This window comes from Aethalodelphis obliquidens, unplaced genomic scaffold (genome assembly GCF_003676395.1).
Source record: "Aethalodelphis obliquidens isolate GAN/ISIS:26980383/991018 unplaced genomic scaffold, ASM367639v1 scaffold73, whole genome shotgun sequence".
NCBI classification, from domain to species: Eukaryota; Metazoa; Chordata; class Mammalia; order Artiodactyla; family Delphinidae; genus Aethalodelphis; species Aethalodelphis obliquidens.
The window spans coordinates 6693161-6981518 of record NW_020838017.1 but is presented as its reverse complement, the minus strand read 5'-3'; the positions used below and the strand labels follow the sequence as shown (position 1 = coordinate 6981518).

General features: G+C 38.1%; 1 protein-coding gene across 6 annotated transcripts; it reads right to left on the bottom strand.

Annotated features, from left to right (window-relative positions):
* Window positions 1-52100: 52100 nt before the first annotated feature.
* CABCOCO1 (ciliary associated calcium binding coiled-coil 1) lies at window positions 52101-186221 on the bottom strand. 6 transcript variants are annotated; one of them, XM_027091796.1, is made up of 8 exons: window positions 186065-186204; window positions 175833-175936; window positions 169457-169626; window positions 153419-153563; window positions 148750-148822; window positions 59567-59689; window positions 59014-59154; window positions 52101-53876 (listed from the first exon to the last, which is right to left on the bottom strand). In XM_027091796.1, exons 1-8 carry the CDS (start codon window positions 186143-186145, stop codon window positions 53802-53804), a joined length of 912 nt encoding a protein of 303 aa, XP_026947597.1. In that variant the 5' UTR covers window positions 186146-186204; the 3' UTR covers window positions 52101-53801. The 6 variants fall into 6 exon arrangements, with proteins under 6 accessions (XP_026947597.1, XP_026947598.1, XP_026947599.1 ...); XM_027091797.1 differs by lacking the exon at window positions 59567-59689 and having other exon boundaries at window positions 186065-186221; XM_027091800.1 differs by lacking the exons at window positions 52101-53876; window positions 59014-59154 and adding an exon at window positions 64626-64686 and having other exon boundaries at window positions 59573-60569; window positions 186065-186221.
* Between the last annotated feature and the right edge of the window lie 102137 nt (window positions 186222-288358).

Here is a 288358-nt window from a genome sequence, read left to right as displayed (position 1 = left end):
AAGCTAATGAAGCTTAAGCTTCAGGGGTCCTTTCTAAGACCCTGGGAAAGGCCCCAGGAGTTTTTAATTCATAATTTTATATTCACTTACTTAAAGAGGCTGCCCTCAAATACATAAGCTTTGGGCCCCACAAAACCTGAATCTGCATGGAAAGCACCATACCATTCTAGACTAGATCATCACATCATCCTTCCATTCTTATCTCCCACCAGCCCACAGAAAATCTAGTAGAGCCTTATCTTCTTTTGGGTATTATTCATCATCCAATTCCCAGTGTTTTCTTTTTCTGAAATCTCATTTTTTTAGACATCAAGTTGTGTTGGGTACCGACAGCTTCCAGCCACTCAATAAAAAGTATTAATCTTTTCTCTAGCATCTCACATATGACATTGCCAATGGTGTGTGTGGAACTCCTTGTGAGAACAAGGGCCAGTCTTCTAATTATAGTAAATGTAGTCAAGGAAAAGGGCCCAGATTTTAAACATCCATGACTTCAGCATTTGCATGTCACGCTCTGAAATCACCTTTTTCTGAGTCACGGATTATCTATTTAGATCAAGCCACGAAAAGCACCGTGTTTTGTTCATTTGGGGCCTTAGGGAAGGGTAAAAGAATTCTAGTTAAATAGCTTAAGACATGCTGTACTCTTCAAAGTAAAACATCTTGGTAAATCATTAATAGTTCTTGAGTGACTACACATTTAGGACAAGAATATATTCCTGCTGAGTGAACTACATTTCCAGAACTGCGACTATGTAGAATGTACAATTACTGGAAGATTCAGTGAGCACTGGAGAACACTGAACTACTGTAAAACTTAATTTGGAAGCTAATTTGGACCATGTGCTTCTTGGGACAAGACTTATAAAAATATTTATTTCTTACTATGCATGATAACAAACCCAGGTATGTGTAAGGGAGAATTAGTTTAGACAAGAGCAATGTTACTAACAACCTGTGTGACCTCACACAGTGGTGGTGGTGATGATGACAATGATAAAAGTTAGCATGACTGATTATTCACTATGTCAGGTATTGTGCTGAGCACCTAACATCCTTTATCCCATTTAATCCCCACATCTCTATCGCTGTCACCATTTTCCAGATGAGGACAGAGACCCAGAAAGGTCAAGTGGCTTGTCAAGGTCATTTGGTAAGTTGTGGACCTGGGATTTGAGCAAGGTCTGTCTTATAGCAGAACCCAAGCTCTTATCTGCTCTTCATGCTACTTTGCCTTTTGGGGTTCAGTTTTCCAATGTGCAAAATGAGGGGCTTGGCCTCCCTAATCTCTGCTGTTTCTTCTAGCTCTAAAGCTCGAGGATGCTATGATTTCAAGCTGTAATCCTCTGGCAGCAAAAGAGTACTTGTTTTTTTTTTACTAATATGTTTGTTTTTCAAATTGATCTCTACCAGCTCAGGGTAATTAAAACCCCACAGCTCTTACATTCGCCAAATAAACACAGGCGTGCACATTCAGCAACCCTCATAGCACCGCACATGGCACCTAAGATAAAAACCAAGTGTATGCTGGAAAGTAGCAAGCTGTGCGAATGGAGGAATAAATGTGTACGCACCCCAGCCCAATGTACTGGAAGTTTCTGCTTACTACTGACAGCACCAAGTGCTGACCTGATCCAGGGCTCCCAGCCAGCTCAGAACTTCTGTTGGTAAAGAGCACTTTATATTCATGTTAACTCTGCAGGGCAGTGGTGGGTTTAGAAATGCAGAATATCATTCAGCAGCTTGCAACCCAGGTAACCATTTATTATGACCAGAGTAACAGAATTAACAATATGAGAAAATGCTCGGCTTTTCCAGATTAAGATACTATCATGGCAGAGCTCTTGGTGCACAACCTTAGTTACCATGGGAATCGTGATGTAGATTCTGAGTTCCTGTCATCTCTGGATTGAGAGTGTTTATTTACCTTTTGTGTGAGGTTATGTTCCTGAATGGAGGCAGAAACAGAACAGGATTTCCTGTAAGGAGCGTGGAGGATGGTTCTCTTAGTACAGTCTATTAGGACAAGGGAGAGGACCCTCTGTCCATTTCATAAGGAGTCACTAAGTATTTCCTTTTCTGGCTTACCACTTGGCACTATTAAGATAAAGTATGTTAAGCCTTGCCCTCAGGAGCTCGAGGCATGGGTGAGAAGATGTGCATAAAAACCTCTTTGTATGCTTACACGGTACACACTTCTTTCTCTATCTTGTCTTACATTCACAAAGAAGATGGCATTGGATCTAGGACTTAAAGGAGAATAATCTGAACATATAGACGTTGGGATGAGAGTGGAGCGAATGAAAAGGTAGGGGGAGGGGTTAGGTGAGGCAAGATAAGGAACAGACTGGGCCTAGGACAAGCCTGTCTGTACCTTTCTACTGTAGCATCATTATAGCCGTCATCGTGTTATTATTTGCGGACTGTCTCCCCCAACTGGAGTGTAAGCTCCTTGAAAGCAGGGGCCAGGAACGAGGTCTGTTTTATTCACTGACACATCTTTAGTGCCTTTGACCCTGTATGATAATTAGAAGGGGCTCAGTAGATATGTGTCCCAGATAGAGAGGAAGGCAAGTTTGTAATGGGACTGGCCCAGAGTGGAGGCATATGCAGAACCTTGGGATCAAAGACATGTAGTAATTCAGTTGTCCAGACCACCAGACAAGCCTTTTTAAAAAGTCAGAGCCTTGCTTTGGCATGGTCATAATGCTGGCTAGGCAGAGAGCAAGAACTAAGAAAAAAAAGAAAACAAGCAGACATTAAGACTAGGAACAGGGATCAGAAAGGGGGGCAACTGAATTCAAATATGTGCCAACCATGAGCCAAGTATTATGGAGGTCAAGATGAACTTCAACAGTGTTTCAAAGGAAGGAAGATTATGTCTTTTAGGTAAATAATAGCTTCACAGAACAGGCAATGTTTCAAGTAGAACTTGAATAATGGGTGGGATTTTTTTCTAGAATGGAAATGGAGAGAAGGGCATTCCAAAAAAGTAAAAATTAGAGCTGAGAAGAGAGATAGCATTTATGAAGAATCAAACTGTGCGTCAAGTATTTAATATGTGCTTTACTTAAATCATCTTATTTATTCTTTGCAGAACCAAATAGGATAAGATTAAAGCTGAGGAAACTGATGTTCTCAGTAGAGCTGTGACTTGAATGTCTTTCTGACTTAAATCTGGTAAATGATAATCATAATAGGTAACATTTAGTGAGCTATCTTCTTCCTTACCCTTTTGGGAAACCCCATCTTGGATAAGTCAGGCCAAGCATCACTTCCCTGATAATTTTACCTGCAAACCTCTGCACTGAGGGCTCTGTAGATACCTGAATTATAGTAGTTATCTCACTGTATTGCAACTGTCCAATGACATCTAATGAAAACACAGGAGATCAAGAACTTGATGAGGAGAGGGCCTGGATGTATCAATATCTGCCACCGTATATAGACAAGCTCCAGGTGGCACTTCTTTGTGTAACCAAATTTTGAATTCATCATCAGGTGAGCAGAGTCTAAAATAAATGGCTGTGTCCTAGCTGCAAGGGAGGCTGGTAAAGTGAGCTTCTGGCATCAATTTTGTGGTGAGATGGACCAAGAAGGTGGAGAATCTCCCAACATGCATGTGGTGTTCAGATGAGCTAAACATTCAAAAAGAAATACAGAAATCTACCAGAGAAGGCAAAGTTGTTAAACCATTCCCTGAAGCACCTTTGAATTAAAAAAATTAACCCTGGTTTGGGTATGAGTTATAGATAAAGAAAGAATGGGAGAAAGGACAGAAGAATGACCATCCTCCTCAAGACCCAGGTGAATGGAACTGATGGGGGCAGCAGATTGCAGAGTTTACCTCCCGAGCTCTGTGTGTGCATCACTGGTGGGACACAAGTGATTTTACGGGTTTATGAATGCCCTTAAAATTTTTTAAATAGTTATTTATTGTAATGTATATCAGACAAAATAATTAGCACTTCAAAGCTGTGAGTTCACAGATGTTATTGCTTAGAAAAAATGGTTAAGTTAGGTGCAGTTTAAAAGGAACAATTCAACATTAAAAGCATTAGGAAAGAATACAGTAAGTGGCATAGAGCTGTGGCGTGATTTCTGAAGGTAGCAGAGGAACTGCTGGAGTCTGGGAAAGCTCCTACACAGAGGTAGGAGAACAGGGCTTCACTCAATGCCTACCTGTCTTTATCTCAATGGGCCTCAACCTCATACTTTAAAGGGGTATGAAAACCCCTGAAACCAGGGCCAAGATGAGACTACTTGTGGTGTCTTCAATTGGTTTGCCATGCTTGCCAAGATGGCGTGTGAATTTTGGAGAATCTAATCTATTCATCTTCCCTAGTCAGCCATGTCTGGGAAATGTCGGACCCCCAAGTTATCCATCTTTAAATGTGGATCTGCGTCTGAGTGGCCTTTGGGGGAGGGATCTTCATGGGTGGGTGTATTTTTGCATTTGATAAATGATTTAAACTCAAATTTTGATTTGCTCTAGCTATGGGTCTGCTCCCTGGCTCAGTGTGGCATCCTCCAGCTTTCCCATCCATAAATCCTTCCCTTGAGTTCCTGGCCACTCATGTTCAGGCTGTGAGCTGACTGACTTGTGCACAGGCCCAGAGTTCAGCTGTCAGTCTAGCTCCCCATAGGTCCATGGTGGAGGTAGAAACAAAGACCCTGAGAGTGGACATAAGTCTGCTCATGGAAGTTCAGCTCTCAGGAAATTGCATTAATTTTTTATATGTCTCCTCCTACAAATCATTTAGTAATTTATTCTTCGGGATTTTTATGTTTCAGTAAGACCTGCTACTTCAGGAAGCAAAGGAAGAAAGAAATGTAGACAGGAAGAACAATGTGGATGGGTACTGCAGAGCACTTGGCATTGGTTAAAATGCTGGGGTAGCTTCAGAGTGGGGAGACTGGCTGAAAACGAAGTCATAGCAGTGAGGATGGCCTAGACTCACTGTGCTGAGCATTTGTGAAATATGGTAGCTGAAGTTTTCTCATACTTGTATCTGTATATAAGAGAAATCTGGATAGTTGCCTTAAATGTAGGATCTATTTAGATACTACATTTGGATTGCACTGGCTTTTGACCCTACTAGTTAAGCTGGGTCAACTCTTAAAGAAAGTGGGGCTAAAGATTATACCCTCAGTAAGTCAGTAATAATTGTATGGTTGATGGTATTACTGCTAACCAAATATTCCATTTTCCTCGTGGTACCTTTTCTGCAGGGCAGTCATACATTTCTACTTGGAAATATGCGAGGGGCCGTATGATGCTTTAGCCAATGAAACATGGGCCAAAATGATGTATAACTCCTAGGCAAAAGCTTTAAGAGCCAGCAGTGTTTTTTCTCTCTTTTTCCTCTGCCCCAGTAGTCAGCAATGTTCCAGCTTGGGTCCCAGAGAAAAAATGACTTGGAGAAAAAACACAGCAGACCTTCAATAGATAGTGAATTCAAGAAATAAATCCTTGTTACTGTAAATCACTGAGATTTTTTGGTGTTGTTTGTTAATGGCAGTACATTCTAGCCCATCCTGGCTGATGAATTAGTAATGATAATAACCTCAGCAATAAGAAAATTGCCCTATTTGAGAACATACTAAGAGTCAAACCCCATGCTAAGCATTTTACAGACTCTATCTCTTTTAAGTTGGTAACAACTTTGTAAGGGAGATATATTTCCTCAATTTACAGATGAGGAAGTTCAAATTCAAGCAGGTTGAAGAGGTTTCTTATGGGTGCACCACGAGTGTGTGATCAGGATTTGATCTGACCCTTGCTCTTAGCTGCTTCACTTTACTGTACAAACAGATCCCAGTAACTGTTAGGCTGTCGTCCCATGTAAGGGCCAAGGCTTCAGATTCTCAGATCCCTTGGATATGGGTCCCTGTAGGCAAAAAACTTACAAAAGCAAGGCATGGTCTCCCATAATCTGGGGGACAAAATATGAAAATGTACTGATCTATTATCATTTATGAAAACATTATTTATAATATAAGAGAAGACAAGAGTCATATATACAATGATTTCTCATTATAAAACAATGACCTACACCTATAGAAATAACCCAATAATTGTATTACACTAACTTGACAGTATGTTGGAAGTTATACAAAGAGCACAAATATTTATCACCAAAAGAAAATGCCACTGTATAAGCAAACGTGGGGGGAATATTTAATACATAAACATTACATATGTATGTTTACAAAAATTTTAAATTATATATTGATATATAATATATATTTATAAACATACATATATGTGTACATACCCGTATCTATATCTAATCTCCTTCAGAAATAATGGTCTGGATGATTCATATTTGAACCACAACATGCATATGCCTTAAAGCCTTGTTATTAGATAATTATAGGCCAAAAATACTCTTGGTACAAGTATGCACCATTACACACAGTAGGGTTCAACAAAGAACTGACAATAAACTAAATTAATAATGATACAACAAAAACACAGTCATTTGTAATTAAATAACAAGAATAGCAGCAATTTCAAAACCACAACCAACCCACCCACGACAACATGGATAATACACTGACAACAAAGGATCCTTCCCGACACTTGTGGGAATTCCAGCTGAGTGAACGTGAGCTTGTGCTGGAGCTTGCAATGCTGGCAAGCATTGTGTGGGAGCCAGAATTGTTAGCAGAGCAATGAATTAGCGGCCTCAATAAACTTATAATGTGCTAACGTGAATTTATGAAGACTAAAATTTAGTGACCCCTAATGTCTGTGAATTAAATCAGGATCAGTTTTCATCCACTGAAATGGCAGCCAATCCATGGGTCTCACTGGTCGTAGTTTGATAATCACTGTTCTAAAATGTCTGGTGAACCAGAGTGCCCAACTTTTCCTACTGAGACCCTCTCTTTGGACAGATCTTCTGGCAAATACCTCTGTACTTGAGATTCCAGGCACTAGGCATCTGCTTCCTACACATTTTCAAAAAGGTCTTTGGGGACCTACTGCTCCCCTCTGAGAAGGCATTTGTTTTGCCAGGTGCCTTAGTACAGAGAGAGAAGTGCCTTGTATCGAGGGCTTGCATGGTTCACCCTGACCCAGTGGTTAGCATCACGTTTCCTAAGGCTGGGACGATGCCAGCCCATTCATGGACCAATAGAACAGCACGACCAACCTGCTTCACAGATACAGGGCCAAGAGAGGAAAGGGCGCTTCAGAACCTGGTGGAGAAATGCTTTTTGGATCCTTAGCTGGGACAGCCTGGCTAAAAGCCTTTGTGTGACTTTTCCCCAGGGCCCCTGTGTGGACCACTATCCAGGTAATTTTGCTGGCCTCCCTCTCTATTCCCTCACCCCCAGTCTTGCACCCCCTTGACCCCAAGCAGAGGTGAGGGTAATGGGTGACCTGGTTCGTGTTCCAACGAACACTAAACAACTGAAGATCTCATTTTCTAAGGTTCTAGATTGATCATTCTCAGTCTGAATCCTGCTGGTACAGCTGCCTGTGTATTTTCTCATCATATATATTACTACTTAGGATACTCTGTGTTATGTGTTGAATCGTGTCCCCCAGAACAAATATATTGAAGCCCTAACTCCCCAGGACCTCAGGTTGTGATCTTATTTGGAGATAGGGTCTTTACAGAGGTGATCATGTTAAATGAGGTCACTAGGATAGGCTCTAGTCCAATACAACTGATGTACTTCTACAAGGAGGAAGTTTGCACCTGGAGACAGACATGCACAGAGGGAAGACTACTGAAGACACAGGGAGGGTGCCACCTACAAGTCAAGGAATGCCTGAGGCCACCGGACGCCAGGGGACAGGCAAGGAGCAGATTCCCCCTCATACCCCTAGGAAGGAATTGACCCTGACAGTACCTTGATTTGGAACTTTTAGCCTCCAGAACTGTGAGACAATACATTTCTGTTGGTTAAGCCACCCAGTTACAGCAGCCCCAGGAAACTAATACACCACGTAACTCTGGCAGTGGTATTAATTCAATAAAATTTAATTCAATTCAACAAGTGCTTGTAAATGAATTCAGGCAGAGGTGGTGATATCTGATAATGGCTTAATGTGTTTCTCCCTCCTCAAGCTCTCCAAGTCTCCTCTTCCCCTCTGGGACCTACACTCCACTTATTCTCCCATCCTCTCACTGTCCCTAAATCCCCTCCATGTCCTCAGTTCACTCTACCAGCTTAGAATCCCTGGCCATCATTAGAAGCATTTTCTTGCATTCCATCAGCTACCTGACCCTCTCTCCCCTCATTATTCTTCTGGAAAACCTCAACCTTGATTAAATCCCACTCTGCCTCTACCCATACAATTAAATGTGGCCAGGAAAAACACACATGTTGAACAATAACACTTTTTTAAAAAAGCTTTTTTAAAAAAATTAATTTGTTTTATTTTATTTAGCTTTGGCTGTGTTGGGTCTTCACTGCTGTGCGTGGGCTTTCTCTAGTTGCGGCGAGCAGGGGCTACTCTTCATGGTGGTGCACGGGCTTCTCATTGCAGTGGCTTCTCTTGTTGCGGAGCACGGGCTCTAGGCGTGCGGGCTTCAGTAGTTGTGGCTCACGCGCTCTAGAGTGCAGGCTCAGTAGTTGTGGCGCACGGGCTTAGTTGCTCCGCAGCATGTGGGATCTTCCCAGACCAGGGGTTGAACCCGTGTCCCCTGCATTGGCAGGCAGATTCTTAACCACTGTGCCACCAGGGAAGCCCGAACAATAACACTTTAATTAATAGCCACTAACCTGAACTACCTGGTCTAGTCCTTCCTTCCCTCTACAAAGGATTATTTAACTTCTTCTCCCTCCTCAAAATTCTAGTATCCCCTCCTCTCCTCTTCCACTCTTCACTCTCAGCAAATGACCCTGCTGCTTGTTTCACAGTGAAGCAATGAAAAGAAGACGTCTAAACACTCCAATTTCCATGTCTACCTGAACCTGTGCTAGTGCCCTGACTAGCCTCCTTGAACTGTGGATGGGCCGTCCACACACCTGTCTAAGGCCGGCCCCTCCTCCTGGGCGCCAGACCTCAGCTCTTCTCCCTGCCATTGCCTTCTTCTCTCCCTGCATCCTCAGTGTTCCCTGTTTACTCATCTACCAGATATTTCCCATCAGCATACAAACATACTGTGAGTTTTCACATTTTTTAAAAAAGAACCTCTCCTGACACATACTTCTTCCAGCTGCCTCTCCATTTCTCAGATCTTATTTACAGAAAAGCCAGCTGAACAAATTGTCTTTAGGTTCTTCTCCAATTTCTGTCCTTTCATTCTCTCTTGAAGTCACTCCAATCAGTCTTTTTGCCCCAGCACTCCACCAAGACTAATCCTGTGAAGGTCCAAAGACCTCCAAGCTGGTAAGTCCATCAGTCAGTTCTCAGTCCTCATCATACGTGAGTTATCAGAAGTACCTGTTACAATGATTACTTCCTTCTCGTTGAAATATTATCTTTCTTTGGCTCCCAGACTCCTTAATCACCTGTTTTTTTCCCTATCTCCATAGCCATTCCTTCTCCATGTCCTCTGATGCTTTCTCCTCATTTCCCAAACGTCTAAATATTGGCACATCCCAGGACTCAGTCCTTGGAATTCTTATCTTCTACATCTGCTCTCATTCTCTAGGTGATACCATTCCATCTCATGGTTCAAATATCTAAATGTTGGGGCTTCCCTGGTGGTGCGGTGGTTGAGAGTCTGCCTGCTGATGCAGGGGACACGGGTTCGTGCCCCGGTCCGGGAAGATCCCACATGCCACGGAGCGGCTAGGCCCGTGAGCCATGGCCGCTGAGTCTGCGCGTCCGGAGCCTGTGCTCCACAACGGGAGAGGCCACAAAAGTGAGAAGCCCGCGTACCGCAAAAAAAAAAAAAAAAAAAATCTAAATGTTGATCATCCTGACTTAATTTTCAGTTTCTCTTTCTCCCCTGAATGCCAGACTGAGATGCCGCCCACTCAACACTTCCACCTAGATGTCTAATAGGGTCTCAAGTTTAACATAACCAAAACTAACTTGTAATTTCTTCTTCCAGCAACTTCCCCTTCACAGTACATGGCAACTCCCCCTATCAGTTGCTCATTCCCCAAAACTGACATTCAACCAAACTCATATTTCATATTTAACCTATCAGAAATAAAGGATATTGCCTCTTCCTTTAGGAAATGTCAATGACTTCTCCCACGTTTACCATTCACTCTTTGGTTCAAGCCACCATCATCTCATACTTGGTTTTTGCAATAACCTTCAAATTGATTTCGATGTTTCTGCCCTTGTCACTATACAGTTCTACCCAAGCAGCCCTGATGATAGACTGAACTTACTTTTATAAGAGTCTACTTGAGATATTATTCACATACTGTATTTAAAGTGTATAATCTAATGTTTTTTAGTATATTTACAGAGTTGTGCACCTGTCAGCACAATAAACTTTGGAACATTTTCACTGCCCCCAAAAGAAACCCCATGCCCATTAATAATCACTTCTGATTTCATCCTAACTTCCCCTGCCAACCCCCCATCCTTAAGCAAATGCTAATCTAGTTTCTGTTTCTATAGATTTGCCTATTTTGGACATTTCATATAAACAGAATCATACAATACGTGACCCTCTGTAACTGGGTTCTTTCACTTAATGTGTTCAGGGTTCATCCATGTTATAGCATGTATCAATATTTCATTGCTTTTTTTATTACCAAATAATGTTCTGTTATGTAGATATATTACATTTTGTTCATTTATTCATCAGTTAATGGGCACTTGTGTTGTTCCCACTTTTGATTATGAGTAATGCTGCGATGAACATTTGTGCACAATGCTCATAATGGACATAACACTTTCATTTCTCTTGGGTATATAAGGAGGAGCAGAATTGCTGAGTCATATGGCAACTCTATGTTTAACCTTTTGAGGAACTGCCAGAGTGTTTTCCAAAGCGACTGCATCATTTTACATTCCTACCAGCAATGTATGAGGTTCCAATTTTTCCACATCTTTGCCAACACTTGTTATTATCTGACATTTTGTTTATAGCCATCCTAGTGAGTGTGAAGTGATTTCTCATTATATAAACTGTTCCTTTCAAAATGTAAGTAAAATTATGTCACTCCCCTTTTCTAAGTGCCCCGATGGCACATCACTCATAGTATCAATAAAATCCAAAGTCCTTACAATGGCTTTTAAGGTCCTAGTATAAGGCCCTGATTTGCTCCCCACCCTTCCCAGCCCAACTCTTTTACCTGCCTCTTTGCCTTTTTCTCTTTCTGCTCATTTTGGCCACATAGCCTTTGTAGTTACTGTTCTCTCTGCCTAGAGCGTGTTTCCTTCAGATACCCACCTGGCTTGTTCCCTCACCTGCTCTGGGTCTCTGTTCAATTGCCACCTTGTCAGTGAGGTCTTCCCTGAGCACCATTAACTCAGATCCCTCCCTCGCACCTCTCCCTTACACACCACAGCCAGCAAATGCAAGTACTGGGGGAGGGAGACCTTTAAGTAGGTACCCCAAGCCACATGAATTCAGCAGTCTATACCTCCTGATAAGGTCTACACCACCTAGGGCCCTGACAGACTTGCTACTTAAAAAAAATTTTGTTTTTAAATTTTAGGTCTCAGATCTCTTTTTTAAAAAACTTTATTTACCTTTTTTGGTTGTGCTGTGCAGCTTGTGGGACTGTAGTTCCCTGACCAGGGATTGAAACCGGGCCCTCAGCAGTGAGAGCACAGAGTCCTAACCACTGGACCTCCAGGGAATTCCCCTTAAAATTTTTTTTAATGTGGGTTTTTTTTTTTTTTTTTGCTATGAATTTTTTTGTTCTTTCAGGATAAAGGAACATGAGGTGGAGTGCAAGCGGCTATTGGGTAGGCCGTTAACATATAACCTATAACACTGCCAGAGGACAGTCAGCATTAGGGATTTGGCTCCATTTATTTCCTGTGGCCCCAAAGATGGTGCCTTGTTGCTATCTGGAATAACAGAAGAGGAAAGACATGTGCGTGCATATGTATGTGTGGGGTACCCATAAGCCCTGTCACTAAGTTGCTGTGTGACTCTGGGTAAATCACTTAACCTTCCTGGGTATATTTTCCCTATTTGTAAAACAAGGGGGGTTGGACTACATGATCTTTGATGTCCCCTCTAGCTCTGACATTCTATATTCTGTCATTCTTTTCACCTAATGAGATACTAACTCTGGCTTGGTTTTAGGCCTTGAGGTCCTGGGAACTGGCAGCTATCAGCAAAAGATCTCCAAATGCAATGTGAACCCAGTGGAGCTTAATGTATTTTTGTATCTGGGTTTCAGGAGATCAAGCTTTGAGTTGGCAATATGGGGAATTCAGTTACTATTTTTGACAAGCCGTTGGATTTATTGAATGATACATTGCATCTGGCAGCATTACTGATGAAGCAGGGAACAAGGACAGAGTTAAGAATTTCAAAATAGTTGAAGGGCTTTAAAAGATTGACCCTAATGAGGACAGTAGCTTCTTTTAAGAACCACAGGGTTTGCCTTGCAAAACTCTCATTATGTAGCATGAGCTGCTTAAAGACAGAGAGGGAGGTGGTATGAGGGGAAAAGGGTTAGGAGGGGAGACTGTGCGAGGGACAGGGCTCAGGTGGGCGAGGCAGGGGGCCTGTTACTCTTGCTCTTAATAGGTTAGTTGATTTCTTATTCGCATGTGTCTGTTGGGAGGGGAGGAGAGTGATGTTCATGAAATTGTGAGGGTAGGAAAGGTTGGGGGTGGTTGGTCTCTATGTTGCTTGTAGAAATAAAAGATTTCACTCCTGTAAAACAAAAGACCTATTAAGAACAAGTAAGGATGAGAGCTAATTTGCACTAGTGTGATGACACATTCTAAAACTGGCTTTTCCTGTGATAGCCTCACCCTGTGTGATTGATTGACATGCCCTAGGGCCACCTCTACAGAGGAGTTCCTTAGAGGACCAGGTTAGGGATGGATGGGGCTGGAGCCTAAACTCATGGATGAGATCCCTGCCCCTAGCCTGGTAAGTGGCAGAAAGGATGAAGGGCATTGGAAAAACTAGTGACACAGTCTGAAACTTCTGCCTCAGTAGCGGAGTGTCCTCAGAGTCTGCTGATGCTATGTGCTCCTAGGACATCTGTACGTAAGAGTCACTGGGGCTACATTGTCTTGTGATTCTCTGTACACGGCTCTGAGCGTGCAATCATATCCTGGGGATGCAAGAAGGGACCTTTTAGTCCAGAGGGGGCCTGCAGGTTTCATGTTGACTATCAACATTGATTCACTAGTAGTGATTTCCTGGAACACTTTGTTGAGAAGGACTCTAAGTTTCTTATCTAGGCTCAGGAGAAGAGAGTACCTTCACGGATTAGCAATGTCTCCAATGAGTGAGAAGGGTCAAGGGTGTGCAAGCTATGTATTCGCCTGATTTTAGAGAGAAAGTTGAGGTTACAAGAGGAAGTGACCTGCCCGATGTCACACAGCTCGCTAGGCAGCTGGGAAGAAACCCAGGTCTCCTTTCTCTGATTCCTAAAGTAATGACACCTTGCCACGCTGGGAGCTACTTTCAAAGGGCCTCTGTTCCAGAGGATATTCACAAAGTGTGTAGACAAACCTGAAGCTGGGAATGACTGGCATGTGACGACACACAAACACCCCACTTTGAGTCACATCATAAACTTTCTTTTGCTTTTGTTTCAGCAGGGATGGAAATAACACCTATCTGCTTTAATTGTCTGTGAAAGCTGCACTACGACAGAGGCCATGGAAACACTCTTCTTGGAGCTATGAACCTTTTTAAAGGAAAGTTCATTATTCTACAGAGACACATCAAGTATTCATATTTCTTTCAAATATTTCCCCTCATAACTTAGGATTTGGACCTTTTATCCTTTGGAATTCTCAGTATCTGCTTTCCTCCCAAAGGTGAAGTTGCTAACCTAGCCTTACTGAAGGTTTTCATTTTATTATGAGGGTTTGTGTCTAATGGGCTCTACAGGGGCTAGGGATCCCTGGTTCCTGCCCCCTGGATGCTGGCAGTATAGGCTGCTCTTCAGGAATTGCCTTTGGTGGAAGGGAGCTGTCTTGCCCATGGTATGTCCCCACTCCAAGGACAGTCTGTACTCAGGGACTGTCTGTACAGGGGTGCAAGAGAAATCCTGAAGGGCTACGCCAGCTCTAGTTCTTCCCATGGGATCAGTGGAGGCCTCTATTGCAACTGCATCCGTGGAACATCTCCCTAAGCTCAATTCTACATTCCCCACCTTCTCAGAGGCATTGCTCCTGAGAGCAAACCCCAACAAACATCCTGGGTGCAAATCTCTGTCTCAGAGCTTATGTTACAGCGAATACCACCCAAGACAGACTGGATTTTGAGGGTGCTGAACCACCGGATGGAATAAAAAGCTGAATAAGGGAGAGTTTACTGAAATGAGAACACTTTCCCCGGACACAGGATTTAACACACTGGCAAGGACTCCTGGGGACAGTGCTAGGATGGCGTTTGGAACCTTGGAGAATGCCCACACCAAATGAAGTAGAAATGTCAGAACTGCCCAGGCAGATGGTAGAGGAAGTGATGGGAGGGCTCAGAGAAATGAGTCTGCTGGAATGGATATACTACATAAGGCCAGAAAACCCAATTAGCTGACGATTTTCCATGGAAGGGTCAGGCGAACACTCTTTTACCCAAGCAGTAAGGAATGTGCTCGTGAGGTAAGCACAGGCATCACTGAGAAGTTCAGTGGTGTTAGCCCTCTGTAGCCAGGACTGACAGTAAGAGATGCTGTTACAGAACTGGGCTCCCTAGTAGTAACAAGGAGGCCACGTGGTGATGCTTAACACCAGGAGCGAGGCAGGTGCAGTTACTGTAAAGAGTAGAAAGATCAGAGCGGCCACTGGGGGATCTGGCTTGCAGAGAGCTTTGGAGACATTAAATAGAATATGGTGTTCTTTGGACGTATGGATATGAGGGGGTGAAGGGGGGGTGAGATGAACTGGGAGATTGAGATTGACATATATACACTACTATGTATGAAATGGATAACTAATGAGAACCAACTGTACAGCACAGGGAACTCTACTCAATGCTCTGTGGTGACCTAATGGGAAGGAAATTTTAAAAAGAGGGGATATATGTATACGTGTAACTGATTCACTCTGCTGTACAGCAGAAACTAATACAACATTATAAAGCAACTACACTTTAATAAAAGTTAATTTAAAAAAAAGAATATGGTGTTCTTGTAAGTCAACTACACTTCAGTTAAAAAAAAAAGAATATGGTGTTCTTTAGGGACAAGATAGACAGGGAACCAACAGGGTATTACTTAATTTATACAATAAAAGAAATAAAGGATAGATGGAGAGGAAGCGGAAGGCAGCCACCACAGGGGAAAAAAAAGGTCATGATTCTTTACCTACTTTCTTGACTTGATCTGGTTCTTAGACCTGAAGCCCACTGACTAAAGGAGAGGTCTGGTCTCCTTGAGGAAGAAGCCTATGACATCACGGCAAGATTATGCAGTACTAATTCTTTCAGTTCTTTGAGGGTACACTGAGGTAAGGGGATGGCCCAGGCATTTTGAGGAATGTTGGACCTAAGGGTTGGAATTGATGCTGATGGTCAGGGTCACAAAACGTCATCTTGGTCTCCTTATTAGAGTGAGAGAGTTTGGGAGGCAAGTAATAAATGGAATCCTATTTCTGTCTGGTTCATAGCGGGTCCAGTGGCTCTACCCAGTGGTCATTTCCCTGGACCTTGACTATAGAAGGCTTGACTTCCGGACTCCTACTGCCGCGGACCTCGAGCACTGGCTCAGGTGGAGTTCACAGGCCAGCGCTGCCTAAGTTTATACCACTGGCTGATGGAAGTACATGGCCACATTTTCATTCCCAACACTGAAAACGACCCAAACTCCTCTTAGGTGAATCGTGTTGCACTTCGCCCGGTAGTTTGTGCCAGAGTGTTTGCTGAATACTTGAGCAAGTGCTGGGCTTCTATTTACTGCATGATTTAACTAGGTTTTACTGGTTGGGTTGAACTCCAAGAATCAAAGTAAATAACAAGGTCCATTAGGCCTTCTTTTGTAGGTTCGTCCACTGCTATAGCCACATGCATTCTGCATTTCTGACGGAGGGGGTTGATCCCACATAGGATGCTAGGAGAGTCACTGCTTGGCTAATATTAGGAATTTGGCCTTTTCTAATGTGAATGTGTATGAAATATTCTTATCCAGCAGTTTATTTTGCTCCTCCTTTTTCCTCTGGCAATATATTATCGGCTTCTCCTTTGCTCTTGGTTTCAGGAAAGGTTATATGTTGTTTCAATCGTATGTGTACATAATGCCCATTAGTACTAATGGGATGTAGTCTTTCATCGGGACATAATTGCCAGTAGTATGCAAATCAGCACATTCGTTCTTCTTCAGCTTTTGCTGAAGGCTCCGTTCTTGGGCAACATATGGTCTCTAGTCACCTCCTCACTCTGCTCTAAAAATTTTCCATTACATATCTTAATCATCAATTTTTTTTTGCCCTCTGCTTAAGAAATGAATTAAGGCAGGAAAAATTGAGATGACAACCAATTTTAGATTGAAAAGAACCTCTTCTCCTTACTGCCAAAACCCACTGTTGTATTTTTACATTTCTCTTTCTCTCTCTCTCTCTTTTTTTTTTTTTACGTCACCAATTAGCGCCTCAAAGTGATTTTTGCGTCTGGCATGCATGGAGTGTGAACTATAAAAATTCTAGCTTCAAAGCTTCTTTTGCTCTATTCTGTGGAAAAAAATTCCCCTTAACAAGAAATTGCTCAGGCACAAGGGATAATAGTTTAAGATGCATCACTAACAGCATTTGTCCAGACAAAGTAATTTTAGAAAATGTGTGGTTCTGATAAAAGTCAATTTGATGAATACCCAGAAAGAAGAAATAATGAAAGAGCACCTACTGTGTGTCAGGCGCCATGTTTGCCTTGTATCATTTAGTTTCCTTAGTAGACAAGGCAACTAAAGTAATTTGCCCAAGTTCATTCATTCATTTGACCATGCATTCTTTTACCAAAAAATTATTTAATGAGCACTGGTTTTTTTTGTACGCATTGTGCCAGGCACTTAGGATAGCACGCTGAATGTGAAACAGGTGATCCCTGCCTTTGTGGGGCTTGCCATATAATTAGGAGGACAGAAAAAATATAACCAAAGAAATAAATCAATGAGAAATAAATAGTGGTAAGTGCTCCAAAGGCAATAAATAGGGGGTTAAGAGAGAGAGAAGAACTGGTGGTGCAGGGCGGGTGGAACTTCCTTGACCTTGGATGGCGCAATGCAAGTAGGGACCAGAGCCTTGATTCAAACCCAAGTTAGTCTGGCCCCAAAGCTGTTCCTTCCATTACATCTGTATCAACTGGGCAACTCCCTTCTGAGTTTTCATCATGACTATGATGGCTAACATTTCCTGAGTCCCTACTACGTGCCAGGCCCTATTCAATTTTATGTGTTTCTTTAGCTACCTCATGAAGTAGGAGTCGTTTTCCCCCCATTTTGCAGATGAGGAACCTGAGACACAAGAGAAGTTTGAGACTTGCCCCAGGTGACACAGTACAGTTTCTCTTCAGCCCCCAGTGTGCATGTCCCTAGCAGCGAGATTTTATAGCTGATCTTTCTTCCCAGAGCCTGAGGGGTTGTGCTCTCCTTGGGAACAGAGGCTTAGGTAATGTGGATGGGCTGATGGGACATTCTGTCTTTCTCTATCTCTGAAAAAGAAGTAGGAGAAGGAGGAGGATAAAACATCCATGACTGGACCCTGGGAGTCAAGAATAACAGGGATTTTGAATGATGTTTTACTTCTTTAAAAATATCACATGTCTTTCAGATTTAAAAAGTGATCTGTGCTCATTATAGGCAATTTGGGAAAAAGAAAGGATAGAGAAACATAAAGACAAGAATAAAAATCACTTATAGTTCTATCACCCAGAAAGTACAGTATTTTTTCAATATATAATAACAAAGGTAACTGACACTTTCATAGCACTTATGATGTGCCAGGTGTATTTCCACATAACTTACATTGTGTTAACTGATTTAATCATCACAGTAACCCTACATGGAAGGTACTATTATTATCACTATATTATAGACAAGGAAAGTGAGGCAAAAAATGGTTAAGTAACATTCTTAAGACCACAAAATCAAACCCACCCAGGCAGCCTGGCTCTGGAGACCACACTACCCATCATCCTGCTATTCCTTCTCGCTATAAAAAGAGATGTATATATTCTTTTATAAACCTGGGATCACATTTTACATACAATTTTAGATTCTGCTTTTTAAGTGAACATTATTTCATGGGCATTTTTCCACATCCTTACATGTTCTTCAAAATATTTTTAACGGCCGTATGGATATATTTTATATAACCACCTCCCACTGTTACACACTTGTTTCCATCTTTTTTGTAATTATAAAAAAATGACGCAGTGAATGTCTGTATACATAAACCTTTAATCTGCTTTCTGATTATTTCCTCAGGACAGATTCCTGAAAGAGAATGACTTGGTCAGAATTTTTGGCATTTCTTCAAACCTATGGTGGTTATTAAAGAAGGTGTTCAGATGTGTGGCACATATTTAAATAACAAAAACTCAGGAAAGGTAGAGATCTGTGTGGGCTGAGCAAAACCAAAAACAATCAGGGAAGACTTCCTTAAGGAGGTGGGCGGAGCCTGAGCCAGCCGCGGACAATGAGAGGCCGGAGCCTGAGCAGGCAGAGCATCTCTAAGGCTCTGGGCATCGACCTTCTGGAAGTCTTGGGCAGGGTCAAGGTGAGAGAAGGTTTCACAGAGCAGGGTCTTAAAGGATGAAAGGAATTCCCAAGGGCAGACAAGGGCTGTGAGGAGAGGAAGTAAGTGGGTCTTTTAGGCAGTGGGAAGAATATAGGCAGGTCCAGAGATGTGAGAGAACATGAAGGGCTTTTAGTTGATGCAGGAAAGATGTGGGAGATGAGCTGAGAAGAGGTAGGCAGGGCCTAGATCATGAAAGAGGCTCGTACATCACACTAAGGAAGACTGCTTTTCTTATGTAGGCAACAGAGTTGTTGAAGAGTTTGAGCTTAAAAAGAGATGTGGTCACGTTTTCCTTTTTGATAGCACTGTGGTGCCAGGCAGTAGGTGGGACGGAAGCGGGTAAGGGCAGGGGAAGACCTGCTTGGGAGGATGTTTGGGGACCCCAACACAGTCTTGATTCCAGTAGCTTTGCCCACAGCGGGGACCGTGGCCCTATCTGTTGTTCTTCATGCCTTGCCAACAGGAGGACAGAGCGAATATAAACACTGACATGGAAATGAAAAAGCTGCAGAAACAAAGAGCACAAACACTTCCTCTATGCTGTTGAGAGTTAACATCCACAAGAAATATGCACGTACGTCAGAGCAGAAAATAATGAGGCAGTGTACGTCCTTAAATGGATTCAGCCCATCACTGCTGGGGCCCCAGCAGAAGGGGGGGCCTGTTGGGGGGCTCCTTCCATCGTCAGCATTGGCTGCTCCTTGCCAAGCAGACAGGTCACTCAGTGCTTTCTTCCAGGCAATTATTTTCAGGATGACTGGAGATTTCGATCAACCAATCAAGCTTTTATAGAAGCCACTTGCTTGATTATGTCCGCGATCTTTAACTCAGGGAGAGATTTTCTTCAGTATGGCTTGACAGCCTCAGCTTTTCAATTAATTTCTCTCTCCCCACTTTCTGCATCTTGCTTTTGCTTTCAGCTGGGGAGCTGTAGTGTTCATAGGCTCGCATGAACTTCCCGTGCAGTTGTGTGTGTGTTTTAAAGGCATCTGAAGCCTCTTTCTGGCCTTCTCTCAATGAGGAATGTCCCACGAAAGAGCAGAAAGCTGACTGGACAGGAAGAACCGAGAAGATGTACGGATGGTTGTAGGGGTTTCTGATTCCTGGATTTAGGACCAGCCCCAAGGGTTTTTAGAATCAGTGTTTCAAAAGCAGGAGGTGTATTTCTGCTCCAAAACACATTGATGAATATTTTGAATTTTAATGGACACACGTCTATTTCAGTGTGATTTATTTCATGGAAATGATCGCCTTTCTTTTAAAATAAAATTATTTGCATAATATATAAGTGACAAATAAGAATGTTAGGTAAATATTGGTTCAGCTGTTATGTGGAAGTTGGCAAATCTCTTGAAGGTGGCGCCTGAACGCCTTAATATTAGGAGACACTGGAATGAATTTTGGGATCAGAGCGACATGGATAAAATTCAAGCTCTAACTCTTTGTAAACGTGTGCCAGTGGGAAAATTACTTAATATCTCTGCACCTGTTTTTTTATCTGTGAAATGGGCATATAAAACCACCTTTCAGCATTGTTGTGGGGTTTAGAGATTCATTTGTTCATTCATGTCTTTATTCAGTCATTAAGTATCTATTAAGTGTTGGCTAAGTGCCTCTCACTGTCTGCGCACAGGGAATACAGCAGTGAACCAAGGTCTCTGACTTCATGGAGCTCCCATTCTACTGGGGGGTGGACCCAGGCACCAAATGCATAGATCTACATGGAAGAAACTCAAATGCTAAGAAAAATACAGCCGATAAGGGGGAGGTTAGAGCAAAACTTCTGAGACACGAATGTGTCAGGTGTGTCTGAGGAAAAGCAAGGCGGTCACTGTGTGGTGGAAGTGGATGGAGGGAGAGGGAAAAAGGAGGAAATGATTGGAACAGGAAGTCAGTGCCTAGTAGGGTACAGTAAACACCTTGGGTTTTATTTTAACTGTGACAGGATGAGGAGTGATCAGTACATTGTATATATTCATAATGACCAGTTCAATTAATATTTGAATACTGACTGACCTAGTAAATCTGGTTACCTAGTTACGAGTCCATGTTACCTAGTAACATGTGTCCAGCACTACATTAGCCTCCCAGGTTTTGGCAATACCTTAAAGATAAGCTGCACAGATGGGTTCAAATTCTTGTTAGAGAAACAGAAGTCTAATTAATACCTAATATTCATCATGTACTTGCTATGTGCCAGGCATATTTACAAATGTTTTCTTTTAATGCAGTAGCTCATGTAATCCTTACAAAAGTGTATAATCAGTTATTATCCCCATTTTGCAGATGAGGAAGCTGGGGGCACAGCTTACCACCTCTCAGCTCTGAAAAAAAGGAGAATGAAATAAATGTGCTCCCTTTGAGGTTCAAAGTGCAGAGGGCACGCAACAAGGAGAACGCAGCCATGGGATTCGCTCTGGAGGGACGCTGCCACCTACTCTCTGTGACGGCGGCCACACTGCCTCTGCTCCTTGTGCTTCCGTTTCCTCATCCCTGAAATGGGGTCAGGAGGGGCATCCCTCCCATAGGATAGTCCTGAGGATAACAGTGTCTGGGAAATGCTTTTGCACAGAGCCTGGCACTTGACAAATCTCTCAAGTCTTAGTGATACACCCACAGAGGTTAGGAAAATGTGTCATGAACTGGCCGTCCTGGCCCTGGGCCTTGAGGGCAGAGTGGCAGGAAGCAAAGGTAGATACGTTAATTTTAGGTTGACAGAGAACCTCTCAGGGAATTAAACAGTGTTGAAAGCTCATGGTATGGCTGGATGGATGGTGGGTGAGAGTGTAGTGGACAGTTCTTTTAATTCTGTTAACCTGTGACATTGAGGAGACCTTGACGGCCATCCTAAGCACAGGGAACTGCTTTTTTTTTAAAGAGGCCCTGGGAAGCTTTGATCCTTTGAGCGCTGGGAGCCTGTGATCTGACCTGTGCTTTCACAGACGTGCCCAGCAGCCACACGAGAAGAATACTATGGTCCGGATGACCCAGCACAGGAAAGGGTGGACAGGGGAGGTGAGGGATAGAGACAGAGCAGAGGTGGAATCTACAGGGTTTCAAGCCTGATTTCACGAACTCCTTGGAGCTACACACAAGAGAAATCCAGATTCGCCCATCCCGGCCTCTTTCTGTGTCCTCAAGGGATGAGTCTACTTCGAGTTCCTTAGTTTTCCCATTTGTTAAGTGGGAAAAATAAAGCCAGAATCTCATGGCTCCCAATGGGATACAATCACATGTTACGTTACCATCGAGAATCCTGTGGAAATGCAGACTTGTTTCACTCCTCCTGCTAATAAAAAACTGTCTTCCTACCAGAAGACAGTACCAACAGACTTGCATCTTCTGAGTATCGGAAAGCACTGGTAGGGGTTTGAGCTATTCGCTCACTTATGATCTGAGATTATTCTAAAAAGACTTTGCAGCTTAGGCTAATTGTGTAATTGGGATGTTTCCAGATGAAATTCGACTTGTATTTTTTAAAAAATGCTTTGAAGAACTGGTTGCCATGGTGCTGTTCTGCTGACAAGATCCTTCACTCGCTCTCACTAAGCAACAGTAATGGGCTTCTGTTTATTCCAAGTTTCAGGTGATCCCACCTGAACATCTCCAAGGAAGCAAGGTAGGAACTGGAAGGAATTAGTGAAGTCCTTCCCTCGTTCTCCTTGATGGGGGTGCATCTCAGCGGACAAGGAGATTTGTCATTGCAGGGGTGGGAGGGCCTAGGAGAGACCCAGCTGGCGGGGAGGGACTTCCCTGACCCCTCTGCCGTGGGCACCTGGGAGTTGGGGAAAGAAACCTCGTACATCTGCTACAATATAAACTGGACAGATGCTTCGGGATAAGAGCACTAAACCCCTCATATTTGTGGGCAAATCGTTGTTAGCAGAGAGAACTGTCTTTAAGAAATAACATGGTCTTAAAAATTAATATTTATGTTTTTATAGTATTACTGTTCTAAATTGGAGAAAGCCTTTGTTCTAACTCAATTTTCCAACCTACTGGACAATCATTCTTACCCGTCGTCCTTCAGCTTCTTGTACCGAGTGTTTGTTATAAGAATGTGAAACATCTTCCCCAGATGCAGTATTTTTGGCTTCATTAAAAGTTTTTCTAGTTCCTCTTCAGTCATGTCAATATTTACCTTGGACAATGCTTTGTATCCTTTTGTTTATAATTCCAGAATTCTCCAAGACAAACTGATTATTCATGACCCTCTGGCTTGCTTTACAATTTAAACATACCTTATGCTGAAGTTTTAAGAGCTTGAGTCCCCCAAACTATTTCCTCTACTTCTCATAGATTCAGAACTTGTAACCTTCCATACTCACTTCACGCCCCGTATTTTCTTTTCCTTTCGGGGATCTTCCAAGCACTTCTGTTTTGTTGAGTATACTCTTGGAACATGAGCGAGTGAACTTTTTCTTCCCTTCCTTTTACAGTCCCCAGATCCCTCCATCCTGCCAAGGATGCTTTTAGAACATGGCATTGTACCCACCTTCCTTGAACACGCCCATTGTTTCCCCAAAAGCCACACTCTTCCGCTTGTTGAATTTCTGGTTGCTGATACAGAGAACATGTGACCCCATCTTTGTTGTCTAAAGACTTTCATTTAAACCCCTCAATTACTAAAAGGAGGCCCCAGTGGTCAATATGACACCATAAAGCTACAGCACATTTTTCTTGAGAAACCCACTTATATAGAGCCAGTCCTCTTTCCTTAATTGCTCAGCATTTTGTGATTCTGTGTTTCCTTCAGTACTCTACATGTGGCTTACAGTCATAGAGGATTTAAAATCTACACAGTACTTCACATTCATTATTACATCTGATCCTCCTAACAATTTTGTGAGAAAGACCCAGAAGTGACCTTCCTGAGATCACAAAGTGATTTGAGTAAACCACAGTTTTTGCCTTCGAGGATATTTATATTAATAAATGATTTGCTTTTATGTAAGTCTTTCTGTTCCTGTGGAACACTGTACTTTTTCTTGATTTGGGGACATTGCACCTGCTGTTTCTTTTGCTTGAACTACGCAACTTCTCCCTTTGACCAGCTAAACTCCTACCCCTTTTTCAAATGTCAGCTTCAAGTTCTACTTCCTCTAGAAGCATTCCCTGGTCCCCCAAGTCTGGGCTAGGATTTCTTCCTTTGTGTGCCCGCAACACCCTTAAAAATACAGAAATAAGTTTATCATACTTAAAAATACATAAATACACATAAATAAGTTTATCACACTGTCTGCACCTAATGAACACTTGACCAGCATTCACTTGTTACTGTCACTCCCCTTCGCCTCTCCTGCTTGCCACTGTATCCCCACTGCCTAGCTCTGGGATGGTGCTCTATAAACAGTGGTTAAATAAACGAATGATGCCTATTGTGTTTTCTGGTTGGTACAGCTTTGGATCCTTGAGTTCAAGAACAGAAAGGGCTCCAAGAAGGTCCAGGGAATTTGAGGTATTTCCAAGTTCATTCCTTGTAACACCATCTGAATGTTGATAGCTAATGTGGCTATCTGTTGTTTGTCCTACAAGACGCCCTTTTCCCTTACTTTGTCTTTACCTTTTCCTTTTGGGGAAGTGTCCCTTTTCCCAGTTTTGGTTAGTGTTATTCAGGTGGGGCTGCCCAATCTTGGGATCAGGAGTAGGCCTAATAAACACAGTCTCTCCCAGGGTCCAATGGCTCAACCCAGGTTGGTAACTGTGACTTTTTCTTTTTTTTTTTGCGGTACGCAGGCCTCTCCCGTTACGGAGCACAGGCTCCAGACGCGCAGGCTCAGTGGCCATGGCTCACGGGCCCAGCCGCTCCACAGCATGTGGGATCTTCCCGGACCGGGGCACAAACCCGCGTCCCCTGCATTGGCAGGTGGACTCTCAACCACTGCGCCACCAGGGAAGCCCGGTAACTGTGACTTTTGCTGAAACTCTTAATTAAGAGAGGGTCTTGTTTTCCTCTGACGGTTGCAAGCAATAGAAACAAGCATAGAACTTCTGATTCTTTGGGAGTTTGTGGAGAGATCAAAGAAGCCATCACAGAACCACCAGAGCCAAAAGGTGGTGACAGACAGTGAAGGCTGATGAAGACAACAATGAATACCTGGATTCAGCAGTATCCGATCCTGTGAATTTCCAAATTGATGAACTACAGATCTCCCTTTTGGCTGCAACTAGCTTGAGTTACATTTTGGTCAGTCATGAACAACTGACAGAGTTCTGACTAATTCAACGGAAAACAAAACACCACGGTATTTTAATTACTGACATTAGTGCTTTTTGTTCCTTTGTGGCTTGGCCTTACGCTTTCACTTCACTCTTTAAAAGAGAAAAACAGTCTTCTGCCTGGCCCCCAGTGTTGGGCCGCACCCCCACAGGCCTGCAAGACTGAAGAGAGAGCCCGGAATCAGCAGCAGAGACATCAGTGGTTCACTGGATGGGGGATCTAACCCGTCTGAAGCAAGGTCCTGGAGTGACTTCCCACTATTTGCAGCAGCGAGTGGGCAGGACACGGTGCCAGTCTTCACTTCCAGGGGGGAGGATACCAGTTATAGGAGGAATTGACATCAGGTTGGCTCATGGGTTACCAGGGAAACTAGCAGAGAGGCACGCCCCTTACCACCCCTTTGTTAAGTTATCAGGTGGAGATGTTATGATCTAAAGGTTAGAACAAGCACTAGCTGTGGTATGGGTAAGGATGTACGACGGTCAGTGATGTGAGAAGGTGTAGGTGAAGCAGGCACTGGTCTAGCAGGGGATGTACAGAGAGCAAGAGAACAGCCATCATGGGTGGCCTGATCATATACTCCACCCCTACATACCCTGCACGACCCTTACAATCTTGTCCCCCCCCTCTTCCTCAGTATCCCTGGGGTCAGGTATGTAAAGGGGCACTGTAACCAGATACCACGATACAATACAGACACCAGCAGCTAAAGTGTATCAAGAGTAAGATACCTGGTATGCTAAGAACAGTCATTTGCCAGAATGTGGGCAAATTTTGGAGCTAAGCACTTACGGGGTCAATGGAGAGGGAGTCAATGGCAGAAGCGTCCTGTCCAGTTATTAGGAAAGTAAGGCCACCCCTAGTTTTCACAAACCCAGAGCCACCCCTATGGGGAGGGGAAGGCCCTGGCTCTAAAAGAAACATTCTGATGGCCTAGCCAGGAGTCAGCAGTCAGAGTACAGGTCAGCCTCCCCATGTTACGTTGAGTAACATCAGGGGTGAACCCATTAGGTCTTTTCAAACAGAAAACAGTTAATCCCACTAGTCAGACTTGCGTGTCCAGAAACCAGCCTATTCTATTCCACAGAGCATACCCAGGGGGCCTCATGGGCAGTCAGTTGTACAGTAACATTTACTGACAGGAGCCCTTCTGACGTATTGGCATGTGGGACAAAAAGATGGTGAGAGTCTTTTCCCCCCTTTCTCAGTCATCCCCACATAGTCACATTAGCTGGTTCTATTTTTCATGGAAGTCCAGAGAAGGATGACAACGACAGCTCACTGTAGACCCAGCAATTAGACTCATTTGCAATGAGGCCATGGTTGCTTCCCAGTCCTTGAAGAGGTTTTCTCCACTCAGACTAGGGATGCAACGTAACACGTCTAACACGCACAACACAGGGGAGGTAATGACAATTAAGCAAAATGCAAGCAGTACCTGCATTCTGAGATAATACCACACTTGCCTGTGGTTTTTGTCCTGGTCTACAATACATTTCAGAAAACTCAAGTTTTCAGTAATATACGAACGTATCCAAAATCACATCTACAATGGCCACCTAGTTTTACCTTGAATGTCTGAACCACAGCTACTCCATTTTGACTTTCAAATGCATTCCCCTCCACAATGGCCAAAGCAGATGTACAACGCATGTTCAACAGGTCAAACAACAGGCCACTCTGGTCAGTTTAAGTTAAACCTTGTACAAGCCATAATGACTTTCCCATACCTCCATATGTGAAGATTTTTCCATCTTTTCCCCTTTGGATTGCAAATCTTTCAACAGACAAAAAGTATATGTCCTTCAAAGCCAGGGTGAACACTGCCTGCCTGTCCTCGTCCAGATCATGTCCCTCGGTGCTAGGCCTCCTTTATAATTGCCTAGTTATCCATGTTTGGGGAAAACTGATCAGATGCTGTGAACAAGTTCAGAGGTATGCTGATGGGGAAACACTTTAGAGGCTATCCATTTTATCAGTTATACTGAATTGTTACACAAGCATTGTACATGTGCTTGTGGCAGCAGACTTAAAGCAAGCAGTGATACATCATGAGTAGTTACACTCCGTGACAACTTCACTAGAAAATGTTCTCTTCCTCTTGAACATTCAGGGCAAAAGTTTGGCTAACACATTAACTTTTATAAATGTAGACCTCTCAATTAATAGGACTAGAATTTAACATCTGTTGAAGCATAATATTTTTTCCCTCTAAATTACCCTCACCTCCATCAAACATAGCCAAATCAAGACTAATTTGTTTGCAAAATAAGTCTGGTCAAGTGACCACATAGGCTCCTCCAAACCGGCTGTGGTCGCATTCCTCAAAAGGAGTCTCAGACTGAATTCCCAAAAAGCCTCTCAAGGCCAGGATAGCCATGCCAAAGGCCTGCCATCAGAATCTGCCTAGGTGGACTTCTCTCTTCTAGAGATCCCCCAAATATCGAGATTCCTGCACTTGCGGGAAACAGTCTTTCCCATTCACCTGGTAAGGCTGCTCAGAACCCAAGAGTCTCCAATTTCTGGAGGGATCAGGCAGAGAGAAGAGAAAAATGTTTCAATCCTATAAGTCATAACTAACTTGAGGGGAAGGGCTTTTCTATATCTGGAAAACACAGATCAAACAGTAATATTCTAGCCAAAAACCATAAAAATTATAACCATATTCATCAGTTTACTCAGTAATCAATCCTTTTGTTAACTTTTTATGAAGCCATCAGGTTCTCCCCTAAGATTCTTTCATTTTGTACCCAGTTCAGTGATACGATATGAAATTTATCAGAGATCTGTCCTTGTCAGAAGGTCCTTCCTATGAATCTTTTTGAAGATGAAGCACTTTTGCAAAAGCATCAGAGTACAACAACTGTCTGTAAATGATAAACGACTTAAAAAGGCACAGTTAAACACCTAATTACAATGTAATTGATAGAGAAACTTGGTTACAATAACTAGAATTATGACCGATTATAATCGTCATCCTTAAAAACCTTAAATCTCTGGTAAAAACCAAGAAGCAAGTAATTGCGAACTGTCATATCAGCATTTCCTGACTGGAAAACTTACGCTTTATTCTTCTTCTTCTAAGAAGGCAAAGGCAAGTAAACTTAGACCCACCCAGCAATTAATGTTCCAATATTTCACCCTATTTGAAATGAGCCAGATCGTCAATGAATTCTCTTCATTTAATTTAGTTTAGTTTCAAGTTACCAAAATCTGGAGAGACTATTACAGATAGACATTCCCCAAACATTAGTATTCCTATAGAGTTTAAAAATGCCTCTCTCTTTTTTTCTTCACTCTCAGGGATCAGATGATTAAAGTTCCTGAGAGCCCAGGTACATCTCACACGCACAAGAAGAGAAATACCAATTCCTTCTGGAAGCTAGCTTCCTCTAACTGCATGCGCAAAATCCAGTTTTAGAATGTTAAAGGATTCCCATCTTGGCCATTTTCAGGGATTTTTTTTTTTTGTTCAGTTTAAACGAATAACAGTAATAGGTAATAATACAAATCATTCACTCACATTCACATGCCTCACTTTCAGAGGAACAAGAATCAGCATTCAAGTTAACCTCCGCCTCAGCTGTTAGCTCAGCGTCTGTGGCCTTTCTTAATACGAAAAGCAACGGCCAGCCCACAGCTGCGGCCACCGCCTCAAGGTCTCACCTCATTTTCCCACTGTAATGGCGGCCAACATCTCCACCACAGCCTCAAGGCCGTACGTGAGTTCTCCGCACTCTCCTGGTGGTCCCCACTCCTCAAGGACAGACACCACGGGGCACCACATACTAGGGGCGGCCACCCCAGGGTCTGCCCTGCAACTTTCAGGCCCCACGTGTTAGCGGAGGCCCTGCACCTTCCCACTCCCGCCCTCACTTCCCGGCATGTCGGCGCTCGCGGGAGTCTCCTCCGTCTCCAGGCGGCTCCGCCAATTGCTGGGCTGCACCCCGCAGGCCTGCAAGCCCTGTACGCGCCCAGCCTTGAGACCGAAGAGAGAGCCCGGAGTCAGCGACAGAGACAGTCGTGGTTTCATGGGTGCGTGGGGGGAGCTCACCCGTCTAAAGCAAGGTCCTGGAGCGACGACACCCCGTGTGGGGCAGAGGGCAGAGAGGACGTGGCCGCCATTTTTGCTCCCGGTGCGGGGTGGGAGGGGGAACTGACATCAGATTGGCTCATTGGTTACCAGGGAAACTGGCGGGGGGCGGCGTGCACGCCCCTGGTCACACCTTTGATAAGTTACAGGTGGAGATGTTTTGCTCTGTAGATGAGAACAGTCTCTAGCTGGGGGTGAGGCAAGTACATAGGAAGGTCAGTCATGGGAGCAGGTGTAGGTGAAGCAGGCACTGGTGGGGCAGAGGATGTACACAGAGCAAGAGAAGAGTCATCTTGAGTGGCCTGACCATACACCCAGTTAACCTGAAAATTCAATTAAATGGCCTCTTCTGAACAGTACAGTTCATTGAAGTCTAACTATGCACGCTCTTGGAAAGGCCAAACTAGAGGAACCTGACATTTGGAGAAGAGTATTTTGCATTGAAATAGAAACTGAAATAGGAATGTATTTTTACTTGGTTGTTTGATACCATTTTACTGATAGGACGTTTGGGGAGAAGGGTTTAAGGGGGCAAACAAATACCTAGTTTTTGGTTTATTATCAGTGAACATTATTTTCCCCAATTCTTACCTTGTTGCTTTATTTACAAACCGTAATATATTTTTGCTTTGGAACTTCATCACTGCTTTCTCTCTTGCTTACCTAGAAGCACTTAGGATATTTAAGGGTTGCAGCCACTGAGATGAGTGTTGATTTCTGCATTTGAGGGATTTTCTATAACTTTATCCCAGAATTAATGAGGACAACAAACAGCTGTGCCGATAAACCCATTCTGCTTGGTGACACACTCTTGCCAGAGCAACTGGCAGATGGTCTGTCTTGCAGAGGATTGCAGCGGAAAGGGAAAAATGCTGTTAGGAGAGTGGGTCCTACATATTTGAAGCCAGGCTCCTCCATTTTTCTCCTCGAATTTAGCGTCTTGCTTCCTAATGTTTTTCTCCACTCTAAATTAGGTGGGCAGCCTCTCTTTGCCATGTATATCTTTCCACCTGGTTCCACTTTCTCTTTCAATTCCAACATTTTTATTTCTTGGCACTGAAAACTTTGCCCAAACTACTCTTGGGTGAGTGTCTGGGGGTGCTATTCCATAAGAAGCCTACAGCTTGATTCAATCTCCTGATAAAATTACAAACGGAAAAACAGCAAAGTGAATAAAAGGAGAGAAGAGGTGCTAACTTAGTGACACAGGCAATCTTGTCACAGTGGTGTTATCCTGACCGCTGTGAGCCTGGGTGCAGAGCACGTGCCTGTGCTGAGATGCGCCTGGTGCTGTTTTGTCTTTGATTTTTATTACCATGTCTTGCGTGCAGTTACCAGTTGGATATCTTGTGCTCCTCTTGGAACATGTTAACCTATGTTCTAGGCCTTGGAGTGTAAGAAACCTACTTGCGAGTGTCTGGAAATCCAGGTATTGTATTTTGTTTGTTTTAAAATGTCCTTGAAAGAAAGGAATAGAACCTTCCATCTGCTTCTAAGAAGAAGAAAATAGCCCATTTTCCCAAATGCCTGTTGGAGAGCTAATAGCCCTAGAGACCGGTGTGGGTACTCTATGGATATTCAGTTATTTCAGCTCAGAATTTTGTCTTTGAGTTGTTCGATATCCTCTATTTCGAGCTCTTTCTTGGACATTAATTATCAACCATTCTTTTTTAAGCTGTAGATAGTTTACCCAACCCTAAGAGACGCTTTCTTTTTTTCCCTCAGCTTTATTGAGATATAACTGACAGAAAAAATTGTAAATATCTAAGATGTACAATGTGATGGTTTGAATGTGTATACATTGTGAAATGATTACCAAAGTCAAGTTAATTAGCACATCCATCATCACACATAAGTTACCGTGTGCGTGTGTGTGGTGAGAACACCTAAGATCTACTCTCTTAGCAAATTTCAAGTATCAATACAGTATTGTTAACTGTAGTCACCATGCTGTGTCTTAGATCCCCACAACTTACTCATAACTGACCAACATTTCCCCATTTCCCTGATCCCTGGTAACCACCATTCTATTGATTCTATAAGTTCGACTTTTTTGGATTCCACATATAAGTGAGATCATATTTGTCTTTGTGTCTGATTTCACTTAACATAATGTTCTCCAGTTTCATCCATGTTGTCACAAACGGCAGAATTTCCTTCCTTTTTATGGTTGAATAATATTTCATTATCTATCTATCTATCTATGTCACATTTTCTTTATCCACTTGTCCATTGATGGACACTCAGGCTGTTTCCATATCTCAGCTATTGTGAACATTGTTTCAATGAACATGGGAGTGCAGATATCTCTCTGAGATACTGATTTTATTTCTTTTTGATATATACCCAGAATGGGATTGCTTGATTAAGAAAGACTTTATTCTAGAATTGTTTTTGATGGTCTCAGGATGGAAAACTACTCAAGTCAAAAGGCTCTGGGATACTGAAGCCACTTTTGGAACTGGCTCCCAGAGAATGTTCTTGAAATGCTAACCCCATAGGGAAAGTGTGTACTTTGCTGGTAGGGGAACAAGCCTTAAGGGAGATTGTCAGGGTTTCCTTACACACCAAAGACACTTGAACTATGTGACACAGAGGGTCTCTTCCAGTTCTGATATTATCCAGGAATGTGAGAGTTCCTTTTTCTACAACCTCCCTTCCAGGTGGAAGACATCTAGCTTTTGCCTGAGTGTCTTCCACGGTAGAGAGCTCACTCCCTGAGCAAAGCATTCTTTGGGGTTTCTGTAATTGTGAAGGTTATCTCCCCACTCCCTGGAACTTCCATGGAGCCTCTCTTCGGAGCAGCAGGGACCCATCAAATCTCTCTTCACATTACAGTTCTTCAGTGCTGTCCTATCTTCTCTGAGTCATTCTTTGGGGGGCTGTCCTATCTTCTTTGAGTCATTCTTTGGGGGGCTGTCCTATCTTCTTTGAGTCATTCTTTGGGGGGCTAAACATCTCTATGGTGTTAACTGTTGTCCAGACATTTTATCATCTTGACCACTCTTGTCTGTAGAAACTCCAACTAGTCAGGGTCTATACTAGAAAACAACGTGAAGAACTGAGGGTGTTCAGGTGATGGAATTGCGTATCCACGCTGACAGGGATATGGTATCCTAGATGTGGTCTAACCAGTGCAGAGCGGGCTGGGGCTAAGGAATCCCCTTCTGGAAGCTTTTCACGTTCTTGTTTATAGGAGAAACATCTGCCTCTAAATGCCAAAGTAATCCCGGCTCACAGGCAGTACCTAAGATTTGATATTTGCTGGGATATACAAAAAACCATGTAAAGTCAAATTTATTCAAAATCCAAACCGTGATTTCTAAACTGATACCATCCTCTTGACTTTGCTGTTTCTGAGTGGGAGCCAAACTCTTCCATGCATCTCTGACTTCCTTTTCTCCACCATCTTCCTCCAAATAGTTACTTCTTCCCCATAGCGCATCCTGTTCTTCCGGGCCCCAGTTCCTTTCCCAAGTGCAATCCACCTTCCAGCCGATACTAGGAGTGTGCAGAACATAGGGCATTCCTGTACTAGTCTATACCATCAGACCTTCTTCAGGTTGCGACAAAACAACTGGCTCTTTGGCAGTGCTAATCTGCATTTTCTTAAGACATGTATGCAAGGGGGAAAAGGTGCATGTGACAAGAAGAAGATGCAGAACAAAATTATCCATCTTCTTAAAGGGCCTCATGTTGAAAAGGCCACAAGAGGAACACATTCTCAAACTGAGTAATCACCTACAAATAGTTAAAACAAAAGTTCCTCCAGCCACGACTGCACCTAGAGGAGTGGGGCAGAGGTTCTGATTGAGAACTTTGATTTCCCACAGATTGTTTGAGTCTTAAATGAAATTTGGAAAGGTTCCCTGACATCAAAGGCTGCTCCTTTTGGCTAATCGATTGAGTATGCTGTGCCTGTCCTCCCCCGAGCCCCCCAAGACTGGGAACATATGTCAGATTCTCCCTTTGCCAGTAATTTGGAGGCTTATGATAATAAAACATCCTTTTTCTATGCAAAGGAAAGGGTGGTCCTGGGGAATGTTAAGGCAGCAGAGAAGAGCAATGATTGACTCCTGCCTGAAAAAATATACAAAGCCTGATCAATCCCTATCTGAATATCATCTGCATAATTTGAAAAGAACACACTGAAGGGAATAGGACCAACCTCACTGTCTTGCTCACACATACATCTGGAACAGCTGCCAGGGCCTCTCGGAGTTGATTTTGTTCAGTTCGGCAGCTCTCACTTGAAACCCAGGCAGAAAATGAAAGTGAGCAAATTTACCTCTGGCATTCAAAGAAATGCTTTTGGTCAAAGAGAGTATTTCTGACCATGACTCATTTTCAAAAGAAGCATTGAATTCGCTTTGTCATATTTGCCTGGATTGGGCTCAATCGGCCCTTTTATGATTTTTAAAATATCCTATATAGCCGGGATGGCATTTATTAGGCTTCAGCTATTCAATATTGCATTTCAATGTATGAAAGTCACTGTTCAATTGACTATTGAGTTTTCTAAGGAAGTAAACCTACAGAAAAGAAATTTGCAAGAATCTAAAATAAATGAGCTTGAGGAAGATCAAAATGCCCTTTTGGCTGTTTCAAAGATCAAAAGATCTCTCTTTTATAGAAATCAGGAGTGGTTTGAATAGCCTCTTTCCTCCGCCGCAAAGCCCCGTTTTTTCACTATCATTGATAGCTTGGGACGGCACCATATTGGTATGAGAAGCCCTGGGGAGGTGGGAAGATGGTTTCAATCCCCCAAAAGCACCCAGGACGTTTGTGTCTGGAATAGGTTTTTCATTTAATTTAGTCTCGAGCCCAGTAGAGAGAGAAAATGAAAATCCGTCCTCAGTTCCTTCAGGAGGAGGGGTAGCCTTGAAGGACATGAGAGGGTCTCTTGATAATTGTTTTTAAAGCCTGTGAGTATCTTTGTCTCTGTTTCTCAGAGAGGCTGGATTATATTGGATTATATATCAGGAGGTTATCTTTGGGTTCACACTACCCTCAGTTCTGCAAAACCTTAGGAAGTTGTGTAATCTCCCCACGTCTCTATTGCTTCATGTGTTAAGTGGGGATAATAATATGCACTTCATTGACTTAAGCTCCTTCCTACCTCGGGGCCTTTGCTCATGCTATTTCTTCAACCTAACTTGTGCTCAGCCTCCAGGATTCAGCAGGAATGGCTTTTCTTCTGGGAAGCATTCCATGAACTCCCAGACCAAGTTATACCACCTCTTTTTCTCCTATCAGACAGTGTGCTATGGTTTTCCTTTGTTGCAGTTGCCTTAACTGTAACGGAGAACATTCTGTGTGAGTACTGGTGTCATATATCTGGCTCCCTCTATAAGGGGTAGGGAACCTAGCTTATTCACCCATGTCTACAACTAAAATAGGAACACAAACAAAACGTTTGTTGAGTGAATGAAATTAATGGAGATAACGTGATCAAGAAATGGCAATTCCTACTATTCCCCTGTACTGTGAGCTCCTGGGGGCCAGGGTGAGCCTTGCCTCTCCACAGTGTTGAGGTGGAGCCTTGACAGAGTAGCTGATCTGGGAACGTCTGTGGATGTGCAGAAAGACATCATCGATCATCTCTCCAGTCAACTGCGTTCTTCACCTGCCTGTTTGTCTTCTCTCTGAGAGCATGTTATTGGAACCCTTGTTCATCTCCTTATGATGCAGGTTTTCTCTTTCCTGGGATGATTCTTCTGATTTCACAGAGAGCTCCCTAGGAGAGGTCTGCAGTGAGAGGCAAGAAACTGGGTGATGACCCAGGTGTGTCCAGCACTGGTTAAAGTGTTGAGTGGGGGTGGGGAGGAGCTGGAGAAATCAGCCCAGTGAGGCTTACAAGTTATATCATATATATATATATATATATATATATATATATATATATATATATATATGTTTAAAAGCTTTTAACTTTTAAACATCACCACCACCGTTATCATCTCCATCACCATTAAGAGCTAAAACTTTCTCTACAGTATAAAAAAACCGTTGCCTCCCTCTGCAGGGAAAAAAAAAAAAATTCCCGTCAACACTATAAGCCATTTATGGTTGGAAATTCACCATTAGGATCTTTTTCCTTGGGTTAAGGCAAATACCCATAAGAAGTTATTTTATTAGTTATTAACTACTTATTGTAAATCAGTTTATCAACTCATTTAGTCTGTGAAGATGGTGGTGGGGGAGCAAGCATTAAGGGACTGGGTTGCTTACGTAGGCAGGAAATGTCTCGGCCAGAGTTTAGTTGTAGATAATAGAATTCAGTCTAGCTATTCTTTTTAAAGCAAAAATGGATTTCATGCAAGAAATGAGGAGCTTACAAAAATCCCTAGAAAGGCTGGAGGAGGAGGCTTTCAGCAGAATTTCCAGGAGTCACACCCTAGCACAACACCTCAGAACTGACCCACTGAGGCAGCTGCTGCCTCCGCCATGATCAAGCTGGTGAAGAAGGAAGTCACCTCGACAACTGCTGGCTCTTGCACCTCACCGCATCTACCCCAACCTGCACCAACAAAGCAACCCTTGACTTGCCTCTCAGTAGGCACAGTGCTGGGGTGTGGACCCACGTCTCCTCCCTGTGCTGGCTAGCAGAAAGGGTAGGTGCAGCCTCCACCTCGACACTTACTTTCAGCTTCAGAATGTCCTGGGGGAGTGTCTGCTTGGCTGAAGTCAGGTTTCATGTCAAACCTAAGCTGCAGAGCACCCTGGGAAATGGGACCATTTAGCTTGTCAGCTTCTGCAGGGCCAAACAGTGGCTCTTAAGGGGTTGGAATGGATGAGGGTGAGCCAGCCTACAGGCTACATGGTGGGGGTGCAGGAGAGCATTTCTGAGAGAAAGGGAAAAGGGGCCCAAAACAACCTCGACTGACCTTGACGCTTTGCTTAGAGCTGGTCCTGGTTATTCAGAGGAGGCATTTTAGGTATGCCACATCAGGGAGACATTGGAGTTTTCTTTGGGTGGTGGTTCTGAGGTCTGCATGTTGACCTATTTATTTTCTTGAGTAAATAAATAGCCTCCTCCTTCTATGCCCCTGACATTTATGGGGGGTGTTTTAGTTCCTTCCTTCCCAGAAGAGGAAAGGTGTTCAGACTCATTTGCAGCTGGGTGGCCTTTCTTCAGGCTGGTGTCCACTGGACTGAGAAAACACTTTCACTACAGTTGTTGAAAAGAGAAGCTTTAGATGCACCCCAGGAATAGGTGGCACTTCTACCTTCCAGGTAAATCGCTATTTCTCTGATGAGGAGACTCCAAATGAGGTCTCAAAGTTGTTCACTTTTGGATGGATCATGGAAACCCCTCTGGGTTTTGGAAGCAGGCAGTCAGTGCCGCTATCCTGCCATCTTCTTTTGAACATTCAATCCAGCAAACACCTTAAGCTTTAATAAACATCTTCTCTTTTAATAGCATTGACTCCAAGCTAATAAGGCAACTAGCGCATCAAGTGAACGTAAATTTCTCATTAACAATTTATGTAACTTTGTTGAAGAGAGCAATTCCAACTTCTGCTAACTGAGTTTGTAACAAAAAAGAGGGAGCCATTTTACTACCACCCTCAGGACCTTAATCACACTCCGGGAAAGGTAAAGTGACTCTCATTAGCAGACTAAGAGCTAAAATCCAGGATGGGATAGAAGGTTCCAGAACACAGTAAGAGCCCAAAAACTTCAACAGGATTATAAAGCAGAGGCACAGACTGGCATTTCACAGTGTTTTGAATTTTATTGGCCAGAGGAAGAGCCCTTTGACTTGAAGCTAAAGCCGTGCGTAAGACTTTGAAGATGCTGGCTTTAGGATGTGGGTGATGTGTTCAATTCTCCCTCTGTACTTAAGATCTTTCTGTGGAATGTGGCACCACGTGCTGGGTAGACCTGTAAGAGGACTTACCCTTTTCAGCTGATCCAAAGCTTTTCCCTCTGGCTGCAGGAGGCGGCTGTAATTTAGGAGTTTCATAACGAAGGGCTGAGCGAGACTTCCTAAAGTGACAGCCCTGTGGGCAGAAGAACATGTGGCGTGTCTGTGATCGGCCACACGTGATTGCATTTGAAGGGATTTAATAATTCTTCTTGAAATTCTCAGCTTTTCCCTCAGACATTCCTCTGGAAGCCTGATTAAATGCGTATTATTTCTTCTTAAGTGGTTTTACAGGTTGCTTATTTTGGGTTTATGAGCATCAGCACATTTTAAAAGGTATTAGTGGGCTCTGCTGCTGGATACTTGTTCTCTAAATCATTAAGTTCACTATCAGCCTCAGATAATAAGAAATCTTTCAAATGTCACTTTTTTTTCTTCTTCTTGCGCATTCATTCAGGCAACAAGTATTTTTTAAACACCTTCTGTGTGCTAAGTTCTAGAAATACTCCAGTGAACAAGACTGGCGAGGTCTTGCTCTCACTACAGTGTAGAAATTTAAATAAAAAGTTTGGTGAAGTCTATATTGTTGTGAAATCAGGAGGAATGAATTTGAATTTGAATTAGTCTTCCTTTCCCATTCAATAAAAATCAAGGGCAAATGGAGAGACACAAACAGGTTATGGTTCCTCTGTGTTCTGTTGGTGTGTGGTAACATTTAAAGTTGGAAGATGAGGTGAGTGGGGGGGGAAACTACTACTTTTCTTCTTGTCACCTTCTCTCAAGGTACCTGTTCCATAGAATTTGAAATTGTCCAACTGTTCTAAGTCTGTACCTCCAAAAGAGAAAATGTGCTGGCAGAAATCCTTTCACTGCCTGTTTGGGGAGACACATCTTCGCTACTACAGTGTATATAAAATCTCTGTGTCCCGTTATCAGGGCTGGGGTGCAAGGCACTGGGACCGAGGGGGAGTGGGTAAAGGGACTGTGATTAAGTGAATCATTTAAATCATGATGGAGAAGAGACTCAAAAGGCAAGAACTAGGTAACTGGAACTATCTGGAAAGGTGAGGCAAACAACGGCAATAAGTGCTAGTCACAAGGTCAGGAACAAGTAGGTCAAGGTGAGGGCTCGGAATGGAGGCTGTGAGACGTGTTGGGCTGCAGGATATTGTTTTTCTATTTATGTGAAGCCATGTTGTCAAGTGTCACGGGTAAGGCCTTGTCAGCTTAAAAGCCCTTGTTGGGGCCACGCACACAGAGCTCACCAGAAGTGGTGAGCTGTGCAGCAGCAGGAAGGCTGGCCTCAGAACAGCCTGTTCACTTCTCCCGTGGCTTGGGGGAAAGCTGGATGAAGAAGGATGTGGGAGAAGAGCCAAGGATGCCACCACCTTCTCAGGAGAAAACAGTGGTTAACCGAAAACAAGGAGTTCAGCAGTGTCCCTAAAGCTGAGACTTTACGCAGTACTTTCCCACCCATCTCACCTGTTCCTCCCGGCAGCCCCGGATGCAGACAGGTGGCTGGAGGGAGGACGGTTCTTCTCACTTGACGGATGATGAAACTGAAACCAGCGAGAGCAAGTGAGTTTAACGTCACATGACTGTGTAGGGTCAGACTGAGAGCTTGAGTCCAGAGCTCCTCATTTTAGCTGCAATTCTCTTTCCAGTGCAATTTACATAGTATTCAAATGCTATGTAAAAATAAGCAATAATGAAGCACAGCATTATAAACGTATTGACTCCCTGAAGCCTGCGGCTGTTAAGCCAGGTCTCCGTGATTCCTTTGGAGACTTTGGCAATCCCCCTGGCCGCCGTCTCCTTTTTCATCTTTCTGGACTTGATTGGCACTGGAGGAAATGTGTCACTGAGCATCCACTACGTCTGCTCCCCTCAACATACAGACTGGCATTCTATCTACAGCCTCGGTCCTATGGGTAATTACGATCGTGGAGTACCAGCAAACGTTTATTCAGTAAGATTTCACTCATTTGCTTATTCGATTGCTGAATTATCTTCCAGGAGTAAATCAGAAGGTTTTACCATTCTATTTGCTTACTTTAGTTGGGAAATCTGAGGGAAATGAGTCCAATTCACTCTCTACATTTCTAATTAAAACTTGTTACATTTCAAGCTTTTTGACAGGAAAAAAAAGACAAGAAACATTGTGTAGAAGGCAGCTTTGAGAAGACACAATCCATGTGGTTGCTTGAGCAGGAAGGGTTAAAAAAGGCAACAACAAAAAATCTGCTTGATTTTGCTGCTTAAAAAAAACAACAACTTAAACCATCCTCCAAATGTAGCTTAATCCATTTTCAGACTCTATACATTATGCATCAAGATTCTGTACAAAAGGAATTTGAGAGGAGCATTTGCATGAAACCACTTCAGTGGATTAAATTTGTAGTTCAGCATATTAGACTCGAAAAGTATACAAGACATTTTTGAGCCCTGCCTCTTTCCTTATGTGCAAAGTTCCTACTTCAGGTAAGTAACTTTTTAAGAACGGGTGGATTCCAGCAGCTGTCTTGAAAAAAAAAATTAAGAAAGGATTGGGTCTTCCTTCCACTTAGCTTAGCAATGGCTACAGAATCTTGAAGAACATAAAGCATAATTGAGAAGGTTGATGTAAGCAGTTCTGCAGTTCCTGAGGTTCTTTCAGGCTAACGTGAAGCGACGTTCCCAATAAAAGGAGCTCATACAGGTACCTCTGCAATGACTGAAAATGCTCCCAGCTTCTGTACAAGACGGACTTGCCACTATGGTTGAACAACTGGATGGAAAGCTCAGAATCCATCATCCAGATGTCTTCACCTAGTGGAAGTCAAACACCATTGACACCACATCTGGATGTTTGGAGGGCTACTGCAATTATTATTTTGTTAAGTAATCGATCATTGGGATCTTGGAAACATAGTATCTATTTTCTCTTACCCCAGAGTACATGTGTCACCGGAGGAACATACTTTAATGGAGGAAAAGTCTGGAGCGTCCAAAAAGCAACCCATTTCTGGGCTGTGAAAGATGGGAGGTCCTAGGTTGACAGGCAGTGTCTGACCCCAAGGCATCATTACCTTGGGCTGTCCAAACCGTGGGCTGTGCAGACAATCTAAAGAGTATCTGAGAGTTTCTATGGGAACTTTTATTTTTTTAAGTGCTGAAAAGTTTCTAGTGGCATGGCTGGTTGCCTGGGCTACAGTGTTGTGTTGACAGCTCTGGTCCTTTTCCTGACAGCTGAAGATTAGGACAGTGACCAATGAGAGCGTGGAGTTCTCCTCTGAACTTTCTGTCAGACTGGTGATTCATTTTGAGACCTACATTTTATGAATGCTGTGAATTCAATGCAATGTAGCTGTTGAGGTGTCTACATTCAAATCGGATTCCATTAACTTTATGGTGTGATTAAATGTCTGAATCATACGGACTCTGGGTTGAACTTATGTGCCTTCTGAAAGCACTTTACAAGATTGGCACCTTCAATGAGTGTAATCTGATGCATGGGATTAGGAGAACAAAACCTGAAAAGATATCAGCTCAGATATAACAAGGATTTAACCACCCAAATTTGAGAGTAGAGGTGGACGCTCACTCTCAGACTCACTCTCCGATATGCAGAGTGGAGCGCTATTCAGCATGGATATTTTTTCCTTCAGAATACTCGCTTTTTGACATTAGAAGGGACTTGGTGGTCTGCCATTAGGGTGTTTTTCAAACTTTAAAGTACCTAAGCATTAACTGGGGTGCTTGTTAAGAATCCCAGTTTCCAAGTCCTGCCTTCTGATTGTGAAGGGCTGGAGTGGGGTGCAGGAATTATGGACCTCCTTGGGAGAAACTGACTTAATTCCCTTACATCTGGAGAAGTGATGTGGCTCACCTATGGCCTGGACCGCAGCTATTGGTAAGAGAGCAAGACCCAAAACTAGATCTCTTTACATTTTCTTCAGGGATCTTTTATCAGCTACTTAGTTCACATTCATCAAGATCGATATTTATGACGTGGAAATTGTCAAGTTTGAAAGCCACATGTACCATGTTAGAAAAAGTAGAGAAAAATATGAAGTGGCAGAGAGAGAGTGAATGAATGAGTGAGTGGCATATTGCTTGCCATTTACCAAAAATGAATTTTGATATCTAAAAATTTAAGGTACTCCTGAGGTGTTAAATGGGAGCTGCGCAATGCTTCTTCATGTATTTGAATCAATTTTAGGCAGTTCCTGACATAGTCATGTATAAAATACTTTCATTTCTGCATTTCTCTTTATGGATTTCTTTGGCTTCAAATACCCTATAAATATATAGCATTTGGAAATTCCAGAATTGATGAAATTAAAAACTTTTTCATTTGTACTTATTCTTTAATTTTTTAAATTTGTGAATTATTTTTTCAGATTCCTTCTAACTTCCTATTGCATTGTTAGCATTTTTTGTATTGATTTTTAAGAGCTGTTTATATATTGAAGTTATTAACTTCATATCTGTCCCACATCTTGCTGAAAGTATTTTTCTCAGTTTTTTGTTTTATTGTTATTTACAGTAAATTTTCTTTTACATGAAGTTCAGAATTCTTCTGTAGTTAAAATTATTCTTCTTGCCTGTTCTTGTCTTTGTAATGTTATTTCATTCATTTGTTAAGCCCTCTGTATCACGAGATCAGGAAAAGAGTCACTCATACTTCCTCTAGTTATTTTGTAGTTTTAATATTTGCTTTTTTTTTTTTTTTTTTTTTTGGCAGTACGCAGGCCTCTCACTGCTGTGGCCTCTCCCGTTGCAGAGCACAGGCTCCGGACGCGCAGGCTCAGCGGTCATGGCTCACGGGCCCAGCCGCTCTGCGGCATGTGGGATCTTCCTGGACCACAGCACGAACCCGTGTCCCCTGCATCGGCAGGCGGACTCTCAACCACTGTGCCACCAGGGAAGCCCAATATTTGCATTTAATGCTTTAACTTGTTGGTATACTCTGTGAAATGTAACATATAAAACACATATAACATATAAACATTTTTCCTTAAATAATTAATTGTCCCAGCATCATTTCTTATAGATTCCTTTACTTTCCCATTGGTTTACCAAGTATATCATAAGTACCCTTTATTGTACACTGAGATACTGTGCTAAGTATTTTTAATGAATTTTAAATTTTAATGAATGTAGATTTCATTTGATCCTTACAATAAAATTCTTGTATAGTTATTTTTATTTACATTTTACAGATGAGTGAACTGAGGCTTAGATAGCTAATAATGCTTGTCTACAAAAGGCAGATCTGAGAGGGGAATCTCAGGATTTAAGTGCCTCCAAATTCATAGACTCAGCCGCCCAAGTAAATTTCGCCGTAAGACAGATTCTGAGTATTATGGCCCTTTGGGGGTTCTTTATTCTGTTTTACTAATTTGGCTGCTATTTTTGCACTAATCTCATACTTTAAAGTATTTTAGCTTTGTAACGTTTTTAAATCAGAAAGCCATCTCCCCTTGTTACTGTTTCAGTATTCATGTTGACCGCAGACTAGCATTAGTAAATACAAATCCTAAGATTTTTCAATGGAACTACACTTAAAACGACATCTTTGGGGCTTCCCTGGTGGCGCAGTGGTTGAGAGTCTGCCTGCCGATGCAGGGGACACGGGTTCGTGCCCCATTCTGGGAAGATCCCACATGCCGCGGAGCGGCTGGGCCCGTGAGCCATGGCCGCTGAGCCTGCGCATCCGGAGCCTGTGCTCCATGACAGGAGAGGCCACAGCAGTGAGAGGCCCGCGTACAGCAAAAAAAAAAAAAAGTTAATCGAGAATTTATGGAAAATACAGAAAAAAATTTAAAAATCACCTGCAAACTTACCATCAACAGATAACTCCCATTTTATTCAAATGCTTTATCTTTGCATATCATTTTTTCCCATAAAACACATACCATATTTAATGATAGATTTTCCTTCTAAATCATGAACAATTTCCCACGCCTGTAATTGCATCATCTTTTTGTTTGTTTTGTCTCCGCAGTTTAGCCCTGGCCCTTGAGTTTTGCTTTGCAGTGCTCTGGGGATTCATCTGTCTATTCATTTTGAAATGGTTCTAACAAATAAAGGAGCCTATGAGGACACCTTGAATAAAGACACTTAACTGAATCTAAAATGGTCACACTTGCTTGAATGAATGATGACCTTGTCATCAAAATTTCAGCAGAAAGGAAATGGTACTAATAATTCAATATGAGTCTAGCACCTTAAGAGATGAATAGATTTGCTTTCAAAAATTTCTAGCTAATTTTCATAGACATGTTGGAATGCAGTAGCTCCTTCTGTGGCAAACATTTAAAAAACCACACCCACACATAGAGACAATAATCTGCACCAGTAGCACAGTCTTTGAAAAAGAAGAAAAAAATACCTTTTGTCTATCTACCTACCTATCTATCCACCTAAATTTGGAATTGAAGAATGCTGAGAATGCTAGGACATTCCAAGGTATAAAACGTTATGGGGGCTTCCCTGGTGGTGCAGTGGTTGAGAATCCGCCTGCCAATGCTGGGGACATGGGTTCGAGCCCCGGTCTGGGAAGATCCCACGTGCCGTGAAGCCTGCGCTCTAGAGCCCGCAAGCCACAACTACTGGGCCCGCGCGCCTAGAGCCCGTGCTCTGCAACGGGAGAAGCCCCCGCAATGAGAAGCCTGCACACCGCAGCGAAGAGTAGCCCCCACTAGCTGCAACTAGGGAAAGTCCACGCACAGCAACAAAGACCCAACACAGCCCAAAATAAATAAAAATAAAATAAATAAATTAAAAAAAAAATTTAACCCCCCCCCCCAAAAAAAAAGTTACAGAGGAAAGATTATTTGGTGGAGTAGAAATCGCAGTGACCTGCCCAAAAACCATTCTTTGTTTTTTTCCCTCTTGAAGGGAATCCCAATTTTTTTGTTTTGTTTTGTTTTGTTTGAGATGTTGGGGGTAGGAGTTTTTATTAATTAATTTATTTTTGCTGTGTTGGGTCTTCGTTTCTGTGAGAGGGCTTTCTCTAGTTGCGGCAAGCGGGGGCCACTCTTCATCGCGGTGCGTGGGCCTCTCACTATCGCGGCCTCTCTTGTTGCGGAGCACAGGCTCCAGACGCGCAGGCTCAGTAGTTGGGGCTCACGGGCCTATTTGCCACGCAGCATGTGGGATCCTCTCAGACCAGGGCTCGAGCCCGTATCCCCTGCATTCAGGCAGATTCTCAACCACTGCGCCACCAGGGAAGCCCGGGAATTCCCATTTTGTTCAGCTGTTGGCTGACCGTGTGTTTCAGGGCCACTCCCCCCACCCCAGTTGGTGCATCCTGACTCCCCTAAGTCAATCCTGATCATTCTACTTCCCTTACCAGTGTTTGGTTTAGGATTGATCATGTGATACAACTCTGGCCAAATGGACACAGGAGAAACTCTACTGGCAGGCTTTGGGAAAAGTTTTTCTTCTTGTTAAAATGAAATGTAAGAGAAGAAAAAATTTGTGAGGATGTAATTGTCATCCTGGGATTAGGAGGGGACAACTCAGGACAAAAGCCAAGGTGCTGAAGGGGACACCACAGACAGAAATGATCTGGGTCCTCGATGATGTCACTGAGGCTCCCTGCCTCTGAACTTCTTTTTTGTAAGATTATGTAGTGTATCTTTATAATTTTTTGAGCCATTTTGAGTTTAGGATTTTACTGACTTGTAGCCAAAAGCATCCTAACTGACGCAGGTGGTCACCAACAGCAAGTAAACAACTGGTGACGGAACATGTTTAAGGGAGGGAAAAAATAAGCTCTATTTCCAAATCTATGATCTGACTGTGCTGTTTATTTTAACCTATGGACTGCAAACTACCCAAATCAGAAATAATACTTCTGAAATAAATATTAGTCTTTAGAACTGGATATAGTTAATATCAAGTAGCCAACATATCAATATTTGCTCTAGTAGGGGCCTTAGCCAGGTTCTAGAGTAGGCATCTAGTAAATAATTTTTAGTGAATCAAGGAGTATTTCAGCTGAGGAAATAACCTTGGCCTAAGGGAAAAACTATTAGCAAATTAACAGTCTAAAGTCTTGTTTATACTTATTAGAGAAATCCCAAGCCATCCATAGACATTTAAAAAATTAAAGTAGGAAGTATTGAAGGTGTGGCCTCTCGTGGGAGTTTCCTGAGCGTGTAGTTCATCATACTTATGAGGTTCAGTCAATTATTTCATAGAATGTCAGTTTAGGAGGGACTGTGGGCTTATATAAGCTAAGAAGTAATTACTTTATGCGATAAAACTATAAGCAGGTCCCTAGTTAATGAATTTGCTGGTTGTTCTCCCAGTTTACAGACATTGACCCACATGAGACATGCTACATACGCATAAACACAGAGAGACATATTCATTGAGTTAATGAGGGCAGGCGTAATTGCAGCAACAGACAGACCCAAGAGTGAAGTCACTCTCAGAAATGGAAGTTTCTTTCCCCCTCATATGACAGTCTGGGCATGTGATATGACTTGGTAAGGGTCACCTGTCATGTGGCCCTTCAGGAACCCAGGCAGACAGCTGCTCTATCACCTTTGAGTCATCGCTCTCCTTGCTGCCATCCAGCCAGCAGAGAGGGAGGGAAGACGACGTGGAAGAGGTATGGTCTGGTCCTGAGCCATACCCTTCAAGCAGCACCTTTCACTTGTACTCACATTCCGCTGGCTGGAACTTGGTCCCATAGTCACGCCTCACTGCAAAGGGATCTGGAAAATGGAGATCAGCCTTTTGCTTAGCAATAATAGGAGAATGGGTTTGCTGGACCGCTTCTGACATGTGCGGTGTCACGGAAAGAGGACCAGGGACCTCGTCCTCCCTGGTCCCTTCTCCCCACTGCAGTTAGAGTCCTCTTTGCATAGTTCAAAGGTGCTTGTCCGTCACCAGCCACCTGCAAGTCTCTGCTGAAAACTCTTCAATAACTTACTGTATTCAGGATAAAGACAAAACTCTTTATCCTGACATACAGGCTCTGCATAATCTAATACCCTTAATCTATTCGTTTTCAACTTTGGAAAATGCTCCTTCTCCCTTTCAAGGCTCTAGCCACACAGGCCCCCTTTCACATCCTCTGTTTCCCATGTTGTCTTTTTTCTTAACATCTTTACTGCAGTATAATTGCTTTACAATGGTGTGTTAGTTTCTGCTGTATAACAAAGTGAACCAGTTATACATATACATATATCCCCATATCTCCTCCCTCTTGCATCTCCCTCCCTCCCACCTTCCCTATCCCACCCCTCTAGGTGGTCACAAAGCACCGAGCTGATCTCCCCGTGCTATGCGGCTGCTTCCCACTAGCTATCTATTTTACGTTTGGTAGTGTATATATGTCCATGCCACTCTCTCACTTCGTCCCAGCTTACCCTCCCCTCTCCCCATATCCTCAAGTCCATTCTCTAGTAGGTCTCTGTCTTTATTCCCGTCTTACCCCTAGGTTCTTCATGACCTTTTTCTTTTTTTTTCTTAGATTCCATATATATGTGTTAGCATACGGTATTTGTCTTTCTCTTTCTGACTTACTTCACTCTGTATGACAGACTCTAGGTCCATCCACCTCACTACAAATATCTCAATTTTGTTTCTTTTTATGGCCGAGTAATATTCCATTGTATATATATGCCACATCTTCTTTATCCATTCAACCGATGATGGACACTTAGGTTGCTTCCATGTCCTGGCTATTGTAAATAGAGCTGCAATGAACATTTTGGTACATGACTCTTTTTTTTTTTTTGTGGTACGCGGGCCTCTCACTGTTGTGGTCTCTCCCGTTGCAGAGCACAGGCTCCGGACGCACAGGCTCAGCAGCCATGGCTCACGGGCCCAGCCGCTCCGCTGCATGTGGGATCTTCCCAGACTGGGCACGAACCCGTGTCCTGGCATCGGCAGGCGGACTCTCAACCACTGCGCCACCAGGGAAGCCCTACCTGACTCTTTTTGAATTATGGTTTTCTCAGGGTATATGCCCAGTAGTGGGATTGCTGGGTGGTATGGTAGTTCTATTTGTAGTTTTTTAAGGAACCTCCATACTGTTCCCCATAGTGGCTGTATCAATTTACATTCCCACCAACAGTGCAAGAGTGTTCCCTTTTCTCCACACCCTCTCCAGCATTTATTGTTTCTAGATTTTTTGATGATGGCCATTCTGACCGGTGTGAAAATGGGCAGAAGACCTAAAGAGACGTTTCTCCAAAGAAGACCTACAGATTGCCAACAAACACATGAAAGAATGCTCAACATCATTAATCATTAGAGAAATGCAAATCAAAACTACAATGAGGTATCATCCCATGTTCTCTTTTCATAGGGATTTTGCACTTGCTGTTCCCTTTGCCTAAAAACTCTTTTCTCCCTTCTCTGCCTAATTAGTGCCTACTCACCCTTGAAATGTGACTCTCCCAGGGGAAGAGTCTTGATTTGTTCAAATTCCTCTAAATCAGCTCTCATCGTGGAGCATAACTCCCTGCCCAACAGCACCCATTACAGTTATTCTTTTAAAATTGTTTGTGTGATTGATTAAAATCCACCTCTTCCACTAGATTATAAACTCCATGAGGTCAGCGGTTATGTCTGTTTCTTACCCACAAAAGATACTCAGTAAATATGTGTTGAATATAAGCATACTTGAATGAATGGATGAATGAATGAAGAACTGATATCTTGGGTCCTGCCAAAAATTAGCCATGTCATCACAGAGGTTTTTACTATTTGGGGCCTTAGTTTCTTCATCTGGAAAGGACTGAACTAGATGATGTTTAAGACTTCCGTCACCATGGTCCTATGGTCCGACTATTTTAAAATTGAGTCCTGTGGGTCGTTATGGGTGTTCAATCACTCAGCTATGTTTCCTAAGCAGATGTTACAAGTTCTGGATCTGGCAAGTAGAGTAGAAACATATTTTATTCTTTCGTCCTGAATTTTTAATTATTACAAATTCAGTGCAAACTTTAACTTTATCCTAATCCTTGAAGTCCAATCACAGCTGAAAGGGGATTGGATAACGTTAATAAAAAATAAGAGAATCAATGGTTATACAGAAAAAGATAATGAAATAAAATCCATAAATATTTTGTTAGTCATTGTGGGATTAACTCCCGTATGGGACTGGAAGATGAGTACTATGTTACTTTTATTCTGTTTGAATTTGGGCCTTGGTTTTATGAAGGTCATGTTTTGACGGTGACTGAACATAAATGTTCACTGGTATAAGAACAAGGGCTGGTTTTTCCTCCTTTTGATTTTGAGATTGGTATTCAATGAAAATATTAATATCTAGGCTATTTAACACTTTCTAGATGATAGGATGACAGGTGACCATTACCAAGCTTGATTTCAAGTTGCTGGATAGCCTCAATTCCATGAACTCCATGAAGTCAAGGACCTTATCTGTCTTATTTCATCCCAGTACCTAGAAGGTGCCCTGAATAAATAACAGGTTAAATTAAAAAAAAAAAAAAAAAAAAGAAACAAACACCAAAATGACCATTGGAGACATCTGCACTCAACATTCCCTGAAGCTAAAAATTAAAACACACAAAACTCTGGCAGCTCTGACAAAAAAGTGATGAACTGATCTCCACTGAGGGTACTTCCATGAACGAGAGAGGGACCCTAAACGCAAAATAAATTTTTAGTATTCTCTCTTAGTTTTGAAATTTGAATTCCAACAAGATGGTATTATTTTGATTTAGATTCCTTTTTGCTTAGGAAACCTAAATTCATAGGTGTTTTGGCTGCTGCAAAGAGGTCCTGACTTCTCTTATTTAACAAATCAATCTCCAGGAAAAAATAAGACTTTGATGTCCAGAAGAGGGCCGGCTTCCTGAGACTCTGAAACTTGAGATGTCACAAGTATTTCTCCTCTACAACTGTTGGGAAAAGGAGCACGTTTCTTCTCTAGGGGAACTGAAGCATAATGAAATGCAATCTAAGAACATGCAAACTTATTATCTAGCAGGATGGTTGAATGGTTCCAATCAAATGGAGGAGAGAAATAGGGGCTTTATATTTGGATTTTGGAAAAATGACTCCGCAGCTATATTTAGGTACAACGGTGCCTGCAGGTACCTGAAATAGTGGCAGTCTGTGGCTTGTCTGTAACACAGTGAATATATTTTCTCTTTGAAACTTTTCATGGGGGTGAGTAAAAAATCACCCCAAATTATTCCTGCAAATGGAAAGAAGCGATCTCACTGTGGATGATAAGAGAAAGGTTGCTACTTGTCTAAGTGAGAGGTTGGGGATGGTTTTTCAGCGGGTTCCTCAGAGGGCTGCCTTTGTGCCAAAGAGTGCTTAGGGTAGGCGGACCCTGTGACTTTAAAAAAGCCCAAAATTTTCTTTATTTCTCCCACTATTAGAAATTGCTAAAAAGCGGAGCTATAGCTTTTATGAGAATACTCTCTCTTCCATGTCTCCAATGTATAGAAGTCCTGGCACCAGGGAGATGACCTTTTTAAAAATACTAATCTGACGTCACTTGCTACTTAAAACTTATCAACAAGTTCCCACTGCTTTTAGGTTAAAAGTAAAAATCTGTAATGTGGGCTACAGGTCCCCAAGAGAGCTCTGGCTGTGACCAATCGTTCAGCCTCACTCTGTGTCCCAGGGACTTTGCACATGCTTCCTTCTCTGCCTGAAATCCATCTTCCTCCACCTTCTTCTGTCTAGTTAAATTCTACCTATCCCTGAGATCACAGCCCAAGTGGCAAAACTCATAGGAAGCTTACCTGACTTCCCAGACTAGATCAAGCTCCTTTGTTCAATACTCTTATAATTCCCTGAAGCTTGTCTTTATCACAGTTAGTATTAGCTGTCTCCCTCTCCTAGATTATTAGGGCAGAGACCATGTCTGTTTGGCTCACTACTAAAATGCCCTGGCACGTGGTAGGTACTCAATGAATATACAGCACACAAATGAACGAATGAAAGGATCTGGGTTATACATTCCATCCCTGCATAAATTTTCTAAATATTTAATATGCTTACAATACAAACAAGTTTGTTACCTTATTATAACTAAAAACAAAAAGAAAGGTCAGTTTTCACTTTGTTTCATATCGACTGTGAGATAGCTAGATGAAGGTAAAGGTAAAGTATATGGGTTTTGTCATCACACAGGCCTAAGTTCAAAGCCTGGTTCTACCACTTTACTTGCTGTGTAATCATGAGAAAGTTACTTAATTTTTTTCTATGTTCCAGTTTCCTCATCTGTAAAATAGGTCAGACCTGGATTTCAAGCCCTGATCCATCTATCAATTATCAATTGTGCAATTTGGTTCAAGTTAATAATCTCTCAATAAATAAATTTTTTTAAAAAGTGACTTCCCTGGTGGTGCAGTGGTTAACAATCCGCCTGCCAATGCAGGGGACACGGGTTTGACCCTTGGTCGGGGAATATCCCACACGCTGCGGAGCAACCAAGCCCGTGTGCCACAACTACTGAGCCTGCGCTCTGGAGTCCGCGAGCCACAACTACTGAGCCCTCATGCCACAACTACTGAAGCCCACGTGCCGAGAGCCCGTGCTCCGCAAAAAGAGAAGCCACTGCAATGAGAAGCCCGTGCACTGCAACGAAGAGTAACCCCCGCTCACCGCAACTAGAGAAAAGCCCGTGCGCAGCAATGAAGACCCAATGCAGCCAAAAAAAAAAAAAAAAAATCTCTCTAAGCTTCAGGCTCCTTAACTATAAAATGAGGCCAATAATATCTATCTGTTTATCTCTTAGGGTTATTAGGGGGATTAATACACATACACACACATATATGTACATATTTAAATCTGCTTATAAACATATGGAAGGTGCTCAGTCCTTGTGGAGTAAAACAATAAAAGCAAATTAAAACAATAGTTTGACAGTATTTTCTATCAGAATACTAAAAAATTGGCCGATGCATCTGTTAGTAATGATGTAGAGAAAGAGTTATCATATGCTGTTGGTAAAATATCCTTGGAAAGCACTCTGACAATCTATCAAAACTGGAAACACAACTAAATCTGACCTAGAAATTTCCCTCTCTAGGAATTCATCCTTTAGGTATAATCATACATGTTCACACAGATTGTGATAGCAAGGTACTGAAAATAATAAAAAGTTCATAGATAGAACTAGTTAAAAAGTTATGGAATTGCTAAAATAAAATACTGTATGGTCGTAAAAAGTACTGATAGAGAATTATCTTAAGATATGTTGTTTGACGAAAAAAGCAATGTAAAGAACAATTCAAATTGTGTTTTTTAAAAAAAGACCCCTCTATACAAGCATCCAATTGTTTAAATGGGCAAAAAATTGTTTACATGGGCAAACACTTTCCTACGGTCTTACGGTCTTACTGGAAGCTGTGGTTGCCTCATGGGAAGAGAAATGAAGGTACCTAGCTAGGGTGAAATTTATTTTTATTTTTTGGCTGCGTTGGGTCTTCGTTGCTGCTCTAGTTGCGGCGAGCTGGGGCTACTCCTCCTTGCGGTGCACGGGCTTCTCATTGCGGTGGCTTCTCCTGTTGCGGAACACGGGCTCTAGGCGTGCGGGCTTCAGTAGTTGTGGCACGTGGACTCAGTAGTTGTGGCTCACGGGCTCTAGAGCACAGGCTCAGTAGTTGTGGCACACGGGCTTAGTTGCTCTGCGGCACGTGGGATCTTCCCGGCCCAGGGCTTGAACCCGTGTCCCCCTGCATCGGCAAGTGGATTCTTAACCACTGCGCCACCAGGGAAGCCCTGAAATGTATTTTTCATCGTCTACACTTTTTTCTTTTTTTGGTAACGGAGTGCACATATTCCTTTATCAACAAAATTAATTTAAAGAGCAGAGACTGTGAATTAGCTACTGCCACTACAATTGCTCTTTCTCCTATCGTTATTAGATGTTACAGCCAGGCTGCCTCAGGGATCCCTGGGCTGCTCCAACATGAAAGATGTAAGAAAACAGGGTGGCAAAGTAGTTACCATGGGAGGATGTATCAATCCACAGGTTCCAGTGGAGAGACAGAGATGGCTGGGAATTCTGGCAAAGAGGCTGATCCAATAACTGGACAGTGGGTATTAGGGATGGGCAGTGGTTTTTGGGTTATCCTAGGAGGTAAACAGAAACCAAACCTTAGAACAAACATCCTTTAAAACGAATTTATTGAGTTCTCATGACTACCTCAAAAATAAGTATTATCCTCATTTAATAGATGAGCAAGTAGAGGGTGAGCAGCCTGTCCAAAGTCACACACAAGTCAGGTGACGCTACCTGGAAGTCTTACTCCAGAGGCAGGCTTTCGGCACGCTTATAGGATATTGTCTTTGTGCAGCTTTTAGGGACCTTACTGCTATTTGTTATTCAGTTTTAAACTCTTGGTACCCTTGCTCAAAATAAGAATTCTTTATTGGAAATGGAGGTCCACTCTGTGCCAACGATTGCATTTGAAGCTCTGTTTGGTGATTTCGAGAAGCTCCTTTATTCCCTATTTGTGGGTTCTCTACTTTCGCCTCTATTTTCTCTGGAACAAGACTGCCTGCCGAAATCAAGACTTGTGAGCCCTCCTAGTGATCTCCTATGGCCGTCAGCATTTTCAGTTAGGAAGGACAGCTCAAGGAAGAAACATATCGGCGCATCTCCCGGCTTTCCAGACTCGGAACTTCATGAACAGTAAACACGGTTTCATCTTAAGGACTTCTCTTACTTTGATGATCAGTGTAGTTAAAAAAATATCACATGCTGCCAGATCTGTCTCGGCCCCAGATGAATACATTTTGGGCAAATCCCTTCGGTACAGATAGAGTAAGTGGGTAAGGTTATAGGACAAGGCCAGAGCACAGACAGAACATATTTGACCAAGTGCCACCCAGATGCAAATACATCTGGTTCCAGTATAAACTGGAAACTTCTTGGAAGAATGGTCCCCTCCTAGCAAGGCTCTACACTCTAGAATACTCAGAAGTCTCAGAAATTGGGAAAGGGCCGAGGTAGTAGTTAATTTAGTTTGTCCAACTAGGGACAATCAGTCAGCAAATGGATATTTTCTTTTGAAATTATATTTTAATAAAGGTATTTAAAGGCTTGAGATGTTTTCAATCATTCTACTGCAATATAATGGTTAATTTTAAGAGCTCTGTGAGTTTGATTTGTATTTAAGATTTTTACAATCTATATATAGGTTGGTCTTTAATAACCATTTATACATTGCTTCTTTTTATATAGGTCATGTATTCTCCTGGGAGAGTAACAAGATTAGAAATAACAAATACAGTACAGAATAAAGTGCTTCAAACTGCATTATATAATTTCATAAAATTGGTTTCACACTGAAACATTTAAATAAGAAAACCAACTGATTTAAGGAGGAAAAGAACCCCTAGTATATGCATTTGAATTGCTATTGTTTAGCAAGTTTTATCCTCAGCAGTGTGGTGGTGGTCTGTGTTCACAAAGCTTCAGCAACGTGGCAGTTCATTTGGGTCAGTGTGGATAAAATTATTATGTTTTTTCTTTATTTTAAAAAGTTGTGAAGATGATTAACATTTACTAGTCAAAATGTCAAAGGAGTATTGTAAAAGTCATTGTATTTTTATATATAATTCTCCAAACTCTTATATACAAAATGTTCTTATTGCACACAGTGTAATAAATTCAGAGGCTGTTATGGGACAGGAGGTAGCAAGATTGGGGCCAATACTTTTCTAATTAGTTAGGATAATAAAAATTGGGGCTTGCTTTTCCTCTCCCAGCTAAATGAAGGCGATCTGGTGCTCTAGAGAGTCTATTATTCTGGCTGGTTTTGTTTGTTTCTGTGAAGTTTAGCATCACTCTCCTTGTTTGGAGCCCTCAGGCCTTTTTCAATTTTTCTGTTCGTGCATTAAAGGCCTCTTCCTGTATTTGCAGCTTTTCGTTTATCTTGGTCTGTGAAGACAGTCATAAAAAAGTGGTTAGGATGGAGCTATCTTTCGCTGCACATTGTCTTTGTGGTTTTGACATACTATAGTGCCTAAAGACAGACATTATCCCTCACACACCTTCCTGTTTTGCAGACATAGCCGTGTTTCAGCCTGTAGTGATGTGATAACACTTTATCATATTTCTCTGCACATTCCCAATGTATAGCATGTCTGCTATGAACAGGAAGTGGTATTTGGACAGCCATTTTTCACATAGCCTTGTGTTAGAAGATAGGCTAATTTATCTGCATTTTCAGACAGACTTTACCAATAAGCACCGAATCAGAATAACTGCTCTAGGCTCAGTTATTGCAGTGTTGTTGGTACTGCCACCCCTTTGCAATGGATGTTTTTGTTTCCTGCGTAATACATTCTAAATGAGATCCCAGAAACCTTCTGTTGTGAAGTAACAACACAAATAATTTCACAATTAGAATGATTCTCATAATTAAAGAGTATTCTTCACACATATAACTCCTGGAATTATGCCACTTTGTGGTACAGTTTTGGTAGAAAAAAGTAAGCAGTTGCTGACAGGTTTTAGTGTTTGCAGTGGCTGTGATAGCATTTAGCTTCTGGCAGAGATATTCTGTGGACTAACATTGCTACCTGCATAATTCCAAAAATATTTTCACAGTATCTGAACATGTGTAGCCCTGGAAATGTCTTCCTTTTTTCATGATGGGCTATAAAACTATGTATAGAGAAACCAGTGGTGGGGCATGGTAAAACTGGTGTTTTTGTTGAGGTGATTTAAAATAGTTGACAAGTGTATGAGGAGTAGTTCATACACATAAATGTTAGTAAGTAATTTGAAGTTTAAAATATTAATATCTATAACCTAATTTGAGGACATCAGGGTAACTGTATTTTGAGAAATGTACTATTTTAATTTATATAGAAGAAATTAAAAAAATCAAATACTGTTTTTGGTCCAGATGTAACTTCATTCTTATTTCTTTATTTATAAATGTAATTATAATAGGTAGTTTTCAAAGGTCCACCTGGTTGCCTTATCTGATGAGATTTTCAGTTCAGAGTTGCTATTTCTTTTTTTGCGGTACGCGGGCCTCTCACTGTTGTGGCCTCTCCCGTTGCGGAGCACAGGCTCCGGACGCGCAGGCTCAGCGGCCATGGCTCACGGGTCCAGCCGCTCCGCGGCATGTGGGATCTTCCCAGACCGGGGCACGAACCCATGTCCCCTGCATCGGCAAGCGGACTCTCAACCACTGCGCCACCAGGGAAGCCCAGAGTTGCTATTTCTGAAAAGATCACACTGGTGTCAATAATTCTGGGCTCTCGTGTGAATATCGATCTTTTTTGGCTCAAGTTTGATTATCAAGCCCTGGGGTCAAGTCTGGCCTCTAGCTTCTCATCTTTTCCTTTCTTGGTGGCTGGGTGAAGGAGGCAATGAGGGATGAACATGGTCCTCCGGGTTACAAAAGAACTGTCATATTTCAGGGGCCACTAATCCCCGCAGGCATAAAATTGGAAGAGCTGAAAGGAGCCAGGGTCTAGAAGTGTGGAGACCTAGGGATTAGTTTAGCTCTGTGGCCTTGGGAAAGCCACTCAACCACCTTTAGTTCTTATCTGAAAAGTTAAGTAGTTTAAAATTAAGTATGTTAAATTTCATGTATGTTAGCTTTTAAATCCATAATTCCAACTCCTAATTTTGTGATATATTCACCAACGTTATACTACTTCATTAATAGGATGTTGTGATATGTTTTAAAAATAGATTACTTCTGCTTCTTTAAGGCATGCATATATTAGACCATACAGGGAATGAAATGGTTTGAAGAAATGATCTTATTACAATTCCAAAGGATCGGGAAGCACTGCTCTAACTAGACAATTGACTCTCCCCTCTTTCAATTAATGTATTCTATATCCACCAATAATCTCATTTCTTTTCAACTAAGAACAGATGTATTATCATCTTCCAGCTTCTGTTTCACTGTCTCATCAAGGTTTTCACATTAACCTGGAGGTCTTTCTGGTATTTCACTGAGACAGAATTCACTGACACAAGTGTGTGCTCTGGGGAAAAGGCTCCTGAAGGTCAGGTGCACACCTGCTAGAGCTGACAGAGGGACATGTCTCAGATCTCTAGACCATGGTGATAGGGCGCTAGATGACAAGACTCCCCGTCTGGTCAAGAACAGGTTGTCATTGGTCTATGGTGTCTCCGCGTTAATCCTCAGAACACTGCTGACCAGACGTGCTATCCTACAACCCCCAGGATAGGGTATGGTTCTACTTCCTTTTAGGAAAGAATGGAAAATCCATGACCTGAGTTCAATACCCTTTCAGTGATCACTCCTTGAGGTGATTTCCCACTCAGCTTTTCTAACCTGGAAATTCAAGTTGACCTAAAAATACCTACGGTCCCAAGATGGCAAACTTCCCTCAAGGTTTTCACATTATTTTGCTTAGACAGGGCCAACAGCCAACATTTAATGAAAGAATTTAGTGCTAGCATTCATATTTCTCTGAAATATAATTCTTTAAATATATTAAGGTTTGCTCCATTGGGTATAATTTTTATTACACAACTCAGGGCCAAACTAATTTCCTTTTGAATGTATCTTTAAAATTAAAATACCTAAACTATATAAGCTTAAAATGTTTGCTCTATTCAGTATAATTTTAATTAACATCTCAGGGCCAAGATAACTTCATTCTTAATAAATTTCTAAAATTATAAAGTGAGTCAATGGGAAAGTAAGTAGATTAACATAAAAAATTTAAGGATTCACACTATTGTCAGAAATTTCTGAACTACAGAAAGTGAAATATGCCTGTAACCATGCTGGAGGAGAAGCTCTGAAAAAACTGTACTTAAAACATGAATTCTCTACTGCCTTTTCCTACAAAAATTATAATAAGAGTATGATTTTTAAATAAAGAAGGAGAAAAAACTATTGGAAAATTTAAAACATTTTACAAATAATGATTCATTAAATGTTCCTACAGCAAGTCAGTGTCTTCAAAAGGTTTATATACACTGACCACTGACAAGTGGCTACCTTTGAACAGCGATGAGACAGTTTTAAGAGCCAGGAACACTGGAAGGAGGTTTTAGAAGTGGAAAATAACTTACCCATCTAAAACAGGGGGAGAAATTTAGGTAAGCAGAGCGCAATTACCCGACTTGGAATTTGACCAAGACACAAGAGTAAACACTGAAAAAGTGCCACACCACTGGAGTATTAAAAACCAAAGTAGTCTGGTCATGATATTAGACGTTATGTGGTTTCTGTGGATAACACTGGAATTAGAACTAGAACCCAGTTCACAGCTCCCAATCAGGGCCTTTCATCAGTTTCTGACCCTGGAAACCCCGGACAAATGACAATCTTTCTGTGTCTCTAAGTTTTCAATTTATTTATCAGGTAAGTGCCTGCCTAATTCGCATGGAGTTTACTAGGATTTTTGAGAGAAAATATATAAAGGGGTTTGCTGTCTTGAAACATTGTATCAATCCACATCACCATGCAATTTTATTGAAAAATTGGCAATAATTTGGCCCAGGCTAATGTCCATGAATCTACTTAACATGGAAATGATCAAGGCACCTGAAAGATCTGTATCCCTCACCTCTGGTCCAAGTTCTTTCTATGCCTAATTACATTTAGATGAGCCAGCTAATGGACTTCCAAGCTCAGTAAAGATGGCTGCAGGCCAGTGGGACAATAACACACACATATAGCAATCATATTCTTTCTGCTGTAGAGAGTAGTGATATAAATGCTGCAGGCTTTAATTTAAAAAATTTTTTTCAATGAATAGTTAAAAACATACTGCTCACTACATGGAACATGGCCTTGGTAAAGATGTTTTCAATTTTGGGGGCCTGCAAACAATTCTATTACTGTCTAGTAGTCCTTCGGTGATAATTTCAGAGCCGCAGGATCACAAAGGAGCCCAGGGCCATGATTATACATAAACTATATTTAGATGAAATGTTATCAAATCTAAAAAGGAGATATGTTCTGAACTTAGCTTAGTTCAACTGCATTCTGCCCTTCTACACAGTAACCAGTTATTACATTCATAGGGTTGTTAACAATAAAGCTTTGTGTAAAATGTGTCCTTTCACTATTTCTGGTAAACACTAAACACCCCTTATTAAGCCGAGGACTTTGGCTGGTTCTGTTGGCACCGAATCATTAAATATTCATGTAAATAGCACATTAACATTTGACGATCAAACAACTAACAAGGTATGCTATTGCCAAGCTAATCTTTTGCTCCTTCTAAATTAGTTGTTGATACAGTGTGCTTTTATATATAGTCTCATGTCCAGAAAACAACTAAATCTTTCCCTGAGATGCATTCATATTTTAAACATGCAGTATATCGTCCTACTGATTCATTGTTATTGCCACAAGAAATTATAAATCCTCTCAAAATATGGAAATCACTCATTTAATCATTTTGCCTAGGAAACGATGCAAGCCTTTGTGTTGAGGTAGAAATGTTTTGTTTGTTTGTTTGTTTCCGGATGGGGAAAATACATTAAGCGTAAAACTTAGCCAACTGATTCATCATTGGCAGTTGCTACTGAGATGGCTGTTGCCATCACCATTTTCATGCAGCCATTGGTGTCAGTGATAACACCATTAATATACATAGCCATTAGCTCTTAGTGGTATGTGAAAAGGAGCAAACCATCTGAGAAGGAGTTCAAAGATATGAAAGCCTCTCTGGAGGTATTCGGTGAAAGGTCGTAGCTAAGAATTATGGTCTGAGCTTTCGTGTTTACCATTTAGAAATGTTCTCCCATTACTCTTGCATGAGCAACTGCTTACAGTGTGACTGGGCATGAAGCCTTTATCATGTTATGTTTTGGGTCTCAATGCTGAATGATCTGTAAACTGATAACGCACCAGACTAGGTGCTGTTGGTGAATTTATTTTGTGATCTTACTGAGTCTCAGATGACTCAACTGAGAGTTACGTGGAGATGTTATATTGAACTCCTCCATCGTCAGCGTCACTCTCGCTGGCAGAACGTGGGTAGTGTTTATAGACATTAAGGTTGAGGTTGGCTAATTAACCAGTAATAAAGTAAGTGAGCACACCATCAAGGCTGAGTACCTGAATGCTGATTAAAATGTCATCTGTGACTTGACCCAGCACCAATTTTATATCTTCAATGGTGAAACCAGCTAATGGATCAGTCTCTGAAGTGTCAGCTTCTGGCTGGGACTCTTCAGGGCCTTGTTCTTGATTCAACCCCTAGAATATTAAAAGTAAACAACACTCAAGTGATTTCTGGAGCCTTTACCGATAGCAAAGGCTTCTCTCGGGTAGTTTTCTATCAGAAATGATGTCAATCTGGAAGGATTTTGATTTGACGTTTTCCTGCATTTTCATTATTCATGAGCATCATGACAAATCAAGTACTGCTGCTTTTACCTACTCTGGGGAAAATGAAGGTGGAGATCGGGGAAGATGGAGTAGAAGTAATTAAAATTGCTGAGCCACCCTCAGCTGGCCCACTTGTGAATCAACGCCAGAAGAAATATTTATATTTACCTAGGAAAAATCAGAGGGAAAGAAGATAGAAGAGCATTTTGTTCTTTCTCTCCTATCCTCTAGAGAATATAATGCTCAGATAGGGTGAATTAAGAGACACAAGGAAATGTACCTTCATTTCCATATCCAGTATTGGAGGTGGCTCTATGAATGTTGAGTAAATATCAAATGAGATTCCTTCTTCTAGAGGATCAGGGAAAGCGTGACCTGCAGGCTTCACAACCTCTATCACTTGCTAGTGGGGAAGAGAAGAGCTGTATTATGACAAAGTCTTTGGTGAGTAACCACAATTTCAGGCAATATTTATAAAGTTCCAAGTCTATTGTTTTTTAAGTGCCGTTGCCTCTGAATTCTTGACGCCGCCGACCTCTTAGCTCTCTAGTGCTTTTTGTGCTCTGTACCTGATAACTTGTGTTTTACTTTCCCCCACTGTCTAATTTTTCTGTACCATGGAGTTTAGAACTTCATTTTGTACTGCCTTGATCTTGAGTTGTTTCATGGGTCAGTGTCCCCTTCCTCCTGTCTACCAGCTCTCCGGAGGTCGAGACCATGTTTTAGATCCTCTGTACATCTTCTCCAGTTCTGGCAGAGGGTTTCGTGCTTAAAACACTCAATAACAGCCTAATGGTGATTGATATTACTCAGTAGAGCACAGCTGTTCTTGGAGACAATGGTGAAGTGGCCAAGAGAACCTGGTGACGAGGACAATAAAGGCTCTCAAGGTTAAGGTACATAGCCAGCATACAGTAAATCAGAGAGGAGATTTGCAAAGTCAAGCAGAAACACCTAGGGCAAGGCAAGACGCCACTGTGAGCATTTTAATAATTCTGTGGCAAGAGTGCCAACCAGAGGAAGAGTGACAGGTGGTCAACAGTGGAAATGAAACGAGTTAAAGAAGTCACCTTATACGGTGTCCATCTCACCATGACTTGGGGGAGAGAGCGGAGATGAGGGTACTGATGGCATTAAACATCTGATGCATCTAAACGGTTCCTCTTGCTCTGATTTCATGTTTAAAGGCAACATTCCAATCGTAATCTGTGCCTTCCCATCTCAGATGATCTATAGACACACCCAGTTGAGGGCTCTGATCTTCATGCCTGTTACATTCCTCACTGGAAATCAATAAATCCATGTTCTAGTTTATTTAGTGAGGTCTCCAGAGCTTGTTTTTGTGGCCCTAAGATGAAGCTACCCACTGTATGCTGACAGTCTTTAAGCCTACAAGTTTTAAGACAAAAATCTAGAAATGTGTAAACTCACCAAATAATTAGCATCCCATGGGGCCTGGAAACACCCTGAAATCATCACATTCATTTCTAACTTCTCTACAATATTTCAAATAAACTTACATGTTATAATACTTCATCTTTTACATATTAATATTTTTGATTTAGATAGGTTTTAGAATGAACTGGAGGCTAAGTTATTGCTTGGTCATAGCAATGTATTTTGCCTTGAATTCATATTACTAATTTTAATTTGATTTTATAGGAAGTTGCGCTTAGTATAAATATATAGAAGGACTGAAGTGTCGTAACTTTACAGTCAAGGCAATTTGGAAATCAAGAGATTTAATGATTGTCTTAAGGTCAAATAATTACTTGGTGACAGGGATGGAAGTTAAACCCTGGTGTGCTGACTTTGTGGCCGATGCAGTTTTCGGTAAACTGTAATATGTTATCATGTTGTCACATTTGTGGCAACTAACTAACATTCGTTAGTTTCCCAATACTAACTGATATTATTAAGCACTTAATCTTTACTCTATTAGGTGACATCATTCCAGATTGTCTATCTTAAGTTGACTAAATGTTAATCGAAATAGAAGATCAAAAACAATATGAGAACAATCCTTTTCTCTCTTCACTTTCATAAGATACTGTTTTTTTTCCGAAATGGGACATACAAGCATTTTCATCTTCCCACAAAATTATTTGTACCATTTTTTCACCACACTTCTTTTTTACCCTCCTGCATCTTATATTGCTCTTCATTTTACCAAGCTAGAAAAATGAAACGGCTAAATATATTTTAAATCCTCTGAAATATTATAGGTAAAATAAATAAGGTGTGTGTGTGTGTGTCTGTGTGTGTCTGTATGTGTGTGTATGTGTGTCTGCATGTGTGTGTGTGTGTGTATGTGTGTGTGTGTCTCTGTGTCTCTTTGTGTCTGTGTCTCTGTGTGTGTGTGTCTGTGTGTGTGTCTGTGTGTGTGTCTGTGTGTGTGTGTCTCTGTGTCTCTGTGTGTGTGTCTCTGTGTGTCGGTGTGTGTGTCTGTGTCGGTGTGTGTGTGTGTGTCGGTGTCTGTGTCTGTGTGTATGTGTGTCTCGGTGTCTCTGTGTGTGTCTCTGTGTATGTGTGTGTGTGTCTGTGTGTGTATGTATGTGTGTGTGTCTCTGTGTCTGTGTGTGTCTGTGTCTGTGTGTGTGTCTCTGTGTGTCGGGGTGTGTGTCGGTGTGTGTGTGTGTCTGTGTGTGTGTGTCTCTGTGTGTCGGGGTGTGTGTGTCTGTGTGTGTGTGTGTGTGTGTCGGTGTGTGTCGGTGTGTCTCTGTGTGTGTGTGTGTGTGTGTCTGTGTGTGTGGGGTGTGTGTGTGTGTACTCCTCAGCTCCACATCACCCCTTCTTTGGTGGAGTGAAGCTCCTATTTATCCCAAGAACCTGAAGCTCTGACTGAGAGTTGGGCTTTTCTTTTCCTTGAATTTTACGAGTGTAGCTCATACAGCTATTCATTTGATTTAATTCATGCACAAAAACTGGCAGTGAGAATTTCTTTACTTCAGGGTGTTTTGCATAATATCAATGAACCAAACCACAGCTACATTTTTCTCTTTCACAAAGAGTTACATTTGGCTATGTTAGTAAGATACCATAAGGGAAAGGAATGTCCCAATTTCAGATAAGGGTAAATATAAAGTCATTTCATTAGCAGTAAGAAGGTACACTGTCAAACACATAGTTTGAAATAAACATAGTGCCCAGAAGCATCATAGTGATTTTTTCCCCCATTAAGTAGCCTTTTTAAAAAACAAGTTGAAGGAAAATTAGAATCAATAATTGTGGTGAGAGCACAGAGCCAGCAAATATGTTTAAATGAAACCGTCTGATGCAATACTTTCTTTAAAAAATACAATTAGGCCTTTGTATTTTTTTTTAACAAAACCTCATGTTTTACAACATCACTGGTTCTGTAATAAGATCTATTTAAAACAGAAAGACATGGTCAGCTTTATTAAGTTAGATTTTCTGAAAGAACGTTATAATTTCCTCAAGTCTATGAATAGTTGAAGCAAATTAAATAAAGCTAGTTTTATAACTATTTTATACATTCCTGTAGAACTGTAATTGTCTCATATTTTTTCCTCAAAAGTATAATATGTTACCTCTTAAATCTTTAAAATAAAAACAGAAAAAGGATCAAGTATGTTTATTAAAAAAACACTCCTATTTGGGACTCTGATTTAGCAACCCCCTCTTTTAGTCTATAAGAGAATAGCACCCATAATCTTCAGATCAGAAAACAAAGAGAAAGACTTTAAGTGACTTGCCTGAGGCCTAATGCTGAGATTAAAAATCAGGAGTTTCTGATTATACACGTACATCATTTGGCCAAATGATTGGTTTTGCTTGACTTTCAAATACCTCCTAAATATTACTTTGAATGTAAAGCAATAAATGTGTTTCTCTTGCCATTTTTGAGCGCTTGCACACAAATGGATATAATAAAAACAATCATGTTGTTCCATGTGAATGCCATTTATATTTTTTCTGATAATGAGCAGACCATTTGAACTAAGGTGAGTACATTAAAAGCTCTAATAAAGAAGAGAATAGATTTCTAAACAGAATAATGAACTGTTAAGTGAACGTACAATAAATAACATCTACAGATGTGGTCGCTAGAAATTAGTTTTGCATAACTTACCAATATACATTTCCCCCAGATGTTATCTGTTACATGAAAATTAAGTTAGTTATAGTGTTCATTAAGTGCACATTGCATTAGTGTTATTTAAGATGGTTTATAATCTGAGTTTAGTTGCATTGTGCCATGGTATTTAAAGAATATCAAGTAAATGGCTTTTTGGCATAATTTAATACTCATAAGTACAAAATTTCATCACCAAACATTATGTAGCTTTAAAAACATCCAAGATCTTTACTTACAAACCAAATGAAATCACTAGAGCTCTTTTAAGAATTTATATATTCAGTATGAAATGGACATTTACCATGGGAATAAATGATAGGAATTTTGAACCTCCTGGAACTAAGGACAGGGTCAGTTTAGGTCTGAAAAATACTTATAAGAATTAGAATCTGCTTCTAGATCTTATTGTATCTGAGAAGAAGTATAAAGATTTTATCTGAAAATTGTGTTACTGCATGTTTTCTTTTTCTACTTTATGTGTTAACATTGGTAGCATTAACTGTAGTTTATTGTTTTTGTTTGTTGTTTTCTTATTCTTTTTATTGTTATTTATGATTGTTTTTCTTTGAAAAAAGTGTAGGTGATTTGTGGGTACTGTTTGTATCACTGAAACCTATGATTAAGATGGCAATTATCAACTTATTAAATTTAGTTATTAGGTTATTCAAAATATTAAAAATGCCATTGAGATGACAACTTTTTACTGTTTTGAATGGTAAAAAAAAAAGATAAATCTGTTAAACTCTTTTTGGGCTATAGACACATAAAAAACTGGTATGCTTCAAAAAGACACTTATTTGGAATTGTCAGATGATGACTTCATATATAAATCAAAACTTACTACAAACTGTCAAAGTTTCAGGAAGAAAACTTTATGGCAAACTTCTCCCAATACTAACTAAGGAAAAAAAAGCACAAAACTTCCTGTAATGTTTTAACTATTTTCTCTCCTTGAAAAAAAGGCACTACTCATTTGCAAGTCTAATTAAGAAGTACTGTGTCATTTTGGAACATTTTAACACAAATTGTAACCCACTGCCCACAATATACTACACATAAAGTAACAACACATGAATGTCACCTGCAAAATGCAATCAACTCTGGTAATGTCATACTGAAGCCATAAATTTAAAATCAAAAGAGGAAATTCAAAAGCTGAGATTATCAGAGAAACTAAAATTAATCCATTTCTAAAGTGTTTTTCTTTTGTGTTCAGGCCATTTCAAACTTCTTAACATACCCTATAAACGTAGAAGATCAATTCTGCTACAAGAGTCCTCGTCCCCCTTTGCCTTTTTGACCTGGAAATAAATTCGCAAATGCAGCACAGTAATTTTCTTTCCTATGCTTAATATGCAGTATTTACGTTTTGAAAGGTTCAAAATGTTGCCAGGCTTCTGCAGGGTATGAATAGACATCTAATAGCAACTTCTATTTTTTTTCACAGCATACTGGTAGTTTGAACATTTATAACTTAGTAGAGCTCTGAGACCATCAGATTCACAAGCTAATCACCTAGACAGTGAACCGTAACACAGTACAACAAGTGAGGACAGGAAATGAAGACTACCCCGTCCAGCTGAAGCTGCAAAGACGAATTTAAGTTGGCGGGCCCCAGTAAACCAATTTGCAATCTGGCTAGGGCACTCCAGTTAACACCTTGTGCCCATTTTATTTGTATCTCTTGATTTGATCTTGTTTAACATGGGCTTGATATTTTTTCTAAAAAAGTTAGATAGTTAAACTGATTCCAGAGTATTTAAGACATCTTTAGTATTTCTAAGTGTACTTCTGCATAAGAAAACACTATAATTTGAAAAGAAACACTATAATTTGAAAAGAAATCGAGTACTCCTATCTTAATGACCTCAGACAACAAAATCCTCTCTAATGAATTTGAAAAAGGGTACCTTCTTGTAATGTAAATACAATTTAACAGGAAAAGATGCTTTGATCTGGCTCTGGTGCAAACACTTCGTGAGAGCTAGAACAGTACTTCAAATGCCCAGATTTTCTAAAGACGGCAATAATGTGGAAGATAGACCACTGAATGATAGGCTTTAGACTTGGCTCTATTCCTAATTGTGTGATGCTAAGAAATCCCTAGGCCTCAGTTTATTTATCTGTAAAAGGAAGGTAATGATAATCGCTACCCGGGTACTTCATCGAATTGTTTCAGGGTACAAATTAGATAATGTGGGTAAAAATGTTGGGAGTTCTTCAAAGGGAAAGTATTATTAAACCCAAAGGTGTATTATTATTATCATTTATAATTACTGTTATTATTGAAAGGATCATCTTTCTAATGCCAGCACTGGAAGACAGATTAGATAGAGTAGCCATGCTGGGGATACTGGTTCATGCTATTTCTATATTTAATTGTTAACATCGCCCAAGCAATCCAATTAACTCAGAAGAATTTGTCAATGAGGACACATCATCACCCTGTTTCCATATAGTCTCAATTTTTAAACTCTCAAACATATATCCAATGCCCTTTGATTTAACCAATTCCTCGGATCCAAACAACTTCTCCTTTGGGACTAGCATGACATAATTAGGTAGTTAGGTGGCCTGGTCAGGACTCCTGCAAACCACCTCATTTAGAAAAGGAGAGTGTTTATGCCCAACTTCCCAAATTAGAAAACCTGCTTCTCCCCTCCCCCACAATTTATCACTCTTTTTATCTTTTGTTTTTCAGCATCCAATGTGGCCTGTGGTTTCCCAGATTGAGTTCAATTCAAATATGATTTCCTTTAACAAATTTCGTCAAAAGCAAAGTTAGGGCAAACATTCAACATGTCTTGTGAAAATTGAAATACCAGAGCTCTTACAACTACTAAGTTCAACATTGTACTTAGTTTCGATTCTTGAATTGACCTTATCTTGCAACTTCCTCAGGGTGAGAGACTGAAAATACAGTTGGTTCCACTAAAAACAGTTAGAAAATAACTAATTCTTTTCAAAAATATCTTCTAGAAGCCACTCAGGGTATATTTGTTTAGCTTACTAAGTTATACTCTAAAAGGCATATCCTTGAACTCAGAATAAAGTATTTCAAACAGTTCTGATCATGGGTGAATTTTTGTTTGGTTTCATCTAGGGTGTTCTATTTAAATTTGAGGTTTTTAGTATTTAAAATTGAGGAAATACTCTAAATTATCTCTTGTTTTAAGAATTGGGAAATTAGGTATCAGTTAGAATAATGAGTTATGCAATTATCTTTGTGGAGAGCCTATTTTGAAATATAAATTTAAAATTTTGATTTTATAAATGTTGCATTTTAAATACATCTTATGGTAGCTTATATGAAGATTAAGCTATTTCATGGCTTTTATACTTGATAATACTCTTTTTGAACAAGTACCTGTAATTTGCAGAAATTATAAGAGACTACAAATCATAATGGTTAGAAGAGAAACTCCAGTGGAAGAACCCTAAGTCCTTGGTTCTTGTCCTTCTCTTTTCATGGACTTCCTGTTATTTTCCCAATTTAAGTTATCTGAGTAAAATGAAGTTGAAACTATTTGGATAAAGGTATACATGTAATTTACTTAACTTCAAAGGATATGGATTGAACTGCACTTCAGCCCTGAAGACATCAGTTGAAAGAAAAAGAAATCTTAAAACTATATTGAAATTTATTTCATTTAGAAATATAAAGCTTTTTTGGCCTAAACTAGAATGTTTGTAAGTGCTATGAAATATTTAGAGAAGTCAACATAATATTATTATTCCTGACCTCTTAGACCCAAGATGTCTATTTTAAGTAATCTGACATTAAAAATGTGCTGACAAATATAGATTAAAAAACAACACAGGAAGTTGTAAATCAGTTGGTAAGCCTTAGCATCAAGGAAATAGGAGACCACGAAAATATACTCATTTACTTTAGCCAACCTCAACCTTAATTTTTAACTAAAGAAAATTTGCAGAAGGCATAATGTTTATATTTTGGATATTTTATTCATAGTTTGTATGTTTCCTTTTTCTCCAGTGGGCTCATAAATTATTACAAGGAAACATGTTGTCACAGCTATAAATATTTCCCTCTCTGCTTAGCTTCCGCCACCTCCCTCCCCCCTCCTTTTTAAAATCTACACTAACTGATTCTGCAACTTTGGTCAGCAGGGCAGGATTTTCTTGCTTCAGAGGAAACTGCTGTTGATTACACTTATGTGCTCGGCATTCTACAAACAGGGCTCTTTTCAGGAAGCACCTAAGCCCTTCCTTCCATGCAGGGCAGCCCTTGTTGTGTACACAGGGGTGTCATTGTTTCAGTGACCTAAGAAGAGGCATGTCTTCCCCTGCAAAGAACAGCTCTAGGTACCCTAAAGTTCTGAGGCTTTTCATGGAATCTGAATTCTTGGAAATTAACTACGAAACTGACTTTGTGGACAATGGCGTATATGGCAATAGAATTTTATCAAAAAAGATCTTTCACCTATAAGCTGTAAATCATGCTAGTTTAGTTAAAAACAAACAAACTGAAATAACAGCAACTCTGAAAATTTTAGGTGGTATCTGTATTCCAGATTTGAATGTTTTAGAAATCTGGATTTTTTTTTTTCTGCTTAAATGTGTAGTCAGAGTCCTAGACTGGCTCTGTAGAGAGTATGTCTGAGATGTGGTTTCTTTATTTGTAAAATTAGGGGGTTGGACTAGGTCATCTCTAGTCTAGTTACAGATGTTCTATCCTATGTTACTATATTTCAAGTGGTTTTTTCTCTATTTATACAAGACTCACAGTCGCCAGCCTATACAGAACCTCAGATTCAGTATTTTTATGTCATGATGTAGAAGAATATTTGGATTACACACTCAGTACTTACTGGAATCTTAGACAGGCTGAAGCTTGTCCATTTATTTCTACTTAGTTATCTTCTCCAAACCCGTTCCTCCTCCATTTGCTTTATCTCTCAGCTTCTTGGTTACCAGACTCAAAATCTTGAGGTTGTCTTCAGTTGTTAACTCTCCCTTGTCCCTAACGTTAAATCAGTCACAAAACGTGTTGGGGGCACCTCCGTGATGTCTGCCAGACCTGCTCCCTTCTTTTTCATGACAATGCGCATTGGGTAGGCTTTGGCTCCAAGTTCTTGCCTGAGAGATCTTGAGCTCCAGCCACACTGGGCTACTTGGCTTGTGCCTGGCATACAGTGGGTGCTCAATAAATATTTATTATAAGAAAAAAATAAAAAGCATAGATGGAGGTGCTTTCCCAGCCAGGGTCTTGCCTGTGTTACCTCCTCTGCTGGGAGGGCATTTCTCCCTCGTCCCTGTCAGCTGATATTCCATCTGGGTTTCCAGTCCAGCTCATTCACCTCAGTGACCTTTTTCTTGCGCTTCAGAGTATTTGCTTGTTCTTCTTATGGTACTTGTTACATTGTGCCCTGAATTACAGCCGTGGATGAGTGATCTCCCATCACTTCGTAGAAACTTCCTGAGGGCACGGACCATGTCTTACTGATCATGAGACCCCAGATCAGGTCTTTGTAGGCAGGAAGCATTCATTAGGTGTTGAGTCTTTCGTTAGGGTAACCATTCATTTAAAAATGTTCAGGGCTGCCAGTCTGATCAGCTCTGATTCAGTTTAAAAAGTTTGTCCTGAAAAATGATACCACTTGGAGAAGCAAACCTGATGGTTTATTGTTGCATCAGGGCAATGCCTGTATTTCTCAGTTGATGAATGGAGCCCTAGGGTATTTGTTTGATTAGCACAATGCCAAACACCTAAACGGCTTTTCACAGACTTGACTGTATTGCTTAAACTGACTAAAAGTTGCCTTATAGACAAAGAGCAGTTTAAAATTCTGAAGAATTCCTCAGAGCTACCGCTCCCCCCGTGTAGTTCCTGATGGCAGTAACACCAGACAATTGTTAGACTTTCTGAGTTGCTTGACTCCAGGGGCCATGATTCACATTGCTCTCCATGGGTTGCCTGCCAGCACCCTCGACCCCCAAAACAATGTGAATGATACCCATTGGACTTGTGGCCGTGCTGGCCACCAGGAAGATGCACATTGATGAAGAAAAAAAGCAGCTCTCGTTCATAGGGAACTTGCTCTGAGCTTGGCATTGGGCTAATTAGAAAGCACATCACAAATATTAGGTCCTTCAATTCACAGTACGCTGTGAGGAGAGGTTTTATTGATCTCATGTTTTGGTGAAGAACCTAAAGTTCAAAGAGGTTAAGTAACTTGGTCAAGGTCACATAGTTAGAGAATGTGGAATTCCCTCAGAACTTGAACCCAGATCTATTTGACTCCAAAGTCCATGTATCCAATCCTTAGGGGCAAGTGAAACCCCACTTATGGTTCTTTATGGATTCCCCCAAAATGTTTCTCTCCAGTTTATAAGTGAGGAAATAGAAGTTCAGAAAAGTAAAATGATATATGCATACTAGAAAGCATAAGCATCTGAAAGCATAAGTTCTCAGGGAATTTCAGACAGAGAATTTGTTCACTGGCTCCTCACAGCACCACAGCACATTGTTCCAAAATAAGCTAACAAAAGTAAGGCATGGAGGATTGAACTTTTTTTTTTAAAGATGGCAAGATATAAAAAGCATTTGGTTTATAAAGAAATCTGAGAACATGCTTAATTCATCTGAGTAAATAGGAAAGTCTAGGAGCATCAGTTTGCTTTTGGTGACTAAAACTGCATGTTCCTGATCAAATAGCGATTTGTCCTATTTGTTGTAATTGTAATTACTGTTTTCATTGGAATCACAGTTGTTTTTTTTCTTCTAGGAACAGGCACGCAGAAAAACAACCAATAACCTAGATAGTTAAAAAACACATTGAGAAATGGGTATGGCTGTGTGAACAAATCTCTTGTGATTATTCTTCCACTGTGTGCTGTAATGTACTTTAAATCCATTTCCATATTTCTAATTAACACTTAGCTCCGAAAAACTTTCTGGAGGCCATTTACATGACAAATGGGGGAAAAAACAAATTTGCTTTATCAGAAAATTGACTATAGACTATTTTGGTGGCTTTTATTATTTTTACATTTTAATGATTAAAATTAAATATAGCCCAGTGACTCACGACAGAAGACAGTGAAATAATTTTCATGACTGATATAATTTTAAAGTCAACCTGGGTGAATAAGATATTAGGTCTGTTGTGGACGACTTTCATTGTCCGTCCTGCGGCTCTAGTTTCTGATCAGTTCCAACCATTTCATAAAAAGAATTAGACAGCTGTGCCGAGTTACTTTTCTAGCACAAGGCCATGGTGCTTTGGCTTTATCTCAACAGCTGTCCTATAGGGACTATATAGTGCTGCTTCTGTCCTGCGGATTTTAGGCCCCTATTTCCATAGTTTGAATCTTTCATTTCTTTGAGTGAGAAACAGAGAATGCACAAATATTATTTTAAAATTCTTTGCACCAAAAAAACCTATGTCGTCTGCTACACTGAAACACTGTCATTGTCACAAGCAAAAGGCATAACTGCAGCTCTCTGAGGATGCTTATTCATCCATGGTCCCCCAGCAAGGGCCGCTGTCCTCATCTAGAACATGGGGGTAACAATAGTTACCCACTGCATGGGTTTTAGTGAGGATTAAATCAATGTGTGTAAAGCACCTACACAGTGCCTGGCATGTCGGAAGAGCTTAAAAGTGTGAAGCTTGTTTTTAGTTTTAGATTTTCATGTCACATACTTAAGTCTACAATAAACAAAGCCTAAACAAAGCTCTTTGAGGGTAGGGACTTGGTCTGTTTTGTTCCCTACTAGACTGCCTGGCAGGTGACTGATAAACAGTGGGAAAGTAATAAATATTTATTGAATAATTGAAGGTAGGAAATCACTGTGGTCTCATATGGTCAGTAAATCATTCTATTACTATTTCCCCCTGTTATGTAGTCTATTGACATAGAGGGTGCCAAAGTTTATGAAACGTTTTCTGTATCTCTCCCCTGCCCTCCCACTATGACCTATAACTCAGGCTGTTCCTCACCTGGGTGTCCAGCCTGGCTCCTTGACTTTACATTTCCCTGCAGTGCTAATGGTTAGATCCTTCCAGGGGGTGTCCATGGAATTATGCAAAATGAATAGATTGTGGCAGTAAGACCAGAATACTAGGATGAGTGTAGTGTGTTCCCTGACGAGGCAATTATTCAGGCCAGGAAAACCCTTGAAGGATCGTTCTGGTTTTCACACTTGTATGAACACAGCCTTGGTACGAGGGGTTGCTAATGAAGCCGGAGAATCTGGCCCAGCATGTTAATTTACTCGATCCAGGGAACTTCTGGGTATTTATAAATGAACTCTGTACATTAGGCAACTGATATTTAGATGAGAAAATCAGAAAACAGCACGTGCTGTAATATAGTGCTTCAATAGGTTGTGATATAAATCGACTTTAACAAAGCTAACATCATTTAAGTAATCAAAAACAAGCAAGGACAATGAGCTACTGTTTCAAAATTCTGCTAAGAAACCAGAACTAACCCCTTTCAAATAATAAAGGTACATTGCAAAACTAAGTCATAGTATTAATTAGGTTAGTCTAATTAAATTATTCAATCTACAACTAGGCCTTAACAGATTCAGGATTGGAGTATCATTGGAAACATCAGCCCATTGATTATCATCATTGCCCTGGGAGAAGATGAAGGTTTGACCTCTGAAGGATTTGGAGTTCAAGGCATGTTCTGAAGAACACATAGAGTATCAAAATGTTATGAAAAGACATATTCTATTTCTGTAGCTTCTGTTTTGTTTTTTCTTTTAAATTTTATTTATTTATTTTTGGGCTGCGTTGGGTCTTTGTTGCTGCGCGCGGGCTTTCTCTAGTTGCGGTGAGCGGGCTTCTCATCTAGGTGGCTTCTCTTGTTGTGGAGCACGGGCTCTAGGCGCATGGGCTTCAGTAGTTGTGGCACGCGAGCTCAGTAGTTGTGGCATGTGGGCTCAGTAGTTGTGGCTTGCGGGCTCTAGAGTGCAGGCTCAGTAGTTGTGGCACATGGGCCTAGTTGCTCCATGGCATGTGAGATCTTCCCAGACCAGGGCTTGAACCCGTGTTCTGTGCATTGGCAGGCAGATTCTTAACCACTGTGCCACCAGAGAAGTCCCTGTAGCTTCTGTTTGTATTTGAAAATTTTATTCTCGTTCGGCTCAGCAGTGATGGTAAATACTAAGAAATGACTGGGAAGATAATCTTTTACAGTAATTCTTTATTCCAAAAAACACCATTTTCCTTACAATTTATTGGTTTGTTTACTTGCTTATTGGTAAATAATTGGATACAGAAATATAGGATTGTAACTAACTTATTCCTTTGTCAGATCAATTTTCCTATTGGTATATCATAAGACATTTTATTATTTTAACGAGAATTTAAAAGAAGTGTTTGCTGTTATATCTCTGAACTTCACCATCTCACTAGCATCTGTCAGATTTAATCAACTACAGGACTACCTTATAAAGATTACCTTATCAGAAAAAGTGTCATCTCGTGAGCTTAGGTGTGAGAATTGCAAAATAAAGCTGAGCTACACTAACAACTGCTGTGCTAATTTATTGTAAATTATGTTTTTTTGTTTGCAGAGATAAGACATGAGAAGTGTTTCTATTTAAATTCATTTCCTATTATTTTAACATAAATACCAAACAGCTCAACAACAAAAAAAGTGAGAACATAGAATATTCCTTAAATAGGTTCTGGTGACAGTGAAATTTATTTTCTAAGCTATCGGTACCAGTCATGTCACACTGTTCTATGTGCAGAATCAGGCAGCACAATTAAGACAAAACATGGATCCTTCGAATGCTAAAAGGAAACTGCCGATTGTCATGTGAAGAGTGATGATTTATAGGATATGAACTGGAAATAACTGCATAGCAAGCTGGTCTACAACAAAGCTTTAATTCACTGGGCTGACACTGTAAACTCATAATGTGTCGACCTGGCACCAGCTATGATAGATTACAGCTGCTCAGAACGCACAAGCATGTCCCTTTAATGAGCATTCTGGGAATCGTAGTTCAGATGACCCCAGTAAAAACAGCTATAATGGTTTTAACCAAGCTGGTTCTCTAAGAAACGAAAAAATCATGATGAGTCATTATATTATTAAAATTCAGAACTAGTTGGCAATGAATCACATGAAGTTATCACCTTTAAATCATCAGAGTATAAATTGGGTCCTATAAAGTACCATGAGTCTCAACGTATTTTTAACAAGATGAACCTCTTATATAAGCAAGATTTTATTATTATATTTATCATTATTATTATTAAAACTCGAGTGGAATTTAGTGCTTATAAAAGTGAAGGGCTAATGCTGCTAGCTTGAGCCAGAAAGAGTATAGGCCTGTATTTGTAGACTGCTTTATGTAGCCCTGCCAGTAAATTTCGACCATTCTTGTTCTTATGAGTCAATGCCAAACATGGGAATTTGTATGATTCTTAAAAAAATGTATTAGCGGATAGGCATGTGGTAAGAGGGCCCCAAATCTATTTTTTTTAACCTAAACTGGAAGTTGAACTCTAGTCTCGAGAACTAGTTGTAGGTCAACCCAACTATTTCATACTCCCGACCCCTTTAAAAAAAAAAATACATTGGATCTTTCAAAGAAATAGAGTGGAAATACCATTTAAGAGAAAAGTAAAAAGCCATTTTGCTGGCTTTGCTCTGATTTTCCGCTAGTAAGCTTCATGCTGTACCAGATCACATTTAAAAGAAGCTTTGCTTCTTGTGTAAGATTTAGATTTCAGTTCAATTCACTTGATCTGGGTGCATTCCATCCAGGCAGCCCCATCACAGGCAGGGTTTCTGCTCTCGCAGGAGTCAGTCTGAAGGTGGAGTTGGAAGGCAGGGGGTACAAACACCTGTACAATCCATTATAATGATATGTGAAAATGGCTACAGTTAGGTTAGAAGAGAAGACTATTGGGTTAGTCACACTTTATTTACCTGACGACAGAATGACTGAATGATGTGCCGGTTAGGGAATAAGCCAGAGAGACAAGAGCAGAGAAGGGAAGGGCATGGTGGAGTATGTAGGTGGACACCATGTCAGCTAGCTACTCTTCGTAATAATCACCCAGAGGCAGAGGAGTAAGTGGCATTAAACCACCTTCGTATGAAAACATGTGAAAATAAACTTGGCTCTTGAAGAAATTGAGCATAATTGCTAATTACTGATAAAGACTACTTTAATAATAAAGAAGAACAGGACAAATACTGTTGTTGGTTGATGGTTATTTTTGCTTAAAATGCTTACAGTTGGAGGGACACCAATAGACCTCTGGTCACAGATTATGAAAAACACATTTGATAGCTAAATATAAAAAAATCCAAACATTAATAACTACTGACATTTATGCAGCCCTTTCCTCCCAAAGCCCTGGGCAAACACTACGGACTATAGACATACACAAGAATAGCACTGAAACACTGCTACTCTTGCAAGTGCCTACATACTAATCCAAGACAAAAGTAGCAAATGGCTGATCTACCTAAATATAGGTCTGCAGAATATAGGTGTGCATTTAGAAATAAAAACTCAGACCACAGCACCTCCCTTCCAAAATGTTTACCATATTTTATTTCAACTTTATTGAATTACTGGGCTTTTCAAGCTCCATTCTCTTAGTAAGACACTAAGGTTTTGTATTTATTCTTAGATGCTGGTTTATGATTGTTGTACGGCAGTGAATACCAGGGCTAATGGCGCCTCCTTTCTGAGGACATCAGTTCTGACTCCTCAGTGCCTCCTAGCGTGAGGAGGGCTGATACGCCAGTGCAACACAGGAGTGCCTCCTACGGAAGGGCGAGTTTTGTTTCACCACGAACCAAGATTGTTATTAGTTATCTGAGAAGAACTACCTGGCTCAAGCAAGTTTCATTTATGAAACATTAGATTAAATGAACTGGTGCTGGGCTGCTTGGTGACACTGATTTAAAAGATGCCATGTTTGTTGTTAATTACTTGAACAAAGTGTAAATTACACAGCAATAATCATTTTTAAAGACCAGAAAAGAAAACGTTTAATGTACACTCTTAGGGCTCTTACCGTAAAATATTATTTTATTGCATCCTCAATTCGATTGCATTCTGGCAATGACAGAAATATAATTTAAATTTCTTGATGTTTCCTTTAACGATGTTATATTTTGGAAATTTTCGATTCAGGGATTATTACAAATCACTTGCTTTAAACTTTAACATTCCTTTCTCCTCTATAAATCCTATATATCTTCAAAAGTTCAGCTAAACTCCCAGGTCCTCCTTAAAACTTTCATAATTTTTTCAGCAAGTAAGGCACTCTATGTTTTTAAAACTCTTAATTATACAATCATTTTCAGTGTGCCTTTACTGAGTATGCACTATAAACCAGCACTGTCTAAGCCCTGGGTATTCAGGGATGATCATCAAATATTCCTCTACTTTCAAGGAGGTCACAATCTAGAGTGTGTGTGGGGGGTCTTGGTAGGGATGACACACAAGAAAATTGCTAGAAGTATATGTAGGGTGTTCTAGAAATAGAGAGGAAAGACAGCTACTTCATTCTGGTTGGAGGCAAGAGAGGAAGAGATTCAGGGAAACTGTAAAGGGGAGACGGTACCTGTATTAAGTTTTGAACGATAAATAGGAGTCAGCATGCAGATGCGGTTGACACAGAGAGAGAATCCCATACAGAAAGACACACAGACATACAGACAGGGAAAGTGCATGTTCAAAAGCAAAAAGAGTAGGAGAGCATCACAGGACAGGAGATGCACGTGGTGTTGGAGAAAGTTGGGGTCAAGTAGGCCTAGGTTTAGTTCCAGCTTGCACGTTTAAGTCATTTAATTTCCTATAAGCCTTAGGTTTTCCATCTGTCACATGGGGCAAGTAACCTTCTGACTGACAATCATCCAATTGGTAGAGCCCATTTTCTTGGGGATTTTGTGGGAACATATATCAGAGTCGAAAACGAGAACAATGGAAATAAGAGTTATCACGTTAAAGTCTAACAATGACAAAATGAAATTTTGTTTGAGGGGTGCTAATGTTTTAAATATTTAAATGTTGTAAAGGTTTTAAATTTAAAATGTGATTTATAGTCTTTTAGAGTAAATCATGTCTAGACGCAAGTGTATATTTGTCTTTTGCTATAGCTACACTGAAATGATGCAGAAAAAAATAAAAAAGAAATCAAGGGATTTATTTTCCATATGTCCAAATAATATCCAGCAATTTTTAAAACAAGCTTAGCAAAAGTTAGAACAATGTATTTCCCTCATCATTTGCTGAGAGGAAGGCTGCTTGATTAATGTAATTAAAGGGTTGCTTGTAACTCAAGACTCAATTAAAAAAATAAATTTGGCCTTATTACTTTACTTCCAACTGGTGGTTTTCCTAGTGTGAGTTTTGAGCTAAAATCTGTGGCTGCTTGTTCATGACACATGAATTGTTTTAGCACATCCTTTCCCCTGCTGTGCATATGATTAAGAAAGCAGAGGTTAAATAGTGCAGCAAAGAATTGGGTAAATTCATTCTATTTTTGTTCACAGTGCCTTTTCGTCCCCCTCCCCCTATTTGGGACTGGAAGAGTTCAGAAACCTATTATCTCCTCCTGAAATTATTTAAGATGTGTTCTTAGGCTGAAAATGTAACTTCTCTCTATTAACGTTTTCTAGTACACTGATTTTGTGATGGCTGTGCTGTAGATATGATCTGTATTGGCAAGAAAACCAAATGCAAGTGCATCCTAGCATTTACTGAGTGCACATGTATGCTAGGCACTGTGATAAGCATTTTGCATACATTGTTCTATTTTTACTTGTGATAATCCTATGAGGTAAGGATAATCATTCTCATTTTCAGATGAGGAACAAGAGGCTCTGAGAGGTTATGCTATTGTTCAAAGAGCTCACAATTAGCAGGTGACAGAACTAAGGTGCTAACCCTGGTCTATTTCATTCTAAACCTGGGTTCTTATGGATTTGCATTTTTTTTTGTAGGTAGAGCTTGATTTAAAAGATTTAAAAATAGCTCTGGTAAAGCATCTTGCATATAGTTGGTGCAACACATGTTAAATTCAGTTGAGTGAAAATTTTATGCTCAGGAGGGCAAAGAAGAGTCAGTTGTTGCCCTCTTTGAATTTATAGTCTAATGTGGGCATGACTACAATATAAGGTATGAACAGCATGGAAAGGCAGTGTAGTACAGTGAGGAAATCAGGACAGACTCAGCATGTCTGAAAGAGCTCTATATTTCTTCCCTTAAACCTGTTCCTTCTCCAGGCTTCCAGGTAATGGTGCTAATATCCACCCAACTGTTCAAATCAGAATCGGGGGGGGGGGGGGGGGGGGCCGAGTGCACAGCATCCTTGGTTCCTCCCTTTCCCTCACCTTTACAACCAACGCTTCAGCCACTCCTGCCAGATCTGCTCTGAAATATATTTGGAATCTACTTCTCCCTACCCTTCCTGCCACCACCCTTTCCAAGCCACCCAGACGAGAGCCATCATCTTCTCATTCGTCTCCCTTCTCTGCCTACGCAGTCAGAACCAGGTACAAGGAGAAGCCAGAGCAGGCTTTGTGGAGCCTGAAGCTAAATTATGAAAAAAATCGTGTATACAAGTGAATGTATAGAAATCACACAAGTGAATACATAGAATGATTAAGGAATTAACAACAAATTAGATATATTAAAAAGCTGACCAATTCCACAAGTATCACAGAATTTTAAAATAAGTTAAAAATTGTCAACTGCTTGACCTATATCTATAATACATTTCACTTTATTTCTTGGGCTTCATACTCCAACCAGCTCTTCATATAACAAATATTTTGTCATATTATTTTCCACTAGAAAGATTATTTAGTCTTTCCTCTAGCTTGGTTAATAGAAATTGTTATTATTATTGATATAGTTTAGAAAAATTTCAGCTTCACAACTCATTATTGGTAATATCATGTGCATTTTAGGATTCATGTCAAATTTCAAAAGACCCGTGGCAAGTTTCCTCCATATATGAACTGTCAGACTTAAGGTTCTTCTCAGGTTCTCTTAGGCAGCAAACAATTTAAAATAATCTTATTCCTTAGAAAGATGGCACTCATTAACCAATTTGTGTCAATGTCTCCACTGTAGAGTAATATTATACACTTGATGTTATCTTCAATGATATTAGTATTTTTTGTAAAAAGGCAAGAAATTAAAATCTTTTTACAACGTGTTCATGTGATTCACTCCTCTTCACTAACTGGACTATCAAGCAATCTAGCCTATTCATTGCTTCTATTTAAAAGAGAAGTAGATAAACTGAACATCAAAATTAAAAACTTTTGTGCTTCTTATTGAATTACTACTTTTGCTATGATCTGAATTTGGGGGGGTTACAATTTACTCACTGGTGTCAGAATAATTTCTATTGATTTAATTTCTCCTCTGCATTGCTCTTATTTCATATTCTACTATATTTTGAATTTTTCTCAGTTCTTTAATAAATCAATTTAAAAATGACAAAAGAAGGTTCTCTGAATATAAGTCCGAATCAGAAGTTGTAATTTCTCAATTGTTGAACTAAAACATTCCAAAAGTCTGCCCAAATTACAGTTAAAATGATATATTCAAAATTTGTTGAATAAAATGTTTGCATTTCATTTGCACTTGGGTTTTTATTCCAAGTCTTCAAAAATATATTTGCGTTCTTAAAATGTCATTTAACTCCTATTACAAGACTTAAATAACTTTTTACATAGCTGATGACTATTAGAATTTTCCATAGACTAGCTTCTTCCTCCATACATTTCAAACCTGGTTTCTCCACCACTACTCACACATGTCCAGGACCTGGCCCTAAAGGACACACTCAATCACAATATGACCTTGTAGCATGACGCAACCTTGTATCATGATGTCACACTGGGTGGTAGAAGCCACACTTGCACTAAGATGGCTAGATAAAGACTATTATATAAGAGTTTTCTCTCCCAATTCAATCTACTTTCTAATGTACTTGTCTAGCCATAAATCTCCAACTGTCTGCAGGAAGTTTATATTTTGTCATTCTAGTATCACATTAAATTTAATGTATTTAACACTAAACTCGTCACCACAACCCTTAGTATCATTATGAAAATTGTCTGTTCTAATTATGTCAATGGCACAATTACTGTGCTTTCTTTTTTTGAATTTCATCATGCTTTTAATGCACACTGACAATTTTTTAAATTTGGAAGGCAGGAAAAGTTTTTACAACTGAATAATTATTAGTGAACATTTATTTTTATATGAAGGTAATACACAATCATTAAAGATATTAGTTTTAAATCTAAAAGCAATCATTAAAGGGTTTGTTATGAAACATTTACATTTGTTTAGATTTGGCAGTTATGTCAGAAGAAAATACTTCTATTTGTGGCTTTTGAGAATAAAGCTACATCTTTTAATTTCAAAAACTAAGTATTCTCTCAATAGTGTAAATAATCAAACTTTTATCAGGCACCTCCTTAACTTCTAGAAAATTTGTAATCTGTGAAAAAAAAACCCAACAAAGACATAAAAAAGAAACACTAACATAAAAAGTTGTAAAATTTTTAAAATAAAAAAGGAACATATATGGTATTTTCCCATATACTGGGAAAAGGTAACATATTTGGACAGAGTGAAGCATAAAATAGAGAAATTAGCATCTCAGTTCAAGTAGGAAAAACTTTTGAAAAGTCACCTTGGTAGATTTGTGAAAGGGGATTTAAAAAGATGGAGCTGGGATTTCTTGGTGATTCAAGAACTACGTTTTCTTTCATAGCAGCCTGGTGGAACCAAGGTGGGTAAGGTTGGGATATAGTGTCCATTGCTTTCAAAAAGGAAGCTGCTCAACAAATGGAGCTGGGACACAGGGACATCCACATGCAAAAGGATTAAGTTAGACCTCTAACACCTCATGCCATACACAAAAATTAACCCAAATGGATCAAAGACCCAAATGTAAGAGTTTTATAAAACTACAGAATTCTTAGAAGAAAACAGAGGTATAAAACTTCATGATCTTGATTTAGGCAATGATTTCTTAGATATGACACTAAAAGGACAAGCAACCAAAAGAAAAAAAATAGATAAACTGAACTTCATCAAAATTAAAAACTCTTGTGCCTCAAAGGGCACCATCAATGAAGTGAAAAGACAACCCACAGAATGGGAGAAACGATTTGCAAATCATATATCTGATAAAAATCCTGTATCTAGGGACCTCCTTGGTGGTCCAGTGGTTAAGACTCCGCGCTCCCAATGCAGGGGACCTGGGTTCGATCCCTGGTCAGGGAACTAGATCCCGCATGCTGCCACTAAGAGCCTGCACGCCGCAACTAAAGATCCTGAACGGGGCAATGAAAATCTCGCGTGCCACAACTAAGATACGGTGCAGCCAAATAAATAAATAAATAGATTAAAAAAAAACCCACACTGTATCTAGACTATGTAAAGAACTTTTACAATTCAACAATAAAAAGACAAATAGCCCAATTTTTCAAATGGGCAAAAGATGTGAATAATTTCTCCAAAGAAGAGATATATATAGGAGGTATACATCGAAGCACCAAGTAAAAATGGGATATTCTAGAACTGCTGGTCAGGGGACTTTGTCACCCTTTTCACTAAAGGGTTAGATTTTCAGCAGCCAAAGGCAGCCATTCCAAAGTGAATGTGATAGAACATAAAGAGGTGAACTGAAATGATTCACTTTGCAGTTTGAACAGCAGTGTTTCACAGGAAGGGAAAAAAGATCAACCTTGTATTTTTCTGACCACATAAAGGCTTCTTCTCTTTGTAATAAAGTAGAAAAGCTCTCTTCCAAAAAGAATATACAACTGGCTAAAAAGCACATGAAGAAAAGATGCTCAACATCATTAGCCATCAAGCAAATGCAAATCAAAACCACAATGAGATACACTTCATACCTACTAGGATGGCTATAATAAAAAATACAGACAATAACAAGTGTTGGTTAGGATGTGGAGAAAATGGAACCCTCATGCAATGCTGGTAGGAATGTACAGTTGACCTTTGAACAAGACAGGGGTAATGGGCACTGACGCTTCATGCAGTCAAAAATTCACATATAATTTACAGTTGGCCCTCCATATTGGCACAATTACTTTTATATTCTTTTGTTCAAATCTGTACAAGTTTTGATTCATCTTAACTTCTTAGTTTTTCATATCCAAATTTTCATCAACTTCTATGTTAAATTTTCTTTATAGTATTTCTTACATATGTCCATTCCTTTCCACTTCCATTTCTATATCCTAGTCCTATATTTTTTTTAACATTTCTCAATTTCCTACTTTAGCTTTCTGTTCCCCAATCACTTTTCATTTCGCGATGTTGTGTATAACATTGCCAAGTTACTTTGCTCAAAATACTGCTTTTATCAATTGCTTTTTATAACATTTAGATCATAGTTCTTACCAAAGATGGAATAAAAAAAGAGTTCAAATTTCTGAAAAATTAAAGGTACTTTTATATCTATCAAATATTAATTTGGATGAATTGAGTGGAAAGCCATTCTGAATTTGACAGCTGTCTGATTTATAGCATATTTTCTAAATAGAACTTTACTTCCAAGTCATAGCAGTTCTCAGCCTCTCAACCAGGATTTCCGGAGAATTTAGCCCTCATGCCCAAGGCATCTACTGTTTATAATGAATTAACTTCTCTCCTGTGCATCTAGACTCTTACTAACTATGTACCATCCTTGAGAAAATTAATAATCATTTAAATAATTTTCTGTAGGACTTTGTTCTCTTGCAGAACCCCTGTTAAAAAGACTGCTGCATTAACTGAAATAAACTGTTAATAAAATGTTACAAGTAGAGATTCTGGATCTACCTTAATAACTTAGGGAAAAAACCACTTCATTTATAATTAGCAATGTCCATTTGCATATAAACAGTAAAAGCTGCCAAATTCAAACCCTGTCCTACTTAAGAGAACAGAGGCTGTTTATAAACAGCCTCCATGTAATATTGTCTACATTATGTGTCTTTGTTCTTTTATAGACTAAACTTTTACTATTAGTGCAGACCAGGTTGATGTGTCTGAAATTCTAAATTATTTGGGTTTGAATTAATGAGGCTTTTAACTGAATATAATCTGCAAGAAGTTTCAAACTGCTACAACATATACTGTCCAGTATAATTGTTAGGTAATATAATGTATACTCCAAAAATCTGCACGTTAGAATTATATGAAAAATACAAGTATTTTGAAAAGAGAAACTATAAAAAACATTTTGATTCTGGAGCTATCATTAAAAATGTTTTAAATCTAATTTAATTTAATTTAATTTTCAAAATGAAAAGTGGATAATATTTGCTTGTTAACACTGTAAAGTAGTGACATTGGTGTACTGGGATAACATTTAGCTGTTAACGTGACAGAAAACCCAAAATTCAGCAGCTTTAACAAGATAGTATTTTATCTCGTCTTCTCATAAAAGTCCAGAAGTAAGCAAAAGAAAGCTGCTACTTTGACTCTGCTTTGTATGAAGTCTTTTGGGGTCTGGGCTCTTTCTAGCTTGTTGCTCCTCTACGCTGGCCTCCATTCCCGAGATTACCTCATGGTCCAAAATGGTTGCTCCATGTGAAGCCATCCCTTTCATATTCTACCCAGAAAAATAGGAGTAGGGCAAAAAAGAAGGGTACACTCCTTCCTTTTAAGGACAATTCCGTTAAGATCCACACTTTACTTCTTCTTACATCTCATCAGCCAAAACTCTTGTGGCCAAGTTTACTTACGCATTTACTGGAAAGGAGGCTGGGAAATGAAGTCTATCCTAGTCAACTATGTGCCCAGCTAAAAATCTTCTGTTAAGGGAAAAAGGGAAGAATGCATGTTGGGAGACAATTCAGAGACTCTACCATATATACTAAATTCTTATCTCTCTGGGGGAGGAGAGGGTAGAATCTATGCCAGCAAATTACACCCAGCTGGGCAGACAAAGTTTAATCAGCTGGTTTTCAACCATGCTTGTACATCAAAATCACCATGGAACTTTTAAGAACTAGAGATGCCAAGTCCTATCTAGACTTACTTGAACTAGAATTATGGCGGGGGGTAGGTGGTGGATCAAAAGTTAATTTTTAAAAGCACTATAGGTAATTCAGGTACACGGTCAGGTTTGGATAGGGTTCCCTTGGTGGGATATCTGAACCACATTATTTCAGAACTAAGAGAAGGGACTATAGGAAAGATTGACTCAGAACTGTTGGCATCTCCTCACATATTCCTTTCATCCATCATTTATCTGACTTCGTTACCTATTCTTGTCTTCCTTGACTTTCACCAAGCCTTCAGAGCAGTTTTGCCACAGCTCACATGGTAGAGAGGGGAATAGGAATTTATGACTTAAAAAAAAAGTTTCCTGCAGGGAACTTAGGTGACAGACAATGACAACATTCATAGCTATGAAATGAACTACTTGAAGGCAAGGCCTTCATCTTTTTCAGGAGGACCTCCAGGGCCTACGCCATGATGGAAGCTCCAGAAATGTTGTTGCTTGTTAGTGGAACTCCCTATATTTCTGACCTTGGAAAATCACATTCTTCTCCTGGATTCTCTTTAGGACATAGAAGAATGCTCATCACAGAAGGATGCTCAGTACTAACATGCTTCAACTAAAAATTTAAGGTTACTTTTAGGGTTAGGTTGAGTTTCTTAAGTATGGTTCGAATCTCACCTGGTCTCACTAGTGAAACTATTTTTACTAAAGGAAACAAATGCCATCCTCCACTCTGATCCACGTTATCTCATCTTATTTTTGTTTTTATTTTAAGATTTTGTCCAACACTTCTAGTTTGGATGAGCTTACTCATAATCTCTTTGATCATGGCTATTGCTTCAGAAAGAGCTCCCTTTACTTCTCTAGTTATGAATGTTGCCAGTTGCCTGATAGTCTGTAATTACAGATGTTTAAACTTTGAAAAACCAGTGTTTTTCCTTTTCCATTTGCAGGAAACAGATTTAAAGAGATTTATGTAAGGAGACAAAAATCCATTGCATTTGTTGTTGACATAAAATGCTGCAGATAGCTTTCTGGCTTTTGTCTCAACTCTTTTTAGTGTTTTGTTTTTTTTTTTTTCTCTCCTACTTCTTCAGAAAAGTTTTAATTACGTTGTTTAATTTCCCATTAAAGAAGTAAGGTGTGTTTTGAGTAGTGAGCAGGCATTAGCAAATGAAAAAGGTTGGGTAGTAAAGCAGTAGGCCACCAGAGGGAAAGACTAAATATCAATACAACAGGGACTACGGGACACCTAAATCCACTGATCTGAGACTTTTGTACTTGAACTTGATTATAAATGTGGACCAAGAGTAAAAAGGTCTTGGGATATATATATATTCTATTTTATTTTATTTACACACACACACATATATATGCATGTGCATGCCACATATGGTAATTAAGTTATGTTACTGTACTCCTGAAATTAAGAGTAAAAGAAAGTTTAGAGCTGAGAGGAAAAACAAACCAAATTATTTTGAAATAAATACCTAATATGTGACATTAATTTACCCTCAGAAAAAAGTTTAAATCTTAAACTGGGAAAAAAAACCTTGAGTTAAAAAAAAAGTCACCTCTTGCACAGTTTTTTGGTATATATAAATGAGTGTACATTCTAAACTTTTATTGTCAATTTTTCTGTTGTAATTTTAAAATATTATAGTCTTTATGCTTCTAACAATGAAACTTTTTCATGACATAAATCTGAGAATGTCTTAGCTGAAAAATTTATCTTTCTAGTTAAGGATATGATTATTCTCTTTCCCCTTTATTATTTAATTATTTAAGGAAAAGTCAAGGAAAGAAATCCATTTCAATAAAATAATGAAGAAATATAGATTAAAAAGCTGCCATTCCTCAATTTGTATTTTGAACTGCAAATCTTCTGAACTGTGAATGCTTTTATATTTTAAAAGTAATTTAACATCTAGTTACAAATGAAAAAAAATGACCAAACGATATCAAACTTCAGTAATTTGAATGCAACGATTTTGTCACTTATTTTGAAAATCATTCTCATCAGCACAAAAATAAAGTTTTAATGAAACCTCCACAGGAGGGCACTATAGTGTGACTCTGGTATAAACTGTAACTACAGCAACCCATTCTATCATTATCTGACCCTTGATTAAACACCTAAAATAGTGAGTCCTTCTCCTGAATTAGAAAATTCTACTTTTCAAAACTCAAGATAGGTAGATTTCACATGTGGCAAATTTTTTTCTTGGTTAAAGAAAAAAAGAGTATAGGTAATTTAATCTTTCTTTTGTGGCATACATTCAACATAAAATCTTATCATAAAATACAGCAAAATTGGTAAGATGCATGGTCTGGACGAACCTAAATCTAGAGAGGTTAAAATTATATTATATTGTAACAACTGGAATATTTTAGAACTATCAGGCTAAGCAATCAAAACCAAAAGACACTACAATAGATAAATGCATCTACTACTTATTAGTGGTATGTATTTATAAATACTATATGTAAATGATATATAAAATTAGTGTTACTTAAAAATGGTATACATTGCTTATAATGGTATGTCTAGCTAACTAGACAGTAGATAGGTAAATCTTAGCAAATGTAGAAATAGAATCAAAACATAAATACCAAAGCATTTCCACACTGGTTCACCTCATCCCAGTAAGGATCTGCAAATGTTCGCTGTAATGATAAAGATGGAGATTTGGTCCAAATTAAGATTTTTAGAATGCCTCTGGTCCTAAATTTCAATTTCACTAGTGTATTTTCAAGTTGTTCTCCAGGAGATGACAATACCCTGATATTTTACTAGAGTTAAATCAATATAAAAGTAATTGTAATCTTGACAATTGCCAAGTGTCTTTGTGGGCCTTGCCTTATTATTCTGAGGACTAACAGAATGCTGTACAAGTCCAAGAAAGCTTTATTGAATGGAAAGTTTCATTAAATTTAAAGAGCAACAAGAGCAGTGGTTATAGATGTAGTTCTATAACTTTACATAACAAATCTGTTTCCTTTAAAGAAATTACTTGTTTCATTACAGTTCTGCCAAAAAATGGCATTTAGATAAATCCTAATAATGAAGGGAAAGACTGGTAGAAAGCTGCAGTGATGAAAATCCCCGTATCAATGGGCTTAACTTTTGGGTGGTACATGTCCCTCTTTATAGTCTAATACTGAGAGCTGCAGTGTTCTGGGAATTTATAAATTGTTGAAGTGATGTAACCACAGTACGAGCCTTGACAGTTTTCTGAATCTGCATTCTATATTAGAAATGGATGGATGGCATCATATTTTCATACAAATGCAAAGCACTTACTTAAAACAGAGGAGTTTGCCAAACTTTTTATGGTTCACACCTGGGTTGAATAATTAAATTTGTTGGTAATTAAAATGCTAGTTCATCACTCCCCTGGGGACTCAAGGCAGACTGTTTTAATTTAAATATCTTTTCTTCTAGCTCATACTTACAAATTCTTTAGCCAATAAAGAATTCAGACAGTAGATTTAAAAGTAATAAAAAAATCAGAAAGTAAGGCTTGCATAATCGGTTTGCACATAATAAAAATTACTTTTATATATTACTCTTAAGTAAAATTGGCAAATTATATAGTCAGATACTTAAATAATAGAATTATATAAGATCAAGGTTTTCCTTTGCTTTTTTTTTTTTTTTTTTTTTTTTGCGGTATGCGGGCCTCTCACTGTTGTGGCCTCTCCCGTCGTGGAGCACAGGCTCCGGATGCGCAGGCTCAGCGGCCATGGCTCACGGGCCCAGGCGCTCCGCAGCATGTGGGATCCTCCTGGACCGGGGCACGAACCCGTGTCCCCTGCATCGGCAGGCGGACTCTCAGCCACTGCGCCACCAGGGAAGCCCCTCCTTCGCTTTTTAAATCTGGAATCTAGCTAACCAGAACACAACTTACTGGATTTTTTTGAAACTTCCATTTAAAATTTATTTCCAGCTTTACTGAGGTATACTTTTAAATACCAAAAATTGCATATATTTAATGAATACATTCTGATGAATTTTGACATATGCAAACACCTGTTATACCATCACTACAATCGAGGTAATAAACATATCCATCACCTCCAAAAGATTTCTTGTGTCTCCCTTGCTTCTTTTATTTATTTATTTATTTTTGTGGTAGCAAGATTTAGCATGAGCTCTATCCTCTTAACAAGTTTTAAGTGTACAATACCATACTGCTAACTATAGGCACTACGTTGCACAGCAGATCTCCAGAATTTACTCATCTTGCACACCTGAAACATATCCATTGAACAACTCCCCACCTACCTCTCCCTTCATCCCTGGCAACTACCATTCTGTTCTCTCTCTGAGTCTATTTTATATACCTTATATAAGTGGAATCATTCAGTATTTGTCCTTCTGTGACTGGCTTATTTCACTTAGCATAATGTCCTCCAAGTCCATCCATATGTTGTTGCAAATGGTAAGATTTCCTTCTTTTTAAAGGCTGAATAATATTCCATTATATGTCTATACCACATTCCCTTTACCCATTCATTTGTTGATGTACATTTGGGTGGTTTCCATACATTGGCTATTGTGAATAATGCTACAATAAATATGGGAGTGCAGATATCTTGTTGAAATCCTGATTTCAATTCTTTTGGCTATATAATCAGAAGTGGGATTCCTGGGTCATATGGTAGTTCTATTTAAAAATTTTTGGAGGAACGTCCTTATTATCTGCTAAAGTGGCTGTGCCGTTTAACATTCCCACCAGCAGTATATAAAAGTTTCAATTTCTTCACATAAATAAATCTTGTTATTAAATTTTTAATAATAACCTTCCTAACAGGTGTGAGGTGACAGCTCAACGTGGTTTTGGTTTGCATTTCTCTGATGATTAGTGATGTTGAGCATCTTTCATATACCTGCTGTCCATTTGTATGTCTTCTTTGGAGAAATACCTGTTCAGGTTCCTTGCCCACTTTTAAATCAGGTTGTTTTTTTTTTTTCTATTTATAGGAGTTTCTTATATTGTAATTAACCCTTTATCAGATATATGATTTGCAAATATTTCCTCCCATTCCATAGGTTGCCTTTTCACTCTGTTTTGTTTCCTTTGCTGTGCAGAAGCTTTTCAGTTTGATGTAGTCCCACTTGTCTATTTTTGCTTTTTTGTCTGTGCTTTTGGCATCATAGCCATGAAGTCACTGCCAGGATCAGTATCATTTCCCCTACGTTTTCTTGTAAGACTTTTACAGTTTCAGGTATTACATTTAGTCTTTAATCCACTTTGAGTTGATTTTTGTGTATGGTATAAGATAGGGGTCCAATTTCACCCATTTGCTTGTAAATATCCAGTTTTCCCAACACCATTTGTTGAGACTATCCATTCTCAGTTGTGTATTCTTGGCACCCTTGTTGAAGATCGGTTGCCCATAAATGTGTGGGATTGTTTCAGTTGTAGTCAAATGACTTTACGTTAGTAACTTGAAAAAATGCAACTTCTGGGATCTATGTTAGGGGTGGGCCAAGTTTCTATTGACTTTTCCATTTCTTTCTCTTTCTCCTCCCTCCCTCCTCTTCATCTTTCCTCACTTTCTTTTTCATTTTTTATTTTTACCAAAGTCAGGAAGAGGTACTAATAAGATTTTTTCACAAAATCTAACGTCAAAAAAAAAAAAAAAGAAGCAAATTTTGGTTAACCAGAATGCTTCATTTCTTAAGTACTAATCAAAATTTTCCTGCGAAAATCAATTTAATTTCCAACTTTGACTCCAACAAAAATCAGTATTTTGAGGGTGACTGATGTTTCTATCTTAAAACAAGAATAATCAGAAGGGGAAATAAGACATTAAGTGAGTACTAGAAACCTCTACAATACAACAGGGAAAAGAGGAAGATAATGAGAAATTTATAACCCTGGATTTTATATGGGTTTCATCCTTAAGTGAATGAAATGACACACTGTGCTTCCTTGGGCAGAATTATGTAACAAAACCCAAAGAAAAGGGAGCCAGAACATGTGGAAGCAGATTCTCCTAATGGCCCACATCAACATTCTCAGTGTTTCCATGATTCAGACATTAAGATTTTTAAAATATTACATAGAACTTTGATCAAAATTGCTGTTTTACTTTATTTTTGAAGTAACTTCCAATTTTCACATAAGTTATAAAAATAATCCATAGAGTTCCTGTAGAACCACTGATAAAACCATCTGATTAAGCTGCAGACCAATGCTGCATTTCTCATCAGACTTCAATATGCTTTTAGGCACAATGACACTTTCCTATATAGCCAAAGAAAAGCTATTAAAATTAACTTTGATCTAATATTGCCATATAATCCCCAGACTGCAATAGAGTTTTGCCAGTTATCCTAATAATGTCATTTGTAGGTCCAGGATCCAATCCAGAAGCATGTTTTGTATTTAAGTGTTTCTTTAGTCTCTTGCAGTTTATAATAGAGTTCCTCAGTCTTTTCTTATTTTTCTTGAACTTGGACATTTTTGAAGAGCCTAGAACAGTAACTTTTAAGAATATTTTTCTTTTTCTTTTTAAATCTTATTTATTTAATTTGGCTGTGTTGGGTCTCCGGTGCTGCGCGTGGGTTTTCTCTAGTTGCGGCGAGCGGGGGCTGCTTTTCGTTGCGGGGTGCGGTCTTCTCATTGTGGTAGCTTCTCTTGTTGGGGAGCACAGGCTCTAGGCACACGGGCTTCAGTAGTTGTAGCATGTGGGCTCAGTAGTTGTGGTTCGCGGGCTCTAGAGCGCAGGCTCAGTAGTTGTGGCGCATGCGCTTAGTTGCTCTGAGGCATGTGGGATCTTCCCGGACCAGGGCTCAAACCCGTGTCTCCTGCATAGGCAGGTGGATTCTTAACCACTGTGCTACCGGAGAAGCCCCAAGAATATTTTTCTAATGTTCCTCATGATTTATGCATTTTTGACAGGAGTGCACCAGAACTGATGTTATATTCTTCTCATTAAAGCATATCAGGAGGCAACAATGTTAATTTGCATTCTTTTAACATTAATGTTTATTATTTGGATGAGATAGTATCAGTTAAATTTCTCTGCTTTGAAGTTAATTATTCAGCATGTTGTGCTTATTTAATAAACAATTAGTAACAATTTTTATGGGAAGATACACTGAGACTATATATTCAGTTCCTTATCAAACTTACACCTTCAGTTTGAGCATTCTTTGTTCACTCACACCTAAATCAATTATTATTATTGTGATGATAGCTACCAAATAGTAATATTCTAATTTCATTATTCCTTTTGATTTATGAGTTGTCATTCCACTGATGTGTCCTATTTCCCCTCATACGTTTATTTTAAAAATTCATGCATTTATGACAGTAATGCTTCATGGATATGTATTTTACTCAAATAGTTACAGTCCATAACTATCATGGTTATTTTGATGTTCAAATTAGCTAGCAGACCATTCATTACTATCATAATTTATTTTTATGTTCCATTTGGCTAGCAGGTGACCCTTCAAGCTTGATCCTGTGTCCTTTGGACAAGGTCCCATCACTCATTGTATACTTCTTTGCTCTCTAGCACAATAACACGTCCCAGAACCACCGAATTTTTTCCTTCCCCATACCCAAGTCAGACGTTTCTCTGTGGAGCCTAGTTTCTTTTGTTGGGCAAAATGGGATTTAGAAACCAAGAGCTGATTGCTTACTGTGCTCATTGTCACTAAGGTATCACTGCTCTGGGTCCTCTCAGCAGACAACATTAGAAAAAAAAATTACATTACATTACACTATATTATTCTATATCTGTCTATCTCTCTAGCTAGCTAGCTATCCATCCATCCACCTATCTTAAAACCCATTAGTTCACACTGATAACTCCAACACCATGTGGCTTACTGTAGTCTTCCCCCTTTCTACTTATATACCTTCCTCTCCTATAGTGACAAAGCCCATTGTTCTTGATATATTTACTTATATTCTCCATGTCTTCCCCCACATGTAACCAATTTTCAAAGCTGTGTCAGTCAAAAATTCAACCCTAGATATATGCTGCCCTCCCTCTCTCCTCTTGCTCCCAGCCAGGCCCTAAGGAGGGGAATGGGAAGTAGACGAAGAAGAAGGAAGGAGGAGGTTAACAATCTTGGCTCTGGCCATCACAGTCCTCTATACTGAACTGAAACCTAGACCCTGGATAGACACACTATCTCTCCAGTCCCCTGCTGGGTGCGCTGGCCGAAGGTTAGCTTTGTCAAAAACTTCTGAAAATCCAAATTCTGAAGTAATCTTTTGGAGTCTCTTCTATATTAATTGAAATGATCAGGTTAGCTATATAAGCATATAGAAGAAAGTAATATTGTTGTATTCCCTTTATATTTTATAAAATGAATAAAAATATTATAGATTATTCTTTCTTTTTAATTGACAAGGGGATATCTAATAAATTCACTTATGAGGGTAGCCTTTTTTTTTTGCCCAGAAATCTGCAATCACCTGGTGACATTAAGTGCTGCTTTGTAAATACTGACAGGCCAATTGATACACTGGCAGATCCATCTCCTACTTCCGTATTTCAAGAAAGATATTTTTATTACCAAACATTTGAGAACTGATATGCCAATTGTTAAAGGTCTTGTAATATAAACATGAATAAGAGCTAAGTTTGTGTGTTTAAAACAACAAAAATAGAAAGAAAAATTTCAACAACACATTACAAGGCTTCCAGAGCTGAAAGGATCTAAAGAAATCAGAAAAACACAATACTCATATCTTCAGATGCATTCAAAAGCATGTTGAAACAAAGGAAGGTTGAAAAATGTTTTAGTCCTATGACATTACAGTCTAAAAACATTGAGTGTGTGTGACCCACAGATTTTAAGGCTCTAGAAATAAAATTTAAGACCAATTCTGTAACAGATGCTAATGTAAATGATGCTTACAGGCATTGATAAAACACTCTGCCTTCCTTCCACTAACATATTCCATAATTATACTGTGATTTAAATAGTTTATATATAGAGAGATGAATGTGGAACAGGAGAAAAGTATTCATACATTAGCATTCAGAGTAAGTAATTCAAACATCTAATTGTTCCAGCTCAAGGAATATTTAAAAATATTACCAGTTAGGTGTTCAAAATTATTTTGGTTTATTTTTTATTGAGTCATGCTGATCATTTACAAAATTAGAAAATGTTCTTGATCATCATAGATGCACATTAGAGAAAATACAGGAAAGGAACAGAATGACACACAATTATCAGGAAAACATTTCTGCTTTTCTTTCATCCCAGATATACTCAAAAATCATTTTTTTAAAAAACTGAGCTTGTGCTATTTGAAGAGAGTTATGGATGAAAACAGACATTTCTAGTTTTTTTTTTTTTTTTGCTGGAGAGAAATGCTGTGTGTAAGGGGTTTGATTGTACATTCTTTGAACTCTAGAGCTCTTTTAGGTGCATTTTAATTAACTTGAAACAGTTTAAATCTCTTTCTTCAATATTCTGAGAACACCAATGAAAATCATAACTATTGTAAAAATTATTCTTGAGATTTATGCAATGGCCAATTTATACATCTTTCCCTTTTTAACTAGTGTAGAAACAAACCAAAACGGAGTCACTTATGTCAAGGACAAAATGGAGTCAGTCAACACAGGCGCAAAAATGAATCTTAACCTAACCTCACAGCTCTTCTTAGAAATTAGCAAAGGACACAAGCCTATACCCAAATACCAAGTCTGTTCATGCCATCTCTGGATTTTCTTGTTTCCTAACTCAGCTACCCTGATCCAAATAAGAAGACCACTAGGCAACAAATCAGCTGAAAAAGCCAAATAACTTATGTATTTTGCCCATAAAAATTCCTTAGTCTGTGAGCAACTCAGAACTCACTGTTCCTGTGGCCTTGAGTTTCCTGGCTTGCAGGTTGAAAACCCTGCAATAAACTCATCTTTCTGCTTTGTTTTATTCAGCATGCAGAGTTTGGTTTTTGAAACCAGAATGATTTGAAAATTTAGGATCTTTGAAAATTCCAGTTTTATTAGTATTGGTATAAATATTATGGTTTTAAAAAAACAGTTGCATAAGTCCAACTGGTTCAACTGAATAAATGTTTGCTGAGTATTTCCCTATGTTAAGAACTGTAGGAAAGTCAGTTAAATAAGTAAATGTCCTAACTTCATGGAGTGTATAATCTAACAGAAGGTAATAACTTAAAAATCTAATTTTAATTTATACAAGTGTCATAATGTGATGTGAGAGTTTAAAGGAAGTCATCCAATTCTGGGCAATCATACATGATTTCGTGAATAATAGTATTTTCTAAATATTGTAAGTAACATGGTCCCTGTCATAGTAATTTCCTCACCAATGAAAATGATTTTACTGCTTTTTGATCATAAAAATAAACAGAATCATCTTAAAAGAGATCAAGCAATATGAAATAGTAAAAACATTTTTAAAAAACTAAAATCACCAAAATCCCATAAACTATTAATATTTAGATAAACATTTTCCCAGATACTTTTCTATGTAATCAAATACGTACATAAAATAAAGCCATATCTTTTATATTGCTACATTTAATATTATACATGTGTATTCTATTTATTTTAAGAAATAGGATGATATGATATAGATATTTTGTAATCTTTCCTTGTCAATCTCATGTGAAAATTCATGAGCTCACCTTTTTTAATGGGTATGTAGTCTTAAATTGGATGGATGTGGCTTCCCTGGTGGTGCAGTGGTTGAGATTCCGCCTGCCAATGCAGGGGACATGGGTTCGAGCCCTGGTCTGGGAAGATCCCACATGCCGCGGAGCAACTAAGCCCATGCGCCACAACTACTGAGCCTGCGCTCTACAGCCCGCGAGCCACAACTACTGACCTTGCCTGCCACAACTACTGAAGCCCGCGTGCCTAGAACCCGCACACCGCAACAAGAGAAGCCACCGCAGTGAGAAGCCTGCGCACCACAACAAAGAGTGGCCCCCACTCGCCACAACTAGAGAAAGCCTGCACGCAGCAATGAAGACCAAATGCAGCCAAAAATAAATAAATAAATAAATTTATTAAAAAAAAATTGGATGGATGTACCAGTATGTGCTTAATCAATTCTTATTCAGGGACACGATTTTCCAATTTTCATGATTATAAAAAGCAACACTAGGAGGCAAATCCTCATAGATACATCTCTGCCCACACTGAATTATCTTCTTGGGATAAAGCCATAAAATTAGAATTACCGGGTCAAAGGGTATGTATTCTAAAATTTTGATACATTTTAACAAATTGCACTCTCGCAGAGTAGCAGTTTAGATTTCCGCAGTTTCTCACACATAGATAGGCTAACTCTCAGCATTGCCAATCCAATAAAGAGAGGATGGTATCACATTATCTTGTCTGTATTTCTTTCATTATTAGTGAACCTCAATATATTTTTCATATATTTAGTGGCCATTTTGTTTCCTCTTTTATAAAATGCTGTTTGTGCCATTTATTTTACTGTTGGGATGTTTTTCTTATTGATTTATGGGATCCTTTGTTTAACATTTGTTAAAAATAACATTTCTTTTTGAAAAAAATTTCAAACTTGTTTTTGGTGTTACCTTTCTGTTAAAATGTAATTTTGATGTTTTATAATTATCAATATTTTTCTTCATGATTTATGTGACATGCTCAGAAAGGCCTCCCCATCCAAAATTGTAAACAAAATTAGAAACGAGTTTGCTCATATTTGCATCTAGTTCTAGTATGGTTTAAGTTTTTAATTTTATATTTTTTATTTATCTGGCATTTTCTTTGATGGAAGGAATAAGCTGGTGATGCGTATTTTTCCATTTTCTATATTTCAATCATTCACTTGAATGCCATCTTTATCATATATTAAAATCCTATATCTGCTCACAGCTCTTTCTAAACTCTTGGTTGTGTTACACTGATCTGTTGGCCTTTCTCAGATCCTCCATCATTGTTCTGGTAGGATACGTTTCTCCTCATTAACATCATAATTTTATTCTTCCAACTGGAAGGATAATTTTGTTATATTCTCTCTTGTCAGTCTACATAGCTCACCATAAGGGCACCCAGCCACAAATTTTAATAGGATTTTGAGTGGCATTGCATTGCATTTAAACATTAAGAGCTTGAATTTTCACAATATTGAGTATTTCTATGAAAGAAGAAAGTATGTTTCTTCTTTTGTTCAAGGCTTCCTTTACGTTCTTCAATAATTTATAGTTTATGCATTTGGATTTATCATATTCTTTTGACTTTTTTCATGGCTATCTAAAACTTGTCTTATTTTTGTGATGGAGTTTTTATTCCAATACATTTTCTAATTATATTGTTTAAACGTAAAAATGCTATTGACTTTTATATTTTAATTTTTACTTGTCACCATACAGAATGCTACTTTTTTCTTGTTTTCAATTGATTCTCTTGGATTTTTCAGATAAATAGTTATACAATTTGCAGCCAATCATACTTTTGCCTTCTGATTTCCAATATTAATACTTCTTGGACTGAATTATGCCTCCCCCTGCCAAATTCATATGTTGAAGGTCTAAACCCCAATGTGACTGAGCTTGGAGTAAGAAATTAAGGTTAAATGAGGTAATAAGCATGGGGCCCTCTTCCTATAGCATTAGTGTCCATATCAGAAGAGACACTAGAGCACTCCCTCTCCTTCTCTGCCATGTGAGGACACAGAGAGAAGGTGGCTGTCTGCAGGCCAGGAAGAGAGCTCTTAACAAAAAGTGAGCATCCTGGCACTCTGATCTTGGACTTCTAGCCTCCAGAACTGAGAGAAAATAAACTTCTATTGTTTAAGCCATGTGGAATTTTGTTATTGCAGCCCAAGCAGAATAATATACTTCTTATTTCATTCCCTTATTAGATTGGCTATAAGCCATAAAAATGGTAAATAATAGCAGGAGCCCTCATTTAAAAATTTTTTTTTATTGAAATATAGTTGATTAACAGTGTTGTGTTAGTTTCCAGTGTACAGCAAAGTGATTCATATATACATTCTTTTTGAGATTCTTTTCCATTATAGGTTATTATAAGATATTGAGTATAGTTCCCTGTGCTATATAGTAAGTCCTTGTTTGTTATCTATTTTATATATAGTAGTACGTATACTTTAATTTCATACTCCTAATTTGTTCCCCCACCACCACCCAGGAACCCTCATCTTGTCACTATTTTTAATGGGAACTCTTGCAGTATTTTTTATCTTAGCTTTTGGTTTGGGAAATGCGTGCTTTAAAAATATTAGGTATCCTTCTACTCCTATTTTAATAACAGGTCCTATTAATAATATGTGTGAATATTAAATTTTATCAAATGCTTTTTAATATTTATCAAGAAGATAACATTTTTTCTTCTTGTCTATTAAGTGATGACGTGTCAAAGGACCATCCTTGCATTCCTGTAATAACTCTATTTGATCACAGTGTGTTATTCTTTTAAAGTATCACTGAATTCTACTTGATCAAATTTTACTTAGGTAAATTGCACCAATATTCATGAGTGAATTGATTTGTAGTTTTCTCTTTTAGATTACTTTTGACAAGATTTGGAATCATTATTTGCCTTCATAAAAAATATGAGCAGACTTTCTTCTTTCTCTACCCCTAGAAGAGTTTAAATACATGTCAACCTCTATCCCTTGAAGGTTAAAAAAATTTCATCTCTGAAGACTTCTGTTTTTAGTTTTCACCTTATAGTTATTAGCTGGTTTAGGCTTTCAATATTATCTTTTGTCTAATTTGATAATTTTTTCTTCCCTTTCAACCACATTTCTCTGTAGTGATCTATGGTTATTCCTGCTTTCGAATTCATATTTACTTTTGTATTGGTGCTTTAGTCCTTTATGTTTTTAAAATTTAGGCTACCTAGTATTTTACCTAGTAAAGAGCAATTATTAATTCTACTGCTTTTCTTTTGAAGATTCATTAATTTCTGCTTTTATTTTATTTTAAATAAATTTATTTATTTTATTTATTTATTTTTGGCTGTGTTGGGTCTTCATTGCTACACACGGGCTTTCTCTAAGTTGCATCGAGCGGGTGCAACTCTTTGTTGCAGTGTGCAGGCTTCTCAATGCAGTGCTTCTCTTCTCGTGGAGCATGGGCTCTAGGCGCGTGGGCTTCACTAGCTGTGGCACGTGGGCTAAATAGTTGTGGCTCACGGGCTTTGCTGCTCTGCGGCATGTGGGATCTTCCTGGACCTGGGCTTGAACCCTTGCCCCCTGCATTAGCAGGCGGATTCTTAACCACTGCTCCACTGGGGAAGCCCTGCTTTTATCTTAATTAATGATTTTCTTCTGATTGTTTTGCTGTTACTGTTGTTTATTTCCTAAACCCTTGAGTAGAATGCTTTATTAATCTCTTTTGATTTTTTAATTGTTTCATATTAAAACAACTTTAAGATCCTGTGTAGAGCTTTGGTTGTGTCCCACAGGTTTGGCAATTAGTATTTGGATTGTTATTTTTCTAGCAGTTTTGGTTTAGATTTAATCTTTGATTAGAATCATTCCAGAGAATTTCAACATTTGCAAACAGCTACTGTATTGTTTCTTTGTACATTTGTTTTTCATTCCTAATTTTAATGCATTATTGTCAGACAGTGTATTATGTACTACTTCTAATATAGAAATTTGTTGAGGTTTTCTTTGGGACTAAAATATTACCTTTAAAATTTTTGGTGATTTCTTAAATTAATATCTTTTCTGTAGACAAGAAATATAAAGAAATGAAGATTAAATATAAATATAATTTGTGTCTGTGTGTATGTACATGTTAATGCCCACCAGAGGCTCTCCGCCATTTAAGAACTAAACAACCAAGTAGACAGAATGACCCAGCCAGTTGACATCAACTAGCTTTTACCATCGATCTTCTCAGTGCCGGCATGATGGGCACATGGCTGGCCATTTTGACCTTATGTGTCAGGATCTGATGGATAATTCTCACTCTAGAGCTCTCTGATGGGTTGTCTGAAGTTTTGGAGCTCACTGTCTGCCTTGTTTTTCAGTGCCTTTCTCGGTCCAATCCTGCTTCATCTTCTTTCCCTTCACAGGTGTTGATTCCCTAATAAAGATTTTGCACTCAAACTATCTCAGAACAATTACGGGGATACCCATATTGTGACCATGAACTCTTAATTCCTTAATTTTCTGCATCCAGTTGGATTTGGGCAAATGGAGCCACAAGCAGGATGTAAGAGAGAGGGCAAGGAGGAAAGAGAAGTCAGGGTATTTACTGCCCCATTCCCTATTGCTTTGTTATGGTTCTGGACTGCACTGTGCTTCCTTAAGACTTCAGCTCCAACTTTGTGGCTGCCCTTCCATGATTTCACTTCTCATTTCTAGTGACACCTTGCCCTTACCTTTCCTTGTCAGCCTTAGGGCTAGTATACTAGTGAGAAAGGATGAATTTGCTGCCGTCAAAAACTTACTCCCAAACCTCAGTGACTTACAACTACAATGGTTAATTATTGTTAATTATTGGTTGTGGTGCTGCTTCCTGATGTTCACTCTGGGATTCCGGTGATGGAGAAGCACAAACTGGCTTTAAGAGCTTCTTCCCATCTGTTTCATGACATTTCAGCTCATATTTTATTGGCTCAGACAGGTAATGGCCAAGTCTAATTGCAATGAAACAGGGAAGTATAAGCCTCCCCAGGTAGAAACAGAAATGGGTGAACAGTATTACAATCTGCCAAAGGTATTAATAATGCCTTCCCTGCTGTTGATTGTTAATAGGTGCTCACCAGGCTGTGGAGATTCTCATCCCTATGTAAATAGATCTTTAAGTTTTTTGCAGGTGTTGTCTGTTTCATGCCCAGAATTCTGATAAATACTGTGGTGTTCACTGAGTCTTTTACCACTATTTCTGAAACTTCAACATAAGGTAGTTTTCCTTTCAGGAATAATAAAAATTACATTGTTTTATACTTTATTAATTAGTAATTTGGCCTTAATTTTATGCTCAACTGAATTCAATACTCACCAACCATCTTTCATCCTGTGACTTTGCCATTTGCCATTTCCGTAGTTTTTATTTGGATGATCCTCTATATCAGCTGGATTTTGTTGACAAATGGATTTTTCAAAAATGTTACCTGGACACCTGGGACATACGCTTCCTCAAACTTTGTATGTTTGAGCTGATTTCGTATTGTCTGGATGTTTGAATACCAGTTTGACTGAGTGTGCAATTCTAGAGTCAAATCTCTTTTCTCCCAAAACTCCATTGACATTATTCTACATTCCTTGGCATCTAAAACTGCTAAGGAGAATTATTAAGTCTGCGTTTGTTGGTTTCTACCTCTTCCTTTATTGGTGACTTATTTTTACTGCTTGAATGCTTTAAACTTGAAGTTCAATAACTTTACATGGAGACGTCTTGGGGTTTGTCATTCTTTACCTTTTCCTTCTAGGACATTGACACCTTTTGTTCTTCACCTTGCAGGACATTTGGTCCTGTCTAGAACATCCATAAGACATTTGGTCCATGCCTAAAGGTCCTTGAAATTTGATCTTATCCAAACATCCATGAGCATATTTGGTCCATGCCAAATGATCTGGACTAATTTCCTGTCTTCCTTCACTCCAGAAATGTTATTTCAACTTATCTTTAAATAATTTTTTTATTCCATTCATTCTGATATTTTCTTCAGATGTAGCAGTCCTATGTACCTCAGATCTCCATTGCATCTCTTGTAATTCTTGTCTCTGTGTCCTTTCCCTCACATTTCTAGTGTGATTTTCTAAAGCTGGCTTTTGATGTCATGGATTGGTTTTTCTACAGTGTCATTTCTACTCTTCACTATTTCTAAATATTTTCCAGTTTTTCAGTGTCATCATTTTTTTCCCTCTTTAGAATATCTGTTTCCTTTTCATTCTGTTTTATGTCTTTAAATGACACGTGTTTCCTTAATCTGGGGGGAAGGGAGAACAAAGCATTAAGTTTAAACTTTTTTCTTTAGGGTAAATCTTCTTCATCTATCTTTACTGGGTCTATTTTTTTTCATTCCTTTTTCCCTCCCTCTCTTCCCTGTCTTCTTTCTTTCTTATCTACCTCTCCTCCTTCCCTCCACCTCCTCCTTCTCTTCCTTTATTCTGATTTTTTTTGGTTGTTATTGTTAATTATAGATCCATTTTTTAAAAACTGCTTACTTATTTTTGATTGAGGGAATTTCTGTCTGATGCCCATTAATGTCCCCTCAAATCAGTAACTGGAAACTAAGGAGCAAATCACAAAACAGGATAAACTCCTAACACGGAGAAGCATCCTCCAGTTCAGGAGTTTAAGAAAAAGCTAGAGAAAAACATGGGAGGAAGGGTCTCATACCCTACAGCTTAATGTTTGCCCTAAGATAGCAACGCTTTTGATTAAAAGGACAAGTCAGAGATAACAGCCTGCTGCTTGAAGAAGCCATTTCCCAGCTACTGCCAATCTTGCTTATCATAGAACCTATGCTAAGTATTTTCTGGCTTTTCAAAGCTAACAACAACAAAAATAGTAGGAATCTTTAGATTTTCTGTCATATGTCACCTACAACTCTGTTCTGTGTTCATAAACTAGAGATTTTAGGCTAGGCTCTCAGTATCCTTTCTCAATGTGGTCTAAATAGAATTGTACCTAATAGTTGTTTGGTGGCATTATAGTTTTCTGTTTAGGCCTAACCTTTTTAAATTTAAGTTGGAAATCAAAGAAAGGAATTCTGTAAACATGCCTATATGTCATTACCTTTCCAAGAAGTCCATTATAACTTTTGTAATTTGTTTTATTAAGACCCAGGAAAGCAAAGATCAGACTTAATGTTTGGTTTAAGATACAGGAAGTCAGGGCTTTATTAATACTTCCTGAAACTCTGAGGCACTTAGAAGTAAATTATATATTGGAATTATTTTGCTCCATTAGTAAGTGTATCCAAAAGGTAATTTATTTAACCTAATGACTTTCTGTAAAATTAACAAAGTGTTTTCAAAGCATATTTATGAAATGAAAAGTAACTGATGAAAGTTTTTCATTGGCAGTTTTGCTGGACTTTTTATTATGAATTGGAAATCAATTTCTCAGCACCCAGAAGATATAGGCATTGGGTAGAAATTAACATGTTTTGTGAGAAATGTATCAGAGTAATCAAATTTATTTCCATGACAGAGTGACAAGCTGTTAGGTCTCATGAAATAACACCTGTATTTAATACTTTTCATTAGATAAACTTACAGGAGCTTTTCACAATGAACTGGTAAATATTTTGCTTTAAACTTACTTTTTTGAACTTTTTCCAGTAAACTGTCTACTTCATGAACTGACATGACCAACTTGATTCCCCACTTCGGAAATTAAAACACATGTACACACATACACATATATTCACACATATATACACGCAAATTCTGACCTTTGCTTCATGTTTAAATAATAATCTCTTTACGGAACACCATGCTATTTTTATAACTTTCTTTAAACAAACCGAGGTTACTTTCACAAATAATTTGTAACTGTTTTAATTTAAACTTTGTTGATTGTTTTCCAGTGAATTGACTACTTTTTGGACTGAAATGAACAGCAGGCTTAGTTGCTGTGACACTGTGTAGCCCTAATCTGCCTCATGACCCTGACTTTGGAAACTAAAACACCTACACACATCATCGTGTTCATGGACACAAATACAAACCCAAACTCTGACGTTTGCTTTATGTCAAAAATAATAATCTCTTTATGGAAAAATCATGCTGAATTTATGGCAAACAAGTAAGAAGATTTCATTCCAACTGTGCTTCGGGAAGAATTTTCCTATGTTAAAACTCAGTAAAGTTCCTTTCAGTTCATTAAATACTCTCACAGTCAAGTTTGAAAATGGCTTCAAGTTGCTTATTGCACCAAGCTTGAACCACACAGACTAGCATCCATTTAGAGACTGCCATAATCTAGTCTACCTTACCCATTAAATTGTATTTTCCAACACTCTCCAATATGTAGCTTTGCTCAAGATGAATAGTCTCTTCCCTGTTATCTGGTTAAAAATGTAACAATTATCTTGCTTCCATGACCTTGTTCATACTGTTACTAATTTCTACTTTCTCAAATCTGGAATGTTCTTTGCTATCCTTTCTAAATTCTGCCCTTCTTGTAGGTCCACCTCAATTCCCAACTCCTCAAACAAAATTTTATTTTGCTGTTATATTTCACAGTGATTCCTCTCTTTCCTGACATTTTAATTTATTTTTAAACTAAAGCCTTCCTTTTAATTTCCTAAATATTTAGTTTTATCTTTTCAAATAGACTGTATATTCTCTGATGTCATGTACCATATTACACTTTTTTTTCTTTTTCAGCAGTCATAAAGAGCATAGCACTGAACACATAATACTTTTTGGCTGTCAAACAAAGGTATCAGTAATGTGTTTACTTTTTTCTAATTATAATAGTAGACTATTACCTCTAGGTAGAACACAATTTTTTAAAACTAAATTATTGGGACTTCCCTGGTGGTGCAGTGGGTAAGAATCTGCCTGCCAATGCAGGGGACATGGGTTTGAGCCCTGGTCCAGGAAGATCCCACATGCCATGGAGCAACTAAGCCCGTGTGCCACAACTACTGAGCCTGTGCTCTAGAGCCTGCACGCCACAATTACTGGGTCCACATGCCACAACTACTGAAACCTGTGTGCCTAGAGCCCATGCTCCGCAACAAGAGAAGCCACCACAATGAGAAGCCCACACACCACAACGAAGAGTAGCCCCCACTTGCTGCAACTAGAGAAAGCCCGTGCACAGCAACAAAGACCCAACGCAGCCAAAAATAAATAAATAAATTTATTTTAAAAAAACCCAAATTATTGTCAGGCTTTGCTTCTCCTCTATGGGTGGTTAAAGGGTTTAACATTATATTAAAAACTATTCTAAGGTAATTTGAAACCCTGGAAGTTCCAATAAGTCAGAAAATGGATGATTTTGTTTTCAAAAATTAGAATTAATGAGATAGATCATACTCCATATAAAAATGGGAAATGTAGATTCTAATCTGGGAGGAAAGATGCCCTTTTTTTTTTCTAAAGTCATTTCCTGAGTATGTTCTTAGAGTCTGGCTTTCCTAATCATGTAACCAACTTATGTCAGAATTTCAGAAGTCTTGGAACTGTTCGGGGTTATACAGGTTACATTTTCTTTTTCTGCCTCTTTGGTTTCCTTTGTTCTTCATTCCTTGGTTATTTCTTCCTTTTCTTCAAAACACTGTAGGGCAGTTAGGAGGATAAAGTTCTCAGAGCTGTGCCTGGCATATAGTTAAGAGCTGAGTAAGCTTTAGCCATTGCGTTATGTGTTATTTTCTTTTGTTTCTTTTATTATGACATCCCCTGCCCCCCAGCCTGTCACCAACATGAGCCTGGTAAAATATATACAAACATTACTTAGAGTCATTTTGCCTATTTGTATTTTAAAAATATAATTAAGGATAAGGAAGAAAGAGGCAAGCCAAATGCCCTCAGAAGTACCTAATATCGGCCTATTAGAAAGTTTAAATTTTATTCTAATCTTCCTCAATAAATGATTACTAATTATGTCACATGTGTAAAGCAATGTGGGGGAGGCACATATTATTCAGCAATAGATGCTGGTTATTTTCTACAATATGAATTTCTTCTTTAAGCAACTAGAAATAATGTTATTTAAAATGTAGAGGAGATAAGACTTACATAAATAATTCAAGGTTTAAAGTTAAAAGTGCCCCAAGAAAGGTACAGATAAAATGAGAGTTCATCTGTTTTATCTGGGGGAAATGGAAGAACTATTTTCAGTTTAGGGGGTTAATAATTCATAAAAGAGAGAGGATTTGAAATGAACTTTGATGACAGAGCTAGTTTTGGACAAGCATACATTTGAGGGAGGTGGGAAGATGTGATGGGTTATGGATGGCTGCAAATCCTCTGTCACTCGCTGCATTGAGAGGTGGAGTTTACTTCCCCTCCCTTTGGAATCCTAGCTGGTCCTGTGATTGCTTTCCTGAATGCGACATGGTCGAAGTGACACTGCCAGTTCTGAGCCTAACCTCCAAGAGGACTGGGCGCTTCCGCTTCCTTCTTCTTGCAACCCTCACTTTTGGGATCCAAGGACCCTTCAGTGAGCCCAGCTAGCTACATGAGAGACTATGTGTAGAGACCATGTGGAGAGAGGTCAGCTTCCAGCAGTTTGCATTTTCCTGATGACTAATAAAGATGGACATACCTTTTCATTTGGATATCTTGTTTTGTGAAGTGTATGTTCAAAATTTTGCCCATTTTTTCCTATTTCCTCATATCTTACTGATTTGTAGTTCTTTATCTATTTGTGAATATGTCCTTTATCACATACATTTTATGACAAATATTCTCTCCCAATCTAAAGTTTTATCCTTTAAATTGTGTCTTTTGTTGAATACAATTCCTTAATATTAATGTAGTACAGTTTATCAACATTTTCTTTTATGTTATTATTTTTTGTGACCTGTTTAAGGCCATGATGATATATTTTTGTTTTCTTCTATAAGCTTAAATGTTTTACCTTCATGTTCAGATCTACAATTCACTTGGAGTTGACCTTTGTTTATATTGTGAGCTAAGGGTCCAGATTCATTATTTTTCTTTTTTTAAAAATTATTTTTGGCTGTGTTGGGTCTTCGTTGCTGTGTACAGGCTTTCTCTAGTTGTGGTGAACGGGGGCTACTCTTTGTTGCGGTGTGCACGCTTTTCATTGCGGTGGCTTCTCTTGTTGTGGAGCATGGGCTCTAGGAACACAGGCTTCAGTAATTGCGGTGTGCAGGCTCAGTAGTTGTGGTGTGTGGGCTCTAGAGCACAGGCTCAGTAGTTGTGGCGCACTCAGTAGTTGTGAGCAACTGCTCAGCTGTTGAGCTAAGTTGTGAGCTTGCGCTCAGTAATTGCTCCGTGGCATGTGGGATCTTCCCGGACCAGGGCTCAAACCCATGTCTCCTGCATTGGCAGGCATATTCTTAACCACTGCGCCACCAGGGAAGTCCTATTTTTCTTATGGAATATACACTTCACCCAGCATCACTTATTGAAAAGACCAAGTTTCCCCCTCTGCACTGTATTGCCATCTTTGTCAAAAAGCAAATGACCTTGTAAGTATGGTTCCCTTCTTGTACTTTTTAATTCTCTTCTAGTGGTCTATTTGTCCATCATTAAGTCAAACACAAGTTGTTTTAATTACTGTAGATTTATAAATCTTGAAACATTGAAACATGGTAGTATAAACCCTTCAATTTTGTTCTTCAAGATTGTTTCAGTTCTTTTTTCCTTTTGAGATTCTTTATACATTTTAGAATCAGATTATCAATTATATGTACAAAACCTGCTGGAACCCTTAATGAGATCACCTTGAATATGTAGATAAATTTGGAGAGAACTGATATCTTTATTATATCCAGTCCATGGCCATTGTATATTCCTCCATTTGTTTATATATTCTTTTAATTTCATTCAATAATGTTTTGCAGTCTTCTATGTATATATGCTTTACAAACTTCCAGTTTGATATCTCATGCTTTTTGATGCTATTATAAATGTTGTCATTTTACTAAGTTTTATTTCCTAATTATTTCTTGATGATATACAGAAAAACATATTTTGTATATTGGTCACATGTCCATTGATTTACAAAATTATTTTATAAGTTGCAATAATTCTTCTGTAGATTCTACATATACAACTGGGTCATCAAATGTGAAAATAAGAGTTTTAAATCTTACTTTCCTATTTCTATACCCTCAACTTTTTCCTGCCTTATTGCACTGGCTAGGATTGGCAGCATATCCTGAATAGAAGTAATGAGAGGAGACATCCTTATTCCCATTCTCAGGAGGAAAGGTTTCAATATTTGACCATTAATTATGATGATTATGACCATTAATTCTTCTATTCCAGATTTGTTAACAGATTTTATAATGACTGGGTGTCAGATTTATGAAATGATTGTTCTGCTTCTAATGAGAAGATCATGATTGCCCTCCTCTAGTTTAATGTGGTAAATTTCACTGATTCTCAAATATTAAACAAACCTTGCATTCTTGAAGTAAACAACTTGCTCATTGTGTACTATCTTTTCATATATCATTGGATTTGATTTGTTAACAACTTACTTAGAATTTTTGTGTGTATGTTCATAAGGGAGATACATCAAGAATTTTCCTTTCTTGTAATGTCCTTGTTAGGTTTAAGTATGTTGATCTTTTTCTGAACTCAGAAAGTTCATATAAGATTAGTTTTATTTCTTTCTTAAACATGAAGATACCTGGCCTTGGAAATGTCCCTGTGGAAACTATTTTAAGTTAATTACAAAAATATTTTAATTAAATTCAATTTCTTTGATATAGAGCTATTAGAATTTTCCAAATTTTGTCATTTTATCTAGTATGAAAATTTAGGTTTAATGTTGCTTATATTGTCTTATTATCTTTTTAATGTCTATATGATCTTCAGAGATGCTCAATTTATTACTGACATTGTATTTTGTGCCATCTCTCTCTCTTTTATTTTTCTTAGTATTGCTAGGAGATTATCAATTTTATTAGTTTTTCTAAAGAATTACCTCATAGATTTCTTAATTTTCTCTACTGGTTGTATATTTTCTATTTCATTAATTTCTGCTCTTAGTTTTTTTATTTCCTTGCTTATCCTTCCTTTGAGTGTAATTTGGTATTTAAAATCTTTATTTCTTTAACTTGGTCTCTGGCTCAGCCGTCTGGGAGCCTTCTGCAAGCATCCATAAAACAGTGACAGCTAACTTGTAAAGTATGTAAAATTTCAGTCCTTTAACAGATCTTGACAATACTATTCCCTTATTATGCTTTCAATATTTGTAGAAATTTTAGTGATGTAACCTCTATTATTGTTGATATTGGTAGTTTTGTCTTCTCTTTTTTCTCTGCTCAGTCTTGATACAGATTTATCAATTTTTATTGACCTTTTAAATAACAGCTCAGCCTTTTTTGTTTTGTTTTGTTTTATTGGTTTCTGTTCCTGATTACTGGTTTTCTTCTGTTTCTTTTATGCTTAATCTTCTCTTCTTTGCTAGTTCCTTAAGGTGGAAGTTGAGGTCAGAGATGTAGGACTTTTTGTTTAATGCTGTAAATCTCCCTGTAAATACTGCTTTAGCTCTATCCTACAAATTTTGATTTTGTTTTCATTTTCATTTCATTCAAAATACTTTTAAAATTCCTTTTTGATTTTTCCTTGATCCATGGGTTATACTGAGAACTGTGTTACTGAGTTTATACATATTTGGATATTTCTCTTACTGATTTCTAATTTAATTCAATTATAATCAGAAGACATATTTTGTATAATTTGAATCCTTTGAAATTAGTAAGACTTGTTTATAGTCCAGAAATGGACTACCTTGTAAATATTCTTTGTAGTTTTTTTTTTTTTTTTTTTTGCGGTACGTGGGCCTCTCCCTGTTGTGGCCTCTCTCGTTGCAGAGCACAGGCTCCGGATGCGCAGGCTCAGTGGCCATGGCTCATGGGCCCAGCCGCTCTGTGGAATGTGGGATCTTCCCAGACCGGGGCACGAACCCGTATCCCCTGCATCGGCAGGCAGACTCTCAACCACTGTGCCACCAGGGAAGCCCTCTTTGTGTACTTTTAAAAGAAATGTTTTCTGTGTTCAATTATGTCAAGCTATTTCATAATATTGTTCAAGTCTTCTATATTTTTACCAACTTAGTTTTCTTGGTGTTGAAATCTCTCACTATAATTGTGAATTTATGTTTCTCCTTATAGGTCCATTCGTTTTTGTTTCATGTATCTTTTGTTAATAAATTTTAAATTAAAAAATTTTTTAATTTATTTATTTTTGGCTGTGTTGGGTCTTTGTTGCTGTGTGTAGGTTTTCTCTAGTTGAGGAGAATGGGGGTTACACGCAGTGAGTGTGCTTCTAATTGCAGTGGCTTCTCTTGTTGTGGAGCACGGGCTCTAGGTGTGCAGGTTTTAGTAGTTGTGGCTCGCAGGCTCAGTAGTTGTGGCGCATGGGCTTAGTTGCTCCGCGGCACGTGGGATCTTCCGGGATCTTCCTGGACCAGGGATCGAACCCGAGTCCCCTGCATTGGCAGGTGGATTCTTAACCAACTGCGCCACCAGGGAAGTCCCTGTTTCATGTATTTTGAATCCCTATTAGGCACATAAATATTTAGGATTGTCTGTCCTCTTGAATTGACTTCTGTATCATTATGAAATGATCTTCTTTCTCACTGGTCAATTCCTTGCTCTGACCTCTGTTTTATCGGATATTTACAAAGCCATTCCTCCTTGCTTTTCATTATTTTTAGCATGGTATATATACTTTCCATCTTTTTACTTTTAACCTATACGTGTCTTTATATTCAAGGTGTGTTTCTTGTAGGCATCATATAGTTGGCAATTTTATGATCTTTGCCTTTTATTTGGGTTGTTACATTTAGTGTGATAATTCATATAGTTAGGTTTACATTTCCATTTAATGTGAAAACTGATATTGTTTAGATCTACCATCTTGCTATTTGTTTCTATTTGTCCTGTAATTCCTTTGTTCTCTTTTTCTCCTTTTTCTATCTTCTTTTGGATTAATTGAGTATATTTTTATTTCATTTCATCTCCTCTGCTTGCTTATTAGCTATAATTTTTTGGTGTGTTTTTGGCAGTTGATTTAGTGTTTAACAGTACACACCCTTAATCCAGTCTACCCTAAGTGATACTGTACCACTTCCTGTACAGAAACTTAGAGCAATATATACTTCCATCTCTCCCTTCTTGGCCTTTGTGCTATTGTTGTCATATATTCTAGTTTCTTTATATGCTATAAATCCAAGAATACATTGTTTTTATTTTTTCTCAAAACAGTCAAATGTTTAAAATTTTTTTAAATTATTGTATATTGACTCACATATTTACCCTTCCAGTGCTTTCATTCCTTTGCATAAATCCAGATTTCCATTTGGTATCATTTCCCTCTGCCTGAAAGACTCCCCTTAACATTTCTTGTAATGAAGGTCTGCTCATGATGGATTTTTAAGCTTTTGTATATCTGGAAAATATTTATTTCACCAGCAGTTTTGAAAGATATCTTCACTGGATATAGAAGTTTAGGTTGATAGTTTATTTTCTTTTAGTGCTTCACTGCCTTCTGGTTTGCAATGTTTCCAAGGAGAACTCTGTTCTCATTCTTACTTTTGTTCCTCTGTGAGAAACAAAGATAATATGTTTTTATTCTCTGACTGCTTTTAAAAAGATTTCTCTTTATCACTAATTTTTAGCAATTTGATGTATCATAGATTAATTTTCTTTATGTGCCTTGTGTTTGAAGTTTGCTGAGTTTCTTGGATCTGTGAGTTTATAGTTTTCAGGAAATTTGGATAAAAATTTGCAACTATTTCTTCAAATACTTTCCCTCCTCCTCCCTTTCTCTTTCTAGGAATCCAATTACACATATACTGGGCCTCCTGAAGTTATCCCACAGCTCACTGACTTGCTTTATCTTCCTCCAGACAAGTATAGAGTAGGAGCAGAACACCTCAATCCAATTATGGACTAGAAAATCATGGGTCTGGTTTTCAAACATTGTGAGGCTAAGTGTACCTTTAATTCATCCTCACTCCTAGGATATAAGGCTAGGTGTACCTTTAATTCACACTCCACTCCAGGATCCCAACTGACCAGGACCCTTCCCTCTCTTGGTTTCTGAACTTTAATTTGTTATGCTCTCAGCAACATAAGACTCTAAAAGCTCTGCTATGTTCTATGGATGCTCTCTGCACAGCACTTGAGTCATTTTTCCTGCCACAGCTCAAGAATTAGCATATACCTGGAGTGGATGGCTGTCATAGAATGTTAGGCTCATTTCTATACACCTACCTTCTTCCTTTGATCTTTATCTCCTAATCCTGGCACCCGTGGCATGCCCATACTCTAATTTTTGTTTTCTTAGTCTTATGAACTTGCCAGAAGTTCTACTGGCTTCTTTGCTTCTTAGGGACTGCTCTCTGCCTGCTTCTCAACTTCTTGCCTTGTGCTTCCTAAAACAAATGCCCCAGGAGACAAGCAGCACACATACTTGGGCTTACTTCAAAAATACTGGGTTCACTTCTCTCTGGGATCATGGCCTCTTAAGTCTTGACTGCCTTGGAAGATCTCCAAAGCCTTCAAATGGATTTTTAAAAATTTATCCACTTTTTTATTTGTTCCTGATTACAGCATGATCTGTTACAAGATACTCCATCAGAGCTAGAAGCAGATATGCCAAAATGATTATTTTTTGATGAAGTATTTTTTACATTGGAAAGATACATAATTATTTGTAAAATTTATGCTTTATTGTTTAATGCCCCCAAAGAACATATTTCCACTGTTTTGAAAAGTGAGAATATTTTTGAGTTTACTTTATATTCAGGGAATATCAAAAGCATCACAACTGCTTTTAGGATCCAAACTGTGTTCAACAGAAACTTAGGGTTTCTCTAGTTAACTATAAGAGCTCCTTAAAGAAGCTATTGTAATAAAGTCTCTATCATCTCTTTCTCTATATCTATGTCTACACACACACACTCACACACACACACAAATTCAGCATCTCAAGCCTCCAGGCACAATGCTGTATTAGGAACTGGAAATCTGTGGCACAAAACAAAAGGTTTCCATTGACTATATACACAAAAAACTCACTGGAAAATTTATTTAAAATAGTAATTAAGTGAGTTTCTTCCTGTTTTTGGTGAATAAATGCATTACATTCTTAAATCATTCTGTCTTCATTTTGAGGTAACAAAAATTTAAATGTACAAATTATGTAAAATGCTTATTTTATGAAGTCACTCATGCTTTAATTCACGTCCTTCACCCTTTAATTCATTTTATCATTTTGAAATGGCAAGTGGAGCTTATGTTACCACAAACATTTCCTCTAATCTGAAAAATGTGTTTTTTGAAAAGCCACTCGACGCAAATAAGGCTCTAAGTAAAGCTTCTTTTTCTAAATCAGTTTACATTAGCTATATTTTAGATAGTGATACAGTGCTGGAGCCCTAAGAAAAATGAGAGAAATAGCATTGAGTTTTGTTAATTATATATATTTTTTCTCTTTTTGAAGGGAAGAAAGGAAGTCAGGCCAATAGTGATTTAAATGACTTTAAAACAAATTTTTCCTTTTTTTGTCTTTTGTTTTTAGTGGTTTATTAGTTGTCAGAGTCCCTCTAGGTATGTAAAATGAATTTGTTGAAAGGCATTGATTAGTGTATTTGTGAATGTGTGTAAAGGCACTATGCATTTACTGTGAAAATTTAAGTAAGTTTTTATGGTTATGGCATAAAGCTAATAAAGCAATCCATATATTTTAGCCATGTTTTAATTAAAGGTGACTATCTTAAACTGAATTAATTCCAAATGTCTGGCCTTATTTTAACTTAATGGCTCTATGTCTAAGCAATAATCTAATTTTAAGCTTTTTGTTTATTCCAAGTAAAGTCAAACAATATGTGCATTTGTTAAGAATAATCTTTGGGCCACACTTGAGTTGATGTATCCCATTAGAAATGATTTGGGGAGTCTCTTTTGAATAACCTATCTAAACTGTCTCTCCTTATGATTTGTAGAAATAAAAGGGATAAAATTAGCTATCTCTTCTATTCAAAATTAACTGTTGAATGTTAAATATTTTCCACATCTATCCATTTTGGATTTATTAAAATAAGGTTCAGAAGTATGGCCTCTTCCAAATTCTTAGAGCATTTTAACCATAAAAGGCTTAAAAATATTTTGCAAACTCATGGGCAGTAATCTGATATTCAGGTTTTTTTAAGGAATGAATGGGGTATAAGCTTTCAAAATTAGAACTTCATGTGTGATCCACCATAGAAAACATTATTTCAGTGCTTATAATGTGCCAGACACTTGAGATACAAAGAGGGAAATAAAATGTATGTAGTACCTCCTATTTTCCAGATATTTTGTTATCTAAGTTTTTTCTTACAGTACTCCTACGAGAATAAGAGGTGTTATCTAATTTTACAGATGAGGAACCCACAGCTCAGTAGAGCTAAGTAGTTTGTCCATGGTTCTAAAGGCAGCAGATGGAGACTGAATTTAAACATAGGTAGAGAAATGGAAAGGAAGATAAATAATAAACTGACCACTTCCATTTCATTTTCAAAAGAACACACTTATTCATTCAATTGCTCACATGGCTAGTGTCTGGTGTGTGTCTGTCTATATGTTGAGCACTGGGGATTTATATAATGAGACAAGTAGACATGCATCGTAAACTTAAGTGGTCTGCAATACAGTATGAGATATGAAGTTATAAGAGCTATGAGACAGGAAAGTCCAAAGTGCTTGAACCCAGGAGAAGGTAAACTTAGTTAGCTTGCTAGTTGAGGCACTGTCCTCTATTTTGCTAATCCTCACAACTAAAGGAGGCAGATATTATTTCCCTCATTTTGTAGATGAAGAAATTGAGCTGCATAGAGATTAAGAGAATTGTCAATGATAACCCAACCTGAAAGTGGGGAGGGCTTACCTTTGAACCAAGCTTATGTATCAGCTTCTGTTTCTACCTTGTGCCAAACTTGAAATAAGACCCAGTACTTTTTTTGTATCAATTAAACAGAGAACATTCATTAAAGCATTAGTAACCAGTATAGATTTTACTAGAGATTTCTTTAAAAAGGGGGTTCCGTTGCAGCACTCTTTTCTCCCTAATATTATTAAAAATTCATTTAGTGGTTAAGAAAGTATAAACGTGTCATAGGAACAGCAAGTGCGATCTACATACCAAACATGGTTCCCAGCCTCTTACGCCCCTGCTCAGAAGTCAGCCTACAGAGAACCACCACCATCGGGTGACCAGTGATGGTAGTGACCCCTCACCTATGCATTTCTTAATGCCTTGATGAAGAGTGTATGTCCTCTGGACACTCCCAGGGGTAATGAATAGCAAGTGGCTAAACAGGTTGTACATTATTTCATCACCCTGAACTATCTGAATTCTTCCCCTACATTATAGCATGGAAGTTCTAGCACATCATTCTAACTGACTGTGGGCCACCACTGAATTCACCCATCGGTTAGCCAGCCCAGCAGACTAATAAAGCCACTCCTCGGCATTCAAGTCATACTCTCGAGTCCTGAATCCTGAGTGAATATATCAATACATTCATCCTGCTCAGCCTCTACTGTTCCATCCTTTGTTCCATTCTCTCAAAGTCAACTCAACCATGTTCCTCCGTGTTGCATCCCTATTTCCTCCAACTCCTGCCCAATAAGTTATCTGGACAGTGAGTTATCACACACATATGTGGACAGTCAGTTCAGAATCCCATTTTGAGGGTCTGTTTCCTGAGGCCACTCTTGTTATCGATTACTATACAGTCAGGGTTCTATGAGAAAATGGCATGCTTGATAATTGAGGTGGGCTTAAGAAGGGGGTTATTTACAAAAAAGCAGGCTGGCTTGGGGGAGGGTGACAAGGATGGTTTGGCGCTCTAACTGTTCTCATCCTGGGGCCAAGTGGGGAAGGCAGGGAGCAGTTCCCAGAGTACAGAGGGAAGAGCTGTATAGACAGGACAGGAACTCTAACCTTCTGTAAAGGCCACACCCAACATGCAGTGACCCAACAGGGAGGGAGCTGGGAGTCAGACCACCTCAGCCTCTCTCCTCCCACCCATGTCCCTGTACTGGCCCAGCTAGAAGTCAGAGGGTAAGGAGCCTGTTGATGATTTCCAAAAATGTTGGTTTTCTGAGGCACAGAGTGGGGCAGAAAAGGGCAGAAAATGTATCTGGGGGGGCAAACAGAAAACATCTAAGCACTAGGCCAAATATTTAATGCAGGATTATTTAGATAACTAGATAACTGATTATGTTGAATAGGTGACTGCACTCATTTTGTGAAAACAGAACCATTAAATATTCAGAACTTCAGCCAGAGTTTACCTCAAGGAACATTTCAAGTTTTGAAAAATTTACATTTATATCCGAGTTATGTTCACTTAATGATCACATTACTTCAAAACATTCATTATTTAACAAAGAATAATGAAGTACTTTCACTTCTCTTTTCCAGTATTGGTTGTAACTTAATATACAGTACAGCATCCATTTTCATAAACTATATAAGCTGAAGATACGTATTTGGTTAGCAGTATTTATCATATAAAAAGAACATCATGGCGTTCCTGGATAGAAAGCATAAAGAATTCGAAAGGATTGTAAAAGTGATGACTAATTTAAAATAACTTTGTTGTGATATTATTTCTATTATCTTTTGTGTGTGTGTGTGTTTGGAAGGTAATAAAGTTAAACTGTGCCCTATTTTGTTTGTGTTTTTATTGCTTGAACTTTTGTGGGTAATCAATATTATGACATGCTGCATAACTTAAAAGTGGTCTAAAGTGTCTCTTTCATTCAAGGCTTTCTTTGGTGCCCCTAGGGATTAAATCAAAGCCTTTGCAGAAGTTTGGGACACTCTTTAAGCATGTGGACCTTAGTCCTCAGGTTTCATATCTCTAAGACATGGTTAAAATGTTGCCTCCATCCTATAGTTGTTGTGAAGATTGTTGACTTAAAGTTCTCAGACAGTTCCTGGCATATAGTAAATGCTCGACTAACTTAACTTGCCTCCCCTCTACCCTTTTGCCTAGTTAACTCCTGTTATCCCCAGGTCTCCACCCCAAAAGATAACTAGCTTAGAGGAGCCTTCTGTGATCCACTAATCCTCAGATTAGAGAGCACTCTCTAATCTCCTTTTTTACAATAATCTGTATTTTTCCTTTAGAGTACTTGGCTTGTAATTATATGCCTGTGAGTTTATTAAATTAATGTCCATTTTTCTTGCTAGACTGTTTAGCGTTATGAGCAATTGTGTTTCTTTTGCTAACCAATGCCACATATTGGTAGTAAAAGTAATATTTGTAAACAAACAAACAAACAGTAAGTTCCCAGAGTACTTAATGTGGTAGGTGCACTGCACTTGTTTAATAAATATCTTGATTATTAAAGGCGACAATAGACAACAACCTGAAGATTACAGGCAACATCTACAACTGGAAATGCATTTAGAAGGCAGTGATCTTGAGCCTATAATTTGTTCCTTAGGGCAAAGCACCCGATAAGCTTAAACTGCACAGCAGCTTTGCCCACTGGAGCTGAAATGCATAACTAGTCCTGTTGCTGAAGCCAAAGAGCACATTGAGTCCAATATCTCCTGGTGAAATTATATAGTTATCAGTAGTAAGCTTTGCTTATAAAAGGCTTAGCTTCACACACTTAAACACGTCTCTCTATAATGCTAGTCTGAACTGTTAAAAAAATACTGTTTCTCAAATAATTTTTGTTTGCACACATCAAAACAAATTAAAATTTGGTTACACTATGAACAGATATTGATTAAGCACCTATTATGAACAGGAGCAGCCTGACACAGGGGAGGAAAAATGAAAGATGAAGAAGTGAGCACTTGGAGGGTGACTGAAATAAGGGGCAAAATAGAGAGTGTTCAGCTACTGTGGTGAGTGGGAAATGTGTAAGTTATCTGTTGCTAGGTAACAAAGTACCCCAAATTTGGGGGCTCAAGAAAACAAACAGAATAACATCATTCTGTGAGTCAGGAGCCTTGGAGTGGCTTGGCTGAGCGGTTCTGGCTCAGGGTTGCTCTCCACGCTGCAGTCCGGCTGCAGTCGTATCAAGGCCACCTGGGGGAGGATCCTCTTCCTGGCTCATTCTGTGGCTGGTGGCAGGCCCTGGGTCTTCGCCCATGAGCCACTCGAGTGTCCTCATGACACAGCAGCTGGCTTCCCCCAAACAAGCCTCATGGAGACAAGACAGAAGCCACAGTTCTCTAACAGCCTCATCTTGGAAGTGACATCCCATCACTTCTGCCATATTCCATTCTCTGTGAGTCACTAAGTCCAGCCAACATTCAGGGGGAGGGGAATTAAGCTCCATCTCTAGAGAGGAAAAGATTTAAAGAATCTGTGCCCTCACCGTGCGGCATGCGGGATCTTAGCTCCCCGACCAGGGATCGAACCCATGCCCTCTGCACTGGAAGCGCGGAGTCCTAACCACTGGACCGCCAGTGAATTCCCTGTGCACGTAGTTTTAAAAGCAACAGCAGAAACTTGGAGGGATACAGGAATATACTGATCTCTTTGTGACGCCTTACGGATAATGTCGGGGCTGACCTTTCAAAGAAAGCTAAAGATATAGAGTCACCATTTCCCTCAAGCTCCTAGGAATCAACTGCGAGTTTATGTGTATGTATGCGTGGGTATGAGTGTGTGTCAAAAGGCACGGGCAGGCCTCAAGGCAACCCAGCTATAGTCAGATGACATATATACTAACATTTCAAGGCACAACGCCTCAGTGTCAAATCCCAACAGTGGTTTACAGGAGGGAGAATTCAGCATGGCCTATGGAAGTCAGGGATGGCTTCACAGAAGAAACGGGAGTTGTTCCAGATTATAAATATTAATATGTGATATTTATTTAATATATTTTTTGCTTTTTGTTAAGGAAAAGATAATTTAAGTCAGATTTCCATTGTTTAAGTGGAGCACAATTATCTGTATTCACTTGCTAGCTGCATGTGTCATTTTTTTCCCATTTAAAATACTTGATCTCTTTAGCCGAAAGCCTAATTATTTAAGCTACTGTGTATTGAATAAGGGCAGAAAAACATTCTCTGAATAATGGAGACTCTACTGTTGGTTCTTCCTCCTTTTAAAGTGTGTGTGTGTGTGTGTGTGTGTGTGTGTGTGTGTATCTGCCCACAAGGACTGGCACATTTATATGATCCTGTGTGTACTGGGCATGCAAATCCTGAAGTAAAGGAAAGTAGGTTGCTGCCCCAAAATAATTCTTATTAGTCCAAAAGCCAAGCTCTGGGAGGTATGAAACTCCATATTCATCACTTAAACTTGCCATGTTTGCTGTGGTCATTAGTGCTTCAAGCAAAGAGAAGAAATAAGCAACTAAAAAATCACAGAAAACAAAAAGCCCACTCTACCTCATCTACCCTTATATTATTTCCTTGATCAAGCACAGAGCTAGTTTGCCACAGAAAACTTTGGGTTTTTTTCCCTCTTCACTCCTATAGTGTCAGTGGTGCTGATGCAGCTGCATAATTTGCATAGAAAGTTGCTTGATTCTGTAGTCAGAATACCAATAAGGTGGCCTCTTTCTAAGCATGTTTATTCTCTCTTGATTGACTCTTCACTTGCATGCTTTTCTGCACAATGCATACTTACTTGCATATTCTCAGCCATCTGTCAAACACTCATCAAGCCTTAAGGCTGGCCTTGTAATCAAACTTGAACACTCAGAAAACGTTGCCATGTGGCCCAATATTATAGAACTGTGACCAAAATCTTCTTTTTAAGAAAATAATCAATAAAAATATATCATCTTACAGTCTTGCTTGACTTACATTTGATTACATAAATTTATTAACAGTTAAGTCTGCATTCACCAAGATAGGGCTAGCTCTATATTTATAGTAAATGACTTCCTAGTTACAAACAACTGCAGTTTTCTATCCACACCAACTGTAGCAGTCCAACATGATTTTCAGTCTGTAGAATGGAATCTATTTTGTCATTCTATTAGATATGCTACCCAGAATAAGACAGGCTTATCACAAATTTGGGACTTTACCACCAAGAAGAATATTTAGAAGTATACTTAAGGGAAGAATAGGACAAAATAGTTTAAATTCGAATTGTCCTAGAAAAATCTAGGATAGATGGTCACATACCCATAGATGATCTGGCTCAATCTCACATTTAATACTTTAAACAACTTTACAAAATATCTTTCAAAAATCATATAGTTAAATTTAGAATATATTTAATGAAGATATAATTTATTACCTCTCAATTCATTCAATAAAATTTATTAAGCACCTTTTGTTTGCCAGGACCTGCGCTGAAGTTGGTAGTATAAAAGTGAGGAAGGGCTTCCCTGGTGGCACAGTGGTTGGGAGTCCGCCTGCCGATGCAGGGGACGCGGGTTCGTGCCCCGGACTGGGAAGATCCCACATGCCGCAGAGCGGCTGGTCCCGTGAGCCATGGCCGCTGAGCCTGCACGTCCGGAGCCTGTGCTCCGCAACGGGAGAGACCCGTGTACCGCAAAAAAAAAAAAAAAAAAAGTGAGGAAGACATGGGCCCTGTGCTCCCACACCTTCTCCCTTCCATTTCTGTATATGTCATTCATTATTGAGAAAGTGACTGCATATACCTACACAAGACCTTCCCCCAGAAGAGCTAGCCAATGGTCTTTTGTCTGCATCTGGAAGTTATGCAGACAAGACACATCTTTTTTTTTTTTTTTATCCTGTCAGACTGCTAGATTTGAAGACAGCTATTATATCTTCTCTGAGTTTTTTCTTCTTCAGAGACCTCTGGTCCTAGAAAATCCAGGTTATTTTCCGCTGAATGCATTTTGATTTGAATATGTCCCTTTTCAATGTGCATTACTGAACCTTATATAGTCTATTTTAGACATGTCTGTACATCTTAGAGAAGATTGAAAAGATGACTTTTTCTTTAAACCAGAAGCTTGGATTTTTAATGGGTTCTGCTAAGTATGTAATCACAGAATAGAGACATATTGATTTTTCTTAGACTCCATTCATCCCCTCACTTCTTGCCATCTATTGGCTAGGTAAGTATCTTAAATTATAGAGTAAATCCCTATAGCTAGAGTCTTTGTTTTCTAGGTCTTATTGTGATGACCTTGGACATTTTGGTGATTTATATAACTCACGAATAATAAGATGCTCATCCTATGTAACAATTAAATCTTCATTTGCAGTAGAACCTTTTGCTTTAGGGAAAAAGAACACTGCCTAATTACACAAACATGAAATGCATCTCTTCCAAACAGAACAGACATTTTCATAATGTTATGCAATCTTTTAAAGTTAAATAAGCAAGAAAAAAGAAATAATGCTGAATAAGGAAAATAAAGGGAAATGGAATAAAACTTTGCTAATTTAAGTCTTTACCGTTAGACAACAGCTGCGTGTTATAATACATGCTGATTGTAAACAATAAATTCAGGACATATAGACAAGTGTAAAGGGCAAACAAAGATTATCCGGTACACTATCAATATCAAATGACTACTGCTAACAATCTGATGTATGTCCTTCAGGATCTGTTGTCTATATATACCTACATAGATATGGATATAAAATTATAAATTGCAATCACAATAGACACATTTAGTATCCTGTTTTTTTCACTTCCTTAACATAGTGTGAATAACTTTCCATCATGAGTATAATACTGTATGAGTACTTTTAATGATTACACAGTTATATTATATAGAGACCCCACAAATTTTGAACACTTCCTTCTAATAGACCTTTAGGTATTTCACAGTTTGAGGGTTTTTTTTTTTTTTTCCTATCATAAAAAACCCTCTGCACTGATAGTGCTGTCCATCGTCTGGTTATCTTCTTGGAATAAACTCAAAGAAGTATAACTGTTGGCTCAAAAGGTAAACATATTTTAAAATTTGATATACCTTGCCAAAGTGCTCTCTGGAAAGTTTACAAATTTACACTCCTACCATCAGCATATGTGAGTGCCAGTTTACCACACTCTTAAGACAAGGTGTTATCATTTTAATTTTTGAGAATCCGATAATTTTTGTTTAATTTGCATTTCTTTGAGTTCTACAAAGGGTGAAATCTGTATAAGTTTATTGGCTATATATATTTTTTCTCTTCTAAATATGCTTTGTTATTTCTTCCATTAGTATGGTTACCTTTTTCTCATTGCTTTGTAAGAAATCATTACATACAATATTAACACTCTTATGCCTTTCCTCCACTCATGCTGTAAATTTTATTTTTAGAGTGTGTTTGATTTTTGTCTATGGTGTTCCCCTCCCTTCCTTCTTTTCTCTTCATTCTTTAAAAGACGTGTCCCTCAAACAGCTATGAAGGAATAATAGATTTGGGTTGGCAGAAAAAATGTTGAAGAGCATTTTAGGCAGCAGGAAAAGCTTACTTCAAGGCAAAAGTAAGTAGAAAACCTGTATGAAAAGACCAACCTAGCTCAATCAGAGGACTGGTCACAGAGGAACTGAGATTAATGTTAGTGGGCCAACAGATGGAAAGACTTGAGTGACAGGTTTAAGAGTTTAGGTGCCATCTGATCTGTGATGGAAACCATCTTTAAATTATGCTCCTGCCATTTATCAATTATTTTACTAGAGACAGATTCCTTGAATTTCTCTTAAAAGATTTATATTTAGGGAGGGATGATTATTTTTCTGTGCTTTGGAGAAAGAGGACTAGAAGTCTGATAAATTGTATACTAATGCAACAACCATTTGCTTTAAATGATAGATTCTAAAGTCAAGCACACATGCCAGGCAGAGCAGATAGAGTTATTTTAACACAACAATTTCTGATTGATTTTCTTTAGCAACACCCAATGTGAGCAGGTCAAACTACAAATTACGTCCTGTATGATTTTCCCTTCTAGCAGTTTGCTAATAGGATCATCCAACAACAACAAAAAAAGCCTTTCTCAAGATTAAAAACATCATCTGGATAAGTTTAGATTATTTTGATAGGTACATCTCAAGGGTAAACTAAAGAGAAAAATATCTTTATAGCTATGCTTCAGTTGACTTACTCCGTTCCAAAATACGATCAGACACGCAAATGTTGTTTTTGCTTTTTTTTTTCCTTCAGAGGGTGAGTGTTTACATAAGCCTCATATTTTGTTTATTCAGGACACCATAACTTTATAGTTTAAAGAAAGAAAATAACATTTATATTTCTATCTGGTTATCTTTCCCCCCAAAAGCTAACATTTTTAAAGTACAGTATCATTAACACCCATAATCTGTGTGGGTTTTGAAATAACGAAGAAAAAAGTGTTTTATTTTGTTTTTGCTTTAGGAATAAGTGCTCAGAACATAAAATTATATACAATTGACATTCACTGATTTTTAGAGACGTCTGAATTTTCTATATTTGCTGAGGTTAAGTGGTATTATTTTGGGTTATGAAAGGCTGCCAAAATATGACTCTAGGCAAGGTAACCACTTAGGTATATTTATCATTCTCTTTAAATATCTTTCTAAGTATGCCATATCTATAATAATCAGATTCTGCTACAGTACCACTTGTGAAAACAGGGACTCCACCAATGGCTGTGCCAGCTGTGTAATGCACAACTCCATTAATCACACAGACCACGATGTGAACGGTGCCCCCTGGAGTTGTGCAAAGGGGGATTGTATGAAAATGTCCATGTTATAAGGTAAAAGTCTAAAACATTAAGTATTTTGGCCTAAACAGTTAGAGATAAAATTACATCTATTACATTTTTAAATTAGGAAAACTATTAAAGCAGACTTATGAAGTTTTTTATATTCCAACACAAATATGTATATGTGTGTGTGTGTCTGTTCAAATACCTATATATAATATAACCTTTGAAAGTACAAGGGATCCAAGATTTGATGTGTTGTCACTTCGGTGAAATTAAACTGAATAAATATTTTTTAAATGTGCTATTTATACATAATTCATGATATCAATTTTATTTTCTTAGGGAAAATTTGGGATGTTATAGCACAATACCAGATTTTTAATCTATAAATGACTTTTCAGCTAAACCAAGTTTATACTTAAAATTAAAATATGGCAGCAACACATTCGTGAAGTAATTTTATGGATCGAGAGTTCACCTACTTTTTTTCTATTCAGTCTTTAATTTTGTAAACACCCAGATGATAACTCTCTATCTGTCAATATATTAGTATGGAAGCATGTTTATATGCCTACACTTAATTTACAAAATGTGCCTCACGACTTCTCAGGAATGAACTAGGGAACAATTTTATTACTGTACAAGTAATGCAATGTGGATGAAGACATCCACACTGTAGAAGATTAACATAAATCTGAAATAATACAGAATAAAATGTCCATCTTCATATCCTATCCAACTCCTACTTTTTCACTCACTTGCCCAAAGGTATGTCATGTTAAAGATTAATTCAAATCCTTCTAGCCCTTTGAGTCTTTACTATCATTTACTTTTTTAAAAAAAATTATTTATTTATTTTTGGCTGCATTGGGTCTTTTGTTGCTGCACACGGGCTTTCTCTAGTTGTGGTTAGCAGGGGCTACTATTCGGTGCGGTGTGTGGGCTTCTCATTGTGGTGGCTTCTCTTGCTGTGGAGCACAGGGTCTAGACATGCAGGCTTCAGTAGTTGCAGCATGTGGGCTCAGTAGTTGTGGCTAGCGGGCTCTATAGTGCAGGCTCAGTAGTTGTGGCACACGAGCTTAGGTGCTCTGCGGCATGTGGGATCTTCCCAGACCAGGGCTCAAACCCATGTCCCCTGCATTGGCAGGCAGATTCTCAACCACTGTGCCACCAGGGAAGCCCTTTCCTATCATTTAAATGCATAGGCATGACTATTTATTTTCATGTTTATCTGCATTTAAAAATAAATGGAAACACTATTCATATTGTTCTACTTCTATACTTTTTTTCACTAAACATATGTTTGAGATCTTAAGATAACCATACATCAGGATCTATTGGATTCCTTCTAAAGACTGGATAGTTTTCTATAGTGTGATTATACTTCATTTTATTTAACCATTCCCCTTCTTATTCACTTTCTGAAATTATTAGCTGTTATAAACCATGCTTTGATGAATATCCATGAATAAAAAGCTTTATATGAGTATGTCCAAACAGATGATTCACATAAGTAGATTTGGGGAGACAAAGGATATTCCCATTTGATTTTGCTAATCTGCTCTCCAAAATGGCTTTATAAATTTAACTTCTCATCAACCTCTCACCATAGAGTTGTGTTTTCTCGCATCTTCATTAATACTGGCAGTTAATCAATCTTTTTGTAATGAGTCAATATTATAGTTGAAAAATAGCTTTTCTTTTCTGTAGTTCCTTGATAAATAGTAAGGTTAATTATCTTTATTTCTGTTCATCTGTAGTATTTACGGTCTGTTCAAATTCTTTGCCATGTTTCTGTTGTCTTGTTTGCTTCTTACTTATTCTCTAAGAACTATTTGTATGTAAAATAATTTTGACCTTTATACATTAGTTTGCAAAAATCTTCTCCAAGTTCTGTTTTTTAAAAATAAATTTATTTATTTATTTATGGCTGCATTGGGTCTTCGTTGCTGTGTGCGGGCTTTCTCTAGTTGCAGTGAGTATGGGATACTCTTCGCTGTGGTGCATCGGCTTCTCATTGCAGGTCCTTCCCTTGTTGTGGAGCACGGGCTCTAGGCTCACGGGCTTCCGTAGTTGTAGCACGCAGGCTCAGTAGTTGTGGCTCGTGGGCTCTAGAGCACAGGCTCAGTAGTTGTGGCCCACGGGCTTAGTTGGTCCGCGGCACGTGGGATCTTCCCAGACCAGGGCTTGAACCCGTGTCCCCAACATTGGCAGGTGGATTCTTAACCACTGCACCACCAGGGGTGTCCCCCAAGATCCTTTTTTATTTTTTTTTTAATATTTATTTATTTGGCTGTGTTGGGTCTTACCTGAGGCATGTGGGATCTTTCAATGCAACGCGTGGGCTCTTCATTGAGGCGCGTGGGCTTCTCTCTAGTTGTGGTGCGTGGGCTTAGTTTCCCCACAGCATGTGGGACCTTAGTTCCCTGACCAGGGATCGAACCTGAGTCCCCTGTGTTGGGAAGCAGATTGTTAACCACTGGACCACCAGGAAAGTCCCTCCAAGTTCCTTTTTAAAAACATTTTTCTTCATAGTATCTTTATTAAGCCGTTAGAAAAATTTAGGCAGCCAATCGTACGACTAAATTTAATCTCAAAATTAAAAAAAATTTCCTCCATATTTTCTCATGTTTTTACATGAGAAGTTTTAAATTTAGCACTTTAAACCAATGGATTTTATTATTCCATTTTCCTCCTCTACTAGCTTAGCATTTATTATTTATGCAATGCTTACCCTAGAGATTACAATATACATCCTTAACTTATTAAATGTTTATAAATCAGTACTTTTACTTTTCTCAAAAAAATGACAGAAACAAAATACATTAACCCATTTACCTTACCTTCCTTTCAATTTATAAGGTATTATCATTGTTTATTTTAATTCTCTGTGTATTTTAAACCACATAAAAATTTTTAAATTCATTTTACTGAAGTATAGATGATTTACAATGTACTAATTTCTACTGTACAGTGATTTAGTTATAAATATATATACATTCTTTTTCATATTCTTTTCCATTATGGTTTATCACAGGATATTGAATATAGTTCCCTGTGATATACAGTAGGAACCTGTCATTTATCCATTTTCTCTATAATATTGGGTTGGCCAAAAAGTTCGTTTGGGTTCTTCTGTAACCTTTTACAGAAAAACCTGAGTGAACTTTTTGGCCAACCCAATAGTTTGGATCTGCTAATCCCAAACTCCCAATCCTTCCCTCCCACATCCCATTCCCCCTTGGCAACCACAAGTCTATTCTTTACGTCTGTGTGTTTCTGTTCTGTAGATAAGTTCATTTGTGTCATATTTTAGATTCCACATGTGATATCATATGTTATTTGTCTTTCTCTTTCTGACTTACTTCTCTTAGCATGATAATCTCCAGGTCCATCCATGTTGCTGCAAATGGCATTATTTCATTCTTTTTAATGGCTGAGTATTAGGCCATTGTATATGTGTACCACATCTTTATCCATTCACCTGTCAATGGACACGTAGGATGCTTCCATGTCTTGGCTATAGTAAACAGTGCCGCAATGAACACTGAGGTGCATCTATCCTTTTGAACCATGTTTTTCTCTGGATATATGCCCAGGAGTGGGATTGCTGGATCAAACGGTAGCTCTATTTTTTAGTTTCTTAAGGAACCTCCATACTGTTCTCCTTGGTGGCTATACCAATTTACATTCCCACCAACAGTGCATGTGGATTCCCTTTTCTCCACACCCTATCCAGCACTTACTGTTTGTAGATTTTTGATGATGACCATTCTCACTGGTGTGGGATGATATCTCACTGTAGTTTAGATTTGCATTTCTCTAATAATAGCAATGTTGAGCATCTTTTCATTTGCCTCTTGGCCATCTGTATGTCTTCTTTGGAGAAATGTCTTTTTAGGTCTTCTGCCCATTTTTTGATTGTATTGTTGGTTTTTCTGATATTGAGCCACATGAGCTGTTGGTAAATTTTGAAGACTAATTCCTTGTCGGTTGCGTTGTTTGCAAATATTTTCTCCCATTCTGCAGGTTGTCTTTTCGTTTTGTTTATGGTTTCCTTTGCTGTGCAAAATCTTTTGAGCTTAATTAGGTCCCATTTGTTTATTTTTCTTTTCATTTCCATTACTCTAGGAGATGGATTGAAAAAGATATTGCTGTGATTTATGTCAAAGATGTTCTGCCTATGTTTTCCTCTAAGAGTTTTATAGTATCTGGGCTTACATTTCGATCTTTAATCCATTTTGAGTTTATTTTTGTGTATGGTGTTAAAGAATGTTCTAATTTCCATTTTTACATGTAGCTGTCCAGTTTTCCCAGCACCATTTATTGAAGAGACTGTCTTTCCTCCATTGGATAATCTTGCCTCCTTTGTCATAGACTAATTGACCATAGGTACATGAGTTTATCTCTGCACTTTCTATCCTGTTCCATTGATCTATATTTCTGTCTTTGTGCCAGTACCATACTGTTTTGATGTCTGTAGCTTTGTAGTATAGTCTGAAGTCAGGGAGTCTGATTCCTCCACCTCCATTTTTCTTTCTCAGGATTGCTTTGGCTACTTGTGATCGTTTGTGTTTCTATATAAATTTTAGTATTTTTTGTTCTAGTTCTGTGAAAAATGCCATAGGTAACTTGATAGGGATTGGACTAAATCTGTAGATTGCCTTGGGTAGTATAGTCATCTTGACAATATTGATTCTTCCAGTCCAAGAACATGGTATATCTTTCCATCTGTTTGTGTTATCTTCGATTTCTTTCATCAGCGTCTTATAGTTTTCAGAGTACAGGTCTTTTGCCTCCTTACACAGGTTTATTCCTAGGTATTTTATTCTTTTTAATGTGATGGTAAATGGGATTGTTTCTTTAATTTCTCTTTCTGATATTTTGTTGTTAGTGTATAGAAATGCAACAGATTTCTGTGTGTTAATTTTGTATCCTGAAACTTTACTGAATTCACTGATGAGCTCTAGTAGTTTTCTGGTGGCATCTTTAGGATTCTCTATGTATAGTATCATGTCATCTGCAAACAGTGACAGTTTTACTTCTTCTTTTCCAATTTGTGCTACTTTTATTTCTTTTTCTTCTCTGATTGCTGTGGCTAGGACTTCCAAAACTATGTTGAATAATAGTGGCGAGAGTGGACATCCTTGTCTTGTTCCCAATCCTAGAGGAAATGCTTTCAATTTTTCACTATTGAGAATGATGTTTGTTGTGGGTTTGTCGTATATGGCTTTTATTATGTTGAGGTAGGTTCCCTCTATGCCCACTTTCTGGAGAGTTTTTATAACATAAAATTATATTCAACACCATAAATGGGTGTTGAATTTTGTCAAAAGGTTTTTCTGCATCTATTGAGATGATCATATGGTTTTTAAGATGATCTCTTTTATTGATCATTTAGACCACTGACATTAAAAGTGATTATTAATATAGTTGGATTAATATGTACCATATTTGTTTCTGTTTTCCATTTGTTGCCTCTGTTCTTTGTTCCTATTTTTGTCTTCCACTCTTTTCCTGCCTTTCTGGTTGTAATTTTTCTTTCCATTTCTTACCATATCACATATATAGTTACTCTTTCAGTGCTTTCTCTAGAGCAATATCCATTTATAGCTAATCCAAGTCCAATTTCAAATAACACTATAGTGTTTCATGGGTAGTGTGAGGACCTTATAATAACAAAATAAACCTATTTTCTCCCTGTTGTCCCTTGTATCAGTGATGAAATTTATGTCACTTGTCGATAAGCATATATATATATAATCAAATACATTATTGCTATTATTATTTAAACTAACTTCTCTGTTAGATAAATTAATAATAAGAAAAACAAAAGTTTTTATTTTACCTTCATTTATTCCCTCTTTGATGCACTTCCTTACTTTATGCAGACCCAAGTTTCTGACCTGTATTATTTTACCTCTCTCTAAACAACTTCTTTTAACATTTCTTGCAAGGGAGGTCTACTGGCAATAAATTCCCTTAAGTTTTGTTTGTTTGAGAAAGTCTTTATTTCTCTTTCACCTTTGAAGGATAATTTCACAGGGTATGGAATTCTAGGTTGGTAGTTTTTTTTCTCTCAACACTTAACATTTCCCTCCACACATTTCTTGCTTGTATGGTTTTACAGAAGAACTTGGAATAATTCTTATATTATTTCCTCTTTGGGTTGAGTTTGTTTTGCCCTCCTAACTTCTTTCAGGATTTTTCTTTATCTTTGATTTTATATAATTAAAAAATGATATGCCTAGTTGTAATTTTTTTTTTGCATTTATCATCTTTGGTGTTCTCTGGGCTCCCAGGATGTAAGAAAATTAATTTGGGAAATTTTTAATTCATTATCATTTCAAATATTTCCTCTGTTCCTTTCCTTCTACTCTGGTATTCCCACTGTATGTATGTTATACCTTTTGTAGTTTCCCACAGACCTTGGATAGTCTGTTCTGTTTTTTTTCTTTTTCAGTGTTTGTTCTCTTTGGTTTTTGGTTTGAGTATTCTTTTGATAATATCCTCTAGCTCAGAGATTCTTTCCTCAGCTGTTTCCAGTCTACTAATAAGCCCATCAAAGATATTCTTCATTTCTTTTACAGCATTTTAGTATGAACTATATAATCAGCCAAACATTGAAGAAGGAGATCAGTAAGAAGGCATTGCCATAGCAGATACCAAGAAATTCTGTAACAGTATGGTAATTAAAGCAGGGTGATATTCTGACAGGAATTGGCAAATAAATCAATGGGATCACTGGTCAAAATGAGTCAAATTGAGCATTAAGAATAGTGATTAAAATGAATCAAAACAAAACAAAACACAATAAAATCTATTTTAGTTTCCTATTCCTGCTATAGCAAATTACCACAAACAGTGGCTTAAATCAGTACATATTTATTTTATAGTTCTGGGAGTCAGAAGTCCTCAACTTAATGTGTTGACAGGGATGCATTCATTCTAGAGGCTCTACTGAAGAATCTGTTTCCTTGCCTTATCCAGCTCCTAGAGGGCATCTGAATTCCTTGGCTCCTTGCCTCTCCCTCCATCTTTAAATCTCTCTCCTTTTAACTGACTCTGACTCTCCCTTCTCCCTTCTCCTCTTAGAAGGAACATTATTCAGTCTACCACAATCACTTTTGGAGGATACTGAAAACCCAACTTATTATTTTGAAAACTATTAGAGAAAGGAGGAGAATCAAGAACTTATCCTGTCTTTTCTATATAACATGTATCTCACTTTAATCAAATAATTGAAGAGTGTAAGTTTCTGCTTATAGAAATATCCAGCTCATGAATGAAAAATGAATGACAAAATATAAAAAGAGAGAGAGAGAAAAAGAGAGAAAACCAGACATTACCTCCTAATAAAATTGTACAAAACCACCTACAAATCATTCTTGCTAAACATGTGAACTGAAATCTAGTCAGTCTTCCAACATTAACTACCCATGTACTGGAAATATGGAAGATACAGGGACATCTTTAGGATACCACAGAAATGCAATTAGCAAACAAGACTGTGGGAAATTCTATAGCATAGAAGATCTGGCGTCTTCAACAAATAAAGTGCAAGGAAATAGAAAAAAATACAAATAATGAACCTATAAATTAAAAATAACTTAATCTAATTGCAATGTAGGTATCTTATTTGGATGCTACTAAAACATACAAACAAGTATATAAATAAACCAAAACACAGACACAAACCAGTTATAATCAGGGGCTTTTGAGCACTGACTGTGTATTTGATGATCTTATAGAGTTACTTTAATTCAATACATTTTAGAGTCATACATTAAAATACTTAGCAATTATGGACATAAGTTCATAACTGTTGAAGCTAGATAATGGATATATGAGAGTTAATATTATTCCTTCTACTTTGTGTATGATTGAAATGTTCTGCAATAAAAAAATTTGTTTTAAAGAACTACTTGGTAAAATGCTACAAAAATCATGGCATTTTGATTGTGATTATACTGAGTTTACCAATTAGAGTGACATGACAGCTTCATACAATTGAGTCTCCTCAACTGGGAACAAATTTGCTCTCCATTTATTCATGATTTAAATTTTTTTATTTTTACTAAAACTGCTTAATTTTCTTTGCATCATTCTTGCACATTTTGTTAGATTCATTCCTAAACATTTTATGATTTTCATTATTACCAATGTAATCCTTTTCTAACAAGTTAATACTAAAATACAGGGCAATATTTTCTTCATGTTGGTTTCTTATCATACCACCTGCAAACAATGGCAGCTTTGTATCTTGCTTTTCAATACCTTTCTTTTTCTTCGACTTTTGACTTCTTTTTTGTTTTATCACATTGGCTAGGAACTAAAAATCCAATGTTGGGTAAAAGTAATCAGGCTTGTCTTGTTCCTTGTGGGTATTTTAATGTTTTCATTAAGATATTTTAGTGAGATTTTAATTTTTGGTATATTCTATGAGTTAAGAGTATAATTCTATATTACTGACTAACTAGAGTCTTTTTAAAATGAGAAATGGATGTTTATCAAGTGCTTGACCATATTTATTGAGATGACCACTTGGTTTTTTCTTCCCCTAATCTGATAATGTACTGAATTATATTAATAGATAACCCAGTGTTAAACCATCCTTCCATATCTGGAATAAACACTATTTGAACATCCGATCCTTTGCTATATTTCACTTCCTAATATTTTATTTAAGATTATTGCATCTATTTTCATAACTGAGGTTGCCTATGAATTGTATTTTTCTTTTCCATTTTTGCTTATAATTATCAATTTACAGAGTAGATTCAAAACTTTCTCAGGATTATACTAACTTCAGAGGAGGAGTTGAAAGCTTTCCAACTCTATGCTTTATAATAATTTATATAAAAGGGAATTATCTACTCCTCGAAATTTTGGTAGAACTAGCCTGTAAAACCTTCCACATCTGATGCCATTTTTACATGTAGATTTTTCAATATCTTACATGGTTATCATTCTATTAAGGTTTTCTACACTCTCTCAAGTAAATTTATAGTTTCTCAAGTAAAATTTACACTTCCCTGAATACTGTTTTTTTTCTAGATTTTCAAGCCTATCAACATAAAATTGATATTTTAGTAAAAGTTTTCAAATCTCATTTTTAATAAACAAGATCTCTATCAGTTCATTTATCAAGAAAACAATAAACTTTCAAACTTTTCTGAGAATATTAGTCAGAGTTTAGGCCTTCTACCATTTGCTCTGTCAACTCTGTTCCTTAGCCATTGTTTGATCTGTCCATAGAGTTTCACACCTTTCTTATGATTGTTTTTCAAAGTTTTAAAAATTATTTATTTATTTTTCATTGGATGACTTGAATAATATTTATTATTTTATACAGCAGGTTCTTATTAGTCATTAATTTTATACACATCAGTGTATACATGTCAATCCCAATCGCCCAATTCATCACACCATGACCCCCACCACCCCACCGCTTTCCCTCCTTGGTGTCCATACATTTGTTCTCTACATCTGTGTCTCAATTTCTGCCCTGCAAACGAGTTCATCTGTACCACATTTCTAGGTGCCACATATGTGCGCTAATATACGATATTTGTTTTTCTCTTTCTGACTTACTTCACTCTGTATGTCAGTCTCTAGATTGATCCACGTCACTACAAATGACCCAATTTCGTTCCCTTTTATGGCTGAGTAATATTTCATTGTATATATGTACCACCTCTTCTTTATGCACTCATCTGTCGATGGACATTTAGGTTGCTTCCATGATTTGGCTATTGTAAATAGTGCTACAATGAACATTGGGGTGCATGTGTTTTTTTGAATTATGGTTTTCTCTGGGTATATGCCCAGTAGTGGGATTGCTGGATCATATGGTAATTCTATTTTTAGATTTTTAAGGAACCTCCATACTGTTCTCCATAGTGGCTGTATCAATATACATTCCCACCAACAGTGCAAGAGGGTTCCCTTTTCTCCACCCACTCTCAAGCATTTGTTGTTTGTAGATTTTCTGATGATGGCCATTCTGACTGGTGTGAGGTGATACCTCATTGTAGTGTTCATTTGCATTTCTCTAATAATTAGTGATGTTGAGTGGCTTTTCATGTGCTTCCTGGCCATCTGTATGTCTCCTTTGGAGAAATGTCTATTTAGGTCTTCTGCCATTTCTGGATTGGGTTGTTTGTTTTTTTAATATTGAGCTGCATGAGCTGTTTATATATTTGGGAGATTAATCCTTTGTCCATTGATTTGTTTGCAACTATTTTCTCCCATTCTGAGGGTTGTCTTTTTGTCTTGTTTCCTTTGCTGTGCAAAAGCTTTGAAGTTTCATTAGGTCCCATTTGTTTATTTTTGTTTTTATTTCCATTACTCTAGGAGGTGGATCAAAAAAGACCTTGCTGTGATTTATGTCAAAAAGTGTTCTTCCTATGTTTCCCTCTAAGAGTTTTATAGTGTCCGGTCTTACATTTAGGTCTCTAATCCATTTTGAGTTTATTTTTGTGTATGGTGTTAGGGAGTGCTCTAATTTCATTCTTTTACATGTAGCTGTCCAGTTTTCCCAGCACCACTTATTGAAGAGACTGTCTTTTCTCCATTGTATATCCTTGCCTCCTTTTTCATAGATTAGTTGACCATAGGTGCGTGGGTTTATTTCTGGGCTTTCTATTTTGTTCCATTGATCTATGTTTCTGTTTTTGTGCCAGTACCATACTGTCTTGATTACTGTAGCTTTGTAGTATAGTCTGAAGTCAGGGAGTCTGATTCCTCCTGCTCCATTTTTTTCCCTCAAGACTGCTTTGGCTGTTCTGGGTCTTTTGTGTCTCCATACAAATTTGAAGATTTTTTGTTCTAGTTCTGTAAAAAAGGCCATTGGTAATTTGATAGGGATTGCATTGAATCTGTTGATTGCTTTGGGTAGTATAGTCATTTTCACAATATTGATTCTTCCAGTCCAAGAACATGGTATATCTCTCCATCTGTTGGTATCATCTTTAATTTCTTTCATCAGTTTCTTATAGTTTTCTGCATACAGGTCTTTTGTCACCCTAGGTAGGTTTATTCCTAGGTATTTTATTCTTTATGTTGCAGTGGTAAATGGGAGTGTTTCCTTAATTTCTCTTTCAGATTTTTCATCATTAGTGTATAGGAATGCAAGAGATTTCTCTGCATTAATTTTGTATCTGGCAACTTTACCAAATTCATTGATGAGCTCTAGTGGTTTTCTGGTGGCATATTTAGGATTCTCTATGTATAGTATCATGTCATCTGCAAACTGTGACAGTTTTACTTCTTCTTTTCCAATTTGTGCTACTTTTATTTCTTTTTCTTCTCTGATTGCTGTGGCTGGACTAACAAAAGTATGTTGAATAATAGTGGCAAGAGTGGACATCCTTGTCTTGTTCCCAATCTTAGAGGAAATGCTTTCAATTTTTCACCATTGAGAATGATGTTTGCTGTGGGTTTGTTGTACATGGCCTTTATTATGTTGAGGTAGGTTCCCTCTATGCCCACTTTCTGGAGAGTTTTTATCATACATGGGTGTTGAATTTTGTCAAAAGGTTTTTCTGCATCTATTGAGATGATCATATGGTTTTTATTCTTCAATTGTTAACATGGTATATCACATTAATTGATGTGCGTATATTAAGAATCCTTGCATCCCTGGGATAATTCCCACTTAGTCATGGTGTATGATCCTTTTAATGTGTGGTTGGACTCTGTTTGCTAGTATTTTGTTGAGGATTTTTGCATCTATATTCATCACTGATATTGGTCTGTAATTTTTTTGTTTGTTTGTTTGTTTTTGTTTTTTTTTTTTAACATCTTTATTGGAGTATAATTGCTTTACAATGTATGTTAGTTTCAGCTTCACAACAAAATGAATCAGTTATATATATACATATATTCCCATATCTCTTCCCGCTTGCATCTCCCTCCCTCCCACCCTCCCTATCCCACCCCTCCAGGCGGTCACAAAGCACCGAGCTGATCTCCCTGTGCTATGCGGCTGCTTCCCACTAGCTATCTACCTTACGTTTGGTAGTGTATATATGTCCATGCCTCTTTATCGCTTTGTCACCGTTTACACTTCCCCCTCCCCATAGCCTCAAGTCCATTCTCTAGTAAGTCTGTGTCTTTATTCCTGTTTCACCCCTAGGTTTTTCATGACATTTTTTTTTTTTTAAATTCCATATATATGTGTTAGCATACGGTATTTGTCTCTCTCTTTCTGACTTACTTCACTCTGTATGACAGACTCTAGGTCTACCCACCTCATTACAAATAGCTCAATTTCGTCTCTTTTTATGGCTGAGTAATATTCCATTGTATATATGTGCCACATCTTCTTTATCCATTCATCCGATGATGGACACTTAGGTTGTTTCCATCTCTGGGCTATTGTAAATAGAGCTGCAATGAACATTTTGGTACATGACTCTTTTTGAATTATGGTTTTCTCAGGGTATATGCCCAGTAGTGGGATTGCTGGGTCCTATGGTAGTTCTATTTGTAGCTTTTTAAGGAACCTCCATACTGTTCTCCACAGTGGCTGTATCAATTTACATTCCCACCAACAGTGTAAGAGGGTTCCCTTTTCTCCACACCCTCTCCAGCATTTATTGTTTCTAGATTTTTTGATGATAGCCATTCTGACTGGTGTGAGATGATATCTCATTGTAGTTTTGATTTGCATTTCTCTCATGATTAGTGATGTTGAGCATTCTCTCATGTGTTTGTTGGCACTCTGTATATCTTCTTTGGAGAAATGTCTATTTAGGTCTTCTGCCCATTTTTGGATTGGGTTGTTTGTTTTTTTGTTATTAAGCTGCATGAGCTGCTTATAAATTTTGGAGATCAATCCTTTGTCAGTTGCTTCATTTGCAAATATTTTCTCCCATTCTGAGGGTTGTCTTTTGGTCTTCTTTATGGTTTCCTTTGCTGTGCAAAAGCTTTTAAGTTTCATTAGGTCCCATTTGTTTACTCTTGTTTTTATTTCCATTACTCTAGGAGGTGGGTCAGAAAGAATCTTGCTGTGATTTATGTCATAGAGTGTTCTGCCTATGTTTTCCTCTAAGAGTTTGATAGTTTCTGGCCTTACATTTAGGTCTTTAATCCATTTTGAGCTTATTTTTGTGTATGGTGTTAGGGAGTGATCTAACTTCATACTTTTACATGTAGCTGTCCAGTTTTCCCAGCACCACTTATTGAATAGGCTGTCCTTTCTCCACGGTACATTTCTGCCTCCTTTGTCAAAGATAAGGTGACCATATGTGCGTGGGTTTATCTCTGGGCTTTCTATCCTGTTCCATTGATCTATCTTTCTGTTTTTGTGCCAGTACCATACCGTTTTGATAACTGTAGCTTTGTAGTATAGTCTGAAGTCTGGGAGCCTGATTCCTCCAGTTCCTTCTTTCGTTCTCAAGATTGCTTTGGCTATTCGGGGTCTTTTGTGTTTCCATACAAATTGCAAAATTTTTTGTTCTAGTTCTGTGAAAAATGCCAGTGGTAGTTTGATAGGGATTGCATTGAATCTATAGATTGCTTTCGGTAGTAGAGTCATTTTCACAATGTTGATTCTTCCAATCCAAGAACATGGTATTTCTCTCCATCTATTTGTATCATCTTTAATTTCTTTCATCAGTGTCTTATAATTTTCTGCATACAGATCTTTTGTCTCCTTAGGTAGGTTTATTCCTAGACATTTTATTCTTTTTGTTGCAATGGTAAATGGGAGTGTTTTCTTGATTTCACTTTCAGATTTTTCATCATTAGTATATAGGAATGCCAGAGATTTCTGTGCATTAATTTTGTATCCTGCCACTTTACCAAATTCATTGATTAGCTCTAGTAGTTTTCTGGTAGCATCTTTAGGGTTCTCTATGTATAGGATCATGTCATCTGCAAACAGTGACAGCTTTACTTCTTCTTTTCCGATTTGGATTCCTTTTATTTCCTTTTCTTCTCTGATTGCTGTGGCTAAAACTTCCAAAACTATGTTGAATAAGAGTGGTGAGAGTGGGCAACCTTGTCTTGTTCCTGATCTTAGTGGAAATGCTTTCAGTTTTTCGCCATTGAGGATGATGTTTGCTGTGGGCTTGTCATATATGGCCTTTATTATGTTGAGGAAAGTTCCCTCTATGCCTACTTTCTGCAGGGCTTTTATCATAAATGGGTGTTGAATTTTGTCAAAAGCTTTCTCTGCATCTATTGAGATGATCATATGGTTTTTCTCCTTCAGTTTGTTAATATGGTTTATCACATTGATAGATTTGCGTATATTGAAGAATCCTTGCATTCCTGGAATAAACCCCACTTGATCATGGTGTATGATCTTTTTAATGTGCTGTTGGATTCTATTTGCTAGTATTTTGTTGAGGATTTTTGCATCTATGTTCATCAGTGATATTGGCCTGTAGTTTTCTTTCTTTGTGACATCCTTGTCTGGTTTTGGTATCAAGGTGATGGTGGCCTCGTAGAAGGAGTTTGGGAGTGTTCCTCCCTCTGCTATATTCTGGAAGAGTTTCAGAAGGATAGGTATTAGCTCTTCTCTAAATGTTTGATAGAATTCGCCTGTGAAGCCATCTGGTCCTGGGCTTTTCTTTGTTGGAAGATTTTTAATAGCAGTCTCAATTTCAGTGCTTGTGATTGGTCTGTTCATATTTTCTATTTCTTCCTGATTCAGTCTTGGCAGGTTGTGCATTTCTAAGAATTTGTCCATTTCTTCCAGATTGTCCATTTTATTGGCATAGAGTTGCTTGTAGTAATCTCTCATGATCTCTTTTATTTCTGCAGTGTCAGTTGTTACCTCTCCTTTTTCATTTCTAGTTCTATTGATTTGAGTCTTCTCCCTTTTTTTCTTGATGAGTCTGGCTAGTGGTTTATCTATTTTGTTTATCTTCTCAAAGAACCAGCTTTTAGTTTTATTGATCTTTGCTATTGTTTCCTTCATTTCTTTTTCATTTATTTCTGATCTGATTTTTATGATTTCTTTCCTTCTGCTAGCTTTGGGGTTTTTTTGTTCTTCTTTCTCTAATTGCTTGAGGTGCAAGGTTAGGTTGTTTATTCGAGATGTTTCCTGCTTCTTAAGGTGGGCTTGTATTGCTATAAACTTCCCCCTTAGAACTGCTTTTGCTGCATCCCCCAGGTTTTGGGTCGTTGTGTCTCCATTGTCATTTGTTTCTAGGTATTTTTTGATTTCCTCTTTGATTTCTTCAGTGATCACTTCATTATTAAGTAGTGTATTGTTTAGCCTCCATGTGTTTGTATTTTTTACAGATCTTTTCCTGTAATTGATATCTAGTCTCATGGCGTTGTGGTCAGAAAAGATACTTGATACAATTTCAATTTTCTTAAATTTACCAAGGCTTGATTTGTGACCCAAGATATGATCTATCCTGGAGAATGTTCCATGAGCACTTGAGAAAAATGTGTATTCTGTTGTTTTTGGATGGAATGTCCTATAAATATCAATTAACTCCATCTCGTTTAATGTATCATTTAAAGCTTGTGTTTCCTTATTTATTTTCATTTTGGATGATCTGTCCATGGGTGAAAGTGGGGTGTTAAAGTCCCCTACTATGAATGTGTTACTGTCGATTTCCCCTTTTATGGTTGTCAGTATTTGCCTTATGTATTGAGGTGCACCTATGTTGGGTGCATAAATATTTACAATTGTTATATCTTCCTCTTGGATCGATCCCTTGATCATTATGTAGTGTCCTTCTTTGTCTCTTCTAATAGTCTTTGTTTTAAAGTCTATTTTGTCTGATATGAGAATTGCTACTCCAGCTTTCTTTTGGTTTCCATTTGCATGAAATACCTTTTTCCATCCCCTTACTTTCAGTCTGTATGTGTCTCTAGGTCTGAAGTGGGTCTCTTGTAGACAGCAAATATATGGGTCTTGTTTTTGTATCCATTCAGCCAATCTGTGTCTTTTGGTGGGAGCATTTAGTCCATTTACATTTAAGGTAATTATCGATATGTGTGTTCCTATTCCCATTTTCTTAATTGTTTTGGGTTCGTTATTGTAGGTCCTTTCCTTCTTTTGTGTTTCTTGCCTAGAGAAGTTCCTTTAGCAGTTGTTGTAGAGCTGGTTTGGTGGTGCTGAACTCTCTCAGCTTTTGCTTGTCTGTAAAGGTTTTAATTTCTCCATCAAATCTGAATGAGATCCTTGCTGGGTAGAGTAATCTTGGTTGCAGGTTTTTCTCCTTCAACACTTTCAATATGTCCTGCCACTCCCTTCTGGCTTGCAGAGTTTCTGCTGAAAGATCAGCTGTTAACCTTATGGGGATTCCCTTGTGTGTTATTTGTTGTTTTTCCCTTGCTGCTTTTAATATGTTTTCTTTGTATTTAATTTTTGACAATTTGATTAATATGTGTCTTGGCGTATTTCTCCTTGGATTTATCCTGTATGGGACTCTCTGTGCTTCCTGGACTTGATTAATGATTTCTTTTCCCATATTAGGGAAGTTTTCAACTATAATCTCTTCAAATATTTTCTCAGTCCCTTTCTTTTTCTCTTCTTCTTCTGGAACCCCTATAATTCGAATGTTGGTGCGTTTAATGTTGTCCCAGAGGTCTCTGAGACTGTCCTCAGTTCTTTTCATTCTTTTTTCTTTATTCTGCTCTGCAGTAGTTATTTCCACTATTTTATCTTCCAGGTCACTTATCCGTTCTTCTGCCTCAGTTATTCTGCTATTGATCCCATCTAGAGTACTTTTAATTTCATTTATTGTGTTGTTCATCGTTGCTTGCTTCATCTTTAGTTCTTCTAGGTCCTTGTTAACTGATTCTTGCAATTTGTCCATTCTATTGTCCATTCTATCTCCAAGATTTCGGATCAACCTTACTATCATTATTCTGAATTCTTTTTCAGGTAGACTGCCTATTTCCTCTTCATTTGTTAGATCTGGTGGGTTTTTATCTTGCTCCTTCATCTGCTGTGTGTTTTTCTGTCTTTTCATTTTGCTTATCTTACTGTGTTTGGGGTCTCCTTTTTTGCAGGCTGAAGGTTCGTAGTTCCTGTTGTTTTTTGTGTCTGTCCCCAGTGGCTAAGGTTGGTTCAGTGGGTTGTGTAGGCTTCCTGGTGGAGGGTACTAGTGCCTGTGTTCTGGTGGATGAGGCTGGATCTTGTCTTTCTGGTGGGCAGGTCCACGTCTGGTGGTGTGTTTTGGGGTGTCTGTAGACTTACTATGATTTTGGGCAGCCTCTCTGCTAATGGGTGGGGTTGTGTTCCTGTCTTGCTAGTTGTTTGGCATAGGATGTCCAGCACTGTAGCTTGCTGGTCGTTGAGTGAAGCTGGGTGCTGGTGTTGAGATGGCGATCTCTCGGAGATTTTTGCTGTTTGATATTATGTGCAGCTGGGAAGCCTCTTCAGTGTCCTGAAGTTGGCTCTCCCACCTCAGAGGCACAGCACTGAGTCCTGGCTGCAGCACCAAGAGCCTTTCATCCACAGGGCTCCTTAATTTGGGATGATTCGTTGTCTATTCAGGTATTCCACAGATGCAGGGTATATCAAGTTGATTGTGGAGCTTTAATCCGCTGCTTCTGAGGCTGCTGGGAGAGATTTCCCTTTCTCTTCTTTGTTCTGACAGTTCCCAGGGGCTCAGCTTTGGATTTGGCCCCGCCTGTGCGTGTAGGTCGCCGGAGGGCGTCTGTTCTTTGCTCAGACAGGACGAGGTTAAAGGAGCCGCTGATACGGAGGCTCTGGCTCACCCAGGCCGGGGGGTAGGGAGGATCATGGAGTGCGGGGCGGGCCTGCAGCGGCAGAGGCCGGCGTGACGCTGCAGCCTGAGGCGCGCCGTGCGCTCTCCCGGGGAGCCGTCCCTGGATCCCGGGACCCTGGCAGTGGCGGGCTGCACAGGCTCCCCAGAAGGGCGTGTGGCTAGTGACCTGTGTTCGCACACAGGCCTCCTGGCGGCGGCAGCAGCGGCCTTAGCGTCCCATGTCCGTCTCTGGGCTCCGCACTCTTAGCCGCGGCTCGCGCCCGTCCCTGGAGCTCTCTCAAGCAGCGTTCTTAATCCCCTCTCCTCGTGCACCAGGAAACAAAGAGGGACGTAAAAGTCTCTTGCCTCTTCGGCAGGTCCAGACCCCTCCCCGGACTCTCTCTCGGCCAGCCGCGGCGCACCAACGCCCTGCAGGCTCTGTTCACGCCGCCAACCTCAGTCCTCTCCCGGCGCTCCGACAAAAGCCGGAGCCTCAGCTCCCAGTCCCGCCCGCCCCGGCGGGCAAGCAGACAAGCCTCTCGGCTGGTGAGTGCCGGTCGGCCCGATCCTCTGCGCTGGAATCTGTCCGCTTTGCCCTCCGCACCCCTGTTGCTGTGCTCTCCTCCGCGGCTCCCAAGCTCCCCCACTCCACCTCCCGAAGTCTCCACCCGCGAAGGGGCTTCCTAGTGTGTGGACACTTTTCCTCCTTCACAGCTCTCTCCCGCTGGTGCAGGACCCGTCCCTATCCTTTTGTCTCTGTTTAGTTTTTTCTTTTGCCCTAACCAGGTACGTGGGGGGTTCCTTGCCTTTTGGGAGGTCTGAGGTCTTCTGCCAGCGTTCAGTAGGTGTTCTGTAGGAGTTGTTCCACGCGTAGATGTATTTCTGGTGTATCTGTGGAGAGGAAGGTGATCTCCGCGTCTTACTCTTCTGCCATCTTCCCGGAAGTCTCTGTAATTTTCTTTTTTTGTAGTATCTTTGTCTGGTTTTGGTATCAGGGTGATGGTGGCCTCATAGAATGAGTTTGGGAGTGTTCTTTCCTCTGCATTTTTTGGAAGAATTTGAGAAGGATCGTTGTTAGCTCTTCTCTAAATGTTTGATAGAATTCACCTGTGAATCCATCTAGTCCTGGACTTTTGTTTGTTGGAAGATTTTTTTTTTTTTTTTTTTTTTTTTGCGCTGCGCGGGCCTCTCACTGCTGTGGTCTCTCCTGCTGCAGAGCACAGGCTCCGGACGCTCAGGCCCAGTGGCCATGGCTCACGGGCCCAGCCGCTCCACGGCATGTTGGATCCCCCCAGACCGGGGCACGAACCCATGTCCCCTGCATCAGCAGGTGGACTCTCAACCACTGCACCACCAGGGAAGCCCTGCTGGAAGATTTTAAATCACAGTTTCAATTTCATTGCTTGTGATTGTTCTGCTCATATTTTCTATTTCTTCCTGGTTCAGTCTTGGGAGGTTATACCTTTCTAAGAATTTGTCCATTTCTTCCCGGTTGTCCATTTTATTGGCACACAGTTGCCTCTAGTAGTCTCTTAGGATGCTATGTATTTCTGTGGTGTCTGTTGTAACTTCTCCTTTTTCATTTCTAATTTTATTGATTTGAGTCCTCTCCCTCTTTTTCTTGATGAGTCTGGCTAATGGTTTATCAATTTTCTTTATCTTCTCAAAGAACCAGGTTTTAGTTTTATTGATCTTTGCTATTGTTTTTTTGTTTGTTTGTTTCTATTTCATTTATTTCTGTTCTGATCTTTATGATTTCTTTCCTGCTGCTAACTTTGGTTTTTGATTGTCCTTTCTCTAGTTCCTTTAGGTGTAAGGTTAGATTGTTTATTTGAGATTTTTCTTGTTTCTTGAGGTAGGCTTGTATAGCTATAAACTTCCCTCTTAGAACTGCTTTTGCTGCATCCCATAGGTTTTGGATAGTCGTGTTTTCATTGTCATTTCTCTCTAGGTATTTTTTGATTTCCTCTTTGATTTCTTCAGTGATCTCTTGGTTATTTAGTAACGTATTGTTTAGCTTCCATGTGTTTGTGTTTTTTACGTTTTTTTCCCTGTAATTCATTTCTAATCTCATAGCATTGTAGTCAGAAAAGATGCTTCATATGATTTCAATTTTCTTAAACTTATTGAGTCTTGATTTGTGACCCAAGATGTCATCTATCCTGGAGAATGTTCTGTGTGCACTTGAGAAGAAAGTGTAATCTGCTGTTTTTGTATGGAATGTCCTATAAATATCAATTAAATCTATCTGGTCTATTGTGTCATTTAAAGCTTCTGTTTCCTTATTTATTTTCATTTTGGATGATCTGTCCATTGGTGTAAGTGAGGTGTTAACGTTCCCCAGTATTGTGTTACTGTCGATTTCCTCTTTTAGAACTGTTAGCCGTTGCCTTATGTATTGAGGTGCTCCTATGTTGGGTGCATATACATTTATAATTGTTATATCTTCTTCTTGGATTGATCCCCTGATCATTACGTAGTGTCCTTCCTTGTCTCTTGTAACATTCTTTACTTTAAAGTCTATTTTATCTGATACGAATATTGCTACTCCAGCTTTCTTTTGATTTCCATTTGCATGGAATATCTTTTTCCATCCTCTCACTTTCAGTCTGAATGTGTCCCTAGGTCTGAAGTGGGTCTCTTGTAGACAGCATATATATGGGTCTTGTTTTTGTATCCATTCAGCAAGCCTGTGTCTTTTGGTTAGAGCATTTAATCCATTCACGTTTAAGGTAATTATCGATATGTATGTTCCTATTACCATTTTCTTAATTGTTTTGGGTTTGTTTTTCTAGGTCCTTTTCTTCCCTTGTGTTTCCCACTTAGAGAAGTTCCTTTATCATTTGTTGTAGAGCTGGTTTGGTGGTGCTGAATTCTCTTAGCTTTTGCTTATTGGTAAAGCTTTTGATTTCTCCATCGAATCTGAATGAGATCCTTGCCAGGTGGAGTAATCTTGGTTCTTCTCTTTCATCACTTTAAATATATCATGCCACTCCCTTCTGGCTTGTAGAGTTTCTGCTGAGAAATCAGCTGTTAACCTTATGGGAGTTCCCATGTATGTTATTTGTCGTTTTTCCCTTGCTGCTTTTAATAATTTTTTTGTCTTTAATTTTTGCCAAATTGATTACTATGTGTCTTGGCGTGTTTCTCCTTGGGTTTCTCCTGTATGGGACTCTCTGCGCTTCCTGGAGTTGGGTTGCTTTTTCCCTTCCCATGTTAGGGAAATTTTCGACTATAATCTCTTCAAATATTTTCTCTGGTCCTTTCTCTCTCTCTTCTCCTTCTGGGACCCCTATAATGTGAATGTTGTTGCATTTAATATTGTCCCAGAGGTCTCTTAGGCTGTCTTCATTTCTTTTCATTCTTTTTTCTTTATTCTGTTCTGCAGCAGTGAATTCCACCATTCTGTCTTCCAGGGCACTTATCCGTTCTTCTGCCTCAGATATTCTGCTATTGATTCCTTCTAGTATAGTTATCATTTCAGTTATTGTATTGTTCATCTCTGTTTGTTTGTTCTTTAATTCTTCTAGGTCTTTGTTAAACATTTCTTCCATCTTCTCTATCTTTGCCTCCATTCTTTTCCCAAGGTCCTGGATCATCTTCACTATTATTATTCTCAATTCTTTTTCTGGAAGGTTGCCTATCTCCACTTCATTTAACTGTTTTTCTGGGGTTTTATCTTGTTCCTTCATCTGGTACATAGCCCTCTGCCTTTTCATCTTGTCTATCTTTCTTTGAATGTGGTTTTTGTTCTACAGGCTGCAGGACTGTGGTTCTTCTTGCTTCTGCTGTCTGCCCTCTGGTGGATGAGGTTATCTAAGAGGCTTATGCAAGTTTCCTGATGGGAGCGACTGGTGGTGTGTAGAGCTGACTGTTGCTCTGGTGGGCAGAGCTCAATAAAACTTTAATCTGCTTGACTGCTGATGGGTGGTTGGGTTCCCTCCCTGTTGGTTGTTTGGCCTGAGGCAACCCAACACCGGAGCCTACGTGGGCTCTTTGGTGGGGCTAATGGCGGACTCTGGGAGGGCTCACGCCAAGGAGTACTTCCCAGAACTTCTGCTGCCAGTGTCCTTGTCCCCATGGTGAGCCACAGCCACCCGCCCACCCTTCCTCTGCAGAAGACCCTCCAACACTAGCAGGTAGGTCTGCTTCAGTCTCCCCTGGGGTCACTGCTCCTTCCCCTGGGTCCCAATGCACACATTACTTTGTGTGTGCCCTCCAAGAGTGGAGTCTCTGTTTTCCCCAGTTCTGTTGAAGTCCTGCAATCAAATCCCAGTAGCCTTCAAAGTCTGATTCTCTAGGAATTCCTCCTCCCATTGCTGGACCCCCAGGTTGGGAAGCCTGATGTGGGGCTCAGAACCTTCACTCCAGTGGGTGACCTTCTGTGGTATAAGTGTTCGCCAGTTTGTGAGTCACCCACCCAGCAGTTATAGGACTTGATTTTACTGTGATTGTGCCCCTCCTACTGTCTCACTGTGGCTTCTCCTTTGTCCTTGGACATGGGGTATCTTTTTTGGTGAGTTCCAATGTCTTCCTGTCGATGATTGTCCAGCAGCTAGTTGTGATCCTGGTGCTCTTGCAAGAGGGAGTGAGAGCACATCCTTCTACTCTGCCATCTTGGTTCCAATCCCCCTAAAAATTATTTATTTTTTAATAAATTTATTTATTTTATTTATTTTTGGCTGCATTGGCTCTTCATTGCTGCTTATGAGCTTTTCTCTAGCTGCGGTGAGCAGGGGCTACTCTTTGTTGGGGTGTGCAGGCTTCTCATTGTGGTGGCTTCTCTTGTTGTGGAGCACAGGCTCTAGGCATGCGGCTTCAGTAGTTGGCACACGGGCTCAGTAGTTGCAGCACACAGCCTCTACAGCGCAGGCTCAGTAGTTGTGGCACATGGGCTTAGTTGCTCTGCAGCATGTGGGATCTTCCCAGACCAGGGATCGAATCTGTGTCCCCTGCACTGGCAGGCGGATTTTCAACCACTGCGCCACCAGGGAAGCCCTCTCTTATGATTTTATTTTCCTCAACTGCTTGTTGATTTATCTTTACATTAGATGATCCTGGTTCATTTGTCTGTGGATGTTTGTTTGCCATAGCTTGCCTCTAGAGACTGTAGGGGAGCCGTAAAGAATGATGGTAGTTAGGTGTGCCAGTAGCTTATATTCAGGGTGTATTCACTGTCCCTTCTGAACATCAGTGGCCACTCTAGATCTGCCCTTCTCTTTGGCATCAATGTCCACAATAGTTTCTTTAGCTCTGGAGCAAATGTCATGGAGTCCCAGTGCTCTACGTAAGCAGCAGAAGGTAAACGGACTAAATGGTGCAGTTGCTCTACTTGCTTTCATTATTTTCCCCCTAAAGCTTCTCCCATTTCTGTATCGAGGATGACTAAATAAATGCAGCATTAACTCTGTAGCATCTTCTCAGTACATATGGGGCTGTAGTTTCATCTAATCAGTAATCTATAATTTTAGATGTCATAAAAGCTCTTATCTACAGCATTATGAATTTTGAAAATTTTGGTCTTTTATGGGATTTTAGATGGAAGAGGAGTTGTACATGTGTGCTTAGTTCACTCTTTTGATAAAATCACTATTCTCTTTTGCAAAAGTTCTTCCTGCTGCTTTTGGGGACCTATTCATCCTCTGTCACCCATTCAATACAGTCAACTTGGGTCTTCTAATAACATTACTCCTCTGGCCATAGTGACTAATTGAGAGTGGATGCATGACACAAGCACAGACAATAATACTGGGAGGAAGAATGTCTCTTTCTTTTGGAGTTGCTAAACTGGAGCTGCCTCTTTCATGTCTACCACCAGCTGAAGGAAGCCTGTCTGCAGTAGAAGGGAACAAGGCCCTTCAGAAAAAAGAAATGAAAAAAGTCTAGGAGAGATGAGAGACTGAACCACTTGCATGCATACACACACCCACATGTATTTACATACACACTCAGTAACACTGTTGACTACTTAGATCCAGTTGGCTTTAGTCCAGCTTTCATCCCCTGCATTTACCAATTAGTGATCTAATAATATATCCCCCACTTTTCAATTAATTATTTTGAGTGGAATTCCTTTCACTTGCACCAAAAATATAAAATGCACTTCTGGCTAACTCATTCACAACCTTTAGATTTCCTCTTAGATTTCACTTGTTACTGGAAACCACCCTATTTTGTAATTACTTATGTAATCATCTCTCTCCTCTCATTTGACAATAAACTCCTTGAGGACAAGAATCATTGCTCGTCACTGTGTACCCCTAGAACTTAGCACAGGCCTAGAGCACAACAGGAACTGGATAACATATGTGGAATAATGAATATATAATTGTTAAAGCTGCATCATCTCATTTTAGTAGATGCCTGGCAGTAGATACATGGTTAGAACGATGACTTAGGGTATCTGCTATGAGTTTTTTGACCATCATTATTGCTAATATCCAATAGCGTTCTTTGTGTGCAAGTATTCACTGCTTCTTCTAGTTTTCAGGTAATAAAAGCAAAGGACATAGCCGTTTCCAGGTTTCTGGGTGGGTCCTTAAGGCCAAAGAAAAAATATATTCCTTAAGAGATTCTGGTTCCCTTACAGTTCTTAAGTCTGTGGATCTGTGGTCTAATTGCATTGTCAAAACAATAGATTTGGAGAGCTCCTGGCTTGGGTGCTTAAAAGGGAATCCTCATCTCTATAAATAAAATAAGTCTCACACAGTACTTCATCCACTAAGATGGTTACAACTACAGGTATCTGCTGCCTTCGTTTTCTGCTCCATTCTGTCATTATTCTAGCTCATTCTAGTTGTTTACTGCCTTTTTCAATGTATATTGTGAACAACACTATTATATGCGAACGATTGAATGAACTACAACACATGCTGCTTACAGAACTATACCTATTAGATTTCTAGATTATGAAAAATCTCAGGTCAAGAATAATGACTTACCAAAAATATGCCTCTAAGGTGTAACATGAAATAGCTTGTAAAAGGTGAGTAGAAATTGCTAGAAACAATTGTTAAATTCAAAAATACAAATTCAATTTTCTATAAACTAAAACCCAAGAAAAGTATGAATATGATTTATTTATGTTCTCTATTAGTAATTAGAATATTTAGCCATTATTCTTAGAAGCAATTTACATGTTTTCTTAAAATCATCTATCCACAACTAAGAAAGAAACTAAATTTCGTCAGTGTTATCTACCTTGAATGCTTGCCTGAGATTTAAATTTGGAACATTTATATGGCTGTTGTATGGCCCTTGTTTGGTTCCAGAGCCCTGAGGTCAGTATGAATAACTACATTAGTGGGGCAAGCCTCTGCTTCCTCTATGAAAGGTTGTTAATTTAAAAAATGGTATTTGCACCAAATGAAGTGCAATGGTATTTGCACTTCTAAAATGTCATAAAATATTGTAGTATAACACTTGCTTTGGTTAATCCTTTAAAACTCTATGAACGGGTTAATTCCTTAAGACCCAATATCCCTTCCTTAAGGACTTTTTTTTTATAGCTCTGGTCAGCTTGGGGAAAATACAAAAGACAATAGAAAATAAATGAGCCAATCCTTGTCTGCTTTCTCCATTTTATCTTTCCATAAGCATAAATGTCACCTAAATATAACCTTACAATGGAGAAGAAAGGCACGATTGTGTAATTAACAAAGGGAAAAGGGAGTTCTTTATGAAACTTTTTTTCTTGATGATTCTAAATGTCTGCATATGCTGCTATTGAAGCCACTATCATTTTCCCAAAGTTTTGCTGAATAGATGAGATAGGATTGTATTCCTAACAGATAATTACTGCAATGCTGTCACACTGTATGATGTAATTCTGACATGGAAACTTTGTCAGTGAAACTTCGTCAAGTGACACCTAATTTAAGCTACAGTATGAGGAGACTGCAAAGGAGAAACTTTAAGGAAAGTCAAAAGCAAAAAGGGTTCCTTGTTTTCCTTCAGCTCATTTAAAAGGCCAGCATTAGAACAAGTACCTAAGTGGAGACTGAGACACAGTGACTGAGGTGTTTAATGAAGTAAGCAATTTATAAAGTGCAGAATAACAATACTAGGGAAGACAGAACATTTGGCACATTCCATCTGGTTCTTAATATCAGGGAAATTATAAAGATAATGTAAATATCCCCTTATTCACTTTATTTATTTTTTAATAAATTTATTTTATTATTTATTTATTTTTGGCTGCGTTGGGTCTTTGTTGCTGCACATGGGCTTTCTCTCATTGCGGCAAGCGGGGGCTACTCTTTGTTGCAGTGTGCGGGCTTCTCATTGCGGTGGCTTCTCTTGTTGTGCAGCATGGGCTCTAGGCGTGTGGATTTCAGTAGTTGTGGCCCATGTGCTTCAGTAGTTGTGCCTTGCAGGCTCTAGAGTGCAGGCTCAGTAGTTGTGGCGCACAGGCTTAGTTGCTCCGCGGCATGAGGGATCTTCCCGGACCAGGACTTGAACCCGTGTCCCCTGCATTGGCAGGCAGATTCTTAACCACTGCGCCACCATGGAAGTCCCATCCCTTATTCACTTTATGTCTGACCATGGCCATTCCCATCTCCTAGGCAGTACAGCCTCCTCAAGCAGTTGAGAATCTAAGGAGTACTTCTGATGGCATCTTTAGCCTCCTTAAGATGTTCTCTTACCCAGATTCATTTCTAGTAAATACATATATGTGATTATATGTAAGGCTGTTCAAAAGTATCTTTAAATAGACCATTTCTTGTAGAACTGCTATTATATGCACTGTCACTGAATCACTTATGTCATATTACGAGGGGTTACTATGTCCTGCATTATACTATATGCTGTGTAGAAAAATAGCACACGATCCTTGCCTTCAAGGAAATACAGTTGGATTATGTAAACTATATCAATCCACAGGAAACAATTAGGAAACCATAAACATGGTACAGATTTACATGCTTATTGGTGTGCTCAGAGTAGCCAGTATTCAGCAGAAAGAGATCAATTGGAATAAAATAATAGAACATGATTAAAGAGTTTGTCTAAGCCCTTCCTTTGAGATGTGATGCAATTAAGGAAGGTCTGCTTCATTGAGGAAGTGGGATTTGAATTAGGCCTTAAACAATGAGTACACTGAAAATAAATATGAAATTAGAAGAGATTTAACAGAATTAATTTATCTCACTTTTCCTGATTTTATTTGTATGAAGACGTACATACTCTATCCAACTGAGCTTTATCAAATAATCCATAAATACATAAAGTATACATGATTAACAATACCTTCAATGCCAAAAGACAGCTTACTTTCTTAATCCAAAGCTCACTCTATGTAATTATTCTTTTTGCAAACTACTAGTTGGTTATATTAACACTTGAGTAATCTTGACAAGAAGTTGCTTTCGGCTGTTAAAGATCCAGATGCTGATCAGCATGCATTAAGTGATTCAGCTTAATTGGTTCCATCTAGATAAATTACTTACCTCAGTTCCTATCACAATTTCTTCCCTGGCAGAGAAGAACAGAAACTCATACAGCTTGTAGTGTTGAAATAAGCTGAAATACAAAATAAATGTGGAAAGCTGATAAGTTTATTTCAGGAAAAAAGAGCAAATATGTAAGAATATTTATTACAGGAAAGTTGTTTGAATTGACCAAGCTAAAGATATTAAACACTAATATGAAGTTAGCCACCTCCTTTACTCCAAAATAAGTTGCCCAGAAATGCTAAGCAATTAAAGGTTTATTTTTTTGAGACACTGACAATATAACATAGTACCTAAATTAATATCAGTAAACTAATCTGTGATGAGTGGATAGGTTTGGGGTAGATTTCATCCTGACTTTTCCTGGCTCACAACCAAATATTGCACTGCCTCTAAATAACACCAAACTTCACATTCTTTTTCATGTTTTGCTCCAAATTGGAGTCAATTTCCTCTCATATGAATAGCACTGAATTCTATAGGCTACTTCCATATCAATTACTTCTCACATTCTCAAACTGTTTCAAGATTAAGGTAATTTCTGATAACACCTGAAGAATGATGCAACATTAACTGAAATACTTTCTAGATGAATGATTTTCTTGAAGAATATTCCATTACACATCAAAGAGGAGAATTAATTTGAGAAAGATAATTTCTTTAGTTCCTACCCGAAAGACTAAATGGTCAGTGTATAAAAACTATAAAGAGCTAAAAGAGCTTAAAAATATATAGTTCAAGTAAGATTAAAGATCTCAGCAATGTGTTACTGAGAGTTAAAAATTTACTGAAGGGTTGACTTCTAATATCCTGTTTGTGATAATATTTGAATTTTTCTAATTCTCTTCCTGCTGGTTGGGAAAATTAATAGACTCATAATACAGCAAAATGCCGAAGAACAAAAAATTGTCTTAGTGGTTTCTCTTTCACTCTGGTGCCTTTTGCTATTTAAGAAAATTGATTTTAATATAACTGAGGAATTAACATTGCAAAATGTAGCTACAGAGCATGTATAATAATGGCTTCTCCTGAATGCTGTAATGGATCAAAGTTTCAATTCATTTGAAATCAACGAAGAAATCCTCAGGCAGCTGGGTCTCTCTGAGTTATATTAGCAGTTGATCTCACTAGTAACACAATCCATTAAACTGATGGGTGTACAGACTCAGTCATGGTTTGTTTTGTTTTGTTTTGTTTTTGACTACATTCAAATTAGTCATCAACATACAGAAAACTAGCTTAGGTTTTGACATTACTTTGATCTGTTGGCTAGAAAATACAACAAGATTAGTGAAGTTTGATGATTCAATGAAGCAAAATAAATTCAAACTCTCCTTCCCTTACATTGGTTACCTAGAGAAAGCTTCAAGGTTAAAACTATTACATTATCAGTAACTGACTTTGAGTAGAAAAATTAAAGAGTGTAGAATATTTTGCAAATAGTTTGGCTTCTTCTCAGTTAACTAGTCTAAAACTTTCCTTTCCCCATCTTGTGTCACACAATGAAGTCAATTCATAAATCTTCCTTCCTGCAATTTCATAATCTTTCCACGTTATTCTCCTTATTGCATACAGTTATTAGATTATCCCATACCAAAAAAGAAATTCACTTCTTACAATGAAAATAAAATGCATGACTTGGATGCAGTGGCCAAAGATACAGGGTTGGGCAAGGCCAGGACTACAGTGAGACATACAAGGGGAGGGGGGCCACCAAAGGGAGGCACTTACTCAGGGGCATGTCAAGTCATACCACCATTGCTTTGCTCTGGTCCCCACCAACAGCTGGGGTTCTCTCACATTACCAGGGAGCTATTAAATGGCCTCACATGGGAACAAAGTGACACTTCTGTTATGGGAGTGTATTTTTTCCCTCTTCCTTTGGACTCCCAGCTGACTCAAGCCCCTAGAATATTTTTGTCAAACATCTTGTCTTGGTCCTAAATCAAAGGGAGACTACTCAGAATGAAAATGGTCAAGACATCTGGCTCCAGGCCAGGAAGGACATTTGTGTGAAGAGGTGTTTTTTTTTCTTTTTCCGGTACGCGGGCCTCTCACTGTTGTGGCCTGTCCCATTGCGGAGCACAGGCTCCGGACAGGCAGGCTCAGCGGCCATGGCTCACAGGCCCAGCCACTCCACGGCATGTGGGATCTTCTCAGACCGGGGCACGAACCTGTGTCCCCTGCATCGGCAGGCGGACTCTCAACCACGGCGCCACCAGGGAAGCCCCTGAAGAAGTGTTTTAGAAGTGTTTTCTTATATTGAGTATATGTCTGTGCACTTTACCTTCACCTGATTTCCAGGGAATACATAGAATATACAATGACAGAAATGTCCTTGAACCAGATACATGTCTAAATGACGTCTTATATTAAAAAGCTGTGTATATGTTGCGTAAGTAGATTACTCAGTAGCAATGCTGGGGAGGAATTTTGGTATTCATTTTCTCAATTCACAGACACATCATGGAATATACAGTGTAGACTCTATTAAGAGCATCAAATGAAATTTCAATTTTTTAAAGCTTTATTTATTTATTTTTAAAATTTTTGGCCACGCAGCATGTGGGATCTTAGTTCCCTGACCAGGGATCTAACCCATGCCCCCTGCATTGGAAGCATGGAGCCTTAACCACTGGACTGCCAGGGAAGTCCCTGAAATTTCAATTTTATTGTCAGTTAAGTTTCATGTGCTATAGGTCACATTCCAAAACACGCACTCCCAAAACTGACTAGGACTTTCACTGGTTGATTAAACTTAATTATTAGGTTAAACTGAAAAATGGTTATACTTTTTTTTGATAACTGAGCTAGCTTCATATTTAGAAAACTTCTTTGCAGTCATTAAAATGAAAAGTATTATATGATTTAATTGACATTAAACTTGCATTTGTGGACACATGAGACATTCTGAACAGGTGTTGCAAAAAGCACATTTCTCTTGACACAACTTCAGAATCAATTCCAGATATCCTACTTACCAACTGATATTTTAATTTCTGTGACAGAGACACTTAAAACATGTAATTTCTTTGAAATCACAATATAAAGATTAAACAGCATAAAAGCTAGTTCTGATTTACTTTATTTGACTAAACTTTCAAATATTACTTTTTTTTTTTTGGAGAAGTAAGACTAGGTATTTTTGGTGTGTGAAGTTACCCTGGTTAGGGTCAAAAGGTGACTAACACTGACATCCCCTCTTCACTTAACCATTTTCTGAATGTCAATAAAATGTCAAGAAATACGCTGATGAACATTTGTCCAGAAAGATGATATGAAAGAGAAAAGAGCTGCCATCTTTCACCATCTAGAAAGTGCATGGGTTTTGGTGCTGTGGTTAACTATCAGTCCTGGTGCCCATTATAAAACTCTTGGGTTGAGAGCTCAGCTGAAAAATGTATTCTGCTAGAGAGACCTGGAAGGCTCAAATGGAGAGAGAAGGGAAAGAAGGATGCTCTACAAATGTGCAGAGAATTCCCCCTGCCCAGTGATTTCCAAACTCTGATGGGCAGAAATACCTTGGGGAACAAGTTCTCCTCCAGCTCTGGGTTTCCACTCCCTTCCCTCCCCGCCACACAAGGATCTCCCTTTAATTGATATGAAGACTACGGTGGCTTTTAGTGAGAGACACACATTAGGAGGTATACTGTAACATTAAGAAGTCATATTATATCAAATGCTATTACATAAAAATATATCATACACCATTATTAATTCATGCCAGAAACCAGTATATAAACCTTATCATATTAAACACATTAGTTTTTTAAAAACTTCCAGGCTACAACCAGGATCCTTGCCAAGCAAATCATGAGCATGTCTAGACCATCATACAGCACCATTTATTTTAGAATTGTAAAACTTAAAGTTGGAAAGTACTGCAGTATATAGTAACAGAGGAACAAAGAAATTCTGCAGAAACTTTTAGTTAGGCAAAAGAAAGATTTTTTACCAACTCTTGTTTAAATATTTGCTAACTTAAAAAATGTCCCTTGGGAGAGATGCAAAACTCTAATGCAGACCTTGTGACAGATCATATAAAAAGACAGATTTCTTAGTTCAACAATGAAGAATCACTGTAAGAAAAATACTTTCCCTCCATCCACCATCATTTTCGAAGCACAAAGAAAGACTTAATGAATTTAATTGGTCAATACTACAAATATTTCAGGGTATATAATAAATTTGAGGAAGTATGTATATAAATCTCTTCAATTTCTAATATAAAGCATTTAAAATAAACGTTTAAATGGAAATGTTACTCTTTAAAATGTAAAATTTTAAGGTCAAGGTCAACTACCTGTAGTATAGTCTATTGTAATCAAATCTGAATAATCTGAAAGAGTCATTTGATTAATAAGAACAGTATTATTTAGAGATTCAGAGAAAAAAATTCTTAGCCAAGAATTATAGATCTAAATGAAATTATGCTTATCAAACATAAACTTCTTTTTAAGAATGCAAGGAAAGCCAAAATGTTCAATGTCCTGGTTTTTATTTATTGGATGGATGATTTGAATATTATCTAATTATCAGTTGGGTTAATTACTGCAAAAATTTTGTAAATGTCTAACTTCATTAAAAATTGAATTAGCTTCTATTTAATAGACATTTTCTAGAAAACATAAAGTGAAAACTAAATGCTACTGAAAAAAGTCCATACCTGACTTTCAAGTAATCAACAATAGCATTGGCTTGTTTTACATCAAAGATATTCCATTCCTCATTTTTTTGTGAATGGGATGGTCCTATTTCAGCCATAACTTCTCTGAGCCATTTTATGCTGTCTTCTATGGACATATGCAGTGCTGAAATAAAATCCAAAGACGTCTAAAGCATTATTTTCATAGATGTTTTGGCAACAAAATAACCCAAGACGTCCTTAATGTGTAACAATTCCATTTTTCAGTATTTGTGAGGACAAATGGTAAAACTATTGCTGTTTGTTTATGCTAATAATTACATTTTATGTAAAAGAACAGGAGCTTACACACCCAACAATTGTAAATTACCGTAATGCTATACAATTGTCTAAAGAGTTTGTTTCCATTTTAAGATGAAAAAAAAAAAAAAGAACCCTCAATCTATCTAAAGATTACTTTAGAATGGAAAGGAAAAATTTTTTATAATCTTAGATTAAGAGTATAGATAGAAACGACACAAGGTTGGTTGGGTTAGCTGGTAAGGAAGGCCTACAAAGTAGACTCAGCCACTGTAGACAGCAGAACCAAACCCAGAGCTGAAAATGTAAATGAACAGAGTCAACTAACGCTCGGCTTTAGTTGATTGTTACCATGTGGGAATTTGGGCCGGAAGATTTTCAGTGGATGCCAGAAATATGGATTTTTATGTAAAAATCAAGATTTTTTTTTCTTTTCCAAGCTACAGACATAACTTATGTAAGTTGTTTCTCAAATGTATGCCTGATGGTGGTGGTGAGAGCCAGATGACAGTGCAAAAAGAGTGACACTGACACCACTTTGCCACCATTACCAAAAATAAACAAGTCAATGATTGTGGTCTATTCTCTCGCAATTAAAAGCAAACAAACAACAAAGCAAAACTATCTTCTAAGGCATCTGTCTAGTTGAAAAAGAAGTAGATAAGTGTCAAAAGCCTTGGACTTAAATTTTATAATGTGTATAATACAAACATTAACCTCCATCTTCTTATTTTTACTTGTGGCAGACAAATATTATTTACAATACACACACAGCTCCCTGCATCCTGAGGAGAATCCAGGTAACTGGAGTGTCCAAACTGTCCTTTGCTGACAAGTGAAGGGTGTATGGACACGAGACCGAACAGCATGGAGGTGGAGAGTTGAAAGGCTCTAGCAAAAACAAGGTTGGATTGGTTGCTTGGAGGGGGTGATTGTCAGCTGGTGGCCAGGATGAGGGCCTGGGGGAGAACTGTGCTGAACAATGTGAATCCCACCTTCTCAATCCCAACCAAACTTCTGTCTCTCTTAGGAGACCATTAGTAAACTTTCCAAGTCTTGTTAATGGGGTGGCTTTTTCAGGGAAGTAGAAGGCGAGAGTGCAGAGGAGTTATGAGAACACAGGCTGATTGTCAGAACCAATTATTTCTGGGTTACATAGCTTCTCTTTCTGGGATATAAGTGCTAGGTCCCCAAATTACTAATAAAATGACAGTAAAGTAATTTAAAATTTTGGAAGACACTATAAACACCAACTTGTAATTTGTTTAGTCTAGATTCTTTTCTATGTGTAGGAATTAGAAAAGCATAAAACTATATAACAATTAAAATCTGGTTTAATGAATGACAATTAGTCCAATTCTCATGGCCTCCTTCCAGATCCTGTTTTATGTCTGTCAGATACATAGAATTATTACTGGATAACTAGGCTTTCCTGTATCATTCTAAGTGGAGTTCAATTATTACTGAACATTTCTTTTTCTTTTTTTAAAATTTATTTTTTAATTTATTTATTTTTGGCTGCGTTGGGTCTTCGTTGCTGCGCGCAGGCTTTCTCTAGTTGCGGCGAGCAGGGGCTACTCGGTTGCGGTGCACGTGCTTCTCATTGTGGTGGCTTCTCTTGTTGCAGAGCACGGGCTCTAGGCACACTGGCTTCAGCAATTGTGGCTCTCAGGCTCTAGAGCTCAGGCTCAGTAGTTGTGGCACACGGACTTAGTTGCTCTGTGGCATGAGGGATCTTCCCGGACCAGGGACTGAACCTGTGTCCCCTGAATTGGCAGGTGGATTCTTAACCACTGCGCCACCAGGGAAGTCCCTATTTCTTTTTCTATGATAAACTTCTTTTGAAAATAGTAAGAGTAATTTCAGAAATGAAAAATCTGTTGGATAAAAGCAACTAAGAAATGAATGGATTAAAATCTGAATCATTTTATTAATAAAACGGTATTAATTAGAAATGCAGAGAAAAAATTTAGATGATTCTAATTCTAGATGTGATTATACTTATCAAGCACAAAAATAAATTTATATTATTATTTCCTTATGTTAAAATATAACTGACTCTTTAAAACTGTTTTTCTATGTCTAATGTCTTTCTACAGATAATGGCTTTAAAAATTAGGAAAGTTATCATTTCACTTATCTAACTGAAATGTTTGCCCTTTTAAAAATCACATTTAGTGATGTGATTAAAATATGAAAGACTAAACCAATTAAATACTAAGGGCTGTTAGAAATAAAATTTATCCTTGAAAATTTAGGGTAATGAAAGAACATACTATACTTATAATTAGCTGGAAGATTTAGATTGGTACCTCATAACTGCCATTTACTACCTAGGTAATCTGAGTTTCATTTTTCTTATCTGTGAATGAGAATAATACCAATTCTCAAAATAATAGTGCTATTGTGAAGATCAAATAAGGAATGCATGGGAAACTCCTGGTAAACTGAAAAGATACATATACATTACATGTATATAGTGCTTTCTAGAATTTAGCCCAAAGCCAGGCACATCTCACGTGGTCAGGAGGATGGGCTCTCGCTCTCTGGGGTTCAGATTTAACCTCTCTGAATCTCATATATTCTTCTCATTTTTAAAATGAGGAGAATAATGGAACTATCTTATAAGACTGTGCATGAATTAAGTGCAAAAGTATTTGGAAAGCAAATGGCACTGTGAATGACACAAGTTAATCCTGTATAAATGTTAATTATTATTATCATTATCATCATCATCATTCCTGTGTGGAGGAAAAACAATTCAACTTCATAGAACTAAAAAGCATTCTATGGTTATTTACCACATTCATGTTATATAGAGGACAATCAATCTTGGCCCATCGACCTAGATAGAGGCCAAATACCCAGTCTAATACTCTACATCCTGTCCTTGGTCAGGCCCTGGAAAAACTGAAACTCAAAACGTATATTATTAAGGGACTTCCCTGGCGGTCCAGTGGTTAAGACTTCGCCTTCCAATGCAGGGGGTGCAGGTTCGATCCCTGATCAGGGAGCTAAGATCCCACACGCCTGGAGGCCAAAAAATCAAAACATAAAACAGAAAGCAATATTGTAACAAACTCAATATAGACTTTAAAAATGGTCCACATCAAAAAAAAATCTTAAAAAAAATACACATATACTGTTAAGATAACTGTACAAATTCTACGTTCCATAATCTTTTAGTTTGATCTACTTTGATTCCAGGTGGGTTGTCTGCAGAATATCTTGTGGATAATGTAGCACAATCTGAGACAAGGGATAGATCAGAAACCGAGTCAGTATAAAGTAACAGTCCCCACACTAGAATTTTATTAGTAACCGTCGGCCACACTACAGCTCACAGCACAAACTGTGCTCTTCGGTGCTTTTTCTCTGAAGATGTTGCCGGATGGGATGGGAGTGCTCACTATGTGCTCAGGACTCCACCACCTCTTAGTTTAAGTATAAACATACTTCATCTCCTTCCCTGGCACACTTGGCTAAGATTACATTCTTTCCTGATGCTAACCATAACCTTGTTAGCTTGAAAGGTTTGAGAGGATTTTTTTTTTTTCTGCCAGAAGGAAAACTAGATCCCTTGCTTTTTTCCGGTTAGGTTTTACATACGTACTTTCGCTCTCTCATAGTTTATGAGTACTTGGATGGATCATGCTCAAGTTTTAAAAATTCATTTTTGAACTGATATCAACAATATAAAGTTTCACATAAAAGAAATATTCATAAGTTATGTTATGGAAAACGTTTAAAATGGAAATCTCTTGTCAAACTTGTAATGTGAGATCCATGAAATTTTTCTACTTTCCTTTATTCTGTTTCTAGTTTGTGAATTCTCAGCTCAGAGGTTGCAAAGCTTAAGACTGTTCATGTCATGTATTTCTTTTTACAATTTAATTCATAGATGACATATTCACATGGTTCAAAAAATATATGTGAAGGTGTATTGTGAGAAGCCTTCCTCTAGTCCTGTTGCCCATGTGCCCAGTTCCTACACCCTTTGCACAGAAAATTTTATTAGCTTTTTCTGTATTCTTCCAGCATTTCTTTGTATATATAACAAATAAAGACATAGATAAATACTAATCCTGTCTGTTTTATAAACAAAAGAATACAATTCTGCACCTTACTCTACTCAGTAACAACATATGATACCTAGAAAACCTTCCTCATTCTTTCCTTTTTTACCACTGCACAGTATTCCAATTTAGGGATAGGCTACTCCCTACAGGTAAAGTTTTAATTTTGGAGTAGTTTTAGATTTACAGAAAAGTTGCAAGAATATCACAGAGACTCCCCATATACCTCATACACAGTTTCCCCCATTGTTAATATAGCTATGGTACATTTGACACACCTAATGAGCAAATAGTGATATATTATTATTTAAGTTCACCCTTTGGATTTCTTTAGTTTTTTTTTTTTTTTTTTTTTTTGTGGTACGCGGGCCTCTCACTGCTGTGGCCTCTCCCGTTGCAGAGCACAGGCTCCGGACGCGCAGGCTCAGCGGCCATGGCTCACGGGCCCAGCTGCTCTGCGGCATGTGGGATCTTCCTGGACCGGGGCACGAACCCGTGTCCCCTGCATTGGCAGGCGGACTCTCAACCACTGCGCCACCAGAGAAGCCCTTTCCTTGTTTTTAAAGGCTTTGACAGTTTTGAGAAGTACTGGTCAGATATTTTGTAGTATGTTCTTAAATTTGGGTTTATCTGATACTTCTGTCATGATTAGACAGGGGTTAAATGTTTTGGACAGGAAGACTACAGTGCCATTCTCATCACATTATATCTAGGGTATTGCTATTTAACCTGGCTCATCACTAGTGGTGTTAGCCTTAGTCACCTGGCTGAGGTTGTATCTGTCAGGCTTCTCTACTATAAAGTTACTATTTTCCCCCCTTTCCATACTGTCCGCTTTGGAAGGAGGTTTGCAGCCCTCACTTAAGGGGTGGCGAATGGTGTTCAACTTGTTGTGGGTGAAGTATCTGCATAAATTATCGGGAATTTTACATGGGAGATTTGTCTCTTTTACCCCAGTTAATTATTTATTCAGTCATTAATTTCCATCAGTATGGATTCATGGATGTTAATTTTATACTTTGGATTATAATTCAATACTATGTTATTTCATTCAAATTATTTTAACTTTGGGCACTGGGAGCTTTTTCAGTTGGCTTCTCTAACTCTTTGACATACCCCCATCATTCTTGACAAACCCCCATCAGTGTTTTTTTGGCACTTTCTTTTGGCCACTACAAGAAACCCCCAGGCTCACCTTTTATGTTCCCTGCTCTAGGTCTACAATCAGCCATTTTTCTAAAGAGTCCTGGTTCCTTTTCTTGGAGAATGAAATTATAAACCAAGAACTGGGTCCTGGGTGGTATGCTCACTGCCACTGGATGTCATTGCTTTTTGGCCCTCTTTGTGAACAGATCTAAGAAGTATGTGTATATGTGTGTTTACACTTAACTATAAAACTATTCATCTGTATATCTATTAAGTTAAACAAGAATTCACACTGATGTTTTCAGTTTATGTGTCTAATCTTTTGCTTTTTCAAACATTACTGCAAGTAATGACTTTACATACATGTCAGGTTACACGTGTGCCAGTGGATATATAGGATAAATTCCCAAAAGTTGGATTGCTAGGAAGAGACAATACATTTGTCAAAGAGACAATACATTTGTAAATTTGATAGACAGCTGCTAACCTACATTCCACAAGGGGGTTTTTACTTCCATTAGACATATAGAGAATACTTGTTTTCTTACAGCTTTAACAGCTGAGAATGCTACCAACATTTTACAGTTTTGTCAATTTGATATATGACAAATGACATTTCTGTATAGTTTTAATTAACATTTTTCTTATTATCCTTAAGGCTGAACTGTTCATTTGTTTAAGAATCATTTGTATTTCTTTAGTCATATCCTTGGCATACTCTTCTATTGCACTATTGGTCTTTTTCTTCTTGCTTCTGCATGCTCTTTTTATATTACAGAACGTAATTGTTTGTTGATGTCTGAGATGCAATGCTTTTCCCAGTTTCTAATTCTTATTTTATTTTGATTCTGGTATTTTTTCATTGCAGACTTCTGGCTTTCATATATCAAATTTAACTATCTTTGTCTTTACAGCTTCAGAATTTTGAAGCATAATTATAAAGGTCTTCCCCATCCAAGGCTATAAATAACTTAACCCATGTTTTTCTCTAACATTTTTATGGCTCCACTTATTTTACATTTAAGGGTTTGATCCATTTGGATGTATTCTGGTTTATAAACAAAGACAGGTTTGAATCCAATTTTATTTTATTTTTTTCTTGATGGATACCCAGTCGTCCCAGTATTATTTATTGAATAATTATCTTTTCACCACAGATTTGAAATGCCATTTTACCAAATACTGAATTCCAGTGATTGGGTCAACTGCTTAGCTTTCTGTTGTGTTCCTTTGGTCTATTTAGTGATTCACCACTGTGTCCAAATACTTGAGATTTTGTAACACTACTACTAGTACTACTACTACTAAGATACGCTAAAGCTTGTTACACTTTTAAAAGACAGTTTTTCTGGCTATTTCTATTTTTTTATTTTCCACATTTTTTTTGTTAGAATCACCTTGCCTAGTAACCCACCTCTAGGCTAAAACATTAACAAAAAACTGTTGGCATTTTTATTGGCATATTCATATTATAAATTAACTTGGTGAGATTCAGCATTTTTATGATGTTAGGTCTTTCAAAGAACATTGTAAGTTTTTTCCAAATGTTAAAAACTTCCGGGCTTCCCTGGTGGCGCAGTGGTTGAGAGTCCGCCTGCCGACGCAGGGGACGCGGGTTCGTGCCCCGGTCCGGTAGGATCCCACGTGCCATGGAGCGACTGGGCCCGTGAGCCATGGCTGCTGAGCCTGCACGTCCGGAGCCTGTGCTCCGCAATGGGAGAGGCCACAAGAGTGAGAGGCCCGCATACCGCAAAAAACAAAAAACTTCCTTTGTGGCTTTAAAATTCTTTGAAGTTTTCTTCATATAGGGCTTGCACATTACTTTTTTAAAAGTATATTCTGCATAGTTTCTATTTCTTGTTAGAGCATATATATTTTCTTTCACTAAATCTTTTATCTTTGTTTTCATACATAAATATTATTAAAAATTATACAGTGAAATTGACTTTTCCTTTTGGTGTATAGTTCTATGAACTTAAACCCTTGTAAAGATCATGTAACCACCACTACAATTGTGATACAGAACAGTTACATCACCTCAAAAAACTCCCTCATGCTATCCTTTTATGTACGCTTCTCACCCCAGCCTCTGGCAAACACTGATTTGTTCTCCACTGCTATAGTTGTGTCTTGTTGAGGATTTCCCATAAATGTAATGATACAGTATACAATCTTTTGAGACTGACTTCAACTCAGTATGATGCTACTGAGACGGATCCAAATTATCGTATCATGGTTCAATCAGTTTTATTGCTGAGTAGTGCTCCATTGTATGGATATACCATAGTTTGTTTACCTGTTCATCTATTGATAGACATTCAGTTTTGAGCACTTATGAATAGAGCTGCTAGACAACATTCGTGCACAGGCTTTTGGGTGAACATGTTTTTCTTTCTTTAGAGTAATGCCTAGGAGTGGGATGGATGGGATATAATTTTATAAGATGCTGCCAACTATTGTCCAGAGTGGCTGTGCCACTTTGCATTTCCACAAGCAAAGCATAAGAGTTCTAGGTGCTCTGTGTCTTTGTCAGCATTTGGTATTGCCAGTATTTTTTAGTTTAGCCATTCTAATAGTTGTGTAGTGGTTTCATAGTGGTGTTTTTCTTTTCTTTGAACATCTTTCTTTTTTTATTTTTTATACAGAAGCTTCTTATTAGTTATCTATTTTATACATATTAGTCACAGTGGTTTTATTTTATATTTCCCTAATGACAAATGATGTTGAACAACTTTTAAGGAGTTTATTTGCTATCCTTATATCTTCTTTGGTGAAGGGTTTGTTCAAATTCTTTGCCCATTTTTAAAATAAGATAAACTTTATTTTGGAAAAGATTTATATTTATAGAAAAATTATAAAAATAGTATTGAGAATTCCTGCACACTCCACACAGTTTCTCTTATTTTTGACATCTAACATTATCATGGTACCTTTATTTACGACTAATAAACCAATTTTATATATTACAATTAACTAAAGCCCATATTTTATTCAATTTCCTTAATTTTTACTAAGTGTCCTTTTTCTGTTCCAGGATCACATCCAGGATACCACATTACACTTGGTAGTCATGTCTCCTGAGGTTCCCCTAGATTGATAGTTTCTCTGACTTTTCTTGTTTTTGATAACCTTATCAGTTTGAAAAGGACTGGTCAAATATTTTGTACAATGTTCCTCAATTTGGGTTTGTCTGATGGTTAAACATAAGTTATGGGTTTTCATGGCTTTGTCCATTTTTAATAGGGTTGTTTGTTTTCTTATTGTTGAGTTTTGAGAGTTCTTTATATATTACAACTACAAGTCCTTTTTCAGATATGTGATTTGCAAATATATTTTTCCCTGTCTGTAGCTTGTCTTTTCATTCTTTTAACAATGATGTTCATAAAACAAAAATTTTAAAATTTGATGAAATCCAATTTTTTTTTATGGGTCATGTTTTGGGGTTCACTTCTAACAACTTCTTGATAACCCAAGGTCATGAAGATTTTCTCCTATGTTTTCTTCTAAAAGATTTATAGTTTTATATTTTAAATGTATATCTGAGCCATTTAGATTTAATTGTATCAAGTGAAAGTTCAGGTTGAAGTGTATTTTTTTCAAAATAGATGAGCAGTTGTTCCAACAACATTTATTGAAAAGGCTACCTGGTTCCACTGAATTGCTTTTGCATATTTATAAAAAAAAATCAGATGACCATTTTTGTGTGAGTCTATTTCTGAATTCTGTCTTCTGTTCCATCAATTTATGTGTTCATCTCTTCACTAATTCCACACTGACTTCATTACTGTAACTTTATAGTAATTCTTAAATTGAGTGGTAAGACGGATGCAGCTTTACTCTTATTTTTCAAAAAATTTTTAGCTGTTTTAGGTCCTTAGCCTTTCCATATAAATTTAAAAAATCAACGAGTATGTCTAGAAAAAATCCTGCTGGGATTTGGATTGATACTGCATTAAATCTACAGATCAATTTAGAAGACATCTTTTTTTTTTTTTTTTTTTTGCGGTACGCGGGCCTCTCACTGTTGTGACCTCAGACTGCTGTGGCCTCTCACTGTTGTGACAGGCTCTGGACGCACAGGCTCAGTGGCCATGGCTCACAGGCCCAGCCGCTCCACGGCATGTGGGATCTTCCCGGACCAGGGCACGAACCCGTGTCGCCTGAATCAGCAGGCAGACTCTCAACCACTGCACCAACAGGGAAGCCCTAGAAGACATCTTTACCATGTGGAGACTTCTAATCCAAGGACACAGTATGTTTTTTCATTTGTTTAGGTTTTATTTCTTTTATCATCATTTTAGCATATAGATTGCGTACATTTTGTTACATTTATACTCAAGTACTTCTATTATGTTTTGAGTTATTGTAAATGATATTATCTGTTAAAATTTTGGTAACCAATGTACATTGCTAGCATACTGAAATACAACTGACTTGTGTGTTTTGACCTTATTCCTGCAAATTTGCTAAACTCATTAGTTCTAGGAATTGTTTTGATTCTGTGTAATTTTGTATATAGAGCAACATTTCATCTAAGAACAGGGACTGCTTGATTCCTTCCTTTCCAATCTGCATGTGTTTTATTTCTTTTTCTCACCATACTGCACTTATTGCTAAGACTCCTATTCTTATGTTGAATAGGAGTGGTAAGAGAAGACATTCTTACCTTGACCCTGATCTTATGGGGAAAGAATCTGGTCTTTCTACCACTAAGTATGATGGTGGCTTTTTTGTAGACATCTTTTATGAGGTTGACAAATATCACTTCTTTTCTTAATTTTCTGACTTTAAAAACATACTGAATGGATGTTGTATTTAGTCAAATGCTTTCTCTGCATGTATTTACATGATCATGTGTTTTTTTCTTCTTTCAACTATTTACATTGATCAGATTTTCAATACTGAACCAGCATTGAATTTCTGGGATAAAGCCCAACTGGTCATGCATATTATTCTTTTTATAAATTGCCTGATTCATTTTGATGACATTTTGTTGGGAATGTTTTTTATGTTCATTAGGGATATTGCTCTGTAATTTCTTCTCCTTCTCCTATCCCTACTCTGCCACCTTTCCTCTACTTTTTCTTTTCCTTCTCTTTCTTCTCCCTCTCCCTCACCTCTCCTTCTTCTCTCTTTCTCTTTGTCAGGTTTTGGTATGAAGATAATTTTAGCCTCATAAAATGAGTTAGGAAGAGTTCTTTCCTCCACTATATCTGGAAGAGGTTATGTATAATTGGTGGTATTTCTTCATTAAATGTTTAATAGAATTTTCCATTGAAAACATCTGGGACTGAAGAAGTTTTTCCAAAAGTTTTTAGCAACAAACTCAATTTCTTAAATCATTATGGGAATATCAGGTTGTCTATTTCATCTTGGGTGAGTTTTGTTAGTTTGTGGTTTTTGAGAATTGGTCAGTTCCTTTTTGTTTTCTAATGTATGTATATAATTAGCATTCTCTTAATATTCTGTAAATGTCTGCAGGATCTTTAGTGATACCCTTTTTTTATATCTGATAATGATAACCTGTGCCTTCTATCTTTTTTCTTAGTTTTGCTTCTTGTTTATCAATTTTATTGATCGTTTCAAAGATCCTGATTTTTGTTTCATTGATTTTTCTCCATTGGTTTTCCATTTTCAATTTCATTGATTTCTGTTTGTTATCTCTTTCTTTTCTGCTTGATCCGTGTTCTTTTTTTCTGGCTTCCTAAAGTTTAAGCTTATTCATTTTAGACTGTATTCTTTTCTAATATAAGCATTTACTGATAGAAACTTCCCTCTTATCATAGGCTCAACTGCATCACACAAATTTTCATGTTTTATTATCATTCACTTAAAAATCTTTTCTAATATCTGTTGAGACTTTCTCTTTGACTCATGGACTGTTAAGAACTGTGCTGTTTAATATCCAACTGTTCAGAGATTTTCCTGACGTATTTCTATTATTAATTTCTTGCTTAATTCCATTGTGGTCAGAAAATATATTTGTATAATTTCAATTACTTTATTTTATTTATTTATTTATTTTTAAACATCTTTATTGGAGTATTATAACTGCTTTACAATGGTGTGTTAGTTTCTGCTTTATAACAAAGTGAATCAGTTATACATATACATATGTCCCCATATCTCTTTCCTCTTGCATCTCCCTCCCTCCCATCCTCCCTATCCCACCCCTCTAGATGGTCACAAAGCACCGAGCTGATCTCCCTGTGCTATGCGGCTGCTTCCCACTAGCTATGTATTTTACGTTTGGTAGTGTACATATGTCCATGCCACTCTCTCACTTTGTCCCAGCTTACCCTTCCCTCTCCCCGTATCCTCAAGTCCATTCTCTTGTAGGTCTGTCTTTATTCCCGTCTTGCCCCTAGGTTCTTCGTGAACATTTTTTTTTATAAGATTCCATATATATATGTGTTAGCATACAGTATTTGTTTTCCTCTTTCTGACTTACTTCACTCCTACCTAAGGAGACAAAAGACCTGTATGCAGAAAATTATAAGACACTGATGAAAGAAATTAAAGATGATACAAATAGATGGAGAGATATACCATGTTCTTGGATTGGAAGAATAAACATTGTGAAAATGACTACACTACCCAAAGAAATCTACAGATTCAATGCAATCCCTATCAAACTACCACTGGCATTTTTCACAGAACTAGAACAAAAAATTTCACAGTTTGTATGGAAACACAGAAGACCCCAAATAGCCAAAGCAATCTTGAGAAAGAAAAACGGAGCTGGAGGAATCAGGCTCCCTGACTTCAGACTATACTACAAAGCTACAGTAATCAAGACAGCATGGTACTGGCACAAAAACAGAAATAGAGATAAATGAAACAGGATAGAAAGCCCAGAGATAAACCCACACACATATGGTCACATTATCTTTGATAAAGGAGGCAAGAATATACAGTGGAGAAAAGACAGCCTCTTCAATAAGTGGTGCTGGGAAAACTGGACAGCTACATGTAAAAGAATGAAATTAGAACACTCCCTAACACCATACACAAAAATAAACTCAAAATGGATTAAAGACCTAAATGTAAGGCCAGACACTATAAAACTCTTAGAGGAAAACATAGGCAGAACACTCTATGACATAAATCACAGCGAGATCCTTTTTGACCCACCTCCTAGAGAAATGGAAATAAACCCAAAAATAAACAGATGGGACATAATGAAACTTAAAAGCTTTTGCACAGCAAAGGAAACCATAAACAAGACCAAAAGACAACCCTCAGAATGGGAGAAAATATTTGCAAATGAAGCAACTGACAAAGGATTAATCTCCAAAATTTACAAGCAGCTCATGCAGCTCAATATCAAAAAAGCAAACAACCCAATCCAAAAATGGGCAGAAGACCTAAATAGACATTTCTCCAAAGAAGATATACAGATTGTCAACAAACACATGAAAGAATGCTCAACATCATTAATCATTAGAGAAATGCAAATCAAAACTACAGTGATGTATCACCTCACACCAATCAGAATGGCCATCATCAAAAAACCTACAAACAATAAATGCTGGAGAGGGTGTAGAGAAAAGGGAACCCTCTTGCACTGTTGGTGGGAATGTAAATTGATACAGCCACTATGGAGAATAATATGGAGGTTCCTTAAAAAACTAAAAGTAGAACCACCATACGACCCAGCAATCCCACTACTGGGCACATACCCTGAGAAAACCATAATTGAAAAAGAGTCATGTACCAAAATGTTCATTGCAGCTCTATTTACAATAGCCAGGACATGGAAGCAACTTAAGTGTCCATCAACAGATGAATGGATAAAGAAGATGTGGCACATATATACAATGGAGTATTACTCAGCCATAAAAAGAAACGAAATTGAGTTATTTGTAGTGAGGTGGAGGGACCTAGAGTCTGTCATACAGAGTGAAGTAAGTCAATTACTTTAAATTTAAGGTTGTTTTATGACCCAGGATACAGTCTACCTTGGTGAATGTTCCATACACACTTGAAAAGAATGACTCTTCTATTGTTTGGGGGTGTACTGTTCTCTGAATGTCAATTAGATCCAGTCAGTTGATGTTGTTTTTCTTTTGGTTTACCCTGTTTGTGGCCTAGTCAGCATCGTGAATTTATAGGCTTATGTCTTTTGCTAAATTTGGGAAGTTTTCATCCATTGCTTCTTCAAATGTTTGTTTAGCACTGTAGTCTTTCTCCTTTTGGGACTCTGATGCTATGTATATTAGAACTTCCATTGTCCCACAGGTCCCTGAGGTTTTGTTCATTTGCTTGCCAGTCTTTTTTTCTCTGTATTGTGCAGATTGGATAATTTCTATTGTTCTATCTTCAAGTTCACTGATTTCTCCATTCTGCTATTGATTCCATCCAGCGAGATTTAAATTTTGGTCACTGTATAATTTGGTTCTAAAATTTTAATCTGTTTCTTCTTTATACCTTCCATTTCTTTCATGATTCTTTATATTTTAACGTTTGTTTCAACAATGTGCATAACTTTTCATTTAAGTTCTTTTATAATAGCTATTTTGAAGTCTTTGCCGTATAATCTCCATATCTACTTCATCTTATTGTTGGCAATAATAATATTATTATTTTCCATGCAAGTTGATATTGACATTGTTCTCTGCCCAGTAATTTCGGCAACAGTGTTAAAAGAATATATTTCGAGACATGTAGTACTCAAAGATTCTACAAATATTTGTGTATGAGGAAAAAAACAGCCAAAGTCTGTCTTTTTGATGATATACTAAGAATTCCTTTTTGGAAGGTTGTAGTTCAACAACTGAAACAATGTTATATTATTTATCAGGTCTCTTAATAAAATATGTATTTTTAATTGTAATACTGGAAAAGACTGAATTCTCAGGACTAACTACCTGAGACTTCAGTTTTTGTGTTTTTTTTTTTTTTTTGTGGTACGCGGGCCTCTCACTGTTGTGGCCTCTTCCGTTGTGGAGCACAGGCTCCGGACACGCAGGCTCATCGGCCATGGCTCACGGGCCTAGCCGCTCCGCGGCATGTGGGATCTTCCCGGACAGGGGCATGAACCTGTGTCCCCTGCATCGGCAGGCGGACTCTCAACCACTGCGCCACCAGGGAAGCCCTTGTGTTAGTTTTATGCTATGTTCTTATGTGCAGGATAATTTGAAATCAGTCAGTTAATATCATACAATTTTTTTCATTATCAATTATAATTATTTTTTTCTTCTATTGGTACTGTTATTTATGTTTAACATGGCACCCCTACCTAAGTAAAAGCAAAGATGAAATTCTCCTATTTGTAGAGGAGGAAAATAGTGATTTCTTCTCCTCACATACAAGAACTACCAATTCTTCCCTTGTTATGGGTGATGTGGAGCAGGAAGAACACGTGGGGCAGAAGTGGCTTCTCTACTAATTTTGCTAGCTCACTTAATATTTCCCCTGCATCCATATAGTTAGAAATTGATACATAGAACAGAATAAGCTTTTTGTGACCAAAAGCCATGCATAAATTTTACTAGGATGATGGTGACAATTCTTCAGGGGTGACAAGGTCTTCTACCTGTCCAAATTCAAAAAAAAGAAACTAAAAACAAGCAAACAACCAAAAAGAAAAGAAGAGACAAAAAGGAAGGAAGGAAGGAGGAAGGAAGAAAGGAAGGAAGGAAGGAAGGGAGGAAGGGAGGAAGGGAGGGAAGGAAGGAGGGAGGGAGGAAGGAAGGAAGGAAGCTGTCTCCCATAGATACAAGCATGTCTTTCAACTGAGTCAGAAATACCTTTACGTTTATTGTGCTCAAGGTCTTTTGATTATATACTCTAAGATTGAAGTTCTAGTTCTTCTACTTCCCGGCTATGCAACTTTGTTCTCTGGACTGCTTGCTCAACTCTGAAATAGTGATTACAATACCTCCCCTGCAGGAGTTGCTCTGCATTCCATAATGTATGTTAAAGATTAGAACCAAACATACTGCCTAGTGCAGACTCGGCAATAAATAAACGATAGATTTCTTTCTTTTCCTCCTTCCAAGTAGCAATTCTGTTTATTCTCAAACAAAAGTCATCACATTTTAAATTGCTCCAAGGAAGAATTTCCAAATTTCCTGTAGTAACTCATTTCAATTTTATGTAAGAAAAAAAGTCACAAAATATAAGTGTATGTGAATAATGTCTATTTCATGGGGTTTTGATATTGACCAAAGTACCTCCTCTTAACAGTAATCCTGAGATATCCCAATAATAATTACAGGTAAGATGAGATGAAAACAGCTCAAAAAATGAAAAAAAATCTAGATAAATCTGAGCTACTTGACATTTTGGGGATGGATGGCACTAATAAGATTTCAAAATGAAAGTAACATATTTGGCAAATTAATTACTATGAGAACTTTAGCCTTGTTAAGTATTATTTGAAGCTTTATAACTTAATGAAGATATGAACTATATTTTTGCTAAAAAACAATAAAATTAGGAACTTTTGCTGAAGAACATTAGACAGAAGAAGATTAATTTAGACAGTGGACTAAATTTTCGTTGCTTAAAAAAGAAAAAATAATGTACTTACTTTTAAGATTATGAAGTAACATATCCAGCAAAGTCATAAATTTTGAATACTGAATAATAGAAAAGTCCATTCCTCTTGCCCACAAAAATCCAGATACATAATAATCTAGTAGACTGGCTTCCTTTAAACAGGTTTGAAGATTTCTGAAATTCAGAAACTTTTCCAGTTTCCTGTAACAAAAAGAAAAATCCAGATATTAAAATTGATTAAATAATGAACAGTTCCTTTTCTAAGTTTTGAAAACAGGTATTTTTCTTGAATGAAAATTCTATAATGCTCATAATCTGAAAATATCCATGGTTATATCAAAAGCTGAAGTCAAAAATGGCATTCAAAAGAGAAACAGAGAGAGAGCGAGAGAGCGAGCATGCGTGCAAACTCTTATTGGTCTTCTTTCTCTACTTCTTCTAAATCTTTTTCTCCTCCCCTCTCTCTTCATTTTATCTTTGAAGTATAGTTAACTTTTCGTTTTCCTTTTCCCTCAAATTCAATGTGTTTTTCCATGTATACAATCAAGTTTCTTTTATTTCTGACAATGTTCTGGAACTAGATTGTTAAATACTCATTCTGCTTTCTTTTTTAAAGAATTCCAATTATGTATATTTTACTCATTTTTTTCTATAACTGTAATTTTCTCTTTGAACTTCAAAAAAATTTTAAGTCAATTTCCTTTTCATTTTATATGCTTTTCTTGTTACTGTCTTCTATGTCTCTTGTGTTTTCAGCAGTGTTAATTCTCCCTTGGGCTGCTTATAACTTTCACCTCTGCAAGATCTCTCCTTTTCTACTTCTTTAAAAAATGTTTCATCACCTTTCCTTATCTCTACCTTGAATTTTTGTATCTGTCTTATGCTCTTGTGATTGCTTCGTAAGTGTTCTTAACTCATGGTAAATATTTGATCATTTTTTGTTTGTTCGTGGCCATATTCTTCTGGTGTATTTTCTTTGCCTGCCATTTCTTTTTTCTATTCTTCAATTTTTTTCTTGCAGTGTCTTTGTATGTAGCCTCCTTGCTTAATGCTCAAACCTGGCCATATTACAAGATGTTTTCTATATGATATAATTTTGTCAATTATTCTAGTTTTTATTCTTTTTTTCAGTTAGTGGGGAAAAGGGAAAAAGTAGAATAGGTTCTCTTCACTATCACATAAACAATCTATTTCTTGTAAACATGGAAAGTATCTGCTCTAAGCCTGTGTATTCTGGTCTTGCTATTGCAAACAAGGGTTCTTGAAATGGCACTTCAGGGTTTTCTCCTCACCTGGGAGAATAAGTATATTTTTAAGCTTATTCTCAGATCTTCCACTATGTACATCCTCCTTGTAATTTCTCCTGCACTTCTGCTTGATCTACAGTGTTTCTGGTGGGCATCCTCACAGTTTGTGGTCTGTGCTTTCAGCATCTCCTTGTTAGTAGAAATGGAATTGGTATTTCCTAGATGCTTATATGTGATTTCTGAGGGAATGTCTGTATGTGTGTATGTGTGTTTGTGTGTGTGTGTGTGTGTGTGTGTGTGTGTGACAACTTTATACTGCCACTTACAAAAAAAGAGTCCTTATTATTTACAATACTGAAATAAATTACACAATCAGAATAATGAATACAGCAAGATTAAACAAGTCTGGGAATAAATAAAGCTGATGTTGCGTTTAACTCACTCTCTAACATACATTTCATTTACTGCGTAGACCCCAACACCCAAAGTGAGATCTGAGTCTTTTCAGCCAGTCATGCTTCTCATCTCCCTCTCATAATGCCATATAATGCCTTTCAGTATATGGCATTCTCTATAATAATTTTTGATCTACAGTGAACACTCTCCTAAATTGTTCTAGTTAATTCATAACTAACGGTAAGGGTCATTTTCTTCTGTGGAACAAAAATCAGAAGAGTTAAGTAAGTAGCTTTGGCTGCTGCTGGCAGTTATTTTATAACCATAAGAAAAATCAGTCCTACGACTAAGCCTTACTTCTTGATACTATTGAGGACTTGAGTCAACCAACCCTGGAGTCAATCTATCTCTGAATGTCCCGTTATATGATATTTTACATACACGTGTGTGTGTGTCCGTGTGTGTGTAAATGTGTGTATATTCTTTATTTTTAGGTCAATATGATCAGTTTTTTGTGTTACCTGCAATTAAAAGCATCCCAACTGATACATTTTGTCAAGCACACAAATCAAATGGTAGATGCAGAAATGAATGGGGAGGCAATCTGGGGAAGAAGGTTACCTCACTAGCCAGGCATCTTCCATTTGCACTGGATATCAGTCAGCAAGATTTATTTTCCAATGTTTAATGTATAATACCATTTATTCTTAAGTAAAAGTCAGTAGGAAAATGTCTATAGTAATAAAAACTTGTGGTATTTTAATGGAATCAACAAATAGGCCAATGGAACAGAAAGCCCAGAAACAGACCCAATATATATGGGAATTGGTATATGACAGAGGTAGTATTTCAAATCAGTGAGGGAAGTATGAATTCTTCAAAAATGAAGCTGGCAGCATTGACTATCCACATAGAAAATAAAATACTACCTCACCCAATACATGGATTAACTAAAACAACCCCATTAGTATTTTATTCTGAATTATATTCTTTTGACTCCCTAAATTTACTTACTTTTCACTCTACTGATTTCTGCTACCTAATGTTGCTAAGGAAAAGTCTGAGGCCTGCCTGATAATTTTCCTCTAGGTGACTTTCTTTATCCCAGAGATGAGGTAATACATGAAGTTTTATTCTATTAAAATATTTAAATCAAAGCTTTTTTGGGGCAATTTACAATAAGAGTATATTTGTTTGATACATAGTTTTGAACAGCAAATTTTCTTATTTTATCTTCTATCAAACTTTTATTTTAAAGTATTTTTTTCTTATACACTAAGTTAGATGTATATTCTAGCATCTTCCAATTGCTTTAATATGCATTTTGAATGTTTTCTTAAATTTGTTTTCCATTACTGCCTTGATTTTCAGCAAGATAAGTTCTATATTGGATTTATTCTTTACCTTAGTTTCTTGCCTTAGTGTTAAAAGCTTCTTAATTTACATATTTTATAATCTCTTCTTTTATCTCGTTTTATGAAATCAATGCCCTCTTTAATCATCAGCTTTTGCCTAACATTTTCTTCTGTTTACAGAAGTTAGTCTTCCTTCTAAGTGTATTCTTCATCTGCATGTTATTGTTTTAATTAAATATCTGATCTGAATAGTGGCATGTGTTCTTTGCTTTACATTTTTATTTTTTCAATGTTTAACTATATACTAATAGACAATTGCCTAAGAATAATATGGTGAAGTCTCTTTAAGTTTCCTCCACCTTCGCTCTTTCCCTAATGTCCCCTCTATCACTTTCCATAGTACCATTTGAATCTTAACCTTCAACCTGAACTGCAGGCTAAATATTTAACATTTCTGTTCTTCATTCAGTTATTTCACTCCAAAGGAAACTAAGCAGGGAGGCATTAGGAGCAAGACACTGCTGTGGTTTGAATGCAAAGTTTCCATGCATTTTACTGGTAAATCTGTAAGCTTTTCCTCTGGGAATAAAGGGAGATGGAAAAGGGGAGAGGGGAGAGATGGTCACAGATGTAGCATGAGAGAATGTAAGGAAAGAGAAAGATGCTTAATAGTGATTTAGCAAGTTTTGGTATAGTGATAGGTGATGTAACTACCTACTTTGTCTCACCAAGAATTTCAGTAAAAATATTACATTATTCTTGCCTGCTCTTGAAATTGGAGTGCCTTTTATTTTTTAAATATGATGACATGCAGCAATAAGCCTTAAGGCAAGAGCTGAACAGCTCATGGAAACCAATTATAGAGAGGTTATTAAAAGATCTCTCCAACTTACTTCTGTGTTTAAATAGTTATTTTCAATTTAGTCCCTATCCTTTTTTCAAAAGGGATTTGGGTGGATCTGTAAATAAAATCAGGGTTACATTAAAACATGAATCATAGATAGTAGTTAGGAAATGATGAGAAATGTATCCAGACATTTAACTTTGCTTGAAGTGTATTCCAGAAATATATTTTAATGATACTTTAATGTTTCATTTCGTTGGTTGCTTTTACGCAACAAAATTTTTAAAGGTAGGGAAATGTGCTAATGTCCCATAATTTATTTTAGTAGGTTTATAACTTCGTAGACTGTATGATTTTGGCATACTTTTGCCACTTGGTGACGTGATACCTCAATTATATTTCTGTCATTTTGAAAGGTGTATAATCCCCATTTATAATAATGCTATTTTATATGGAAAATGAATGACTGGCTACAAATAATTCAGGATTACTGTTACAAAAATCATGTAAAAAACCTCAAGAAAATTACTTTTCAAAGAAATGGCTCCTGACATAAAACTGTTGTCATTTATCCAAAATCGATGCCCTAAAATTTGAGATTACTTCAGATGAATTCTATTAATGAGATGGTCATAGGCACATCCTAAAAGAATGACCTTTTAGGTCAACCTGCTGTTAAACCTGGTTGTTTCTATACAGCAGCTAACTTCTGTATCACCCTCTGTATCATTTACTTTCTTCTAGACCTCACCTCTTACAGATTAAAAATACTTTTAGAATTTAGATATTTAACAAAAAAGAGAGCCAGTAATTGAAAAAGAGAAAAAGATTGTTGCAAAAGATGGTCATACACAGTACAACTTAAGATGTGATGAGAAATACACAAGTCTAAAAAGCGTTTGTTTGCAATAAATTTTATTTAATATTAACTGCATTTAATATAACATCTTGTATTTATTATTTAATACAAATAAATTATAAACTATATTAAATATATGTCATTTACATTGTATTAATCTACTAACTGCCTAGTTTTTTTTTTTTTTTTTTTTGGTGGTTTGTGGGGGCCTCTCACCGCTGTGGCTTCTCCCGTTGCGGAGCACAGGCTCCGGACGCGCAGGCTCAGAGGCCACGGATCACGGGCCCAACCGCTCCGCGGCATGTGGGATCTTCCCAGACCGGGGCATGAACCCGTGTCCCCTGCATCAACAGGCGGACTCTCAAACACTGCGCCACCAGGGAAGCCCCCTGCCTAGTTTTAAATACCTATTTTTTGCATTTCAATGACAAACATTTGGGGTTACCTAGAAATCGAAGATAATAGTTACCTGAAGCTTAATCAGTGATATTAATACAATAAATGCATTTTTCTAATCAATTCTGACACTAAAAAATAAGAATTCCCAATGAGCATTCATTTCTATAAATATGGTAACATCACCATAAAATTCTTAAACCTGTGAAATTGTTAATTGAGTAATACTTCTAAAAATGCAGATAGTAAGTAGTATGACCAAATCACAGATCACCAGGATTTCTAGCAGGATTTGAAGGCAGTGGATGTGAAGAGCATTTCAGGAAAAGGCCTGTCAGTGTCATTTGCCTGCTCTTAATATGCCTTCCCTTCTCAAATCTCTCTTCCAGCAAGTACATCTGTCATATATTTCCTTCTCAGCAGTAAATCACCTCTATTCCATAATATTTGTAAGATTTGCAAATGATAACCACTGACAAAGTCATTTTCCATTTGCCCATTATGGTCGACAATGCCCGGCTTACATCCAGATGACTGGACTACAGAAATCTTACCCTGGAACATTACAGTCCAGAACATCATCACATTGTCCCCACACTCCACACATTATAACTGATCAGGCTTCCATTATTAGAGTGAGATAATTTTTAAAATGAATGATTACTAAAAACATCTTTTCAGAATTTGTGTGGTGGATATATCTGAGTATATATTAGAGTTCTAAGTAAATGATCTACTGTAGAAATCAATGGCCTTAAGAATAGGATGTACGTATATTAGAACTGATACCTATAAATTCAGTTATATTCACATATTTAAGCAAAATGTATGAGATTAGAATACTTAGCATAGCTTCATATCCAATAAAAATCACAGGTGGATGGCTAATATTCAGGATTTCCAAAATTATAAAATGTATTCACTATTAATATTACAGAAAATACATCTTACTCTTGTCATGATGAGACAGAAGACCTAAAGGTTCTTGTGCATAGTGACAGTTTTACAAATGAAAGAGAAAAGAAGATGGCATATGCTAATGGCTGCTTTTAACAATAAATCCCTATTCTCTGTTAAGATTAGCAAGTTGGTTGAAATCCATTTCTCCCATAAAGAAGACTGCTGAGCAGTGGAAACAAGTCAGTTGTTTGAGAATTTTTGTGTTCCACAGTCCGGATATATATATCTGTGCAAAATATAATAACAAATATTTTGGAAATAGGTTTAAAATGTGTAATAACATATCATGACCATTTATAGATGCAGAACTAGAACTGTTCCATATTTGGTTGTAATATTGAAGTACTTACTGTTGAACTCCATCTATATCCTCTGCTAGCATTTCGGTGATCTGGGCAACTGAAAGAAAATCTGGACACAGAATCCTTTCATGCTCCTGGAATTCAGTATCTTTCTACGAAAAAAAAAATGTGGAAATAAGTTATTTCAATCACGTTTCACATATTAATCCCAAAGATATCAAAATTTGTTCTTACTTTTGTCTCACTGCTATCAGGAAAAAATTTAAAAACAACAGTCTCCTAGATAATCTCTTTTCCTTTCTGTCTTTAAGTAATGGTACCTCTCTTCTGAAAAGCTGAATCGTTAGTCAACCTGTCTTTTGTGCATATTTAAAACTGGGTGAGGTGATGGTTTTCAATTAACAAACATTTTTGAATATCTATATATTCCTCATTGAACTTGGGGCACAAGAGGAGGCAAAGACAAGTAAGAAAGACTTGTTATCCTCAAGAAGCTTAACATCTTGTGGAAGGGACAAACTAAAAGTGACTTTAAAACAAGAAAACAGAATAAGTGAGCCATAATAAAGATGTCATTCAGTCTAAAGGAAGGAAGGGACAACAAGGACAGCAACAGGACAAGGAAAGTCTACAGAGAGAAATAGCCTTTGTGAGACTGAGCATGGATAATGTCCCAGGTGAAGCGACTCAGCAACACCAAGGTGATAAAGACAAGACAGTTGGGTACCGGTTCTGTAAATATAAAGTAGTTCACAGTGGTGCCTAGGGCACACACAGGGGACTAGTTGGACCTAAGTGGAAGGTGGGCATTGGAAATATATCACAGGAGATCTTAAATAATTTAATAAAGATTTACTGAGTGATTACAATACACAAGATACTGCACAAGGCACCATACATATTTTAGACCATGGATGGTTGAAGAATGACAGGCTGAAGAGTTTGTTCTTTACAGGCAATAAGGGACCGTGAAGTTTTTGAGCAATGAAATGACAAAACTATGCTTTAATGGAGGGTACTCTGTAGCAGGGTGAAGGACAAAAAGGAAGAGTTAAATGAAAAGGTTGTTAGAACAGTTCAGGAATGAGGCATTGGGCTGCACTGGGCTCCCAGCAGTGTGCAGAACAGAAAGGGATAAATACAACATATTACATTTGGGGGACTAAAGGAGGGAAGAATGAATGGAGAGTCTGAGTTTCTGAAATAGGTGACTAGAAGAAAAAGGTGTTGATACTCAGGGCCTCCAACATCACATATGCCACCTCTGTGTGAACTAGACGAAGGCATCCTCTCTGGGTGGAGGAAGTACTAAAGGCTTAAGGCTGATGCAGTCCTGCACCCAAGTGCACCACTTGTGAACAGAGTGTAGTTTCAGCTCCTGCTCAACCCTCAGCTGAGTCCTTTTGTTCAGAGTACAATCTGTAAAAGCATATGTGACACTCTTATCACACCAACACAAATAAGAGTTTTGGAAGATGATGCTAGTTTTAAGAAGGCAAGATGATGAATTTGGTTTCAGCGGTTGAATTTTAGGTGAAATATACATAGAAGAAAGAAATGTTTAGAGGTTAATTAGAAATGCTAGAGTCAAGAAAGGTCAAGTTTAGGGATGTTGGTTTAGGAGTCACTACAAGTATGAGAATGGATGAAACTGCCCAAAGCTAGAGCGTGAAGAGAAGAGCTGTGAATGGGGGATGGAAAAGAAGACTGAAAAAGAGATAAGACACCAGTAGCTCCATGAAAATAAAGGATTGTGAGATTTACGCCAGCCAGAATGGCCATGATTAAAAAGTCTACAAATAACAAGTGCTGGAGAGGGTGTGGAGAAAAGGGAACCCTCCTCCACTGTTGGTGAGAATGTAAATTGGTGCAGCCACTATGGAAAACAGTATGGAGGGCCCTCAAAAAACTAAAAACAGAGTTGCCATATGACCCAGCAACCCCACTCCTGGGCATATACTCAGAAAAAAATATAATTCAAAAAGATACATACACCCCTATGTTCACAGCAGCACTATTCACAAGAGCCAAGACATAGAAACAACCTAATGTCCACTGACAGATGAATGGATAAAGAAGATGTGGTGTGTGTGTGTGTGTGTGTGTGTGTGTGTGCGCGCGTGTGCTGGACTATTACTCAGCCATAAAAAAGAATGAAATAATATCATTTGCAGCAACGTGGATAGACCTAAAGATTATCATACTAAGTAAAGTCAGAAAGAGAAAGACAAATACCATATGATAACACTTATATGTGGAATCTAAAATATGACACAAATCAACATATCTATGAAACAAAAAGAGACTCACAGATATACAGAACAGACTTGTGGTTGCCAAGGGGGAAGAGGGGTAGGGAGAAAAGAACTGGGAGTTTGGGATTAGTAGAGGCAAACTATTATACACAGGATGGATAAACAGCAAGGTCCTATTGTATAGCACAGGGAACTATATTCAATATCTTGTGACAAACCATAATGGAAAAGAATATGAAAAAGAATATATATATGTATAACTGAGTCACTTTTCTGTACAGAATTAACACAACATTGTAAATCAACTATACTTCAACAAAATTTAAATAAATAAATAAATACATTTTAAAAAGGATTGTGAGATTTGGGGGAGAGATGGGGCAAATGTTTTTAATTCAACAGTTATTTAGTTTTCCATGTGAATAAGCTCCAATAAGTAAGAGTAGGAAACATTTTGCTATAGTTAACAAGATCACATCCCAAACTTGCCTTATTTCAAGAACAGAAAAATCCCAAAGCTAATACTCATTGGTAATGAAAATCAGTTTAACGTTTGTAATTTAATATTAGGTTATTATATTTTTATTTTTAAAAAGCCAACTTAGAAATAAAATATGCTATTTTATTAGCTATCTTTTCATAATCTTAGAGTTGGCAAATTAACCTAAAGTAGGTCATACTATTAGATTATAAATTTAGTATGAAACAATATTTGAGTATCTAATATAATACCTCGCACCTAGTAGGCACTCAGACACTTGTAAATCAAATTAAATGCACTCAGTTTTTAGACAGAATAGTATTTTAGTCCATAATGTATGGCTATATATTTGTTTAAATATTTGTTAGTTACATGTATTTTTTTTTAATTATTAGCAGTAAAGTATAATTATTACTACTGTTAATCCCATTAGATTGTAAATTCCTCAGGGACAGTCATTCAATCTTTTACTTCTTTTTAGAATTCTGCAGGTCCTAGTTAGGTCAACATAGGTTGTTTATCAACTGTCTGAATTCATCTCCATCCTGTGATGACACTGTTAGATGATGGAGCATGATAAAAAGCAGGACCTGGATTTGGAGATTTCATGATGGTTTGAATATTGATGAATTCTGTGACTTACAGCAAGGCATTTGAACGTAAATTTGGATTCATGTTAAAAAATCATTCTGATATGTTTTACTACATACAAGATTGCTATCATTATTCATAATGAATAAAGATATATATGAAAGGTACATTATACAGACATTCAGATCAATTGTATTAGATTTGAAAATTTTCTGAACAGGAGAAAATAGGTCACACAAGCACTGAAAGAGAATACAATAATCTTAATCTTTTGTACAATAATAATTCTAGCTAAGGTGCCTAATATTACTGCCTCATTTTTTACTAAAACTTGATAGCTTAAGATAATCATCTTGTAGGAGGGTTTGCCTCTGGTTTTTTGTTTTCTTTTGTCTTAAATTGAATTCCTGGACCTATTTTAAACGAGAGCTTTTCTTTTGTTTGTTTATATACTGCCATGTACCTAGAAAGGATATAAGATGGTTAAAAATCTTTAATCTTTTGATACATACATTCTGATTTGTAAAAATTAAAGATACAATGGAAAATTCATGAATAGGTTAATAAAAATGTAAATATGTAATTATCACTTTCTCTGTAAAATTACATCTCTGACTAGGAAAATACGTAAGCTAAACTGCACTGTAACTCATTTTATTCCACCACCTGCTGGATTTTAGCTGTTATTCCAGAAGCATTAAAATTGTAAGCCTGATATTTTCAGATAACTTCTTCTCTGAATTTTTTTCTCTAATGTCACCTCAACTTTCCACATTTGTACATATGTCTTTCTTCTAGAATTTAAGCCTTTGGGGGCACCTTTGTATCCATCAGTGGTATGTCTTACAAGACTCTTAATAAATGTCCACTAAAAAAAGATAGCACAGATGCCTAAGAGGTGTTTCACAGTCTTAGAGAACAGAGAATGGTCTACAATTGCCACACTTTGAAAGGCTTTCTTCAAGCCTGAAAATAAATGAACTAAGAAGCAGCGCTGTGTTGAGCCATGTTGGAGCCTGAGGCAAAAAGGAAACATCAGTAATAGTGATGCTGTCTTTATTTAAAATTTAGATCTATTATGGATTTTTTGCATTAATTTTGGTTTTTAAAATATTGCGTTAAAATATAGTTTCTCTTGACTACTGAATTTTTTGGCACCCCTCACTCACCTCACTATAGTCCTGGACACCATAAGGAGCCAATTTAAGACAAAAAGTAGATGAAAGAAGGATAAATAAAAGCAAGAGCTAGTTCTTTAAAATAATGAATAAAACTGGCAAATCTTGGGCAAATGCGATTAAAGAAAAAATAAATACATGCCACATTAAATGGAAATACATTTGAAAATTACAAGGAAATGGGTGATTTCCTAGGAATATATACGTTATCAAATTTGACCAAGGGTAAGGGAAGAAATGGACCTGACCACACATGAACTAAACTGGAAGTCTACTTTTTAAAAGGTCACCATGTCCAGAGAGTTTACACTTGAAGTTCTACTGAACAATCAAGAACACATAAATTCTGTTAGTCTAATAATTATAGACCATAGATAATTCATTTTTTAGAAGCCAACACAGGCTATACACAAAAACCTGAATTAGCACAGAAAGGAAATTATAAGTCAAAATCATTAATGAATTCAGATGCAAAAATTCTAGTTAAAATAATACCTTAGAACACTGAATCCAGCATTGTACTAAAAGAATAATAAGCTATCATTATGAGCAAATAAGGTTAATTTCAGAAATGCAAGGACAGATTATCATTAATAAGTCTCATATACTTAAGACAAATTAAATGATAAAATAATATGATCATAAAAATAAATAATAGACAGGCATTTGTAAGAATTCAGCAGCAAAACTCTCAGTAACATATGAATTAAAAAAAGAAAAGTTAGGGACTTTCCTGGTGGTCCAGCGGTTAAGAATCTTCTTTAGGGCTTCCCTGGTGGCGCAATGGTTAAGAGTCCGCCTGCCGATGCAGGGGACACGGGTTTGTGCCCGGGTCCAGGAAGATCCCACATGCCACGGAGCGGCTGGGCCCGTGAGCCATGGCTCCTGAGCCTGCGCGTCCGGAGCCTGTGCTCCGCAACGGGAGAGGCCACAGCAGTGAGAGGCCCACGTACCGCAATAAAAAAAAAAAGAAAAAAAAAGAAAATAATCCTCTTTACAAGGCAGGGGATGCTGGTTCAATCTCTAGTTGGGGAACCAAGATCCCACATGCCACGGGGCAACTAAGCCCGCGTGCCACAACAAAAGATCCCGTGCCCACAACTAAGACCCGACACAGCCAAAAAATAAAAATAATATTTAAAAAAAAGAATAGCTAAACGTAAAAAGGATTATACGCCAAAACATTATATTGAATGATGAAACACTGATGTATTCTTATGAAAACCAGGAACGAAAAAGGGATTCTGGCTAGTAACATTATTGTAATTAAACTCACTATAGCGGGTCTAATAATATAATAAGAAAATGAAATATGTGGCTTAAATATTAGAAATGAGGACATTAAAAAATCTTTACTTGAAGATTACATGGCTGCACACCTAAGAAACATGACATTGTACTAACATGGTTTGAGCTAATAAGAAACTTCTAAGATGGTTACATATAACATAAACATACAAAGGCTAACTGCTCTCCTCTGTATTAGAAACTAATTATAAATGTAAATGGCATTAAAATTGATTAAACTGGATTAAAAATATAATAAGAAAGGTATAGTACCTAAAGAAATTATAAACTTTATCAAAGTTTAATAACAAGATTTGATAAAAGAGATTTATTGGAAACCTTCAAATTAAAAAAAATTATGCCTCCTTGGTGGCGCAGTGGTTAGGAATCCATCTGCCAATGCAAGGAACACGGGTTCGAGCCCTGGTCCAGGAAGATCCCACATGCCACAGAGCAACTAAGCCTGTGCATCACAATTATTGAGCCTGCGCTTTAGAGCCCGCGAGCCACAACTACTGAAGCCCGTGCGCCTAGAGCCGGTGCTCCGCAACAAGAGAAGCCACCACAATGAGAAGCCCGCGCACAGCAACGAAGACCCAATGTAGCCAACAATAAAATAAATAAAATTTAAAAAAATTAAATCCTTCCCACATTACAAGTATAATGCAATGACAATCTCAAATCTCAACTGTATCATTCTGTATCATTTTGTAACTACCGAAATCATTTTTTCAAGTTCTTATGGAAGAATACATACATTTTGAAAAAGAAAAATAGTGAGAGGGACCTTTCCAAATCAGACATTAAAGTTAAATATAAAGTAGTTTGGCAGTAACACAAGAATGGACAAACTAGTCAGTGTAAAAAAATAGAGAATGGAAATTCAAAAATATACCTACATGTATAAATTTATACATATACATATATAAATGTTGGATTCTCTATTCTATTCCACTGACTCTTCAGCCATTCTTGTGCCCATTCATGTACATATGTAATGTGATAGCGGCAGTCAGTCCATTCTCCATGGGAAGAGGGTATGGCTTATTTATAGTAAATGAAACTGGCATAATTGATGGTTCACGTCTAGAAGAAAACAAAATTAGATCCTCATTTCAAATATACAGTACATCCATCAAAAATTAATTTTAGCTGTGTTAAAGACCTAACTTTAGTAAAATAAAACTTTCAATATTAGAAAAAAATTGAAGATGATTTGTGCAACCTGAAAGGGAGGATGGAGTGGGGAGAAGAAGCAGGAAATAAGAATAAGATAGGAAACCCAAAGACTAATAGTAAGATGAAAGACAAACCCAATGTTTGTCAATACCTCCACGCCCGAGGCCAATATTTCCAGAGGTTCTAAGTGTCTGATAAATAATGATACTGTATATTCACATTTTAAGGAATATTAGCACTGTTTTTTCAACAATATTTTGAGCAACTTTTTGGCAACCTCCCATAGCCCTGCACAGGTTGATCTACACCATGTGCTGTAAATGGCTTCAATAAATACCTCATGAATGACATTGCAACTGCAGGAAACTGGTCATCTTGGTGCCCAAGTTGAGCCCCAAGTGTTTCTAACCTGCCAATGACGGGGCGGGGGCTATTTTCAAGGTCCGTAGGGACTGCCTAATGTCGAGAGAATTGTCTATGGCCTCCCCCAAACACACTGAGGCTTTTACCACAGGTGATATCACCTTTCCACTCAGGATTATGTAAGTGTCCCCTTGTCCTGAGGAAGTCCCAAAGGCATTGAATAAATGTCATCTGTTAGGGGATTTGTTAACACTAAGGGAAATTATTCAAAAGAAGCAATTGGGAAATAATCATTTACATTTTCTTTTAGGTCTCTGATATGAGTTGAAGTATAGTCCTTTTACATATAATACATAAATGATTACATGTCCCAAATAGTATTTTTGAAGATATTAAGAAAGTCAGCTTATGAACAAACTATCGATAAAAGACTGATGATTGAATTCTAAGTATTCATTTACAAACTCACTTATAAATTAACTTAGGAGAATTTATAAACTCCTTTCAGTTACAGATATATACATAGGAAATATTTTCAGACTGTCGTCATTTCTCTGGTCTTGTGCATTTAAATAGATATCTCCCAAATGTTTAGTCTTACCTTTTAGAAGGAGGCATTTACTCCCATGTTACTAAAGAAACTGGATTATTGAATTCAGAAAGTTGGCAAAAAAAAGTTTAAGCAATATTACATAACAAATATTTTCCCGGACCTGCATCTCATGTCTGCTTGTTCAAGGTATCTTATAGAGCAGATTTTGAGCTATGATAACTACATTCCTGGCATATGTCAGACCCTCTATAATTTCAATTAGTTAAGCTATATTTTTACTGAGTGCCTACTATATGACTGGGATAATTTGCTGTTTTTATTTTAGGTACTGAGAACAAACAACAAACGGGAAACCTCAGACTATTGGAAGCTTATGCCTTATTTCCAATAGACTTGGCAAGAAAAGAAATATTTCACTACTGCTTGGCTCCGATGACTGGATGGTGCACTGGCTAAGTCAATTTGGATAAAGAATTATTAAGAAATAATACTATAAGGGACTAGGTCTTGGGGGATCAATTCAGTAAACAATCTGACCTGAGAAGAACCTTTCAGTACCTAACTGAAAAGATGTAGCCTTGGGAACAGACACACCGAGAGAGATTTTTGCTGTCTTTTCTATCTAACCCCTGAAACCCACAGCGGGCACAAACGGGTGGCAGGCAGGACTTATTCTAATGAATGACATAACACTAGGGATCAACGGTCTACTCCATGAATTACAGGAACTCTGCTTTCATTAGAATGGAAAATGGAGTTTTGACCATGCAGTGTGTTAATCTTAGTAAATGAGCACAGTTAAGTGAGTCCAAATTCCAACTTGATTTGTTCGGTTTGTTACTAAAAGACTATTGATTGTCATGGGGAATACTTGCTTCTCCAAGAAGTTTACAAAAGTGCCCACTGACAGGGTTAAGATGGCAGATAATCACCTAACGTCTATATGTATTCGTTTGACTCGTCCATTATAAAAAGTGATTATTTTTTTCCTGGAACATGGCACTTCTTCGCATCTTTTAATAAAAGAAAAATTATGGGGTATTTTTTTCGAAGTGCAGGCTCATTAACCCCAAATTATCAGTCTCTCTTACAAAGGACATTATCTACATGGGAAACTATATATGTGGGTGTACACTGACAACTATCCATTCTCATAAGTAAGTTTTTGTATATATTTAAATAACACAATTTAATTGGGAAATTTCCTATGCCACTTTTGAAACTGTATTACTTACATTAGAGATCACAAGGGAGTAACTGGGTTAGTAACCAGTTTATCACATTAAAATGTATTTTTAATGTATGCTAATTTCAAAAGGCTCATAGGAGAATCCGCATGCTTTAGCGGTCTGCACACAGTATTGGGAAGAATGGCTTGGGAATGACTTGCACATCTCTGGGCAAGGCACTGAATTCACTGGCTCTGCGTTTCCCCATTTATAAAACTGCAGCTAATACTTATCTTCTGTACAAAAAAAAATGTTATTTACACAAATAAGGAAGTTGAGCCTAGCAATGTTAATTATAACATTATTCACCTTCAGAGTCTTAAAAAAACAGAAGAAAAAACTTCTTAGGACAACATGACTGACTCAAGTATGTGAAGATGTAAACATTTTTTTTAGTAATATCTGGCATATATTCTTAATTAAAATCTCAGGATACAAAGCTTGTGAGTAACTCAAGTTACCTAGAACCCATTTATTACTGAGAACTGGTGTTCGGAGGGGCCTGAGGAAAAATCTTTATTTTACACAGGAAACCACTGGAGGCCCAAGGACGTTAAATACTTTTCCTAAAAGCAAGGGGCTGATGAGCAACTAAGTCATAACCGGAAGGTCGATTTTCCAGGCGTTCCTCCTTTGTCCCATCTCCTATTATGTATTTATTATTTAGAGAAACAGCAAAATAATAAGGGAAACACTGGCCTTCAAATATTAATCTACCCACTACCAATGAAGAGTAATTATTCCACGACAGCTTTTGAGCAACAGGAACTGTGATCATCTGAAGTGAATTAGTAGTAATTTCCAAAAGAGTCGGGCCCATTCAAGATTGCCAGAATTCCCTTTCAAGTGCTGAGAATCGGGGAAAAGGGCGTACTTGTGAGGCCTTTGGGGCAACGAATGAACCGTCCAACGGAAGGATTTCTAGTTTACACTCGAGAGCACGAGGCGCGTCGAGCGGCAGGGCTCGGGGAGCGCGGGGCGGTGGCTCCGGGACCCCCTCTCACTCCCCCGGAGCCCGCGCCGCCCGGGACCCGCTCCCAAACCCTCCGACACTCGGGTCCGCGCACCCAACCCCCGGCGGGAGGCGTCTCCCCGGGACCAGCCTCGGCCGCGGGCAGGGGGCGGGCGCTCGGGGGTCGCGGGTACCGGGCAGGGACGGCGTACCTCCGACTCGGGCGTGGTTCCCGCCGGAGTCATCCCCGCGGGGGTCGTCCCCCCGGGAGTCGTCCCCACAGACGCCGCCATGATCCAGCCGCCGCACAGCGGCCCCTCGTCGCCGGGGCAACCGGGGCGGGGCCGGGGTCGCTGGGCTGGGGAAGTGAGCACCACGCACAGCGGCTTCCGGTCCGGAACCGCGTCCCCAGCTGGGAGAGGGCTGGGACCCGGTGGCGTTGGGAGCGGGAGACCCGGGTCCGGCCGCTGCGGGGCGCTCTGCCGGGAAGGCCCACGGCGGTGCCTTGAATCACCGAGTAGAGACAGACTCGTTCCTTTTAGTAAGAGAGAAAAAAAAGAAAAAAAAAAGAAGGCAATTTAAACGAACTAGTGTACGTGGAAGTGACCACTGCGAACACATAGCAAGTTCTCAATAAGTATTAAAGTGAGATATATTATTGGAATTGACACTTGATTGATATTTGATATTAAGGAATTGTTATTTTAAAGTGTTAGGAGGTTATTGTCATGTTTACAAGGAAAAACCGTCTTTATCTTCTAGAGGCAACATGCTGAAAGATTTAGTGATGATGAAATGGTAAAATGCCAGCGATTTACTGCAAAATCATGAGGGGTAGATGGATAATGAGTGGAGGTATAGTGGAAGAATCAATACTGGGTACATGGAGGGGGTGTGGTCATTATACTATTATTTCTACTTTATATATATTTGAAGTTTTCCGTAATAAAAACATTGAAAAACAATACATTTAGTAATAGTATCAGTAGTCTTCTCTGGATGATAGTACCTTCTTTGATAATGAAATGTGCTTTGCTTATATTAACCTGTGTGGGAGTTGCTATGCAGGAAGCTTACTGCAAAAAATCAGACATTATTTAAATGCTTCACTTTCGCCTTCTGTAAAATGAGATAATGACAGTGTCCGCCTCATTGCATTACTGTGAGGATTTAACATGTTAATATATGGGAATGTTTAGAATAGTATCTGGTACCTGTAGTCAGATATTATTAGGATTAGTATTAGTTTGTACGTTTCTCTTGACTTTAGTCCATCCTGTACAACACCTGCCAAAATAATATTTCCATCAGAGACTTCTTACATTTGCCCACTGCCTTTCAAACCAAATTGAACACTTTAGCTTTATATAACCTCATGATAATTGTGCCTTTCCTTGTCTTACTGTTAAGATTTTGCACACAATTTGTACTAACTGGTGTTTATGAATTGTCTCTACTTTTGTATATGTTTGATTAGTCTTTTAAGTGGACTGTGGAGTCCTCCTTCCCTTGATATTTTCATGCGTAAAGAAACTGGTTTAGCTCCTAGTACAGAATATTCACTCAGCAATGAGTTTATGATTTCTAACACTGTTTAAAAAGGACTATGTTAGACTTCCTCAGTTAGTGAAAATATAGTCAATTTTTAGTGATTGCCAGAGTTAATACTTAAGTGCTACCACCTTACAAACTCATTACAATGCTTAATTATTTGATTTTTTTCCTTCTGATCACTACTTCAAAGAAATGGAAAACAACGGGTCATCTTCTGCTAAGTAAGAACCCTTCACATTCTTTAAATTTAGCCTTTGGTACATTGCTAAAGCATTTATTGCTCTAAACTGTAGTTCTAGTTTTCTCAAATGTCTGATTTATTTTCCTGGCTTTTAATTGTTCTGCCATTTCTTTGACAGTTTTTATGTTTTCTTCACCCCTTTTTGGTTTTGGACCCTGGAGCTAGATGGAGGACTCCATTAAAGATGGAATCAATTCTAACAGTGACAGGAGGGTTACCCCAGGGAGGGGGGAATTGTTTTGTAGGAATTTCAATTTTATTGTATTTAATATCATAATTTATTGGAGAAGTCAGTTTTGAGGAGGTAATTTAATTTTACGGGGCACAATTTTTTTGCCCAGTAAGGAGTGGTGTTGAAAACCCATTAGCCTTAAGGTTACTTTTAATTTGCACAAGTTGAAGCTGATTTTAGCTTCTCACTTCTTTTGTACGGAGGTGCCAACAAGAAAGACACATCTCAGTAGGTGATATGCTTTCTTACATGGAAAGGTCAGCTAAGGCTTCCTTCTCAAGTCTCTTTTGAAGATAAAGGCTTCTCACCGAAGCCTGAAAATTCCATTCCTTATCTTGGTTTATTGTTTTAGGGCTAGCAGAGAAAAGGAAACATATGGGTCTGGTAGTTTACAATTATTTTCTTTTAAAAGACCTGTGACTTTCAGCACATCACAGTGAAATATGGGGTAGCTTGATACGATTATTTGCTCAATTGGATTGGCCCTTGTTCTAATGAAAGTACTCCAATCTACACACCTATAAACCTATGAGTAGCAGATTTTACAAATGGAATCAGACTTTCTTGAAGAGGGATATTTTCATAATTTTACCAATTGAGGTATTGGATGTTTAAAATAAACCATACCAGAGAAACATTTAGGAAAGGGCTAGATAATTTTATAATGGGTATTGATGGTCTGGTGTGGCAACATAAGACAATGAAAACTGATGGTGAGATTTCACTGTCTTCTTAGGGTAGGGAAACGTTTCTACTCCACTCATGATTTATGTGTTACTGGCTCATTTTAAGTATAAGTGAAGTTCTTTAACAATAAATGAAATAATGTCACTAATGAGATTAATGACATAGTAGTAGTTCTAACACTGTGATTCCTGAGGTCTTCAATCTATTAGGTGACACCCGTGATAGTCTAAGAGGATCAGGCTGGAAAAATTCCAATTGGAAATAGTACTGAGAGACCACAAAACTGTGGAGGTGGAATTTAGATAACACTCTGTATTCAAGCCTTCAGATACATTTGTTAGTTGTAGAAAGAAAAACTATAAGAAGCATTTTAATTTGTGAATAATCGCCTTCACTCTTTGTTACATATTTAATTTTTAGCCAAGAAAGTATTCCAATTGCTAATCAATTTTGAAATATATTTCATTTTCTTAACCTTTACATAATTCTCAAATCTGGTCTTCTCATTTCAATCAAGTGCCTTAATCTGTTTAAGATATATTTGAGAACATTTTAAAGTCTCAGCTTAATAAAGCACTTTTAGGAGATGGCATAGTAAACCTACTGCAGTAGAATGCATTCTATGACTGACTATTACTGGTGGCGGGGAGGGGAGTGTAATGATTTTCAATTAACAGTTGGTATGATTTTGACCTTGTTCGTGTAATACTGTGTCCTGTCTTCAAAACTCTATACTCTCCCATGGTGGGCATATCTGTTATTCTTTCTCTCTCCAGTTATTCCCTTTACAGTGGATCCTTAAGCCCTTCAGATGAAAATTCTGTCTTTTTCCCAAATCAGAAAATACTCTCTTTTCCTAACCCAGAGCCCTCTTTTTTTTTTTTTTTTTTTGGCGGTATGCGGGCCTCTCACCGCTGTGGCCTCTCCCGCCGCAGAGCACAGGCTCCGGACACGCAGGCTCAGCGGCCATGGCTCACGGGCCCAGCCGCCCCGCGGCACGCGGCACGCGGGACCCTCCCAGACCGGGACACGAACCCGCGCCCCCTGCATCGGCAGGCGGATCCCCAGCCACTGCGCCACCAGGGAAGCCCCCCCAGAGCCCTCTTTAAGTCAGTTTTGTAACTTGTTCCTTTTCTTCCTGGTAATCTTTAAAAGAAAAAGAAAGGGTCTCTTACTCATCACCTCTCCTTAACCACTCCATGCCCTGCAATTGGTCTCTCACCTCCTTTGCTCTCCTAAAGCTCTCGTCTCAAGGGCTGCCCCTGGGTCCTGTCTTCCCTGCTGTGTGGACATTCTCTGTTTGTCCCTAATGTCCACTTCCTGCCTTCTCCACTTGACCTTGTACCCTGGAAGGCTGACCCATCAGCTGGATTTGCCAAGTTCCTCACCCTCAGACTTGTGATTGGGTTTGGCCAGTGGGAACACCATCAGATTAATGGTAGGAAAGTGAGGTCAGGGTCATTTATTCTCCCTGTTTCCTTCCTGCAGGATTACAGGTTGGGAGTGGCCGGGTTCCTACACCAAAGGACTTCATGGCTGCTGCTGGCCCCTCAGCCCCTCCATCCCCTCTTCAGGCCTAAGGGTAGTGATGGCTGCCCCCTGCTGCTGAGCCCCGGGCTGCTTCCCCATCCCTTGTTGGTTTCCCTGATGTCTGTCCTCGTGTTTATACATAAATCCGTTACCAAAATTCCCTCAGTTCCCACCTTTGTGCCGTTTCCTGTTGGTACCTTGGCTGACATCAGCAAAAATTAACTCCAAAACATGTAATGTGGAAGACTAAGCCTGGCTTGATCAACACCATTGCTGTCCTCCACTTAGTTGTTGTGCAATGAGCAGTACTGTCTGTAAGTGACCTTGAGCAATTACCCAGGTAAGACTGTATCTCACTGCCATCCATTCTGCATGTGGAGGAACTGATGGTTTGCCTCAGGACTCACAGCCAACATGGGGGATTAGAACTCCCCATGGGTCCTGTGCTATCCATGTCCTGGGCAGCTGTCTGTCCCAGGCTTGACAAGACTTCTTTAAAACTTGCCGTATGAAAAAGGCAAAATAACAGATCACCTGGGCCCCGCCATCCCTCTCCATGGATGATGAGGGAGTGTGGGGGAGGAGCAGTGCCTTCCTCTTCGCTTCTTGTTGATCCTTCAAGGTTTGACCTTTCCCAGTAAAACCTCCCCTGTGCCCTGTGGTGTTGGGGAATTCACCTGGAAACCGGGAGGGACACGCCTGGCAGGGGAGCATGCTTGTGACAATGCATGTCATTCACAGATTCACTTCTCCCTGCATGTGTAGATTTATAATTTGCACATTAATTATTTTCATTTAAAAATTGTTCTTTATTGTAGCATTTACGTTAGTATTTTTACCACTCCTTTTACACCTCAGGGAACTACTTTTGAGTCCTTGATCCATATTTATGGACTAGTAGTTTAACGCAAAACACAAGTTAACAAACCTAAGCAACGATACACACCTTAAGTGAAAATGCTTCCCCTGAAAAAAACTGCACCGCTTCCAGAACGTTCAACCAGGCAAACGGATGCAAATTCCTGAAGTGCAAGCAGAATCTTTAAACACATGATTTGAGTTAGTCATAAACAATTTTTGTGAAACTCAAAATTTATCCAACGTTTTACATTTGTGAAATATGTATGATCAAGACAGTTTCACTGATTTTTTTTTCCTCCTAAGACTGCCAGAAGTGACCGGGTGCCATTTAATTAATGGCAGGGGCTCCATTGCACTTTGAAGATATTTTTGAGAAAATTTATCCTGGGGGTTCTGGGAAGGGCCTTGGCTGAGCAAGTATTGCCCCCTTCTCTGCGTTGCCTCCCGCCCCACTCTACTTTTAAATATAGCAAGTCTAATTTTACCTGTTTTACATAATAGCTTTCTTGTGAATTTAGGATTTTGAGCTTTAAAAAGTTTGAAAGCCATTAGGTAATCTCTAAGGAAACTTCATCTCTGAAAATTCTAGTACAATATAATTTCCCAAAGCATTCATAGGCTGAAATGATCACTTTGGCAAACACACAGCATTACTGTTATTAAACATTTCTGATGTATATGCGTGTTTATGGTTCTAGGGAAGGAAAATAACATTCATTATCTCATTGAATCATCAGAGTCCACTGTCATGGTATTCCACATAGCATTGCTTTTGATCGAGGAACAGTGGAATGGCCTTTTGAAGACTCAGTTACTTTGCAGGCCTGGGGCAAGGTTATCCAGATGGTTGTACATGCTCTGAATCAGCATCCAATATATGGTATTGTTTCTCCCACAGTCAGGATTCATGGGTCCAGGAATCAAGGAGTGGAAATGGGAGTGGCACAACTATTACCTTAATGACCCACTGGCAAAATTTTGCTTCCTGTTCCCATGTCCTTATGCTCTGTTAGCCTAGAGGTCTTAGTTCCAGAGGGAGGAATGCGTCTAGGAGGAGACACAACAATGATTCCATTGAACTGGATGTTAAGACTGCCATCGAGCCACTTTGAACCCCATACTTCTGAATCAACAGGCAAAGATGGGACTTACAGTGTTGGCTGGAGTGATTGGCCCTGACTACCAAGGGGAAATTGGGCTACTACTCCACAACAGAGGTAAAGAAGAGTATATCTTGTATATAGGAGACCCCTTAGGGCCTCTGTTAGTATTACCAGGCCCTGTGATTAAGGTCAATAGAAAACTACCAAAACCCAATCCAGGCAGGACTACTAATGGCCCAGACCCTTCAGGAATGAAGGTTTAGGTCACCCCACCAGATAAGAAACCATGACCAGCTGAAGTGCTTGCTGAAGGCAAAAAGAATATGCAACAGGTGGTGGAAGAAGGTAGTTATAAATGCTACCACCACTGATGAGTTACAGAAACAAAGATTATAATTGTCATGAGTATTTTCTACTTACTTAATTATGAATGTGTTTGTGTGTGTGTGTGTTTTCTTTCCTCTCTTATTCCCTAATGTAATATAAGGTGTATTGACTTTATATCACAGTATTTATGTATTATTAATTTTACATCACAGTTTTCAAGTTACAGGATATCAAGAAGACTAAACAGAAAAAACAAAAAGACAAAAACTCTCTGTCTGCTCAAAAATTCCATTTTAATGAGGTACTAAACCTAGATTCCATTTCAAGACATAAGAACCCACTAATTAGTATATTGGAAGGCTTTTTGTCTATGCAAATTTGGGAACTTAAGATCTGCAAAGAGCCTGATATTATATGTGATGTTTCTTTGACTGGAAATCATATCCTACTGGTTGATGGTTAATAGTTTATTAGAAAGTGATAAGTGCTATGGGGAAGAACAGAGCAGCTTGAAGGGAGATCAGAAGTGTGGGGTTGGGAGAATCTGTGCATATTGAAATTTCGAGTAAAATAGTCAGGATAGGCCTTGGAAAGAGATGACAACTGAGCAAGCTTATCGTCACCATTATCATATCTAGCATTCTGGCTAACTGCTTTCTGTGCATTTCTTATTTAACTTTCCTAACAGATATAGTCACTGAAGCTTCAAGAAGTTAATTATTTACCCCGTGTAACCTAGCTATTTAGTGGAGGCTATGGAATTTAAATTCAGGACTATCTGATCAAGGGCCACGTTGTGCATCCTGTACTGTGTCTCAAAGCAGTGGTTTCCTAACTGTATTTGGAGGTTGCAGTGACATTTGATTTCACATTAGTTTTTCAAAGCATCTATTGTTAGCCATATCTTTAAAACTGGGTTTAAAACCATGTACTCAAATATATAATAATTCACATGTTGACATATTGGAGGGTCTCAACCTATTAAACGAAGGGTTAGGTACTTTTTGCACATGTGCAAATGTTTTCCCACTTCTGTGCATATATTTGAACATTGTACAAATGTTTCATTGTCTAGGAATGTTTAAATTTTGCATGATTAAGAAAATTCAGGTGTTAGCAGGCCTGTTCAACATAAAATTGTAAAACAGTTTGTGTAGCACAAGGTAGGATCGGGAATGTCTGCTGATTGTATGCTCTTATCATAGTGGAATCATTGACAACTCATTGAAAAAAAGAACAAATAACATGTTTATATAATGTCACATGAATGGTAATTCTAGCACCATTGGTTAGGTTCAGATGCTTTTTTGCCTGACTTATAATTGAGATATATATATAATTGCTTTTATTTTAAGCTCTGAATTACTTAATCAAAGAATATCCTGAGACTACAGGGAAGCTTTTTCTTTATTTTAATCTACCATCTGCAATTACTTAATGTAGGTCAAGTTTTTAAATTAATATTATGAAGCCAAGTCAGAATATTGGAATAAATTCAATATTGAGACTGACATGGCTGGAATAGTCTCATTATGTTAGTTTTTATAGTTAGAAACAAATATATGTTATACTAAGTAAATATGTTTATAGTTATAATAAATGCATATTAAAATAGACTATATACCATACATTTATATAAATAATATAATACTTTCATCTATTTACATATTGAAGCTTAATTTTTAAAAATTCAGTAGGAGGGGGTATAGGTTGAAATCTATTGATATAAACATGGAAGTAGTTTCTATAATGACAGTTACCTAGGGAATTAGGAAATAACGTAGACTGTGCCCGTAGTTGCCCTACATGAAACTAGGAAATACTGCTCCATTTTTAAATATAAATAGTCCAATAAACAATGTGTTTTCTCTCATTTATTTTAATCTATATAATCGTGACATCAAGGAAACAGAATAGTATAAAAACCTTCATGATTTCATTACTCAGTCGTTGGCTTTAGGTGACTGAACTTGGAAGGAGGTGATTGCTGGGGTGTTGGTGGTAAAGGGACAATTCACTTGAGTTTGAGATTGCCACTGCTGTGCCTACAGGTCTCCAAACTTTACCCCTTACCCCTCAACTCACTTGGGGACTTACACCTAAAGTTCACCTTCTTATGAAGGCAGAATGTAAGTTGTTTTCTGCGAGGAATATGAGAGGTGGGCATTCATAATATTTATTTCCATGAGTATTACTTTAGCCACTAGAGAAAATTATCTTCAGTGGTTGATTAATATGTTGAAACTAGCTACCTTTATATGGAAGCCATGTCTTCATGTGGAAAGACTAAGAAAAAATATTAACCCAAAATTTGTATTGAATTAGTGGAATTATTGAAATGGATTGAGGTAATAAGAAAAACAAAAATGCCCCAACTAGAAAAATAGACAAGGGTGTGTACTGGCACATCTTAAAAGAAGAAACATTAATGAAAAGAAACGCATGAAAAAGGTTCAACCTCAATAAAGAGAAAAGAAATGCAAGTTAAAACAATCATAGTATCTCTTGCCAATCAAAATTCTCAGGTACTTCTTGTGGGCCTGTGAATTAATAGAGTTTCTGGAAGTTCATATGACAATATGCATAAAGATTCGCATACTCCTTGACCTGGAAATTACATTTTTAGAAATGTGTCCTATGGACATAATCATAAATATCTGAAAAACTCATCTGTAATTTTTGGTATAACATTGTTTATAAGCGTGGGGTTGGGGAGAGAAATAAAACAATGTCAAATAATGGGGCAAAGCTAAATTGTTAGATCCATAAAATGAAATTCTATATGGTTGTGAAGTATCATGTTTGAGAAATTGTTCATGATTAATAAAAAGAAAGCACAGCACAAAGATATACACAGCATGATATTCATTTATGTATCTGTCTGTATACATATACTAATATATATGTATAATACATATAGTATGTATTATAAACATATTTAGTAAAAGAACTGGAGGAATGTTCACTAAAATAGGTGGTGTCTTTGTGTGATTTGTCTTTTTTTTGCTTATTTGTACTTTGCAAATTTTCCATAATAAACAGGCAGCATTATTTTTTACTTTTTAATGGAAAATTTCAGACTTACACAACAGTACAGAGAACAGTATAATGAACCTCCGTGTTATCTATCACTCCATTTCAACAACTATCAACCAAAGTTTAAAAAAAAAATTTTTTTTGAAGTTCAATTACCCACAAACCATTGTACCCAAAGCTCCTGGAGCTACTTACTGTGATTCTTCATGGAGGATTTCTCATATCTTCCCTCGAAAAATATTTTGTTTCCACTGCCCAAATCCTGTTTCTAAAACATTGGCTTAGTCACCAAAAATCTTTGTTAGAGAAAGCTCAAAGCATTTCAGTGTTGTTAATGAAAATAATCGATAATGTGATTTTTAATTTTTTTACCCAAGTAAAAGCCAAATCTCTGTTTCTGGCAGTTTATCACTGTTTCTCTGAATATATAAACAAGAAGCTTATGAAAAATGAGATCCAAAAGGCGACGTGGCTGGTTGTGTGAGGTCCTTGCATCTCTTTCTTCATTTAGTTTAGGGATTAGGCAGAATTTGGTAAAGCATATTTAAGTTAAAGGGTCCATACACTCTGCGATCAGTTTTGGGGAGCACTTTCATTCTTGAATTCAGAATCTGAAATACAGAACGTGCTGTGCAAGCAGATGTTGATAAGCAGATTTTAGGAGAAGTTAAGAGCCAGCCATGTCTGCTCCAAAGGATTATGTGCTTCCATGCAAAAAACAGATTCCCACGAGTTTAAATATTTTCCCCACTGAAGAATGAACGACCCAAAGAGGTGCAAAAAACACCATCTAGTATGTTTATAGCTAAAAACCTCTCTTCCAGACTCCTGTTTTTGTATCAGCTTTAAAGGCACATTTTCACACTGTATGTTAGTGGGAGTGTGTGCATTTTGATGGTCTAACCCCTCTGGTGAACTTTCAATGTGTGCTATTTTTTAAATCCTAGATAACTTACTTTTGGAAAGTGGAAAATTGTTTATTTCTTTTATTTCCATAAGGCCCAATACTATGCTTCCAATGCACTCAGTAGAGCTGGACCATAAAAATAATAAATGTGTGACAACATGAATATAAACATAATAAATGTCATGCTTTCACGTGGCAAATTGTCAATATGTATTGACATTTGTTCTTATGGCATCTATTAAGGCCACACCATATTTATTAACTCTGGGTTGATTACACTGCTCCATTAACTTGGTAATTTCATTTTAGTTTGAGGGATTTTAGCTGCTGAATTAGTTTAAATTTTATGCACAAGCCCAGAAGTCCTTGGGCAGTGAACACATTTCATATATATAAAATAAATAATTAATGAAGAAAAGTTGTTTTGGAGAAGCAGAAAACAACAGAATCAGGATCAGATAACTTTTTAATAACACAAACTGAGAGACCGCTCATTGAGATTATAGTCACAAACTGTGTCAGGTATGTTCATAGGCTTTTTAGTAAAATACTTTAGAGTAGAAATACTTATATCAGAGGGAAACATTACTTCAGTAAGAAAACAAGATATTGAGCCCACCTGGCCAGCGTGAGCAACAAAGGAAGATGCATATAAGGCACAAGGCTGAGTAAATCTGTTTCTGAACTGATTTTAAACATGATATTGCAGAAATTTCATGAGAAACATGTGCCCCTTCTGATAAATCCCACAAAAGTTGCCAAAAAGACTAGTTAAGAGAGAATATATTGGCTGAAGTCTTTGTAACTGAGCAGGACCCTATGGGACTTTCCTGGGGTAGACCCCTCCCCCATATCCTCTGCTTTAGCTCCTCTCTGAAGTACCTAGATAATAGTATCTGATGCACATCTCCTGAGTTGTTTTACAGGTACTAAAACCCCTACCAAATGGAGGGAATTAACTACTTAATGACCATGAGCGCCATAGCCCCAGACCTACTGGGATCCCGAGGACTGATAACGTTAACACCTGTGACACCGCCCTGTTACCTCTCCATCAACCAATCAGAGAGTTGCGCACGAGCTGATCACGTACCCTGGCTCGTTCCGCCCCCAGCTTGCCTTTAAAAGTGACTCGCTGGAAGAGTTCCGGCTTTTCGAGCATTAGCTGTCTCGGACTCTTAGTCCTGCAAGAAGCGCTGCACTTTGCTTCAGTACAAGCCGGGGACAGTAGATTGGTTTTACTGCGCACAGGCGAGCGGACCCAAGTTTGGTTTGGTAATAATTTTGGTACCCAAAGTGGGCCACGGTCCCGAGTGGATGTCTCCTCTTGGCACATTGACCCTGACTAGTGGTGGCTCCCAGGACCTGTCCAGCAGCTACCTAAGCATCTTTTCCTCAGGAATGGTCCCCAGCTCTTGCTGCCACATTGGCGTCCTTGGCCCACAGAGCTTCTGTGGTGAAGAAAACAAGGCACTCGCATTGGCCGCTTGTGACGTCTTTGGTGAGTAATGGTTCTCGCGTGTGATGACACCACGGTATCCTTCCCTATTGCATTGCCCTCGCCTACGGCAGAGCATTGGTTGGGATTTTCCCTTTTGGACAGTCATTTTGGCTTCATCTCCAATGGGGCATTAGTTGGGGTTCTCCCTTAGATAAAGCATGGTCACACGGCTGCATCTCTGACTGCCGGAGCATTGGTTCTACCTCCCCCCTCCCCTACACTGGTAACCACTAGTTTGTTCTCTATATCTGTGAGTCTGCTTCTTTTTTGTTATATTCACTAGTTTGTTGTATTTTTCAGATTCCACATATAAGTGATATAGTATTTGTCTTTCTCTGTCTGACATTTCACCTAGCATAATGCCCTCCAAGTCCATCTATGTTGCTGCAAATGGCAAAATTTCATTCTTTTTTATGGCTAATACTCCATTGTATATATATATACACCACATCTTTATCCATTCATCTGTTGATGGACACTTAGATTGCTTCCATATCTTGGCTATTGTAAATAATGCTGCTGTGAATATAGGTGCATGCATCTTTTCGAATTAATGTTTTTGTTTTTTTTGGATACATACTGCTGGGTCATCTGGTAGTTCTATTTTTAGTTTTTGAGAAATCTCCATACTGTTCTCCACAGTGATTGCACCAATTTACATGCCCACCAACAGTGTAGGAGGGTTCCCTTTTCTCCACACCTTCTCCAGCATTTATTGTTTGTAGACTTGTTAGTGATGGCCACTCTGACAGGTGTGAGGTGATACCTCATTGTGGTTTTAATTTGCATTTCCCTGATGATTAGTGATGCTCAGCATCTTTTCATGTGCCTGTTGCCCATCTGCATTTTCTCTTTGGAAAAATGTCTATTCAGTTCTTCTGCCCATTTTTTAATCAGGTGGTTAGTTTCTTTTGATGTTGACTTGTATGAGCTATTTATATATGTTGCATATGAATCCCTTATTGGTCATATCATTAGCAAATATTTTCTCCCATTCAGTAGGTTGTCTTCTCATTTTTTCAATGGTTTCCTTTGCTGTGCAAAAGCTTTTAAGTTTAATTAGGTCCTATTTGTCTATTTTGCTTTTATTTCTTTTAGGAAATGGACCCAAAAAATACTGCTGTGATTTATGTCAAAGAGTGTTCTGCCTATGTTTTCCTCTAGGAGTTTTATAGTATCCAGTCTTACATTTAGTCTTTAATCTATTTTGAATTTATTTTGTATGTGGTGTTACAGAATGTTCTAATTTCATTTTTTTTTATATGTAGCTGTCCAGTTTTCCCAGCACCATTTATTGAAGAGACTGTCTTTCCTCCACTGTATAGTCTTGCCTCCTTTTCATAGATTAATTGACCATAAGTGTGTGTATGGGTTTATTTCTGGGTTCTGTATCTTGTTCCATTGGTATATGTGTCTGTTTTTTGATGACTGCAGCTTTGTAGTATAGTCTGAAGTCAGGGAGTGTGATTCTTCCAGCTCTGTTCTTAAGATTCTTTTGGCTATTCAGGGTCTTTTGTGTTTCCATACAAATTTTAATATTATTCTAGTGCTGTGGAAAATGCCATTGATATTTTGATAGGGATTGCATTGAATCTACAGATTGCCTTGGGTAGTATGGTCATTTCAACATTGATTCTTGTAATCCAAAAACACAGTATATGTTCCCATCTGTTTGTGTCTTTAATTTTACCAGTGTCTTATAGTTTTCAGAGTACAGGTCTTTTGCCTCTTTAGGTAAGTTTATTTCCTAGGTATTTTGTTCTTTCTGAGGGAATGGTAAATGGGATTTTTTCCTTAATTTCTCTTTCTAATACTTTGTTGTTAATGTATAGAAATGCAACAAATTTCTATATGTTAATTTTGTATCCTACAACTACTGAATTCATTGATGAGTTCTAGTAGTTTTCTGGTGGCATCTTTAGGACTTTGTACGTGTAGTACCAAATCTATCTCAGATATGTCTTATTTTTATTGTACCTAGGTTTACTGAAAGTCATTAAGTTCATAGTATGTCTTTTACAGAGTTTGTCAGCAGAAGAAAAAAGAAAAGTATGATTTTCATAAGGTATAAAATAAAGGTAAATAAGAGTTTGCAGGTGAACTCTTAGAAATAATTATGTTTTGGGTATGTCTGTCTAAAATACTTTCTCTAGATTTTTGGCAACTTACGTTTTACTAAGTTAAATGATGAAAATTTACTGAACATCTAGGTCATTTCAAATAGAGGTTATGAAATATGTTCATACATTCCCACTGGAAAGTACAGGTATGAGTTCACAATTGCTTGCTTCTTGGTATTTGCTAGAGATTAAGGTTTTTAGGGGTTAAAATTATATGTAATTAAAGCAGCTAAAATAATAAGGGAAACATTTCAGTATGCCAGGTGTGAAAACACATTTTTGTCAAAGGGAAAAAAAAGGTAATTTTATGCTACAGTTGTTTGTTTCTGGATAAAAAAATAAGGGACCAACTAATATGGATACAGGAAGTTATGGAAGGTTTGTAGAAACAGAGCCCTGAAAAAGGAGTTTTGTGCATGGTCGGGCTGGGATTAGATTAAATTTAATGAGGTAAATGGATTTTGTTATTAGAAGTAGGCTGGTGTAGGATTAGATTTGGTTCCTCTCTGTTAAAAGAAATTTTCTTAGAATGCTGCTTTTGATAACAGATTATGTGAACTTTTGAAGTGATCTATATTTGCTTTTGAAATCTTTTGTCATTTTGGTTAAATGAATAAATATTCAGTACTTTATGATATTTGACCAAGTGTTTTGAAAATTTTTGATATTTCCGACAAACTGGTTGCTTATTAAATACACCTTGTACATCTGCTTTGGCCATTGAGGAGGGGAATGGATTTAAAAGTCAAAATGAAGTAACTATGGTTCAGACATCCAAGATAAAACTAGGTGGCCATTGTGCACCCGATTTCAGACACATTCGTGTATTGCTGAGAACTTGAATTTTCCAAACTGTATCAGATTAAAGGACATCACTAGCTGTTCGCAAAACAATATATGCTGGCAGCTGCCAACTGCAACCTTATTGTCTGAAGGTCTCCTTTTGTAATCATGAAACCTTTCTCTTACTTTAGGAATAGTAGTGATAAACAAGACAGCTCAAGCTATAGTCTCCCAGCAGAAGGCACTAGATTCTTTAGATATATGCTAATACCCCTGGAGAAATTGAAAACCAAATAAATAGAATAATTCAAAAGGCTACTTGGTTATAAGATATTTGTAGAGAAGACCTGCATCATAACTTATTGTCCTGGTTGCCATCTGGAATAGAAAGATTCCTTTGGGAAATACTGCAAGGGTGCATTTTGATCATTATCCTAATTGTAATATGTCTACGAATTCTCAAATGTCTGTCTGGGTGCTATGACAAAGCCATCAAAAACAGAGGTAATATTTTCATAATACAAAATATTGATGCTAAGCTTGGGACTCAAGAATTCTTTGGAATGAAAGTCAATGATTTTCACTCCTGTAATCCTGAAAAATTGACTTTGCCCCAGTTCAGTAGGAAGGATCTAGAGAGATCGTTTCCTCTCTTCCCTCAGGATTAAGAAGTAGCAAAGGGCTTCCCTGGTGGCGTAGTGGTTGAGAGTCCGCCTGCCGATGTAGGGGACACGGGATCGTGCCCCGGTCCGGGAAGATTCCACATGCCGCTGAGCGGCTGGGCCCGTGAGCCATGGCCGCTGAACCTGCGCGTCCGGAGCCTGTCCCTATGGCGCCTTCCGGGGACAGACCCCTCCCCCATATCCTCTGCTTTAGCTTCTCTCTGAAGTACTTAGATAATAGTACCTGATGTACCTTTCCTGAGTTGTTTTACAGATGCTAAAACCCCCACCAAATGGAAGGAATTAACTACTTGATGACCATAACCCCTAGACCTACTAGAATCTAAGGATTGATATTGTTAACCCCTGTGACAACACCCTGTTACCTCACCATCAACCAGTCAGAGAATTGTGCATGAGCTGATCACATACTCTGGGACTCTGCTCCCTCAACTTGCCTTTAAAAATGCTTTGCTGAAACCCCATCAGGAGTTTGGGCTTTTTGAGCATTAGCTGTCCTGGACTCCTAGTCTGGGGCCCTGCAATAAACGCTGCACTTTCCTTCACCACAGCCTGGGGTCAGTAGTTTGACTTTACTGCACGCAGGTGAGCGGACCCAGGTTTTGGTTCTGTAACAGCTTCTTTAGCTTGTAGTCAGTCTCACCTGTATAATATACAGAATAGTAGTCTGTGTTATTTTAGCTACTATCTATTAACAAGTCTATAGGCTACACTTGAGTCTGACCTTTCAGTTCTCACTCACTAATTTGTTTAATTTATTGTCCTCTCTGAAGGCACTTAGAACATCCAAAAAAAAAATGTTTTAAAAGCCTTAAAAACAAATGAGTAAACACATGTTCTACTTATCATTTTGTCAGACTGAACAAAGTTCTTTGGATGTACTCAACAGCTCCTGGATGGAGACAAACATGATCAGTTAAATAAATGAACAATTTCATTGGGCTCAGAAAGTTTCAGCAGAAGCTATTAATTTTTATGAGCATTAACTGACAAAAATCTATGTATTTGACATAACCTATGTGTCTGTAGGACACCCCCCCCCCCCCTTAACCCCAGGAACAGAGAATCGTGCAATTCAGAGAAAAATTGTAGCATATGGCAGAGTCTTTACAATGGTGGGAAGATAGGCCAAAAATTATGTTTGTAAATTTCTGAAATGATTTCCAGAAACGCATTACAGGCTAAGTGCTTTATACGGTATGTATTGTTAGCAGGTGTTGTGAGTACTGTATTTCTTACAATGCTGACATTCTACTCCTTTCTACTCTTTAAGGGAACAAGCAGAATAATTGGAGTTCCTTTGAGAATGATTTGTTAGTTATTTTGGACCTTTATAGGGAGTAAATGGTAAATAAGAGCTGAGTTTTTGGACATTCGTATCTATTGGTTGAGCAGATTATACTGTAAATTTTAAAAAGGAAGGGCAATTTAGGCAATGATACTAACAGCTGCACAGTTATTGTGTAATAGTGGCCCACCTGGGCTGACTTGTGAATTGTAAAACAAAGCTGAATGCTTTCAGTTCCGTGATGTATTATGCTACAAGGGAAGCTCTCAGCTAAGCAACATGTAGAGCTACTGTCAGACCATCCCTCTGCCAAATTACTAGTACACTGAAAAATGCCTACAGTGATATCAGTTGGTGAGATCATCACAGCCTGCTTCTCTTAATGTTTCCATCATTCCTGATCCCGATTTTACATCTCAGTAAATTATTTGTGGTAGTAAAGTGTTTTCTTCTCCTTCATTATATTAATTGTTGGTAGATGGTCTATTAATTAAAAAAAAACTATTCAGCTCTTTGAAATTGAAAACACATGAAGTCTTCTCCCACCTTCGTCAGGAACAGTGTAATAGGTAAACAATATTTAGGCAGTGAATTACATGCTATGATTTATATATGTAATGTGCGATTATTTTAAACATAGAGGAATGTTCTTATGGGTAAAACTCAGCAAAAGTTAGCCTTCTTGCACTTAAAAATTTACTGCCATATATTGCGATTGATCAGCTTTCTGTAACTTAAAGAAAAAGAAAAATTTTTCTACATCTCCGTCAGGGCCCCAACTCTATTTCTTTAATTTTCCTCTATACTTTCTAGTGAGAAAGAATGGAGAATAATGGAGGCTCTAGAAACATGAGCTTTTAGAAAAAGGAGTTGAGACATTAGGAAACCATGTGGTCTTGCTGTGAATCATCTCTAGTAGGAGCCAAAGAAAAGTTGGGCATTATATCAAGCATTGTTTTCTTTCCAGGTTTTGCTAAATCTGGCTAAGTTTTACAAACACTTCAGGGGAAGTTCAGAGTTCTGCATCTCATTCCTAGATCTTTCATATGACCCCGAGAAGTCACTTAAGTGTACAGACCTGTTTGAGATGGATTTTAAGCCACCTTTCAACATACATCATTAAAGAAAAGGGTTCATTTGGGTGGTTTCTCTTCACACATACTCAGAAAAAAGCATGGAAACTGTTCTTCTATTTTGATGCAAAGAGTCATTCAGATTTTTAATAAAGCCAAATGGCTGCCTGGGTAAATCTGTTAATCAGTTTTTCTCTTTGCTTGTTTTCTTTTAGTAATGTGGTTTCCATTAGACATTTCAATTCTGTTTCATTGCTGGTAAGCATCTGTTTTAAAATACAGTTAAAAATTGGTACTCTTGGTCCGATTCCAAGGGGCAAAATCAGCAAGAATAATTAATCCCACAGCCTTAAGAAGAAACTTCTAAAGCATGAAAAAAAGTAATAAGTACTAAACTTTGAATAAAAGAGCCATAAATGAGTCTGGAAGCCTCATTTACATTGTAATGTGCATACCAGCATGATGTCATTATCAATTAGTGTGAGTATTTTCTAACAGCCACCTATTCCGAATATGCAGTCGTTTAGTTTACGGTTATGATTGTGGTGTGTGTTGGTATCAGACAGCAATGTCCATGGAAAGTATTGATAGTAATACAGAAAAAATTTATGCCAACTGTGAATCAGTCCTACTTCATTTGATGTTATTTATTGATACGAGGTAGATAGAATACCTCAATCTATGCGAATTCAATAGAATAATAAAATCTGGCTGTAATATAATCTTTCTACTGTACGAGTTAAAGCAACAAATATATATATAGTCAATTTCATCACAATTTAGCTTTGTTTCTTTTGGAATACTATAGTTATTGTCAGGACTCATTTCATTCTCTGTGTTTTCATGTCTCAGTCTCTGTTTACATTAGATTTTTTTTTTTTTTTGGCTGCGTTGGATCTTTGCTGCTGTGTGCAGGCTTTCTGTAGTTGCAGCGAGCAGGGGCTACTCTTTGTTGCGGTGCACAGGCTTCTCATTGCGGTGGCTTCTCGTTGCGGCACGTGGGCTCCAGGCGCGTGGACTCAGTAGTTGTGGCGCACGGGCTTGGTTGCTCCGATGCATGTGGGATCTTCCCAGACCAGGGCTCGAACCCGTGTCCCCTGCATTGGCAGGCGGATTCTTCACCACTGCGCCACCAGGGAAGTCCCTCTCTGTTTAGATTTTGTTTTAAGATTCCCTGTGCACTGATAAGTGAAGTTGTGTCTGAGGTGTGAGGTGAGACTAACCTCTTGAGTTTAGGGTTTGTTTTTTAAAACTCTGGCATTTTGGGATAATATAGGGCAGTTTGAATGGACACTGTTGTTCTGAGTAAAGTGATCTTGATGAGATGCCATGCTTCTTAGACACACTTTCTTGGTTTTAGGCTTTTAAAATTTCATTTAATTTGTTTCTACTTCTTTCTGTATGTTATGAAATATTCCATAGCTTCCATAGCTTTTATTATTTTTGGTGCTATGATTATTATTGTTAACCCTTTCTGCTTTGCTGCATTTCTGTATATTAACCCAATGATTAGGAATATTTTTTAAATTTATGATCTCAGAACATAAATACTTAATATGACTGAGACTCATCAGTGACAGATATCCAGGTAACTGATATCTTTGTGACAAGTATTTCTCAGTAATATTGTTTAAAAATATAAAAGGGTTACCTGAGTAATGTATACCTTGTTTAAAAAAAAAAAGACTTAAAATGATGCTTGGTGTACCTGTGCAATAAAGGAAAAATAGTAAATAAAACAAAACAGTAACAATAAAAAAAAACAACCCCGTTTCTAGACTCTGTTCTAGTGAAGTATTTTTACTGGCAAGGCTGTTTTTTCTCAGGACAGTGGTATATATACGGTCCTCTAGGCTCTCAGGCTAAGGCTTCCGGGCTTCGCCCTAATCACGCTGCAATTTGGTGATCTGTGTAATGTTCTGTGCCTCCGTTAATCACACAGTGGAAAGAATCAGCTGACTGAATCATTTGCTTTATTACGACTCCAGAAAAGTACTGCCAGTTACTCCAGTAACTGCCTCGTGGGAACTTTGTCAGAGGGAGTATTCTGGAGGCAGACGTGTTGTGAACACCTCCCTTCAATTCCTATAAGTGGCACCAAGACATTCCTGTTACAATTCAGTTAAAAAACATGACCCTTCGGATAAGCTTTCCTAGTGGAAGTTGTTTGTGCTGCATTTAATATCTTCATGGTGTTATCATGCTAAGGTGCCAGGGTGGCAATTGAATGGGATGATGTACGTGAGTGCTTTGGTACAGTGCCTGGTAGATGATGAGAACTTTGCACATGCTAAGTATCCAGCGATGATGCTGGCTATTGACCATGTTCACATCACACATGAAGTTTCAAATGGGCATCCAACTAAATGGCTGTTTTTGAAAACTTAGCTGTGCCCCTCCTTTCTTTTTTTCCAGCGCACAAACGTGTATCCTTAAAAAAGGGCATAAAACTCTTTCCCTTCATCTCATCGTCTCTCACTGTTTCCTAGACTTTGCTCCATTAGGTGTCACTTCGGTCTCTCTTGCCCACCATCCTCTTTTCTGCAATCTGTAAACACTCTAAAGTCCCCTCCAAATCCTGTCCATAAAACATAATACTTTCCTTGATCTAAGCGCCTCTTTAAGCAGTTGACTTAGTTTGATTCTTTCCTTCATAGCCAAACTTCTTTAAAAAGGCATCTACTTGATGTCATCTCCCAACTCCCTATATAATTTGAAAAGCAGCAAGTGGTGTGCCAGAACAAATACAGAGTGGCGTGTCCAGCAAATCTGGGACCAATTGCACATCAAGTGTTAATCAGAAAAAGAAGATGCTGTCCGTCAAAGTCAGCCTCCCAGCATCTAAATTGTGAGCACAGGTTGGGATGCCAAGAGAGGCAACGGGTGATTTCTTTCCCCAAGCTGCTTATGAACTAGTTGTGGAGAGGACCACACACGTAGAAAGGTAACAGAATGAAAGGGAGGGCCCTTGGTTAGGAGGGGAGGTGATGGCAAGATCAGAGCTGGCTCTAAGGGGTGGGTCAAACGTGGGAAGGTTGAGGAGATTCAGCTCCAGGTGAGGAAATGCTACGTAAATATGGTTAGTGATGGGAAAAGATCAAATACGTTTGGTAGACAGAGATGAACAATCTGTCTAGGAAAGAAAATTCTTGTGGGAGAGTGGTGCAAGTCAATGCAAGAATCTTAATATGCACTTTCTTCAGTAAATATGTTCCTGGAAAGTGGGAGGAAAGAAGGACTAATGTAGCTAGTTCTTTTAGAAGTAATGACAGGTGGCTCTCTCATCAATGCATGAATGCTGGAGGACCAAGTTCTCGTAGTTCCAGTCTGCCCTTAGTGTGAACGAGGCCATTGCCTTCATTCTTTTGGGCGTTAGGTGACCTGTCAGTGGCTATGTAAGTAATTAACTGGCAGTTGCCACTTAATGTACTAATAGTGAACGTGCAGTGCTACATTCGGGGCAGAATTCTGGGTCTCTTGAATGTTATTTTGATATTTGAATGCTATTCATGTGAACCCAATTTTTACTATGGACTATTTCAATAAATATCTGTGTTATGTGGTACTCCGTGGGGGCAAATTTAGCGAGGAATTACACCAAATTTATAAATTACAAGAGAGGTCTCACAGGTCCCGCATCATTTTCAAATTCTGCCAAGTTCATTAAATTGATAAAAATAGAGCCATAAATGGGTTCAATTAGCCTAACTTTCCCAGGATGTAACTTACTCTTCAAAGCTACATATCAGATTTTACATGGCTGGAGGTTCATTTAATAAATGACTTCTTCTGTGCACTAGATAGGACCCAAGAGACTTGAAATTGTTCATGTGGCTTCTAGTCATCCACTGACTTCCTGTGCTTATTTATTGCTCTATGGCAATATTTTATTGATATACTATATGTCAATTTGTCAGTTTGGGTCACTCTGTGTAATGCTGCAAAATATTCCTGATTTGTTTTTTACCTTCTGAAAGCCTGTGTTCCTCTAAAGAGCTTCTGTGTAATACCCATCCATTAGTAATTTTGAGAGTTGATGGAGGAGGGGGCTACAGCTCTGGGGGTGGAAGATGTAGACAGGTTTGCTGGTTTAATGCACACTGGTAGGTGTCTGAGGAAGATGGAGTCGTCTTATTGAAAACCTTAGACCAGGTCTTAATTTAGTGACTTGATATTAGCGTTTCATCCAAAACATCATCATCAAAGGGACACTGTGACATATTTATCCAACTCTGATCCTTTGAAAGCAGTCAGTCAGGGTAGAATTTCCATTTAACATCTGAATTTGACCTAGAGCTCTTGAGCCAATTTGGAAAACAGTGTATTAAGACAAAAATAATGAGACTTAACATAGAATACTCATCTTCTTCCTGATTTTCCTATTGGAAACTCAAAATCATGAAGTTATTGGCAGGAAAATGCCCAGTGTTATAAGTAACATATTTTAAAGATCTACATAATGTAATATAACGGAATGAGCCAGCAGTTGATAAGAAAAATCAGAGCTAGACCAAACAGTGTTATATACATGGAAGCCCGTCTTATTTTTCTTGATTCTATTATAACATGGACTAATTTTCTGGGGATTGAAATTGTTTAACCATGGTTCAGAGTCCTTATAATGAAGTTATACGAGGAATATCTACTTAATTATAACTCAAAATAGATGAGTTTACTTCCATATTTAAAGAGTAAAAATGCAGTTTCTCTGAAATCTTCCTCTGATGAGGCTTACCAGATTTTACGAGCTGGAAGGGAAGAATTTTTCAGTTTACCAGGCCATTTGCAAGTTGAGGAATCTGAAACCCAGAGGTAATTGAATTACTCAGCTTCTTACAACTAGGCCGTACCTCTTCTTGGAAGCACACTGCCACTTGTTTCAGGGTATGGGATTCTGAAAATTCTCTGAGATTCTACAGGTCCATTATTGTGCTATGGTATCATTTGATTCTTTGATTTTTTTTTCTTCTTGTGAGTGAGGCATATATTTCTAATAGGGATGCAAACTATTGGGTGGGTCAAAAGTTTCATTTGGTTTTTTTCTGTAACATGGCTCTAGTAGCACTTAGGTGTCTTTAACTTCATTCGAAACCATTTTGTTAGATTGTACGTGACAGCTGTCATATCAGTATGCATTTAAAAAAAGACATCAAAGCTGGTGAATTTTTGTGTAGCCATTTTAATATTGGAGATGGAAGAAAGAAAGCAACATTTCGGCATATCATGGTTTATTATTTCAAGAAAGGTAAAAACACAACGGAAACACAAAGATTTGTGCAGTGTACGGAGAAGGTGCTGGGACTGATCGAACGTGTCAAAAGTGGTTTGTGTAGTTTCGTGTTGGAGATTTCTCACTGGACGATGCTCCACGGTTGGGTAGACCAGTTGAAGTTTATAGCGATCAAATCGAAACAATAATTTAGAACAATCAACGTTATACCACAAAGGAGGTAGCTGACATACTTAAAATATCCAAATCAAGCGCTGAAAATCATTTGCACCAGCTTCGTTATGTTAATTGCTTTGATGTTTGGGTTCCGTGTAAGTTAAGCGAAAAAAAATCTTCTTGATCGTATTTCCGCGTGCGATTCTCTACTGAAATGTAATGAAAAACGTTCCGTTTTTAAAACAAATTGTGACAGGTGATGAAAAGTGGATACTGTACAACAATGTGGAATGGAAGAGATCATGGGGCAAGCAAAATGAACCACCACCAACCACACCAAGGGCCAGTCTTCGTCCAAAGAAAGTGTTGTTGTGTATATGGTGGGATTGGAAGGGAGTCCTCTATTATGAGCTCCTTCCAGAAAACAAAACAATTCCAACAAATACTTCTCCCAATTAGACCAACTGAAAGCAGCACTCGATGAAGTGTCCAGAATTAGTCAACAGAAAATGTATAATCTTCCATCGGGATAACGTAAGACCGCATGTTTCTTTGATGATGAGGCAAAAACTGTTACAGCTTAGCTGGGAAGTTCTGATTTATCTTCCGTATTCACCAGACATTGCACCTTCGGATTTCTATTTATTTCAGTCTTTACAAAATTCTCTTAGTGGAAAAAATTTCAGTTCCCTGGAAGACTGTGAAAGGCACCTGGAACAGTTTTTTGCTCAAAAAGTTAAAAAGTTTTGGGAAGATGGAATTATGAAGTTGCCTGAAAAATGGCAGAAGGTAGTGGAACAAAAGGGTGAATATATTGTTCAATAATGTTCTTGGTGAAAATGAAAACGATGTCTTTTATTTTTACTTAAACCTAAGGCACTTTTTGGCCCACCCAATACTTGTAGGCAATAATTCTGTTAATTACTGAAGGCTACTGAAGTTTGGATACATGGTGGATTCAGAGCATGAGCTTTGCTGTCTAGCAGACGTGTGTTCAAGTCCTGACTCTGCCACTGACTTGGTGACATTTGACTAGTACCTTAACCTAAGCCTGTTTCCTCATAAGAAAAACAGCTTTTGTTTATTTATTGAACATATTGAGGTGTCAATAAATATTGATCCCATTATTTATCATTCAGTAAACGCTTCTTGGTCAGTTGAATCTAGGAAAGATATCTGAGGCTATATTACTACCTCTAAAAATATTTCTTACTCTATATTATTGAAAAAGTGATACCAATAGTATTTAGAGACAAAATTTGTGAACCTGTTCAACTATGTTGCTTGTTTGTAGCTTTCTAGGTTTATAGACTTCATGACCTCATCTGTATCATGGAAGAAAAAACAATTCAAAAGGCATCTTACTGACTCGCTAGTGAGTCAAAAGTAGGTTAGAGTTCAAGCGACATTTGATTCAGAAATTAAACAGTGTTATCCAAGATTCCGTTTTCTTTCTGACTGTCCTCTCTGCCTGCCAAAGTGTCTGCTTCAACCAAGAAAGGCTCAGCTTTGGGGAACGAAAAGTTTCCTAATTCACATTAAGCAATAAAAGAGAGATCTCCCTGGTAGTTCTCAAAGAAGAGGGTGGAAACTTAATTCTTCAGAAATTCTCAGCAAAGACTTGTGTTTCATTGACACTTGCTGGGCTCCGGTTATTAAGTCAGAGATTAGACATGCTGAGTGGTTTCAGCCAGTCAGCACCATGTCTGGTGTTGGGGATGAGTCAGCTTCTTATCAGAAAATGTTGCTGGGCTGAGGAGAGGAGAATATTTGAAAGGAAATTAGAGTCTAGTTACTAAGAGAAGAAGACAGTGGATAATGGGAAGAAGGCCAACATGTTTACTACATCTCCCCAAGGTAGTGGTATGTCCCAAGTTTGAGATAGACTGTTAGATGTAACCACAGTTCTTTATATATCATCAAGTTCTTTGCTTTTGTACAGATAAATAATAGTTACGGATATAAGCACGTCAGCATGGAGATATTTAAAGAATTACACTTATTTCTGTTCAAATTTTCTCAATCTCCTCCCAAAGCAGTGACCTATGGAAGAGTTTACTATCGCTGGTTGGACAGGAGGTCTACGTTAATTATATTAAATATAGCACATTGCAGAATCTCTGGAGGGTGGTGTTTGAAACTTTGAAGCCAAAGACAAATAATTTGCATTATTTTGTACTGAAATGTAACTGAATTTCTTTTATAGAAAAAATTCGGTTTAAGTTCTTTTCTGTATCAAGGAATTTTATGCTCTCAATTCTGACATCCTCTAAACACTGTGGATCACACTGCAGGAGTGTCTGAGGATACACCATGTATCTAAGCTGCAGGAGACTAAAAATAATTATGGCTCCAAAGTCATTTGCATCCTCATGGAGAATATACAGCTCACTCATAGGAAAAATAATCATTAGAACCAAATGATGCCAAGTACAACAAAATGCTACAACCAGATAATCTCAGAGAACTTTCAGAATAAGGAATTTGACTTATTTTGAACTTCATGGTTTTTAAGTGCACCAAGGTCTCAGGATAGTGACTGAGTAGCTTAGAAGAAGGCAGTACTATGAGAAATCTGTTAGGGCTTGGAATCATGAATTCTTTGAGAATCAGATGAAAACTACAAATGCTCACACCAGAAAAATGGTCCTCCATCCAAAATTTCATGTATAATTTTGGGGGTTCATGGACTCCCTAAAGCTCATTTTTAGTTTTTTATTAAAAATTTTTTTTATTGACATATAGTTGATTTACAGCGTTGTGTTAGTTTCAGGTATACAGCAAAGTGAATCAGTTATATCTAAAGCTCATTTTTAGACTCAAGCATATATATACACCATTTTTAAAAGAATACAAAAACTAAACCCTACTTCCTTGAATTTCAAAATTTAATATCTAGTTTCATAGAGGCATAGCTTTAGAGATTTGAAAGAACTGGGTTCACTATTCTTCAAAATACATTTCTAGGAGCTCAGTCATTAAGGCCTAAGAACATGTGAAGGAGTAAGAAATTTGGAGGATGAATGGATTCTTCCAATGCCCTGCACATAGTAGGTACAATGAATCTTGTGTAAAGTAATGAAAAATCAGTCTTAGAATTCTGCTGATGTAGCAGCTCAATTCCTATGTCATAAAGGTAATATTAGGTGAATACTTATTAAAATAATTCTCCTTTATTTTGTCATAAATTACTTCCTTACTATCTAATTTTTAGGCTTCTAAGTAGGATTTTTAAAAGCTTATGTATTCATTAATATAGACAAAATAAAGTACCTGGCTACTTTCCTTCCATTTCTTGCCTTTCTAACTTCAGTGAAATGTTTTTCAAAATAATATTGTGTTGATGGGTGTATTCCAGTCGTTCCATGAAGAATGTTCTTTACATTTTGCGTTTTCAGGGCTGTTTAATTCTGTCTTTTGATTTTTATAATCTCTAATAAGCTGTTTTCTAAAATCAGCATTCTCACTGGAGATGATCCAGCGTGTCGACTCAAATCACTGAAAAAACACGATTGGTCCTAACACTGAGCAAAACTATGTGGAAAACTTGTAATGATTTATATACATTTTCACACTTATTATGATTCAGATATGGACTGTGGCCCAGAAAAGATGTGGATGTATTTTGATAGTCCCTGTAATTAGCTCAGCAATGTTTCTCTGAGTTATGATTTCATGCTGACTATTAGAAGTTGCACATTGTTGAGATGCCACATGCAAAGAAGGTATGGTATTATATGGCAATAATTAAAAACGCTATAAAGTAAATGAAACAGGATTTCAAATCGAGAAAGCATAAAGTAAATGTGGCATAAATACAATTGAGAAGGAAAATATCTAGTCTTAAGTTTTAGGTAAAATTCTAAGCACATAGTCCAATTTAATTTTGACCAAGCACAGCAAAACTAGAGTACTGATGGGGAAACAGAGAATGTGGACTTTACTCCTTCATTATGGGCATCAGTATGGAGATGAAGGAAACATGTCCTGGCCTAAATGTTATACTACTGATGTCTTTTCTGCTAGCATGTGTGACCGGCTAGACTGGCTATATAATTGGTGGGACCCAGTGCAGAAGGAAAATGCAGGACTTCTTGACCAATATTCATTTGAAAAAAAAAAAAAAACAATCAAGATGGCAACAGCAGTGCATTAAACCAAGCACGGGGTCCTGTGCAGCTGCTAGCCCTGGTGATGGGACAAGAAGGGAGTTGTAGAGATTCTTCTGAATCCTGTCTGTCCGAGTCCCAGCTCTTCCTGGGTTCTGAGGCCATGCTCAGACCCCCAGGAAAATAGCCAGCGCTCTGTTTGGTGCAAGTTTTGAAGGCGATTGAGGTGACAAGAGCTGTTCATTCCCGAAATCATCCTCTAGATAGGTTGTGAGGATTAATGAATTAATATCAGAAATTGCTAGAGGGCAAATCTTCACTTGCCTAAAAGAGCATAAAATTTTTATTTTGCCTTTTATGCTTTCTGACAATCCCTTCAGTCTGCCACTAGGCTTTTAGTGGAGCGTGTGGAGAATGTAGGACAAGATGATGAATCTTACTCAAGGGCATCTTGAGAGCTTTGTGAACTTAATGCAATAATGTAGGTCTTGGGCCCTGTGTCATGGAATAAATGAAGACAGCCAGAACTTCAGATAAAAGAGGCTAGAGCTCATCGGTTGTTACTATTTAGGAGGCAGATTATAACAATGAGTCTTTTTATATATTAAAATCCCTTTTATCATTGCACAGCTACCTGATTTTATTTTGAGCAACCACAAAGTTATAGAGATGCCCTATTGAGTGTTTAAGGCCATATATTCTTCTCAACACTGCATAGAGAATACACATTGGCCCCTTAAAAAAAAAAACCAAAAACCAAAACGCCAGATGGTACAACTGGTAACTGGGAAAAGCCCCAGGTGATAGCTGTTGGAAGAGCTAGGACAGAAACAAAAGTTGCAACACGCTTTGTTTTCTCCACACACTTCAGAGCCCAGCGGGCGGGTTCCTGCCCCATTGCCACAGCCAGGCCCCTCGGTCACCTTAAGAGACACTTGAGGACATCTACTCTTCCAAATCACTAGAAGAAAGGTGCTCATGGGGCATTTAACACTTGGACTCCAACCCCTGAGCTAAAAAATATAGGAGACTAAAAGAAAATAGCCAGAGGTAGCCAAGGTGAAAAAAGAGGGAGTGGGAACCAGAGCAGCAACAGCTGAAGATGGCAGCCACGTTCAGCATTTACACTTGGAAGGTCTCTCTCTTTGCTCACCCTCCGCCTTGCTGTATTTCAGTTAGTGAGTAGAAGTTAGGTGTTGGGGATGGAGTGACTCAGTTCCTGCCTTCACGGAGCTTTCCAACTGGCAGTGAATATAAGGTAACGAAAAAGGCAGAAAATGACTGAACAGAAGGGAGATGAGGAAGGAAAGAGGGAGATTAGAAAAGTTAATGCAGCGAGGCTGTCGGGGGGCAGACCCTGAGGGCTGGGATAGGGAAAATGGGCAGAATGGAAAGGAATAGAGGCTGCATGAGGGAAAACTGTTACAACACCTATCGTGTGCCTGAATGGAACTGAAAACTTTCCATAGATTTGTCTCCTGCAAGCTTCATGTTACCTCTGTGAGCCCAAATGCGATCAGCTTCATTTAGGAAAGATAATAACACACACACACATACATGAGACATGATTAAGCTTTGAAGAACAACTAAACAAAAAGATTATGGCATCCCTTCCTAGATATAATTCAAAGTAAAATAAAACATCACACAATATTCACATATATGCTAGAGTTAAGGTAGATTATGTTCAGATTTTCTTTGGCTAAATCTTGGGTAAGTTACTTGAAGGTGGACTTGTACCACATTTGAGTGGCTCTTGTTCTGCTGTGCCTTAATTAGCAATACATGGTCAGCACTGTGTCCAAGGTGACAGAGCCAGTAAGCGGCAGAGAACAGATTCAAATTTAGGTGTGTCTGACGCCAATGCCCAGGCTTCTGATAATGTGGCTTTCCCAGTGAGCCATGCTCGAGGTTTATCCTAGTCCTGGGGGTGTGTTCTCTGAGTGGGAACCTGTTTATCACTAGGAGAGGCCCTTTAGGAGGAGACAGAATTTCTATGTAGAGGCAAAAGGCTACCTAGGACGCTCTGAAACTGTCACAGGTTTTTAAGTAGCATAAACCTTCCCTACATCTATGGTATATTGTTAAATGAGAGAAGTACATTGCAGAGAAATGTTCATAGCATAATCCCAAATTTTCCCTAACAAAATGCTCTTATATCTATGTTTATAGATGTTACATGTTTGTATAGGTACCTTGGGTGCTGGAGGGAGATTAAAAAAAAAAAAAAAGGGCAGAACATCAAGTCGTTCCTAGTATAACGTGAAGGGAACACGGGTAGTAACACAGTTCATTCTATAACATTATCGAAAATATGGGATCAGTGAATGTGTCCATGGACGAGGTCATCAGGTCACACGTTCAAAGACATCACCGATTTGTTTCGTTGATGGGGCTGTGGGTAGTTTTGGTCTAGAATTCCTTCCTTTTGCTCTTTTAGTTTTTGCTTTAAGGTAAAATAATGAAAAAAGGATTTCCCTGAATCTGCATGGACTTAGCTGTACCTATATGTGTACAGCCAACAATGACACATCTTCTGGTCACACAGGTCCCTCCCCAAGGCCTCTCAGCTCCCTCTGTGCTTCTGGATGGGAAACAACCCATTCTGTTTCCCTGAACCCCCCTACACAGTAAATAGTTTAAAAAAAAAAGTGGAGGGTACCCCCGGGAGCTTGGGGAAGGGCAGTGTGCCCACCCTCTTAAAAGGGGGGCAGCTGCTTTGGAGACTGTTGTGTTGCAGGATGGTGAGCCCAGTATTTTTAAATCTTCCAGTTCTTCTAGAAAACCGCAAAATTCAGGTTTGTATGTGAACACTATTTTTAATGATTGGCATGAAATCACATCTGAAAAGACGCTATGCAAGTCACAATAGATGCATTTGCAGTCACATGTCATTTTGCCTTGAAGGGGAAAGGGTCTCGCTCAGTATTTTGACAAGAGCTCAGGAAAGTTCAGGCATATGGCTGTTGGGTGGAACACAACACTGTGTGGGTGCGGTGGCGGGTGCGGTGGCAGGGTGTGATGCTTAGGATGGGGAACTGAGCGTCCAGAGAACCACAGTCACACATTGGAGAAGAAGGGTGGCTGTGGTCCCCTCAGAAGCCATTGATGATAACTCTTGCTGATTTCTAAGTTTTGCTGAGTGTCTGTCTTTTCCCAGCTATTTATTCTCTCTTAGATCAATTGTTAAAATTGAACTGTGGAGCTCCAACACTGAGAGGTTGCTCCAATAAGTGGTGAAGACATTCTCTCTCCAATCCTAACCGCATACACACATACACTCCACACATCTGAAACTTGGAGTACTGTTTTGCTCTTTTTATTACTTGAGAGTTGGGCATGGGATTGAATTAAAGTAAAATATTACAGTGCGTCAATGCATGTTCTGAATTCCAGCATAATTCAAACACCTCCCACTAAGATTTGTCGTTCTGCCTCTAGGCAGGACTGTTCTTAAAGTGTTCTTGACATATGAACACCTGTGGTATTCATTAAGCTCTCCTGGAAATAAGATCTCCTTTAAAATACTCAGAAAGTATCTCTGAAAGAACGGAGTTCTGTATCTCCATCAAAAAGGTGAAGGGATAGCCTTCACTCTGCTCTATCTGAAAGGGTAAGAAAAGTAGGTTAGCATGTAAGGAGTGAAGTTAGTTCCGTGCCAGCAAGTATTCAAGAGGTAGCTTACTTTGCTCAGGACTTACATCAGCAGATCCCTCCTCCCTGCTCTGTGTTTTCAGAAAAGGGGCACAAGAATTCTGGAATATCATATCCTATTAATTTTTAAACACTGCTGGAAACTACGGCTTTAAAACATTGGAGTATTAAGAATTGTTCCATACCCAAAACAGATAATCGCATTTTAGAGAGTGCTTCTTCACTATCACAACATTCTTTTGCAAGGAGCTGGCTAAACGGGAGTAAAGTTTTTTCTTCATTGCAAGTCTGTCTCTTCTGCTCTGGTTCAAGCCAATAACTCATTTTATGCAGCCACAGACCAAGAATTATGAAATTTCGGAGACATGACTGGAAATAGCATATTCTCCATGATCCCAAAGACACATTTCTTGATAACACAGTGATTACTATATCCCTAAATGGGTATTTCTGGTACATTGTCTGTCTAGCAGGCATATATTCCCACCTATTTGTCTGGGTAATTTCTGGCTCCAAAGGAACATATGGGCCATATTCACAACTTCTAACCATTTTCAGTGTTTATCTTTATTCCATCAAATTTCTTCAGAGTTTTTTTTTTTTTTTTCCCCATTTCCCTTCTGTCTCTTTATTCTCCATTTTTCTTGCATGTGCTGACTAGTGGTAATTCGTTTTTGTAAAGCTCCACTTTTAAAGTTGGTGGGATAGGCAAGCTCAGAACTAAGAAAATGGCAAATCTGCAGGCTGACGTTTTTGTCCTTGCTCTGTCATTATTTAACATTTACAATTTGTGTTAAGTCACTTAGCACACTCATGCTTTCCATTCCTCACTTACCGAATGCAATGAAGGCAGTTTCCTCCTACCAGCTTAGCAAAAATATAATGGCAATGAATAATGCACGTGAATTACTCTGAGAGTCTTTGGAAAAACCTGGGTTCTTGACCTGACTCTGCCAACAGCACTATTTGCAGCCTGTGCAAGTCACTTTGACTGTTCTTTGCTTTGGTTTCTCCATCCGAACAATCTGAGTAATACTTTTCTTCCGCTACCTATTTCCCAGAGATGCCTGGGTCTCAGAAGGCAACTGTGGTACTTTGAAAAGACAAACACTACTAAGAATTTAAGACAGTGTGGCCTAGCTTCTGGAATAGAAATAGTATTGAGTGCTGTGGCTATCACTGCCCTACTGGGTGAAGGCACTTGGGCTTTGTGTAAATTACATGCTTTCATAATCTTTTCACTGTTAATGCAATGTGGGTATAATTATCTCTATTTTTACCTTTACATCAGGAAACTAAGACTTGCTATGTGAGAAACTAATTTATAGTCACCAAAGTAATAAGAGACAAAACCTAGTTTGTGAGTCTTTGAGTATTTTTTTACCTTAAAAAATGATGGCTATTCATTTATTTATAGTCATTGTTACTCATCTATATTCATGTTTGCACAATTAGCTTTTGTTATAAAAGTTTGGGAATACATAGTAATTTGATCTAAACTACTGAATGTCACCTGGTCATGCATCAAAGAAGATGTTAATTTCAGAAATGGCTTTAGGGCCAAAAAAGGAGCCGAGTATGGCTTTTAATGAGGGTTTAAATATAAATGTCACAGGGAGTGCAGGTTGTATCTAATCTATCAGGACAGAAAGCAGATCATTGATTGCTGGGGGCCAGGCTTACTTGGGGGTTAGCTTGGAAAAGGCACAAGGGAACCTTGGAGGTGATGGCAGTGTTCTGTCTTAATTGTGGGGCTGGTTACAAGGTACATGCATTTATCAAAACTCACTCTCTACACTTAAAAGGGAAACATTTTACTATAGATAAAGTATGTCTCAATAGATTCGACTTTTTAAAATACAGGTACCATCATCAACCTGCTGTCTGATTGGGCAAGTTACTTAACTGATCTCAGTCTCATGTTCCTTCTGTGAAAGTAGAGATACTAGTTGTACCCACCTCCAATAAGATAATCTGTACAAAGAGCTTACCGTTGTACTTGTCCAGAGCAAGCACTCAACGCACGCTTATTCAAAAAAATATGTGCCAGACAGTGTTCTTCTAGGTGTTGATGACTTGAGAAGGGTGACCCTTTCCCTGAGTGGTCAACAAAGAATGCTGTGAGGAAGTGTCATTTAAAATGACACCTAGGGACTTCCCTTTGGTGCAGTGGTTAAGATTCCATGCTCCTAACGCAGGGGGCCCGGGTTCGATCCCTGGTCAGGGAACTAGATCCCACATGCATGCCACAACTAAGAGTTAGCATTGCTGCAACTAAGAGTTAGCATGCCACAACTAAGGAGCCCGCCTGCCACAACTAAGCCCACGTCCCACAACTAAGGAGCTGGTGGGCCACAACTAAGGAGCCCACCTACTGCAACTAAGACCCAGCACAACCAAATGAATAAATTAATAAGTACTTAAAAAATAATAATAAAAAAATTTAATGGCACCTAGATAATGTCAAGGAAATAGCCCTGGGAAGGTTTGGAGTCAAGTGTTCCAGGCACAGAGGACAGAATGCGCAAAGGACCCAAAGTGGAAGAGGAATTCTGTCGGAGGAACCAAAGGCCGGGGGAGATGATTAAGATGTGACCTTGGAAAGCTCAACGGCAGGGCAATGTGTCTTCCCTGTGGGAAGAGCGTGGAGGAAATGAAGTGCGGGATGAAGCGTTCTGATTCACATTTAAAACAATTTCTCTGACTTATGTGTAAAGTCTGGATTCTCAAGGGGCAAGAGAAGCTACAGGGACACAAGGTGAGACATAGTGGTGCTTGGACTAGGATGGTAGGAATTAGAGATGATGAAACATGGTCAGATGTGGGATCTATTTTGTAGCAGAGAAAACAACTGCCAACAGTTTGGATGTGGCAAGGGACAGAGAAATCGTTTTTTGGCTTCAACAGCTAGGTGTTACTTGCTGGCTTGACATTTACTGATATTTAGTTACAATTATAATATTTTTTCTGAGAAGCCATTTGGTGAGGTGTTATAGCATAAAGGGTTTCTGGGATGACTACTGATATTAAAGTGTTTGTGTACTAAGTGCTAGTTTGGGGTCAAGTTCTTGGCTTTACGTCTTAACTGTCTATTAGGTAATTAAATGGTTGTGCTGGAATCATTTCTGAAATCAGAATGGCATTTGTGCCTGTGTGTGTGAATGTGTGTGCGTGTGTAATGTGTTCTTGAGGCTGCCAAGTCCTGCTGGCATGAGTGACATGCCGGTCTCGAAGTTGCCTCTTGCGCCACCCTACACTGTGTATGGTCCTTGTGGAGCTAAGGCTTTGCCCAGCTGTGGTTCCCTCATTACTGTTTTGTGTTTCTAAAACAACGAGCATTCTGGTAGTCTTCCTCAGGATCTCTGGAGTGGCAAGTGGGAAAATGTCCTGGAGACTTTTATAGCTTCTTTTCATAGTTGAGAATTCAAAAGCGGAAGCTTCATTGTATCACTTTGGTGGAAAGGTTCAGAGTCAACGTCACATTAGTTGATTAGTGGAGTGTTCTCTTCCACCCTCACTTCCTTCCTTCCTGGCTCTTCTCTCTGCCTCCCTCCTCTTGCTTGTGTTTCTTCTTCTAGGAACTCCTGGAAGTTTCACTCAGTGTGTGTGAAGGACTAATCTGTGATCAGTCAATGAACCACATTCCCCAGGGTGTCACCTGACAACCTTTAATGCAATATTGCCCTCTGCTGAGCACACACTACCTGCCAGTGCTTTATAGGAGTTCTCTCTCTTAATCCTTCCAGCAAGCTCTCTTGTACAAACTTGGAAAGCTCTTTTATTTTCCACTTCTAATGGTTGAGTACACAGGTTCAGAGAATAAAGTCATTTGCCTAAGGCCACACAGCTAGTAAGTGACAGAATTGGAACTTTAACTCAGGTAGGTCTGGCTCCAGATTCCAAATTTATAACTACTCAGCTATGGGGCCTCAATCTATCTCACATTTGAGTATGGGATGTTGCAGCAGGATTCCCCAGAATCTTGACTGGTTACTAAATCAACCACTGTAATGCTGACGGAGAAGCTTAGAGAACAGTCTCACAAATATGGCGGCTGCTGTCTTAATTAATGGCCAGATTTTCTGTGTTACTTATGTAGAAGGATCTGTTATGTGTTAGGCCTTCCACCAAGGCAGAGAAAATAGGATCACCTTTATTTTCAAACTCAAAGTTCCCTGGTTTTCTGCTGACTAGTACCTTTTGTAAAAGTACACCTTTAACGCATTGGTATTAATTCTGTAAAAAAAAAAACTGTCCATACGTTATGAACCCTGAAGTTTTACATTGCCCAAATCTGTCAGATTGAATATTTTTAATACTTATTGTTGTTATATGAGGAAAGTCAGATACATGATGTTCAGCAAGTAAGTTCAAACTGAGGCATTGCTGATTGACAAAAGCACAAAAGACTATTTTTCAGATTCACATTGCTTTAAGTTCTGGCCAGAGCTGTTTGTGAAAGGAAACAACTACACACACACGCACACACACACACATTTCTGCCCTACTTTTGAAGGATGAAATATTTGGTTTAAATAGATAATTAAACCCTGGAAGCTGGCAGTAGAACCAGTCCAAACAAAATCTGCAATTCTTCCGTGGCTACTTGGAAACTTTATTTGTTGAAAATGAGGGGCCCCCAAATTATTCACCCTTCTATGACAATTTGCTATTCAGAGACTACGTCTCTATGTGACTCAGATGTACTTCATTCAAGTAATGGAGAAAAAAAATCTGAATCACAGATTGCTAACAAAGCAATGCAGATGAATCTATTAAAGTATATCTCCTCGCTCTTTTGTTTTTGACTTCCAATTGGCACTTTTTTTGCCTCTCAGCTTTGAAACTTGAGAATAAAACGCCTCTGGAAACAAAGCAAAGAGAGCTGAAGTGTGTGTGTTACACAGAATACTGAGAGCGATCTCTGTGTCATGCACAGCTACAGCTGTCACCGATTTTTCATCTACAGTGAGGTCAGCCAGACAAAAAGACCCAAGACAACACATTCAGTAGCATCTTTGTTCTCAGCTCAGTCTAAAAGAGGTAACTTTCAGTGACTTCCAATTATGGTCATAGTGATTTTTCAACACATCATTGGTTTGAATATTAATTGTTGGTCAGATGGAGGAGTTCTTTCAAGCTCATCAAATAAAATAAATGTAGCTTTCATTAAAGGTGGTAACCTCAAAGCTCCAGAGATAAATGACTTCACGTTCTACACTGAACACTGATTGGTTTACCTCCAAGTTGTTTTGTGGGGATAAGGATTAGTTAGGAATTCAAAGTGATTTTCAATCATAAAGTACCTATTCTGTATTCAGTGTTTCATTATATAAATTATTATTGAGATCCTTTGGTCTACCCTTTCTTGTCTTCCTTGTAGCTTTCCTCATCCCTTTCTACAACAAATGGCTGGATGACATGAATCCTCTACTTATTAGTTGTCTAAGGAACAGTTACTGAGGTTTAGAGATTGTCCAACTGTTGATATCCATCTCCTAATTATTTGTGGCTACTAAAATGTAAATTTTTGCTTATTTTCCTTTCTATTAATATTACCATAATACAAGCTAAGTAAAAAATTAGGGAGCTTCTAATCTTTGTCTTCAAATTTTGAGTTTTCAAAGACATGATTTGGAGAGAAACTTCCTTTATCTTGAAGCATTTTACATAATAAGAATATATATATATATATATATATATATATATATATATGGTGATTAAACAAGATGGAGAATACCAGCTTAATTTTTTCCAGTAGATGATTTTTTTTTTTAAATGTTGAACTTCAGCTTGCATGGAACTTAGTATCCCCTCCATTTTCCTCCTAAAAGATTGTTTTATATTCTGTCTGCTCCCACAGTATTTGATTTTATAAAAAGTTCTAAGGGAAGAAATTGCACAGCATCCTACCAAGGCCAGTGCAAAACAGTATTTTCCTTGTGTTACTATTTACCTTTCTCTCTCTATTACTCGTGTGGTTATGTACGGAATGGAAAGAGGTAACACAACGCTTCACAGACCTCAAAGTCTATAATTAAGACTGTATCTGACAAGAGGGTTTTTTTTTTTTTTAACTGACAAATAAATGTCACTTTTAAAAGGAATGTAACAGGAAGAGTGATAAAATTAGGCAAAAGGGCAAAAATTGTTCCCTCTCTCCTTCATGGCAGAATATAGGAGTTTTTTGGGTTTTGTTTGATAAGTACTTACAATGACTACACTGTTGACTTGGCGTGCAGATCAAAAGACTGACAGATTTAATTCATGTTTCTGTGCTATACAAACAATGACACGTACGAGCCAATCTGTGCTCCTTTCAGCAAGTAATTGAAGGTAGTGCAAACACAGATTTTAAAGGATCAGTGGTGCCCCACTGAACTATTTGACAAAAAGAGATCCGACGGTGCTTATCCTTTTTCCTGTTTCACTGGGATTCCGCTTTGCCTGGCCTCTGCCCTGCCCCTACTCTCTTGGAATTAATAGTGACTGGTAGTCTCGGCATTGTATCAACAGAAATGGACACACAAGCATTCTATATTAACTGGCTTGTCTGCTGCTGGGGGAAGAGATACACTCTCAAAGGGCACAAGAATAATCTGAAGACGTTTGGAAGTTAACCACAAGAAATCAATGTTTGCATAAGCTTCCATTACACAGGCAGCTTTGCTTTGTAATGTGGGGATGGTCTGGGTAATAAGGTAGTAAATTCATCCACAAACGTCTAAAGGATGACCTTGCAGGATTTTGACATGACATTTTCTGTGGATCTAGCTTGGCTTGAAACTACAGGCAGCATTTTTCTTCAGTAATTTGTGTGCTTGATGTATTTCTTTTTTCAAATTGCATGGTGCCAGCAATTTGGTTTTTAAATACAATAGTCTTTTGAAAAGTACTGAAGAAAATGAATAGAAAATCACCAGCATCGTAGCAAATTATCCTAGGTCAACACATAATGCCTTCATTTTCCAGGTGTCTCAATTTAGGCAGCTCCTTTGGGCAGTCTTGTCTAAGGATGCTTATAAGTATTCCAAGTTCAACAATACATTTTCTGTTGTGTGTTACCGTAGGCTAACATCACTGTATGTGTATCTTCCCCATTAAGGTTCTCAAAGAAATGGATTTAAAACAATGTACCCAGAGGCAGTGCTTTTGCTCAAATGTTTCCAATGAATTCTTTGTTCAGAATCCATGGCTTTACTTTCGGATCATGGATAATTTCTCACGATTCTGCATCAATTATAAAACTGTAATTGTTTTACACTAAATGGTTTTGAAATGTAATTTCCAGGTTTTAAATGCCCAGAGTTTAAACACTTGGAAGTTGTCTATGCCATAATTATTAACTGACAAATTGTTTGAAGAATATAGGGTCTTTCTTATGACTGTCTTAAAAAGAGTTGCCTAAATAATGCTGGCTCCTTGTAGAAAAAAATCAGAAGTTTCAAATAAGCAAAAGCAACAAAATGTATCTGTAATATTTTCATGCCAGAATAATTATTATCATTCGGATTCTATTCAAACTTTAAAAAATAATAGTACGTTCATTCTTTTAGGAAGTAAATATATATGTTTAATTTTTTCTCCCACAGAGTTGTACAGAGCGCTTTGTTTGATAAGTATTTTTCTGCAGTGGGTTTCTTCTGTGGATTTATTATAATCTAGCATTTTTGAGTAGGAAGGTATGCCTGTTTGTTACAACACAAGTTAGGAAATGATTAAGTAGTATTACCAGAATTACATGGGCTGCTTAGTGGCAGAAATAGAAACTGACAAAGAGAAGTGATTGCTAAAAATTTCAACACAAAGGTGAAATATTTGAAAACTATGGATGTGAAGGATAGCAAAAGAAATGTAGTTGGAGAAAAGGCTTAAGAAGAATTTGATATCTGTCTTTTTATTTGAATGGTTGCCATATCAAATGCTTCATGAGTGCTGTCTTGGTTTGGGCTGCTGTAACAAATACCAGAGACTGTGCGGCTTAAACAACAGACATTTATTTCTCACAGTTCTGGAATCTGGGATTCGGAGACCAGAGTGCAAGCATGGTGGGGTTCTTGGTGAAGGCCCTCTTCCTGGTTCACAGAAGACCACCTCCTTGTATCCTCATCTGGTAGAGAGAAAGGAAGCAAGATTGCCCCTGTCTCTTCTTATAAGGGCACTAATTTCATCATGAAGGCTCCACCCTCATGACCTAATTACCTCCCAAAGACCCCACCTCCAAATAGCATCACACTGGGGATTAAAGTTTCAACATGTGAATTTTGAGGGACACAAACATCCAGTTGATAGCAAGTGCTCTAGAATAAAAGAAAAAGAAAACTAGGCTACAGGGTGGAGATTACCACACAGGAAGCTTGGAAGCCTATTGAAAAGGAAGAAGGAATCAGCAACTAGAAATATTCAACAGTGGGATCAGTTATGTTTCCAGTACTGAACCCCCCATCATTGAAGGTGACCAAGGGGACACCGAATGGCTATTGGTCAGGGATGCTAGAGAAGGGTTGGCTGCATGGGGAGAAATGTTAGACTATGTGAGAAGCCCCTTCCTTCTGCAGGACCATATTTCCTTTATTCCACGCAATCCGAAGGGCCCAACTCTATATGGATAATGGTGTATGCACACATCATGCAGAAACTTAAGCGACATCTGAATAAAAGCTAAGAGTAGAAACAAAATCATTTGTGGTTTGTACAGCTGTTTGGTTAAAATTTCCAATTATCAGAATATCAGCAGCTCTTTTGCTATGCCAGATAGAAGGTGTATTTTAATTCTAGAAACAGAAGCTCTGGAAGCTTAAAAACCACAACCCTGGAGTTGTCAGGGTTTTGACATTGGTGGTGTGGATTCCGTATCCCACCTCAGGAAAGGAAGCCACGAGGAAGCCTAAGGAAACAGGGAATGATGTGTAACATACTTGATTAACTGAAGTGTGTTCCTTTCTTTCTGTGCAGAGTCTAATCAGTCTGTATATGAAAGCATTGCATAATACAGTCTAGAAGCAAGCAAACATAAATCATCATTTTGGCAACAAACCAACCCGAGAGGGAAGGAAGCACAGAGATAATTCTTAGGTAGTAGAATAATAGCATAACCCAAGATGACTTTATGTTATTCCAGAGACAGAACGGGGTTGAGCGTTGTTTCTAAATACTGCAGTACGTGCAAAGGTGAGATGATCGTTATAAATCTGGATGTTACAAAGACAAGAAAAGAGCTGTAACTTGAGGCAGATGCTCCAATTAGCAAGATATCCATTTCCAAATCATCATGTTTTCAAATAAATTCTGACATGCAATTTCAGAACATTGGAAAATAACACGAAACCAGCCCAAGTAGAAACAGGAAGTAAATCGTGGCAGAGCTGTATGCCCTCAGCATATTACTAGTAATTCATTCCATTGCTGAGAAGGGGGAGAGGGGAGGGGTACTGGTAAACAGAATGATTTTAAAAACCAGCCTTGAACTTGAGATGGTTTTTCCCAAACTTGGAGTTACAAATCGAAACTGGCTAAGTCAGAAAAAAGTCCTCTGATTTCTAAAGCAGAGAGTTCAACCAGATAGTTTAAATTGATCTATAAGGACCCTCATGTTCCGAAGTATCAAATACAGCTGAAAAGTCTTACGAGCTTAATTTTACCCTCTGGTACAGGGCACACATCATTATGCATCTCAGAAAATCTATACTGTTCCTACGCGCAGACATAAAAATCTGTTTTCTTTTCAGTAAGTCCATTCATGCTATCCATTTGGGACCAATGTAGGCCCATAAAAATATTAACCCCACTTCCACCCTTTCCAACCCCTCAAACACATAAGCCAGTTTTTCGGAGAGAAAGAGGACATGGTGATGCGTATATTGACTTCAAAAAGCTGCTCTCTCGATGAAGAAGGGGAAAGAGAGGAGCAGGCCAGTGTATTTCAAAATATGATCCTATGTAAGAATCAGCTGTTTTGTTTCCTATGAAAGCAGTTTTCTAGAATCATCCCAGTCCTGGGAAAGAAGACTCTGTAGGGGTTGGTCCTGCATTTTCAATAATCTCACTAGGATTTTAGCTCATTATCTTTCGAGTATTGTTGGTTTAAGTGGAAGTGTGAGGGTTCCCTTCTCCAGCATCTTCCATAGCCTCTAGAATTTGTGGGTGCTGTGAAATCAGTATTAAGGAGTGAGTGCTGGGAGTAGAAGACATCCAAGGGAGATGAGATGAGGAAGAAAAACATGAAGAATGACAAGTCTGAAGATCAAATCATTTAAAGTCTGAACGTCTGGGAACTGACTAACATATGACATATGTAGACACAAGCTATTGAAATCAAAAGCAACGGTTTGGGGATGGAGTGAGGGAAGGATATAAAATGGCTGTGTTCTTAAGCTGTCATTTATGTCAGCCTATTGCTTGTCACTGGAAATAAGCTGAGGATCCCCTTTGTATAACAGAGCAATGAATCTTAGAAATTATTACAAGCATGTTTAAGTGCCATTTGAAACTCAGCTGAAGCTTTTCTGTTTGAGTTCAGTTTATACAGCTGTTCTCAATGTGATACTAACAATGATGTTTTATGCCAGACAATATTCAAAGCCTTTTAGATGTATTATCTCAATTAATCTTTTCCACACTTCTCTGAGGTTGATGCTATTAATCTTCCTGTTTTACAGATGAGGACATTGAGGCCCAGAGAAGTTAAATTATTTTGCACAAGGTTTCAGTTACTCAACAGCAGAACCAGGCTTTAAACACAGAATATTGACTTCAGAGCCTGTGCTTTAAACCAGGATGTTGTTCGGCCTCAAACTTTGGGACCACATTATATACCAGAGGTCAGCAAACTTTTTCTGTAAAAGGCCAGATAGTAAATATTTTAGGCTTTGTGGGCCATACAGTCTCTGCCATTACAGCATGAAAGTCATAGACAAACCATAAATCAGTGGGCATGGTTGGGTTCCAACAAAACTTTATTTACAGAAAACAGATGGCAGGCTGTGGTTTGCTGTTCTATTGTATTTTTTTTAAAATATCCTCTCCTTCATGGTGATGTAAAAGAACTACAAGTTACTATTTTTGAGGGAAGGCTTCTGTGAACAAAAACTTTATTTTCTCTCTTCCGGTGTATTTAAAAAGTTCTGCCCCTTTTTACTGCCAAGAGGCAAAAGGGCACATACTTAGAAGAGACTTCCAGAAGTTGTTATGAGTTTGCTTTGAAGTGTTCACACTGTCTCACCTAGTTGTTCCTGTGATCAGAAACGTGGACAGCCCACTGGGCTCCAGGGGTGAGAATTTGCAGAAGGGAAACAGATTTGGTCCTTGGAGAATATAACTCACCTGGGAGAAGGTCACACCTGTGATCGAAGCTTCTTTACCTCCCTATTTTAATCTAAAGGGGTGTCCACACCAGACAAAAATCAGTGGTTCTGAGGACTAAACTGTTGTGCTATGAGCTTTTTTTTTTGCTTTGCACATATTGCAACTGAACATTTCTTGAAAATACTTACTTTATATTTCATCAAAATGAGGAGACCTTTCTAGTCGAAATTCTTTCAGATGGCTTGTTAATGAGCGAGGTGCAAATAATAAATATTATCAGTAGTGGCTTCCGGAAGTTCTGTAAACTCTCTAGAATTTGGTCTCTCTCCAACTGTGAAGTGGGACTGTGACAGCTGCCATACTCCGTGGAACTGAAAAGGTAGATAAACAAGTAGATACCCAAAAGCCTTGGTAAGTTCAGAGGACTAAACAACTCTTGTTGGTAAGGGTACTGTTTAAATTGTTCGGGGTCAGGTAATGATACACACTCCCTACATGTATACATGGGCTTGGTGAGCGGATGCAGCAAAGTAGGATTCTAAGTATAAAATAGCCCAGGACAGTATTGTCAACAGTTCATATTGTTCATTAGAGTCATCGTAGAACAGTCTGGAACTGTTGGAGGGTGAATCTATATGCACTGTAAAAGCGGAGTGAAGACCCTTGGGCACACCGTGAGGAAATATGGCAAGTGTGGATGTTGGCTTTGAATCCACATGCCTCACAGTGAGAACTGCCACTTTCTTATGCAAACAGTTATCCATGTTTTTCAAGAAAAGATGTAGAAGAAGTAGTATGTTGTCATCCTAACGAAACTGGAAGAAGTTGAGCTGTCCTCCCATGAAACGAGTTGGCAGAGAGAATGATCCCTTTCCCTTGCTTTTTGCAATCTTTGTTTTTGGAAACGGTTAGCATTTATGTGGACAATGGCATGGATTTTTCTAGTGATCAGCAACTCCTTGGTGATACTGGGGAGATTGACAGCCACATAAAGAAAACAACCAATTGAGATCTATGTAGCTCCTCAAGGTGTCCACAAATTAGGTTCCTAGTTAAGCAGCTTGAAGAATATATACGCATATGAGTTTCGAGCTTGCTTGCTTTCTTTTTTTTTTTTGAAGGAGCTTGGATTGATGAAGGTGAAATAAATATAATCAGGAATAACACAAAAGGCGGTATCACCAAGGTTGTTCAATAACAAACCCCCTTAAAGTTTCTGAATAATCGAAAATGTCTGATTTTTATTATAAATACTCCCTATTTATTGAGCACTTGCTCTGTCAGTAACTGTGATAATGGCATTACGCAAACTATTTCACTTATCTAACTCCGTCTTTGTGAAGTAGGCGATTTTATTTTCCACATCTTTATAGATGAAGAAAATGGCCAAAGGCACACAGCTCGTAAGTGGGATTTCAACTCAGATCTGTCTGATGCCAAAACCCATAGTACTTAATCACTAGTTAGGAAAAAATAGAGGGATAACTGAGGACTGTGCTTGGTTTATATGGAATTGTAACTAAGGAAATAGAGCTCATGTGTAACTTGGATGGTATAATTAAAGGAGAGGGGAAGACAGCATTTTTCTTTTCTCGGACAAGGAACACAAGAGGTCATGGTGAAGGCACTTTCCTAGCTAAGGTCCGCAAACCAGTGTAAATGTCTCCTCCTCAGACCTTCTTTCGCCGCTCTATGGAAAGGAGTACCTGCACACTCTTTTTTCTCTCCGCATTCTGTTGATCCTGTCACGTGACCTGTCCGATTTTGAAATTTTTCATTTACATACATTTTGTTCCACATTTCTTTTGCTCATTACACTGTGAACTCCATGAGGCCTGATTCCCAGTCCACCCCAGCATCTCCCATAGTGCCAGACACATGGTGAGCTCACAAAATCCAATAGTAATGCTAACCTTGACTGAGCACTTGCTGTGGGTTAGGCACTCTTCCAAACACTTTACACTTATTATCTCATTTAACCCTCACCGTGACTCTCTGCTCACATTAGGCTCAGAGGGAGGTGGCTGGCTCTTTTCATTCTCCATCCTGCAGCTCCACTGCCTGCCATTTAAATGTGTTTTCTTCGCCAGGTCCACCGCAGAACTGTTATTTATTTATTCTTGATTGTTTGCTCGTTTATTATATATGTTTCTTTTTATCTAATAATAATATCACTCACACACACGTGTAACCCGAGGGATTTATCCTTTCTCTTGTGAAGCTGGGCTATTCTTGTTGGACAAATCTCAGATAATAACAGCCATGAAGCTAGACGAAAGTCAATTTTATATACCAGCTAAAAAAGGGAGAGAATGAACTCAGCTTCTGAGAAAGAAAAACATCTAGAAGAGGAATGAATCAAGTCTATTTAATATACATCTACTGGGTTGCTGGTTTATTAATATCCCTGTGCTTGTGAAGAACAGAAGTGAAATTCAAGACCCAGGCTCACCATTAAGTTGACAGTTATTAAAGTTGTGGAGGCCTGGGCATTGAGAGAAAACTTTTGAGCAGATGAGTCCCATGTCCCTTGAGGCTTGCACAGAGCTCTGGACTCACACAGTAGATCAGCTTGCTAGTTAAAAGGGGTGTGCAGGGAACCATGGTGTGTAGCTTGGTAAATATGTGCTGCGGCGACTACCCAATGAACATATGGGGGGAAACAGCTTTGATGACTTACGGCAAATGTTTAATCTTACAATTATCACACAATTACGTGGGAAAATAGGAGCTGAGCAAGATTCTAGGTTAGAAAATCCAGAAGTGATAAGAAGAGAGACACAAATTAGGAAAACATTAGGTAAATCTGAACTAGTTCAAGTCCAGAAGGTGAAATTAATAATAGTCTTGTCCACAGTAAATATTCAATGAACGTTTGTTTTGACTAATTTGATTTCAAGGGTGCTTATGAGAAGAAATGGCCTCCCTCTCCACCCACGTGTCAGTACAAGTCTTTCACTCAAGCAGAAGAAAAGATTAGCTGTTTATTTTTAATCATCCTTGAGAACAAGGCGCATGCAAGAGATTGCTTTATTCGCTTATCTTCCCGCACAATCCCACACTTTGACCATCATAAATCAGTCTCTCTCCCTTCCTCTGTTCTCTGCCCATGGGACCTGTGACTTCCATTCTTAGACACATCTATGCCATATGGGTAAAAGAACAAAGTGATGGGGTCATTTCCTTTATCTGTTTTTATAAACAGCCCAGAAACATGAGACGACAGCATCTAGGGAAGTTTATATAGGAAAATGAATGACGTATTTGAGTGAGGGGCTGAAGCAGGGACCATGACTTAGATTAGAGGTATCACCTCAAGGGAGAGCCTAAAAGGAGGGTCCTGCTGTTAAGAGATAATAATTAGAATTTGTTTAAGATCTAAATTAGTCTGCTTTGCTTTTCACTTAAAGAGAGTCAATTAAGGGCCTGTAAAAGGCATGAGAGTCAAAATCCTCCCATTGAAAATGTTCAGTGGTCATTGGTAGATGCTATGCCGAAAGATGCTCCTCATGTTTCTGACATGCTGAGAAGCAAGGAAGCCCTGACACAGGCCACTTAAGAGCTGATCTCTGTCTTCCCAAGATGGAAATCTGGAATGGCTTTTGGAGGAGTTTGATTTATTGGGATGTGCAAGGGACAAGTAGGGTGTAGAGATTTAATTGTTTAATTTGGCTATAGAACAAATAGGAAAGTAGGCAGGTGGTCATAGCTTTTGTAGGGCCACAAACCTGAACGTTTGCCCCAAGGCATGTACCACCACGCTGCACCATAGGACAGGTGGAGGAAAGGCACTAGAATAACTCCAAGGAGATCTTTCCAACGGAATCATTTGCCTGCTTTACTTCCTTGTTAGCTGTGATCTCCAGCTCTTCCAGGTTATCGAAGATAATTTTCCCTGTCTCTTCTTTTCTCTCTTTCTTTTTCTCACTCTCTCCCTCCAGAAGACTTAGGAGGACTCCGTAATCCTACAGTATACATTCTGTATGCTCCCTTCCATTCCTCCCCCTTGCCTCCCTCCCCCTCTTTTTGGGCTAGCAACTGTGATAAGATTTGTGTATATTTGGCATGTTTAAGCTTTGTAGTGAAATATCTGACTATTTTTGGAAATTGAACAGGGCCTGAAGGATATATAGATATCTAACAAATACCTTGGAAAGGGTCAGAGAAACGTGCGACTAAGCAGATTCATAAATTAGGCATCTGCCAATATTGCAATTCCGTTTTGGTGGACAGTTGTTGGAACAAGAGTGTTTTCTTGAATAGTTGGATCCTGTAGTGGCCTGGAAAGGGAAATCATATTTTTTGGGGTGGGGACAGTAGTTTGCAATTACTTTAGAATCACTCTGTTTCTAATCAGGGAGAAAGGGATTGAGTTTACTTTTATTTTTTTTAAACCCACCCATTAAAATATTATTTCAATGGAACTTCAAGTTCTTTCTTTTCTTGGTGGGCAGCAGAAAGGGTTGGGAAATTCTTGCTTGAATTCTGTAATATTTTCTAGAGCATTTGGCAGGGACCTCAGTAATTCAGAAGGTTAGCGTTAAAGGGAACTTGGGAGACCCCACCGAGGGAGAGAGCAGAGGCTCTGAGAGCCTGCATGCCTTGCCCGTGAAAACACGGAGATTCTGGAAAGGCTCTGAGGATGAGAAAAGAGCTGTGTACATTTTCAAGTACTGTGCACATACGAAGTTTGCAGATGGTAACATATATGAAGTAATTTAGACGGGAACTTCTAATGTAGTTCTTTTTTTTTTCCCCAAGTGAAGTATCCAGCCAGGATCTGCTGCTGGATTCACTGCTGGAGTAATTAATTCTTTGGGGGTCATGGGACTTTACAAGAAGTTGATTCAAGCGGTGGGCTCTCATTGCCGAGAAACGGGCCTGTGCCCATGGGCGTGCGCGCGCACACACACACACACACATTTTACATGCGTATATGACTTCATGTCCTGTCTGCCTCTATCAGTGCCCGCACAGCATAGTGGAGTGAGCATGGACTGGTCGACTTGGGTTAAAGTTCTAGCCCTGCTACTTACCAGGGCCATGAGTTTAGGTAAGTTACTTAACATCTTTGAACTTCAGTTAAGTTTCTTCGACTCTAATACAGAGATAACACCCGCCTAATACATCTTGGTATGTGGTGGGCTTATACATTAGGTCCCCAGTAAATGGTAGGAGTAGTAGTTGTTTTCACTATTTTTATCATTACCTTTGTTTTCCACAGCCCTGAGGTTCTGACTTGCTGTATGCCTCAAAAGATTCTGCTGTTGGGGAACTTTGAGTGATGCATGGATAAAAATGGCCCCAGGGAGATTTTCAATTTTTGTCAATTTAGAACAAAGAAAATTTCAGCAAATATTTAAACCCCATCAGTGAATATGTTCCCATCTAATTTGGGAACATTTAATAGCCATAACCACTAAGACTGTTTTTACTGGAAAGGGTAGATAAAAATGCTTAACCGGCTGACAAATGCAGTAAATCTAATTTAACATTTGTAAGACAGAACTCTTGTCTGGGTGATGCCTATCATTTAGACTTTCATGGAGATATAAATTTGTATTATATTTAGGGTAAAACATTATGAAGTCAAGCAGGCCCAACATGAAGGGTTCTATTGCTGGAGTATTGGACCTTCCTGGCTTTGTCAGTTCCCTTGAATTCAGGGTCATTTCCCCTATTTTGAATATACCCTAGTTTATAGTAACCACTCTTCTTATGGGCCATTTCTGTCTTGTTTTTTCTTTTAAATCGTTTCTTTTCCCAAGGTTCTGATGTTAGTCAGGGTAACGTCTAACATAGTTTGGATTCCTCTTTTGCACTTGATTTTTAACAATCACATGCAGATGTTGTCTGTATTATAGCCTGATTCTCATCCAATAAGGTTTGGGTATATCAGAGTTTTTTACTGTCAAAACTTCTTTCACATTCCTTTCAGATCACAGTGATTTAATTTTCCCATAATCTATTTGGTTCCAACACAGGGTTGTAGCACTGAAGGGGACTTCAGAGGTCATTTAGTCCAATCCCCTGTGTTAGAGATGAGGAAACTGAACCCTGGGGAGACTTTGTGACCAATGCTAGTCATACAGCCAGTATTTGGCAAATCTAGGAAGAAACCATGGATCTCATTCCCCCAGGCCACTGCAAGCTTGAATACTACATGGCTGACCACTAAAATATTTTTGAACTTATTAAAAAACCATTTCTCTTCTTTATACACTATAGTCTAAGTCCAACCCAGAAAGATGTTCCAAAATTCTAAGAATGACTTCAAATTAAAGCTGTTTTATTGTGACTTTTCTTGAAATACATAACTTTTAAATCAAATCATTATTTGTGTGCTTCTGAATTTGAAACAAACTTGTACTTCTTGAACTTCTGTGTTCTTTGAACATTTTAAGCAAAGAGGTCAGTTTTTAAGCAGTCTTTTCCATTTAAGTAGTTTCCGAATGTAAAGTCCGTAAATGAGGAGAAGTGAAGTCATCCATAGATCATATGTCGTTTAGGGGCATGTGTAGAACTTTAATACTTTTCTCACTGGAAAAAGAAAGGTTTAAAATGTAATTCATGTGGAAAGGAAAAACCAAGAACAACTAAACCTTCTGTTAAACAAGACCAAACAGAATGTAATTTAGAAAATGGATACTGTAAATGCTAGTGCATAAAATGCCTCCATTTTAATCACAATCCACTTTTGATTTAACTGGTATTGAAATGAGGAATGCAAAGGCAAGTTTAAAGTTTTTTTTTTTTTTTAATGGGATATCTGCCAACTACTAGTAATTGAGTAATTATTTTCCCCTTAAGACACTCTGGGCTCATTGGAATGTGGCTTAATATAATAATCAGATTCAAAGAAATTCTGATGCCAGTATAGTATGGAATTTGGTCATGATGTTCTTTTCAGTAACATACTAACCCCCCCCCCCTTTTTTTTTTTTTTTGGCCGTGCCACCGCGAGGCTTGCAGGATCTTAGTTCCCTGACCAGGGATCGACCCCAGGCCCAGGGTAGTGAAAAGTGCTGAGTCCTAACCACTGCACCGCCAGGGAGTTCCCCATACTAACCTTTATTTAGATAAATGTGTTCAAATTCTGTTTAGAGGGATGCACTTCGAATCCTCAGTGGGATGAGAAGAGACTTCCTGTCTGCCACCAGCTCAAAAACTCCTACAAGACTTTTCTATAGGCTTAGAAGACTGTTTTAATCATTCATTATCATCTTCAGTAATAAACTTTTGAGCACCTACCATATAAGGGGTACTGTGCTTGACACTGAGGACAGAAGTTGATTTTATTTAAATAAATGTTATCCTCAAGTGTGTTTAGTAGAACACTAATTTTTGAATAATATAAATGTGGGAATCTATATAAAAACAAACAGTGACAGCTAACGTTGAGACATACCATGTGCAAACAGTGTACTAAACACTTCATACTATTATTCATTCCCTATCATTTCATTTAGTTCTCACAAAAGCTCTAGAAGTAGGTACTATTAGAGTCCCTTTTTCAGGAGGGTCATTGAGGATTCAAAAGGTTAATTAAGGTGTTCCAGGTCCTGTAGGTAACACACGGTGAAGCTGAGCTTTGAATGCCATCTGATTTTAGACCCAGCACTTTTAACCCTGTAACACAATGGTGTGTCTAGAGGGCCTCCACAGTTATTTCCCGTGAAGGATCAGTTTAGTTGATTCTCGGTTTTAATGTGAAAGTTGAATAATTTATATCTGTTCTTGGAATCACCTTGAAGCAAATTTGAATGTACCTAAGATTCAGTATCTTTTAGGTGTATTTTATTACAGCTGAGTGAACTGCAGCATCTAGAACTGTGACAACTCATTTCCAATTCAAGTTCTGTGCTGCTTCTTCAGAAAAGCCTTGAATGCTAAGGGGGTCACCAAAAGATCAGGCAAGCTGAAGGCAAAGGTGTGGTTCCTAGAATAGTACTTCAAGGTCCTCACCCCATGATTGACAGCATAGTTTCTAGCGTGAGGTGATGATGTCATTTCTAGGGGGTTATGGACGTTGAATTTGTCCACCTGTTTGCGCCATGGATGTGCTTTATACTCTGAAGGACTGGAGTGGCTTGGAGCACAGGAGTTGTGAAGCCTGGATCCCTGGCTTGGTCAACCAAAACCACGTACTCCAACATCACAGGTCCTCCTATTGAACACATGGAGTGAGAACTTTAGGAACTGGGTGGGGTTAAAGTTCTGCAATATCCAATATATGATTCAGACCGGGCACCGCTGGTCTGAACTATAGCTTGTTCCAGGCCATACAAAAAATTTTTCAAATAAATGGAAGTTTGAGAAATTTGAAAAAATTGAGCTAGTCTGTTATTAGTTTCCTGCCTCTGGATTGAAGGACTGGTTACTAGTGTGAGATCAGGATGCTTGCAAAAAGACAGGTCAGTTATCAGCCGTGATAGGCTGTGTTTTACAGAATGATCTTGCCGTCTCGCCATTATTATTATCTAGTAAATAGCATGTACACGGGAAAATACTTTTGGGATACATAGTGTATCCTCAATTTGGGAGACTCACCTTGTACCTTCACATAGTAAGGATGCTGAAAAGTTTTACAGTCTTTCTTCACAGTGTTTCTCAAGCTTATTTGACCATATAATACCATTTTCAGTAACCATTAACACGGAACTAGTATTCTGTGGAAAACAGCAAGGTTCATATGGGAATAATCATTCTGGTACAAAATATCTCCTTTCCCCATATCTCATTAAGTTCTTTTTTTTCTACTTTTTTTCTGCAAAATAATGAATCCCATATACCTATTGCTTTGATACAACAACTATGTCGACTTTGCCATATTACTTATTTGGGGGGAGGGGTGATTTAAAGCAAATCCAAGACAACATAATGTTTTATCCTTCCATATTTCAGTATGCTATTATAAACAAATAAGACATTTTTTTAACATATCTATCATGCCATTATCCCCTCGAACAAAATGAACGCTACTTCTTTACACATAATTGATATTCAGATTTTCTAAACTGTTCCCCACGTCTTCTTTATTAAGTGTACAATTTAATAGCTTTCCATCTATCCATAGAGTTGTGCATCCATTCACCGCAATCAATTTTAGAACATTTTTATCACCCCCTAAAGAAATCCTGCTCTCCTTAGCCATCACCCCCACATTTCCACATCCTCTGCAGCTTTAGGCAACCACTAATCCACTTTCTGTTTCTGGACAATGTTTTTGGACATTTCATACAAACAGAATCGTGCAATGTGTAGTCCTTTGTCCTGGCTTCTTTCACTCAGCCTAATATTTTCATGTTTCATCCATGTTGTACATGTATTGGTACCTAACTGTTTTTACGGCCAAATAACATTCCACTGTATGGATAGACCACATATTATTCATTTGGGTGGTTTCTTTTTTGTAAAAAAAAATCTAGAGAATAGTACAATAAACCCCCAAGTAGAATCTCACAGTTTATCAACTTCTGACCCATCTAGTTTCATCCATAGTTCAGCATTCCCTTGCCCTCTAGGTTACTTGAAACAAATCCAAGACATCATTTCATCCATGAGTATTTCAGTATATGTTTGTAAATGGTAAGTACTCCTTTAAAAAAAAAAAAATCACATTACCACACCTAAAAAATTAACCATAAAAACCCCACAATTCCTTAATTGCATCAGATATATGATTCACTGATGTCTTAATGTTCACCAAGATGTTTGTCTTCCTATATTAGATTTGATTTACTTAGTGGATATTGAAATTGTCAAAGCCAATTGATTTTTCTATAGGAACATTTAATATGTTAGAGGAAAATGCTTCTCTTTCTTTGAAATTGTTCGACATGAAGACTTTGCATGGTGAGAGCTATCATTCACATGCAGAATCTGCCTCCATTTGTGATTCCTGGATCCCCCAAAGGCCCTTCCCCAGACTTAGAGGTCATGAGCATAGAGCTCAGTGAGGTCAGCATGCTGAGATCTGACAGAGACAAGTTGTGCCACGACTCCATAGATTGGGGCAAGGTGATGTTGATCTGCTGTAGAAACGGTGACCTGCCAGCAAGGGATCCTTTCCATACTTCCGGGTCATAGGGTATAGTCTGGGCCGAGGCCATAGCCATGAGGGTAGAAGCTGTACCACTGGCTTGGATCGGGGAAATGAGTGAAAACAAAGGTTCCAAATAGGATACAATCTGCTGTCTTAGGCAAAATATCTAGAACTCATTGATTTTATCAACTTATGTTGATGTTTTTTCTTTCTTACTTCCTTGGAGAAAAATTGTACTATTTGTCATTGAAATTGTAACTTTGTCCTTAAAATGATTTTTAAAGGCCTTTAAAATTACTTGGGCACCTAGAAATTTGTGTTTAACCTATATGAAGAGAGAAACTGCTCTTCTACTCATTCTATTGAATGGCTATGGTTTTTGAGAGTGTATTTTGTCCAGGAATAGAGCAATGAACTTGTAGCGAATTTAGCAAATGTTTTGATGTGTATCTGTGTTACTCAAATTAGTGTTTTCATCCCACAGTTTTACATCACGGATGTGTACGGTGTTAAAGTGAATGCTGAGGATGGGAGAAGTATGGCACTGACTGGGCATGAAGTGTCAGCAGCTAATTAATTAGGAGGATTTTGGTCTAGAGCAGTGGTTCTTAAGCATGTGTCCTTAGGTAAATTTTAGGAACACCTGAAACCTTTGAAGTAGCATGTAAAGAATTTGTGTTTGCCTGAACTTAGGTTTTTATGTTTTTGAAGGTTCATAGTTTCAACAGTTTCACTGAGAAGTCTGCAACCCTTCCCCTCTAAGAGGTTACAAACCAGTGATTTGAGAGTTTGACAAGAAGAGCCAGTGAAGTTCTTTGAACATAATGGTTTTTTTCCCCTCATGTGTTCTTACCTGATCAGAAACTTTAAAAGGCCAGGCACAGATCAATATTTGAATGAATGAATGAATGAATGAAGTTAACAAATAGCTGCTTCTCTTATTTTACTCAAGTTTTTGAGACTTTGGCCAAACAGTGATTATTCCATTGATTGCTCCATTGAAGACCCCACTAGCACCCTAACTGTTCAGTAAGAGGCATAAATGTAGGGAGAAGACTGTATGTCCCATATGAGACTCAACACGTCCGGAAGTCCCATATCCTTGTAGGCCATCACTAATGTGGAAGTGCCTAAATTAGAAAATTTAAATGATAGCTTTTAGAATTACTTTTAAGGATGCAGTTGCGTGGCTCTGTATCTGAGGAAATGCTGGAGATCATTTAAATTCACACAAAAAGATGCGTTTGGCATGCCGGAAACAGCTTGGGTCCATCCATCCACTTTCCATTAACCTTCTTAGAGAGATAAACCCTTACAAGTGAAAAGTATTTTGTGATCTAATGAGCTGTTATTTGGAGAAGCCCAGAATAGAGTCAGATTCTGGTGTTGGCAGTTCCTTGGAGACTGTTATTTGTGTAACTCCATGTTTTATTAATTCTGGTCTCTTGACTCATTAGGAGGAAAGGAATTTTTAGCCCTAAAAACCAAAATGTGATACCATTAAAGGCAGTAGAATATATCAATAGATAATATTAAAAGATTAACACTGGCCATCTTAGGGGATCAACTGGACTTTTCACATGGACACTGAAAATGCATCTGAACCTTAATCCCTTTACCTTTGACTAGTAACAATTGTGCCCAGGGTGTCCAGCTTCTGGATGAAGCTGTTGACCCAGTCACAGGGGTTCTGTGATACACAACACTGTCTTGAGAGAACATGTAACTACAAATTAGAGCAGGAAATGAAGACTATCCTTTCTGTTTCAAACCATAGGGTACTTTCCCTTAACCAGAGTATCAGCATTTAGTCGGAATATTAATGGGACAAGTGACCTAGTGTTCTCAAAGGCCCTTATGGGTGGCAAGACAAATCTACATCTTCTTTGAAAAAGGCAGTCTAAAAACAAGGGAATAATCTTTCTTGAGTGCCTGCCTCAATTTGCATTTTGGAACCAAGAGAAGGAAAATTCATTTAAAATAGATTATCTGATGACAAGGAGTCAGACTTATGAAAAGAATATTTAAGCTTTATACCAATGAAAAGAAGAATAAAATACATTTCTTACCGGAGCATAATCTTTGTGAAATTAAACATGTATAATGATTACACTCCAAACATGTCAAGAAACCCTGTAATAACAATGAGGTCATAAATGGAAAAGTCAGGATAAACATGATCTCAGCAAAGAGGAGATATATATATATATATATTCATACACTTTGGGAATTTTCTGCCCTATTAAATTAATTAATTTGTTATATTATTATATAGATAAGTAAGATTAATATTAAGGAAACATTAGTTCCAAGTTACTCCTGAATGAAAACAAGGTAAAGTATTTAAGTATGCCATGAGCGTCACAGATGTCCAGTAGATATCTTGATGAAAATGATGATAAAATATTGCCTTAATACATTTTAGGGAAATTCAGATTTAGCATTTTCTTTTGCAACTAAATTCAACTCCCTAAAATCCTGTTTTCTGATTATATTTAGATATATCTTCATAAATGTGGCTGCCCAGAGAAAATAAAATAGACACAGAAATCAAGACACAGAAATCAAGTCAAGTATAGTGTGTTGGAAAAAAACCAGTTGACTAGGAGTTAATCATCCTAGATATTTATTCTTCTTCTACAGTTAGACTAGTGGTGTGACCTTGGGCAGGCAGTTTAATCCCTTTGAACCTGGATCGTGTGAGCTATACAATGAATTGGTTGGACTAGATTTTTAAAGTCTCCTTTTGGTTCTAATAAAAATAAAATTCTAAATTGCTCTGTGAGTTAAATCAACATTGCCAGTCTGGTTAATTCTGGGCCTCCAGCCCCTTTAAAATGGAGAATAGTTTATGTGAATTATACAAAAAATTGATTCATCTCTTCTCCTTTCCACTTTGCCTTTGAACACACAGTTTCAGATTTTTCAACTGTATGGTGGCATTGTGGGCCTATTTATTTTTCCAAAGACCTTTTACTCTGATTATTTGATAAGAAACAATATTTTTTTTCCAAAGGTATTGAGTTATTCCCTTGGTTTGTATTAGGGTAGATAAGTCCTTCGAGTTTTTTTAATGAGTTTACATTTTCATTCCGTCTCTTTGATTCAAGTTTGAAGGGATTCTATTTTGGCTATTTTATCTCTCTGCCCCTAGGAAAACCAGAGTTTAAGTTATCCCCAAGGTATCACTGGCAGCATTCCACACCATCTGTAATGTATAAATATATACAGTATGTTCAGTATATTCCAACTTAGCTAGCTCTAGTAATTTTATATTATTGGAGTTTTTGAGGAGAAAGGCATTCATTCTCTACTGATTTATTCCTTACTGTTAGTTCTGAACTTTTGATTCAGCTGACAAGTAATCTAATACAGAAACAAAACTCTAAAATTTTTCACAATGAGTTAAGTAACAGAAGGTTCTGGAACCCATTCATTGTCTTTATTGCAGTTGACTGGCTGAATACATTTGAGTACCCTTGGCAGATTCCAGATTTGAATTTAGGAGACTTAAGGCCGGTCAAATCACTCTCAATAAAGGGTGCTTGTCTTTGAATCTCCTCACTTGACAAAGCCTTTTGTTCACCTTCCCAACACAGTATCACATTAGTTTGACTATTTCTTCTCTGTTTAAAAATTCCTCTTTTCTTTTTCTATCACTATAATGAAAGAAAACACACCTTCCTCCCACCAGTGTATGGTTCTAAAAATTTAAATATTGAATATGAATTTTTTTGACTTTCATACATGCACAGACAGCTCCACCTACATGAGAGCTTGTAAATACAGAAATGCTTGGTTGCTCTAGATGACCTCTTGTAAGTTGGAGCTCTTCGGGAAGAAGTATATTGGAGAATGACGTTGTGAAAAACATCAATGATGGTAAGACAGACAAGAGTTTTAATACCAGCTCTTTCATTACTAGCTATATGACCTTGAGAATGGCTTAACACTTTTTTAGCATCAGTTTTTATCATCTGTAAAATGGGACACCTGTTGTAAAGACTTAACTAATCTGTAGAATATACGGTGCAAAGTAGGCTTTCAATAATTAGAAATTATTATCTTTAAGAACTTCTTATGTTTTTAACTCTTGTGCTTACCTTTGGATAGGACACAGAAAGCTCATAAGACATGACTGTCCTCAAGAGTTTATTACTTAGTTGAAGTTTAGAGTTTGCTCAGATATATTGCAACAGGATTCATATACCATTCATTCATTCTTTTGCTCACTTATTAACATGTTTATTTAACAAATGCTTCTTAATGCCAAATATTATCCTTAGTGTCTGGGGGTAAATCAATGAGCAGAAGTACATAGCTAGAATCTATGAAAATTTACAATTATAACTGACTTTTTTTTCCACCTAGACATAGCACAGTTGGTGTATTAGAGTCGTTGTGAAGACACTCTGGCTTCACGTTGCCTTCATTTAAATCTCAAATCTGTCATGTACTATCTGGTTATTTCTGGGCAAGTTACTTTTAACTGCTATGAGCCAAATGCCTTCATCTGTGATATAAGACATAGCCGTATACACTGTAATGTGAAGATTAAATGGGTTAGTGTACATAAAGTATATAGAATAATTCTTGGCACATAGGAATTACTTTGGACCAATAAAATAGACCATTAAAATGTTAACTTTATTATTATTATTGTTGTTATTATTAGGCACTATTTTCCAGGTATCAGATTCTTAACTTTTCTTTAGGGAACAACCTCTCCATTCTCAGGCTAAGTTTTGGCCTTCATGTGCACTTGTGACTTAAGCTTTATATAATAGCATAGTTCATTTTTCTTAGTCATGGTGACTGGTCAAGTTAGGACAAAAGCAAGTCAATCAAGTTCAATCAAAGTCCTTTCCAGGGCTTTTGAGATTCACGTTCTCTTTTCTATTAGAACTGAACCTGAGTTGATGTAGCCCTATAGATAGAGTTCCTGGTAATCTTCTTGTCGCTATTTGGAGCAGATATCGAAACCACCATGGAACAGGGCAGAACAAGAAGGTGGAGAGAAACCAGACACTAATGATAACATGTAAGCCTCTAGATCAAACAGTAGAAAGACATTACTCCGAACTTTCAGTTTTATGTACCAGCAAATTATAATTTCCCTGTCCCATTTTCTTTTTAGTGTGTGACTGAGTTAGCCAGAGTTGGTTTCTGTTGCTTGCAAGTAAAGAAGCCTAAAACTCAGAAACCAACTCAGTTACTTAGAGCTTGATGCAGATTTATGATTATGAAATCTTTCCTTTATCCCTCCATCAAATATAGTTGTCTCATGCCACTCTATCAGCATTTGCTGAAGTTTCCCTTTTGGGTACAAGCCTGTGATTGTCTTTTCTAGGACTCGAGCATTTTTGGAATCTACCTGAGGTGACCGGAGTATAGTCAGGAGAAATGACAAGGTAAAGAAAGCTGTAGATTAATTCAATTGTGGGTAAACGTTGTCTTTTTGTATCTGGCAAAGAGGAAAATTGAGTAGTACAGACAGGCTTGTTACTGTGTATGTGGCAATGTGTGACGTTTGGCATATTTATTCTACAAAATCTAACCAGATTAAAGAAAAACAGTTAGGCTGTGAAATTAAAAACATGGTTACAAATTTTAGGAAGTGGTATGAGGGGAAAAGATAGAGTGCAAATATTAGAGCAGATAACCAGAGCATTGTCTCATTCTTTCATGCTTGGGATATGAAAAAGGTCAGCAACTTTTAGGCAGTGGCATGTGACATGCTTAGTCTATGACTGACTTCATTGTTGTCATTATTACTAAAATCACCTGAAATCAGAGCAAAGAAAACCATCACTAATAGTATAGCTGATATTGAGCACTTAAGCATTCTGAGTAAGTACTTGCCACCTAAAATTCACTTGACTTCTCATTCCATGTATGGGGGTGAAACTCAAGAACCCTTCTTAACTTCTCCAAAAGTTCTTGGTGTTGGGGGCCTAGGTTTCTCTGACTCTGATCATTTCCTTCCATTGATTAAAATAAATCTGAGTTTTTTGTTACTGATTTGTCACCCCCCTACACTAGATTCCACTTTGGCTTCTCATCAGAGGACTAATGACACAAAATGCAGTATGTAAAAGATTTGTACAAAAATTGGGTGTGGGTACAGAATGGAGCCAGTACATAACGCAGGGAGCATTTTACATTTGCATTTTTGCATGATAAATGTCTTTATATGGACATACAGCATCTGTGGTCCATTAAAAGTCTCTCAGCTGTTCTTGTTGGCCGTTGTTCCTCCTTCTGCCATGGCCTACAAACCTCCATCTTGCTAGGTTTCTTCTCTCCCCTCCACCCTGAGCACTTTCCTTGTCTAAACTATCTGCCGAAAAGTTATTTTATTTACTACTTAGAACCACCTAGGAACTATCTCTCTTATTAATGTCAGGTAAATAAATCTGATCTACTAAAATAATTTGGGGTTAGGCATTAGCAGTGCATATTGAGGCTAGGGGAATTCTTTGGTCTAACACATCAAGATCTGACAGAAGCAGCAAGAAGACCCGTACCTTCCTGACTCCCAGGTGAGCTGATAAAACCTAGTATGTGTGTATGAGGGTGAGTGGAAAGAGAAGTTACAAAAATTGTAAAAAAAAAATTTTTTTTTAAACCTTTGGAGTTTTTATAAAGTGTGATTTTTGGGTTTATACGTAGAAGGAACTCACTTGCTGGGAAAATAATTCAAAACCTAGGGACAGATGGCAAGAGGTGGAAAGAAAATTCTTCCTCCTTCTCCTTCATCTTTTTCTTCATAACAGAGCCATAGCTTGCAAATTCCCTTTTTATGACTATGCAATCAAGGTGCATTGCTTTCTTCTAAGACAGTTAGTTCTGATTTGGGTGACCATTTTACTATTTATAAGGAAAGAGCTGAAGAATTTCTCCTATCAAATGTCTCTTACTAATGTTAAATTATAATGTTTATGTTGAAGTGAATATGCTGTTCATTCAAACTGATTCCCCAAATGGTGACCATAGGTGATAGCTTATCTGTAATAATTATGATGATGACGGTAACAATGGGAAATATTTCTTGAGCTTTTATTGTATGGCAGGCAGTTGGCTTTATGTAAGCATTATCTCGTATAAGTCTCTCAGCAGTTCTGCCACAGAGTCTGTTATTACATATCTCCATTTTTAGAGCTGAAGAAAAGGAAACAGACACAGAACAGTTACATGACATGCTTAAGGTCAGATCAAGCCTATATGTGGTCAGACTGTTATTTGTGTAGTGAAAGCTAGCACCATAAGGATTTTGTTCCTTAGATGCTTCATGCTTGCTGGGAGGCTTTGAAGCATCATTCTAGATGCTTCCGTGGTTGATTCTGTTGCAATTCGGTATTTATAACATCAGCTAGTGAGCTGGTCACTACCAAACCTTTCTTTCCTATTTCATAGTTAATGACTGCATTTTGAAGAAATGAGATAAATCAAGGAGAAGGAAAAAAACTTGTCACACAAAAATATAATTATAGAAATTTTAGAAAGAGTTTCCTTTAGGATGAATAATAAAGAATGGAGAAACCTGAGGCACAGATATGTGGACTGACTTTGCTCAAGGTCAAACAGATAGTTATACAAACACATTTTCCTTTGTCAAAGAAGTTCAGTGTTTTAAGTAACTAATTTATTTTAATGTTGGGAGATCTCTATAAATCTTCCTACATTACTTAGATAAATAATGTACCACTAAAATTGTGTTTCAGTAATTTTGTTTGGCTATTTTAATGTGTGTTTTTCATAATCTCTAACGCTGAATTTCTCATCACTTCAGCCCTCTGGATTTTATTAGGTTTTGCGCGCTCGGGAAATAACATCATCAAAGCAGAGTTATCTTCACGTGCGCAAGACAATTATATTGATATATCATGTGCTGTATTTTAATTTCAAAATTATTGCCTCATTGTTTTCTCCTAGAGCCCAGTTTTATCTCCTTCTTCTTATCGTTAAAGGTACAGAGACAAGTAATTCACCCTTAAAAAAGAAAACAAAAGGTTTGCTTAAAAAAATGTAGCTAGAAAAATCTCCCACAGAGTGCATTCCCACAGCGTTATGGAGGATGTAAATTTAGCTCAGTTAGGAATTTTAATTTAATCGTTTGCCCCTTTGAAGGGTTAGACACTCACCTCATTGTGCAAGTTGTGTTTGAATTGGAGAAAATTAAACTAAAATGGGTTGAATTTACCCCAATCAGGTTATTCTGGGAGGTCTGATTCATAGGCTGAGTGATGGACTAGAAAGAATGAATCAACAAACAAAAGAAGAGGAGGCTTAAAAATTTCACTTGAATAATAATGACTCTATTATCTCTCAATATTTGAGAATTTAAATATTTGGTTTTTGCGATGGCGATATCATTTCAGCAGTTTAAACAGGCTTGGGGAATTACCTTGTTTTCATTTCAACACAACCCAGAGTCCCATGCGTTTGGTATGTTGGTCAGAAACCTCAATGCCTCACAGATGAGAGGGTTTGTGAATCAGTTTCTGCCCAACTGGCTTGGCTGTAGCAAACAAAATGCTGGAGGAGAAAAAATGTTGGATGAAAGAACAGACCAGAATAAGAACCAAGGATTTTTTTTTTTTTTTTTACGATACCTTAGGGAGTAGTCCAATAGGCCAAATGGATCTAGACAGTCATGGCTCGTGTTTGGAATTACAACTGTAAGATTCGGTAAGATACAGCACTTTTCTTGGAAAGTAAGAAAACACATAAAAAAGCCCATCAAGAGGAAAGTGACTTGATTATAAGCCTTTTTACATGTTTACACATAAAGAAAGAAATGTTAATAGAGTGAGCCCTTTGGCAGTGAAAGGGAGTTCTTACCTCTTATGGACTTTAAAGTTAGACCTGGTGGGGACCTTAGAGCCACGTGCCTTGTTCAACTCCATTTCAAAGAGGTTGAGACTACAGGTCAGACACAGAGTTTGTCATGCCAAGGGTCACAGTGGTACTGGTTGATTTAGAAAAGGTATTTCCTTTCTTTTCATGCCATTATGTCTCCTGGTTTCCTCTTAGGAGCACTTATGTGTCAAGTAGTTGTCACTGCCCTTGAGTCTCTTTCTTTGAATTTAATTTTGGTGTGTACAGCACGTGCCTCTGCCCTTTTGAGTGATCTGAGCCATTGCCACACATTATAGTGGCGTCATTATTCCAACCACAAGTGCTGATGATATATAGTAGCTCAGGATCTTTTCACCACCACAGTGGTTGTGAAAGCCTTATCCCTCTGTAGGCAGATCTGGCTCCTTTATTACGGTAACTGAGCCCAGAAGTGTGCTTCCTCAAAGCTGGGGGAGTGGCACTGACAAGGGTTAGCAAAGGCACATGGTTCTACATACCTCACTGCTGCATTTATGAAAGGCATTTCTCACTTGCGGATGAAACATGTTGACGTAAAACAATTAGGCCATGTGGAACAAAGCAAACATTTGAGTAGAGATGGAATAGTCAGTTCACTGCACTGATTTTACCAAGAGCCCCAGAAGCCAGGAGACCTGTTCTGCTGAAGAGCTAAATGGCTTCAAGCCCCTTGATTTCTCCAAGTCTTAGTTTCTTCATCTGTAAACAAATGGTTTGGATTAGGTTATTGCTTAAGTCCCTTTGTGTTCTAGCAAGCTCCTTTAAAACATAGACAGCACTGTCAGCATCTCTGAAGCATGGGAAGAGTTGATAAAATGATATAGACTGATCATTTTTGGGGGATCCTGATAGCAATACTTCTCTCAGCTAAGAGTAACCTCATTTATATGGTTTCCCATTGGGCTTTAGTCCCTTACAAAAATCTGAATGCTTTTTAGTTTAATGTGTGTTAACAACCTATTTGTTCAGTGCTTAGAACAGTAATTTGGGGAAGTACTTCCCAGAATCCTCAAGCAATCCTTAAACACCAACTGAGTGCAAGGTACTCTTGGTCCTCAAACCACAGAGTTGGGTTGGGGTCCTCAGGAGAGCTTATAGTGCTGTTGAAGAGAAGAGAAGTGTGATTGAGGGCACATTTAATTAAATGACAAAAGAGTGATTTGGAGAATAATTACAGTTGGTAGCCTGTTTTTATTTAACCACTTAATTCTCCTATATTGAGGATTTCTGATCTTTAAACTCTTTATCATGGTTTAAACAAATCTATTAAGAGTTGACTCATACAGCAGTGAATAATTCTCTCTTGTTTTCTTTGAGATAATTCTCAGATTAAAAAAAAGAATTCTTGGCATTTGACTCTAATGGTGCAGGCTGTGGGAAAGAAATAATTCCAATGATTATGTGTAAGGAAATATGTGTTATATATAGCTTTTTTTCTTTTTTGGACTATGCTAACACTGTCCTCAAACCACATACTGATTAAAACAGAGCAGGTAGAATGATTGGCTAAGATCATATGTAACTACTGAATAACATGCTAGAAACTGCAACACTGCTAGTCACGTATGTCATCTATTTGCCCACTCCCCCCACCACTCTTTTAAATAACTAAATGATCTCCAGTTTCACTTGGACTGGCAGTGTACATGGCTTTGAGAGATTACATTTAGCAGTTTCTCTTGTACCAGAGGTAGCCAGCCATGTGACATAATCCTGTCCAATGAGATAGAAAGATAAGTCACAGGACTGGCTCCCGTAAAGCTCACTAAAGTTCAGGAAGAGGCTGACCCAAATGGCACATGCGCTTTGCTTTTCATCTGTCTCCTTTTCTGAGATGTGGATGCAGTGCTGGATGTAGGACATCCATGTTGAGCGCACAAAGTAGTTCTGTGAATATTACATCCTAAGTATGGCAGCGTGGAGAGCTGGATCGAGCCTCGGTTCCAAGTGACATTGTGAGACGTCACAGCAGCCGTGGATTCCTTGCCTCCAGGCTTCTCATTCAGTAAAGAACATAGAGCTCCTAGTTTGTTTAAGCTATTCTGGGGGGATGGCTTCTATCACTGTGGCTGAACACATCTTCAGGGATATGAGTGTATACTGTGTGCTAAGTGCTAAATCTTGCTGGGTGTATAGAAAGACTTCTAAGAGTTTCTAAGTCTCTTGAGGGATATATATATATATATAGATATATATATATATATATATAGACACACATACATACATACACACACAACACACACATATGTGTATATATAACGTATATGTAAATAATATATAGTATATATATTTAATCTCTATCTAGTGATAGGTGTGATTCTAAAGAACTCCAGGAATATGGAAGAAGAGATTAATCTGACTGATGACATCTGAGGGTTCCTTAGGCTTTCTGTTTTTCTTCGTAAGGGTGGGTATGACATTGCAGGCAAATGGAAACTGGAAAGACACCTGGGGCAGATGAACAACTTGAGTGATACTGCAGAGATTCTGTAGTTTGGTCTCACCAGCTCATCAAAGATATATAAAGCAGTATAGAATGTTTCTAAACTGTCTTAGTTCGTTCTGGTGCAGATCACGAAGCGGGTTTGAACTAGAAGTGCAATTAAACTTGCAGTTTTCACGCGATCCCCAAATCACCGTGTTTCTTGCTCTACCTCATAATTGCGTTCATGTACTACAGTCTGCGGGGACGGCCACAGAGGAGCAATGTCGGAAGAAGAGAACCAAACCCCATTTTTGTTCTTGGAAATACGTTCCACGCCTTAACTTTTAATCCCATGGGAAGTCGCATGTGAGCTTGATAGTTAAAATGAACTTGAGAAAAATTGTGATACACTGTATCCTGTTTTCGAGGTTTCCTAGTCCTTCCCCGCTTACGTGCCCCAAAATGGTGACCATCAAGGAATTTCTAAGATAGAGGTGGGTGAGAGTTGATGTGAAGTTAATCAACATGGTTTATGCATTTGTATATTTATAGGTGGCATTCAACTATGTGTACTCATGTAGCTGTCAGCCATGTTCATGTAGATCACACACACACAAATATACATTTACATACTTCCTTTTAGAATCTGTGTAAATGAGTGGTTAAATTCCATGTTTGAGCTTCTGTTGCCAGAGTCTTCACTTTTACCTGAATTTCCTCTTTGGGAAATGTCTGCTTTACGCGGCCAATTTTCTGGTTTCTTTCTTGTATTCTTCTGATTTTACAAGATACGTGCATTTCCCTGCAAATGATTGACTGCGTCTGGAACAAGAATGCTAAATACATGGCAGGTACTGGACCCCCTGACTCCGTTTCTACACAGGTACCCGTGTTGTTCACCCCTGGGACTCAGGGCACTTTCCCACTGAAATGAGGCTCCGTCAAGATCTTCTTCAACATAATTCTCCAAGGGTGGCAGCAAAAATATTTGAATTGAGACTCAAGATGAAAGTCATTTGCCAGCCACTGAATAGGTATGAAGCTTGGTACACTATTCCTTGGACACAGACTGGGCTAAAGCCGTGTGTATCCAGAGATACACCTATGTCTTCAGGAAGTGTGAGTTTCTCTTTCAAGGGCATGAGGAACGTTCTTCTGGGAGATGGCTTCACAAAATAATTTGTGTCTAGTTATGGTCTTGAACCTGCCTGGATCCATAATCTATGCAGTCTTCTCAGTACTGGTAGTGAGCTGGTAATCCCATTCGAGTTTCCTGTCTCATAAAATAGGAATGTGTTTCCTTTAAAATGAGGAGAAAACTGACAAAATAGTCCCATAAAATGCTACTTCATATGTAACTACTGTAATAGTTTCCTGTTGCTGCCATAACAAACGACCACACACATAGTGGGTTAAAACAAAAAGAATGCATTTTCTTTGAGTTCTGGAGGTCAGAAGTCCTAAAATCAAAGTATTGTCAGGGCTGCTTTCCTTCTGGAGGCTCCAGGGGAGAATCCATTTCCTTGTCTTTTCTTGCTTCCTGAGGTCTCCTGTATTCCTTGGCTTGTGACCCCTTCTTCCATCTTCAAAGCCAGCAATGGGATGTCTTCAAATTTCTCTCTGACTCTGGCACTCCTATAAAGATCCTTGTGATTAGAGTGAGCCCACCTAGATAATCCAAGATAATCTTTCCTTCTCAAGGTTCTTAATTTAATCACATCTATAAAGTCCGGTTCACCACATAAGGTGAAATATTCACAGGTTCCTAGGATTAAGATGTGGATATCTCTGGGGAAATCTTTTTTTAAAAAAAATATTTATTTAGCTGCGTCGGGTCCCAGCTGTGGCGTGCGGGGTCTTTTAGTTGCAGCGTGTGAACTCTTAGTTGCGGCATATGGGATCCAGTTCCCTGACCAAAGACTGAACCCGGGCCCCCTGCATTGGGCTTACGGAGTCCCAGCCGCTGGACCACCAGGGAAGTCCCTCTGAGGAATCTGTATTCTACCCATGACTCATAGCCAATCACTTTTAGTCATTTGATCGCTAATTCATCTTCACTACTTTACACACAGGTACCCATTGTGCACAATGTCATCCTGACACATAACTAGGAAAGCTAGATGCAGTTATCCTCTTTGGAGAAGAAAGTAGAGGTTTAGAAAAATTAAATGAGTTGTCCATGAACATAAAAGTGGAGAGCTGGGATTCAAACCCTGTGTGTCTAACTTGAAGTCGGGTTTTCAGCAGTGTACTATAAAATCCTCAGCTTTCATTCACAATAAGGCAGTGATTTTTCAAACTCACTTTAGCAGCAAAACCTTATGTTAAATGAAATCTTACCCATGTAACCGATATGTCCCACTTCACCATCCAGGGGTTCAAAACAAGGTCATCTCTCTTTTAATATTCAAATTAAATTATTCCTAGCTCTGTCTTGCTCTCATAGAAATGTCTTTCTTTCCTGCTTGGACCCTCCTTCCCATTACAAGCCCAAGAACAGTAGAAGTGTGTATTCAGTCCGTGACATAACATGGAAAATGGGAAAAAGTCCAAAATAGTGTAACGTGTTTACCAGGAGCTAAGGTCTCAGCTGCTGTCATTGCTGTTGTTGCCGCGAGATGTCACTGCTGGAGACGGGAGCAGTGTGCGTCCACTGCAGGAAGCAGGGAAGACACCTACATACACACACCAACATCTTTGGCTGGTGGTGGGCTCTGGATGTGAGGAGTAAACGGAAACCCCTCTCACACAGTGTTAGGCAGAGCTATGCTCACCCATGCTCCTGTTCTTACGGCTTTACCAAGAAATTGCCATTTTCCCGAGGCTGACCCTCCCCCAGTGTCTGGGGAGCTGGTGGATGAAGGATTTCCTATCTTAGAAACAGCTCACATCCTGAACCAGCTTCTCTTATAACATTAGCATCCTAGCCCATGATACTGGAGAAAGTCCTCTCTTGGTCCCAAAGTCTATCTCATTTGGTGTATCCAAATAAGTGATATATCTTTAGAGGTGTTCGAATTAGATTAGGTTGCAAGGAACAACAACAACAACAAAAAAACACCAAATAGTAATGGCATGAACCAGACACAAATTTCTTTCTTTCTCATGTTCTATCTTGTTGCTGTATCATGTGGTTCCTGCCTTCCCAAAGACAACTCGTAGACCGAGGTGTTCACTAAACCTGGAAGCTGTAATCATCAAATTCATATTCCAGCCAAGAGGGAAGGCAAAAGGAGAGAAAGATAATGACCCTCCTTTTAAGGTTACTTTCTTTACATCCCCCTGTCTAGAACTTAGATGGCCAAAAGACCTCACCTATCTGCAAGGGAACATGGGAAATGTGACTTGTATTCCAGGTGGTCACATGTCCTGCTAAAATTGAGGGATGCTGTCAAAACCAGTAGTGCCCATTCTAAGGGAAACACCCTAACTTATTACAGAGTCACCCCATTTTATAAAGCAGATAGGAGCCCATAGCTCTGTTTGAAGCATAGGTGGTTTTCTAGAGTTCTGTACGCTCAGCTTTCTACACCTTTGCTGTGGTTCTTGAGGCAATGCTGAAAAATACAGGACTGCAAATCTCAGTTTGAAAACCATACTACAAAGATGACAGCTCACAACTCAAATGGTTACCTGCTTCCTGCTTTTGACAAAAAAGTTTACTTATTTTTCCTGATACATTTCAAACTTACAGAAAAATGAATAGTATGGCAATAGTGGTATACCTACCTCACATCACACATCACATGTGGGCCTAGTATTATTTTAAAGAAATAAAGCATTTCAGATTCAGTTAGAATTCCTTTAAAATACCACACAGGCTCATTCTCCTCTTTCTCCGTTTCTGTGTCCAACTCTGTCCTCCCCAACCTGTTTCATAATATTGGTGTTTATCCTTCTAGTTCACCTGAAAACAAATCCACACTTTATTTCTTTTGTTTTTACCTAATGTACTTTCTTCTGTCGCAGGACCCCATCCAGGCTACCACATTACATTTAGTAGTTATGTCTCCTTAGGCTCCCCTTGGCTGTGACATTATCATACTTTCCTTGTTATTGATGCCCTTGACAGTTATAAGTATTGGGTAAGGTATCTTGTAGACTACCCCTCTACCGGAATTTGTCTGTTATTGTCTCATGATTAGACTGGGGTTATAGGTTTTGGGGAGGAAGACCACAGAGGCAAAGTGCCATTTTCTTTACATCATATCAAGGGTACGTAATATATACATGATTTATCCCTATTGAAATTGACCTTAATCACCTGGATGAGGAAGTGTTTGTCAGATTTGTCTACTGGAACTCTACTGGAAAGTTCCTCTTCTTATTCCTCTTTTCATACTGTACTTTTTAGGAAGAAAAGTCACTAATGCACAGCTCACACTTAAGGAGTGGGGAATTATGCTCCCCCTTTTGAAGATGGGAGTTCTGCATGGGAGATTCGTCTCTTCTCCCTAATTAATTAACTAATTATTCTATCATTGATTTATGTCAGTATGGATTCATGGATATTTATTTTATACTGTGAGTTATAGCCCGATACTATTTCAGTTTCTTGCTCGGATTGCTCCAGCTTTGGTCATTGGGAGCTCTTTCAGCTGGCTCTTTTCAGTTTGACATACTTCCAACGTCTGTGTATTTATTTAAGCACTTCTTTATTTCCTGGTACAATGAAATGCTCTGGGCTCATCATGCACCAGTCCTAGAATCAGCTATTTCTACAAAGAGCCCCGATTCCTTTTATTGGAGAATGGTATTAAGAACCAAGATCCGGGTGCTAGGCATGCTTGAAATCACATATATATATATAAAACTATATATAATATACATAATACTATATTATGTACATATTACACATATATAATATTACCCACACACATTGTATACATACATGAGTATGCATATATGTATATGGATGTGTATGTATATTATTTTTATTTTAGTAAGACTTAGTAGTAAGCTAACAGGAATAAAATTCTAATTTTGTACTCTTTAGCATTAATGGAAGAGGTAGCAGAATTTTTAGGTTGTGGTCCTTGGGCTAACTGCCCTCCTGTGTCACATTGTGAAAGCAGTCACTTATTCATTGTAGAACTTTATCGTAACCTTTGAGTCACAAACTCCTTTTGAGATGCTGATGAAAGGTTAACAGACCTTTTGCCCAGGAAAAAAAGTGTATAAGTAAGCACATACAGAATTTAGTCCAGGATTCCTGAGGTTCAAGGGCTCCCTGAAGTCTGACCTGGGGCATTAGTGACCCCTGGTCAGGGGACTGTGGAGCTAGAGGAAGGGCCAGAAAGTCCACATGTCCTGTTGCTGGTTTTCTCAAGCCTCACTTCCATTGTGATCTGTTTTCTGGCCAAGGAAATGGGGTCATTTAACAAATAAATCAGAGGAGTCTGATCCAATAATGCTTTCTTCATCAGCTCATTACAAACATTTATTTTAAGCAGCTCCCTTTATGTAAAACCATGATGGAGTTGTTTGGGCTTCTCTTTTGGTTTCTAAACCAAGATTTAAAGGAAAAATCAGAGTTAATTTGCATGGATTCTTTAATTCATATCTCTCCCAAGTTTGAGTCACTTCCCCTTTGCATTAATGGTTCCTATTTAAAACTGGTACAGTGGGAAGGAGGTTATACTTAGCATAATGTTGTGTCTGTGAAAACTGACATAGGTGTAGGACAGGAAGAGTTAATTGAGTTAAATCTCAGTACATTTTTCTGAAGCTGTGTTTAACACTGATTATTTCAAGGTGGTTTTTATAATCACTTCCAAATGTTTTAATGAGGCTGTTTTTCATTTTTCTCAAGACTTCTTTAAAAATGTTTTCTCCTTTCCATATTGATTTTCCAGCTACTTTCCTTAATGCCGCCGTTGGCAGACCCAGTTACGCACTTTTATGGTTTGTTCCGGAAGCTTTCATCCACCTCCCAGCCCCTTCTCTCTTCCTGTCTGCTGGGTGCTCTTCATCCGAGGGGAAAGCTCTTCTGGTCTGATTCCTCACAGCTTCTCGCGCAGCCCGCATCCCAGGCCGCGTGCAGTTTTTATTTCAATCTGTTAGTCATTGTCAGCGTAGCTACCTCCTGTTGTCATCTTATTTCTTTAAGATCTTCCCGGAATAGAATCTACAGCTTTGTGATTTTGTCTAGTTTATGGATGATAAGCATTGGAAATCGGTTGAATTATTGTTTGCATTCCTTTGGTTTCAGACTTCGCCTTAGAAGCCCTTCCTGTCCTCCTTCTGGGTTTCCCCGGCCTGGCGAGGGGCCCCTTCCCTACTGTATCAGGTAGCCAGAGGCAATTAGGCTGCCCAAGGACAGGACGGCAGGGCCGTGACACTCATCGCATGCCACAGCTCTGGGACAGCTCTGTGTAAACACACGTTACCAGCCGGCCCAGGCTGCTGTCAGAGATTCGAGTCACCATGCGCCTGTCATTCCTTCAGACGGAGGTCCTGTTAGTTCACGATAAACAGTCGCAAGATTTATGGCTTCCCATAAATCTTGCGACTGTTTATCGTGAACTAACAGGACCTCCGTCTGCACTGCTGGTGGGAATGTGAATTGGTACAGCCACTATGGAGAACAGTATGGAGGTTCCTTAAAAAACTACAAATAGAACTACCATAATATGACCCAGCAATCCCACTACTGGGCATATACCCTGAGAAAACCATAATTCTAAAAGAGTCATGTACCAAAATGTTCATTGCAGCTCTATTTACAATAGCCAGGAGATGGAAACAACGTAAGTGTCCATCATCGGATGAATGGATAAAGAAGATGTGGCACATGTATTCAATGGAATATTACTCAGCCATAAAAAGAAACGAAATTGAGCTATTTGTAATGAGGTGGATGGACCTAGAGTCTGTCATACAGAGTGAAGTAAGTCAGAAAGAGAAAGACAAATACCGTATGCTAACACATATATATGGAATCTAAGAAAAAAAAAATGTCATGCAGAACCTAGGGGTAAGACGGGAATAAAGACAGAGACCTACTAGAGAATGGACTTGAGGACACGGGGAGGGGGAAGGGTAAGCTGGGACGAAGTGAGAGGGTGACATGGACATATATACACTACCAAACGTAAAATAGAGAGCTAGTGGGAAGCAGCCGCATAGCACAGGGAGATCAGCTTGGTGCTTTGTGACCACCTCGAGGGGTGGGATAGGGAGGGTGGGAGGGAGGGAGACACAAGAGGGAAGAGATACGGGGGTATAAGTATTTGTATGGCTGATTTACTTTGTTATAGAGCAGAAACTAACACACCATTGTAAAGCAATTATACTCCAATAAAGATGTAAAAAAAAGAAAAAAGATTTATGGCTTCCCAAAGAGGAAGACGGTTCCCTAGACTATTGCTGAAATCCCTGTCGGGATGCTGGACCCGCTCCTTGCCAGCATCATGAAACAAGATCACTCATCGAATGTGTTCTTATATCTTGAAGCAAAGAGTGTTGGGTATTTTCTAAAACGTAGTGATAATAAATGGGCCTGTTTTCCTTATTTCCTTTGCCTTACTTGTTGGTTTGAGTCCAGAAGCCTATGCTCAGTTTAGTCCAAAGTCTTCATAAATGGAGCTTTTCCCCTTGAACTATATTACTCACACAAGCTCACTGAGGGATTCCGCACTTTTATTTTGAAGTTGAAGTGGTCGGGGTGCATCTGTTTTTAATGGAGCGAGAGGGTGTGTCTCAGGTCGATATCAAGATGTCTGCCAACGTTAGCAGAATTGAAAGCGTTAATATAGTGTCCCCTATGTATATGCTTGGGCAATGAAGCCTGTTCATGGGCTATGCCCCCAGGATGAGGAACTATTTATGTATGAATGAAATTAAAGTAGCTCTTGCACTCAGCGGGGAGAAGGCTAATTAGGTAACCTGTTCGAGAAAAGCTTTTTAAAATTTGGATTGTGGTACAATGTTAACATTAATTTGAAGCCTAAACTCCCATTCTTCAAGGTAGAATTCTAAAGTAATGATAAATTATAGACAAATATAGGAATACACATTTTCCTAGGGCCATTCAAATTTAACAGTGAAGATTGTCATTTGAATAAACATGGTCCCCAAATCCTACATGTTTTCTCTACATGTATCTGAACTTTACCTGATTGTTTGGAAATGTCCATTTGGGGTTGATATTTTCTCCTCTCAACCGGATCTTTGGTATCTTGTGAACAGGTTAGTGTATCTGGCTGTGAGGTTAAAAATTCTGTAGCAAGCCAGTTCATCAGCAACAGAGATTGAAGGACAAAAGCCCATCTGAAAAACGTCTGTGGAAAATCACAGTCTCAGGGTCTCTGTAACATGAACTGGGTTCCCAGGCAACAACACCCTTTCCTGATTTCTTCACTAATACCCATGGGAGCAATTGATTTCACTCTAGTCTTAGTCGGCTTGAACTATCCCAAACCCAAGAAAAAGATGTTATTTGAATCTGGGGTCTTTTATTAATAAGATTAATTGGCATAAAATTTAATAATTGAGAAATGATACCAAAAAGGAAGATAAAGTAGGGGGTTCTAATGAGAAACAGATCCTCATCCCCAAGGAAATAAATGTGACTGCAGATGTAGCTTAATACAAAGAAAAGGAAAAATGTGTGGCTGCCGCACTTAGTGGCAAGCTCCTTCCTAGGGCTACAGACTGGCTTCCAATTCTCTTTCCCCTATTATCTCCAACTCGGAAAAATTCTGCTTTTGGAGTTGAAATTCTTCACGCTTTGTCTTACCCTAAGGGAATGCATTCACTGTTTCTGGAAGTTTTTATTTTGTGAAAGCTAACTCTCTTTTGCTTTTATCTAGGCAATGATGTTTTTAACAAACACAGGGCTGCTGGCAGTCCCAGCAACAATTAGTCCAGTCTCTGCGTTGCCCCACGTGGGGATGGGAAACAGCAGCTCATTCCCACTGGCATCTGTATCCTTGTTCGTGTTTTATCTTTTCTGGCGTGCCTTTCCTTCTTTTTGTTTCTCTGACTCTGACCAATCGTAGGGTCAGCCTGAGTTCCATTTGTTCCATGAAGTCTTTCTGAAGGATTCTGGTCCCTTTTATCTCCCTTTCCTTTAGTGCTGATTGACACTGACTCATGATTTAGCCCGTGGTTATAGACCGTCTTCTATTTCTGTCTCTCTCTTGTCCGACATATGTTAGCCTTCATTTCCATCAGCTAGACTAAAAGGTTGCTTGAGAGACCAAAGACCGCATCTCCCATGAAGCCCTCTTCCTAAAAGCAAGCATGATGCTGGACATGTGATAGTGCACGATGTGCTACATCTCCACATGTGGGTTTGCTGGCATTGAGGAAGTAGGAGAAGATCCTTCTTGAGAGAGAGCCCTGCCCCCCGAAGAATTTACTTGAAAATATTACTTAGCATAGTGTTAATAGAGTATAAGAAATGACAGGCTTCTCTCATAATAAATTCATAAGAAAGTTGTCACAAGTTAATGATTATTTACTTATTGTGAGAATTCTTAAGGCCAGTTTTTTCAGACAGAATGTTCCTGACATCATAGTTTGAGCAAAGTATCTGACAAATGCTGCTTTTCCATAATCTCTTGGGACACTCAAACTGAGTCATATTAGCACTTTACAGATTGTTTTTCCATGTGTGAAAAAAAGTCAGTTATACCTGCGTTTTAAAAATATCACAAAATTTTTTATAATGCCATTTTCTCGACTGGAACAGACACCATATTGCGCTAAAGCTGCTTTTCTAGGAATGATCCTCACATTTCTGGGGTAAGATGGATGCATTGTTTTAGGGAGGTGCACCAGTGGGCATTTTAGATTTTAATAAGAATACATGTTAGCATGTAGTAGAAAGTATACAGCAGGCGTATCAAACCTTGATTCACGGATATTATTGCTGAGGATGTACATACTGTGAACCGGGGTATTTGTGTGTTGGTGCGTACAAAGACAGAGCAAAAACTGTACATTTAGTAGAAGAGATCACGTAGGGAAAACACAGCTTTAAACCATGAAGAGGGAAGAGAAGAGCTTATTAGCACTCACGCTGTAGAAGAGTAACATGTTCCTAACAGGGTGCTTTTGCCCCCATCGCCTTCCAGACATTTCTTTTTTTTTTCCTCATAAAGGAAATTGTTTATTTAGATAAAATCAAATGGGAGGGTCAAAGAATTATCTGTTGAATGTAAAACCATATGGGAAAAACTATACACCATCAATACTGACTATACTCCCTAGCTCCTCTGTATCATGTCATCTACTGTTCATCCCTTCTGGCGTATTTGTTTTTATTTCAGTTATTCTGCATCTCTGTTTGGCTCTTCTCTGTATTCTGTGACTCTCTGTTAGATACTTCCAACTTCTCACTCTGTTCATCCATTCTTCTCCCAAGTTCTTTGAGTATCTTTATGATCATTACCTTGAACTCGTTATCAGGTAGATTGCTTGTCTCTATTGTACTTAGTTCTTCTTCTGGGGAATTTATCTTGTTCCTTTCTTTGGAACATATTCCTCTGTCTCCTCATTTTGCCTTATTTGCTATATTTATTTCTATGTATTTGGTAGGTTGGTTACGTTTCCCAACTTGGGGAATTGGCCTTTTGTAGGAGACATCCTATCTGACCCAGCAGCACACTCCCCTCTGGTCACCAGAGCTATATGCTCTAGGGTGCATTTCTAATGAGAGCCTTCTGCGTGAGGCACCCAGGCTGCTTACTACAAGTTGAACACAGCCTAAAGCCACTGATGACCCAGATGTCCACTGGGCAGTATGACTCAAAGGATTTAAACCTTGGTGCCACCACACTCTGATGTGTCCTGTGAAATATATCGCAAACAATCTGCTAATGAGAAGAATTTATTGTGCTGAAATGGACAGGATTTTCTTTTAGCTACAAACTGAAGCAGATCCTATGGCATCTCTATAAATACCATTAACCTTCACTTGCATTGCAGTACTTTTACTGGAGTAGGAGAGGAAAGATGGGGAATTACAGAAGAGAGCCGGAACCGAAACTGCCTCTATATCTGGGTCTAATCTTGGGTTTGTGTCATACTTGGGGCCATTGCTTATTCTATGTGGCCATCACTCTTGTTTGTAAATTGAACTGTAGTTGATTTACAATATTGTGTTTGTTTCAGGTGTACTGAATGGTGATTTGTTTGTTTGTTTTGCAGATTATATTCTATTATAGGTTATTACAGGGTATTGAGTATAATTCCCTGTGTTATACAGTAAATTGTTGCTTATCTATTTTATGTATGGTAGTTTATATCTGTTGATCCAATATTCCTAATTTGTCCTCTCCCCCTTTGGTAACCATAAGTTTGTTTTCTATGTCTGTGAGTCTGTTCCTGTTTTATATATAGATTTATTTGTATTATTTTTTAGACTGCACATCTAAGTGATACCATATAGTATAGTATTCTCTAGGTCTATCCATGTTGCTGTCAATGGCAATATTTCATTCTGTTTTATGGCTTAGTAATATTCCAGTGTATATATAAAACACAGCTTCTTTTTTTTCTTTTTTTGAGATTAAGTTTGTTTTTTAAATTAATTTTTAATTTTTTAACATCTTTATTAGAGTATAAGTGCTTTACAATGGTGTGTCAGTTTCTGCTTTATAACAAAGTGAATCAGTTATACATATACATATGTCCCCATATCTCTTCCCTCTTGCATCTCCCTCCCTCCCACCCTCCCTCTCCCACCCCTCTAGGAAAAACAGCTTCTTAAGGCAATCATCTGTTGATCGGCACTTGGGTTTCTTCCATGTCTTAGCTATTGTAAATAGTGCTGCTGTGAACATTGGGGTGCAAGTATCTTTTAGAATTAGAGCTTTCATTTTCTGGATATATATACCAGGAGTAGGATTGCTGGATCAGATCGTAGTTCTATTTTTAGTTTTCTAAGGAAACTCCATACTATTTTCCATAGCGGTTGCACCAATTTACATTCCCATCAACAGTGTATGAGGCTTCCCTTTTCTCCGCATCCTCTCTAGCATTTATTATTTGTAGATTTTTGAAAATGGCCATTCTGACTGGTGTGAGGTGATATCTCATTGTGGTTTTGATTTGCATTTCTCTAATTATTAGCAATAATGAGCATCTTTTCATGTGCCTGTGAGCTACTGTATGTCTTCTTCGGAAGAATGTATATTCAGGTCATCTGCTCATGTTTTGATTGGGTTGTTTGTTTTTTGATTTTGAGCTGTATGAGCTATTTACATAATTTGGATATTAACCCCTTGTTGGTCACATCTTTTGCGAATATTTTCTCCCATTCCATAGGTTGTCTTTTCATTTTATTGATCACTTCTTTTGCTGTGCAAAAGTTTTAAGTTTGATTAGGTCCCAGTTGTTTATTTTTGCATTTATTTCTTTTGCCTGGGATACTGATCTAAGAAAATATTTCTATAATTTATGTCAGACCATTTTGCCTATGTTCTCTTCTAGGAGTTTTATGGTGTCATGTCTCACATCTAGATCTTTAAACCATTTTGAGTTTATTTTTGTATACAGTGAGCAGATGTTCTAATTTCATTGTTTTACATGTAGCTGTCCAGCTTTCCCAGCACCATTTGTCGAAGAGACTATCTCTTCTCCATTGTGTATTCTTGCCTCATTTTGAAGATTAATTGGCTGTAGGTGCATGGGTTTATTTCTGGGATCTCTATTCTGTTCCATAGATCTCTATGTCTCTTTTTGAGCCAGTACCATTCTGTTTTGATTACTGTTGCTTTATAGTATAGTCTGAAGTCTGGGAGGGTTGTACCTCCAGCATTGTTCTTTTTTCTCAGGATTGCTTTGGCAATTCTGGGTCTTTGTGGTTCCATATAATTTTTTTTGGGGGGGGAATGTATGAAAATTTTATTAAAAAATTTTTTTTAATATCTTTAGTTCCATATAATTTGGGGGATTTATTTGTTCTAGTTCTGTGGAAAATGTCATGGCTATTTTGATAGGGATTGCATTAAGTCTGTAGATTGCTTTGGGTAGTATGGCCATTTTAACAGTATTATTTATTCCAGTCCAAGAGCATGGGATATCTTTGCATTTTGGGGGATCCATCTTCAATTTCCTTTATTAATGTTTTAGAGTTTTCAGCATATAGATCTTTCACCTCTTTGGTTAAGTTATTCCCAGGTTTTTTGTGTGTTTTTTTAAACTTTTCTCTTTCTATATTTCATTATAAGCATATAGAAATCTAGCAGATTTCTCTATATTAAACTTGTATCCTGCTACCTTGCTGAATTCATTTATTAGTTCTAATAGTTTTTTTGTGGAGACTTCTTGGGTCCTTGACCTGGCCATCATTCTAAAGCATCTTATCATAAACTCTACCTCTTCCTCAGCTATGTCTGGAAGTATGGCATATTTCTATACTTCAACCCAAAATGTATTTTTAAAAGTTGGCTGCAGCTAAACCCCATCTTTGACTTTTTTCCAATGGTCATAAAATTGGGAAAATTAAAGGAATATCCCTTGTTCTTTCTAAGTATTACTTTGGATGGCTAAGATTTAAGATGTTGATAAAGAGCAAGACACCTGGAAAGTGACCTGGCCACTATTAACACGGCAGCCATCCTTTCCAAGCTACAGAATTCAGTGGCCATTTTACTGGAGACTAGAGACCACAGACTGATTTAGTTGTTTGCTGGACCTGGGAAATATCCTTTCAGAATAGCTATATGAGGAATTAAGAGCTGCCATCCTCTTGCTCTGATGAGAACACTGGTAGAAATGGGAATGTCTTTAATGGGGATTCTAAACTCTCAGCTCCACCAGGGAGTTGCCACATCTTATTCATGGAGGAATCCTTGGTACTTAATGCAGAGCATGGCCTATGGATGTATATAGTTATTGTTACTCATAATTTTTATAATTTTTCATTCATACATTTATGAACTAATTATAGTCAGTGTCTCCAGAGACTGTTTACGTATTGATAGCGGGTCATGCCACTAATTGAAAAAAGGAAAAAAGGGAAAGAAGAATTTGAGGGACAGATGAGATCATGACAGTTTATTAACTATTAAAGTTAAACATACTTCTTATTACTGAAAAAAATCTCTAAGCATTAAACAAAAGTTAAGAACACTGTTATGTAATTGTTTCAAGCTGATTTCTCTTCACTGACTTAGTAGATTATAATTATATTCCATAATTCCTACTAAAGGGGAACATTTACTCAATATTACAGTAACTTTTTAAGCAAAGCAAAACATTGATTTAGGCTGAAACAAGAATTCTTATCATTCCCATTCACTATGAACTCTCCATTAAGCACAATTGGATAATAATGTAGTGTGACCACTGCTGATCTCTAGCTCCCTTTGCCTCTGCATCAAGGCAGTGGTTCTCATGATTACAAATGTGTTCACTGAAATCAAGAATGCTACATAAATGCTAAAACTAACAGTTTTAAAGTTTACGGATCATTAATGTGACTTAAATTGATTTAGTGACTCAAATATTGCAATTATCCTCAGCTAAACCCCTCAGTGGGGGATTTTAAAATAATGTAAACCAAATTGCTGATTAGAACTGGAATCCAATGTGGGTAATCTTTTTCTTCTCTCCTTTCCATCCTCCCTTCCTTGCTGTCTTCCTTTTCTACTTCGTTCTTTCTATATTTCGGCTGAACTAGACTAAGCATTACTTATATGCACAGACTGCTCTGACTTCAACATTTGAGGAAGTGGAAACAATATTTCTGGCTACTGTTCTTAACACAGGAGCTGGGTATATAATGACAAACATTTCTTCTAAGGACAAGCATTCTGCGTTCAGTGTTTATTAAATTACCTATAAGCTTTAGGTCTTAATTTATGTGTATAAAGTTGAAACAGTACAAAGGAAAATCAAAGGAATTTGATTATGAAGATATATTTCAATTTATAAAAACCAGAAACTGGCCAATGATGTTTGTGTTAAAGTTTGCATTATTTACTACTCTATTACCTGAATGAATTTAATGCATTAGTAATTTAGATGACTAATTTGGATTGCTCTATGACTGTGGATTTTGGGAGTTCTCATTACATATAAAAGCATCCAGCAGTGTTCTTTGCTTAGAGAGTCCAACCTGTGTCTATAAAACTTTGCAAGGTTTTCTTGGTTCATCATAGGGGTTTGAAACAGGTAAGCAGATGGGGATGTTTTTGAATGATAAAGAAGAAAAACCCATTCTGTCATAATGACAATTCTATAATACTTCTGAGGAACAATGTTAATGATCAACACTGGCTATAGAGATGATTATTTGGTCTCTGTGTGTGTATGTGTGTATGCTTTACATTTACAAGGGCATTTAAAAGCTGTGCAGTAGTGACCTGCAAAAATAGAAATATTGAGACCAGTGTGTAAAGTAGTGCTTCTCGCCCCATTGCTGATTCTGGGGCAGCCTGGGAATGCAGACCTTCTAACACAGAATGAGGCACTGGTGGGGCTGACATCTACAGAGATTCTATAGGGATAGTCAGGAAGTTCCTATCCATAGCCTCTACCTCAATGGTTTTCTTTATGTTTGTTCTTTTAAAAATTTAAACAGTAGAATGCTCTTTTCCCTCTTAAATCTTATTCATAACCCCAACACGAAAGCAGATAAGCTGCTTCTGAAATGGTGGTAAGAGCCTTGAACTTCGGCCCTTGAAGCTCTCTCCTATCCAAGGCAAATCAGTTCCTCTCTGAACTCTTGCAGAGGACGGGGAATATAATATGCTCATTATTCATTCATTTGGATTAAGATTCTGAAGGCCTTAGCTACAAGGTAAACATCTGGGAGGGCTTTCACATTCTGCCATTACTAATCAGCCATTCCTGCCTTTTTTCTCTTTCGTTAGCCAGTAACTAGCAGAGCCCAGCGTGGCTGCAAGAGGAGAAATGAGCTGTAATTTGGAGAGAGATTGAGGAGAAAAGTAAAACATATTAAGTTGTGTCGGAGAGAACGTGAAAAGGCTAACACAGTAAGAGGACCTTGAGCAGTTAAGAAACAAGTACACTTGTTATAGGAAAACATTTGTAGGCCAAATGGAGGGAATTATCATGGAAAGAGAGGAAGGTTATGAAATAAGACTGGTACCTGCCTTTACTTTTAGGCATTTCCTAAGCTTGCCAACCTAGTACAGCTTCTGCTGCATTTGGGAAGAGGCCTCATTAAAATGGAAGACTCTCTAAGAGCTTATTTTACCCAGGCAGTGGCCTGGGAGACCAAGAGAGTGCATCAGAAAGGAAGAAAAATGAGCTCAAACTTCCCAATGTAGATCTTGGCTTTCAGGGCACCTTTGGTTTGGAGGTCCACTTGGGAATATTCTGGAGTGCAGTTAGATAACTGGCGTCTGAATCCTTTCTAGACCTAGCTCTCTATTCCTAAGGATGCTTCAGAAGCAGAGAGGCAGGCATGCCTTCTGTCTTAAATTTGCCGCAATCTCTGCTGGATCCTCAAATTCTTTCCTTAACTTACCACATGAGTTGGATGAAAGCTTTGAAAAGCTTTCATCATTTTGCCAAGGGTGATAGTGGAAAGGGGTGATATATATGTAAAGGAATTCAGGGAAGCAACTCTGTAATGAATCAGTGATTGATTTTGCCTGAAATTTATGTATAAATAAAAAAGAACAGCAAATAGATTGAGAATTAGAGTGAGATAGTTTCCCCCACAACACCTACTAGATAAACTGTATTTTCCCCCATTTATTTGTAATGCTCATTTGACCATTTGTGATGTTGACACATTTGACCATTTGTGATGTTGACACAATCTCTAGGTGCATCCATTTCACTGATTGTATTCACCTTGAATGCTTCTGTATGTGATGCCCTCAATGCAGTGTTTGTATGCAACTTCCACATATGGTTTGTGTTCCGGGGGTTTAGTTTAACATACAAGGATGTTTTCCAGCATTACATATCAACTCTTTCTCTAAATAATTTTTCTGTTCCACTCTCTTTTTCCTCTCCTTCTGGAACTACAAATACACATCTATTAGACCATTAGACCAGCAGCATTTGTCCTGCTGGTCCTTACAGCTCTGTTCCTTTTTTCCCTAATTTTTTCTCATTTTCAGATAGCATAATTTCTATTTACCAATCACCTCTTTCTCTGTCATTTACATTATGATGTTAAGCCAGCTAGTGAAATTCTATTTCAAATACTATATTTTTCAGTTCTAGAATTTCCATGAATTTCTTCCTATAGTTTCTATTTCTATGCTGAGAATTTCTACATTTCCATTTATTGTGAGTATATTTTTCTTTACATCATTGAGCATAATTAAAATAGATATTCCTAAATCCTTCTTTGATAATTCCAGTACCTTAGCTCAGGCTTGGTTTCCATTGATTATCTCTTCTATTGAGAATGGGTAGCATTAATTTGTTTGTTTTTAAAAGTAATTTTGAACTGTATCTTGGGAGTTGGGAATGATACGTTGTAGAGACTCTGGGTTCTGTTATATTCCACCAAAGAAGAGAGATATTTCATGTTAATGGATAGAAAGACTCACTATTGTCAAGGAGTCAATTCCTCCCAACTTGATTTGTAGATTCAATGCAATCACAATAAAAATCCCTGCAAATTATCTTATGTATCTTGAAAAAACTCATTCTGAAGTTTAAATGAAGAGGCAAAAGACCCAGAACAACCAATACAATGTTGAAGAAAAAGAACAAAATTGTGTGACTGATACTACCTGACTTCAAGACTTACTATAAAGCTACAGTAATCAAGACAGTGTGGTATTGGTGAAAGAACAGACAAATAGATCAGTGGAAGAGAATAGGGAGCTCAGAAATAGACCCACATAGATATAGTCAAGTAATCTTTGACAAAAGAGCAAAGGCAATACAATGGAGCAAAGATAATCTTTTCAAAAAATAGTGTTAGAACAATTGTACAACCACATACAAAAAGTACATTTAGACACAGACCTTATACCTGTCACAAAAATTAATTGAAAATGGATCACAGAGCTAAATATAAAATGCAAAACTATTAAACTCCTAGAAGATAATATAGGATAAAACTAAGATAACTTTGTGTATGGTGATGACTTTTTAGATATAACGCCAAAGGCACAATCCATGAAAGAAATAACTGATAAGCTAGACTTAATTAAATTTAAAAACTTGTGCTTTGCAAAAAACACTGTTAAGAGATTAAATATACAAGCCACAGACTGGCAGAAAGTATTTCAAAAGGCACATCTGATAAAAGACTGTAACCCAAAATATACAAAGAATTCTTAAAACTCAACAATAAGAAAACAAGAAACCTGATTTTAAAATGAGCCAAAGACCTTAAAAGACACTTCTCCAAAGAAGATACACAAATAAGCATATGAAAAGATGTTTCACATCATTTGTCATTAGGGAAATAAAATTTAAAACAAGGAGTTACCATCCTACACCTACTAGAAAGGCCAATACCAGAACATTGAAATCACCAAATGCTGGCAAGGATGTGGAGTAGAAGGAACTCTCATTGATTGCTGGTGGGAATGCAAAACGGTATTGCCACTTCGGAAGACTGGCAGTTTCTTAAAAAACAACTAAACACACGTTTATCATATGATCCAGCAGTCATTCTCCTTGTTATTTACCCAAAGGAGTGAAACTTATGTCCACACAACCTGCACACATTACACCTGTTCATTGGAAAGTGATTCACTTTCCTATCTTTTTTTTTTTTTTTGTACTAACCTTGAATCCTACAAAAACTTGCTATAATAACTTTTTAGTTCTGTGAGTTTTTTTTTTCTTTTGGATTTTCTACATAGATGATCATGTCATCTGTGAACAAAGACAATTTTATTTCTTCCTTCCCAATATGTATACCTTTAGTTTCTTTTTCTTACTACATTAACTAGAACTTCCAGTACAATGTTGAAAAGAAGTGGTGAAAGGGGAAATCCTTGAGTTGTACCTGATCTGAAAGGGAAAACTTCCAATATCTCACCATTAAGTATAATGTTATCTGTAGTTTTTTTGTAGATATTCTTTATCAAGTTGAAGTTCTTCTCTATTCCTAGTTAACTGAGAGTGTTTTGTTTTGTTTTTTTAATTAGGAACGGGTGTTTGGATTTTGTCACATGCTTTTTCTGCATCTATTGATATGAACTTGTGATTTTTCTCCTTTAGCCGGTTGATGTGATGGATAACGTTAAATGATTTTTAAACATTGAATAAGCCTTATATACCCAGGATAAATCTCACTTGAACATAGAGTGTAACTCTTTTTTACACACTGTTGGATTCAATTTGCTAATATTTTGTTGGAAATTTTCACATATATATGCATGAAGATGTTGGTGTGTAGTTTTCTATTCCTGTAATGTCTTTGTCTAATTTTGGTATTAGGGTCATAGAGTCAGTTAAGTATTCCCTCTGCTTTGAACTTCTGAAAGAGACTGTAGAGAATCGGTACAGTTTCTTGCTTAACTGTTTGTTAGAATTCATCAGTGAATTCACCTGGGCCTGGTATTTTCTGTTTTGAATGGTAATTAATTATTGATTTAATTTTTAAAGTGACATAGGTCTATTCATACTGTTTATTTCTTCTGTATGAATATTGGCAAATGGGGTCTTTGCAGGAACTGGTCCATTTCATCTAGGTTATCCAAATTTGTGGGCACAGAGTTGTTCATAGTATTCCTTTATTATCCCATTAATGTCCATAGGATCAGTAGTGATGGCCCCTCTTTCGTTTCTGATATTAGTAGTTTGTGTCTTCTCTCTTTTTTTCTTAGCTAACCACAGTTGGCTAGAGGTTTTACTGATCTTTAAAAAGAACATGCTTTTGGTTTTATTGATTTTCTCTATTGATTCCCTGTTTTTAATTTCATTGATTTCTGCTCTAATTATTTTCTTCTGCTTACTTTGGATTTAATTTGCTATTCCTTTTCTAATTTCCTAAGATGAAAACTTAGAGGACTACTTTTAGCGCTTTCTTCTTTTCTAATATACACATTCAAGGCTATAAATTTCCCTCTACTACTTTCACTGCATCTCACAAATTTTGATTTTTTTTTTCCATTTTCATTTAGTTTAAAATATCACTAAGTTTCTCTTGAGATTTCTTCTTTGACCCATGAGTTATTTAGAAGTGTGTTGTTTAATCTGTACATGCTGTGGGACTTTCCATTTATCTTTCCATTATTAATTTCTAGTTTAATTTCATTGTGGTCTGAGAGAAGACATTGTATGATTTCTATTCTTTTAAATTTGTTGTGTTTTGTGGGCCAGAATGAGGTCTATCTCGAATGTTCTCTGTGAGCTTAAGAAGCATATGTATTCTGCTGCTGTTGGATGAAGTAGTCTATAGATATTAGTTATAACCAGTTGATTGATGGTGTTGTTGAGTTCAACTGTGATTTCACTGATATTCTGCCAAGTGAATCTGTCCATTCCTGAGGGATGAGTGTTGAGGTCTCCAATTATACTAGAAGATTCATCTATTTCTTTTGCAGTTCTACTAATTTTTGCCTCACGTAGTTTCATGCTCTGCTGTTAGGTGCATACACATTAAGGATTGTAATGTCTTCTTAGTGAGTTGATTCCTTTAATACTATGTTATTCCCTTTATCCCTGATAATTTTCTGCTTTGAAGTCCACTCTGTCTTAAATGAACATACCTACTCCTGCTTCTTTTGATTAGTCCTGGTATGTTATATTTTCCTCCATCCATTTATGTTAAATTTACATGTATCTTTATGTTTAGAGTGGATTTCTTTTTTTTTTTTAACATCTTTGTTAGAGTATAATTGCTTTACAATGGTGTGTCAGTTTCTGCTTTATAACAGAGTGAAGCAATTATACATATACATATGTCCCCATATCTCTTCCCTCTTGCACCTCCCTCCCTCCCACCCTCCCTATCCCACCCCCCCAGGCGGTCACAAAGCACCGAGCTGATCTCCCTGTGCTATGCGGCTGCTTCCCACTAGCTATCTATTTTACGTTTGGTAGTGTATATATGTCCATGCCACTCTCTCACTTTGTCCCAGCATACCCTTCCCTTCCCCCTCCCTGTATCCTCAAGTCCATTCTCTAGTAGGTCTGCATCTTTATTCCCATCTTGCCCCTAGGTTCTTCTGACCATTTTTTTTTTTAGATCCCATATATATGTGTTAGCATTACAGTATTTATTTTTCTCTTTCTGACTTACTTCACTCTGTATGACAGTCTCTAGGTCCACCTACCTCACTACAAATAACTCAGTTTCATTCCCTTTTATGGCTGAGTAATATTCCATTGTATATATGTGCCATATCTTCTTTATCCATTCATCTGTCGATGGACACTTAGGTTGATTCCATGTCCTGGCTATTGTAAATAGAGCTGCAATGAACATTTTGGTACATGTCTCTTTTTTGAATTATGGTTTTCTCAGGGTATATGCCCAGTAGTGGGATTGCTGGGTCGTATGGTAGTTCTATTTTTAGTTTCTTAAGGAACCTCCATACTGTTCTCCACAGTAGCTGTATCAATTTACCTTCCCACCAACAGTGCAAGAGGGTTCCCTTTTCTCCACACCCTCTCCAGCATTTATTGTTTGTAGATTTTTTGATGATGGCCATTCTGACCAGTGTGAGATGGTATCTCATTGTAGTTTTGATTTGCACTTCTCTAATGATTAATGATATTGAGCATTCTTTCATGTGTTTGTTGGCAATCTGTATATCTTCTTTGGAGAAATGTCTATTTACGTCTTCTGCCCATTTTTGGATTGGGTTGTTTGTTTTTTTGATATTGAGCTGCATGAGCTGCTTGTATGTTTTGGAGATTAATCCTTTGTCAGTTGCTTCATTTGCAAATATTTTCTCCCATTCTGAGGGTTGTCTTTTTGTCTTGTTTATGGTTTCCTTTGCTGTGCAAAAGCTTTTAAGTTTCATTAGAATCCAACAGCACTTTAAAAGGATCATACACTATGATCAAGTGGGGTTTATCCCAGGAATGCAAGGATTCTTCAGTATATGCAAATCAATTAACGTGATACACCATATTAACAAATTGAAGGAGAAAAACCATATGATCATCTCAATAGATGCAGAGAAAGCTTTTGACAAAATTCAACACCCATTTATGATAAAAACCCTGCAGAAAGTAGGCATAGAGGGAATTTTCCTCAACATAATAAAGGCCATATATGACAAACCCACAGCCAACATCATCCTCAATGGTGAAAAACTGAAACCATTTCCATTAAGATCAGGAACAAGACAAGGTTGCCCACTCTCACCACTATTATTCAACATAGTTTTGGAAGTTTTAGCCACAGCAATCAGAGAAGAAAAAGAAGTAAAAGGAATCCAAATTAGAAAAGAAGAAGTAAAGCTGTCATTGTTTGCAGATGACATGATACTATACATAGAGAATCCTAAAGATGCTACCAGAAAACTACTAGAGCTAATCAATGAATCTGGTAAAGTAGCAGGATACAAAATTAATGCACAGAAATCTCTTGCATTCCTATACACTAATGATGAAAAATCTGAAAGTGAAATTAAGAAAACACTCCCATTTACCATTGCAACAAAAAGAATAAAATATCTAGGAATAAACCTACCTAAGGAGACAAAAGACCTGTATGCAGAAAATTATAAGACACTGTTGAAAGAAATTAAAGATGATACAAATAGATGGAGAGATATACCATGTTCTTGGATTGGAAGAATCAACATTGTGAAAATGACTATACTACCCAAAGCAATCTACAGATTCAGTGCAATCCCTATCAAACTACTGGCATTTTTCACAGAACTACAACAAAAAATCTCACAATTTGTACGGAAACACAAAAGACCCCAAATAGCCAAACCAACCTTGAGAAAGAAAAATGGAGCTGGAGGAATCAGGCTCCCTGACTTCAGACTATAGTACAAAGCTACAGTAATCAAGACAGTATGGTACTGGCACAGAAACAGAAATATAGATCAGTGGAACACAATAGAAAGCCCACAGATAAACCCACGCACATATGGTCACCGTATCTTTGATAAAGGAGGCAAGAATATACAGTGGAGAAAAGACAGCCTCTTCAATCAGTGGTGCTGGGAAAACTGGACCGCTCCATGTAAAAGAATGAAATTAGAACACTCCCTAACACCATACACAAAAATAAACTCAAAATGGATTAAAGACCTAAATGTAAGGCCAGATACCATCAAACTCTTAGAGGAAAACATAGGCAGAACACTTTATGACATAAATCACAGCAAGATCCCTTTTGACCCACCTCCTAGAGAAATGGAAATAAAAACAAAAATAAACAAATGGGACCTAATGAAACTTAAAGTGGATTTCTTGTAGACAGTATAGTTCTTGTTTGTTTGTTTTGATCTACTCTAACAATCTTTCTCTTTCAAGGTACATTTAGATCATTGACTTTCAAACTGTTTTTTATATAGTTGGATTAATATTTACCATCTTTGTTACTGCTTTCTACTTGCTGTCTTCAGTTTTTTTTTTCCTATTTTTGTGTTCCACTTTATTTCAGCCTTTTATGGTTTTAACTGAGAATTTTATGATTTCATATTCTCTCTTTTCTTAGTGTATTGGTTATACTACTTTTTAAACTTTTAAAATTGCTTACCTAGAGTTTGCAATGTACATTTACAGCTAATGCAAGTCCACTTTCAAAGAACACTATACTGCTTCACGGGTAGTGTATCTTACAACAACAAAATAGTCATAATCCCTCTGTCTTCTCTCATATCTTTGTTGTCATTCCATTTACTTATATATAAGCATACATAAATATACATATATAAATATATATACACACACACACATTACTGGAAACATTATTTTGAACAAACTGCTATCTTTTAGGTCAATTGAAAAAAACAAAAGCAAAAGTTTTTATTTTGCCTTCATTTGTTCCTTCCTTGATGGTATTCCTTCCTTTATGTAGATTTAAGTTTCTGATTTATATTATTTTCCTTTTCACTAAAGAACTTCTTTAACATTTCTTTCATGGCAGTCTGTTGACAACAGATTCCATCAGGTTTTGCTGGTCTGAGAAAGTCTTTATTCTCCTCCATTTTTGAAGCATAATTTTACAAGGTACATAATAGTAGGTTGGTTTTCTTTCTCTCAATATTTTAAATATTTCACTTCACTCTCTCCACTCTCTTCTTGTTTGCATGGTTTCTTAGGAAAAGCTGAATGTAGTTCTTATCTTTGTTCCTCCGTAAGTAAGAGTTTTTTCCCCTCTGGTTGCTCTGTGCTTCCTGGATATATGGTTTGGTGTCTGACATTAATTTGGGGAAATTCTCAGTAATTATTGTTTCAAATATTTTTTCTGTTCCGTTTTGTCATCCTTCTCCTTCTGTTATTCCCATTATGTATATATTACACCTTTTGTAGTTGTCTCACAGTCCTCGGATATTCTGTTCTTTTTTCCCCCATATTGTTTTTGCTTTTCAGTTTTCATGGATTCTATTGATATATCCTCTATCTGAGATCATTTCCTCAACCATGTCCAGTCTACTAATAAGCCCACCAAAGGCATCCTTCATTTCTGTTACAGTGTTTTAAATCTCTGGCATTTCATTTTGGTTCTTTCTTAGGATTTCTATCTCTCTGTTTACATTTCCTATCTGTTCTTGCATGTTGTGTACTTTATCCATTAGGCTCTTAGTCTATTAATTATAGTTGTTTTAAATTCCTTCTCTGATAATTCCAACATGCATGCCATGTCTTGTTCAGATGCTTGGTCTGTCACTTTAAATCACGTTTTTTGTTTGTTTGTTTTTGCCTCTGGTATGCCTTGTTATATTTTCTTGAGAGCTGGACATTGTGTACCAGGTAAAAGAAACTGCTATAAATAGGTCTTTAGCAATGTGGTAGTAAAGTGTGGGGAGAGGGGAAGTGTTTTATAGTCCTCTGATGAAGTCCTCAGTCTTTTAGTGAGCCTACACATCTGACTGAATTTCACAAGTGTTTCTCAGTTTTCTCTCCCTTCCTCCACCCACCACCCCCAGGTAGGGCAGGATGGCTAGAGTAGACTGGAGTTGGGTATTTCCCTTCATTCAAGTCAGGCTCTGATACCCAGATACTAGCAGGTTAGACCCTAGTTAACTAGTTTCCCCTGAGGACAGGCCTTGTGAAAAACAAAGAGCTCTGGCGTATTTCAAAACCTTATTCCCCTCTCCTCCTGCTAGAAGCATGAGGGGATGGGGATTTTTCTCCCACATTTACTGTGGAACCTGGGAGAGCTCCTGGGGGTAAATCTCAAAATATTGTGGGAGTCTCTGTATGACTGGGTTGCCCTGGAGACTTTAATTTTCAGAGTTGTGTACACAGAACCTCCAGCAACTCATCAATTACAGTTGAGGTTTTCTTACCAGCACTGGTTTCTGAGGTGGCTTCCACTTGTGAACCTCTGCTCTGGTAAGCCATGACTCCCTGTATTTGCCTATCTGTCTCTCCAATCTTGAGGGCAGTAGTTTGCCGATGTCCTCCCCTGTCTTGCAGATCTAAGAAAAGCTGTTGATTTTTCAGTATGTTCACCTTTTTTACTTGCTAGGACACAGCGGTGCCTTCCAAGCTCCACAGATGAAGAACCCCTTTTGTTCCTTTTCATTTTTAGATTATTTGGCTATTTGCTTACATTTGGTTTTGCATATGAATTATAGAATAAATTTATTATCTTCTTCAAAAAATTCTGGGAACATGGTTATCTTCATGTTAGTAAATTATTTACAACCAGGGATAGGGACTGTCTCCCCATGTATTCAAATCTATATGTCCTTTTATGATTTAAAAAAAAATTCTTAAAAGTCTTGTGTATTATTTGTTAATTCCTAGATTTTATAGTATTTTTTGCAGTATTATGAATATCCTCTTTCATTTATTATATTTTACTTTAATTTTATTTATTTATTTATTTATTCATTCTTGGCTGTGTTGGGTCTTCGCCTCTGTGCGAGGGCTTTCTCCAGTTGCGGCGAGCGGGGGCCACTCCTCATCGCGGTGCACGGGCCACTTACCATCGTGGCCTCTCCCATTGCGGAGCACAAGCTCCAGACGCGCAGGCTCAGTAGTGTGGCTCACGGGCCTAGCTGCTCCGCGGCATGTGGGACCTTCCCAGACCAGGGCTCAAACCTGTGTCCTCTGCATTGGCAGGCAGACTCTCAACCACTGCACCACCAGGGAAGCCCTATTATATTTTACTTTGTATTATTGCTTATTAAAGAAATGTTACTGATTTTTAAAAAAATTTTTAATGGGGTATAAATTACATATAGTAAATTGTATAAATCTTAATATTATGGCTTGATGAATTTTACGTTGTATATAGCCATGTAATTATTGCTGAGGTCAACATAGGAAATCTTTGTAGGATTCCAAGGTCTCTTTCATGTCTTGTACCATTTATCTGAGTTTTATACAAGTGGAACCTTACCTTATGTACTCCTTTGTGTCTGCATTCTTTTGTTCGACATTATGCCTTGAGATTTATCTATGATGGTTCATTCTTTTTGATTCTTGAGTGATATATTAGTGTATATACCACAATTTGTTTCTCCATCTTCCTATTGATGATTGGATTGGTTGATTTGAGTCCATTGAGAGTAAAGTTTCCATGAACATTTTTAGACATGTTTTTGATGGACATAAATATTCATGAAAAATGCTTTAGATTTCCATAAGTTGATCTTCTATCTAGTTAGCTTTCTTGAATGTTCAGTTTTATAATTTTTGAATCTGTTCTTTTTTAAAATTATTAAAAAGTTTGAAAGTAAATAACAGGAAGGAACTCTTCTGATCCTTATGCTTCCTACTTATTTTTCTTTCTTGAAAAGATTCATCACGTCCTCTAGTACTTTGTTAATTAACAGTAGTAAAATTGGGTATCTAGGTAGTATTCCCAACCTGAAAGGATCATATCTAAAGTTTCTCCAACAGAGTTAATGTATTAACATTATGAATAGGCACTGAAGTTTCTAAATTATTTTTCTCAAACTATTGATGTAATGACACGATCTTTCTTTTTCTTTTTTTCCATCTGGAGAAATGTATTCATGGATTTTCTGATGAAAATTATATTTGAATTCTTAGGATTATGATGTCTTCTTTTAATACAATGTGAAATTGAGATAGCTAATGTTATATGGAGGATATTTACAACTCTGTTTCATGTAGCGTGCACCGAAAGTTTTCTTCTTTTTTCTCCACTTTTTTTCCCCTCTTTTCCTTTTCCTGTGTTGAAAAAGTTATGCTAGCCTCATAAAGTGAGCCAAGCAAATTTATCTATTTTCTTTTTCCAATTGTCTGGATCAACTTGTAAGAATTACTTGGTTGCTGAAAGCTTGGTAGAATTTACCTCTGTAAGTGTGTGGGTTCAGGGAAGTATCTTTGATTACAATGTCAATTTTTAAAATGCTCATTTGTCTCTCCATGTCCTATTTTTTTAGGGTATCCAAAAATTCATCAGTTTTTATATAGATTTTTTTCTAATTTACACATATACAGCTTTTTTAATAGCACTTTAAAATTTTTCTCTTTTCACTTTGTATTTTTTTGTAACTGCTTTTTTCACACTCTTTTACTTTCTCTCTCTGTTCTCCATTGGGGGATGTGTTCTGTCCTTACCATTATTATTTTATTTGTGTGTGTGTGTGTGTGTGTGTGTGTGTGTGTGTGTGTGTGTGTGTGTGAGTTAGCTCTATTGCCTTTCCCCAAAACTTCTTGAAATAAATGCTTAGCTCATTTGTACCCAGCCTTTCTTGCTTTCTGATACATGTATTTAAAGCTATGTTTTTTCTTCTAAATATCGTGTTAGCTCTAAATGTTGTTAATGCTGACATGTACTGTTTATTTTTTACCTTACAATATCCCTTCTCATTACTAATTATTCTAAGGGTTATGAAGTAATATATTATTTGCTTTCTAAAATTTGATTTTTAGCAATGTTTTTCTTAGTATTTTCTAGTTTTATTGCATTATGATCAGAAAACATCTGTAAGATGTTGACTGTTTAGATTTTTTAGACTTACTTTGCAGAAGAAACATAAATGCAAATGTTCCATGTGCCCTCATAGAGGATAGTATTCTCTCTCTCATGTATAGGTATTTCTGTATAGCTAACAACTCAAGCATATAAATTGCATTATTCAGTTAAATGGATCAAGAGAATATCAAGAAATCTGTACATTTACTTATTCTTTATCTGCTTTATCTATTAATTTCTAAAAGAGGTATATTAAAAATCTTCATTTTCTATCAGTTGTCACTTTATATAATGAGGCTATGTTTAGGATTATATTCTTTACTGTTTTCACCTACATCATACTGAATTGTGATAATTTTTGACTTGATCTTATTCTGACAGGATTTAAGATTGCTATCACAACTTCTGGTCCATAACATTTTCTGTGTAAATTTTCAATTATTTAGACTCTTTTTGATTCCTTTTGCTCTAAATGTGTCTCTTACAGAAAATACGTTATTTTTTTCAAATTGAGACTCTGACTTTAATTGGTGAGCTTGTTTATTGGTGTTATATTAGGATTTCTTTTCATACTGTTATTTAATAATTTCTATTTTATTTTTTTCTTTCTATTTTCCATTGGATAGATCAGGCTTCTTTTTGTTGGTTTAAAATTTTACCTATGTATTCTGTTAAAAAAAATTTATTTAGTAACCTGGTTATCTGTTTCTATGGTGCTTGCCTTAATGTACAAATAATATTAACATTTACTTATCGTTAATGATTTTTGTAAAACTCTTATTATGTAAATTTCCATCAAGTTAAAAACAGAAAATAATATAATAAAACCAATGTACCACCATCCTCCTTCCATCTATTAGCAACACACTGGCAATATGTTGTATCTCTAACATCCTCATGCCCACCACACTGTGACTCCCAAGATTATTTTGAAGCAAATCAAAGGTTTCATGTCATTTTACCCATGAAATTTTAGAACTTATCTCTAAAAGATAAGAACTCAAAAAACATAACCACAGGGCTTCCCAAGTGGCGCAGTGGTTGACAGTCCGCCTGCCGATGCAGGGGACACGGGTTCGTGCCCCGGTCCGGGAGGATCCCACGTGCCACGGAGCGGCTGGGCCTGCGCATCCGGAGCCTGTGATCCGCAACGGGAGAGGCCACAGCAGTGAGAGGCCCGCGTACCGCAAAAAAAAAAAAAAAAAAAAAAACCATAACCACAATGCAATTATCAAGAGCTAAAAGAATCAAATAATTATTTTATGTAATCAGATACTCAGTGTTCACATTTTCCTAATTGTCTATAATTTTTCTTCACAATATGTTTAAATCAGTCTAAATCATGTGCTCGCATTTGACTGGTTATAAGTCTCTTATATTTTTGGCCACACTCCTCCGAGTTGTAGCAGATTCAGCATCACAAGGAAGTTAGGCAGAAAAGCAGAATCTTAGGCTCCACATGAGACCTACCAAATCTGAATCTGCATTTTCATAGGAACTCCAGTTGTTAAAAATAATACTAAAACATAACAAACACTGTACAATCAGCCCCTCCTGTTTCTCTCTCTCCTTCATTTTTTAATTGAAGTAAATGGGTCATCTGTTCCACAGACTTTTTTTTTAATCAATTTATTTATTTATTTATTTTTGGCTGCGTTGGGTTGTCTTTGCTGTGCCTGGGCTTTCTGTAGTTGCGGTGAGTGGGGGCTACTCTTTGTTGTGGTGCGCAGGCTTCTCTTGTTGTGGAGCATGGGCTCTAGGCACGAGGGCTTCAGTAGTTGTGGTGCACAGGCTCAGCAGTTGTGGCTCGTGGGCTCTAGAGCACAGACTCAGGAGTTGTGGCACACGGGCTTAGTTGCTCCGCGGCATGTGGGATCTTCCCGGACCAGGACTTGAACCTGTGTCCCCTGCATTGGCAGGCGGATTCTTAATCACTGCACCACCAGGGAAGTCCCTCTTCCATAGACTTTTTCAGTTTAGATTTTGATGATTACTCCCTGTGGTATTCTTAATATGTTTTTCTGAACCTCCTATTTTATGTAAATTGATAGATCTGGAGTCTGGATTATATTCAAGTACATGTTTTTTAAAAAGAATTTCATAAGTGATGGTATGTATTTTCATTTGGAGATACACAGTGTGTGATTGGGTCTGTTTTTGTGAAGCCTGTTAACTGAGATACAGATCACATGGGAAAAGCAGAATAAATTGATTCTTTCACTTTGTTTGCCAGTTTTCAAAATATGAAATTGATCAACGGCATCTGTTTAAAAAGGACCAATGACATTTTTATTTTGTATTGTTTTGTTTGCTTTTCTTTCTTTCATTTCTTTATTTATTCATTTTGGCATCATTATAAACTCATGGATTTAAACACATTTGATGTATTTCAACACATTTCCATTACTGTCCTTTCTGATGCTCAGATATTCCCATCTTAGACCAGGTTGGCTTCTCAACCCTTTTGGTTTAAATTTAGTAGGCTTTTGTAACTTCTCTGCTTCTTGGTATGATAAGCTTTCTGGTATGTTAATCTCGTAAACTTTCCTATCCCAAACCACTAGCCATTTCTACAACGAATCTGGTGTCTGTGGGTATGAGATGGTTTCAGGACTCCAATCTGAGTATTAGAGAGCCTCACTGATACTATCATTGTTGTCTAACATTAGTGAATCCCCATGAAATACAGGAAAGACCCACAAGTTTTTTGAGCACGTTATACCCCAGAGACAAACTTGGACTGAATGGGATAGAGAGAGGACAAAATGAAAGAAAGCTATTGGACTCCTAAAGTTCTACAAGCAGGAAACAGGCTGATAAAATTACTTGGTTGCAAACATATGCTACCCTTCAAAAGGAAGGAAAGATGATGATTAGGGAAGAGCTGTTGGGAGGGTAGAGCTGTGGGTCACAGAGGATTATTTCCAGGACTTGAAAGCTAGAGGAGTTTGCCCAGTGGGATTTCCAAGTTGCTTGGGACTGATGACTCCTTTTCTGTCTTTCATTTTCTCCCCTTTCAAATGGGAATATCTTTGACTGTTACCTAATGCTTGTACCACTACTGTATTTTGGGAGAGGATGACTTGTTCCTTGAGTTTCACAGGTTCACAAGGGGAGAGGAATTTTTCTACAAAATGGATCATACCTAGGGTCTCACCCATACCTAATATAGATGATGAGATATTTGACTTGAACTCATGAGACTTAGATGAAATTTTGGATTTATAAATGCTGTAATGGGTTGAGACTTCTGGTGATCTTGGGATGGGGGTGAATGTATTTTTGCATATGGGAGGGATATGAATCTTTGGGGGCTAGAGAGAAGACTATAATAGGCTGAATAATAGCCCGTCAAAAATATTCATACCCTAATCCCTAGAACCTGCAATATATTCTCTTAGGTAGTGAAAGGAACTCTGCAGATGTGATTAAGGATCTTGAGATGATGAAATTATCCTGAATTATGCTGCTGGATCCAATGTAATCACAAAGGTCCTTTATAAGAGAAGGGAAGATGACCAGTAGGAGTTGTGATCAAGAGAGCTAAAGGTTGGAATGATGGAAAAAAGAACCCCAAAACCTAGTTACGCAGGTAGCCTGAAAGAAAGTGGGGGGAAAAGAAGGAAACGTTTCCTCTCCTAGAGACTCTGGAAGTAACCATGCTGACACTTTGAATTTAGCTCAGTTAAAGTGATTTTGGACATCTGACCCCTGCAACCGTAAGAGAATAAATTTGTGCTTATTTAAGCTACTAAATTTGTGGTAATTTGTTACAGCAGCAATAGGAATCTAATACATTGTTGATACTGGTCATTGTTTCTAGGACTTTTCATGGCTAGAGCAGAGAAAGATGGGTATTTTGTTGTGGCGCGCGGGCTTAGTTGCTCTGCGGCATGTGGGGTCTTCCCAGACCAGGGCTCGAACCCATGTCCCCTGAACTGGCAGGCGGATTCTTAACCACTGCACCACCAGGGAAGTGCATGATTTTATTTTTATTTTTTTGAGTTTGTTTTTTAAAAATAGATCTTTATTGGAGTATAATTGCTTCACAATATATGTATTTTTAGAATACAAAATACATTATGTGTTTGTACTGTTACTTCCAAGTCAAATTCAGAACTACTGGGTATTGACTTATCCTCATTAAATTTACACCAGTATTTATTTTCTCCCATGCTGAAAATTTCAGTTCTCAGTGACAAAAAAAAAAGGAAAATTACTCATTTACTCTACCCCAGATTACAAATACACCAGTTGTAGAATGATAATACCATTACTACCACCAAAAATACAATTACCAAAATGGTTTACTCTCAGATTATGTCCCACTGAGAGTGTAAGATGAAATTACTGTGTCTTAAAGTTATTTGGAATAGCTCTTCTCTTCATGATTATGCCACCAACTGGAGACTGAGTTAGCTTCATTTTTTTCATTTTTAGTTTTAATGATTTCTTTTTGATTGAATTTTATTTTACAATCATGTAAAATATTTTTATGGCTCCAACATTAAATCTACAAATCTAAGAAGTTTGGCTTCTGTCCCTGTTTTTTCCCATTATTCTCTTTCACTTTTATAAGTACATGTTTTTTAAAATCACTGGACAAATGTTATTGATTTATTTTTAAAAATAGCCCAGAGAATACGTATTCTTTACCATGCATTAGTAATATAAATAAAAATGTGTGATCATGGAAGATTTAAAACATACTAAAATCACACAGAAAAAAAAAATTTACAAAGTGCCCTGGACTCACCACCAACCTCACAATTATCTGCTAATGGCTCATGTTTTTCATCTCTACCCACCCCTGACTCATTTTTCCTCCTTCTGTATTATTTTGAAGCAAAATCCCAAATACTAAATTATTGTATCCATAAATACTTTAGCAAGTAAAATATAAGGAATCTCAAAAAATAAACACAATTATTAAATCAGCAAATATAAAGACTTTAAGCTTACAGGTCATCATTTATTTTCAGAATTCTCTTTTTGAACTAGAACACAAATAAGGTCCATCTACTGCAATTTTTTCTTTAAAAATATTTTCAATCTACAGGTTCCTTTTTCATAGTTTTTTTTTTGTTTCTGGTGCCAATTTTTTCTTTTGTTGATAAAGCTATATTGGTTGTCCTGTAGATTTTCTGATAGTTGGCATTTTATAGATTGTGTCCCTGTGATGCCATTTAATGTGCTTCCCTGATCAATCTATTCCCTGCAAATGGGTGTTTGGATATAGGGTCTTGCTAAGACTTCTTCAAAGGTAGTATTTTGTTCTTTAATCAGCAGGCATATACCACCTGATTCTTCTTTCTCTGTCTCTGGTGATCAACTCCTAGATCCATTAAGTCATTTAGGGGCTGCAAAATGATACTTAATTCTATCATTACTTTCTTCATATTTAGCTAGAGTTCTTCCATACAGTAAAACAAACTTCTCATCTACTATTTGGTTACACAGTGATACTATTTGTATAGAAATGCAGGATACAAAATACTAGCAAACAGAGTCCAACAACACATTAAAAGGATCATACACCATGATCAAGTGGGATTTATCCCAGGGATGCAAGGATTCTTCATATACGCAAATCACTCAATGTGATACATCATATTAACAAATTGAAGATTAAAAACCTTATGATCATCTCCATAGATGCAGAAAAAGCTTTTGACAAAATTCAACACCCATTTATGATAAGAACTCTCCAGAAAGTGGGCATAGAGGGAACCTACCTCAACATAATAAAGGCCATATACAACAAACCCACAGCAAACATCATTCTCAATGGTGAAAAACCGAAAGCATTTCCTCTAAGATCAGGAACAAGACAAGGATGTCCACTCTCGCCACTATTGTTCAACATACCTTTGGAAGTCCTAGCCACGGCAATCAGAGGAGAAAAAGAAATAAAAGGAATACAAATTGGAAAAGAAGAAGTAAAACTGTAACTGCAGATGACATGTTACTATACATAGATAATTCTAAAGATGCCACCAGAAAACTAGAGCTAATCAATGAATCTGGTAAAGTTGGAAGATACAAAATTAATGCACAGAAATCTGTTGCATTCCTATATGCTAACAATGAAAGATCAGAAAGAGAAATTAAGGAAACAATCCCATTCACCACTGCAACAAAAAGGGAACCCTCTTGCACTGTTGGTGGGAATGTAAATTGATACAGCCACTATGCAGAACAGTATGGAGGTTCCTTAAGAAACTAAAAACAGAACTACCATACAACCCAGCAATCCCACTACTGGGCATATACCCTGAGAAAACCATAATTCAAAGAGTCATGTACCCCAATGTTCACTGCAGCTGTATTTACAATAGCCAGGTCATGGAAGCAACCTAAATGCCCATAGACAGATGAATGGATGAAGATGTGGTATATATATAAAATGGAATATTACTCAGCCATAAAAAGGAATGAAATTAGGTCAGTTGTAGAGACGTGGATGGACCTAGAGACTGTCATACAGAGTGAAGTAAGTCAGAAAGAAAAACAAATATCTATTAACACATATATGTGGAATCTAGAAAAATAGTACGAAAAATAGTACAAATGAACCAGTTTGCAAGGCAGAAATAGAGGCACAGATGTAGCAAACAAACGTACGGACGCCAAGGGGGGAAAGCGGAGGGTGGTGGTGGTGGGATGAATTGGGAGATTGGGATTGACATATATATACTAATACGCATAAAATAGATAACTAATAACCTGCTGTATAAAAATAAATAAAATTTAAAAAAAATGCAGGATAGATGTTTTATTTTTATGTACAAGCTTTCAAAAAAAAAAAAACATGAGGTGGTTCTGCAGTGTCCAAGTTCTTCAGAGAGACAGAACCAATAGAGGGTGTATATGTGTGTATAAGAGATTTATGTTAAGGAACTGGCCCACATGGTTATGGAAGCTAAGTCCCAAGATCTATAGGCCAACCAACTGGAGACTCAGGAGAGCCAGAGGGGTAGTTCCAGTCTGAGTCTGAAGCCTGAGCCTCAGGAGAGCTGATGGTGTGAGTTATACTCCAAGGGCAGGAGAAGCCTGACACCTCATTACAGCAGTCGGGCAGGTGAAGTTTATTTTCATTCATGGGAGGGTCAGTCTTTTTGTTCTATTCAGGCCTTCAGCTAATTGGATTAGGAAGGACAATCCTCTTTACACAGTCTACGAATCCAAATGTTAATCTCATCCTAAAACACCCTCACAGACACATCCAGAAAAATGTTTGACCAGATATCCAGGAACCCCGTAGCCCATTCAAGTTGACACGTAAAATTAACCATAGGGCTTCCCTGGTGGTGCAGTGGTTGAGAGTCTGCCTGCCGATGCAGGGGATACAGGTTCGTGCCCCGGTCCGGGAAGATCCCACATGCCGTGGAGCGGCTGGGCCAGTGAGCCATGGCCGCTGAGCCTGTGCGTCCAGAGCCTGTGCTCCGCAATGGGAGAGGCCACAACAGTGAGAGGCCTCACGTACCACAAAAACAAACAAAAAATTAACCATAATATCTTGCCTCCTCAGACAGCAATCATTTTTTTTTCCAGTCCTTTTTCTTTTTTTCCACAAGTCATGGACTCATGGATTTTAATGTATTTGATTCTACCCACTGAAATTATTTTCATTATTGATGCTCAAATTGTTCCATTCTTGAACTCTTTAATTTGGCTCCTAAATCATTTTGACACATAGTAGTGTTTGACAGCTTCCCTCCTTTTGTTGTGATATTCACACTTATCATGTACATTTCTTGCTTTAAATTTTAATCAGTCATTTCTCTAAGGAGCCCTGCTTCTCTTTAGAATAAAATGCTATTTCAAGGCCATAATCTGGGTGCTAGGGGTGCACATTAATTACTACTTGGTTGATAATTATTTTTAAGTATCTTCCATAGATAAATCTGGGAATATGTAATGAATTCCCATTATTCGAATTCAGAACCACAGAATTTTGTTTTGTGTGTTTTACTAAGCCTTCTTTATATTACATCTGTATGTTCTCTTTCCTACTATGAGAATCCAAGTTACCAATAGTACTGGGCCTGATAGAATTAGTCTTTCAAATAATGACTACTTGCTGGATCCTACATTACACACACAACAGTGTCAGCAGAACAATACCTGTACTACCACCAGCAATATGATTATTACAGTAGTGAAAGATTTTCTTTTTCAGTTCTTTTATCCTTATAAATTATTCACTAGAGCTGTATAGTCAAATTACTGTGTTTTAAAGTCACTTCAAGCAGTGTCTATGTGTAGTAATGCCACTATCTGGATATACATAATTCTTTCATTTTATTTGATTTTTAAAAATAGTTAATAGAAGTCTTACATGAGGAACTACCACGTGATGCAGCAGTTCTACTTCTGGGTATACATTTGAAGGAAATATCATCACTATCCCCAAAATATATCTGTACTCCCACATTCATGGCAACATTATTTACAGTAGCCAAGACATGGAAGTGACCTAAGTGTCCATTTGATAGGTGAATGGATAAAGACGAAGTGTCCATTTGATAGGTGAATGGATAAAGACGATGTGATATATATATATATATATATATATATATATATATATGTATGTGTTCACACATACAGCAATGGCTTGATTGATGGTAAAACTTATGTTTAGTTAATTTATGTGAAAGGAAGTATGAATTGTGTTCGGATTCATCTTTTTGCATAGGGGTGTCCAATTCTGGCACCATTTGTTGAAAAGAGTATCCTTCCTCTATTGAATTACATTTGTTTTCTTGTGAAAGATCACTTGGCTATGTTTATGTGAGTCTAGCTCTTATCTCTAACCTTCCATTCTGTTCCCTCCATTCCCTTGTAGTTAATCACTTAAAAAAATTATGTAGCCACCCACTTTCTTAAATAAAAGGTAGCATATTATACATACTCTTTTAGTCAGTTCACTTTGTTAGAACAAGGTGCAATAGACTGGGTGGCTTAATAATAGAAACTTATTTCTCACAGTTCTGGAAACTGAGAAATCCAAGATCAAGGTGTCAGCCAGTTTGGTTCCTGGTGAAGGCCCTCTTCCCAGTTACGACCTAGCATGGTGGAGAGAGAGCAAGGAAACAAGATCTCTTTTGTTCTTCTTAAAAAAGCTTTAATCCCATTATAAGGGGATTTAATTACCTTATAATTTAATTACCTCCCAAAGGCTCCATCTTCAGATTATCACACCAAGGTTTAATTCTGGGGGGAGACAAACATTCAGTCCATTGTACATACTTTACTCCTGTCTAAATGCATTCGTCAGTAACTCCAGTACAATGTTTAACAGCAGGGGAATTAGTGGCTAGGCTTTTCTTTTCCTGACTTTTGTAGGACAGTCTCTAGTGTTTCCTTATTAAGTAAGATACCAGTTTTTTGATGGATAGATATATAGGTAGGTAGGTAGATAAAACCATGTTAAAAACATCTCCATCAATTTCTGTTTTATTGAGTGATTCAAAAATGAATGGATATTGAATTTTGTCAAGTGCCTTTCTTGGGTCTATGAAGATGGGGATATGATTTATATTTCTCCTTTACTTGATTATAATGATGAACTATATTGACAGTTTCCTAATGTCGAAACACCCATGTATTCCTTGAGTTAACCCTACTTACTCATACTAATCATATGCTTTAATGTGTTGTTGGAGTCTAATGATTGATAATACATAATTTATATTAAAATTCTGCAGCAGCATGTATAAATGAGATGAGTCTGTATTTTTTGTGGTGAAATCTTTGTCAGGTTTTTGTACCATGTTATAATTGTTTCATAAAAGCAGAACTGGTAGAACTCTCCTATGAAATCTTCTGTTCCTAGTGCTTTTCGATCTCATTACCTACTATTTTTATTTCTTCAGTGGAAAATGATCTGTTTAGACTCTTTGTCTCCACTGGGGTTATTTTTGGTAAGTTGCAGTTTTCTAAAAAAACTATTCATTTTATATTGATTTCTTGAACTTTGTATCTTCCCTTCAAGAGATAAATACACTCATGTATTGTTTCTTTTGTTGATTTCTTTGGAATTTTAGCTCCAGCTTGTTTTAGATGTATTTTTATTTATGTTATTCTTACTTTTTAAGACAGCAATATATTTAAAAAATGATTTGACTATATTTATTTCCCAATATCTTCAATTATCCCCCTGGGTTTAGCTCTATTCTTGTTTGAGTACTTTCCCTTAGAGGGGTTTGAAGTCAGACTTTTGCAAACCTCATGAGGTCTGTTAAGTTCAAGGATTATTTTCTCATCAGATTTAAATGACAGATTGGCAAATATGAAATTTTACAATCACAGACATTTTCTTTCTACAGCTTAGAAGTAATAATATATTGTCTTCTTGCTTCTCTTCAGTGTAATTCTTATTTCTTTTAAAATATATTTGCTCTTTCATTTTGGAAGCTTTTAGAATTTTTTTTGGATGTTATTACATTTTACTAAAATATGTCTAGGTATAGGATTTTATCTATTATTTTGTGCTCTATAAGGACCTCTTTTCAATTTTCATCTTTCTTTAAATCGGGCAAATTTATTTTCCTTATTTTATCATTTTATATTTCTTCCTCTGTATTTTAAAACATACCATCGAGTAATTCTATTATCTATATATTTGTGCTTCTATTTCTACTCTCCAGAAGTCTTTTTCTTTATATGTCCCATCATTATCTTTTCCTGCTGCCTTTTGGGAAAGTTCTTCAACCTGATAGTTCAGCTCACTAATTAATTTTACAAATTGGTGTTCTATAGTCACCTATCATATTTTTCACACCTTGTATTTCACCTTGTTAACTTTTCTTTCTTCTTGGTACTACATAAC

Bases quoted from the DNA above. Each gene is read 5' to 3' on its own strand.
- CABCOCO1 (XM_027091796.1), bottom strand. From the start codon at position 186,145: ATGGCGGCGTCTGTGGGGACGACTCCCGGGGGGACGACCCCCGCGGGG. The intron at 175,937-186,064 runs GTACGCCGTCCC...TTTTTTTCGTAG, and splicing joins GAACCACGCCCGAGTCGGAG to AAAGATACTGAATTCCAGGA. The intron at 59,155-59,566 runs GTACATTTCCTT...TTAATATTCTAG, and splicing joins TACTGGATATGGAAATGAAG to GGGTTGAATCAAGAACAAGG.